Source organism: Somniosus microcephalus, chromosome 1 (assembly GCF_052327205.1).
Source record: "Somniosus microcephalus isolate GS21.2 chromosome 1, FLI_Smic_1.0, whole genome shotgun sequence".
Taxonomy (NCBI): domain Eukaryota; kingdom Metazoa; phylum Chordata; class Chondrichthyes; order Squaliformes; family Somniosidae; genus Somniosus; species Somniosus microcephalus.
In genome coordinates, this window is record NC_140987.1 from 99,181,275 (window position 1) to 99,469,632 (window position 288,358).

A 288,358-nucleotide genomic window follows, 5' to 3' on the forward strand; every position below is an offset into this window, starting at 1 on the left:
GATTAGCGTGTAAAGTTAAGGCACATGGGACTGGGGGCAAGGTATTGACTTGGATAGAGAACTGGTTGGCAGACAGAAAGCAAAGAGTTGGAATAAACGGGTCTTTTTCCGAATGGCAGGCAGTGACTAGTGGGGTACCGCAGGGATCGGACCTCGGACCCCAGCTATTCACAATATATATAAATGATCTGGACAAGGGAACTAGATGTAATATCTCCAAATTTGCAGACGACACAATGCTGGGTGGGCGTGTGTGCTGTGAGGAGGATGTCGAGAAACTCCAGGATGATTTCGACATGTTGGGTGATTGGGCAGAAACATGGCAGATGCAATATAACGTGGATAAATGTGAGGTTATCCACTTTGGTGGCAAAAACAGGAAGGCAGATTATTATCTAAATGGCAATAGATTGGGAGAAGGGGAAGTGCAACGAGACCTGGGTGTCCTTGTGCGCCAGTCGCTGAAGGTAAGCATGCAGGTGCAGCAGGCAGTTAAGAAGGCAAATAGTATGTTGGCCTTCGTAGTGAGAGGGTTTGAGTACAGGAACAAGGATGTCTTGCTGCAGTTGTACAGGGCCTTGGTGAGACCACATCTTGAGTATTGTGTGCAGTTTTGGTCGCCTTATCTGAGGAAGGATGTTCTTGCCATGGAAGGAGTTCAGCGAAGATTCACCAGGCTGATACATAAGAACATAAGAACATAAGAAACAGGAGCAGGAGTAGGCCAATCGGCCCCTCGAGCCTGCTCCACCATTCAATAAGATCATGGCTGATCTGATCCTAACCTCAAATCTACTATCACTCTACATCCCACCCGAACCCATGTGATCTCCTGGGAGAGGCGAAAAACCAGATAAAAACCCAATGGCCAATTTGGGAGAAAAATTCTGGGAAATTCCTCTCCGACCCATCTAGGCGATCGAAACTCGTCCAGGAGATCACTCTGTCCCTATATTTTCACAGTACTTACCTTCTGTAAAAGGTGATCTCCACCCCAGCCAGGAACAGGAATAGAACCATCTCCTGAAATCTAACACAGAATTAGAACACAAAAAGTAGGAGCAGAACCAGGCTACACGGCCCCTTGGCCCGCTCCACTACCCACAGGGCCATGACTGTTCCGAACCTAGACTCATGTCCAATTTCCTGCCCACTCCCCGTAACCCCAATTCCCTTTACTTCTAGGAAACTGTCTATTTCTGTTTTAAATTTATTTAATGATGTAGCTTCCACAGCTTTCTGGGGCAGCAAATTCCACAGACCTACTACCCTCTGAGCGAAGAAGTTTTTCCTCATCTCCGTTTTGAAAGAGCAGCCCCTTATTCTAAGTTCTAGTTTCACCCATCATTGGGAACATCCTCACCGCATCCACCCGATCAAGCCCCTTCACAATCTTATATGTTTCAATAAGATCGCCTCTCATTCTTCTGAACTCCAATGAGTAGAGTCCTAATCTACTCAACCTCTCCTCATATGTCCACCCCCTCTTCCCCGGGATTAACCGAGTGAACCTTCTTTGTACTGACTCGAGAGCAAGTATATCTTTTCTTAAGTATAGACACCAAAACTGTATGCAGTATTCCAGGTGCGGTCTCACCAATACCTTGTACAACTGCAACAATACCTCCCTGTTTTTATATTCTATCCCCCTAGCAAGAAAAGCCAACATTCCATTGGCCTTCTTGATCATTTGCTGCACCTGCATACTAACATTTTGCGTTTCGTGCACCAGGACCCCCAGATCCCTTTGTACTACAGTACTTTCCAGTTTCTTGCCATTAAGATAATACCTGGGATGGCAGGAATGACGTATGAGGAGAGATTGGGTCGATTGGACTTGTACTCGCTGGAGTTTAGAAGAATGAGAGGTGATCTGATTGAAACTTATAAAATTCTGACAGGACTGGACAGACTAGATGCAGGAAGGATGTTCCCGATGGTCGCGGAGTCCAGAACCAGGGGACACAGTCTAAGGATAAAGGGTAGGCCATTTAGGACAGAAATGAGGAGGAATTTCTTCACCCAGAGAGTGGTGAACCTGTGGAACTCACCACAGAAGGCGGTGGAGGCCAGTTCATTAAATATATTCAAGAAGGAGTTGGATATATTTCTGAAGGCTAAAGGGATCAAGGGTTATGGGGAGAAAGCAGGGACCAGGTACTGAATTTGGATGATCAGCCATGATCGCATTGAATGGTGGAGCAGGCTCGAGGGGCCGAATGGCCTACTCCTGCTCCTATCTTCTATGTTTCTATGTTGGTGGGAGCTTAGAGGTGATGGCATTGCCATGATATTGATGCTCATATCCTTATTGGTGGTGGAGGTCACAGGGCTGCAAGTTGCAGTCAAAGTAAGCTTTATGAGTTGCTGCAATGCATCCTGTAGATTATACCTCACTGTTGGCCTGTGCCGCACCTTCCCTGGGCCCCAACCCCGCTGCTGGTCCACGCTGCGCCACTCCTGGGCCTTGACCTCGCTACTGGGCTCGTCCTCGTTCCTGGGTCCCGGCCTCGGACATGAGTGATGTTGTCTCTCACAGGATCAAATTAGCACTGATATTCTCGCGATCCCTGGCCCCGAGCTCCACTCACGATCCACTAGTCACTAGATCACTAGTCTAGTGGAGAAGCATAGTCTTGACGGCAGAGAGGTTGGGAATTTGGGGGCTAAGTTTAAGTGAAGAGCCAGTGCTCACTGAGAACAAAGAACAGGCATGGTTGGGGGATGGGCAGTGGGCTCAGGTAACTTTAACTTTGCAGCTTGAACTTGCAGTTAGGGATAAAATGCCCCCACTCTTAGAGCCAGGGACACTTAAACAGCAGAAGAGAGGAGACTGGGGGGAAAAAGAGCAAAGGATGGCAACAGATGGTCAAGGATGGCAAAGAGCTCCCTAGGGAGCTGCCAGAACAGGAGCCATCTTGAAACCCTCCGCCTGCTTCACGACGACATGCAAGCTGTAATCCTGACCAACGGTTCCACCACAGACGCAATTCACGCGCAAACCGGGGTCAAACAAGGCTGTGTCATCCCACCAACACTCTTCTCGATCTTCCTTGATGCAATGCTCCATCTCACCCTCAGTAAGCTCCCCACTGGAGTGGAGCTAATTTACAGACCAAAGAACAGGAAACTGTTCAACCTCCGTCACCTCCAGTCCAGATCCAAGGTCGTCCCATCCTCTGTCGTCGAATTACAGTATACAGACGACGCTTGCGTCTGCACTCACTCGGAGGTCGAACTCCAAACCATCGTCAACACCTTTACCGAAGCATATGAGAGCATGGGCCTTACACTAAACATCCATAAGACAAAGGTCCTCTACCAACCTGCCCCCGCCACACAGTACTGCCCCCCGATTATCAAAATTCACAACAAGGCCTTGACAACATGGACCACTTTCCATACCTCGGGAGCCTACTGTCAACAAGGGCAAATGTCGAAGACGAAGTCCAACACCGCCTTCAGTGTGCCAGTGCAGCCTTCAGTCGCCTGAGGAAGAGAGTGTTTGAAGACCAGGACCTCAAACCCGGCACTAAGCTCATGGTCTACAGAGCAGCTGTGATACCCGCCCTGCTGTATGCCTCAGAGACATGGACCATGTACAGCAGGCACATCAAAGCACTGGAGAGGTACCACCAATGCTGCCTCCGCAAGATCCTGCAAATCCATTGGCAGGGTAGGCGCACCAACATCAGTGTTCTTGCTCAGGCCAACATCCCCAGCATCGAAGCTTTGACCACGCTCGATTAGCTCCGATGGATGGGTCACATTGTCCGCATGCCCGATACGAGACTCCCAAAACAAGCGCTCTACTCGGAGCACTGGCATGGCAAGAGAGCCCAAGGTGGGCAGAGGAAATGCTTCAAGGACACCCTCAAAGCCTCCTTGAAAAAGTGTAACATCCCCATCGACACCTGGGAATCCCTAGCCCAAGACCGCACAAAGTGGAGGAGAAGCGTCCTGGAAGGCACCGAATACCTTGAGTCTCTTCGCCGGAAGCAAGCGGAAGCCAAGTGCAGGCAGCGCAAGGAGCGCATGTCAACCCAAGCACCCCACCCACCCGCCCCTTCAGTCACCTGCGAACTCATTTTTAATGTGGAAGCAAGTCATCCTCAGCTCCGAGGGACTGCCTAAGAAGAAGGAGAAGAAGAAGGAGATTACATCTAGAAAGCAGCTTACTAGTCATGGAGGGAGTGGATATTGAGTGCATTGACAGAGTCTCTGACTAAGTGATTTTTTTTTATTCGTTTATGGGATGTGGGCATTGCTGGCAAGGCCGGCATTTATTGCCCATCCCTAATTGCCCTTGAAGGTGGTGGTGAGCCATCTTCTTGAACCACTGCAGTCTGCGTGGTGAAGGTACTCCCACAGTGCTGTTAGGTAGGGAGTTCCAGAACTTTGACCCAGCGATGATGAAGGTTCGGCGATATACTTCTAAGTCAGGATCATGTGTGACTTGGAGGGGAACTTGGAGGTGATGCTGTTCCCATGCGCCTGCTGCCCTTGTCCTTCTAGGTGGAAGAGGTCGCGGGTTTGGGAGGTGCTGCCGAAGAAGCCTTGGTGAGTTGCTGCAGTGCATCTTGTAGATGGTACACACTGCAGCCATGGTACGCCGGTGGTGGAGGGAGTGAAGGTTTAAGGTGGTGGATGGGGTGCCAATCAAGCGGACTGCTTTGTCCTGGATGGTGTTGAGCTTCTTGAATGTTGATGGAGCTGCAATCATCCAGGCAAGTGGAGAGTATTCCATCACACTCCTTACTTGTGCCTTGTAGATGGTGGAATTGCTCTGTTGTTACAGCTGCATCTATCCAGGTGAGTGGTGAGGGAGCGCTGCACTGTCAGAGGTGCCGTCTTTCAGGTGACACATTAAACCTGGGCGTAAATGATCCCATGGCACTTTTAGAAGAAGAGCAAGGGAGCTCTCCCAGTGTGCTGGCCAACATTTATCCCTCAACCAACATCACTAAAACAAATGATCTGGCCATTATCACACTGCTGTTTGTGAGACCTTGATGTGTGCAAATTGGCTGCTGTGTTGCCTACATTATAACAGTGACTGTACTTCAAAGGTACTCATTGGCTATACAGTGCTTTGGGACATCTTGAGATTGTGAAAGGAGCTATGTAAATGCAAGTTCTATCTTTCTTTTATGCTGCTGATTTGAGCTTTGTAAACAGTGGAGGGGTTTTCAGTGGCAGGATGTGAACCACTTTTCACAGAATACCCAGTTGCTGCCCTTTTCTTGTTGCCATGTTGTTGATATGTCTGGCTCAGTAAAGCTTCTGGTCAATAATGTCCTCCAGGTTGTTGACAATAGGAGACTTGGCAATGGAGGTGCCATTCAAGGTCGGGAGGGGCAGTAGTTGGGCTTTCTCTTCTTGGATATAGTCATTGCCTAACACTTACTTGGCACAAATGTTACCTGCCACTTGTCAGCTTTGATTTTGTCCAAGTCCTGCTGTAGGTTGGTGTGGGCTGCTTCAGCGCAGTACCGAGGGGGTGCTGCACTGTCAGAGGTGCTGAGTTTCAGATGAAACATTATACTGAGGCCCCATCTGCCTGCTCAGATGGACTTAAAAGATCCCAAAGCACTATTCAAAGAAGAGCTGGGGAGTTCTCTTGATGTCCTGACCAGCATTTATCTTTCAACCAAGACCACTAAAACAGATTGGGGGTCATATTCAGTTTGAACGCAGGCGGAAAACTGAATGTTGAGGATTAGCCACCCGTTATACACCCTGTTCAATCTTCCTTTCCATTATGTGGTCATTGCTGTTTGTGGAATCTTGCTGTGCATAAATTGGCTGTGTATTTGCCTACATTGCAATAGTGATTACACTTCAAAAGTATTTAATTGACTGTAATGCATTTTGGTATGTCCTGAGGACATGAAAGGCACTGTATAAATACAAATTCCTTCTTTCATTCTTTCCTTCATTATAAGAGGAGTTGTGCATGGAGCTGAATACTGCAGAATAATTTGGGAACAGTCCCTTTCCTCACCATATGATGGAAGGGAGGCCATTTATGGAGCAGCTGAAGATGGTTGGGCCAAGGACAGTGCTCCGAGGAACTCCTGCAGCAGTGTCCTGGAGATTCAATGACTGGTCCAACAACCATGACTATCTTCCTTTGTGTCAGGTATGATTCCAGCCATTGGAGGGTTTCCTCCTGAATGCCTCTGACCTCAAATTGTTTTGGAGTTCCTAGGTGCCATACTTAGTTGATTGCTGCCTTGATGTTGAGTGCAACAGTTTTCACCTCTCCTCTCATAGTCAGCTCTTACGTCCAGGTCTGGAACAAGGCTGTGACAAGGTGAGGAACCGAATGGTTCTGTCAGAAACCAAACTGAGCATTAGTGAGAAGATTATGAGTGAGTAGGTGTTGCTTAATGGCACTATTGATGACTCCTTTCATCATTTTGATGATGACTATGTCTTGTTTTGCACTTTGTACAAAAATAATAAATTGCAGGACAACGGAGTATTACAGTTTAAACTCTTTTAATGAAGCATCAGGTCTGATCTGACTCGCAACAGATAAGATGGAGTCAGGGCCCCTGGGTCTTCTAAACAATAGCAGTCCTTACAGATGCCTGCAGGCCAATGACAACTCAGCATGTGATCGCATGTGAATATAATAGGTATTCCTTACAGATGCCTGCGGGCCAATGATAAATCAATATGCAAATGTTACAGACTGGAGGAGGGCAGTAGTTGGCCAGATTAGATTTGTCCAGCTTTTTTGTAGATAGGACATACCTGGGCAATATTTTACATTGTGGGTAAATGCCAGTGTCACAGCTGCGAAATACACAGCAGGCCAGTCAGCATCGGAAAAGAGAAAAAATACTAACAGACCTGTTGTGTATTTCCAAAAGTTTGTGTTTTTATGTCAGATTTCCAGTATTTGCAGTTTTTCTTTTTATAGAAAAAAATGTGATGAGAATTTTATATTTGGATGCAAAAATTGGACCAATGTGTGTGTATACTGTTTAGGCAAATAGGTGAAACAGTCTTAGACTTTAAGATAGCACTGTGGGAACAGTCTGTGGGAGCAGTAGCGTCTGAACACTTAACGTATTGATAAGCAATTCCTTTGTCCGCTATTTTAATGCAGGTGTTAACGAATTTATTCTGCAGTTATACTGCAAATATCAGTCTTGAATGACTGTGCTGCTCAGCAGGCAGACCCCAAGTTATATTGTTGATGTGCATCATATTGCATTCAGTGGAAAAAAATCAGCAAATGCTTGTTTGATGCATGTGGAGAGGTTCATTTACTCGGGTAGTTAATTATGATAGAGTGGGTGGGAATTTCCAGACTTGTCTAATATTAAAATCATTAAGTAGTACGTTTATAAATCCCAGAGCGGTTCAGTGGATTGCTTCACACCAGCCTGGAGTTCTACGGTTCCTGGCGCAAACTCAAACCACGTGAAGGTCTCCTAGAAGGTATCTCAAAACCCTTGACCGGACTCTTGTGTTAGAGGCCACTCTCCTGTTGAAATACACCCTGAAAATGCTTCACGACAACGCAAAAGTGGCGGTATAATGATACGCTTAACAGTACTGAATAAACATATGTTATGTTTAAATGACATATGGCACCAGGGGTGGCTCTGCTGCACAGGACGGGAGGAAAAAGAGGGGTAGAGCTATAGTAATAGGGGATTCTATTGTAAGGGGAATAGATAGGCATTTCTGCGGCCGCAAACGAGACTTCAGGATGGTGTGTTGCCTCCCTGGTGCAAGGGTCAAGGATGTCTCAGAGCGGCTGCAGAACATCTTGGAAAGGGAGGGGGAACAGCCAGTTGTCGTGGTGCATATAGGTACCAACGATATAGGTAAAAAACGGGATGAGGTCCTAAAAGCTGAATATAGGGAGTTAGGAGGTAAATTAAAAAATAGGACCTCAAAGGTAGTAATCTCAGGATTGCTACCAGTGCCACGTGCTAGTCAGAGTAGAAATAGAAGAATATTTCAGATGAATACGTGGCTAGAGGAATGGTGCCAGGGGGAGGGATTCAAATTCCTGGGACATTGGAACCGGTTCTGGGGGAGGTGGTGTAGTGTATGTACCCGTCTATCTTTAAGGGAACTATTGAATGTAACCGTTCACCTTTAAGGGAACTACTTTAGGTGTGGCACTATTTGTTTGGCTTCTGTATACTGTAATACCGATAGTGACCACACCAGTATATAAGTGTTGTGGCATGATTGCTGGGGCAGATTCGCCCGGACCTTCGAATAGTAAAGACCTGTTTTGTTTGTTACTTCTGAAGTCTGTGTATTTATTAACTGCACAACCCACAGACTTTACAGTGGCGACGAGTCCGATCGTACCCTGCGGCAAGATTACCAAAGCAAGAAGAGCGTCGAAGAGAGACTGCGAGGAGCCAGTCCAGCGGCTGAGCTGTTCTCCACCAACGGGGTACTCAGAGCCGGCAAAACCGAACGTGCGGGAGTGGGTGAGAGACACAGCCGAAAACGGGGTGAGAGACTGCGCGAGAGCCAGTCCAGCGGCTGAACTGTTCTCCACCAACGGGGTACCCAGGGCCGGTAGCACCGAACGTGCGGGTGAGAGAGCGACAGAGCCGGGTACGGAGAGAGAGACTGCGCGAGAGCCAGTCCAGCGGCTGAACTGTCCTCCGTTAACGGGGTGTACCCAGCACCGGTAGAGCCGTGCGGGCGGGAGGAAAAGACATAGCCGAGTAAGGGGAGCTGTGCGGAAGCCAGCCAGCGGCTGAACCTGTCCGCTGTGGGGGAAGCGTACCCCTTCCACCGGGAAGAAACGCGGGAAGCCGCCATTAGGCGGAGAAGACGCCAGAAGCGGGAAACCGCCATTTTCGCGGGAAAACCGCCATCTTGATTGACATACCGCCATTGAAGTGGGCGGGGAGAGAAGGAAAGAGCGGGAAACCGCCAATTTCGCGGGAAAACCGCCATCTTAGAAACAAACAAATAAATAAGAATACTTAAAGAAATACTGGTGCTGCTCCCAAGGGAAGAAAAATGCCTAAGCGAGGGAATATTAACGACTTTAATTCTGAAATAGAAGACTGGGCCACGTACGTGGAACGCATAGAGATCTATTGCGAAGCCAACAAAATAGAGGAAGACGACAAGGCGATAACATTGCTAAACGCGATGGGGGCAAAAACATACGGGCTCTTGAAGCATCTAATAGCACCAAATAAACCAGCGGATCAGACCTTCAAAGAGATTGTGGCTGTGCTGAAGGACCACTTGAACCCCACACCGCTGATGCTGGCTGAACGATTCAAATTCTACGCAAGAACGCAGAAGAAAGACGAAAGCAATGCGGAATACCTGGTCGAACTGCGTAGGCTAGCGAAATACTGCCAGTTCGGAGGGAATCTGACAGAAGCGCTGCGGGACAAGTTCGTATGCGGATTGTCCAAAGAAGGGACGCAGAAGCGACTACTGGAAGAGAACGACCTCACACTGGACAGGGCTGTCCTTATAGCTGCATCGCACGAAGCCGCAGCGAAAGGAACGGCGGAAATGCAACTAAAGGCGGCGGCACTTGGGGTGGACTAAATTACTTCTAGCATAACAAAATGCTACCGTTGTGGGAAGACAACGCATGACCAGAATCAATGCTGGTTTAAGAACCAAGAGTGTAGGAAGTGTGGCAAACTGGGTCACATCGCGAAGGTATGCCGGTCCGGGAAAAAGACCAATAATCAAAGGAAGCCACCACCAGAAAAGTACAACAAGGTACACAAGGTGGCTGAGAAGAGTTCAGACGAACAGAATTCAGACTCAGACCCAAACAACCAGGAGCTGGGTAGTCTGAGAATCCACAATGTGGGTAAAGAAACGGATCTACAGGCCATCTGGGTCATACTAAAAATAGCTGGAGTCCAAGTAAGAATGGAGCTGGACACTGGATCAGCTCTTATCAGTCATCAACCGAAGGGACTACCACCGGCTATTCTCTCACATACCTTTAAGAAATACCAAGTTCGTATTACAGACATACACGGGGCATAACGTATACCCCGTGGGGAAAATAAGAGTCAAGGTGAGAGATAGGGGTAAAGAACACCCAAGAATGAACTTGTACGTATTATCTGAGGGAGGACCACCACTTCTAGGACGGGAGTGGATTAAGAAAATAGACATGGAATGGCATTACCTAAAAGCCATAATGAGGGAGGACTCGGTGCAAGCTATTAGCTCAGATTCTGAAATGGATGATGATAAGACCAAGTCGGAAATGGAAGACAAGGCTAAAAGGGACTTGCCGACGATGGGAAAGAAAACGAAGACATGCAGAAGGACTTATGGTACCAAGAAGAATAAAGCTGCAGAGCAGAACTCCAGGTTGACAGAGAATTCTGAGCCTGTTCAAGCAAAGGATTCATCCATGACGGAAGAACACCGAGCTCGGACGCAAACTTATGTCTAAGTACGACCACAATTAGAACAGTTGAGTGACCGTCTCGTACAGGAGATGAAAAATATGGAAAAGTTCTGGGACACCGAATGGGGGAACCTGGAAAGACTACAGAGACAGCTAGCTCAAGCAGAGAGCGACCATAGAGCCATCATGGTCAAATACCAATCACATTCCCCTGATGCTGTTCAGGAACTAGAATATTTACAGAATGAACCAAAGGAAGAGGAATCTTCAGGGAGCCAGGATTTTATTCCAGTTCTTCTCTACGACTCCTTACAAGCAGAGTGTGAGAAGTTGAAAGAACAGTATGAACAGGCCCAGGCTACAATTCTGGAGGGGGTTAACTCGGCAGCCTCCGAAAAGCTAGTTTCAGTAGAAGCATATGAACAACTAAAGGTTGAACATGAGCAAGAAGTCCAAAGGCTGCAGGAAATTCTTGATGAACTCAAGGCCAAGACAGACTCATCGATAGAAGCTCCATCCATAGATGAGCAATTAGAGGTGAAAATCATGGCAGAGCATGAAAGACAGGATGTCCAAGAACTTATAAAAACATTGAAGGACACCCAAGACAAGTATGAGGCGGCAATGACCGAGGTTCAACAACTTGAAGAACAGATTCAACTGGGAATCCTTTCAGTGGAAGAACAGGACACTGTAAGAATGGTCCCTGAACATAAACTAGAGAGCATCAGGGCGCAACTTTGCCGAGCGCTGGAAGCCAAAGTTCAAGAGGAACGTAAGGTGGAAGTATTGGAGAAAGAGGTGGATGAAATGGAGAAGACTCTGATCCACCGTGTTCCCAGGGAAGAGTTAACGGTCGGCCAACTCCTTCATATGCTGAAGGACAAGACTCGGCAAGGGGAACAATCTGAACACGAGCTTCAATCTTCAGGGGGAACGAGTTCGGAGCTCTCAAAAGTCACGGAGATAGCTGAGGTGGCAACACAAATTTTACAAGGATGCCAAAAGTACATTGAATCACGTCAAGGTGAACAGAAGAATGTGGAAACCGTTATTTCAGTAGAAGGGTTAAATAGCCTGATAACGCAATTACCGATGGAAAGGAAGGTATTGAACTCACAAATGAGGTCCGTCGTGAAGGAATGGCAGATAACCCAGGAAGAGCGGGATGAATATGAATGCATGAAGAAGGCTTTTCAAGAAAGATGTTTAGGGAAGGAACCACCATCAGCTAACGTCCAGACGGGTGAGGAGGAAGAAGAAGTCTCTCTCGCTGGCCTAACTCAGGACGAACCTGAATATTACCATGACCTGTTGAGTGACACTGAATATTACGAGGATGTGGTCTGCCCAGCTTGTGATGTAAACTCTCAAAGTGCTGAAATCCGGATGAAGCACTTAAGGTCTAAGGAACATAGAGAGTTGGTGGCGCTACAGCTGGCAGCCGAGAAAGGAGCTCCGAGAGTTTCAAAAAGGCAGAAAAGGAAAAGAAGAAGCAGAAGATAATAACTGTCTAAAATATTAGCACTTCTACCATTCCAGGTGGGACATTACGAAAGGAGCTAAATTAGTTGAAAAACTGGAAAATGTCAAGACAGCCAGTTGATTGTAAAAGTCCGCACTGCTGGTTCAACAGGACGAAAGTTCAAGCTGTTACGTCAAGAAAAAGGCTATGGAGGAGTCACGCTAGCCAGGTGAACCGGCTACACCAAAGAAATGTTGTTCGGAACGAGTCAAGATCCGAGACTGAATCTATGAACTGTTTCCGCAGAGACTGAACCTGTGAACTGTTTCCACCGAGATTATATTTGTAAATTGTTTTATATGACATTGACTCCACCGAGATTATATCTGTAATTTGTTTTATAGGAATTTGAAGATATGTATGTTTAACGGGGACTCTGTAAGTAATAAGCTAAAAAGGGAGGATTGTAGTGTATGTACCCGTCTATCTTTAAGGGAACTATTGAATGTAACTGTTCACCTTTAAGGGAACTACTTTAGGTGTGGCACTATTTGTTTGGCTTCTGTATACTGTAATACCGATAGTGACCACACCAGTATATAAGTGTTGTGGCATGATTGCTGGGGCAGATTCGCCCGGACCTTCGAATAGTAAAGACCTGTTTTGTTTGTTACTTCTGAAGTCTGTGTATTTATTAACTGCACAACCCACAGACTTTACAGGTGGGACCAGTTCAAACCGGACGGTTTGCACCTGGGCAGGGCTGGGACCAATGTCTTTGCTAGTGCTCTGGGGGAGGGTTTAAACTAAAATGGCAGGGGGTTGGGAACCTGAGCAGGGGGACAGAGGAAAGGGAAACAAGGATAAAAGCAAAAGATAGGAAGGAGAAAAACAAAAGTGGCAGTTAGAGAAATCAATGGTTTAAATCAAACATGGCCACAGTGAATAATAATTCTAATAGGTGTAAGAGCATTAAAAAAACAAGCCTGAAGGCTTTGTGTGTCTTAATGCGAGGAGCATTCGTAATAAGGTGGATGAATTAGCTGCACAAATAGAGGTAAACAAATATGATTTGATTGGGATTACGGAAACATGGCTCCAGGGTGGCGAAGGCTGGGAACTCAACATCCAGGGGTATTCAATATTCAGGAAAGATAGGCAAAAAGGAAAGGGAGGTGGGGTAGCATTACTGGTTAAAGAAGGGATTAACACAATTGTAAGGAAGGATATTAGCTCTGATGATGTGGAATCTGTATGGGTAGAACTGAGAAATACCAAGGGGCAGAAAACATTAGTGGGAGTGGTATATAGACCTCCAAACAGTAATGCGGAGGTTAGGGGTGGCATTAAAAGGGAAATTAGAGAAGCGTGCAAAAAGGGCACAGCAGTCATCATGGGTGACTTTAATCTACATATAGATTGGGCTAACCAAATTAGTAACAATACTGTGGAGGAGGAATTCCTGGAGTGTTTACGGGATGGTTTCCTGGACCAATATGTCGAGGAACCAACCAGAGATCAGGCCATTTTAAACTGGGTATTATGTAACGAGAAAGGAATAATTAGCAATCTTGTTGTACAAGGCCCCTTGGGTCGGAGCGATCATAATATGATCGAATTCTTCATTAAGATGGAGAATGAAGCAGTTGACTCAGAGATTAGGGTCGTGAATTTAAATAAAGGAAACTACGATGGTCTGAGGCGCGAATTGGGTAGGATTGATTGGGGAATGTCACTCAAAGGGTTAACGGTGGATAGGCAATGGCAAACATTCAAAGACCACATAGATGAACTACAGAATTTGTTCATCCCAGTTTGGCATAAAAATAAAACAAAAAAGGTGACTCAACCGTGGCTAATGAGGGAAATTAGGGATAGCATAAGATCCAAGGAGAGGACATATAAATTGGCCAAAAAAAGCACTAATCCAGAAGATTGTGAGCAGTTTAGGATTCAACAAAGGAGGACAAAGGGATTAATTAAGGAAGGGAAAATAGAATATGAGAGTAAGCTTGCAGGAAACATATAAACTGACTGTAAAGGCTTTTATAGATATGTGAAGAGAAAAAGATTGGTGAAGTCAAGCGTAGGTCCCTTGCAGTCAGAATCAGGGGAATTTATAATGGGGAACAAAGAAACGACAGACCAATTAAATACATATTTTGGTTCTGTCTTCACAAAGGAGGACGCAAATAACCTCCCAGAAATGTCAGGGAACATAGGGTCTGATGAAAGGGAGGAACTGAAAGAAATCAGTAATTGGAGGGAAATGGTGTTAGGGAAATTGATGGGATTGAAGGCCAATAAATCCCCAGGGCCTGATAATCTACATCCTAGGGTACTTAAGGAAGTGGCCCTAGAAATAGTAGATGCATTGCTGATCATCTTCCAACATTCGATGGAATCTGGAACAGTACCCATGGATTGGAGGGTAGCTGATGTTACCCCACTATTCAAAAAAGGTGGTAGAGAGAAAACGGGGAATTACAGACATCGGTAGTGGGGAAAATGCTAGAGTCCATTATAAAAGATGTTATAGCAGAGCACTTGGAAAACAGTGACAGGATCGGACAAAGTCAACGTGGATTTACAAAAGGTAAATCATGCTTGACTAATCTACTGAAATTTTTTGAGGATGTAACTAGTAAAATAGATAAGGGAGAACCAGTGGATGTGGTGTATTTGGACTTTCAGAAGGCTTTCGATAAGGTTCCACATAAGAGATTAGCGTGTAAAGTTAAGGCACATGGTATTGGGGGCAAGGTATTGACTTGGATAGAGAACTGGTTGGCAGATAGAAAGCAAAGAGTTGGAATAAATGGGTCTTTTTCCGAGTGGCAGGCAGTGGCTAGTGGGGTACCGCAGGGATCGGTCCTTGGACCCCAGCTATTCACAATATATATTAATGATCTAGACAAGGGAACTAGATGTAATATCTCCAAATTTGCAGATGACACAAAGATGGGTGGGCGTGTGTGCTGTGAGGAGGATGCCAAGAAACTCCAGGATGATTTGGACAGGTTGGGTGATTGGGCAGAAGCATGGCAGATGCAATATAATGTGGATAAATGTGAGGTTATCCACTTTAGTGTCAAAAACAGGAAGGCAGATTATTACCTGAATGGCAATAGATTGGGAGAAGGGGAAGTGCAACGAGACCTGGGTGTCCTTGTGCACCAGTCACTGAAGGTAAGCATGAAGGCATGCAGGTGCAGCAGGCGGTTAAGAAGGCAAATGGTATGTTGGCCTTCATAGTGAGAGGGTTTGAGTACAAGGACAAGGATGTCTTGCTGCAGTTGTACAGCGCCTTGGTGAGACCACATCTTGAGTATTGTGTGCAGTTTTGGTCGCCTTATCTGAGGAAGGATTTTCTTACCATGGAAGGAGTTCAGCGAAGATTCACCAGGCTGATACCTGGGATGGCAGGAATGACATATGAGGAGAGATTGGGTCGATTGGGCTTGTACTCGCTGGAGTTTAGAAGAATGAGAGAGGATCTCATTGAAACTTATAAAATTCTGGCAGGACTGGACAGACTAGATGCAGGGAGGATGTTCCCGATGGTCAGGGAATCCAGAACCAGGGGCCACAGTCTAAGGATAAGGGGTAGGCCTTTTAGGACAGAAATGAGGCATTTCTTCACCCAGAGAGTGGTGAACCTGTGGAATTCTCTACCACAGAAGGCAGTAGAGGCCAATTCATTAAATATATTCAAGAAGGAGTTGGATATATTCCTTAAGGCTAAAGGGATCAAGGGGTATGGGGAGAAAGCAGGGACCAGGTACTGAATTTGGATGATCAGCCATGATCGCATTGAATGGTGGAGCAGGCTAGAGGGGCCGAATGGCCTACTCCTGCTCATATCTTCTATGTTTCTGAGATTCAAAAATGAAAAAATATTAGGAGTGGTATTTATGATCAGTGAGTGACACAGACTGCAAATCCATTTAAACGTATGGGATTGCGTTTAAGTCTTTCGAGTCAAATAGGTCACATTTATGATTCTTGCGAGGCCCATTGTATCATATGTGTCACCTTAGCTCAGTTGGTAGCATTTCTGTCTCTGGACCAGAAGGTTGTGATAGGCACTTGTGTTTATAATCCAGACTGACAATTCAGTGCAGTTCTGAGGGAAAGCTGCATTGCGAGATATGCCCTCGTTTGATGAGATGTTAAACAGTGGGGCCTGTTCAAATGGATGTTAAAAGACTACCATTGTTGCTCACCGCTGCTCTGAGATTAGTAGCTGCAGTAAAAATAAAACGTTGCAGTTGACACTATCAAAATTATACTGTATGCGGCTGATGGCTGTAAATCTAAATTCTTGCTCGGCGAGAGTGTGTGATTTGTTGGATAGGCGCACAGAGTTATGTTCCCAGCTGGGAAATGTTAAATGTTTTGGAAACCTGACAGGAGTGGGGACACTCTCAAAACATTTTTTAAAAAGCACAGGCCCAACACGGCTTCAGGGTGCCCTGGAGTTATACTTCATGTAGCGTCAAACTCAATGGGTGTGAGATTGCAAAATGGAAATTGCTAGCACTTTTTGAGCCGGTGTCCTAGTCAACATTCTTCTCACAACTAATATTCATACATTATAAAGAGCTATATAAATGCAAGCATTATTATCAAATTGTTCATTTATTATTTAAACAAGTTTTAAAAAGAGGAACGTGCGTTGTTATCGAGATTTAAAATGTTATCAAAGTTGGAGCTCCCCGCGAGTTGTTCCAGTTGATAAAGCGTCAACATAGGAACGGTTGATGTTTGCATTCTTGCCGTGGATCACTCCGTTTACTGGAGGCCCGCACGTCCAACCCTTACCCAACAGCACAGAGGCAACTGAAGCCATTCATTTCCAGAAGTGTGGTGTAGATTAATAGGTCGGCTTAAAGGTGATCGACGCGCGCGTGTTTTTGCTAAAGGAATAATTGTCGCCAGTACCAATATTTGTACGCCGATCTTCTGAAACAGGTCGTGAAACCGAGTAGCGTTTAAAGTCTTATTTAAATATATTTAGCGAAAGCGTCTCCTTGCACATACTTCTCTGGTATACTGCGAACTCCAATGAATTTTTCATTGAAATAAATGAGTGTATCCTGGTTCCACACACTCTCCAAATCAATGGTTTTGTTTTAATTGTCTTTAAAGTCGTGTTTAGTTACTTCACAAATATGATAATTTAAAGTAATTATATTTTATGTGCACGAGGCATACAAATAATTCTAAATAAAGTCTCATATCCTGAACTCCACAGCATTGTACTATACATTAAATAAGTACAAGCTATGTTATTAGGTTACTTTTAAACTAGTGGAAGAATCTGTACAACTAAAGATTGGCAGCTTTGAGCACTGGGATCTTTCACAGTTGAAGGCTTCCCTCGGGAGATTCTGCCTCCCTTGTTAAAATCTACCACAACATGAGCACGGGCCATGTGCCGGAATGTTGTGGTTACTCCATATCGCCAGATGTTTTTCGTTCGATTATTATTATTATTGCCATGTACGGTTTTCGATTCTACAGCAGCCCGACTGCACATCTGTAGGCTGATCTTAAAACTGGGGCTAAAAATGCCGGGGAAATGAATGCAGCAAGTATCGAATTGTTGTGATAAACCGCAGATATTGAAAGGTTATGTTCAGAGTCTGCGAAGGAGAAATACAAGGGACTGGCCAATATAAGGCAAGGGACTGGACAATTTCTGAACGACCTGGTCCCATACAGAAAGCTGGCAGACCGTTAAAAAACGAACGGCGCCGCCTTTCCATGCGCCTCACAGCCTCTGCTAGAAAGAGCGCGCCATCCGCTTGGGTTTGGTTTCGATTTACCATTTTTTTCCTCATTTGTAATTTGACAAGCTCTCCCCCTCTCCCCAAACACCGGGAGGCTGTCAACGATTCCATTCCACTTGACTGCGTGAGATGTTGGAGATTTAAGCAGCAGCGATTTTACAAACTCTAATCCCTAAACTGGTTTTATGGGAGCTAAATGAATAAGTGATCGGATTTATTTATTTTTCTCTCTTGTGTGTGTGGTAAATATCTGAGTAGTTTGGCCCGATTGGCTGTGGGTGTAGTTTTGGGATGGTAAAATGTCCCCTGCGTGAGTCAGTATTGTGAAAGAACACCTGACACCCCGACTCCTATTTCTGCTTTTCAAAAGGGTTTATTCAAGCAAATAATGGGATCGCGGCAGAAAACGTTTCAGAGCAGGAGGCAATGTTAAACTTCACCACATGAACTCCGTTTCCAGGGCTATTAAGCTTTTAATTGGAAAATAGCGGCCGGGAGTTTCAAGGTGACTATAATGGGCTAGGTGCAAATTCAGATGTGAATTGTGCACATCCATCGCCAGTGACGCGAGAGGGGGGAATAAACAGTGCAATGCTGCTCAATGAGGAGATGCTGTAGTTATTTTGATGGTATGTGGTGCGAAAATAGATCAGTATGCTGCAGTCTGCGTGAATATTTCGATAGCTTGCAATCTGCAACAAAGTAATAATGAGCGAATACGATTTTCTGAAACGGCGCAGACTTGAGACAATTTGAAAGATCATTTGAACGGCTGTATAAGGACGCTGTGTGATGTTCCGCATTTCACTCGTGTATTCTCGGGTGACAGTGTGCAGTTAGATGTCTTCTTTGACACACATTGAAAAACAGTCCATTAGTAAGTCAGCAATAGATTGCCTGCATTAAACAACCCAGTGGTGTAATAAACAAATGCTGCAGAATTTGAAATATGTGAACTAACACAAGCGACACATTATTCAATAAGGTAATTAAGTGCAGTCCCCGGAGCATTGGGCCGCTGCAATATGGGTTACAATCTGTGCATATCCCTATTAATTGTAATAGTTCCGAGAAATTGATGTACTTTTTACACGACCAAAACCAGTGGTACGAGTGGACGAATTGCACAATGAAATTGGACATTGTCCGACAACACAGACCCTATTTTGTCATTTATTAGATGATAACATTCAATGAAAAGTTGCGATCGTGAGTTACTCAGGGTTTAGTGATTGATCCTCTATTCCCGTTTTAAATTGTGTCAGAATTATGTTGTCAAGAGTTAAGGTACAGTTAATGTCATTTAGCTGAATGATTACGTCTTGTGCCGTTAAAAACACAATAACGTCACTTTACAAACTCGTTTTCAAACTCATCGTTCAGTAAAAAGTAATCATTTCAGCCTTTTTGAATCTCGCACGTATTATTAAACGATACACTCTACGATGTACTAAAGCCAAGGGCAGATTTAATACTATTTATTTTAAAGTTTTACACTGTATTTTTATAGGATTATACTGGTTGTACACATAATCTGCTTTTAATGAAAGTGTATTATCTGACATTTGAAAATGAGTGTTCGGATCGGAACGTGTTTTTATCCCTGCAAGGCAGATTAAGACGTTAGGAAACAAGTTTCGAAACTGCTTGAACCTTCAGTTTGGTCGGGTAACCTGGCGATAAATCAAATTTACCAGCGCTTATTGCCTGGGGAATGAGGCTCCGGGAGACGCGTCAAAATTAGACGTAATTAAAAATAAAAAGTGCTCATTAATTGGTTGTTCTTACTTCCCTCGGGCCACTTTCCGAAATGGGTAAAAGTGCGGTGTGCTGAACATGCAGCGTTAGTTTTTAAAACTTACTGCGCACAAGATTGAGGTTAGTACAGAATGTTTTAAAACGAAGAGGTGAGATATTGAATGAAATAAACTCAACAGTCCTTCATACACAATCTAATCAGTTACACGCATAGCAAAATCCCTGCAAATGTGCTAACTGAATGCTCACAATAGTCACTGCCCTTTAAAAACAAATCATCGTGTGAAATGTCTTGATAAATCAGCGTGATAAGGCACTAAATTAATCAAGTATATTATTATGTAAGACACTGTGGATTTCTATATTATAAAGTACAAGAGATAATCCCAAGCCAATTGTTAAATTATTCAGAATCTAAACCTTGAACATATTCCCATTGTTATTCTTTTTAATATTCAGTATTATGTGTAGTAATTAAATACATTTAACGGGTTTGGAATTTGCTGAATCTGACGCTATATTTTCTACTAATATGGCTGGAGTAGGTTGTTGGGTCCTTTAGTTAAAGTTGGATTTTTTAAGTGTCTTCAAAAAGTATTTGTCAAAGACTGTGATGCGACCGGATGTATCACCATATAGTGAAAATGTTTCATCGCTTGTGTTTCACAGCAAAACTGAGGCATATTATTTCCCTCTTGTGACAAATGCGATGTTTATTTAAAACATGGCACAAGTAACTATAACGCCAGAGTAGGAAATTTCAATTCTTATCTTAATCCTGATTGAAGAAAATCCCCTATCAGTGAGGTGAATCTGCCAGAGAGCGCACTATTTGTGTAAGTCTTTGCTTTGGCTGTGTCAGCAACAGATGGCTAGTAATAAAATTATAATACTTTTAACAATATGGATTTATGTCACTTTTACACCGGGTGCATCCTTGGCCCTACTTACACAACAGTGTGAGCAGGGGGTCGTGTTTTCACTGTGTAGTTGAGAAAGGCAGAACTTCCCTTGTGTGGATGGGGTATAGCTTACCATCCTGATTGCTGGAGTGATTTTTAGTTGCCACAGTATGCTTTTAACTTTCAAAGCAGATTTTGGTGGGGTTTTGCTTTCATACTGTAACTGATGCACGTCCCTCTATACTGTAACTAGTGCGCGTCCTTTTATACTGTAACTGATGCTCAACCATCTTTTCCATTATGCATATTTGCCAATTTTATACAGCACGCTTGGTATTGGGTTGGTGTTCAAGAAGACACCACACCAATGGCAAAAAAAGTAGAACTAGGCTATTTGATAAAAGTGATTAACACTATGTCAAACTACAAGAATATGGTTTAGTCATTTTTGTCAATATTAGTGCTGCAGGTCATTATTTGCCATAAACACAGTAAATTATTCCACCATGGCAAGTTATGTAACTGAATTCAATAAATCTGGTAGTTTATGGGCGAGTACCAGAATAAAAGGGACAACAAAAGCTGTCGGATTGTTGTAAAAACCCAACTGGTTTGGTAATATCCTTCAGGGAAAGGAACCTTCCACCCCCACCTGGTCTGACCTATACATGACTCAAATTCCACACCATAGGGGCAATTTTAACCCTGCCCACCCGATGGGGAGTTCAAATTGCCCGGCAGACTTACCCACCGACATCCCACTCTCTTCCCGCCGTCTTCGATTTTAACCTGGTCTTCTGATGTCAAAAGACACCCACCTGAAACTGGCGGACTCTTTACTATGCAGACCACCATTGCCATAGTGGAATTTAAACTCACAACCTCTGGGTTGCTCATCTACACTATAACTAGTACACTACTGTGCTCTATATAGGGCCTTTTATGTCCTCAGGACCTCCCTAAGCAATTCAATGAGCTACTGTTGAAATGTAGTTCCTGTTACGTAAGCAAACACAGCAAACAATTTTTGTACAGCCAGGTGCCACAAGCAGCCAGAGTTGAATGACCAGCTAATTTTTTTTTTGGTGATGTTGGTGGAGGGGGGAATGTTGGTTGGGACATTGGGAAGACGTCCTGCTTTTCTTCAAATAGTGCCATGAAAGTATATATATCTGCCTCAACAGGCACGTTTGGTTTAACCCTTCATCCAAAAGGCATTAAATTATCTTTTCACTGATGAAGGCCAAAGACAGTTGGCAGTAGTTTCCATGGAGGTTCTCCCGATTGTTCACTGTAACTTCAGTGGAAACCTCAGAGAAACCACATAAAAGGTATTTATGCCCCTTCTCCAGGGTTTCTCACGATTTACGGTGAATGATTTGGAGCACCCCCATGGAAATTCTATCTCAGTATTTTTGGCAAAAAGAGAACAGAATCTTTTTTCCCCCAGTTTTTCTGTGACAAAATATTATTTTCTTACCAACTATTTCTGCTTGCTATTTTTGTCTTAGGACAAAAATGGTATTGCACCTTACTTTTAAAACATTTTTTGTAATATAATTATGTAGAAATAGCTCAGATAAAATCCCTTGCTCAATTCAGATCATGTTTCTGAAGGGAGGGGAGTGGAAAAGTTGGTACATGAAGAAATACGTAATTTGAACAAGGACATGATCACTTCTGTTGAGTAATCTACTTAGTTTTTTTTTACTTTCTCGTTGTCTTCTTTATCTCTCTTAAACCCATCTTTCTTTCCCTCTATTTCACTTTCTGTACATGATTTGGCATTCAATTAAATATTCTAACTTACACTTCCTGCTTTAGACTCTGCCTGTCTCAGTAATGACTCTTCAATCTGATTGGTAAGGAGATACACACATCCCAGATCCCCACAAGTGCAAAGGCCCATAGAATGTATGTGGGCAAGTGCAATGAACGGCTAGCTCCATTTGTTCACAGCTGACCGCAAAATCTGGCCCAATGTTTTACTGGCAATGTCTGGAAAATCCAGACCTAGAAGTGCTGGGTTTAGACACTGTAGAGTGGAGATGTCATCAAACTATAACTAAGGCTAAAATAAACACAGGGGCATGCAATAAGAAGTCCCCACAATTAGGCAAGACACTTTTAAGTACATTTTAGGGGTCTTTTATTCTCCTGTTTAGTACATATCCCCTAAAGACAGGGGGTGAAATTGGATTAAGCTCAAAAATGTGTGCAGGCTTCGCGATGTGCCCTTGCCCGTTGAATTCGTGCTGCCTGCTACTTTACATGAATGCAGCGCACAGCCCAGTGCTGAATGCGCTGCTGGTGGGCTGTGCGCTCAGCAGGGGGCTAAAGTTTGCAATGTTCGTGCAAGGCTAGCTTTACTTAAAGCCAGCCTGTGCCTCGTAAAGGTAGTCTGCACCTCTTAAAGGTGAGCTGCCTTCTGGTGATGAAAAATGCTAGAAGTGCTTCACCACAAACCCAAGTGGCTCAACAGGCATGGGAAAGGGCACTCAGGGTCTCGGACACAACACTCAAGGCCTTTGTACAGCGGTGAATACTCAAAGAGGTCCTCTACCCACAAGGGGCTTGAGAAAGAAGGATGTGGGACTAGATTGCCGAAGCAGTCACTGCCAGCAGTGTCGCCTCCAGGACCTGGCTCCAGTGCCCAAAGATGTTTCATGACCTCAGACAAGTGATCAAAGTCAGTGAATGCATCTTCAAAAGCTGTCTCTTAGCAACTGCACCACTAGCTTCACACTGCTCGATGCACAACACCCCCACCCCATCACTCGCCTACCATCAATCTCTACCAAACATGAGGCACACCTCACCCCCTTGGCAGAGACAGTGCTGACCATTCTTGGCAGGAGCCTAACTGAGCGGCAGGGCTGAAAGAATAGATGTTGGTATCTTCATACGTTATCCTCCTTCTCACATCCCATAATCTCTTCCGATGTACAAGCTGCACATGGTGCAAGCATGCACCTCTTGCTTTCCCACCCTCCCCTCACCAGAACCCTACCCATGTGCCTTCTTCATTGCAGACACCCAAGAAATCTAGCCTGCCCAGTCAGTGGGTCAACAAGAGGGAGAAGAGAGTGAAGAAACACTGTCACTTGATTTCATACTCCCAGCCGCCAGCTCCTCAAGGTCATCCTGCAAAGGCATCTGCAGTGTCCTGCATTGAAAGACAGCAGCCTTCCCCAAGCCATGCTGCAGCCACTGCGGAAGCACTCCATAGAAGCTCTAGGAGAGGTAAAGGCACATGCAAGACAGTCAGTAAGGGAATGCACAAGAGTGATTACTTGATTTTTTGATGTAATATTGGATGCACATATGGACAGTTGGATTGGAAAGTTTGCTTTGTGGTAGCTTTTATTTCATCATTGTGGCCAAGAGGACACCATGATGGTCAGTAACAGAGGGAAGGTAAGGTGTGGGACAAGTGTTGAAAGAAATTGGGGTTATCACTGGTACCGCTGGCAGATGATTCGGTTCCAGATATCCCGACCAGAAAGGGGCTGTCTGGGTTGCCTCCTTTCTTCCACTTCCTCCTCTTAGTCTGCGTACAGCTTGTTCCCTTTGCTGCTCCTGCTCCATGTCATGCTGCAGACCAAGGGGGACTGCAACTAGAGCCCCCAAGACTGGGAGCAAGTGGTGTTCTGAAAGGCCTTCCTTTAAGAGCCAAAGCCTTGCAAACGTCCAGCAGCACTCCCTTCACACTTTATCAACTTTTTAAATGTCTTACACCAAGCCACTACTCAAATAATCTGTACAGGAACCAGCACAAAAGCAAAAATCAAAACTTACCTGAAATTTGCGTGAGTCCCTTTAAGTAGCCCTAGTGGGGTGTCCTTCGTGCAGCTGAACGCTTGTTCAGCTGTGTGTACTTTTGAGAGGGTATACATTCAAGTGGCGATGTCCAAAATAGCAGGTTGTGTGTCAAATCAGGCTGACTGACATCACAATCTGACTCTTTACCATTTTTCCAGTGAGCGCAGGCAACAGGCGTGCTGCTGACCTGCCCAAAATGGCAGCCACACCGGTCCGGCCGGAAGTGGGTGGAAGTCAGCCGCCATTTTTTTTCCAAAAGCGGCCTTATCAACTGGAGCTACGTTGCAAATTTCATGGTCATAGTTTTTGAATGTCAATACTGAAGTTGATACTGAAGCATTTTTAATCTTAATGGCCCGGAATTTGCAGTCAGCGGCGAAGTAAGCTTCACACATAGATTTCGTGATCTGTGTCGAGAAGCTCTGGCTTTCCAACGTGTAATTCAAATCAATGGTGTATAGTGGGGGATCCCCTAGTGCGAGTTGCTGTAACATCAACAAGCTGTCCAAGCAGCCAATCAAAACACAGAAAGACAGCAAATCAGGAAGTGAGTAAGCTCCATGGCTGTATAGTACTTTGGGATGTCCGGTGGTTGTGAAAGACGCTATATAAATGCAAGTCTTTCTGTTTTTTCTTTTGGGTCATGACCCATTGTGGCGAACTGAATTGATAGATTGAGGCCTACTGGAGTTTTGGGGAGTAATCTTTCATTCCAAAAATGAAATGGAACTGAACATGTACACCAATCAGAATACATGCTTCATTTCTCTATACCAAATACTTAATGAGCCCTGAATTTAAACCTCATGGGAATGAATATTTGCCCAATGTGAATGTGCATTGCAAACCATGACAATAGTCACTGCGTTTATGGCAAATAATGACCTGCAACACTAATATTGACAAAAATGACTAAACCATATTCTTGTAGTTTGAAATAGTGTTAATCACTTTTATCAATCGCCTAGTTCTACTTTTATAATTTATTTTGCCATTGGTGCGGTGTCTCCTTGAACACCAACCCAATACCAATTTATATATGCTGTATAAAATAGTGGTGGGTGGGTGGGACACAGCACAGCCTGTGGAGGAGCAGTGAATGACAGACCGCAACTTCATGATTTCCACATTAGGCTGCACATGCGCTAAATCCTGAAGTTGCAGTCAGTTTCAAAGGTGGAATGGCAGCGAATGCTCCCAGGCCGCTATCATCGGGACCACAAATTCCAGGCCAATATATAGCAGCGAACTTTACAAAAATTGTTTTTTTCCCCCCTACTTTGTTTACCTTCATCATTCCTATAAGTCTGAATTGAAAGTGGGAGGTTGGCTTTGACTTTTGAGTGAGGAGGCGACCTTGATTTTGAGGAATCTGGCCGGCGTCAAACAATTGTCTCGATACAGCCCACCAGGTTAAGACTGGTCAATATCAGGCGCGCCAGCTGCCAGCAATGTAAGTGTGGGGCGAGAATTCACGATCACCGGGGAATGTCCTGGGGCAGCAGCAGCCCAGATTATTTTTGTGGGGCCTGGACAGTAATGTTACCAACCACATTTTGAGGTCATTAGTTCCCCATTAACACCAGGCGCAAGAAGTTAAAATCAATCCAAATGTCTCATAATTTAACTCACTCTTTTATGAAATAAGTTACAAAAAATTTAATGAACTATATTTTGTGAGGGCATCAGATTCATCTATATTCTCTCCAGTACTGCTACAGCTTGCAACCAAAATGATAGCCAGGTAGCCGGTCTTGTGCAATGTCATCATCAGTCAGCTGTAGGAAGGCTCACATGGGTGACTCAAGCAATTGCCCCACCACCTGAAAAAGTTCACTGACATGGACAGAAAACTAGCAGCATTTAATGCAGTGCAAAACCTTCAGCCGGGTATGATTTATGTTACTGGGTTTGCCATTGTAGTAACAACATAGATCGTGTTCCAACATGGTTCCAGGGATGAGGGACTGCAAATACTTGGAGACTGGAGAAGCTGAGCTTGTTCTTCTTAGAGCAGAGAAGGCTAAGAGGAGATCTGCTAGAGGTGTTTAAAATCATGAAGGGTTTAGATAGAGTAAATAAAGAGAAACAGTTTCCAATGGCTGAAGGGGTCGATAACCAGATTGGCAAAAGAATCAGAGGTGACATGAGGGAATACGCAACGAGTGGTTCGGAATTGGAATGCATTGCCTGATATGATGGTGGATACAGATTCAATAATATCCTTCAAATGGGAATTGGATAAATACTTGAAGGAGAAAAAACTGCAGGGATATGGGGAAAGAGCGGGGGAGTGGGACTAACTCGATTGCTCTTCGAAAGAGCCGGCGCAGACTCAATGGGCCGAATGGCCTCCTTCTGTGCTGTACTGTTCTATGCTTCTATCTTAAAGGGATTTTGTTGAAATGACTCCTCCCATTTAGCTCCTGAGCTAACTCTGGTGATTGTGGAAGATGATGAATGAAGAAGTATTTCCCAGTTATCAACAGCAAGTTATTTCAGAATAAACGAGTGGTGCTGATGTCAATTGTTAACCCTCTTCCTGAGAGGATCATCACGCATCAAATACATGGATCATCCCAACAGTTAGCATCATTGCTGGCACAAAACAGATCCAAAGTGAATAAAGCTCCACACATAATTTAAAAAGTACAAATACCAATGTATGCAAGATAGTCATTTCAAAGCTATAGTATAATGTTGAGTTCAGATTCAGCAACAAGCTGCAAAAGCTATAATTTTTTGAGTTTATGCTGTCACCTGAAACCCTTTATCAGGTTACCATTGTGTTATCATTTTGAGGTAATCACTTCCCTTGATTTTCTTTTTATATTCTTATCGTACTTTTTTTGCTTATAAAGGCAACGACTGCAGAAGAATGGAACAATTCTCCACCTTTGTGAATTATCACAATACTAGGTAGTGGAAATATTGTTTTGTCCCATATTTTTGTACTTTGAAATTTCATGAGTGCATTTCTCCCAAGTTAAAACCAGATCCCATTCCTGATAATCTCTTGTTCCTTTGTACATGCATAAAACTCCACTACTTTTTCTTTGATTTTAACCATTTTCTTTTTGCAGCTGAATAAAAATATGACACCTCAATAATAGTAGTATCTTTGCACAGTAGACCATTACTTAGCAAAAGTATCACATTTCCCAGAAATGAGCTAGAGAATCATAATGGCAATAAATTATAAGCTTGATACCTGCTAAAGGTTTTTCCCCATTACATAATAATTCCCAATAATTAACACTGCTTAACCAGGTTTTATGATTTCTTAAACCAGTTATTGGAGATTTAATTTTACTATGAATTATTCACTAATAATTAACACCATCCTGTTGACTTCTTTTTGCCTCAGCAGGGATGTATTATTTCTTTACAATGTGTTTGAAACATAAAATGAAAGCACAACAAAGTACTGGCCACCCCGATTGTTCAGAATGTGTTTTATTGATTTTAATAAGATACTTCAACAGACAGGTGTGGAACGAACACCCACCAACGGCTCCTATCTTGGCTTCTCTACCAGTGAGGCTTGTTACACAGGGCCAGGGCACACTCTTGCTGCAGCCTGACAAGTGTGATGAAATGGTCTTTCTTAACTAAACTCGTAAACCACAGGGTAATAAAACTCAATCTTCTGTGAAATCCAATTAAGTCATTATCTGACTGATTGTATCTTTAATTGAAAACAGAAGTGACAGTAAATTTCTGTGATATATCAGGATCAATCGATACTACCATACAATTTGGTCTCAAGAAGTGATTTATAATGTCAGACCCATATAGGTAACTCAACATTATTCTCCCTAAAACCACTGGTGGATGAAATTAAGAGTAAGTGCATTTAATAAAAAAAACAAGATGGCCAAGTTATTGATTACAATGGATGTGGTGAAATCAAAGAGACATTTTTAATGCACAAAGCAAAGAAAATACAAGTAATTTCTTTTTTTTCTATTCAGCATCAAATATATATCTGCCAAGAAATTCAATTCAATTCAAAAATTTCATCTGGCATTAAGTCAGTGGCTACTGTATATGTCCTCGATGCTTACAATCATGTTATCACAGATATTTTATGAAAGGACAAAAAACTTACAACACAGAACCAAATTGTTCAAAAACACTTGGTAAAATGCATTAATGTAAACAACGTCAGCAAAAATGATTACTGTTTAGTAACAGTAAGCAAGGCATGATTTCTTCAAGGTTTTTTAATGAGAGGAATTCAGGGAATCATTTTTTGTGAAATCTATATAAAAAGCTAAAATTGGGTGAAAAAATTAAGTAATCAAAAGTATTTAGTTTGAGATTCTCTGGAGACATTTGCCGGAACTTTCAACTTCAGCGGGGTTTTAAAAAGGGCATTATTGGATCAGCTGCCCGTTAGACGCCCCGCCTGATTTTCCTTTCCAAGATAATGGAAATGAAAATTGGGTGGGGTTTATAACGAGCAGCTGATCCGATATAGCCCCCTTTACACGCCCGCCAACATTGAAAGTTACGCACATTGTTGCATTAAGAGTTTGGGTGAAATGACTCCTTTAATTACACTTCTTTAATTAAAGACTCATGAAAAGGAAATCAGAATCACAGGGTCCTGCTTTTTTGTCAGATCATCATCGGAACAAACTTCGGGAGTGGGGAAGACCTCCTCTGGGTGCTATGTGTTAGAGATGTTGTAAACCCAACAGGAAGATTTAGTCTAATCAATATTTCTAGCAAAATCATAAATATGCTCCTTCAGAATGCTTTTACATGAAATAGTGAATACAGAAAATCTTCCCGCTGTGTTTACAATGTCACTAACACAGTGACCAGAAGAAACTTTCACCAGTTTTCAACAGTTAAAAGTGATTCACCATTTTGAGTGCATGGTTTTAAGACTTGGCAACTATGTGCAATGTTTTCAGCCATTTCAAAGAGGGACTGAAGAAGAATAATGTCTGGTTTTATCAGGTTTAACCCTAAAAATTCATGCCTTAACAGTAACACTTTCACAAATAAGCAATTTTTAAAAAGTTTTTTCTGCTTATAACAAGGTTTTCCACCCCCTATATAAAAAATAAACCAGTTCATACCCCATATAGTGAGTTATTTTAATGAGCTAAAAATTAAGAGCCAGACAAAGGAACACTTTGGGTGTACTCACATTACAAGTTTAGCATCAGCATGCAATACCTGGCTCCAGCTTCATGTCAGTGCTAAACTTGTGTAGTGTAAATCGGGTGTTAATGCCCAAAGTGACTCTGAAGTCAAGAATGAGACGCCCTCCTCCAGGGAGTCTCACTTTCCTTCAGTGTCGCTGCATGTATTCTATAGCAGCAGGATGGGCCTAAAGTGAAACCTCTTCACACTGACGCTACAGTTGCTGTGTAAATGCATCCTTTGACAGGTTCAATGAAGTAGTATACTATAGGCAGGCCTTGTTAGTTGTAGAATGGTTCATACTGTAACTCCATAGATAATAACCTGCCACTTCAGCCTGTAATTTAAGAAAACCAAATCGCCACCAGTAATGCAAAATAAGAATGAAAAACAGAAGAGTAATGATCTTCCACTCTGCTAGGGCTGCCATTTTGTGGGACCTAGGACACCGCAGTTTGTATTTATTTCCCCTTCCACATCTCCTTTATAGCAAACAAATTCCATGGAAGTGAGTTGCATGTGGACAGATATATAATCTGTCATTAACAATACTCGACCCGAAGAGAATGCAAGGGGCTTGTGAGACTGGCTGGTATGAAGGGTTTACTGTTCTAAAGAAAAATAACTTTTAAAAAAATCCTTAGCATGATGAAAGAGAAAAATAACTGAACATAGGAGGGGCGGGTGGAGAAACACAAAACATCATGGTGGTGAATTTCCATGGGGCTTCTCGCAATCGTTTGCTGGAACGTTGGCAGGAAGAGCCTTATCCACCCTGGAAAAACATTGTGAATACGGGATCCACGGCCCTTCCGCCAAAGTTAAGCCAAACAGGTTGGAGAACACCTGCGGAAAGTCATCCACCCCCAAGTACCCCTTTTAATGTCAGTACTGATAACACGTAGCGCGCAGAGGTCGTGCTCTTCCACTCACCGAGTTGTTTTCGTTTAGTACAAGCACCGGTCTTAAATTTAAGACACAAAAAGAATGAACTTCCCATGCCAATTTGTTCTAAATCTGCTACAGTGTAACCAGTTACATCTTTTCTACATTCTGGTGCAAAGATTTCATACACACACACACACACAAATAAATAAAAATAAAATTAATAAGGGCCCATGCATCAAACCAAGTGCAGACAACACCCTGCATACATTAAAGTTGGAAGTTACTTACAGACAAAAATCCATTATTAAAATGACCCACTATATGGCAACGCTGCAAAATATTCTTAATTTTCACTTGCCACCCTAAACTAATGTGTGACAAAAGCCTGATGAGGACAAAGTATCAATGCCTTCAGCATTTGCTTTTGACTGTGTCACAGTTATTATATGAAATACAATACTATACATATTCAACTTATTATACAAACATTTTAGGTTGCATACGAAGTTTTTAAGTACTGTTCTGACATTTGAACTCTGCAGTTCTGTTTAATGATTACTCCGGGCACAGGAAAGAAATACCTGCGTTAAAAAAATTCTGGGTCTGATTTTCAGAAAGTACATGATGTAAGAGCAACTATCGCTTGTGATTTTCTGTTTTGTAAAAAATCACATCTGTATCTTCAGCACTTAATGGAATTACAAAATGTAAATGAATGCTTATTGACAAGAACATCATCCACTGCCATTGGGGGAGGTGAGGAGGTAGCAGAGAGGATTATTCATGGGGCACAAACCCTAAACTTGGTTGGTGTTGGAGTTTTTATTTTTTTAAATAAATTAAATCAGGAACATATACAAGCAACCTGGGACATGAATCTAGATGTTTGTTAATTTTATCTGCAGTTTGAAAGATTCTATTCGATTGTGTTATTAATTAAAGCAGAAATACCCACCACTCCCAATATCAAGGCTAGAACTGTATATTTTTCTCAATTTTTGGGGGGGGCCAAATGTTATGTAGGTAGAATTTGCGTTGTTTGATTAGTAGTGAGCATGTTCACATGTTTGTACCAAACTCATTTGCCTATTTTAACAAAAGTATTCATCTGTTTTATTATAAATGTGTTAATACCTTTACTAGCAGAAAAGGCTAGTAAAGGTATTAACCCATTTACAATAAAACAGCAAAACAGAGGAATTTCACGTGAATATGGTACTAATATTGCACAGTGGAATTTCAACCCCGTGGTCTTTCTAGGGCAAAAATGAGCAAATGTCATGAGTTATGCATGGACTTAATAAAAAATATATCAAATCTCAACATCTAACTTCAATTTTGCCGTGAAAAAAATCAGGAAAGAAACCTGACTGACATGTAATACAGATCTTTGAATGTGCACATATATACTTGGGTTTCAGATCGATTCAGTTGACTTGTGATTACCAAAGTCCCCCGACAAATCCTGATACAAAGTCAGTGACTTTAGTGATATGTTCTTGCTAATTTTACAGTGATTTTTTTTGACAAGATTAATTTTGTATGACCTTTGATTACAAAAAAAATGTGCAATCTGTGAGGCTGTGAAAAGCTTTCAGTCCGAGTCGAGAGAATGTATCTTGCAGTTCAAAAAAACCACAAAATCTCTGTTAGGATAATAGACGGGGACAATCTACTAATGGCCCATAGAGTTACCAGACTTTTGAAAATCAGCCCATTGTTAAACAACTAACTAGACTGTCCATGTGTACATATGATGCATAAAAATTTGAATCTGATAATTCAGAGACAAAGCACAGTGTATGCAGCCTGGCAAAAAATACACTACAGTACATTTTATGTTTATTCTATCAAGTAATGCTTTCAGTCAGGGTGGCAAAGGGTTAGTAATTAATTGCTGTGGCATTATTTATTGAACTGTAGTTTTTGAAACTATCCAACAACAGTGTAAGAAATACAACAAAAACATGTTTTTCCATTTTAGCAGAGGCCTGGTTTCAGATTCATGCCTTGTATGATCCAGCAGTTTAAACATCACTGTCATTACTCAATCTGCACTCTCAATAATGGAATCGACAGAGAAGGTGCCAGACTCGGTGACAGATGCACACTCTTGTTTAATGCTTCCGGTGCTGACAGGGGAACTGCTGGACAGAGAGATCAAACCTGAGTCCTGACTACTGGAAGGCGAAAATACTGCAATGAAACAAATGGTGAAAACCTGGTTTAATATTTTTCATGTCTCCGATACTTTGGTGAAAACATAGCTGTAACCCACATATGATTCAGGTGCACACATCATCCAACAAATTACATGTTTTAAAAAAAAAACTATATCAAGGGATTCTTGGCGGAGCAAATGGGTTAGCAAATTCTGTCCTTTCACATCTGGGATTTAGACTGGAATCTAGCCCAGACAAATGGGATGAAAGTTTCCTCTAACTGCGAGCTATAAGGGTCCTCTGTGAAATGACTTTGTGCAATCTCAGTCTGGTTCATGGACTGGACATGGGCCAGCTGTATAAAACTGGCACTAAATAGCAATCTCACTCAGAGAGACCATAGGATGATTGGCTGGGGGAACCTGCCATTTAATGAATACTCTTCTGTGGTTGGGATATTGTTAGCGAGAAGACGCTTTCTCTACAGCCGATTGTACAAGATCTGATCTTGGAATGCTTGATGCTGGCACTAAATGCCTGAATTGGAAAAATGTTCCATTCCCCACCACTAGCATCTCTCATCTTTATATGAGCAAAAAATCACCAAAAATGGCAAGATAGATTTAGGTGAGGAAGTGTTGAAGATCTACAGTCAACAGATGAGACTCTAGCTGGTTTATATTGGATACCACCAATTGGTAAGATCAAGGTTATTCCTTTTCTGATGGAATTCTGCTTAACACCAGCACACTTCCTCCTTTATTGGGAAGGGCAGAGAGTCTGGGATGGAGGCTGAAGAAATTTCTCTCCAGCCACTGTCAGCGTACTTGGTCACTAGCCAACAGGAAGCTCACCTCACTTACTTTTTTTTGTAATTGCTAAGTTTCCTGGAGTAGTTATTCTTCCTTTGTTCAAGAAATATGGGATTTGCAAACTGAGATCAAGGCAGAACATCAAATAATGACTGACATTTTGAAAGCAATGACTGTCTTTATCATCAAAATGAAAATTACAAAATGCTTGGTTAATGTACAGCCTACTGCAAATGAAAAATGCTCCGTGAGTTTGTGAATTTAGTTCCCTTTGCCATTAAAACAGTGCTTCCTCTCAGCATATTTTGGTCAACCTTCAATATGTACGATTCCCTAGGCAAGAGGGCAGGGAGACAAATCTGCTCCAATGCAACCCGCTCTTTAGTAGGCCTCTATGACATATCAGACCTCCTGACTTTCTCTCCTTCCTGCTCAAGAAGATCCAAGCTGTTATGTGTTTCTCCATAATGCCATGGCCAACTGAAGAAGCGGCACAGTGATACAATGCCACACACCAATAAGAGACACATTGGTGCCCCCCCCCGCCAGTTTTTTGCCCATTTCCAAGCCTTCCCCACTATCCTCTGGTCTAATTTCCACATCGCTGCCTGCCCTCTACCCTCATGCTCTTTCTATCACCATTGTCTTCCTGCCCTGCTCCCCAGTGACAGCTAGCCCCTGCTTGTTTGGTAGTTGGCGCCAGTTAGCAGCACAGGAGGGCAATGGCAGGCATGGAAAAGGTCAGAGGTGAGCCTGGGGTGAGTTGGGAGGCCAGAATGGTGAGGCAAGGAAGGAGGCATTGGCTATCTACTGACTCACGGTAAACACCACAGGAAATTCACTCTTTAAAATTTTTTTAAACCATTTTCTGTTCACTTCTACTGTCTTTTATTTCTGAACCTTTTGTTTAAGTTAGGGTAGTGGCACTGACACTTTTCTAATGTTAGCAAACTGAAAAACAGAGAACAATACAGAAATCTTATGATAGACAAATCTATTAACCTTGTGGACCCCCTGTATGCCTTCACAGGATCCAGGGACACTGGATTGAAAACCTATGAGTTATAAGATACAGCTTATAAGATACAGCAACTGATAATGACCGGCACTAGGGCACCTCACTTAACTCCATCATGTGACATTTCCAAAGTCAAAATGCACAAGGGAGAATACCATGAGCAGTACTTCTGATCATAGAAAGATTTCACTTACTAATTTTCATTACATATCATTGCTTATAAAACATTGGGTTTAGGCCAACATATGGAAAAATGTAACAGAATCAGCACAAACCATTTGATATATGGGAACTGTAGCTCACTCATGTTTGGGTACTCATGTACAATGTGTTAGGCTCTGGTCCTTTCACTTCTAGACATTGCTTGAAATCTATCGCTCACTTATGGGACCAAAATCTTGTCCACCTATTGGTGGTAATGGTCCTTTGTGAAGTAAGTTTGGCTATTTTCAACCCGCCCATAGCAGAAAATCGCTCCTAATTGCGCACTAAATCAACAATCTCACTCATGGGGCATGAAGAAGGCTGGGAGTGAGAAATGGAAAATGTCATACTGCTGTGTACGGTGTTCTTCGGAGGTTGGGGTGATAGGAACTGTACTCTACGTCTAACAGTGCAATATATGACATGGCTGTCTGAAACTGGAACGCATTCCACTCCAAAGCACTAATGTCCCTCACACTAATGAGTAGCAAACTCACAAACACAAAAAGTTCACTCACACTTTTGCTACTCATCAGATCTTGGGCCTCAATGCCATCATTCTCTGTCTTGTGCCTGACGTAAACCCAGGAAGCTTCCTCGGCCCGTTTTTGGTGAAAGCAATGACAAAGGCATGACAATTTAGAATAATCAAAATGAGGGCAGTGAGCCCTGCATTTAAGTATCTGATCCAGGTGAAAATGTGTGACGTGCACATTTTATTGTTTTTGTGGTTAGGAATCTTCCTATTTTCTACCCAGATCACAGAACAACTGTTGCAATAGCTTGGGCTGGTGATCTGCTACAAGGATTCTACTAAAGTAACTTAGCCTATAGCTATGTGTGCAAGAGTGGCCCTCGGATGACTCCTTTTCCCCTTCCTGGTGGGCAGTGGATGTCTCCACTCAACACCTCCCTAACGCAGTATGTCTCAAATCAGGACCTGCTTTCTATCACAGAGGCACAGCAAATCCCAAGTAACGTCATTTTCATGTTTTAAAGATGGACAAAACCTGAATGTTATGGACTGAAGAATTTTCATTTTAATGGATTCATATCAGTAGTATATATATATATATAAATAAATTTTCTTTGCAGTATTCTCAAGAATTGAGCCTTAATCTCTAGAGGTTTTAATTAAGAGCATCATCAGTAGGATTCCCCTGATATTTCAGTAGGATAAGCCATGTAGCTGAGTCTAACAGAGCAAGAAGGTCCCAGGTTTAACTCCTGGTCCATGCTGAGTTAACTGATCCCAGCTGGGATGGCAATAGATGTCTTAGAATTGGGCTCAGTCTCTCTGGTTTTGGAAGGAGAAAATTGGCCGGGTTTTCCACTCTTGAATGCTATCCGGAAATTCCTGCTGGATGTGCATATACATGACCATTGGACAAGAGTCTTGAGTGCGATGCCTCTGTATATCCCATCAATCCATACTGTCTAGCCGAACACACGAAGAAAAGGGCACTTGGATGAGGTACCAGAGGGAAACTGACACCCGTGTAACAGCATACCAACAATGAGTCAATGGGGAGAACTTCAATATTGGGCCAAAATTTAGTGTCTTCAAAGGTGTACACTCAGTGTAAGCTGTCCTAATCCTTCAGTTTGGCAACGACAAGTTCTGGGTTTCCGCATGCGTGTAAACCCAGAACTTGCGATGTCAAGGTACAGATCTACCGAACCGACTGAGAAATCACTTTTGCTGGTGCAGAGTTCGGCTAATTGCCCACAAAACTCTTACGGCTGATAAAAGCAGACATAGGGCCTGCTTTCTTTTGTTTTATTCGTTTGTGGGATGTGGGCGTCGCTGGCAAAGCCAGCATTTATTGCCCATCCCTAGTTGCCCTTGAGAAGGTGGTGGTGAGCCGCCTTCTTGAACCACTGTAGTCCGTGTGGTGAAGGTACTCTCACAGTGCTGTTAGGTAGGGAGCTCCAGGATTTTGACCCAGCGACGATGAAGGAACGGCGATATACATCTAAGTCAGGATGGTGTGTGACTTGGAGGGGAACTTGGAGGTGTTCCCATGCGCCTGCTGCCCTTGTCCTTCTAGGTGGAGGAGGTCACGGGTTTGGAAGGTGCTGCCGAAGAAGCCCTGGTGAGTTGCTGCAGTGCATCTTGTAGATGGTACACACTGCAGCTAGAGTATGCTGGTGGTGGAGGGAGTGAATGTTTAAGGTGGTGGATGGGGTGCCAATCAAGCGGGCTGCTTTGTCCTGGATGGTGTCGAGCTTCTTGAGTGTTGTTGAAGCTACCCTCATTCAGGCAAGTGGAGAGTATCTCATTACACTCCTTACTTGTGCCTTGTAGATGGTGGAAAGGCTTTGGGGAGTCAGGTGGTGAGACACTCGCCGCAGAATACCTTGCCTCTGACCTGCTCTTGTTGCCACAGTATTTATGTGGCTGGTCCAGTTAAATTTCTGGTTAATGGTGACCCGCAGGATGTTGATAGTGGGGGATTCGGCGATGGTAATGCCATTGAATGTCATGGGGAGGTGGTTAGACTCTCACTTGTTGATTGTTGTTGCCTGGCACTTCTGTGGTGCGAATATTACCTGCCACTTATCAGCCCAAGCCTGAATGTCATCCAGGTCTTGTTGCATGCGGGCATGGACTGCTTCATTATCTGTGGAGTGGTGAATGGCGCTGAACACTGTGCAGTCATCAGCGAACATCCCCATTTCTGACCTTATGTTGGAGGGAAGGTCATTGATGAAGCAGCTGAAGATGGTTGGGCCTAGGACACTGCCCTGAGGAACTGCTGCAGCAATGTTCTGGGGCTGTGATGATTGACTTCCAACCACAGCCATCTTCCTTTGTGCTAGGTATGACTCCAGCCAATGACTTCCCCGATTCCCAATGACTTCAGTTTTACTAGGGTTCCTTGATGCCACACTCGGTCAAATGCTGCCTGGATGTCAAGGGCAGTCACTCTCATCTCACCTCTGGAATTCAGTTCCTTTCTCCATATTTGAACCAAGGCTGTAATGAGGGCGGGAGCCGAGTGGTCTTGGCAGAACCCAAACTGGGCATCAGTGAGCAGGTTATTGGTGAGTAAGTGCTGCTTGATAGCACTGTTGATGACACCTTCCATCACTTTGCTGATGATTGAGAGTAGACTGATGGGGCGTTAATTGGCCTGGTTGGATTTGTCCTGCTTTTTGTGGACAGCACATACCTGGGCAGTTTTCCACATTGCCGGATAGATGCCAGTGTTGTAGCTGCACTGGAACAGTTTGACTGGAGGTGCGGCTAGTTCTGGAGCACAAGTCTTCAGCACGATAGCCGAGATGTTGTCGGGACCCATAGCCTTTGCTGTATCCAATGCGCTCAGCCGTTTCTTGATATCACGTGGAGTGAATCGAATTGGCTGAAGACTGGCTTTTGTGGTGGTGGGGACCTTGGGAGTAGGCCAATATGGATCACCCACTTGGCACTTCTGGCTGAAGTTGGTTGCAAACGTTTCAGCCTTGTCTTTTGCACTCACGTGCTGGGCTCCACCATCATTGAGGATGGGGATATTCTTGGAGCCTCCTCCTCCTGTTAAGTTGTTTAATGGTCCACCACCATTCACGACTAGATGTGGCAGGACTGCAGAGCTTTGATCTGATCTGTTGATTGTGGGATCACTTAGCCCTGTCTATAGCATGATGCTTCCACTTTTTAGCATGCATGTAGTCCTGTGTTGCAGCTTCCCCAGGTTGGCACCTCATTTTTAGGTATGCCTGGTGCTGCTCCTGGCATGCTCTTCTACACTCGTTGTTGAACCAGGGTTGGTCCCCTGGCTTGGTGGTAATGGTAGAGTGAGGGATACGCCGGGCCATGAGGTTACAGATTGTGGTGGAATACAATTCTGCTGCTGCTGATGGCCCAGTGCCTCATGGATGCCCAGTTTTGAGCTGCTAGATCTGTTCTGAATCTATCATATTTAGCACAGTGGTAGTGCCACACAACACGATGGAGGGTGTTCTCAGTGTGAAGACGGGACTTCGTCTCCACAATGACTGTGCGGTGGTCACTGCTCCCAATGCTGTCATGGACAGATGCATCTACGACAGGTAGATTGGTGAGGATGAGGTCAAGTAGGTTTTTCCCTCGTGTTGGATCACTCACCACCTGTCGCAGGCCCAGACTGGCAGTTATGTCCTTCAGGACTCGGCCAGCTCGGTCCGTAGTGGTGCTACCAAGCCATTCTTGGTGATGGACATTGAAGTCCCCCATCCAGAGTACATTCTGTGCCCTTGCTACTCTCAGTGCTTCTTCCAAGTGGTGTTCAACATGGAGGAGCACTGATTCATCAGCTGAGGGAGGGTGGTAGGTGGTAATCAGCAGGAGGTTTCCTTCCCCATGCTTGACCTGAAGCCATGAGACTTCATGGAGTCAGGAGTCAATGTTGAGGACTCCCAGGGCCACTTCTTCTCGGCTGTATACCACTGTGCCACCACCTCTGGTGGGTCTATCCTGCCCGTGGGACAGGACATACCCAGGGATGGTGATGGGGGAGTTTGGGACATTGGCTGAAAGGTATGATTCTGTGAGTATGACTATGTCAGGCTGTTGCTGGACTAGTCTGTGGGACAGCTCTCCCAATTTTGGCACAAGTCCCCAGATGTTGGTGAGGAGGACTTTGTAGGGTCGACTGGGCTGGATGTGCTGTTGCCGTGTGGGTAGCCGAGGTCGCTGCCAGGTGGTCCATCTGGTTTCATTCTTTTTATTTTGTTTCGTAGCGGTTTGTTACAACTGAGTGACTTGCTAGGCCATTTCAGAGGGCAGTTAAGAGTCAACCACAGTGCTGTGGGTTTGGAGTCACATTTGGCCAGGCCAGGTAAGAACGGCAGATTTCCTTCCCTAAAGGACATTAGTGAACCAGATGGGTTTTTACGACAATCCGATAGTTTCATGGTCACCATTACTGATACTAGCATTTTATTCCAGATTTCACCAGTGTAAGGATTAATATAAATCTTAAATTAAATTTTTTTTAATTAAAAATGATGCACACACTTAAAATTAATTTACGCAAATATTGGCCCAGATTAAAATGTTTCCAAAAAATTACATTTTTATTGCATTTACTGTATCGAAGGGACTTTTAATTAAATTTGAAAATGCAAACATTTATTTTTATTTCAGTTGTCTAAATTGTTTAATTATTTCAGGATTCCATTAGGGTTTATGGATTAGAGTCCTCCTTTCTCATTGGAGGACCTGGCCCACGTGATTCCAGGGACGCCTGTGCCCCGGGATCCGTGGGCCTTTTCGCAGGCGTACGGCTGGAGGCCCGAGACCCAAACTCACCATAGCTGTGGAGCCAGGAGGTAAGTTCAGAAATATTTCATGAGTCAGAGGTGTACTCTGGAGGTACGTCTCTGACCGCAAATTCAGGGCCAATGTTTTGTCCGTTTTTTGGGGATGAATTTTGGTTCGCATCTCCTATGCCAAATCTCCCTGAAACTATTCTAGCTGTCACATTTGTGCAAGCGGGATCCTAACACTGGTTGTATGAACCTGATTGAAATTGGTGTACAAGTGGGTGGAGTGGCGCGTGCTCTGTCCAGCTGTTCTGGGTCTTGAGCGTCCTAACCAGCATTCCTTAAAGGGACTGTTAGAGGCCGCTAAAATACAGCCAGCAAACCTTTTACAAGTTACATTTCTGTGGAGCCAGGAGGAGCAGGAGTGGGTTGCTGCCAGCCTGATCGTGGCCCTGTCCGCAGCACCTCCCCCTCAAGGACCTGTCTGCGGGCCGTGCCAGCCTGGGCTCGGACCCTCCCTTGCCCTTAACTGTGGGCCGGCTCAGCATTAGAGCTGGCTGCAAATCCTAAGACCCTGACCGGCAAGCTGCATCAGAACGCCCAATTGGCATCCACAGCTCGCCTGTTTCATGCAATTGATGTCCAATGCTGAATTGGCTCAGACCTCTCGCTGATGTCTTCAATGTGCTGCCCATTTGGTACCACAAACCAGCGCAAGCTGAATTCCTCCCCCAATGTCTTCAAGAGTGGGGAGTGGGGGAAAACTGACAGATTGACAGGCGGAAGAAGGAGTGTATTACTAATGCATCACTTACCAGCCACTGTCTCTGGTATTACATTAAAGTAGTGAATCCCAATCTTACTTAAAGCAAAGGAATAGTCACATTCTTAAGATTTCTTACCACAGCAGGTAAATCAGAATAGTCAATTATCCCAATGAAAGATAACTGGGTTCTTCTGTTATCATTTATAATTTAATTTTGTTAAACACAAGAGAATTTTTATTGGAGCTAGCAAATAAATCAAACCACAATAATTTGACCCAGTAACTTGAAATTTTGTCACAACAAAGATACTTGTGTGTGACTTATAACTGGGAAAAGACCACAATAAAAAGAAGAAAAAATGAGAGTAGCCAAGCCACAATATTCCTCCGCCGTAATAACCTATCAGATTACCAGCCACGGAAGATACATGAACCAATTGAAGGGTTCTTGACCCACCTGACCTTTACAAATAACAGCTGAGTTCAAATCCACCCACACCTCTTTTTTCTTGCCTGGCGTGAATGTAATTATGGAGCAGCAACGGTGGTAATTTTTCTCCTCATTAACTTCCTGATTGGTTTCATCCTCGGGCTCCCATAAGGCTGCAGTCTGTCAACAATTGCAAGCGGCCAATCATTTAACACTAATGTTTGTGTAACTAAATGCAAGAGCTTCTGGCTGTGTTGCCCGTACAAATGATAATAGCGCACGGGTACATTAACACTCTGGTGTTAATTTGCCTTGTGTTCATCAAGAGGAAATCTATGATGCAATTAGCAAAGTGCGCTGGTAGTAGGATGGGTTGTACCGAGCTAAATCACCACAGGCAATACAGCACTTTGGTGTAAGTGTCAGTTTATTATGTTTGATTATCTGCATTCTACCATGCAATGTAAATTAGTGTCAAGGGACTCTCCAACAGAACTGAACAGTTTACAGGACTGCTCCACTATATAAAAGATAAAAGAGGCATCGGGTCCATGCACATTTTTTTGTGCTTGTAAAGACAAAATTACCTTGGTTACTCAGGTTCAGCAGCAATGTGCTCATAGAAAGAAAGACAGAGAAACAGAAATGTACCAGAAATTGGAGCCCGCTCATTCAGTAAAAGATGATTATGCATCATTTTAGAAAGATACGGTGGCACAAACACCAAACAGATATTTTACCCGCTTAAAAACAAGTATAATTCTTTGTCTGAAGCCAAGATCAGGTTCCAATGCAATGGCCCTCTTGGTCAAATAGCCTGGTGATGCACATTCTGGAAGCCTACACTTGAAACATTCCCATTTGAGTGAAGAACTGGAGGCTATCACCCATGCAGCTTTACCCCAGCATGAGTTACCCTCTTTAGGAAGCATTACACTGTGGCAGTGTGGGCAAGTTTGATTTCAGTCTTGCCTCATTGGAAGCACTCTTGCCTCTGGGTTAGAAGGTTGTGGGTTCAAGTCCCACTCCAGATACTTAATCTAGGCTGACACTTGAGTACAGTACCGAGGGAGCTCTGCACTGTCAGAGGTGCAATCTTTCGGATAAGACGTTAAAACGAGGCCCTGTCTGCCCTCTCAGGTGGATGTAAAAAATCCCACGGCACTATTTGAAGAGCAGGGGAATTAACCAGGTTAAAAACTAGTGTCCTGGCCAATATTTGTCCCTCAAACAACATCACTAAAAGAGATTATCTGGTCATTATCTCATTGCGGTTTGTGGGATCTTATTGTGTGCAAATTGGCTGCTGCGTTTCCTACATTACAGCAGTGACACTAAAGCCTGCACTTCAAAAGTACTTAATTGAAAAGCATTTTGAGACATCCTGAGGTCGTGAAAGGCGCTATTAAAATGCAAGTTCTTCCTCTTCTACCGTACTGAGTTCCTGATCTCAGTTGTGCCACTTTGGAGAAGTCTGAAATTAAGATCTGAAACTTCCCCAAGGTTGGAAGGGAAAGTGGGGAAAATGATCAGAGAGGAAGTCTTCACCATGGTGGTCTTCCATAAGCATTCCTGGCAGTTACTCAGCAGCAACACTGACAGTGGCCTGGAAGTAGATGGTCAACCTACCTCCTTGGGCTGCAGAAAGTGCGTGGTCCAGAAGAGACTAGTAAAAGGAGAAAAAGAGGGAAAGCTTGCCCTCCAAAAAAAATAAAAAATAAAAAATAGAATTGCAGATAAAATTCATGTTATGGATTGTTAAAAACCTTAAGAGGCCTTGATTTTTTTTTTTTTAAGAACACAGTGGAAGTCACAACCATCCTCTAAACCAAAGTTCTACTATCTCCACTTACAGTAATTACATCTCCGGGTTTTGTTTATTAGGTGAAAGGCTTAGAAATGAATTGAACAAAGCTTGACACCAAGGACAAGAGACACGATTGTGTCAGTTTGGTCAACCATGGATTAATCCATTAGGTTCTAGACCGGAGCTTCATTTAATAATTGAAGGTGGTTTACAATTATGTACACTTTCTTTTTCTCTGAACAAGCATCATACAGGCACTACATTACAGTACAAAACTCAAAACCATGTTCTCTCTTCCTGTGTTTGAGAAAATACAATATTCCATTACATATAGAGTCGTCGTCGTACGTGTCTTCACACTGTTCCCTGTGGATTTCTGGCCGCGTTAACGCTCCTTCCGTGACCGTAACCATCTTCATACCAGCCATTAGGGTGGTTAGTCCTATGGCGGGAGGGTTTTACGGGCTCCCACAACCCATACGAGGGGGGGGGCCACCCACACCCACAGGTATCCCGCTGGATGTCAACCCAGAATTGAGAGCCGGAGATCCGACTCCACTTGCCGGGACTGTCTGGAGGGGGGGTTCAAAACCCTACACCTTCTGGCCCAGCAGCGGGGATGCTACCGCTGCGCCAAAGGCCCACTCCTACATATAGAGTAATAACTCTGCACAGTATAAGTTCTGAGTTTCTGTCGTAACACTTCTTAATTGAGGTGAAGAGCAAGCCCCATCATGCAGGAAATCATCAAGATTCAGATGCGGAGACAAGATAAGGATATCAAGAAATAATAAATCGGTGACACCAAGCTTAGGTTTTAAAATCCTATAGATTGTAAAAGCAAGGGTTAAGACTAAGGAAGTATCAGGAAAGAATGACTTAGAGTAAGAGATGATGTAATGAGTCTTCTGAGTACGTGCTGGGGCTCCATTGTAGCAGTGCTGTCACGAAGCATGGGTTGTCTACCATTGAGGAAGTGGCAATACCCATGGCATCTTCAGTGGAAACTTCAGTTATGCAGCCCCAAGGCTCAGTAGCTGCATTTCTTATGAGTGCTCCCACTGCTGTTATGGAGGCTTTTGAGTTCAAATGTCACAGTGAAATTGTGGGCAGCTTCAACTTGTTAAGAGAACAGTTACAGACAACCATGATGGATGGAATCTGAGCCTTCATAGATGCCCAGTGTGAGACCTGGAGTAAAATGTTCCCTTTTTGATGTCGATCTGCAGCTCTAGAATGCTGCGAGCATTCAGCATTAATAACCTTTAACAAGGCTTTAACCAGGCTAATTCTATTTTTCCCACTTATCACAAGGCCAGTTTTCTTCTTTTTTTCCCCAGAGCTAAGAATGCTCAGCGCAATGCTAAGCATGGATAAATCCTCCATTCCATGGCTACTTACTCCTGACATTCCACCACTCCTCTATTTTCCATTAAGATTAGCAACCACAGGAACTGTAACAGGTTAGAGCGACATAATTTTCTGCAGCCACAACATATTCTACATCTGATTGCATGGTATACAGTTATGCTAAGGAATACTGTGGTCCCGATTTTAATTTCGTGATGTGCTGGGAGTCCGATAGCGTGCTGGAAACCCGGAGGTAAACGCAGCACATCTGTCAGTGGCTTTTTAACTCCGTTTCCCATCCACTCAACGGCAGCGGGCGTGATGTGCCAGTATGTAAAAGGACACTCCAAATATGCAATTTGAAGGAGTTTGGAAGAAAAGAATAGCAAGATGCACGGAATCCACACGAGCAAAGGCTTGCACCTCATTTCAGCCATGCCTCCCTGGATGTGCTGCTGGGGGCTGTGAGGAGTCGGACAGAGATACTCTTCCCTACTAATGGGAGGAAGAAGCCTGCAGCGGAGACCAAGGCGGCGTGGTTGGAGGTAGCGGAGGAGGTCAGCTGGATTCAGTGCAGAAAGCACTTTAATTACATAAGCAGGTCAGGAAAGGTGGCACATTCACCTACATCCTGCTGTGCACATCACCCAAACCCTTCACTCTGCCTTCGCAAGCCTACTCCAGCACATCACTCCTCACACCCATTTACCTTGCAGCTACACCCATCCTTCTCTTTCTATGCACTTCCTCACATCCCAATCTATCCATCCACCACTCCCATGCACCCTTATCCTTATGAAATGTCATGCGTCTCCCTCACCAAATGCTCTCCATCCATCGGATGAACACACATGCCATTACTCTCACTCATACGACTCTTCTTTCCCTCCTTGCAGAAGAGAGCAGAGCACCAGGGAGAAAGAGAGAACCGAAGGGGGCCCTCCAAACATCCCACGGCTGACAAGCACAGCGGTGGAGGCGCTGGAGATCAGTGGAGTTTCAGCATCCCTGGCCACTGGAGATGGTGAGACGGGGAGCTCCTAGCTATCAGGTGACACAATTAAATAAAAGCAACCCACCTGTCATACGGCACTCAGTCACCTTGACTTGATTTCAACAAGTGAAATATGATCATCTGCTAAGTTGCAACATATGCATGCCTTTTATCGGCCACAGGGCCTTCGCACGCGCACAGCAGCAGTCGGTGAAGGTTGCCGCCGACGATTCCTCAGAGGGTGCACCATCACAGGATTCATACTTAGCAGCTTACTCACACTTCGGTGGGACGAGTTAGATAGATAGCTAGGTTTTCACCTAGTGATTCATACTTCACAAGTGAGCAAGAGCAGCTGGTGGAGACAGGGAGAGCAGTGATGAGTCTGCGTCAGAGGGCGCAGCCCTGTCCAAGCTCTGCTCAGCTGGACATAGATGCTGTACCTTAGGGACCGTCGATGAAGAGAATCATTGAGCAGCAGCAGACAATGTGCGATGTACTGACAGGCCTTCAAAGTAGACTCACCACAACTGTAGAGAGATTGGAGGAGTCCACCTGAAGCATGAGGAGGGGTGATGTCACAGGCCACTGAGATGATGTCTTCTTCCATGGATAGAGTGGCCAGCGCCATGGACCATCATACGCTCCAATCAAATGAGTCCATGCAAGCTTTCAAAACCACCATGCAGACTCTGGATGCCAACGTGTCTGCCACTTTAAACAGATCGAGAGATAACTTAGCCTTGGCTTTACAGGGCCATACTGATCTGCACCAAAGTGTTCTCCAGCACAGTGGTAGCAGTGAAGTGCGGCTGGGCCATGAGTGGAAGGATGGTGAAAGGGGTCATGGAAGTTGGGACTCCACTCATAGCGCTTCCATTTCTCACCCACAGTCCACCGCTCAGTCAGTAGCCCACATGCTGCCTCGTCTCCCGATGGCCAAGTCTGCCCCTACACAGGTGCAAGTGGAGCAGTCCTTGACAGGGCCCTCACGGGCTCCAAAACGCAGAGGACGTCGGCCAAGAGCATCTCAGCAGTCAGAGCAGGGATCCGAGCAACCTGCTTCTACCTCTGCTGAAGCCACACAGGTTGCACCACGTTGGAGTAGCAGGAAAAGGAAGAGTAAAGCTACGTAGTTGCACAAGGGTATGCACATGGGTGTCTGAGAAAATGTTGTTTTGCTAACTTTTTGGTCTTTATTTAGCTCACATAAATGTTATTCTTTTTCACCACTTTCCTGTCTTCTCTGTTCTTGGGTGCTAAGTGCTTCTAACTTGTTTGAAGATGAATTGATGGGGACCAATAGTGGGGTGAGGGGGGTTGTTGAAGGGGTGGTTGGTTGGAGGGTTGCTTTGTGTCAGTGACATGGGGGGTCAGGGGGAATGCGTGGGCATTGTATTTTCTGGTAACATGGATGCATTGGCACAACCTTAGTGAACCTTGCATTAATAAGGGCATCCCTAGCAGCAATGTGAGCAGCTGGGTGTGCATTGCCCTCATTACCCTCCTCCTCCTCTGAATTATCGGAGGAGGATCTGTGCTCTTCGCCTTGTTCCTTCTGCAGGTCCAAGCCTCACTGTCATGCAATGTTGTGCAGTGCACAACAAACCCCAACCATTCTGGAGACCCTGGCTGGTGCATACTGAAGGGCACTTCCAGATCTGTCGAGGCACCTGAAGTACATCTTCAGCATGCTGATGGCCTGTTCAATCACACATCTGGTGGTGATATGGCATTCATTGTAGCACTGTTGGGCTTCATTGGTAGGATTTCTGACGGGTGTCATGAGCCAAGTTTGCAGTGGGTATCCCTTGCCGCCTAGCAGCCACCCCTTGTCTGCTTCCAGGTGCGGAGAGATCAGGAAGCTTGGACTGCCGCAGGACGAAAGCAGCTGCTTGGCAATCTTGTGCACACCTGCATGAAGATCTTTTTGTGGTTGCACATTAGCTGCACATTGATAGAGTGGAAGACCTTACAGTTAACAAATACTCCTGGTTGTTCTGGGGGTGCCCGGATTGTCACACGTGTGCAGTCGATGGCGCCATGCACCTGTGGGAAGCCAGCCAGAGCTTCAAAGCTGAGCGGCCACTCATTCTGACTAGCATCAGCGGTGGCGAAGTTGACATAATTGCCAGCCCTGGCAAACAAGCCATCACTCACCTGTCTTATGAATTTGTGCAGGGCCGATTGGGAGATCCTGGATATGTTTGCTGCAGAGCCCTGGAAGGATCCAGAGGCAAAAAAGTTGAGGGCGGTGGTGACTTTGACAGCCACTGGTAAAGCATGGCCACCAGGCCGCAGGTCTTCTTCTAGGAGACTGCAGATGTCTGACACCACCTAAAGTGACATCCTGAGCCTCAGGGAACACTGGTGTTCAGACATGTCAAGGAGACTCAGGGCTCAAATTTCCCAGGGCCATGGAGGCGGGAATGGAGGCGTGTGGGGTGTTAAAATTGCAAAAAGTGGCCCAACCCCGCCTCCATGCAATTTTCAAGAAATCGTGTTTACTGCTCCGGTCTCCGTCCCGTCTCCAAGAGGCGGGATAGGCCCTTAACAAGCACTAAATTGCCTCTATTATCCCATTTTGAAAGGACTTTGTGATTTTAACCCTTTTCCCACGTGACGCACGCCTACTCTGAAACACGACGGCGAAACCTGGCGGGAGCACAATTGGATTGCTGACTATCAGCTGCAGCTCCACCATTAAAGAGGAGATTTGATCAGCCATCATTTGCAGGTGGCTGGACTTTGTTGTCTCAGGTCTGGGGGAACTTTTAGAAGGCATAACCACAGCTGTGGAAGTTTGGAGCCTGACACCCATCTCCAGTGTGACCTCCTGGGAAACCCCTCTCGCCACCTTGACTGAGCGCTTCCAAAACTGAGGCATATACCAGAAGCATCGGAGCCATTTATTTCCTTCCCTTCTGGACATCAGATGAGGACGAAGACCAGCTGCGGCACCAGCAGAACCAGGAACAGCAGCAGCACCAACATCAGCAGCAAAAACAGGAGCGCCAAGCTGCTGCTCACCCACCTGAAGCTGCACAGGCCAGAAGGAGCCAGCGCATGGAAGCCCGTCGGCGCAGGAGATACCCGCCAAACAGGGTCTACAGACACAGGGTCAGCTACCCGGCTACCAACCATAGAGCACATATACCAGAAACGCTGTTTACGGAGGTCACGGACCATCATCAAAGACCCTACCCACCCCAACCACAGTCTGTTCGCCCTCCTGCCATCTGGGAGACGGTACAGATGCATTCGCACCCGTACGACCAGATTTAGGAACAGCTTCTTTCCCAGGGCTGTCACCCTACTGAACTCCACAAATAAACTCTAAAGCTTGCACATCTGCCAATGCACTTTATTATGGTTATGTTTATGTTAATGTATTACAAGCCAAATGTATGTTGAATGTTTAAATGTCTTAATCTAAATGTACACTCTCGGGAGCCGCAAGCCTACATTTCGTTGTACTGCACTTGTGCACTAACAATGACAATAAAGTTGATTATGATTATGGGGTCTGAGCAGCAGTGCCAAAGGCTGCTCCGACTTTCACGAGAGGTAGTGGGTGACATCTGCGCAATGCTGCAACAAGGCCTGGAGCCCAGAGGACCAGGTGGACACCCTTTACCAGTGGCTGTCAAAGTCACCACTGCACTCAACTTTTTTGCATCCGGCTCATTCCAGGGATCAGCAGCAGACATCAGCGGCATCTCACAGGCGCCCGCACACACGTGCATCACGCAGGTAACCGATGCCCTCTTTGCCATCGCACACAATCACATCCATTTCACCAAGGATCAAGCAAGTGTCACGGCGCGTGCGGTTGGATTAGCTAATCTGGCAGGCTTTCCAAGGGCGCAGGGCGTCGTTGACTGCACACATGTGGACCTTAAGGCACCCCATCGCAATCCAGGTATTTTTGTCAACCGCAAGGGCTTCCACTCCCTCAACGTTCAGCTGGTGTGTGACCACAAGGAAATTTTGCATGTTTGTGCCAAGTACCCTGGCAGTTGCCATGACTCCTTCATACTGCGCCAGTCTAGTGTGCCTCCGCCAATCAGTCCGCCAGGCCAACTTAACGGATGGCTACTTGGAGACAGGGGCTATCCCCTGAAGACGTGGCTAATGACGCCATTGAGGAGCCCATCCAACGAAGCTGAGGAGAGCTACAACTCCAGCCACATTTCCACCAGATCCACAATCGAGCAAACCATCGGTTTCCTGAAGATGCGCTTCAGATGCCTGGATAGATCAGGTGGAGCCCTGCAGTACTCAGCAGCCAGGGTCTCCAGAATTGTCGTGGTTTGCTGTGCACTTCACAACATGGCACAGCGTCGTGGCTTGCAGATTCCTGAGGACCAAGTGGCTCCTCACATATCCTCCTCAGATGAGGAGGAGGAGGAGATGGAGGAGGAGGTGGAGAGCGAAAACGAACATCTTGCAGCGGCAGCAGTACGCGAGAACATTGCTGCCCGGGATGCAAGGAACGCACTCATCTTGGCCAGATTTGCTTAGCCTAGCCAATCAAGCACTTTTGCCTCGCAGCTTCTTACCAGAGCTTCGACAATGGCCAAGAACCAGCGGATTCCTAACAATTTGACCACCATACTGACAATTGCAAGTAATCCTAAGCCCTCAATGTGGAAGTCTCATTTGCGAAATGACACACGCCACAACTGCAGCAGTAACCATCAGATTTTTTATTTACAGTAACCATCTGATGGCTTTTTAACATTAAACATCAAATTTTACCCAAGTGACTACCCTTGTGACTGTGCAGTATCTTTCTCTTACGCATGCTCCTACGTGGTGCTTCCACTGTGGCTTCAGCAGATGTGGAGGCCCCTTGCTCAGTTTCTTGCTGCTCCTGTCTCGACACCTTTGGCGGGCATCCTCTGGGGTTGCGAACCTGTGAGGGCTCACCAACAGTCTACTGCTCCTGCGACTGTGCAGGGGTTGAGACGCCGATCTCAGTTGGGTGGGGACTCTGGTGGGGCTCTGAACGAGGGCTCTGCAGTGGCATGGAAGTGAGCGCGCTTGGAGAGGAGCCCCCACTTCCTTGATGTCTGCCACCAACTTCCCTTTCATGGGTCAGGTCCCCCTCAGCGCTTGCAAGTGGCTTGAAAGCACCTTGCTGCACATCAGGGGGGCCATGGGGACCCGTATCTGCACTGGCAGTCCTACTCAGAAGGACTTCCATGAAGGTCTGGTTTCTCTGTTCAATAGATGACCATCGCTCCTCCAGAGATATCATTCTATTCAGAACACTCACCATGTTTTCTGCACTCTAGCGACTGATCACCTCCATGGAGGGTGCCATCCTTTCATGCGTTCAGGTGATGCGTTCATGCGCCAATGACTCCACAAAGGCTCTGCTCATGTTCGCAATGGACTCCTCCATTCGCTGTGACCTTGGAGACAAAACCTGCCAGAGACTCCTGCAACTGTTCCTGGAGTTCCAGCGCTGCTGATCTTATGGATGGACCCAGAGGCAGAGGGTCGACATGCAGCTGAGCCGAGCTGGGAGAGTCCTGTGCCCTCCAACTAGGACTCTCCACTGCTGTCCCTGTCTGCACAATCTGCTGATGCTCACTTGTGAGCTGTGATACACCAGGTGACAACATTGCACTATCTCACAAAGGTCCCACCGAGGTGTGAGTGTCTGCACTGGTGCTGGATGCGCTGAATTCTGCTGACACTGCGCCCTCAGAGGTTGCAGCTTCCTCTGAGGAGTCTGGATGCTCAGGCTCTTCCTCCTGGACAGTGGGGACGGGGGCTTTCGATGGTCCTGTGGGGAAGTAAAGAGTCAGAGATGTGATGCCAAGGTTACATGCACATTGCATATGTGTGGTAAACCACTGTTTGTATTCCACTGTGTACATGCCTGGACATGCCTCAGCTGACTCCTCCCACAAGTCCTAGTATAAAGGTGACTGCTCCCCAGCCCTTTGTATTTCTGGACCGGTCGACCACTCGAGGCAGACCTTCATTCTTTTGTTAATAAAAGCCTTTAGTTACTCTCTTAACTCTCAGTCTTTTATGAGTAATTGATAGCGCATCAATTTTATTAACAAAATTTTTATAATGGAGAAGATCCTCACACCAGCATGCCTGGACTTAGATCATCGGGAGGCGGACTCATCCACCAAGTTTACTCACTGGCTTAAGTGTTTCGAAAAATTCCTGACCGCCTCCGCAACAATCAAATCGGACGAGGACAAACTGGATGTCCTGACCTCCAAAGTGAACCACCGAGTGTACTCGGTCATCCAAGACGCGACCTCGTACGCGGACGCTATCAAGCTACTCAAGGACCAGTACACGCGCCCAGTGAACGAAGTGTACGCCAGGCACCTTCTGGGGAGTCGTAAACAACAACCTGGGGAATCGACCGTGGAATACCTTCAGGCACTGTCTGTGCTTGGCCGGGCCTGTGGTTGTAAGGATGAAAAGGCCGCCGTGTACACAGAGGAACTTATCCGGGACGCTTTTGTAGCGGGCCACAGATCCAATTACACCCGACAGCGACTGTTGGAGCAGAGTGACCTCGACCTCAACAAGGCCTCTGAACTCGCACTATCATTGGATGCAGCCTACCGGGGCATGGATGCCTACTCCTCTGCACCGTGGACGCCGCGGGGAATGACAGCCTGGGACACGGTAGGACCGCCTCATAGCGCCGTGCCACCCCAGCCACGGCCCAACTACCGCAGCAGTGTCCCAAGGCCAGACAGCAGTGCCCCAAGGCCAGAAGTGCTACTTCTGTGGCCAGGCAAAACACCCCAGAGCGCGCTGCCCGGCGAAAAACGCGATCTGCTCGGGCTGCGGGAAGAAGGGACACTACGCTAACGTCTGCAGGGCCAAAGCCACCCCGAACCCCAGCAGCGCCGCGTGTGGGCCATGCGGGCCGCCATCTTGGGCCTCCCCGGCCATGTGCGAACCACCGGTACAGCAGCCATTTTGGACGCCTCCAGCCACATGGGGATCATGGACGCCGCCATCTTGGACGACAGCCGGAACGCAGCAGGCCCCCAACACCGCCTCATCTGATACCCGCAGCAACACACCGACCCCTACGCTGGCATCCGTTACACTGGACCAAGTGAGACCGCACCAGCTGGCCAGTTCCACAATGGACATTAAGGTAAATGGTCACGATACAATCTGCCTTTTTGACTCTGGGAGCACGGAGAGCTTCATCCACCCCAACACGGTGCGGCGTTGCTCTCTCCCAGTCCTGCCTGCGCACCAGCGGATTTCTATGGCCTCCGAGTCCCAGTCGGCGGACATCGGCGGCTACTGCGTGGTGACACTCGTAGTAGACGGGACTGTGTACGATCATTTTAAACTTCTGGTCCTGCCCGACCTCTGCGCTGCCGTCCTGCTGGGGTTAGATTTTCAGTGCCACCTTAAAAGTGTTACGATGGCGTACGGTGGACCCCTACCCCCACTCACAGTCCGCAGCCAGCAGCTCCCAAATTGCCCGCCGCGCACCAGGTGCAACCTCTCCACACTCAGAGTCACCCCCCCCCCCCACTGTTTGCTAACCTCACCCCCGACTGTAAGCCCATCGCCACAAAGAGCAGGCGATACAGTGCCGGGGACAGGGTTTTCATTAAAACCTAAGTGGAGCAGCTCCTGAAGGAAGGGATTATTGAGGGCAGCACCAGCCCCTGGCGAGCCCAGGTTGTGGTCGTTAAGACCAGCGAGAAGCAGCGCCTGGTCATCGACTACAGCCAGACAATAAATCGCGACACCCTGCTGGACGCCTACCCACTCCCCCGCATAGCTGATATGGTCAACCAGATCGCGCAGTACCACGTCTTCTCGACCATTGACCTGAAATCAGCGTACCACCAGCTCCCTATCCGCCCTGAGGACCGCCAGTATACCGCCTTTGAGGCAAACGGCCGCCTCTACCACTTCCTTAGGGTTCCCTTTGGCGTCACCAACGGGGTCTCCGTCTTCCAAAGGGAGATGGACCGGATGGTAGATCAAAATGCGTTGCAGGCCACTTTCCCATATCTGGACAATGTGACCATCTGCGGCCGTGACGTGCAGGACCATGACGCAAACCTCGAAAAATTCCTCCGCACCGCCCAACTCCTGAACCTGACATATAACAAGGAGAAGTGCATATTCCGCACAAACCGCCTCGCCATCCTTGGCTGTGTTGTGGAACACGGAGTCATCGGCCCCGACCCCGACCAGATGCATCCCCTTATGGAACTCCCACTGCCCCAAGGCCCTGAAGAGGTGCCTAGGGTTTATCTCCTATTACGCCCAGTGGGTCCCCTACTATGCGGACAAGGCCCGTCCGCTGATCAAGTCCACCTCTTTTCCCTTGACGGCAGAGGCCCGCTTAGCCTTCCACCGTATCAAGGAGGACATTGCCAAAGCCACCATGCACGCAGTGGACGAATCCATCCCCTTCCAGGTGGAAAGCGACGCGTCCGACTTTGCCCTGGCCGCTACCCTCAATCAGGCGGGGAGACCCGTGGCCTTCTTTTCACGAACCCTCCAAGGCCCGGAGACCAGACACTCCGTTGTTGAGAAGGAGGCCCAGGCGATTGTGGAGGCTGTGCGTCATTGGAGGCACTACCTGGCCGGAAAACAATTTACCCTGCTCACTGACCAGCGTTCAGTTGCTTTCATGTTTAACAACAAGCAGAGGGGCAAAATCAAAAATGACAAGATCTTGAGGTGGAGAATCGAACTTTCCACCTACAATTACGAGATCTTGTACCGGCCCGGGAAGCTCAATGAACCCCCGGATGCGCTATCGCGTGGCACCTGCGCCAGCGCGCAGATCGATAGACTGCGGGCCCTCCACAATGACCTCTGCCACCCGGGGGTCACCAGGTTCTTCCACTTCATCAAGGCCCGCAACCTGCCTTACTCTATTGAGGTCAGGACCATGACCAGGAACTGCCAAGTCTGTGCTGAGTGCAAACCGCACTTTTATAGATCAGACAGGGCCCACCTGATAAAAGCCACTCGCCCCTTCGAGCGCCTGAGCGTTGATTTTAAAGGGCCTCTCCCCTCCTCCGACCGCAATGTGTACTTCCTCAATATTATTGATGAGTACTCCTGTTTCCCGTTCGCCATCCCCTGCCCGGACATGACCAGTGCCACGGTCATTAAATGTCTGAACGACCTCTTCACCCTGTTCGGTTTCCCCAGCTATATCCATAGCGACCGGGGCTCATCGTTTATGAGCGACGAACTCCGTCAGTACCTGCTAACTAGGGGTATTGCCACAAGCAGGACCACCAGTTACAACCCCCGGGGAATGGACAGGTGGAAAGAGAAAATGTGACAGTTTGGAAGGCCGCCCTGCTAGCCTTAAAGTCTAGAGGCCTTCCAACCTCCCGCTGGCAGGATGTGCTCCCCGATGCGCTCCACTCTATTCGGTCACTGCTCTGCACTGCCACTAACGCCACCCCTCATGAGAAAATGTTTGTCTTCCCAAGGAAGTCCACATCGGGGACATCGCTACCGCTATGGCTGACGTCCCCAGGGCCGGTCCTACTGAGAAGACACGTGAGGACCCATAAAACGGACCCCCTGGTCGAGAGGGTCGACCTCCTCCACGCCAACCCCCAGTATGCTTACATTGCATACCCGGACGGGCGGGAGGACACAGTCTCCATAAGAGACCTTGCACCCTCGGGGGCCGCAGTAACCCACTACTCACTACCACCCCCCCCACGATCCGATATCCAGCCCCAGCAGACGGCAGGCCTGGGCCCCGCGACCCGCTCGACATCTACGAGGACGACACGCCTGTGCCACAGCCTACGCAGGACTCGACGCCGGAAGCTCCACTACCCCTGCCGTCGCCACGCCAATCACAGCGGCAGACAAGACCTCCGGAGAGACTCCAATACACTAACTTTTAATACACTTCACCCCGCCGGACTCAATTTTAAACAAGGGGTGAATGTGGTAAACCACTGTTTGTATTCCACTGTGTACATGCCTGGACATGCCTCGGCTGACTCCTCCCACAAGTCCTAGTATAAAGGTGACTGCTCCCCAGCCCTTTGTATTTCTGGACCGGTCGACCACTCGAGGCAGACCTTCATTCTTTTGTTAATTGATAGCGCATCAATATGATCATAAGTCCATCTGTTAGCACGGTGGCATAGTGGTTAGCACTGTTGCCTCACAGCGCCAGGGACCCGGGTTCGAATCCAGCCTCGGGTGACTGTCTGTGTGGAGTTTGCACATTCTCCCCGTGTTTGCGTGGGTTTCCTCCGGGTGCTCCGGTTTCCTCCCACAGTCCAAAGATGTGCAGGTTAGGTTGATTGGCTATGATAAATTGACCCTTAGTGTTAGGGGGATTAAATACGTGGGGTTACGGGGATAGGGTGGGATATGTGTTGGTGTAGGGGTTACGGGGATCGGGTGGGATATGTGTCGGTGCAGGCTCGATGGGCCAAAATGGCCTCTATCTGCACTGTGGGGTTTCTGTGATTCTGTGTTAGAGCTTCAGAATCATTATCAGCGACTCATGCAATGTCATTGAGAGATGGAAAACTATTCTGTCACCAGCTTGCTATGATGCACCCGTCTGTCCGTCCCCCACTTGCGCATCGTCCTCCACTCCCACGATCTCCAGGACCGCATCCTCCCAGGGGGTGAGCTGGGCTACTGAGGGTGGCCCTCCTCCTGTCCTTGCTCTTTCCCTCTTGTGAGCTCTCTTTTCCTGCAATGAGGGAGATAAGTGGAGTTTGAGTGAGAATGAAGGAGTGAGTGCAGAGAATCCATAGCATAGATGCTTAGAAGGAGACAAAGATGGATTGAGGTGGCAAGACCAAGGGCCCTCCCTGTGTGTTGTAAGTTGTTTTCATAGCATCACAGTGATAGGGAGTGTGAGGGCTGCATAGTCAAATAGTTAGGTGAATGTGACCATAGAGAGAGAGGGAATGGGTAAGGGTGCATGGATGTCAGTGTCAAGTGGGATATGGAGGAATAGATTGCTAAAGCGGAGTGCTGGTGAGAAGAGGCAATGGGGATCAGGTTGAGGGTGATGGGAAAGTCATACTCACTTTTCCAGTGCGCAGAAGATCATGAAACCTCTTCCTGCACTGAAGCCAGGTTCTGCGGGTTATCGACAAAGAGTTGACCTGCTGGGCCACCTGGATCCACACAGCCTTGGTCTGATGGGGAGGCTTCTTCCTCCCTGAAGGGAAGAGCACCTCTTTATTGGCTCTTGCTCCCTCCACTAAATCTTGCAGGGCAACGTCATCAAACCTGGGAGCAGACCTAGGTCTCTCACTGGTCATTCTGCCTCCAGGTCCCTCTAACATGAAAGGCCAAAAGGTTGGCAGTCTGCAGAAGAAGCAAGGCTTGTTGCAGACCTTAAATGCAGCAGCAATGATGACATCATCGGCGGCGAGTTTCAGACTGAAAAAACTAATTGGGCCATGGGTTCCCACACGCTGGAGCTCAATTGCCCACTTAAGTTAAAATCACATCATTCTCCCACATTGATTTAGAATCGGGTGGCTAACACGAAAGCGGATGACACGACCCCAGCCCGCCCCAGTGACAAAATCCAGCTCTCAGTCTCTGCCTGTACACCGTGTTTCGTGGATAGTGCCTCCTGCAAGCTGTTCCTGTCTCTGCTGTACAGCTACAGGTCTGAAAGCAGCAGGCTGCTGCAGGTGCTGTTGCTGGTCATCATGGTCCTCATCAGAGGTCCAATCTAAGGCAGCATAGGTGGCACCCATCCTGATGTTATAGAGCAAAGTGCAGAAAGTAACCTCAAAATTGTGCAAAGTAACCTCTCAGCAAAAATACATTAGCAGGTAGAAAGCAGCTGTGAGTACTAAGTATTTACTGGCATCTTTGCCAGAGATTGTTTCAATTGCTGCTGTGTACTCGCCTTGGTTTCCCTGGCGAGTTTCAGGATGCCCGGGAAACCCGTGGATCCGACGTTAAAGTGAAAACAGTGTGTCACTATCGCTCTAAATGAGTGATCAGCATATGAAAATTGGCAACCTGCCTCTCCCGAGGGGGTTGCGAGAAGGCAGCCTAACGCGCTGGGGTCAAATGCGGAAGTATGCGAACTGAAGCCGGCTTCTTGACGCACTGTCATTTTCGCCGGTTTTAACCCCCCACCCGCACCCAAACCCTCGCACCTTCCACATTAAAATTCAGCCCAGTGTGTCTGGTATATAGCTCTGCGATTTGTGCTGCAGTTTTCTTCAGCTAATAATAGCCATTTCTTGTGACATGTTACTCAGTTTGATACTCAGTTAAACAGCAGCAGGAAAACAGATTAATTCAATAATGGTGAGGTGTCATCCCACACTGGTGGGTAATACAAACATTCATCTGAAAAGCCCCAGTAACTCTTATGATTGTTGTCATAAAACTGTTTTGCATCAGTCAAAGTGAAAGAAAAATCTAATTCCTCTCCCTTTGACGCCCACTAAGAGTAACTGGGAGGCCAGAATTCCACATCAGAATGAAATGTTACTGCAGGAATGAATCAGGGGGACATGACAGCATAAAGTAAAAAAATAGATTAGGTTAAAAATTAAAACAAGGATACAGGCTATGCAATGTCACAGACAGGCCAACACTAGTATATCTAATCCACTTCCAGGCAATTCAGGAGTCATCTTATTTTAACCGCCCCCGCCCCCCATACACACGTGTACACACGTTGCTAAATAAAGCAAAACACTCAGTTTGTTCCACACACTGGTTGTTCACACACGTGCCTGGTAGGCCAACACAGCCCCTGAAATACAGTATTTTAATACATTTTATTTTTATTTTTGGTGTGGTATAAATACATGCTTGAGCTGACTTTAGTTAATCTCTATTAGCAGTCTCCCAGCGATTTTGTCTAAAACAATTACATTGATCCAAATACATATAAAAGCCAACAACTCAGATTCATTTAATGGGGACTGGATGCTGAAGGGAATAATCATGTAGAGGGCAAAGGGTAATTAATGGTTGGTGACCTCCACCCTGCTCCATTTTTTCCACAAGAGACCTGCTTACATCTAGAAATACAGACTTTAAAAAATATTGACCAAACAGTACACTTCAAATAAAACTTAAAGCCTGCCATGTCTGGAAATTGCCTCAGGCTATACAGCAAATAGAGGTCCTGTATATGGTGTTACAAGATCACATACTGTTGTCGCTGACAATTACTCTAGTATTTAGCACATCTATTGCTCATCAGTACTGCAGTCAAAGTGGCATGGTGACACGGAAACAAGCCGCACTACACTTGCCTCCAGCTGTGTCACGTGTGGGAGTTGTGACATAATTGTAACAGGATGCAGAGATTTAATTTACTCAGATAAACTCACCCAACTTTTCGAAAAGCACCATGCACCAAACACAGTTGTTTTGTCTTTATTTACACAGAAGATAGGAGCAGGAGTAGGCCATTCGGCCCCTCAAGCCTGCACCGCCATTCAATGCGATCATGGCTGATCATCCAAATTCAGTACCCTGTCCCTGCTTTCTCCCCCTAGCCTTAAGAAATATATCTAACTCCTCTTGAATATATTTAATGAATTGGCCTCAACTGTCTTCTGTGGTAGAGAATTCCACAGGTTCACCACTCTCTGGGTGAAGAAATTCCTCCTCATCTCTGTCCTAAATGGCTTACCCCTTATCCTTAGACCCTTGGTTCTGAACTTCCCCGCCATCGGGAACAGTCTTCCTACATCTAGTTTTCCACTATCACTCAACTTTGCCACTTTTTAAAACAAAATAATTACAAGTAAAATAATCTTTTACTCTCCGTGGAAGACCTTTTTCCCCCCCAACAAAACTCATTAATTTTGACTGTGTGAGATAATGTAAAACGGGCGATATTGGATCAGCTGCCTGTTATGCATCTATCCTGTTCGTGAAAGATATATAACGGGCGGCTGAATCGATATAGTCCATTTTATATTATCACCCAAAGTTAAAATAACCCCCAAGGTTTTTGTTTGTCCCGACAAGGTGAAAAGGTTTTCTTCAGAAGTCTGAATTTGCTGCTGGCTAATCTAAGCTTTGATTGATTATTACACTCATTCAAGTTTGATGCTAATATGTAACTTACATTTATATAGCATTTTTCATGACAAAAAAGGTCGTGAGATGATTTACTGGAGGAGCAGTGGCTACTGAGCAGGGAACAGGGGCAAAGTTAGGGAACACAGCCGAATTGCACGGTCAAAGTGAGTTTTGAGGAGGCCTTTGAAGGAGCGAGGTAAAGCGATTTAGGGGAAGAGTTCCAGAGTGCACGGACATGCTAGCTCTACCACCAATGGTGGAGCAGGCACAGGGATGAAGAGTCATCTAGGAGGAGGAGGTGCACATGGGAACATGGCTTAGAGAAGGTTACAGGGAGAGAGTGGTGAGTGGCCATGCAAAAATGTGACGGTAAGGTTGAACATTTTGTCATCCTTTGGCCAGTCTTGCACAGCTGCTAGAGGCTAATTCAGAGTGGTATCGGAAAATACCTGGGCTAGGGTAACAACCTGTACAGTTTGGGATCAGACAGTTTAGTTTTTGTAGAAGCTTTCATTTTAAGAAGTCCATTTTTTCCACTTAATTTGATATTAAACAGCAAAGCAAGCATCAACACTCACAATGAGTTACAATTAAGTTTGACAAGTTATTAGGTGAGCCAGCTGCCCCAATCAGAACTTTTTTTTTAAGTCTCTTTTGCCCCAACTGCATTTATACCAAGGTTGATGTGAAATGGTGCGAGACTATTTACCAGAATTAAATGTCGTCAATTTCACACTTTGCATCAACAGAAACCTGGAGTAACACATCTGTTACTCTTAAGATAAACCTCAGTAGAGCAATGTGACACACGCAAGAACCTCTGTTTCTTCCCTCATCAACTCTATTTTCAGAACAAGTATTTACAGTGTAGAATTATAACCTTGGTCAATAAGAGACATAAGAGAAAAGGATCTGAACGTGAGGGTGGCACTGGAGCAAGAGAGTGGTGGAGCAGAGATATCCATGGAATGGGAGATTGGAGGTTAATGTCCATGGAGTGGAGGTTAAAGGCTATGGAGTGGTGGAGCGGAGGTTAAAGTCTATGGAATGGTGGAGCGGAGGTTAAAGTCTATGGAATGGTGGAGCGGAGGTTAAAGTCGATGGAATAGTGGAGCGGAGGTTAAAGTCTATGGAATGGTGGAGCGGAGGTTAAAGTCTATGGAATGGTGGAGCGGAGGTTAAAGTCTATGGAGTGGTGGATCGGAGGTTAAAGTCTATGGAGTGGTGGAGCGGAGGTTAAAGTCTATGGAGTGGTGGAGCGGAGGTTAAAGTCTATGGAATGGTGGAGCGGAGGTTAAAGTCCATGGAGTGGATGTTAAAGTCTATGGAGTGGATGTTAAAGTCTATGGAGTGGTGGATCTGAGGTTAAAGTCTATGGAGTGGTGGAGCGGAGGTTAAAGTCTATGGAGTGGTGGAGCGGAGGTTAAAGTCTATGGAATGGTGGAGCGGAGGTTAAAGTCCATGGAGTGGATGTTAAAGTCTATGGAGTGGTGGTTAAAGTCTATGGAATGGTGGAGCGGAGGTTAAAGTCTATGGAGTGGTGGAGCGGAGGTTAAAGTCTATGGAGTGGTGGAGCGGAGGTTAAAGTCGATGGAGTGGTGGAGCGGAGGTTAAAGTCTATGGAATGGGAGATGGGAGGTTAACGTCTATGGAGTGGTGGAGCGGAGGTTAAAGTCTATGGAATGGTGGAGCGGAGGTTAAAGTCTATGGAGTGGTGGAGCGGAGGTTAAGGTCTATGGAATGGTGGAGCGCAGGTTAAAGGCTATGGAGTGGTGGAGCGGAGGTTAAAGCCTATGGAGTGGTGGAGCAGAGGTTAAAGTCTATGGAGTGGTGGAGTGGAGGTTAAAGGCTATGGAGTGGTGGAGCGGAGGTTAAAGGCTATGGAGTGGTGGAGCGGAGGTTAAAGGCTATGGAGTGGTGGAGCGGAGGTTAAAGTCCATGGAGTGGATGTAAAAGGCTATGGAGTGGTGGAGCGGAGGTTAAAGTCCATGGAGTGGATGTTAAAGTCTATGGAGTGGTGGAGCGGAGGTTAAAGTCTATGGAGTGGTGGAGCGGAGGTTAAAGTCTATGGAGTGGTGGAGCGGAGGTTAAAGTCTATGGAGTGGTGGAGCGGAGGTTAAAGTCTATGGAGTGGTGGAGCGGAGGTTAAAGTCTATGGAGTGGTGGAGCGGAGGTTAAAGTCTATGGAGTGGTGGAGCGGAGGTTAAAGTCTATGGAGTGGTGGAGCGGAGGTTAAAGTCTATGGAATGGTGGATCAGAGGTTAAAGTCTATGGAATGGTGGATCGGAGGTTAAAGTCTATGGAGTGGTGGAGCGGAGGTTAAAGTCTATGGAATGGTGGAGCTGAGGTTAAAGTCTATGGAATGGTGGAGCGGAGGTTAAAGTCTATGGAATGGTGGAGCGGAGGTTAAAGTCTATGGAGTGGTGGAGCGGAGGTTAAAGTCCATGGAGTGGATGTTAAAGTCTATGGAGTGGTGGAGCGGAGGTTTGGTGGAGCGGAGGTTAAAGTCTATGGAGTGGTGGAGCGGAGGTTAAAGTCTATGGAGTGGTGGAGCGGAGGTTAAAGTCTATGGAGTGGTGGAGCGGAGGTTAAAGTCTATGGAATGGTGGATCAGAGGTTAAAGTCTATGGAATGGTGGATCGGAGGTTAAAGTCTATGGAGTGGTGGAGCGGAGGTTAAAGTCTATGGAATGGTGGAGCTGAGGTTAAAGTCTATGGAATGGTGGAGCGGAGGTTAAAGTCTATGGAATGGTGGAGCGGAGGTTAAAGTCTATGGAGTGGTGGAGCGGAGGTTAAAGTCTATGGAATGGTGGAGCGGAGGTTAAAGTCTATGGAGTGGTGGAGCGGAGGTTAAAGTCCATGGAGTGGATGTTAAAGTCTATGGAGTGGTGGATAAAGTCTATGGAATGGTGGAGCGGAGGTTAAAGTCTATGGAGTGGTGGAGCGGAGGTTAAAGTCTATGGAGTGGTGGAGCGGAGGTTAAAGTCTATGGAATGGTGGATCAGAGGTTAAAGTCTATGGAATGGTGGATCGGAGGTTAAAGTCTATGGAGTGGTGGAGCGGAGGTTAAAGTCTATGGAATGGGAGATGGGAGGTTAAAGTCTATGGAGTGGTGGAGCGGAGGTTAAAGTCTATGGAATGGTGGAGCACAGGTTAAAGGCTATGGAGTGGTGGAGCGGAGGTTAAAGGCTATGGAGTGGTGGAGCGGAGGTTAAAGGCTATGGAGTGGTGGAGCGGAGGTTAAAGGCTATGGAGTGGTGGAGCGGAGGTTAAAGGCTATGGAGTGGTGGAGCGGAGGTTAAAGGCTATGGAGTGGTGGAGCGGAGGTTAAAGGCTATGGAGTGGTGGAGCGGAGGTTAAAGTCCATGGAGTGGATGTTAAAGGCTATGGAGTGGTGGAGCGGAGGTTAAAGTCCATGGAGTGGATGTTAAAGTCTATGGAATGGTGGATCGGAGGTTAAAGTCTATGGAATGGTGGAGCGGAGGTTAAAGTCTATGGAGTGGTGGAGCGGAGGTTAAAGTCTATGGAGTGGTGGAGTGGAGGTTAAAGTCTATGGAATGGTGGATCAGAGGTTAAAGTCTATGGAATGGTGGAGCGGAGGTTAAAGTCTATGGAATGGTGGAGCGGAGGTTAAAGTCTATGGAGTGGTGGAGTGGAGGTTAAAGTCTATGGAATGGTGGAGCGGAGGTTAAAGTCTATGGAATGGTGGAGCGGAGGTTAAAGTCTATGGAATGGTGGAGCGGAGGTTAAAGTCTATGGAGTGGTGGATCGGAGGTTAATGTCCATGGAGAAGGCTAAAATCCATAGATTGGTGGGGCGGAGGTTAAAATTCATGGAGTGGTAAAGCGCCGTTAATGTCCATAGATCTCTATACAAGGAGTGTCTGATTTCAGCTAGGATTTTCTAGGAGCTGCAAAGGACAGATCAGGCACCTCCTACATGGAGGGGTTAAGGAAGAAAATAGAGGGTGCATTATTCTGAGATGTTCAGAAACCTATCATAGCAGCCAACTAGACAGTGTGGAATTTCAAACGGAGTTCTGGCAAGTGGTGTGAGACCAACACACGAGATAGTTTCACACCACTTTGGCTTCACACTGACTGCTGTATAAATGCAACAATACAAGCCAAACTTCAAAAAGTCCTCAGGCAATGGACTAAACTACCCAATAACTTTCTAGTCTTCATTTTAACCTTTTTTTTAAGCCAGAGACATGGGTGCAGGTCTGCAGCTTTTCTCTTGGCTGAAGAGGGTGTGTGGCCTAGGCAGATTCTGCAAAGGGGGAAAAAAAATGTTTTTAAACTCACTACATAGTATGTCATGAGGGACGCAATGGACAGTTGATATATACTTAACTACCTCTCACTGGGAGAATACTAAACAAGTATCACACTCTTAGCCAAAGAGGTACTGAGTGACTTCTAATAACTGCATACATAGATTTTTTAACTAATTATGGAGCAGCTCAAACTCAATAAGGTAAAGTTTTGCTAGGATTTGATTCCGGTGTGGAGCCTTGCTGTGTAAGAGATCGTAGAATCAGGAGTGGAAATCTGCAGCGCTTCCAATGATCACTAATTTACCCTACTGTTCTGAAGGCGTAGCTTTGTCGCTCTTTATTAAAATAAAACATTTGAGGAGTTCTACTTACTTGATGTTGTCAAATGACGTGGGGCTGCTCTAAGCCCACTGTGTATTCTGGGGACAAAGGAGAGCCATATTTGAAGATTAAAGTGGGGGAGGATAAACAAGAAATAAATAATGTTCCTGTATGCCATTAACTTTAATCCTTTATACAAACTGTGGTAGATTCTCTGCTTAAAAATATAATTTGCTAATGGATTTTCTAATTATTAGCTACTTTTAATACTGAGCCACAATGCTAGTTCCAAATCCTAAAAGCCTTGTTTATAACTTTAGATACACATTTAACAAAAATGGAGTGGCATTGGATTATGCTAATCCTTGCTCAAATCCATGTTATTCAAAGGGGTAACCGAACTGAATTCAACTGTTCTATCACGACAACCTCTAGTGGAGCAAATTAAGCTGTAAATTACTCTGTTCAAAAAGTGTGATTCGTGCAATATAGTCCTTTGCATTCTAGCAGATTTAGCATGCTAAAGTAGCATTGCAAAGTTTTTTTTTTTAATTCTTTGGCAACTTTTGTGATGCTATCACATGTGTGTGGTCTCCCCAACCCCTCTACTCTCCACATGCCAGCACGAGCTGAACCCCAGTACAGCCATGCCACCGTTGTCAGGCCTCTTTGCCAATGCTGCTTTGAGCTAACTACCCGGAGGTCTGTGATAGTGATCAGTGACCCAACGCTCCCAACTGTACGGCGAGGTAACTGGTATCCACTTGGTGCTACTCCATAGCAGTGTAACCGAGACCAGGATCTCACCAGCAGTGAGAATTGAAGCTGTACTTAAATGCACTGCTCAGCCAGAGTGTTGAACCAAGGTTGGGGCGGGGGGGGGGGGGGGGGGAAGAGTAATCGAGTCAAGTTTCTAGAATTGTTTGTTGATGATGTTCACTTTAGATCTGGCTTAGGTTCTACATTCAAATAGGCTAACACCTTATTAAAATTAGCCAACTTATTCTGCTAAACTGATTTTATTGTTTATAGCTGTGATAAAATAAAATTAAGTAGACATTGTAGGGCACAATATCTATGGAAGGTTGATAGTAATTTACCTAAAAATATATGGAATTTAATATCCAACATGAAAAATGTTTACAAAAATGGACAAGGCACTAAGATTTAGTTTCCAAGCCTGAATAACATGAGAAATGTAAATAGTTATTTGAACTCTTAAGTAGGCAGCTGTTCAGAATATTCTAAACAGCTTTTCTTTGTTTTTGCCATACAAAAATGGCAGCACATGGGTTCATGCCCAATTATCAGTCAGCTTGCTATCGCAACAAAGGGAGAGAGAATAAATGGAGATTAGGGGGTAGATTTTAAACTTTCATTACCAGACAGAAAACTGGTGGTAGCGGATTGACTTCGACTGAAAACAAAATCGGGTGCGGAGGAAAACAGGCTGCTGATTCGCTATGAGCCTGTTTCTCGTTATTAGGGTAGCTAAATTTCATCCCCGAGGAGTTTCCCCCGTGGAAAGGTAAGCTTGATACTGCGATCCTGACTGCACAGGGACAACATCGGTACCCCGTGTGCTTGTCCAAAGATTAGCTGAGCCTGTCCAATAGTGCAGTCAGCTCATCGTAACATTTAAGTTTTGCTCCCAGGATACTGTTAAAGACCTGCTGGGTGACCTCTGAGCTTGTGTGTCGCTGTCAGATTAGAACAGCATCAGGCTTGGTTGCATCGGACCCCCTCCCACCCCAACAATCGGATAGCATGCTGACACCTTGAGGGTGAATTGTCGCAGGGGTTCTCCCACTCATCTGCTGTAACTTCAGCAGCTGAGCCGCGGAAACCTCAGATAAAACGGTGCCAATGGCGAGATTTCGGCTGCTCATCTACCAAAACGCGTGGAAGAACTCCCCTACTGTCTGCACCGAACGGCATTAAATGCAGTGTACTTAAACACAGTGTTTTATTTGGGAATTTGGAAAGAGTGGTAATTCAGACAAGAGGAGGAAGGAGTTGTTGCTTTTTGCCTACACTACTTGCAGTGCTTTGTGTTACAGGTAGATATTTAATTTCAATACCCAGAACTTAATCTAGATCAAGTAAGTAGTCAAGAAACTACACTGTAAACTAAGTTACTGAATTACAAATTTAATTAAATAAAACAAGGTCATATAGGGATGGCAGTGTGCCGCAACTGCAGTATGTGGGAGTTTGTGGAGAGCATTGTGATCCCAGACAACCACGTTTGCAGTAAGTGCCTGCATCTTAGAGTCATAGAGTAATACAGCATGGATAGAGGCCCTTCGGCCCATCGTGTCCGCGCCGGCCATCAAGCCCTGTCTAATCTAATCCCATATTCCAGCATTTGGTCCGTAGCCTTGTATGCTATGGCATTTCAAGTGCTCATCCAAATGCTTCTTAAATGTTGTGAGGGTTCCTGCCTCCACAACCCTTTCAGGCAGTGAGTTCCAGACTCCAACCACCCTCTGGGTGAAAAAGTTCTTTCTCAAATCCCCTCTAAACCTCCCGCCCTTTACCTTGAATCTATGCCCCCTAGTTATTGACCCCTCTACTAAGGGAAAAAGCTCCTCAGCATCCATCCTATCTGTGCCCCTCATAATTTTGTACACCTCAATCATGTCCCCCCTCAGCCTCCTCTGCGCCAAGGAAAACAAACCCAATCTGCCCAGTCTCTCTTCATAGCTGAAGCGCTCCAGCCCTGGTAACATCCTGGTGAACCTCCTCTGCACCCTCTCTAACGCGATCACATCCTTCCTGTAGTGTGGCGACCAGAACTGCACACAGTATTCCAGCTGTGGCCTAACCAGTGTTTTATACAGCTCCACCATAACCTCCTTGCTCTTATATTCAATGCCTCGGCTAATGAAGGCAAGTATCCCACATGCCTTTTTTACCACCTTATCCACCTGTTCTGCCGCCTTCAGGGATCTGTGTACTTGCACACCCAGATCTCTCTGACCCTCCGTCTTGCCTAGGGTCTTTCCATTCATTGTATATTCCCTTGCCTTGTTAGTCCCCCCAAAGTGCATCACCTCGCACTTTTCCGGGTTAAATTCCATTTGCCACTGTTCCGCCCATCTGACCAACCCATCTATATCGTCCTGCAGACTGAGGCTACCCTCCTCGCTATTTACCACCCTACCAATTTTTGTATCATCCGCGAACTTACTGATCATACCTTTTACATTCATATCCAAGTCATTAATGTAGGCCACAAACAGCAAGGGACCCAGCACCGATCCCTGTGGTACCCCACTGGCCACAGGCTTCCAGTCACAAAAACATCTTGAGGAACTTCAGCTGAGAGTTTTTGAGCTGGAGTCTGAGGTACAGACATTGCGGGGCATCAGGGATGGGGAAAGTTACCTGGACACTTGGATCCAGGAGGCAGTCACACCCCTCAGGTTAGGGAGTGGTACAGGTCTGGTTAGTGGTCAGGGACAGGAGGCTGTGACTGCAACGCAGGCAAGTAAGGGGACCCCAGGTGCAGTGCTGGAAGAGCCTCAGCCTTAGCCCTTGTCCAACAGGTATGAGGTTCTTGCTGCCTGTGTGCATGAGGGAAAAGGCTGCAGGATGGATGAGTATGCTGACCATGGCACCATGGTGCAGGAGGCAATTCAAGTGGGGGGAGTGAAAGGGAATGTAGTTGTAGTAGGGGACAGTATAGTCCAGTGGATACTGTTCTCTGCAGCCGCGACCGAAAATTCCGAAGGTTGTGCTGCCTGCCAGGGTTAAAGACATCTCTTGCGGCTGGAGAAGAACTTGGAGTGGGAGGGGGAGGATCCAGTTGTCGTGGTCCACGTAGTAACCAACGACATAGATAGAACTAGGAATGAGGTTCTGCTCAGGGAGTTTGAGGAGCTAGGATCCAAATTAAAAAGGAGACTCTCAAAGGTAATAATCTCTGGATTGTTACCTGAGCCACGTGCAAATTAGCCTAGGGACAAAACAGATTAGAGGTTTAAATGCGTGGCTCAAAGAGTGGTGTGGGAGGAAGGGGTTTCAGTTCATGGGGCATTGGTACCAGTACTGGGGAAAGAGGGAGCTGTTCCGTTGGAATGGGCTCCACTTAAATCGGGCTGGGACCAGTGTCCTGGCAAACTGAATAACTAGGGCAGTAGACAGGGCTTTAAACTAATGAAGGGAGGGGGGGGGGGGGGAGGATTCAGGAAATAGTAAATTTAAAAGCAGTGAGAGAAATGTCAAGGCTCTAGAGCAGAGCAGAGGTTTGGGTAAAAATAAGCAGAGTGGATCAGGAAGGGACAGAGAGAGTAACAAAGGTAATAGGGCATCAGTGACTAAGGTGACATCAGGGAAAAATAGAAATAAGTCAAAGCTAAAGGCACTGGGCTGGATTTTCCAAGCCCCGAGAAGGCGAGCATGGAGGGGGGACAGCCAGTAAAGTAGCAAAGTGGGGGCGGATGGCAAACCCGCCCCCATTCCGCCTCCGTGCCCTTTTGCCAGGAGGCGGGAAGATGTGCTGCTTCGGGTCCCATCTCCTGGAGGCGGGAAATGCATTTAATCCTTTTAACTGCCTGTTAACAGGTAGTTAACAGACAGAAAAAAGGATTAGTGCCATTTTACCTTCACAGGTGAAGGCTTCCCAACTTCGGAGAACCCCGCCGGGTTGGAGGAGACGTGAAGGAGGTCTGCGGCGGTCGGAGGCACCTGGAAGTAAGATGTAGAGGTGAGTGATGGGTGCAAGTGTGGAGTGGTAAGTATGCAAGGTGAGTGATAAGTGTTAAAAAATGTTCACTTACCTTCTTTTCGTCCTACAGCCTTCAGCCGCGCTCGATTGGGAGACCCGACATCCTCCTTGTCGATTTCCCAGACTGGCTGTTGGATCCTCCGAACCAACAGCCATGTGAAATTTACAAAGTTGAAAGGTTTGATGAGTCCTGAACACAAGTATTCATCAAACTACAGAGAATATCAGTGTTTGACAGCTTCAGAGCTGTCAAACGCTGACACTTCTTCTTTCAAGAAGTCTTGACAGATAGCAAGTCTGACGTTGACGTGCTCTGTCAGTGACTTCCTCCCTAATTGGCCTGCTGAGCCCGCAGGGCAGGCCTAACAAGGTCAATCAGGGTAAAATCCCTCTGGTTGGTCAGACGAGGATGGAGGCGGGACATTGACACGACAAGCAGCAGTCCCGCCTCCAACTCGCCTCCATTCACAAAATCCAGCCCACTATATCTGAATGCACGAAGCATTCGCAACAAAATAAATGAATTAACAGTGCAGATAGAAATTAATAGGTTTGATCTAATAGCCATTACGTGGTTGCAAAGTGGCCATGGTTGGGAACTAAGGGCGCGATCTTGCCAGCCCTGGGGAGGCGGGACTGCTGGGAAAATGGCAAAAAAAATAAATTAAAAAAATTGGCCCTTAGTGTTAGGGGGGGTTAAATACGTGGGGTTACGGGGATAGGGCTTGGGTGGGATGGCTGTCGGTGTAGGGACCGGGTGCTAGGGTTTGGATGATCAGCCATGATCTCGTTGAATGGCGGAGCAGGCTCGAAGGGCTGAATGGCCTACTCCTGCTCCTATCTTCTATGTTTCTATGTTTCTAGAATTGAGGGCGGGTGCCCAATCCACATCCATGCCATCTTCCCAGGAGGCGGGTAGCCGTCCCGCGCCGGGTCCTGTCTCCTTGGAGGCGGGAAGGGATTAAAGCCTATTAACTGCCTGTTAACAGGCAGAAAATAGGATTATCCCCTTTTTGCCCTGACAAGTGCAGGCTTCCTGAAGGCTCCGAAACCCGCCAGGTCAGTGAGGCGAGTAGTGGGTCTGCGGGGGTCAGGTGCAAAAGTGTGCTCTGAAGGTAAGTGATGGGTGCAAGAGTGGAGAGGTGAGTATCTGAGGTAAGTGCAAAGTGTTAGCAAAAGTGTACTTACCTTTGTTTCTTCCTGCAGGCTTCAGTCGGTGTGTGTGCGGAGAGTCTCGCACCTCCGTGTTGGAGATGGCAGGTGGCCGCTGCATTCTCCAATGCAACAACCATCTCATTTCTACAAAAGAAAGCTGTTTGATACAGAGATTGTCACTGTTTGACAGTTTCACACAGCTATCAAACAATGACAATTCCTCTGTCAAAAATTGTCATACGTTGACATTCTCTGCAACCGGCTTTCCCTTAATTGGCCTGCTAAGCCCGCTGGGCAGGCTTAACAAGGTCAATCAAGGGAAAATAGTGTGGGTTGGCCAGAAGTTGGTGGAGACAGGACTGAAACTCGACAAGTGGGAGTCCCGCCTCCAAAACCTCCCCATTGGCAAAATCACCCCCTAAATATTCCAGGATACTTAACTTTTAGAAGAGATGGGCAAAATGGAAAAGGAAGGGTAGCCCTGATAATAAAGGATGGGATAAAGACAGCAGAGAGAAAGGATCTTAGCTCCAAAAATCAAGAAGTAGAATCAGTTTGGTTGGAGCTAAGAAACAACAAGGGGCAGAAAACATCGGTGGGAGTTGTTCATAGGCCCCCAACAGTAGTTGTAATGTAGGGCAGATTATAAATCAGGAAATTAGAGATGCATGTAACAAGGGTGATACAGTGATCAGGGGGGACTTTAATCTACATATAGACTGTCCAAACCAAATTTGCAGTAATAGTGTGGGGGAATGTATGCAAGATAGTTTTCTACATCAGTATGTTGAGGAATCAACTAGGGAACAGGCTATTTTAGATCTAGTATTGTGCAATGAAAAAGGGTTAATAACCTTGCAGTAAAGGGGCCTTTAGGGAAGAGTGACCATAATATGATAGAATTTTATATTGAGTTTGAAAGTGATTTAGTTAAATCCAAAACTAGGGTCTTAAATCTAAAGAAAGCAAATTACGTAGGTATGAGGGGCAAGTTGGCTTAGGTAAATTGGGAAATGACATTAAAAGGTATGACGGTAGAGAAGCAATGGCTAGCATTTAAAGAATACATAATTTACAATAAATATACAGGCACACAAACCCCACAGGAAAAGTGGTCCAACCGTGGCTAACAAGAGACGTTAAAAGATAGTATTAGATCAAAGGAAGTGGCTTATAATGTTGCCAAAAAGAGTAGTAAGCCTAAGGATTGGGAGGATTTTAGAATTCAGCAAAGGAGGACCAAGAAATTGATAAAGAAAAGGAAAATAGAATATGAGAGTAAACTAGCGAGACATAAAAACAGACTGCAAAAGCTTCTAAAGGTATATAAAAAAGGAAAGATTAGCAAAAGTAAATGTGGGTCCCTTACAGGTTGAGACAGGAGAAATTATAATGGGGACTACGGAAATGGCGGAGAAATTAAACAAATACTTTGGGCTGGATTTTGCTAGGGCCGGGGAGGCGGGATTGGAGGCGTGTGGGGGATAAAAATCGCAAAACTGGCGTGCGGGCCCAAACCCGCCTCCACGCAATTTTCCTAAATTCGTGTCTGCTGGTCCCGACTCCGCCCCGCCTCCAGGAGGCAGGATAGGCCCTTAAGGCCCTTAACAAGCCCTCAATTGGCTCTATAATCCCATTTTCCTAACCACTTGCAAGTTTACTCGTTTTCCCACGTGAAACACGCCTGGTGGCAAACACACATCTGAAACCTGGCGGGAGCACAACTGGCTTGCGGAGTAGCAGCTGCAGCTCAACCATTAAATGGCAGATTTGAACAGGCTTTAATTGCAGGTGGCATAACTTTGCTCTCAGGTCTGGGGGATCTTTCAGAAGGCATACCCACAGCTCTGGAAGTTTGCAGCCTGACAACCATCTCCAGTGTGACCTCCTGGGAAACCCCTCTCGCCACCTTCACTGAGCGCTTCCTCAACTGAGGCATCTACCAGAAGCATGGGAGCCATTTTTGTCCTGCCCTTCTGGATATTACATGAGGCCGCCCAACAGCAGCAGCAACAACAGTTGCGACAAGCTGCTGCTGCCCCACCTGAGGATGCACAGGCCAGAAGGTGCCAGCGCATGGAAGGCCGTCAGCGCAGGAGATACCCCCCAAACAGGGTCTACAGACGCAGGGTCAGCTACCTCAACATGTCTGAGCAGCAGTGCCAAAGGCGGCTCCGACTTTCGCGAGAGATAGTGGCTGACATCTGCGCAATGCTGCAGCAAGACCTGGAGCCCAGAGGAGCAGCTGGACACCCCTTATCAGTTGCCGTCAAAGTCACCATCGCACTCAACTTTTTTGCCTCAGGCTCATTCCAGGGATCAGCAGCAGACATCAGCAGCATCTCCCAGGCGGCCGCACACACCTGCATCAAGCGGGTAACCGATGCCCTCTTTGCCATCGCGCACAATCACATCCATTTCACCAAAGATCGAGCAAGTGTCATGGCGAGAGCGGTTGGATTTGCTAATCTTGCAGGCTTTCCAAGGGTGCAGGGCATCGTTGATTGCACACGTGGCCCTTAAGGCTCCCCATCGCAATCCTGGTATTTTTGTCAACCGCAAGGGCTTCCACTCCCTCAACGTTCAGCTGGTGTGTGACCACAAGAAGGAAATTTTGCATGTTTGTGCCAAGTACACTGGCAGTTGCCATGACTCCTTCATACTGCGCCAGTCTACTGTGCCTCCGCTATTCAGTCCGCCACACCAACTTAACGGATGGCTACTTGGAGACAAGGGCTATCCCTTGAGGACGTGGCTATTGACGTCGCTGAGGAGCCCATCCAACGCAGCTGAGGAGAGCTACAACTCCAGCCACCTTTCCACCAGAGCCATGATCGAGCAGACCATTGGTCTGCTGAAGATGCGCTTCAGATGCCTGGATAGATCAGGTGGAGCCCTGCAGTACTCAGCAGCCAGGGTCTCCAGAATCGTTGTGGTTTGCTGTGCACTTCATAACATGGCACAGCGTCGTGGCTTGCAGATGGCCGAGGACCAAGTGGCTCCTGACATATCCTCCTCAGATGAGGAGGAGCAGGAGGAGGGGGAGGAGAGCGAAGACGAACATCTTGCAGAGGCTCATCAACCAGCGGCAGCAGTGCGCGAGAACATTGGTGGCCGGCATGCAAGGAACGCGCTCATATTGGGCAGATTTGCTGAGCCTCGCCCATGAGGGACTATTGCCTCGCATCCTTTCACCTGAGCACTGACAATAGCCAGGAACCAGCTGACTTCTAGCGATGTGACCACCATACTGACCTCAAAGTGAAAGTCCCATTCGCGAAATGACACACGCCACAACTACAGCAGTAGCCAACAGATGATTTATTAACATTATTCTGGATGGCTTTCAACCATAACACATTAAATTCCACCCAAGTGACTACCCTTGTGACTATTTGTGCAGTTTCTTTCTCTTACGCATGCTCCTACGTAGCGGTTCCCCAGTGGCATCAGCAGATGTGGAGGCCCCTTGCTCACTTCCTTGCTGCTCCTGTCTGGACACCTTTGGCAGGTGTCCTCTGGGGTTGCGAGCCTGTAAGGGCTGCGCAACAGTCTGCTGCTCCTGCGGCTGTGCAGGGGTTGAGACGCCGATCTCACTTGGGTGCTGACTCAGGTGGGGCTCTGACCGAGGACTTGTCAGTGGCATGGAAGTTTGAGCGCTTGGAGAGGAGCCCCCACCTCCTTGTTCTCTGCCACCATCATCCCTCTCATGGGTCAGGTCCCCCTCAGCGCTTGCAAGTGGCGAGAGAGCACCTTGCTGCACATCAGGGGAGCCATGGGGACCCGTGTCGGGACTGGCAGTCCTTCTCAGAGGGACTGCCATGAAGGTCTGGTTTCTCTGTTCAATAGCTGCCCATCGCTCCTCCAGAGATGTCAGTCTAGTCTGAACACTCACCATGTTTTCAACACTCGCGCGACTTATCTCCTCCATGGCTGTGGCCAGCCTTTCCACGGATGTTGCCATCCTTTCCGTGGTAATGCGTTGATGCGCCAATGACTCCACAAAGGCTCTGCTCATGTTAGCGACGGACTCCTCCATTCGCTCCACACTCGCAGCAACCCTGGAGACAAAACCTGCCAGAGACTCCTGCATATTTTCCTGGAGTGCCATCACCGCTGATACTGTGGATGGACCCAGAGGCAGAGGGTCGACATGCAGCTGAGCCGAGCTGGGAGAGTGCTGCGCCCTCCGACTAGGACTCTACACTGCTGTCCCTGTCTCCACCATCTGCTGAGGCTCACTTGTGAGCTGTGATACACCAGGTGACAACACTACTCTATGTCCCGAAGGTCCCACCGAGGTGTGAGTGTCTGCGCTGGTGCTGGGTGCGTTGCCTTCTGCTGACGCTGCGCCCTCAGAGGTTGCAGCTTCCTCTGAGGAGTCTGGATGCTGAGGCTGAACCTCCTCCTGCGTCCTGGAGACGGGAGCTTGCGATGGTCCTGTGGGGGAGTAAAGGAAAGTGTCAGAGATGAGAGGCCAGGGTTACCTGCACAGTGCTTATTGCAGATGATCAGAGGTCCATCTGCTAGAGCTTCCAAGTCATTATCAGCGAGTCATGCAATGCAATTGAGAGAGTTGGAAAACTCTTCTGTCACCAGCTTGCTCTGCTGCACCGGTCTCTCCGTCCCCCACTTGTGTGTCGTCCTGGATGCCGACGATCTCCAGGATCGCCTCCTCCCATGGGGTCAGCTGGCCTAAGGAGGCTGCCCCTCCCCCTGTCCTGGCTCGCTCTTTTCGGTTGTGAGCTCTCTTTTCCTGCAATGGGGGAGACAAGTGGAGTTTGAGCGAGAATGAAGGAGTGAGTGTAGAGAATCGATGGCATAGATGCTTAGAAGGAGAGAAAGATGGAGTGAGATGGCAAGACCAAGGGCCCTCCCTATGTGATGTAAGTTGTTTTCATAGCATGACAGTGATAGGGAGTGTGAGGGCTGCATAGTCCATTAGTTAGGTGAATGTGACCATAGAGAGGGAGTGGGAAAGGGTGCATGGATGTGAGTGTCAAGTGGGATGTGGAGGAAGAGAGATTGGTAAAGCTGAGAGCTGGTGAGGAAAGGCAATGGGGATCAGATTAAGAGTGATGGGAACATCATACTCACTTTTCCAGTGCGCAGAAGGTCATGGAAGCGTTTCCGACACTGGATCCAGGTTCTGCTGGTATTCGAGCTGGCGTTCACCTGCTCTGCCACCCTCAGCCACACAGCCTTGGTTTGCTGGGGTGGCTTCTTCCTCCCAGAGGAGGGGAAGAGCACCTCCCTGCTCTCTGTCGCTCCCTCCACCAATGCCTGGAGGGCTGCCTCGTCAAATCTGGGGGATGCCTTACTCCGATGTGTCGCCATGATTGATGATAGTAGCAGCAGCTGCCAGGGCCAGAAGCTTGGCAGTCTGCTGAAGTGAGCAAGGCTTGCAGAAGCCCTTAAATGAAGCAGCAGTGATGATGTCATCGGAGGCGAGCTTCCCACCTGAAAAGCTCACTGGCTAGGGGTTCCCACACGTGGGGAATCAATTGGGCTATAAAATCAAAATTGCATCAATTTCCCACATCGTTCAGGATTCGTGTGGGAAACACGAAATGTGGGGAACACGACCCCAACCCGCCCCCGTAGCAAAATCCAGCCCTTTGTGTCTGTCTTCACGGAAGACGCAAAAAACTTCCCGGAAATAGTGGAGAACCAAGGGTCTAGTGAGAATGAGGAACTGAAAGAAATTAGTATTAATAAAAAAATGTACTGGAGAAATTAATGGGACTGAATGCCGATAAATCCCCTGGACCTGATGGCCTACATCCTAGGGTTTTGAAAGAGGTGGCGATAGAGATAGTGGGTGCATTGGTTGCCATTTTCCAAAATTCCACAGATTCTAGAACGGTTCCCACAGATTAGAAGGTAGCAAATGTAACCCCACTATTTAAGGAGGGAGAGAAAACGGGGAACTACAGACCAGTTAGCCTGACATCAGTAGTAGGGAAATTGCTAGAATCTATTATTAAGGACGCGGTATCAGGGCACTTAGAAAATAATACTTGCATTGGGCAGAGTCAACACGGATTTATGAAAGGGAAATCGTGTTTTACAAATCTGGTAGCGTTTTTTGAGGTTGTAACTTAGCACAATAGTTAAGGGGGAACCATGTATGTGGTGTATTTGGATTTTCAGAAGGCATTCGATAAGGTGCCACACAAGAGGTTATTAAACAAAATTAGGGCTCATGGGATTGGGAGTAATATACTAGCATGGATTGAGGATTGGTTAATGGACAGAAAACAGAGAGTAGGAATAAACGGGTCATTTTTGGATTGGCAGGCTGCAACTTGTGGGGTACCGCAAGGATCAGTTCTTGGGCCTCAGCTATTTACAATCTATATCAATGATTTGGATGAGGGGACCAAATGTAATACATCCAAGTTTGCTGATGATACGAAGCTGGGTGGGAATTTCAGTTGTGAGGAGGATGCAAAGAGGCTTCAAGGGGATATAGACAGGTTGAGTGAGTGGGCAAGAATATGGCAAATGGAATATAATGTGGAGAAATGTGAAATTATCCACTTTGGTAGGAAAAATAGAAAAGCAGAGTATTTTTTAAATGGAGAGAGATTGGAAAATGTTGGTGTTGAGAGAGACCTGGGTATCCTTGTACATGCATCACTGAAAGTTAACATGCAGGTACAGCAAGCAAATAGGAAAGCAAATGGTATGTTGGCCTTTATTACAAGAGGATTTCAGTATAAGAGTAAATGGGGGAGAAATACGGTTGTTAGCACCACCGATTAACGCCTAAAGAGGCCGAGAAGTGGGGCGCTAGCCAATTTCCGGGTGGGCGCAAGGCGCCTCGCCCCATATTGAGCATGCATTTAGCGCCGGCACTAAATCTTAGCGCCCGCTCATGGGCGCAGGCTGATTATGATGTCATTTGAGTGTGCAACGCCTTTTGGGCGCCCCGGACCGGAAATTCAGTGGCACCCCCCTCTGTTGCGCCTGGCGCTAATAGTGACAGCTTACCTGGGCCTTACCAAGTCGCTCTCGGGCTGGAGGAGCGTTATTTAAAGGGGGCTGATGTGGTTTAAAAGCGGCAGCCATTTTTGGAGCACAACTTCCTCGAGAGCTACAAAGAGTTGCTGAGCTGCACACTCAGAGCCATTTGACCACTGAGCCAGCGCAGGCAGACGATCTTCAGCCTTCTGACCATCACCTTGCTGTTGGTGAGCCTTGACAACGGGGAACCTTCCTGTGGGCACTTATTATGGGGGCTGCATTGGAGGGGAACGACCTGCTGCTGAATCATCTGGAAAGGGCACTGAGACACTGGGAGAGGGGGGCGGGCATGGCCAGATGGAGGAGGGCCAACAGACGTCGCCACAGCAGACTTACGCTGGCAGGATTTTCCGACAGCAGTTTTCCTACATGAACATGCCGGAGGAGCAGTGTGTCAGAAGGCTGTGATTTAGAGAGGTGGTGACTGAGCTGTGCCAGCTGCTTCAGCCAGATCTGCAGCCTCAGATAAGGTGCAGGACATCTCTGTCGGTGGCTGGGAAGATGGCTGCTGGCCTGAACTTCTACACAAGCGGCTCTTCTCAGGCTGCGCGTCAGAGGCTGATCAGAAGTAGTTTCTAGGCCCCTCTCACGGAATGCTTGCTGCCATTCCAAGAACAGGAATGGAACCGGTCTGATACCCCCAAGCCTGTGAAGGGCAAGATGCATGTAAATAGAAGGCATGGCCATTGTAAATGAAGAAAGTGTTTCATTACACAAAATGTGGTTCCTTCAAACATGAGCAAACTATGGAAACTTGCCTCTCACACCCGGGAGACTGTCGAAAACATAAATCACATTCCGACCATCTTCCTTGGCCTTGATTCCACTGCACCAACCAAAGCATCCAATGCCCCATCAGTGAGGCATTCCGCCCTCTGCCTCACCCTTTCCATGTCTTGCTAGGCTGGTGCACCACAGGTAGGCTCCCACCGCTTTGAAGGCCTACAAGGCAGTGAGTGTGTCTGGTGATGCCAATTGACCTGCCCCTTTAAGAGCTAGCCGGCGCTAGTGTGTCTCAGGGAAAGTGATTATTGACAGCACCCTCGCTGCGCCCCGCCGCCGTGAAATTAGGTTGCGCCGCCGGGTTAGCGCCTTAAGAGTAGCGTGCAGCGCCTGATTTAGCGCCGCAATCACCTTTAGAGGCGCTGCAACCCAATATTGCGCTAGGTGGCGCTAAATTGCGCCTGGCGCTAAACTTTGCACATCGCCAGGACTAGCGCCCCAAACACGGCTATACCGAATTTCTAGGCCAATGTGTCTTACTGCAATTATATAGGGCCTTGGTGAGACCACACCTGGAGTATTGTGTACATTTTAGTCTCTTTACCCAAGGAAGGATATACTTGCTATAGAGGGAGTGCAACAAAGGTTCACCAGACTGATTTCTGCAATTGGGGGGATTGTCCTATGAGGAGAGATTGAGTAGACTAGGCCTATATTCTCTAGAGTTTAGAAGAATGAGGTGTGATCTAATTGAAACATACAAAATTCTTACAGAGCTTGACAGGGTAGATGCAGGGAGGATGTTTCCCCTGGCTGGGGAGTCTAGAACCAGGGGTCACAGTCTCAGAATCAGGGGTCAGCCATTTAGGACTGAGATGAGGAGAGATGTCTTCACTGCGAGGGTGGTGAATTTTTGGAATTCTCTACCCCGGAGGGCTGTGGAGGCTCAGTCGTTGAGTATATTCAAGACAGAGATTGATAGATTTTTGGATATTAAGGGAATCAAGGGGTTTGGGGATAGTGCAGGAAAGTGAGGAGGTAGAAGATCAACCATGATCTTATTGAATGGCGGAGCAGGCTAGAGGGGCCAAATGGCCTATTCCTGCACCTATTTCTTATGTACTGTCCAGTTCACTCAACTAAAGATATTTTGCTCCCAAAAGGAATCAAAATTGCACATTTTAATTTTATACGTAAATGGAAAACAAAATCGAGCACAGAGGAAAAGGGGCTGCTGATTCGCTATGAGCTCGCTTTCCGCTACTGGCATAGACCAATTTCACCCCCGAGGAGTTCTCCCCTATCCCGCTTGCTTCACCACCTTTTCAAGCTGTCTTTGATACTAAACATCATTACAACTGAACTGATTACTTTGTTCTACAAAATACCTGCACAACTGAAAAAGGAAAGCAACAGACAACATCTCTATCTGGCAATAAAGAAGGTCGACCAAGGCACTAAACAGGCACCTAAGCATCCAATATGGTGGGCGGGCAGGCAAGGCGCACGTCTTCATTACGTGCCAGAAGTGTACTGCCTGCCAATTGGTAAAAGCAGAAAAAGAGGTGTCATGGGCCTATGCCTAAAGCAGGCATCAGGCCCCTTACATGTGCAAATAGGGTACCTGACTCTTGTTTGAGGGTCCCTATGCAAAATTGGACTGCCTTGAACACAACAGGCATCAGTCTACATGTGACCTTAAAGGGCTTCTGCAGGCCCCCACTAAATAGTTATATATTCAAAAAATACTTAGCTGACTGTGGAGCCGGGAGGTGCAGGGGTGCTCCTCCTGACTCCACTGGCATGCCAAACACCGTTGTTGGCCCCCGATCAGCCACCTTCCTTCCTCCCGATCGCTTTACCGCTTCTCCCAGGATCTACCCAAGGGCCGCTGCCAGCATCAAAGCGGCCTGAAATTTACTTCCTCTTCACCAGCGAACAATCTGGCAATGCCCAACAGGTATCTGCAGCTTGCTGGCCTTATGTAAATTAGGCCCAATATCAGGTGTTCATCGGGCCTGCATTCACGCTGGCAGGCCAGCGCAAACCAATTTCTAGGTCAATGTTCCTTTAACAACAACTTGCATTTATATAGCGCCATTAAAGTAGCAAAACGTCCCATGGCGCTTCACAGAAGCAATTATCAAACAAAATTTGACACCGAGCCACATAAGTAGATATTAGGGCAGATGACCAAAACCTTGGACAGAGAGGTAGGTTTTAAGGAGTATTTTAGAGAAGAGCGAGGTAGAGAGGCGGAGAGGTTTAGGGAGGGAATACCAGGGCTTAGGGTCTTGGCGGCTGAAGGCACAGCTGTTAATGGTGGAGCGAAGAAAATCGGGAATGCGCAAGAGGCCAGAATTGGCGGAGCGCAAAGATCTCGAAGGGTTGTAGGGCTGGAGGAGGTTACAGAGATAGGGAGGGGTGAGGCTATAGAGGGATCTGAAAACAAGGTTGAGAATTTTTAAACCGTGGCGTTGTCAGCTCGAGGGCCAATGTAGGTCACCGAGCACAGGGGTGGTGGGTGAATGCAACTTGGTGCGAGTTAGGATACGAGCAGCAGGGTTTTGGATGAGCTCAAGTTTATGGAGGGTGCAAGGTGGGAGGCTGGCCAGGAGCGCATTGGAATAGTCCAGTCCAGAGGTAACAAGGCTTGGATGAGGTTTCAGCAGCAGATGATCTGAGGCAGGAGCAGAGACAGGCGATATTACCGTGGTGGAGGTAGGCGGTCTTGGTGATGGAGAGGATATGGTGTCGGATGCTCAGCTCAGGGTCAAAAAGGATAATATACTATGCTGGTGTTTTTTTAAATGAATGCAGATTTTACACACGCATAATCCTGTTACATTACAGCATTGCACATACTCAAAGTGTGCATTTAAATAACAGGTACATTCAAAGAATATATACATAAATGAAATCTAACCATGCAATTCATTTTAAAATTTGCAAAAATTGTGTGTTAATTCTGTGTTATTCTACGGTCGAAAAGAACACAAGTGCCCCAAGTAACACCGAGAGGGTGATAATGACTTCACCCTAACGCAGCTCTGAGCAGTTCAGCGTTATGTCAACTGCACTCATGCACAGATTCAAGCCCTGCATTCCTTAATGATATACTGTAATGTCAGGTGGCAATGCGGATTTACAGTAAAGACTGCCAAGGAGTTTTAGAGCAGTATACACGCCAGTGAGGCGTATTTCACACTGGGCTGGTTTTATGAAGAACACTTCACCGCCCCGCCACTGTGCCCAGATGATGTATTGTGAAAGAAGCATGACAAGCTCCATCATTGTTTGTAAATCTTAACTGTTCCTGCTCACTAATTCTGGATGCAATTTTCAAAGACAACAGCCAACAGAAGGACAGAGCTTCAGCTCTGAAGGTTATTCAACTTAACGGTAAGCCTAGTAAATGGAGCAATGGTCACACTTTACTTACTACAGAAATCAAACACAATAGTAAGCATCCCTCACATCACATCCTGTTTAAAAATATAGTTTGAAGTATCAAAAATATCAATGTATCAATGCTTTAGCTTTCTTGCAGGCCCTGAAAGTCAAATTATATTGGATTTAACTTGAAAATATTGATGGAAAACCTTGATCTAATGAAACATATTTTTTGGCTGCATCACCTATTCCTTGCATCACTGATGCACCATAGCAAGGCCAAGCTAAGGGTCAAAAGAATAGTCAGTTGTAAACTGCATTCTGAGCCGTGTTCATTTTTTGTCTGGGTACTGTGGCAATCCTCATCAATTGCAGCTAAATTACAGCGTAGCATGCACGTGACGTCATATAGTTTGCTGCATCACGGCAACCAGCCCGAGAGACGGGAGAGAAATGGTGAAGCAAAAGCCATGTGAAAATTTCAGCTGCCATTGATGAGGTTTGCAGCGGTACCCGGCTAAAAATCGAAGTTGCTCAGAAGTATGGTGTGCTGCCAAGTGCGCTGCTAACATGGCGGATGAATTAGGCAAAATTCCACCAGGATGCAAAGTCAATGGCAAACTAAAACAGGCAAATGCAGAAGTCAAATTCTGCGACTAGATGTACCAGTGATAAAGTACTTAAACAATAGTCTGCCAGGGATTTCCTTCTCCTGAAAAAGACACGGCAGTTTGCCCAACAGCTTAGGGTTGCTGAGGACAACTTTAGAGGTGGTGCTGACTGTCTTTACAATTCTAAGAAATGGGAAGACATAATGGGCCAAAACTTGTTGGGAAAATAACGGCAAGTTAACGATGCATGCCGTTATTAATGCACAAATCAGCCAGTAAATTCAGGGGATTAAGAGATATGCCATGAGTTGCAAGTCTCCAGAACTTGCTGGCCGATTTACACCGCTCCACTGTTTGCTTTGACTCCATTTCTCTTTTTGTACCTGTAGTGTATGTAACCGTCTACCTTTAAGAGACTATTGTATGTAACCGTTCACCTTCAAGAGAACTATTTTAGGTGTGGCACTACTTGTTTGGCTTCTGTATACGGTAATACCGACGGTGACCACACCGGTATATAAGTGCTGTGGCATGATTTATAGGGCAGGTTCGCCCTGACCTTCGAATAGTAAAGTCCTGTTGTATGTTACTCCTGAAGTCTGTGTCGTAATTAACTGCACAACCCACAGACTTTACAGTGGCGACGAGTCCGATCGTACCCTGCGGCAACAATATTTTCAAGCAATGAAAGAGCGTCGAAAAGAGGCAACCGCCCTCGTCATTCGGCTGGGAGAAAACTCAAGGCTGCAGCAATAGAAAGGAGGAAGACTTTAGCGACAAAAACTTCCATCAGCAACAGGCACTGACTGTCCCTTCTGCCACGGTGACTGTAAGGGAAAGTGAAAAGAATAGCCGGAGGATAAGGGCTGGGCACTCGACCACAGTTGAGGGGGAAAAGGAGCCGGACAAAAAGTCGGGTCCAACGGCGTCGTGAGAGACCGCGACCGGCGGGAAAAGCCGGGCGGTGACCGAAGCCACGAAGCGCTGCGACCGGGAGCATAGGCGCGGGAAGAGAGAAACTCAGCCGCAGCCGGGGAGAGAAGCACCGGACTGCGAGAGGGCTGGGAGGCGCGATTGGGGTCCGAGCGAGCGGGAGAGGCAGAGCCGACCAAGAGAGACTGCGCGAGAGCCAGTCCAGCGGCTGAACTGTCCTCCGTCAACGGGGTGTACCCAGCGCCGGTAGAGCCGAGCGAGCGGGAGAGAGACAGAGCCGAGCAAGGGGAACTGTGCGAGAGCCAGCCCAGCGGCTGAACCTGTTCGCCGTCAACGGGGTACCCAGAGCCGGTCGCCCTGCCATAAAATAAAAAAAAAGGGAAAGCCTTGAAGCCGACGCGCAGGCTGTGAACCTGAAAGCCAGCGGCCGTCGCCCGTGGGGAAAGTGTACCCCTCCCGCCAGGGAAGAAACGCGGGAAGCCGCCATTGGGCGGGGAGAGAAGATAAGAGCGGGAAACCGCCATTTTCGCGGGAAAACCGCCATCTTAGGAAAAAAAAAAGAAATAATAATTTAAAGAAATACTTGTGTTGTTCCCAAAGAGAGGAAGATGCCTAAGCGTGGTAACATCAACGATTTTAATTCCGAGGTAGAAGACTGGGCCACGTACGTGGAACGCATTGAGATCTATTGTGAGGCCAATAAAATAGAAGATGACGACAAAGCTATAACCTTGCTGAACTCGATGGGCGCAAAGACATACGGGCTCTTGAAGCATCTACTAGCACCAGCTAAACCGGCGGATCAGACTTTCGATGATATTGTGGCTGTCCTGAAGGACCACTTGAACCCTACACCGTTGATGTTGGCGAAACGATTCAAATTCTATGCGAGAACGCAACGGAAAGACGAAAGCAACGCAGAATACTTGGTCGAACTGCGTAGACTAGCGAAATGCTGCCAGTTTGGAGGGAATCTGACAGAGGCATTGCGAGACAAGTTCGTGTGCGGGTTGGCGAAGGAACGCAAAAGCGACTACTCGAAGAGAACGACCTTACACTTGACAGGGCTGTCCTTATTGCAGCATCGCACGAAGCCACAGCGAAGGGAACTGCGGAAATGCAGCTAAAGACAGCCGCACTAAGTGTGGATCAAATTACCTCGACAACATCAAAATGCTATCGTTGTGGGAAGACAACACACGACCAGAACCTATGCTGGTTTAAGAACCAGGAATGTAGGAAATGTGGCAAACTGGGTCACATAGCTAAGGTATGCCGGTCAGGGAAGAAGACCAACAACCAAAGGACCAACAACCAAAGGAAGCCATCACAGGAAAAGTACAACAAGGTACACAAGGTGGCTGAGAAGAGTTCAGACGAACAGAATTCAGACTCAGACCCAAACGGCCAGGAGCTGGGTAGTCTGAGAATTCACAATGTGAGAAAGGAGGCTGACCTACAAACTATCTGGGTCATGCTAAAAATAGCTGGAATCCAAGTGAAAATGGAGTTGGACACTGGATCAGCTCTATCAGTCATAAATCGAAGGGATTACCACCGGCTATTCTCACATATACCCTTAAGAGATACCAAGTTCGTATTGCAGACATACACGGGGCATAAAGTATACCCCATGGGAAAGATAAGAGTCAAAGTGAGAGATAGGGGTAAAGAACACCCAAGAATGAACTTATACGTACTACATGAGGGAGGACCACCACTTCTAGGACGGGAGTGGATCAAGAAAATAGACATGGAATGGCACTATCTAAAAGCCATAACGAGTGAGGACTCGGTGCAGACAATCAGCTCAGATTCTGAAACGGATGACGATAAGACCAACCCAAATATGAAAGACAAGGCTGAAATGGACTTGCCGACGAAGGTTGGAAAAACGAAGGCATGCACAAAGGCTTATGCTCCAGAGAAGAACAAAGTTTCAGAACAGAACTCCACCGAACAACGACAACCTAGTTCGACAGAAAATTCTGAGCCTGTTCAAGTTACGGACATATCCATGACGGAAGAACACCGAGCTCGGACTCAAACTTATTTCAAATTACGACAACAATTAGAACAATTGAGTTACCGTCTCGTACAAGAGATGAAAACAATGAAAAAGTTCTATGACACCGAATGGGAGAATCTGGAAAGACAACAGAAGCAGCTAGCTCAAGCAGAGAGCGACCATAGAGCCATCGTGACCAATTACCGATCACATCTCCCTTATGCTGTTCAGGAGTTAGAATATTTGCAGGAAGAAGCAAATGAAGAGGAATCTTCAGGAAGCCAGGATTTTATTCCAGTTCTTCTCTACGACTCCTTACAAGCAGAGTGTGAGAAGTTGAAAGAACAGTATGAACAGGCCCAGGCTACAATTCTGGAAGGGGTTAACTCGGCAACCTCCGAAAAGCTAGTTTCAGTGGAAGCATATGAGCAACTGAAGGTTGAACATGAGTAAGAAGTCCAAAGGCTGCAGGAAATTCTTGATGAGCTCAAGGCCAAGACAGACTCATCGGTAGAAGGTCCATCCATAGATGAGAAATTAGAGGTGAAAGACATGGCAGAACCTGAAAGACAAGATGTACAAGAACTCATAAAAATATTAAAGGAAACCCAAGACAAATATGGGGCGGCAATGACCGAGATTCAACAACTTGAAGAACAGATTCAACTGGGAATCCGTTCAGTGGAAGAAAAGGGAACTGTAAGAAACACAGAGACTGTAAGAATGGCCTCTGAACATGAGCTAGAGAGCATCAAGGCGCAACTTCTCCGAGCGCTGGAAGCCAAAGTACAAGAGGAAAAGAAGGTGAAAGCATTGGAGGAAAAGGTGGATGAAATGGAGAAGACTCTGACCCACAGTGTTCCCGTGGAAGAGTTAACGGTCAGCCAACTCCTTCATATGCTGAAGGACAAGACTCTACAATGGGAACAATCTGAACACGAGCTTCAATCTTCAAAGGGAAGGAGTTCGGAGCTCTCAAAAGTTATGGAAATAGCTGAGGTTGCAACACAGATTTTACAGGGATGCCAAAAGTACGCTGAATCACGTCAATGTGAACAGCAGGATGTTGAAACAGCTGCTCCAGTAGAAGGATTGAATAGCCTGATCAATCAATCCCCGAGGGAAGGGGAAGTGTTGAAATCACAAACGAGGTCATTAGTGAAGGATTTGCAGGAAACCCAGGAAGAGCGGGATGAATATGAACGCATGAAGAAGTCTCTTCAGGAAAGATGTCTTGGGAGGGAACAACAGTCGGCTAACGTCCAGTTGGGTACGGAAGAAGTAGCAGGCCCTCTCACTAGACTAGCTCAGGACGACACCGAATATTACCATGACCTGTTGAGTGACACTGAATATTACGAGGATCTGGTCTGCCCAGCTTGTGATGAAAACTCCCAAAGTGCAGAAATCAGGATGAAGCACTTAAAGTCTAAGGAACATAGAGAGATGGTGGTGCTACAGCTGGCAGCTGATAAGGGAGCCCCGAGAGTCTCCAAGAAGCAGAAAAGAAAAAGAAGAAGCTGAAGATGATAACCATCAAAATCATTATCACTCCTACCAGATCATGCACGTGGGCCCTACAAAGGGAGATAAATCAGTTGGAAAGTAAGGAAAATTACCAAGGCAATACAGCCGTTTGTAAAAGTCAGCATTGCTGGTTCAGCAGGACGGGAGTTCAAGCTGTTACGTCAAGGGGAAGACTAGTGGAGGAGTCACGCTAGCAATGTGAACCGGCTACACCACAGCGATGTTGTTCGGACCGAGTCAAGACTAGAGACTGAATCTATACACTGTTCCCACAGAGACTGAACCTGTGAACTGTTTCCCACAGAGACTATATCTGTAAATTGTTTACCTGAAGTTGAATATATGTATGTTAATGAGAAATAGTATGTTGTAAGCTAAAAAGGGAGGATTGTAGTGTATGTAACCGTCTACCTTTAAGAGACTATTGTATGTAATCGTTCACCTTTAAGAGAACTATTTTAGGTGTGGCACTACTTGTTTGGCTTCTGTATATGGTAATACCGACGGTGACCACACCGGTATATAAGTGCTGTGGCATGATTTATAGGGCAGATTCGCCCTGACCTTCGAATAGTAAACTCCTGAAGTCTGTGTCGTAATTAACTGCACAACCCACAGACTTTACAGTACCAGATTTGACTCTAATTCACCTTCCTTCTCTGTCGTTCCCGTTTCTTTCTCAATCCTTAAATCTCATTGGTTAAGGAGATACATGGTTAGCCCCGGCCTTCACAAAGGTCCTAGATGCCCCGTTGCCCTCGCCGCGCCGGTATCAGCTCACACTTCCATCAAGTTACAACGCAAATAAAGTTTGAGCTGAAGAGTGCAGGAAAAAGTCTAACTAATGGCACAGGTCACAAGATACCCTGCTCCAGCTTCATCTGGCCCATCGTTTCTAACAATCAGTGGTGAGGTTTACTCCAACATGATACATGCCAAAATGAACGAAGATTGGTACTGCATTGTTAGATGGTTGCCATCCAGAAGACATTTTCAATGCTGATCTGTTTGACCCATTTTACTAATTCTTGTCAACTAAGTCAATTGTATTCAAACAGGAGAAGTAAAACAACAAACACCACCTTATGTTCTTGCCAGGATGAATGGCAAGAAAAACACCTTTAATATACACTGACAAATTGGTAAAGTTGTAACGTTACAAGAATGTTGACATGCTACCAAAAGCAAGAACAAGGGTTTCATGACATCAGAACATTTTGTAACATAGGTCTGGGAATTCAACAGGGACATTGCAAGGTGGAAGGGATAGGTTACCCTAATTTCCCACCCGAGAGCAATAAAGATTGTCTACCTGCTTCTAAATAAAATGAGCCACGTTGTATGGATTAAAACAATATGAAATTCCAAGGTTGTCTACCAATGTCACTTGTTGATCGATGCAATTACATGTGGGGAAGCAATATACAACATCCATCCCCTGCAGATCACATAGATTAGTCACTGTGCATGGAATGAGGTGATTGAACAGACCACCAGAAGCTGTTACAGCTGCTGGTGGCGATGTAAATGAGCTGGCAGATAAGGATATAAATGAGGATGCAAGATCTGAATGCAGACCACACCGAGTTTCACATATACATAAACATAGGTAGAGCATTGTCAAAACTTGCACTGAGCTCAGATGAGGAAATCCTTTCGGCTGTCACTGTAGAAAGAGTTAAAAATGAGGAGGAAGAGAACAATGACCACAATATGCATGAACTAGTCATCTGTTCAACTGAGTCAATGGCAATAGTAAACAAACTGTCCATGATTTTCTTTAGTGTTAAATGATGACGATAATGTGCAAAAGTGTCCCAGTTCATTACAGACTGGCAGAAAATAATGGAGCAAGAATGTCTATCGGAAGGCAAGCAAAGATAAGTGATTTTTTTTCTGAATATAATCTTGATTTGACTACTACCGAAGTGGAAACTCTTAAATACTGTACTGTTTTTAAACCTATTTAGCTTGTTACTGCAGTGCACTGTACAGTATTGTACAAAACTAAAGAAACAGGCATACACTAATTACACAGCCAACAAGGAAAAAAAGTTTTTAAAAAAAATTCGGAAGGCAAAAAGTACAAAATTAAATTATCAAGGAATATAAAAAGAAATATTATTCTACAGACATATAAATAACAAAAGAAAATTCAGGATAGGGACAGGGCCACGAAGGGATACACATGATAAACTCATGGGTAATAACAGCGAAATGGCAGAAATATTAAATAATTACTTTGTCTCATTATTTACTGGGAGACTAACATGGTGGGCATGACATTAGAAGAAGAGATCAAAAAAAATATAAAGACAATTAAGATAGAAAGGGGGGAGATAATTGATAAATTAATCAAACTTAGGGAGGATAAAACCCCTGGTCCAGATTGATTGCATCAGCACACATTAAAAGAAGTTAGGGAAGAGATAGCAGAGACACTATTACATATATATATTAAAAAATCATTAGAAAAGGGAATACTGCCAGAGGACTGGGGGACAGCTAATGTGATTCCTATATTTAAAAAGGGAAGTTAGAACAAGTCCAGGGAACAATAGACCAATTAGCTTAAGGTCAGTGGTAGGAAAGATAATAGAATCTATACTCAAAGAGTACAGATTTCAAAAGGGATGGTCATGCTTGACCAACCTTATTGAATTCTTTGAAGAAGTAACAGAAAGGATAGATAAGGGTAATGCAGTAGACGTACTATATTTGGATTTCCAAAAGGGCTTCGATAAGGTACCGCAGAGTAGACTAATGACTAAAGTCAGAAAACACGGAGTCAGGGGACAAGTAGCAGAATGGATAGCAAGCTGGCTACAAAACAAAAAAGAGAGAGTAGAGGTTAAAGATAGTTATACAGACTAGCAAAAGACGGGAAGTGGTGTTCCACAAGGATCGGTGCTGGGACCACTGTTGTTCGCCATTTATATAAACGATTTGGACTTGGGAATTGGAAGTACAATTTCAAAATTTGCAGCCAACAAATTAGGGGGTGTAGTTAATACAGAGGAGGACTGCGACAAATTACAGGAAGACATTAATGAATTTGCAGAATGTGCATGTAATTAGCAAATTAACTTTAATATAAATGAGTGTGAGGTGATGCATTTTGGTAGGAAGAATAAGGAGGCCACATACTCCTTGGAAAATAAGTGTCTAAATGGGATAGAGGAGCAGAGGGATCTGAGGGTACAGATACAAAAATCACAAAGTACCGACACAGGTTAATAAGGCCATAAAAAAAAGCAAACAAAGCTCTGGGGTTCATTTCTAGAGAAATAGAATTGAAAAGGAGGGCAGTTATATTAAATTTGTATAGAACCTTGGTTAGCCCACACTTGGAGTACTGTCAGCAGTTCCGGTCTCCATATTATAAAAAGGATAGGGAGGCACTGAAGGTGGTGCAATTTTTTTTTACTAGAATGATACCAGAGAGGATATACTTATCAGGAAAGATTGAACAGGCCTGGGCACGTTTCTCTAGAGAAGACTGAAGGGTGACCGGGTAGAGGTCTTTAAGATTATGAAAGGGTTTGATAGGGTAGACGTATAGAACATGTTTCCACTTGCGAGGGAGACCAGAACTATGGGTCATAAATACAAATAGTCACTAATAAATCCAACAGGGAATTAAGGAGAAACCTCTTTACCCAGAGAGTGGTTAGAATGTGGAACTCACTACCACAAGGAGTAGTTGAGGCGACTAGCATAGATGCATTTAAGGGGAAGAGAGTTGAGGAAGAGAGTGTTTGAAGACCAGGACCTCAAACCCGGCACTAAGCTCATGGTCTACAGGGCAGCAGTGATACCTGCCCTGCTGTATGCCTCAGAGACATGGACCATGTACAGCAGGCACCTCAAAGCACTGGAGAGGTACCACCAACGCTGCCTCCACAAGATCCTGCAAATCCATTGGCAGGATAGGCGCACCAACGTCAGTGTTCTTGCTCAGGCTAACATCGAAGCTCTGACCACACTCAATCAGCTCCGATGGACGGGTCACATTGTCCGCATGCCCGATAAGAGACTCCCAAAACAAGCGCTCTACTCGGAGCTACAGCACGGCAAGAGAGCCCCAGGTGGGCAGAGGAAACGCTTCAAGGACACCCTCAAAGCCTCCTTGAAAAAGTGTAACATCCCCACCGACACCTGGAAATCCCTGGCCCAAGACCGCACAAAGTGGAGAAGCATCCGGGAAGGTGCCGATTTCCTCGAGTCTCTTCGCCGGAAGCAAGCGGAAGCCAAGCGCAGGCAGCGCAAGGAGCGCACGCCAACCCAAGCACCCCACCCACCCGGCACTTCAACCACCGTCTGCCCCACCTGTGACAGAGACTGTAGGTCCCACAATGGACTCATCAGCCACATGCAAGCTCATTTTTAATGTGGAAGCAAGTCATCCTCGGTTCCAAGGGACTGCCTAAGAAGAAGATTTAAGGGGAAGCTAAATAAGGGAGAAAGGAATAGGATTATATTGATGGGGTTAGATGAAGTAGGGTAGGAGGAGGCTCATGTGGAGCATAAACACCGGCATGGACCTGCTGGGCTGAATGGCCTGTTTCTGTGTTGTAAATACAATGGGGACAAAATTCCCCTAGAGAGCCATTTGGGGCACTAACTGCAAAAAGTTTGAAAAGTTAGTGCCCAGCACCAATGATTCTGAACCTCACCTAAATTCCCTGACTTCGCCCCAGGAAGGGAGAGGGGCGCTAAATCAAGCGCAAATGTCCTCAGTGGCAGCTAACACCAGACAGCTGCCGAATTTCAGGTGAGTTCCAAACAGATTTGATCACTCGCGCTGCTTCTTTGCAGCTCTTAAAGGGGAGGCCCGATCATTCACCAGATGCTCATTTGAAGCTTTGCTTGCTTCGAGGAGAACAGACACATACTGCAGACCCTTTTCATTGCTCCGAGAAGAACTGCCTAATAACCAACAAATCACATCCTAATGCAAATGAAGATTCCATATTCAGCAGCAAACTCTGAAATTTCAAAAACGCTTCCAATAATCAAAAGGGCTCTTTGTTTCCGAGCAGCAAAAAGTTTGACGTCCTGGCCAACACAAACAACCACCGGAATTGGACGCCTTTAAATAGCGCTCCTCCACAGGCCTCCCGTCTGGAAAACGCCTGCTGAACCTGTCGCTTAAAAACAGAGGCGCACAGGCAGGCGAAAAATAGGAATTTTGCGTCGGAAGTGCTAACGGGGCGATGCGGCTGGAGATGGTGTCATGGTCTCCGGGCGCAGAAGATCGGGACGAAAACCGGTAGCGCCACCGCTAACCTCCCGCTGAATATTGCGGGAGGCGCGGTTATTGCCTGGGGGGGGGGGGGGGTGCAAAGCCATTTGCGCCCCGTTAGCAGCTCCCATCGGAGGAGCAAACAAGGGGAATTTTGCCCCCTATGTATTTTGTGGATGTTTAAATTGTTTTAATGTGTTAAATTATGTTTAATAAGCCAGTTTACTGTATGCTGTTATTGCACGGCATTGTATACACAGTTTAAACCTATTAAACCAATTTATTTTGTTAATCATAATGTAATGAGTTTTTATTACAAAATGTATACCCTCTGGTTATTTTTCAGTAATGTGAATTCAATAATATCACAATTCTTCCCATCAAAGCTCTAATATGTAGATAGTTCAATACATCAAGGTGTCCGATAGTTGACATTAAATATACTGATGTTTTCACTTCAAGCCCTACAACTCTGATAAATGAAGACTTCACTCTTTTCTGTACAGCCTGGTGGTGAACACGTCGAGCCTGTTTTGTAAGTCTGCCACTGGGCTATGTAATCTGCCACGCAGAACTGTATCATGCATATCATACTATATAGAACAAAAATAACTTGCATTTATACAGTGCCATTAATATAGAAAAACGTCCCAAAGTGTTTCACAGAAGCACAATCAAAATATAAAAGCAGCTCAAATTTCACCATTTATTCAAACTGGGTCCTAACAGGGATGGGGTAATATGCCTATGGCACATAGGATTTATCTTGTCCCTGCTGAAAATAGAGGGTACAAAATGGGATTCACAGAGTCAGAGGGACCACAATGGTCTTTTCTGGTCCTATGCATTCTTATGTTCCCCATTTAGTCCACGAATGAAGAAAACTGCATAATTAATTTGGCATTGTACAGATAGTAACATAGGAACAGCCTCCCGACCTTATTCGGCCATTAAATTAGATCATGGTTGATCTGTACCTCAACTCCATTTCCCTGCTTTTGATCCATATCCTTTGATACACTTACCAACAAAAATCTATCAATCTCAGTCTTGAAAGCCCCAATTGACCCAGCATCCACAGCCTTTCAGGGGAGAGAGTTCTAGATTTCCACTACCCTTTGTGTGAAAAAGTGCTTCCTTATTTCACTCCAAAATGTTCTAGCTCTAATGTTAAGTTTGTGCCCCCTTGTTTTAGATTGCCCCACCAGAGGAAATAAAACTGGAAAGACCGAAGCCAACTGTCTTCGGTCCCCGCCACAAACTCTGTTCCCTAGCCACCGATTCAATCTCTCTTCCTGGCAACTGTCTGAGGCTGAGGCTGAACCAGACCATTCGCAACCTTGGTGTTGTATGTGACCCCAAGATGAGCTTCTGACCACATATCCACTCCATCACCAAGACTGCCTACTTCCACCTCCGTAATATCGCCCAACTCCGCCCCGCCTCAGCTCATCTGCTGCTGAAACCCTCATCCATGCCTTGGTTACCTCTAGACTAGACTGTTCCAATACTCTACTGGCCGGCATCCCATTTTCTACCTTACATAAACTTGAGCTCATCCAAAACTCTGCTGTCGATATCCTAACTCATACCAAGTCCTGTCCAACACAGCTATTGCTCGCTGACCTACATTGGCTCCTGGTCCGGCAACGCCTCAGTTTAAAAATTCTCATCCCAGTCTTCAAATCCCGCCATAGCCTCACCCCTCCCTATCTCTGTAACCTCCTCCAGCCCTATAACCAATGATCCCCGGGCCGATCACGCAGCCGGCTCACGGCTTTTCAATGAGAAAAATCGTGTCTGCACAATGTTTTGAATGGACCGTGCACCCAAAAAAAAATTAACAGGAACATTGCCTACAACGCTTTGAGATCTCTGCGCTTCTCTAATTCTGTCCTCTTGAGCATCCCCGATTTTAAATCACTCCACCATTGGCGGCCATGCTTTCAGCTGCCTAGGGCGTAAGCTCTGGAATTCCTGCCCTAAACCTCACCGCCTCCCCACCTATATCTCCTTATTTAAGACGCTCCTTAAAACCTACCTCTTTGACCAAACTTTTGGCCATCTGTCCTAATATCTCCTTATGTGGCTTAGTGTCAAATTTTGTTTTATAATGCTCCTGTGAAGTGCCTTGGCATGTTTTACTACGTAAAAGGTAAGAAGCTGTTGTTTTAATTGGCTTATCTGTATATACCCTATCAAATCCATTTTAATTACCTTGTTTATATCACCCCTTAACCTTCTAAATTCAAGGGAATACAAGGCAGGTTTACGTAATCTGGCTTCATAATTTAACCCTTTAAGCCCTGGTATCATTCTGGTGAATCCAAGAACAAAATAAGACCAAAAAAAATATATAGGAATCCCTACTGAAGGAGAGAATAGAAGAACATCTACAAACGAAAAGTATAATAATGAACAGTCAGCATAGATTTCAAAAGGGAAAATCTTGCTTGACCAACCTTATTGAATTTTTTGAAGAGGTAACAGAGAGAGTAGACAATGGTAATGCAGTAGCTGTAATTTATCTAGATTTTCAAAAGGCCTTCGATAAGGTACCCCATAATAGACTAATGAATAAGGTCAGAGAATGTGGAGTCAGGGGACAAGTAGCAGAATGGATTGCTAGTTGTGGCTAGAGGAATGGTGCCAAGGGGAGGGATTCAAGTTCCTGGGACATTGGAACCGGTTCTGGGGGAGGTGGGACCAGTTCAAACCGGACGGTCTGCACCTGGGCAGGGCTGGAACCGATGTCCTAGGGGGTTTGTTTGCTAGTGCTGTGCGGGAGGGTTTAAACTAAAATGGAAGGGGGTTGGGAACCTGAGCAGGGAGACAGAGGAAAGGGAAACAAGGATAAAAGCAAAAGATAGGAAGGAAAAAAACAAAAGTGGCAGTCAGAGAAATCAACAGTTTAAATCAAACATGGCCACAGTAAATAATAACTCTAATAGATCTAAGAGCGTTAAAAAAAACAAGCCTGAAGGCTTTGGCCTAGAAATTCACTTGGGCGCGGGCAGCTCGCTCGCGCCCAAAAGTTAGCGCTGGGCGGGGAGGCATTAGCGCACGCCGTATATTCGTCTTCTGCGCCCCAATTCGGAAGTGGGTGCTATACCAGGGTGTGCCCGCCTCCGTTTGGGGCGCTGCAACTGAATATCGGCGCGCTAGTTGCCGCAGCGCCACCCGATGCGGTGCGGCAGGCTGCGGTACTGCAGGCCTCCTCCTTCTCTTAAGGGGGAGGTGCCTGCAACGGCCGGAGCCCCGATCGCGAGTGCCGGCAAAAGAGCCCGGCACAACGGAGAAGTGCCGGGCTCCACGGAAACCAGCCGGCAATGCCACGGTGGGGGGGGGGGGAGTAGAGGAGGCCGGGGAAGGAGGTGCGGGCAGGCGGCCGCCGAAAAAGCGGCCGGCCGCACCTTCCGCTTTAAAGCGCCCCACTATGGCAGCAGGACGGCCCCGTTTTCTGGTCGCTGTTTGCGCCCGCTTCGGAGGAGGCGGCCGCAAATAAATATGGGGATCGGCGCGGTTTCGGGCCACCGCGCACACCGATGACGTCATCGGTCCCGGCGCAGCGCTAACGGCTACCGCCGCCAATACCGCTGCACTCAATTTCCGCGCTACCACCCCGCCGGCGCAAAAGACCTCTTTAGGCGCTAAGTGGGCGCAAGGCCCACTGAATTTCTAGGCCTTTGTGTCTTAATGCGAGGAGCATTTGTAATAAGGTGGATGAATTGGCTGTGCAAATAGAGGTAAACGAATATGATTTGGTTCGGATTACGGAAACGTGGCTCAAGGATGGCCAAGACTGGGAACTCAACATCCAGGGGTATTCGATATTCAGGAAAGATAGGCAAAAAGGAAAGGGAGGTGGGGTAGCATTACTGGTCAAAGAAGGGATTAACACAATTGTAATGAAGGATATTAGCTCTGATGATGTGGAATCTGTATGGGTAGAATTGAGAAATACTAAGGGGAAAAAAACGTTAGTGGGAGTGGTATATAGACCTCCAAACAGTAAGGCGGAGGTTGGGGATGGCATTAAAAGGGAAATTAAAGAAGCATGCAACAAGGGCACAGCAGTCATCATGGGTGACTTTAATCTACATATAGATTGGGTTAACCAAATTGGTAACAATACTCTGGAGGAGGAATTCCTGGAGTGTTTACGGGATGGTTTCCTGGACCAATATGTCGAGGAACCAACCAGAGATCAGGCCATCTTAGACTGGGTATTATGTAACGAGAAAGGATTAATTAGCAATCTTGTTGTACGAGGCCCCTTGGGTCGGAGCGATCATAATATGATCGAATTCTTCATTTAAGATGGAGAATGAAGTAGTTGACTCAGAGACAAGGGTCCTCAATTTAAATAAAGGAAACTACGATGGTCTGAGAGCGAGTTGGGTAGGATTGATTGGGGAATGGCACTCAAAGGGTTGACAGTGGATAGGCAATGGCAAACATTCAAAGACCGAATGGATGAACTACAGAAGTTGTTCATCCCAGTTTGGCATAAAAATAAAACAAAAAAGGTGACTCAACCGTGGGTAACAAGGGAAATTAGGGATAGCATAAGATCCAAGGAGAGGACATACAAATTGGCCAGAAAAAGCAATAATCCTGAGGATTGGGAGCAGTTCAGGATTCAACAAAGGAGGACAAAGGGATTAATTAAGAAAGGGAAAATAGAATATGAGAGTAAGCTTGCAGGGAACATAAAAACTGACTGTAAAAGCTTTTATAGATATGTGAAGAGAAAAAGATTGGTGAAGTCAAGCGTAGGTCCCTTGCAGTCAGAATCAGGGGAATTTATAATGGGGAACAAAGAAATGGCGGACCAACTAAATACATATTTTGGTTCTGTCTTCACAAAGGAGGACACAAATAACCTCCCAGAAATACCAGGGAACATAGGGTCTGATGAAAGGGTGGAACTGAAAGAAATCAGTATTTGTAGGGAAATGGTGTTAGGAAAATTGATGGGACTGAAGGCCGATAAATCCCCAGGGCCTGATAATCTACATCCCAGGGTACTTAAGGAAGTGGCCCTAGAAATAGTAGATGCATTGCTGGTCATCTTCCAGAACTCGATAGACTCTGGAACAGTACCCATGGATTGGAGGGTAGCTAATGTTACCCCACTATTCAAAAAAGGTGGCAGAGAAAAAGCGGGGAATTATAGACCGGTAAGCCTGACATCAGTAGTGGCGAAAATGCTAGAGTCCATTATAAAAGATGTAATAGCAGAGCACTTGGAAAGCAGTGACAGGATCGGACAAAGTCAACATGGATTTACAAAAGGCAAATCATGCTTGACTAATCTACTGGAATTTTTTGAGGATGTAACTGGTAAAATAGATAAGGGAGAACCAGTGGATGTGGTGTATTTGGACTTTCAGAAGGCTTTCTATAAGGTCCTGCATAAGAGATTAGCGTGCAAAATTAAGGCACGTGGGATTGGGGGCAAGGTATTGACTTGGATAGAGAACTGGTTGGCGGACAGAAAGCAAAGAGTTGGAATAAACGGGTCGTTTTCCGAGTGGCAGGCAGTGACTAGTGGGGTACCGCAAGGATCGGTCCTAGGACCCCAGCTGTTCACAATATATATTAATGATCTGGACGAGGGAATTGGATGTAATATCTCCAAATTTGCAGACGACACAAAGCTGGGTGGGAGGGTATGCTGCGAGAAGGATGTCATGAAACTCCAGTACGATTTGGACAGGTTAGGTGATTGGGCAGAAACATGGCAAATGCACTATAATGTGGATAAATGTGAGGTTATCCACTTTGGTGGCAAAAACAGGAAGGCAGATTATTATTTGAATGGCAATGGATTGGGAGAAGGGGAAGTGCAAAGAGACCTGGGTGTTCTTGTGCACCAGTCGCTGAAGGTAAGCATGCAGGTGCAGCAGGCAGTTAAGAAGGCAAATGGTATGTTGGCCTTCATAGCGAGAGGGTTCGAGTACAGAAACAAGGATGTCTTGCTGCAGTTGTACAGGGCCTTGGTGAGACCGCACCTTGAGTATTGTGTGCAGTTTTGGTCGCCTTATCTGAGGAAGGACGTTCTTGCCATGGAAGGAGTGCAGCGAAGATTCACCAGGCTGATACCTGGGATGGCAGGAATGACGTACGAGGAGCGATTGTGTCGATTGGGCTTATACTCACTGGAGTTTAGAAGATTGAGAGGGGATCTCATCGAAACCTATAAAATTCTGTCAGGCCTGGAGAGACTAGATGCTGGAAGGATGTTCCCAATGGTCGGGGAGTCCAGAACCAGGGGTCATAGTCCAAGGATAAGGGGTAGGACATTTAGGACTGGAATGAGGAGGAATTTCTTCACCCAGAGAGTGGTGAACCTGTGGAACTCTCTGCCACAGAGGGCGGTGGAGGCCAGTTCATTAAATATATTCAAGAGTTGGGATATATTTCTTAAGGCTAAAGGGATCAAGGGATATGGGGAGAAGGCAGGGACAGGGTACTGAATTTGAATGATCAGCCATGATCTCATTGAATGGCAGAGCAGGCTCGAAGGGCCGAATGGCCTACTCCTGCTCCTATCTTCTATGTTTCTATGTTTCTAGACAGAAAGCAGAAAGTGGGGTAAAGGGTAGCTATTCACAGTGGCAGAAGGTGGGTAGTGGTGTTCCACAAGGTCAGTGCTGGGACCACTGCTGTTCACAATTTATATTAACGATTTAGACTTTGGAATCAAAAACACAATTTCTAAATTTGCAGATGATACCAAATTGAGGGGAATAGTCAATACTGAGGAGGACTTCAACAAATTACAGGAGGAAATTAATAAACTTGCAGAATGGGCATATAATTGGCAAATGAAGTTCAACACAGACAAATGTGGGGTATTACATTGTGGTCGGAAGAATAGGTTATCACTTGGAGGGTACGAGTCTAGGTGTGGTAGAGGAACAAAGGGATCTGGGAGTACAAATACACTAATCACTAAAAGTTGCGACACAGTTTGCAAGGCCATTAAAAATGCAAACCAAGCACTAGGGTTTATTTCTAGAGGGATAGAATTGAAAAGTAGGGAAGTTATGCTAAACCTGTATCGAACCTTGGTTAGACCACACTTCGAGTACTGCATACAGTTCTGGTCACCATATTATAAAAAGGATATAGAGGCAACTCAGAGAGGGTGCAGAGAAGATTTACAAGGATGATACCAGAAATGCGAGGGTATACATATCAGGAAAGGATGAACAGGCTGGGACTCTTTTCTCTTGAAAAAAGGCTGAGGGGTGACCTAATAGAGGTCAATAAAATTATGAAAGGTTTTGACAAAGAGAGAATGTTTCCACTTGTGGGGGAAAGAGCATAACGAGAGGCCATCAATATAAGATAGACACCAAGAAATCCAATAGGGAATTCAGAAGAAACTTCTTTACCCAAAGAGTGGTGAGAATGTGGAACTCGCTACCACAGGGAGTGGTTGTAGCGAAAAGTATAGGTGCATTTAAGGGGAGGCTGGACAAACATCTAAGGGAGAAGGGAATAAAGGGCTATGCTGATAGATTTAGATGAGGAAAGACGGGAGGAGCATAAACCCCGGCATGGACTGGTTGGGCCGAATGGCCTGTTTCTGTGCCGTATATCCTATGTAATCTTTCCTGAAGTGTATTGCCCAAAATTGAACGCAGCATGGGGTCTGACCAAGGCTCTGTACAACTGTCCTTTGTATTACAGCTCCCTTGAGATAAAGGCCAACATTCCATTAGCCTTTTTGATTACTTTTTGTACCTGTGCACTAGATTTTAGTGATTTGTGTACATGGACACCTGAATCCCTTTGTTCCTCCACAGCTCCTAGGTCTCTCACCATTAAGAAAATATTCTGATTTAGTCTCTCTCAGATCCAAAGTGGATGACCTCACTCATCCCCAGTGAACTCCATCTGCCACTTTTGCCCACTCACTTAGTGTGTCCAAGTCCCTTTGCAATTTGTTGTTCCCATCCACACAACTTACTGTGATGGGGCCATTAACTTTTGTCCATAAATTAGGTGAACTGAGTATTTTTTCTGTATCTACTGTTTGTTCTCTATTTAAAGCAAGGAGACAACAGACGCTATACATTTCTTTGTGTGCTATTAACTTAGAAAAAGTAAACAACTAGTAGCCCCCATATAAAATAATTAATATTTATTAGTAAATTAAAGTACTAGCTATTTTACTTAGTTCTGCGCCGGCACTATTCACTGATCTGCTTTTGGAATAGCGACACAAGCAGACTTTTTGTACCTGGCTCGAGGTTGCGCATTGCACAAAAGTCTCCCCCCTAGATATTATGTAATTATAGGGATGGAGGATTGTATTTCCTTTAAAAGAAAGTTGGCCCGAAGAAAATATTTTAAAAAAATACAAAAGCATTTTCCCCTTAATATCTGGTCTTATTCTTATCAGCAGCTGTGGTCACTTGGTTTTTACTATAGATCAGAACTATTTCTATTGTGTAGTATTATCCACTACTGTAGTTGGAGACAGTAGACAGAACCCTAACATTATCATTAAACCTGCTGCTAAGGGTGGTGCTGTTGTTGTTTGGCAAACTGACCTCTACCGTGCGGAAGCTGAACGCCAACTCTCCGCCACCTCCTCCTACCTCCGCCTGGACCATGACCCCACTAGCAAACATCAAGCCATTGTTTCCAAGACTGTCACTGACCTCATCTCCTCTGGAGATCTTCCCTCCATGACCGCCAACCTCATAGTCCCCCAACCCCGCTTCTACCTCCTTCCCAAGATCCACAAACAGGACTGCCCTGGTAGACCCATCGTTTCAGCCTGTTCTTGCTCCACGGAACTTCTCTCTTCCTATCTCGACTCTTTTTTCTCCCCGTATGTGATGACGCCAGCATCTGTGGCTCACTGCAATACTACTTATCAATTCTAACCAGAATATAAAGTTTGCAGGATAAGATTTTTTAAGTTGCTGACTGGTTTCACCAAGGTTTTTTTATTTTAACCTAGGAGTATTTTTTTAAATGTTTAATTTTTTTAAGTTTAAAAGGTCATTTTCTCCTGGTCAATTCTGCCATCATTATGGAAGTTCAATCCCAGATGTTACAACAGTATAAACAAAGTTCCTTTCACTACCACGTAAGATTTACTAGATTTACATCTTGAGATACTGACACTGTCTAAGCATCAGGGCAACAAGAGATCAGAATTGTCTGATCTGAGCAGATCTTGAACATAGACCTGCACAGTATGGTGACCTGGATGGGTAGCTTTCCTTTTCCTATAGTCTCATGGGAAAACAGAAGTGAATTCCAAAAGCGGCCCAGGCCATCTTGAGTAGATAATGGCCGATGTCTTCATATAAGCAACAGCATTTCTACTAAGATACTTTTAGACTTCTGGTATAACCGGTTTGTCCTTCTTTAAACAAAAGGTAGTTCCCATTTACTGGCACTGGATGAAAGAGAGGGGAAGTTGGAAATCTGCTGGCAGTGCCTTTTTCATTCTGGTCTGACACAAAGTACAATAGCAATGAATGAAAAAACACTGGCTATGTTTCAAAGTAAATGCAATTGCAAAAACAGTATTCTAATTTCCTGAAATAACTTAACCCAAAATAGCTGTCCTACTTACCTGCAAAATTTCTGCAGATATTGCACCAAATGCATTTTTGTTCGGGTGAATATAGACATTCATTACAGTCATTCATACATATACATATATATCACTTATTCCCATAACAGCACAAACAACTGTTCTACTCACACAGATTATTAGCTGCTTGTACAAGTATCAGAGTTGGGGAAAACCTGTAGTTAGTAAACAGACTCAAGGCCAGAATCAAGTAGGTGCCTGTAAACTACCTCTCAATCTCATTTATAAAGGCACTCAGCTGCAACATTAACTACTGCAATAGAGCGATTGAGCTTTAGTTTCCAGCCCTTTAATCTTCCAATTTGTGCTATATGGTGCAACATTTACTCTAGCACACACCTTATTGAAATGTAAAAATAATTGTCACCCATGTTATAATGAGGATCAAATTAATTCAACCAATTTGGGTCCAATCCATTTACTGTTTAGTTCTAAAGCACTTTCTTACAGCTAGGCTCTTCTTTCAGTGTAATAAACAGAGTTAAGAATTTGACTGGTACCTGAATGCTGCACAGATTAGTTACTGGTTAGTTTTCATACCACTACTTGGCTGAATGAGAAGGAAAGGGTGAGTTACAGAAAAGAAGCCGGCATAAACTTGCTAAGTGCCTTCCGCTGCAGTTGCTCTCGGCACGTTGCTACTGTACCAGTTTGGAGACAAGTAACCACAACCTTCTCTTCTCTTCTAGATCTGGAAGGTGTTGAAAGTTTTAGATGAAGTTAGGTAACCGTCGCCATTGATCTGGTTTTCCCATCTTCCCAAACTACATGCAGAAGTTGTGCATACAGTTACCTTCCCAAGAAATTCATCTGGTATTTTGCACATGTTTTAGATAAAGCCTATAGGCTAGGTTCATAAAAAAAGCCACAAATGAAATGATGAACAAAAACATTGACTGCACAAAACAGATACAAGAAGCTTTTATTTGTTATGTAGTCCCTGACATTACCTCTGGTGATGAAACCGTTTCAGGCTGAGAAGTCCTCACACTCGTATTCCTTTGGCGAATCTGGTAAGCAAACTAAACAGTGTTTGTACTGCTCATATAGTACTGCCAACATAATGTTTCCATTCCTTTACTAAAGTACTGGAACATTATATTTCTAGCAACAGTGATAACTGAGCGCTTTTAGAAGAGAAAATGTGATGAGATCACTTTGCTGATCACTATCAAGAAGCTTTACCTGCAGGGACTCAGAGGTTCCTGTCTCCAGAGACACTCCGCAGCTTGCACTGAGCAGCATTCCTGAAGGGAGGTAGGTCAGTGCTTCTGGATGTTGTCAATAGTGTCATCAGAGAGGATTCTGCTCTTGGTGCATTGATGTGAACAACTGTTTTAATCACTGCAGATTATTTATTTTTTCTGATGAATTTTAGTCCTCTTCGAGAAATGTTAGTGCTGGGGAATGGAAAACTTTCCCTTTTCAGTTACTCAATGTCAGCATAAAGGACTCCCAGGTCAGGCACAGCAACAACCAGCTGCACAGTAAAGCTCCCTTTACTTTGCTCCAATAAAGCGCCTTAATCCTAACCGCAGGAGAGCACTCCCTACTGCACCAGTGCAATATTTCCATTTCCCATACACTAGTCTCTCCGAGTAAGATTGCCAATTAGTGTCAAATTAGAAGCAATTTTGAGCTGTGGGTCCATGCCCACTTGGAAATGAGTTGAGACTGCCCAGATTCATTTCACATGGGATCCTTACAGCCAGCAGAGAGAAGAGATCTTCATCCCATCAGCCTGGGCTGATTCAAAGCCAGTGAAACAATAGTGTGCAAAGTTATTGTGTTCCCACCTCCCAGTGCAAGACAGGAGACTCTCAGTTCTAACAGTAAAGCTCTTTTTACATGCGTGCGTCTTCAATTAAATGAATGAAATCAAACTAGAAACATTGTTAAAGGGAATCTAAACAGCAGTATTAAAGTCCTCCCTTCTGTCACACAAATCGTCTTCTCCGCAATTAGATTTTGAGATTTTTTTTTTTTTTTTTAGCTGTTTTGCATTCCTCTGATATCTGTACCAAGTGCTCGCTGATCTAGTCCGTGACATGTTTTCTCCTGATGACGGTTGGCATCGAATGATGTAATTGATGTAACATCTAGAGGACTGAAATTCAGTGGGAGCCATCCTGGGGGCTGAACTTCCCACCTGCCCCTTGCCTGTGCGCTGACTTTGACCCATTTCCTGGGGGTCAGGAGCATTTAAGTATCTTGGGCAGGTGCCGGCACCTTTTCGCGCAGCTGCCCTGGCTTGAGTGGGGAGACAAATTGCTGCAGCGCCATGACATGGTCACCGCCCAGCACTGAAACGTTTTTTTCCTGAAGTGTCCCAAAATGTTGAATGCCAGTTTTGTTAATTCAGTCAATCACTCTACCAATTATTGTATTGCCAAAACCGGCCATTTAAAATTTACATCCCCGCCCCAGGCCCTTAGCAACGCTGGATGCCAGAGACACACCAGAAGGCTGCTGGTGACCATACTGTTTCCGATGAAGTAGTTTAGCACGGGGAAAACCGTACTTAAGGGTACTTGTGGCGGCAACAGCATGTTTCTTTAAAAATTGACGGAATTTCTTTTACGGCAAAAGGGAATACCTTGAAGAAAAAGTACCTTTTCCCCCCACTTAACAATGAATTTATTCCTTCCTTCCTGAAAGCACAGGCTCTTTTTGGGGTATAGTTCCAACGACACCAGCATCTCTCTGGCATTGCCCAAGGGTCTATTCCTCCAGCATGAGCCGAGACAATACTTTCAGACTATTTGACTGTGAATAACATCATAAATCCAATCCAGTCCCACTCCTCATATATATACACAGATATATATGCACCTTCCAGCAGAAGTTACTGGATAGCAATGAGGAGTGGAAACCAGGCTAATTTTTCCCATCCCTGGCCCAAGAACTCAGCCAAGCAGGGGAAAATTGTCACACCTAACTGTTGCTGCAGCTGAGATTAGCAAACTGAGCACAGACTGGGGATTAAGCCTTGGAACTTCTGGTCTGCATGATTTAGCGCTACACTCTGCCTTTATCCACTTAGTCATTTGGAAGGAGTCTAAGTTGTATCATTAGGTTGAACAGTGTTGATTCCTCCGCTAAAAGTGTAGAGCATAGCATCTGCAGGCTAAGTATATAATGCATGGCCGCAAAAATAAATTCTACACTCGAGGAGCACACAGTTAAAAGCAACTGACACACAGGCAAAGCAAGCTTGTGTACGCACATTTTCAAATGCAAGATTTAAAACTCAGAATCGTAACAAGCCGTGGCAAATTCTTTAATGACTGGAGAATTGTTCCATCTGCTAGGAACTAAATTGGATCAAGGTTTTTGTTTGCTGGATAATTTGTGGACTAATTCCTGGAACTCTGGCAGCACTGCGCTTAAATGCACTGGAACTATAAACATATTCTTCAAGGTGCTACTCCATTAACATCTCTGAGCACAGATTTACTGCACCGAATTGATGTTGAGCAAAATAATTGCCGCACGTTTGCAGAATGGCATTGTTGGAGTAGGAGGTCTACTAAAACTGTGGTTTTTCTCAAGGTGGAATGAAAAGTCTCCTCTTTGCTGGCTATAAAAATTCTAACAAGTTTTGGGCAGACTCAAGCCCAATATTTTGCCATAATTTAGTTCATGTGGCACTCACTCAGAGAGACTGTAAGAATGGCCGGTGCGGAGAGGACATCCACATACAGGAAACTTTCGGGTATCCGGCACGGACGGGACCGAGCTGGTGCCGGTCTATCAACAATGCCGGAGAATCGAGCGCTATAGTTAAAAGATACGGAGCTCAGCGCTGCATCTAAAGCAACAAACCCTGTTGCTTAGCTTCAAAACAATCAGCACAGCTTGCAAGCGTCTCTGTAGCTTAGCAACAGCTTCAGTTAGACGCTTGCACAGCCAGAAATGAGTTTAAAAAAAGTAACTAAAAGTAAAAAAAGTTATCTGAACCGACTCCTGAATTTTGCCGGTTAACCGACATTTCCGGTTATTTAGTGTCCGGTTAATCGAAAGTTTCCTGCATCATGGAGATTTGCAACAGAATCCCACACTTTAAAATCTGTCCGGCAAGGATTAAAAACTAATCTTTGAACACTGCCACTGAGTAAACGAAGATAAAATACTTATTACCTTCCCTCAGTTTCTCAGTCTCCTTACAACACCTCTCGCTCACTACGCTGACTTTCAGTCGTGTGCACTCACTCTATGTATATTGGTAGCCAATCTTGTTTTCTCCCTCATTTCTGAAGTAAATAAGTATTCCTCTAGCGGCAGGGAACAGATACCAAACGAGGCAACCACAGCCTGCAAGTTGCCTACCGAGGGAATCCCAAATTATCTCAAGGAATCGATGACAAAGGAATCCTAGTTGGAGCACTTGTGTCCCTCATACAAGGACTGCCACGGCTCAGTAGAATTCAGCTCCAAAACCTTTAACTTGAGATATTTAAAAAGGGCACTGTTGCTGATGTGCAGAGCAAGTGCACACTAATGAATTGACAATAGTATAGGTGCAAATTCTGGAGTGAGGGGAATGAAGGACAGAACAAGGAACAACGGGAGAGGGAAGAATGTTTTAAAAATTCCTAGCACCTATTTTTAATAATGGCCCTAAAATGAAACTGTGTACAAACACGTTTGTCTGAAACTTCTCTCTTCACTATTTTAGCAAAGACATGAATTACTTATTTTAACAAGTTAATGCCTGCCTTAAAATAGCAAGCACTCTAGATGTTTGCACTAAAAGAGTACCAATCAGAAAATTTACTCCACTGTCTGTTAAACATTTTAGAACTAGCTGCAAAAGAATATTTGTATTAAAACAAGATGTTGAACATTCAGTTCTGACAAAAATTCTGGTGAATCACACTTCACTTTCAGATGCTGACTGACCTATTCTGCATTTACAGAATTCTCTTTTTATATGAAAGATTTGCAGCATTCACTTTGTCTTTGAAGCTTAGTTTCAGATATGAGAAGGGTAAGCTGGTAAGTATTTTATCATTTCTATTTTTATTTTGTCGTGGATGTTCTTCCTTGGCTAACTGTGTTCTAATGTCATGTGTTGTGATGTAAACTAACTGAATAATAAACTACTTCTGGAACAATCATCAGGCATCATAATTGCAATGTTTTGATACTTTGTGCTTTAATTTTTCACAGTACAAAGGAAAAGAACATGCAAAAATGTCTAAAGCTACAAAGGAAGACAGGTTAAAAAATTGTACAAGGAGATGTGGGAAATGGAAAAAAGTCACACTGGTGCAGTGGGGAGTACACTTTTGAGGCTGTAGTCAATGTACATTCTTTGGGGAGAGTAGAGGGAAATTTACCCTTAATCTGACCTCTGCTATATATGATGTCGGGAGCGCTTGATGCTGACATTCAATTAAGAAAGGAAAAATGTTCTATTGCCCAGTTCTATTCACCTTGATGAACACGTAATTCATCCACTCCAAAAAAAGACTTTATGTGCACTGCACATAACTAGACTTTGAATGGAATGTATGCTGAGCAGATTCAGTAAAACATGCCTTATGTAACACACTGATACTTTAAAAGTTGAACTGGAAAAAAACTTCAACCTACCATTGGATTTTACATCAGAGAAAGAGGAACCATCTTCCAGAGTAAACAGCTGAGGAACACAAGCAGCTGTGCTTAGGCCCTGGCCCAGGTATGAGGCAGCAGAGTAGTAAGAATGCATCCTGTACTGAGGTGTCACATTGTGGCCTGAAAACCGGCTCTCTGGAGTTTTCATTTGCTGCAATAAAAAACAACACATTTTCCACTTATAAATCCTTTGTTCAGAACAATAGGCAGATGTTCGATAGCAAAATACTGCAGATGCTGGAAATCCGAAATAACAGCAGAAAATGCTGGAAAAACTCAGCAGGCCAGGCAACATCCGTGGAGAGAAATTAGAGTCGACGTTTCGGGTGAACCCTTTTTCAAAACTGGAAAGGAAATAAAATAGATCGAAGGCAGGGCTGCGATAGAACAAAAGAAGTAAAGAGACATTAAGAGGCAGATGTTGTTTGGTATTTTGTTCATTTATGGCTCATTACAAAAGTACGAGCCAACCTGCAGGGACAAACTGAGGTTTTAGACACATAATGGGGCGATGTTTTGCTCTGTTTGCTAATTTTAACAAAAAAAGAAATTCAGAGTATGAAATGGGAAAAGCTGCTTTATACTCGCATCTACTTTTACACTATAATTAGTGAATGGAGAAAAATATAGCTCATAGTGGATACACATCAGCATGCGAAGGTTTACAGAAAGCAAATGATTGAGGCGCTCCCCCTGTGGATCAGTATGTAAAAATATAGTTAGTAGGACATCTACTCTTGAGGCTGGAGTTAACACACGTTATTTGGGCAGAGTAATGGGAACTTTAACCTGTAGGTGACCTATGCTTTATATGAGCCCGCAAAGAACAAAAAGAGCCCAGGTTTCATTGGTGGTCACTGTTGAATTAGCTGATCTCAGGTGGGCAACAGTACAAGCACTACAATTTGTCTCAGTGTTGCTGGAAAGGAAATCAGTTATTGTTCAACGACTACCATTAGAAAGCCAGTATGTCAAGTGAGGACAGGACCAGGTTGGCTCTGATTCTCTCTTTAGCTGACGAGAACTCATTGACTAGTCACACATTTGAAGAATGGGCATTTGGTTGGGCTGTTGATACCCAAGGATCCACACCACCGAAAAAAAACAATGCATTCCAGAAAGCAGAAACATTTTTGGAGTAAAGATGGGGAAAGTAAATAATTCAAATGCAACACAAGCATGTGAATTATGTCACAGGTTTGTATTTAAAAATATACATTGGAGTCAATTCCTGAATGATTTAATAACTTAAAACTGGTTAATACAGCTCCTTTTATCCCCTCGGAGGTCAATAGGTTCTCAGCTGAATACATTTAGTTGTGCAATCCCTCGCAGTTTGGGGGAGAAATTCATTATCGCCCCATTTGGGGGTGATAACTTTTGAAAACTGGGAAACTTGGCGCCAGGCGCTAATGATTCCCAGCTTTTTCTAAATTCGGTTTGCGCTCCAGGAAGGAAGTGGTGCGCTAAATCAAGTGCTCCACTTCCTTCCTGGAGCGCTAAAGGACGCAGGCGGGGCAGTAGTGGTGCAGCGCTGTACAATGGGCTGTGCAGCGCTGCCACGTTCTGAGGCTCCTTCCCTCCCTTAAAAGGAAGGGCCATCGCTGCAGGTTCTGCATTGGGACCAGTTAGCTGGTCCCCGACGGTGACCGCGATCCGGCCCGATCAGCCCCATGCTCTCCAGCAGAGTGCCGGGCTGATCGATCGCGGCCCAGGAGAATTGAAAAAAAACTGAGAAAAAACATTTTAGAAATGTTCCTACTTACCTCGGCAACCTCCTGTTTAACTCCCGCCCCCAAAGCGCCCGGCCTCCCGAACAACACCTCCTGCAGCTGGCGGTGTTTTCGCCCGGAAATGCTGCAGGGGGCGGAACCAAAGTTCGGGTCTGGGGCACTACTGGGGTGATGCGCACAGCAAAGACGTCATGATCTCCGGGCGCAGGAGATCGTGGCGCAACGTGTTAACGCCGCCGCAAGCCTCCCGGCCAAGTTAGTGGGAGTCGTTTAGCTTGCCGCGCCCGGGCGATAAGTCATTAGCACCCTGTTATCAGCCCCTCCCCCGGGGGCGCTAACCCACCAAATTTCTCCCCCACTGTTTCTCAGCACTTATGCATAGCAATACTCTCATCAGGGATCTCTGTTTAAGGAAAAGACAGGTTGTGAGTCAGAAGGAGTGAATAGACAGATTAAATGATAGAAGACCAGAATGAGAAATAAAGAGAAAGAAATTGGGTGAGTAGCATGAAAATTAGAAATTAACCAAGAGAGTGAGAAGCGGGAATAAGAGCTTTGAAGGATCGATGGACATCTATGTCAAGGAAGCAGCTGGACTTGAGAGCGGTAACATGGTAGCAAAACAGCTTATCTAAATAAATAAAATGGGAAATATCCTGAAACAGAAATGTCTCCTTAAATGCACTGCCTGGTGTGGTAGTGACCAGGAAGGTCGCATGTTCGATCCCTGGTCTGTGCTAAGTTAGTTGATCTCAACCAGGGTTCTGGTGGGGACACTCCAAATGGCTTTCACATCCTTGGGGCAGGAAGGTGAAAAAGTAAATCTATAAGGGTTCACACGTTCCTGATCCTTATCCAGCTTTTTAACTGGGTTTGTCGGGTGCTGATCTTAGTGAGTCCAGAATTTTACTTTGGTCTTGCTACCACCTGCATGGAAACTGCACCTCGGGAGTGGAGACACTAACATAATGCATGGTGCAGTATAAAAACAAACTAGCATTTCCTTGCAAGTGAGACTAGCCATTCAGATCAATCTCAGACAAGCAGGTGTAAGAGGTTGTAAAAAGTAGAACAAATAGATTATCACTCCAGTCCCAATTTTTCTACAGTTATTAGAAAACATGCTTCAAAGCACCACAAGTTGACCAAGCATTACAGGGTCTGAGCAGTAGAAATACTAATTGATAAATATATAAGCAATATATTTCATGATTTATTAACTGAACAATATATTTGTATTTAATCCAGTGAATAACTGAACATGATACTTCACCTATTACCAAAAATAATAGATAATAGTTAAATCTACAAATTACCATTTCTCACTGGGTTTGTATTATATGGTTTCTGGTGTCACATTAATCACCACTAGAGCACATTAATAAACTTTAATACACAAGGCTAGTATTTTAAGAATTGGGGGGGCCAAAATACCTTACATTTAGGAAAAATATAAACAACAACTTCCATTTAAGTAGTGACGTTAACATACGAAAAAGTCCCAAAGCACTTCACAGAGGAAGAAAGAAATGGACATTGAGTTTGGAAGGGTAACCAAAAGCCAGAGATAGTTAATAAGGGTTTTAAAGACAGAGAAAGAGGCAGAGAGATGGAGGAGTTTAGGCAGGGAATTCCAGAGTAGGGCCGAAATAGCTGAAGGCTCTGTCGACAGTGGTAGAGCAAAGGGTATGAGAATACAAAGGTGACCAGATGTAGATGAACCAACGGGCAAAGGAGAGGAAGCCAGCACAGGCGCAAAGGCCTCCTTCTGTGCTGCAAAGTTCAATGATTTTAGGATTTATAATGGTGCTATGAGGATTCCTATCCCTCCAAAGGGCAGTAGCTACTTTTATTGCCCTCAATTTTTATACTACAGAGATCTTCCAAGTACCCACGGGAGGCAACACAAGTCAAACACTTTATTTGGCCGTTTGAGATCTGACCTTTTTATCTGTGCCAATGAAAAAAATAAGACAGTAAGATATATTAAAAGTGAATTATTCTTTGGTAGATTAGGAATGTAGGCAGATATGTAGAAAATGCAAATTCAACATGAGCAGTAGCATATTTTGGGGAAATACTAAGAGAACAGAAATATGGCGCAAAAGGTATAATTTTCAATGCAGTGGAGAAATGGGGATCTAGGGCTACAGATACACAGATTTTTAAAAGTGGGATTCCAAGTGGAAAAGGCATTGCATGGAAAAGCAAGGAGTTGATGATGAACTTGTACAAGACACTGGTTAATCCACCATTGCAGTCTTGTGCACAGTTCTGAGCATCTTATTAGAGACCGGATACTGACACCAGGGAAAAAGTGCAATATAGATTTAGTAGAATGATATCAGAGATGAGAGGATATAGTTATGCTTAAAGACGTATGAGGGATATAAAAAAATTGACAGGAGAGAATGTTAAAGGGATGTAAGGTAATTGTTCAAAAATATAAAAAGGCTTATAAAAAGGTTTGAGAAGGTAAATAGTGAAAGATTATTTCCACCAGTCACTGAATTGGTAACAAGTTTAGAATTGATACCAGAAGCATAAAGAGAGGTTAGAAGGCATTTTCTTTCATGTAAAGGCTTATGAGGATATTCAATGCTTGACCTCAAGTGGCTACTGAAGCCAAGTCAATTATGGTATTTAAAGGGAAATGAGATAAACACCCGAAGAAATATATTGGCCCATAATTTGCAGCCCCTATGGGCAGATCCAACGCATCCCCAGGAAAAGAGCATCGCGGGCGGAGAGTTGGGCTATTAGCCCAACTTCTGCCCAGCGAATGCCCATGAAATTCTTACGCCTGGTAAAAGACTAGTACGGCCTGCTTTTACCAGCGTTAGTTTTAAAAAACAGAAAAATATTTTTTTCTCAATCATTTAAAAAAACCTGTACAATAAGGTACGGTTACTTTTAGCCCCTTTAAAACATTTAAATTTATTTTTCAAAAAATTCGTTTTGTTTTAAATATTTAATAAAATGACATTTTAATTAATTTTAAATATGTAATTTTTTTAACATTTATTTGATGTGTTCATGTATTTTTTGGGATATTCCCATTCATGCTTATGGGGATTCCGTATGTACAGAATCTCCATAAGCATGAATGGGGAGCCACTTCTTTCATTCCTTTGGCCGGCCCACGTGATCCCAGGGGCGCTTGTGAACTGCATGCTCTCTGGGCCTCTACCCACGGGTATGCAGAGAGGCCCAGGACCGCGAGTCTCCGTACCTCCCGGACCACCAGGGACACAGGCATTTTATTGGCGGATTGGAGGCATTTCCCCGCGGGAAGCCTCCAACCACAAATTCAGGGCCAATAAAGTGTATGGGCAGGAAAATCAGATTACAGTAGATAGCTGCTAGCACGGGCAATGGCACATGCACAAGCTCAATGGGTTGAATTGCCTCATCTTGTGCTGAAATTTATGTAGTGTGTGTGTGTTTAGGAGTGACGTTTGCTATTTGTGAACTTTTCAATGTTGGTCATTTATGTAACATATTACTACTAAGTGCTTCACTACTTGAGAGAGCAGCATTGGTTGGTAATTGCACAGTGAACTAGCTAGCTGGAGAGGCCAATGAAGGGTAGTTAGTGGAAGCTGGTTATAACCAATGTTCCTGCTAAGGTGTGAGGCCGCACAGTAATCTCAAAGGTTCTGTGCAGGCCGCTCACCGATTTTTCCACTGTAAATACCGTGCATGCGCAGAAATTTAAAGGGACCGCTCGTTAAAAGAAACAGGCCGTGCAGAACAAAGCAGAGGGAACATCGGTCATAACTGCATCTTGTTTTGAATTTGCAGTTTTAGTCCAAAACTTCCACAGCAGGAATATGAGGACTCGAGAAAGGTACATTTGCCCTGTGTAACCAAGGTCCCCACAGCGGTTGCCACACATTTTGCCATGTGCTCAATGGCAAACGACACTGCAGAAAATCCATGACATCGATGACGTGGGAGACAGCAGTGGGTATCTATTGCACCACCCAGACCACATTCTGCTGTTGTGTACAAGGAAACAAATGATGCATCATTATAGTCCAGCTTTTGCATCAAAATCCATTTGAATGTAGACCCATTAAGGTCTATATCACCATACAACTCAGGGTCGCTCAGCATGCTGGATCTCTGCCTTTCATTGGTTCACTGATCCTGTGCTTCTTTGTGCTGGCTCATCAGATGGCCCTGTAACTGGTGCCACCATATCTGACACTTCAGTGGCTATTTGGACCGGCTTGCTTTCTGGCAGATCTGTCATTTGTGCGGGGAGGGTGGGCTGAGCTGGAAAGCTTTGTACTGAGAGGCAGCAGCCACGTCATACCTACTCCAACCACCTCCCTGTTGCTGGGCACTTCCTCAGCAAGTCCATTGATTTGCATGGGAGCAGATCACAGGGCCGCTGTGAAGGCAGTGAAGTGAGGCAGTGTGCCATGGCTCTCTCCACCCATACCCAGCATGTTAAAGCCAGAAAACACAGTCTATTGTAGATTGGAGCCTTGGAGCTTGTGACAGGTGGCGTGAGTGATGCAGGGCCCTGTGAGGTGCTGGACTTGACTCCAGTACTGGCAGCTGCAGCTGATTCTTGTGTGATGTCTATAGGAAAAATCAGGAACAAAGGTTAGAATGCTGGTTGGAAGACACACCTTCAAATGTAGCACGGCCCTTCGTTATTCAATGTTAAGTGTCTGGGGATGAGATAAGGCTTCAGCAAAAACACAAACAGGCAATAGTGAATCAGCAGCTCGCTTTACACCCTGCCCAAATTTCTTTTCTTAAACTAGATCTGCAGGTGTTCAGGATTTCTACTTATCTATTGCTCTGATAAGTAATAATTTAATTAAAATTGAAATCTTTCAATAAAACCATCTGAGAATTAGCTGTGAAAGGAAAGTTGGATTGTGTTAAAGTGGGGAAGTCAGTGTTGTACAGTATGTATGTGAAGGCCACCTGAGGAAATGAAATAGCTATAAGGGTGTACATGGCAATGCACGCAATTAAGTATAGTTATACAATTAGAGGTTATTTGTTTCATATTATTTCTTATGCTCATCTATGACAATATAAAATTATATAATGAACAGAAGCCAATGAAAGGCACAGATATAAGTATTTATGTAACTGCGATCAATAAGCAAATAAATAAAAAAGACTAGAGATGGCAGGGCAGGCTGTGTCGGGACTGAATTACGTGGGAGTCTGTGGACAGCGAGACTGTCCCGGATTCCCACATCTGCAGGAAATGTCTCTGCCTTCAGTCACTCCGGCTCAGAGTCATTGAGCTGGAGTGCGAGTTAGAGACTCTCTGAAACATAGGAGGAGGAGGAATTTCTGGATAGTTTTATCCAGAAAACAGTCACATCCAAGAGGAAAGCACTGGTTCAGGAAAGGGAGGGTGTGACTGTTCGGGAGCCAGGTAGTGAGGACTTAGGAGCGGTTGAGAAGGAGGTCCCGCAGACACTGGTCCTGTCCAACAGGTACGATGTACTCACTACCTGCGAAGACAAGGAGAAAGACTGCAGGGAGGACAGCCACAATGCAGACCAAGGCACCGTGGCCCAGAAGCCTAGCCAAGGGGGTGAAAGAGCTGAATAGAAGTGTGGTAGTAATGGGGATTGTATAATTAGAGGGATAGATAGCATCCTCTGCAGTCACTAACAAGACTCCCAAAGGATGTGTTGCCGACCAGGGAAAGGGATATCTTGTGGCGGCTGGAGTGGAATTTGAAAATGGAGGGGGAAAATACAGTTGTCATAGTCCATGTCAGAACAAACTACATAGGTAGGAACAAGGAGGAGGTCCTGCTGAGAGTATCAGGAGTTAGGAGCGAAATTAAAAAGCAGGACCTCGAGGGTAATAATCTCTGGATTATTGCCCGAGCCACATGCAAATTGTCATAGAAACAGTCAGATGAGGAGAATTAACACGATAACAAAATACTCCGGATGCTGGAATTCCGAAATAACAACAGAAAACGCTGGAACAACTCAGCAGGCCAGGGCAGCATCCGTGGAGAGAGAAACAGAGTTAACATTTCAGATCGATGACCTTTCGTCAGAACTGGAAAAAGACAGGAAATGGAAAGCAGGTTTAGGGCCTGGGAAAAGGGGGAGGCGATGAAAGAACAAAAGGGAAGGTCAGTGATAGGATAGAAAGCAGGAGAGATTAAGAGACATAGAGAGACATTAAGAGATATTCAAGGCGAGAGGAGGTGGTAATGAGACAGGTTAAGGAATAAAGGATGGCTCCAGATGGGGTGTGAATTACGCTGGCAGAATGAAGGACAGCTGCCATATGGGAGGGAAGAAAAAAAAGCCAAACAAGAATTGTGGATAAAAAAAATATATATATATATGTGATAGGGGCTGAGGTTATGATCTGAAATTGTTGAACTCCATGTTGAGTCCAGAGGGCTGTAGAGTGCCTAATCGAAAGATGAGGTGCTGTTCCTCGAGCTTACACTGAGCTTCTGTGGAACAATGCAAGAGGCCAAGGACGGTGAGGTCTGAGTGGGAATAGAGTGGAGAATTAAAGTGACAGGCGACCGGGGGCTCGGGGTCACCCTTACGGACTGAATGGAGATGTTCCGCAAAGCTGTCACCCAATCTGCGTTTCGTCTCCCCAATGTAGAAGAGACCACATCGTGAGCAGCAAATACAGTATACTAAATTGCAAGAAATACAAGTAAATCGCTGATTCACCTGGAAGGGGTGTTTGGGGCCCTGGACAGTGGGAAGGGGGGAGGTATAAGGGCATGTGTTGCATCTCCTGCGCTTGCACGGGAAGGTGCCTGGCGAAGGGGTGCTGGGGTGGTAGAGGAGTGGACTAGGGTGTCGCGGAGGAAGCGGTCCCTATGGAATGCTGAAGTGGGGGGGGTGAGGGGAAGATACGTTTGGTGGTGGGATCACGCTGGAGGTGGCGGAGGATGATCCGTTGAATGTGGAGGCTGGTGGGGTGAAAGGTGAGGACAAGGGGAACTCTTATCGTGGTTCCGATAGGGAGGGGCAGGGGTGAGGGCAGAAGTGCAGGAGATAGAACGGACACGGTCGAGGGCCGTGTCAACCACAGTAGAGGGGAATCCTCGGTTGAGGAAAAAGGAAGATATGTCGGAAGCACTGGTATGGAAGGTGGCATCGTCGGAGCAGATGTAGCGGAGACGGAGAAACTGGGAGAATGGAATAGAGTCCTACAGGAGGCGGGGTGGGAGGAAGTGTAGTCCAGGAAGCTGTGGGAGTCAGTGGGCTTGTAGTGAATGTTAGTCAATAACCTATCCCCAGAGATGGAGACAGAGAAGTCGAGGAAGGGAAGGGAAGAGTCGGAGATGGACCATGTGAAGATGAGGGAAGGGTGGAAATTGGAAGCAAAGTGAATGAAATTTTCTAGTTCAGGGCGAGAGCAGGAGACGGCACCGATACAGTCATCAATGTAAAAAGAGGTGACGGAGGGGACCTGAGTAGGACTGGAACAAAAGAGTGTTCCACATATCCCACGAAAAGGCAGGCATAGCTACGACCCATGCGGGTACCCATAGCAACACCTTTGATTTGGAGGAAATGAGTGGAGTCAAAGGAGAAGTTGTTCAATGTGAGAACAAGTTCAGCCAGGCGGAGGAGGGTGGTGGTGGATGGGGACTGGTTGGGCCTCTGTTCAAGGAAGAAGCGGAGCGCCCTCAGGCCATCCTGGTGGGGGATGGAGGTGTAGAGGGATTGTACGTCCAGTGAAAAGGAGGCGGTTGGGGCCAGGAAACTGGAAACTGTTAAAGTGGCAGAGGGCGTCCGAAGAGTCGCGGATGTAGGTGGGAAGAGACAAGGGGAGAAAAAATAGAGTTGAGATAGAAAGAGATAAGTTCCGTGGGGCAAGAACAGGCTGAAACGATGGGTCTCCAGGGCAGTCCTTTTTGTGGGTCTTGGGAAGGAGGTAGAAGCGGGCTGTGCGGGGTTGGGGAACTATGAGGTTAGCGGCCATGGAGGGAAGATCTCCAGAGATGTCAGTGACAGTCTTGGAAACGGTGGCTTGATGTTCGGTAGTGGGGTCATGGTCCAGGTGGAGGTAGGAGGTGTCGGAGAGTTGGCGTTCAGCTTCCGCTAGGTAGAGGTCGGTTCGCCAAACAATAACAGCACCACCCTTGTCAGCAGGTTTAATGACAATGTTGAGGTTGGATCTGAGAGAATGGAGTGCTGCAAGTTCAGAGGGAGGTAGTTTGGAGTATGGGGAGCAGAGAAATGGAGAAGGCCTATGTCACGGCGGCAGTTTGCAATGAAAAGATCTAGAGAGGGTAAGAGGCCAGGGGGAGGGGTCCAGGTAGAACGGGAATTCTGCAAGCGGGAGAAAGGGTCAGTCGTGCAGGGGGAAGACTCCTGGCCAAAGAAGTGGGCACGGAGGCGAAGGCAGTGGAAAAAGAGCTCAACATCGTGCCGAGTTTGAAATTTATTGAGGTGGGGACGTAAGGGGATGAAGCTCAGGTCTTTGCGGAGGACTGATTATTCGGGGTCAGAGAGGGGAAGGTCAGAAGGGATAGTGAAAACACGGCAGGGGGGGGCGAGATAGGGAGAAGGGGGGGTCAGAGGAAAGTGAAGGGGAAGAAGGTTCCTGACGGGCGTTGGTGTTCAAGAGTTGATGAAGCTTGCGATCCTTGACATCAGAAAGGAAGAAAAAAAGTTTTTTGTTGAAGTGTCGGATGAGTCGAAGAATGAAATGGAACTGTGGACCCGGACAGCTTTGAGATAGAGGGCGTCGAGGTCAAGAGTGTTCATGTGGCGCCGCATGGCGTTGAGCGTGGATCTCAAGATGCGGCGAGAGCAGTAGTTCGAGGAACGATAAATATCTTGGAAATATTTGTAATCCTGGGTGGATCCGAAACACGAAGGGTGGAAGTTTAGTTGGAATCCACGTGGAATAAGTCGGAACCGGAGACAGTTACTGAGGAAAGAGATGTGGCTGTGAAACCGAGTCTTGGCAGATACCTGATCAAACACGATCAAAATTAACACGTGGCTAAAGGGCTGCTATAGGAAAAAGGGGTTCCTTTTCATGGGACACTGGCATCAGTACTGGAACAGGAAGGAGCTGCACCGACGGGACGGGCTCCACCTGAACCGGGATGAGACCCGTTCCTAGCGGAAAGGGTAAATAGGGAGGTGGTAAAGGCTTTTAATTAGTAAGACGGGGGGGGGGGGCGGAGGAATCTACAAGAAATGAAACCAGCCTAAATATAAACAAAACAAGGAAGAATAAAGTAAGAGAGGACATTGATGACATGGGGGAAAAATTCAGTTGGTTTGCGCCTCCCGTTAGACATTTGCAGCAGTGCTAAAACACTACCGTCACGATCTCCTGCACCGGCAGATCGTGACGTCGGTCGAGTGCACAACGCCCCGGTAGCGCCCCAGACCGGATATTGAGTGGCGCCCCCCTGCCTTACCGCTAGCAACGACAGGTTGAGGGGAGCATTTTGCAGTCAGGAAGGGACTGGGGGAGCACTATTTAAAGGCGACCACTTCCTGCCTTTTTTTGTTGGTGACAGTTTTGCACTACGCACTCTGAGAGCGAGAGTGACTTCTGGAGAGATTCAACGATGTGTGAAGGAGTTTTGGGTACTGAGCAGCACTTTGCAGGTTCATTTTGATTTGCCCTTCCTTGTATCGATTTAGAAGAGACTGAGGGCTGCACTCTGAGCTCTTTCCCTGGGTCTCTCCATTGTTCTTTCCAGCAGATTTGATGTACAGGTCTCTCCAGGCCGAGATTCAAGGCCGCAATGAGCAGGATGTGGATGGAGAGCAAGATCAACCCTCCCCTTTAAGAACTGGCCGGCGCCATTGTGTCTGTGTTCGATTGCTGACTGACATCACATGAGCTTCGCCAGCGCTCTGAGGTAGTGCCTTGCTCCTCGGCCTTTGCGCCTTAAGACAGGTGTGTAGCGCCTGATTTAGCGCTCCAATCACCTCCAGGGGTGATAAAAGCCAAGTTTGCAGTCGGCGGCGATAATTAGCGCCAGGCGCTAATCTTTGCGCCTGGCCGATAATTGCGCCCCAAATGGGGCGATACTGAATTTCTCCTCCCATGAGTTTAAAAGGATGGTTAAAAATAAAGTGAGAGGAACTGCTATTAAAAGTGAGTTAAACTGTCTGTACAGCAATGCGCACAATGTCCGTAATAAAACAGGGGAGCTGGAGGCAATCATGCGTTGCAAGGAACCAGATAAAGTAGGGATTACTGAGACATGGCTACAGAAAAATCAGGACTTGGCATTAACCATCGCAGGTTATAACATATTTAGAAAAGATAGAGGGGGAAAAAGGGGAGGTGGAGCAGCTGTACTTATTAGGGATAACATAGTGGCAGTAGAAAAAAGTGGCACAGCTGTCAGCAAGACAAAAATAGAATCCAATTGGACAGAGATAAAAGATAATAAAGGATCAATCACTCTAATGGAGTAGTCTAGACCACCTAATAGTGAAAGGGAGTGGAGAAAGAAATATGCAAACAAATTAGGGAAATGAGTAAAAACAGAATAACAATCATGGGGAATTTCAACTACTCTGATATTAATTGACCAGAAGAGGGAGGTAGAGGTGAGAAGGGAATGGAGTTCCTACAACGTGTACAAGACTCCTTGCTAATCCAATATGTAAGAAGCCTAAGAGAGGATTCACTACTGGATCTAGTAATAGGGAATAAACCAGAGCAGATAAGTGAAGTAAAAGTAGGGGAACATCCAGGCAATAGTGACCATAATATAATACGCTTTAAAATAATAATTGAGAAGGACATAAGTATGACGAAGATTGGAGCTAATAGATTGGAGAAAAGCCGATTTTGAGGGGCTGAGAGTAGAACTTGGGAAGATAAAATGGACAACGATACTGGCAAACAATGATGTAGAACAGCAATGGGAAACATTTAAAACGGTGAGTCCAGGAAAAATATGTTCCACTAAAAAGCAAGAACAAGCTAAACATTAAATGAGACACGATGGATGAATAAAGACATAAGGCAAAAATTGAGATTAAGGAAAGACGCATACACTAAGTACATGGACAACAGGGGAGAGCATGACAAGAGAGAATACGAAGAGATTAGGAGAGAAGTAAAAAAAACAACTAGGAAGGCAAAAAGGAACTATGAAATTCAATTATCAAGGAACATTTTTAAAAATCGTAAAATATTTTACAGGCCCTTAAATAAAAAAAGGAAAATTGGGATGGGAATAGGGCCACTAAGGATAATATCACAGGCAACGATAGAGAGATGGCAGAAATATTAAATAATTACTTTGCTTCAGTATTTACCAGGGAGGCAGATCAGGTGGACATGATGTCAGATGATGAGATTAGAAATGAGGTATCTGCATTTAAAATAAAGAGAAATATTAAATAAACTAATCAAACTCAGAGGATAAAAGCCCTGGATTTCATCTGCTCATTTTAAAAGAATCGAGGGAAGAGATAGCAGAGACATTACGAGACATATTTAATAATTTGTTCGAAAAACAGGTAGTGCCAGAGGATTGACTGATAGCTAACGTAATACCTATAGTTAAAAAGGGAGATAGAACATGTCCAGGGAACTATAGACCATTCAGCTTAACATTGGTGGTAGGAAAACTAATAGAATCCCTATTAAAAGGAGAAAATAGAAGAACATCGAGAAACCAAAAATATAATAATAGTCAGCATGGATTTCAAAAGGGAAAGTCTTTCTTGATCAACCTCATTGAATTTTTTGAAGAGGTAACAGAGAGAGTAGACAAGGGTAATGCAGTAAATGTAATTTATCTAGATTTTCAAAAGGCCTTCAATAAGGTACCACATAACAGACTAATGAAGAAGGTCAGAGAATGCGGAGTCAGGGGACAAGTAGCAGAATGGGTAACTAGTTGGCTTCAAGACAGAAAGCCAAGAGATGGGGGGAAAGGGTAGCTGTTCAGAGTGGCAGAAGTTGGGAAGTGCTGTTCCACAAGCATCAGTGCTGGGACCACTGTTGTTCACGATTTATATTAACGATTTAGACTTTGTAATCAAAAACACAATTTCTAAATTTGCAGATGACACCAAATTTGGGGTGTGTGGGTGGGGAGATACTCAAAAAGGCATTAATAAACTTGCAGAAAGGGCATATAATTGGCTAATGAAATTCACACAGATAAATATGAGGTATTATATTTTGGTAAGAAAAATAGGGAGGTCATATTACTTGGAAAATACGAATCTAAATGGGGTAGAAGATCAGTAACCATCACAACACATAGAAACCTACAGGTGGTCCATGTCTTATATTAAACACTATGTAAATAAGTCGAAGCACACCATAAAAGACTGACAGGGATGTAAGGCAGCTCCATCATCAGATTATTCTTGACGCTAGAGAATTCAGCAGTAATGCATCTGGCTCAGTGGAAAATCACTACCCACTACCCCCATAATATGATAGAATTTTATTTTGAGTTTGAAAGTGATTTAGTTAAATCCGAAACTAGGGTCTGAAGTCTAAACAAAGCAAACTACGTAGGTCTGAGGGGCGAGTTGGCTAAGGTAGATTGGGAAAATACATTAAAAGGTATGGCAGTAGACAAGCAATGGCTAGTATTTAAAGAATACATAATTTACAACAAATATACATTCCTTTAAGGCACAAAAACCCCACAGGAAAAGTGGTCCAACCATGGCTAACAAGAGAAGTTAAAGATAGTATTAGATCAAAGGAAGAGGCTTATAATGTTGCCAAAAAATAGTAAGCCTGAGGATTTGGAGAAGTCAGCAAAGGAGGACCGAGAAATTGATAAAGGGAAAATAGAATATGAGTAAACTAGCGAGAGACATAAAAAGACTAAAAGCTTCTATAGGTATGTACAAAGGAAAAGATTAGCAAACGTAAATTATAATGGGGAATAAGGAAATGGCAGAGAAATTAAACAAATATTTTGGGCAGGATTTTCATTGGGCCGTGGAGGCGGGATTGGAGCTGTGTGGGGGGTTAAAATCTCGAAATCGGGGGGGGGGGCACGAACCCATCCCGCCCCCAACCCGCCTCCATGCCAGTTTCAAGGGAGGCGGATACCCGACCTGTGCTGGGACCCGCCTCCCCGAGGCGGGAAGAGGATTAGTGCCAATTAACTGCCTGTTAACAGGTAGTTAACAGGCAGTTTTTAGCCTAATCCCTATTTTTATTGCTGAAGTGTGGGATTCCCGACGGCTCCAAACCACGCCAAGTTAGCGATGCAGACCGTCGGGCTGAAGGGCTTGGACGGTTCAAGATATCCGGTGTTCAGGTGAGTGATGGGTGCATGAGTTCAGAGGTAAGTGTGTTTGGTGTGTGTAAAGTGTTTAAAGAAATTTTACTTACATTTACTTACCTTTACAGCCTTCCTTCCTTCAGGTCTCGGGAGTCCCTGATCTCACCGGCACAGAAAGCAGAATGGCCGCGAGCTGTCAACAGTTGCAGCATTCAGCTTTCTGTTCTGGAGATCTCTCTAAATCAGCCCGAGAGGAAGGAATTAACTTGGAGTACAGATTGTCAGTGTTTGACAGCTTCAAACAGCTGTCAAATGCTGATATTTCATCTGTATTTATACTCTCCCTGGACAGCGCCACCCGCAAGCCACTCAGTATTATTTCATAAGTCTTTCTTTCATGAATGACTGATTCATGTCACCGTGTTTGACAAATCTGTTAGAGATTTTTGAGGTTGTAACTAACAGAATAGATAAGGGGAACCAGTGGATGTGATGTATTTAGATTATCAGAAAGCATTCGATAAGGTGCCACACAAGAGGTTATTAAACAAAATTAGGGCTCATGGGATTGGGGGTAATATACTAGCATGGATTGAGGATTGGTTAACAGACAGAAAACAGAGAGTAGGAATAAACGGGTCATTTTCGGGTTGGCAGGCTGTAACTAGTGGGGTACTGCAAGGATCAGTGCTCGGGCCTCAGCTATTCACAATATATATCAATGATTTGGATGAGGGAACCAAATGTAGTATATCCAAGTTTGCTGATATACAAAGCTGGTGGTCTTTAAAATTATGAAAAGTTTTGATAGAGTAGATTTAGATAGTGTTTCCACTTTTGGAGAAGAACAAAACTAGAGGCCCTCAATATAAGTTAGTCACCAAGAAATCAAATAGGGAATTCAGAAGAACTTCTTTACCCAGAAAGAAAGACTTGCATTTATATAGCGCCTTTCACAACCACCAGATGCCTCAAAGCACGTTACAGCCAATTAAGTACTTTTTTGGAGTGTAGTCACTGTTGTAATGTGGGCAACACGGCAGCTAATTTGTGCACAGCAAGCTCCCACAAACAGCAATGTGATAATGACCAGATAATCTGTTTGTGATGTTGATTGAGGGATAAATATTGGCCAGGACACCGGGGATAATTTCCCTACTCTTCTTCAAAATAATGCCATGGGATCTTTTACGTCCACTTGAGAGAGCAGACGGGGCTGCGATTTAACGTCTCATCTGAAAGTGATGAGAATGTGGAACTCGCTACCATATGGAGTGGTTGAGGCAAATAGTATAGATGCATTTAAGAGGAGGCTAGATAAGCATATGAGGGAGAAGGAAATAGAGGGTTATGCTGATAAGAGTTAGATGAGAAAAATCAGGGGAAGGCTCAAGTGGAGCATAAATGCCGGAATGGACTGGTTGGGCCGATTGGCCTGTTTCTGTGCTGTATATCCTATGATGTGTGAGTGACACGCCTTTATTTGACACACCTTTATTTACATACCTACAGCAAGTTATGTATGCAAATTGATATCTTTGTGATAAGTGAGAGACATAAATGTAATTCTCTATTATTTATCTGCAGTGAGTGAAGAACACACTGTTTACTTGGTATTCAGTTTTTTGTTTATTTTTATCTATGGGCCATAGGAGATCCACAAGATATAAAACCAGAAGCGCAACAAAGCAGGCCAAAACTGATTTGAAGTGTAAAACAGAAATTTTCCCATTTGTGATTTTTAAAAAGCACAGATGAACAATGAAGGCAAGGAGGAATTCGGATTCTTTTTTGTAAAAGTTTTATACCTAGCACGGGGTTCTGATGGAGAGTTATACCTAAAATGTTAACGTATCTTTCTCTTTCAGATGCTGACCAGCTTGCTGTCCATTTCTAGCACATTGTTTTTATTGTAGGTGTCCATTTGCAGACATTATATCCCCTGCAGCCTTATCGCACACACTGTAATTTTTCTTCAAACTCATCATTCCAGTATTTCATTTCTTTGGTATCAAATCAGCATATGCTATAGTGATGTTAATCTCATTGTTTTTGTTAATCTATCAGTCTGAATAATGAAAAAAACATTCTATTTCATCAATAATCTTATACATTCAAGATTACTCATTTAATTACAAGGCTAGTGGCTTTCCTGTCAAAACATCACAGAATGCATAAAAGGGAAAACAAAGATGATAAAAAACATAAAACAATTTAAAATGCAGGCGGTAAGACAGTGTCACAAATTAAAATGCTATACACTCATGGCTGCACTCAAGTTGTAAAAATGATTTAAAGGTTTTCTTAAAATCTACATCATTCAGAGATCATTTTATTGGTTGGAATTGAATCCTGGAACTGAACAGCAAAATTGCAAAGATTTACTGAAATTTGTTTAAAGAGGAGTCTACAATCTAAATTAGAAAATTATCTTTATTGCAGTAAGCTGATGCTGACAACAATCTGGATAACCTAGTAGACAAACAAGGAGCAGCATTGTTACACACTGAAATTCTGTTTCCTGTTGGTCTAATCTATTTTCATATCTCTAAGAAGAATTACAAGAATTTTACAATAATCAAAAGGAAAGTGCTTTAACATTAGTTAATGGAATGCAACATTATTTGTAATAGAGCTAGAAACTCCTGGAAATTAGCTACAAATCACATAGCCTCTGAAAGAGAGATAGGTTACCAGGAGAAATGGTTGTGATGAGGGATCCCGTCCAAAGCTTTAACCTATCTTCTTTCAGATGCTGACTTTCTCCTGTGTTTCGAGTGTCAAAGTCAACCAACACATCTCCCCTTTTTAGTCGTTTCATATCATATTTTTCTAATGCTGCTTTCTCATTTATATTTCTTTTCTCTATCCCTTTCTACTTTTTTAGATCCTTTCTGTTAAATCTTGACCACATGTCACAAAAACATCTACATCTGGAACAAGACTAAGAGGTACAAATTGGATCCCGTTGCACCCGTTATAAGAGTGTAAAATGGACATGAGGGCCAATTTCGGGGATCAACGTACTGCTTCCAATGGTCGCCTGAAAGACGTCCGACCTGATATTGGGTTGGGCCATTTTTCAGGCACCCCAGTGGCTACCTAAAACAGGCGTTAGGCCCCTTACACATGTAAATAAGAAGACAAAGTGCAATGCAAGCAGAAGTGGGGCAGTGCAAAAGGACCACCCGCCTGACCCTATGTCAACCCTGCAAATAATTCTGGAATCAATATAAGTTGTGCAATGGAGGCAAGCTGCCGATGTGAAAAAGGCCCATCATTGGGAAGTCACCAGTTGGAAGTGGCAAGTCAGGTATTACTGCAGGATTTAAATGCCTACAGAAGCCTGCAGTAACATTTGTTCTATTACCCTACATCAGGAAACTTTACAAACCCTGGGAGAGAGGCCCTAGGAGGTTGGAGGTGGTAAAGTCACACAAATGCCCAGCCTTAACCCAATGCATGTGAGTTAATAAGCATGCATCATGCAGCTACACTGTGTTGCAAGGGTGTTTGGTGTGGGTGCTGTTTAAGTAGTAAGTGTGACAAGTGTGAACGTGGTAATTTGCAGCTTGAAGGAGTGCCTGCTTTTTTATGCCCATACATTATATGCACTGTTTTTTTCTCAATGCTTTGAATGGGGCAGCAGTACAGGTTTAAAAGGTTAAGAGGGAACAATGCGTAGCATACAAATTTGGCTCAGCTACTGGGTATAGGACACTTTTGGGTCACCTTACCTTTGCAACTCTCTTCAAGTCTAATACCTTCTTCCTCATTTGGATCCAAGTTCTGTGGATACTGGAGACTGCATTAAACTATTGCAGAAACCTCCTCCCAGGCGTCGTGAACAGCTCTACTCTGAAGAGGGTGCCCTGGAGTCCCAAAGACAGCAACTCTCCTTGCATGCATATCATGCAACAGGACCTCAACTGCTATATTACAAATTCTGGCAGTTCTTCAACTTTGGTTCAAGTGTGCTGCAATATGAATCTCTTCAAGGTAATGAATGATATGCCAACTCCTGGCTCTGATCAGCCTAAAAAGGCTGCTGCGGGCATTTAAATACTTGTAGCAGTGCTTCCAAATTCCAGTATGAGCATGCAAGCTACCAGGCCGCCGCAAGACAACAGAAACTCAGCATAAATATATAACTGGGGGCCAAATCTAAAGTTCAAGGGAAACCAGACACACGAGCAGTCAAGTGGAAATCCCACCGTGATCTGTTTCGATCCCACTAATGCCACAATCATACCTTTCACTCTTCTGCCTTGTATATTGCGAAGCCAATTCTCAATTCAGCTGGACAATTCGTCATCTATTCTGCACGGGCTTTAACCTTCACTATTGTCTCAAATAATGAACTTTGTTTAACACCAATTGCATGACTGGCAATTTAGCCTCATTAGTGTAAAAATAAGGGCATATTATATCTGAATCTCGTTACTTTAACAGTCATAACACAGAGACAAAGGGTGGGATTTGCCACTTGCCCCTGCCAAAACTCCAGTGGAACTAGGGTAAGCGGGGTGGAAAATTACTCCGACCCACTTACTTTATCACTCCCCCCTCCAATTCCTGCTGCCAAGTCCCAGCGGCATGCAATGCATCCATATATAAGCAGGCATATTGAAAGCAGATGCAAATAAGGGAAATACATCCTTTGATATATTTCTTGTCATTTTCACCTTGGGATTGCTAGGCACCGTGGATGTTCATTAGACCTTGGCATCCAGTGTTGCTATGGGGGCCTCTCAATTGTTTTAACTGGCAAAGCATCCAAAGCCAGTTACAGCAAAATACTGTTCCCATTCCAGCCAGGCACAAACATGGGAATAACCCCAAGGGTTGGAAGATCAACTGAGGTCAGGAGCACATCTTTTGGGTGGACGAAAGTTCCACCATGCTGGTGATACACCAACTATGGAAAATTTAGGCCAGTGTTAAAACTTCAGCAAAGTTTCTATTCAAAGTTTCCACCTGAACTTGATGATCCTTGTCTGCTTCACAAATGATTCATAGTCAAACATATACAAAATTAAAGAGTGACATGGCATGGCAAAAAAAGGGTAATGCACAAACTTTCAACACAGCGGCAACCTTAAATGAATGTTTGAAAGGCTGCAAGGCATGCATCGATTTAACAAAAAGCAGAAAGTACTGGTGGTTGATTTTGGTCTCCCTGGGTAAAACTGGCAGAAGAGTAGGGCAAATGAAATGGCCACCCATGGAGCCGGTGGGGGACTTGTCCATTTTCTGTGTTTCCCCTCATATGCATGAGGTAGACGAGATGCCAGTGTGAAACGCACTTACCATAGGCAGCTTATCGATTGGGGGCTGGAAATCCGCTGCTGCAGTTTCTTAATGACCTGCCGCAGCTTAAAAGGGAGTTGTCGTTTTTGTGGCCAAAGCAGGGAAGAAACATTGTACATCTACAGGAAGGTGATTGGGGACAAGAAGTGTTCCAGCAAGGCTGTGAAGTTTTCAGATACAGCTCTGGAGAAGTCTTCTTCCCCTCGGATGGTCAGCAGTTTTCAAGGTGAATTGGTGAACGGCCATGGTGAGAAGTGGCACAGCGTGTGAATGCGAGCAACATTTACATGCTGCAGTGCAGAAAGAATTTTAATGACCTGACCAGGAATACCAAGGTAAGACACCCTGTCACATCGCTCATTCTTTCTGCTCAGCCCCAAATTATAACTTGGCAAACTTGCTGAGGTAGAATTTCCATGGGGGTTCTCTCAATCTCCTGTGGAAATTCTACTTACTTTTAGTACTCAGTCCAGACCAGAGCTGAACATTGGCTAATAGGATGAGAATCAATTATATCATGGAAATAAAAAATGAGTGGGGATTAAATTTGGGAGCTCCCACTATTGGCTCCCCCGCCCACCACAACAATAAACCCCCGTGCAGAAATGTGGGCCTTGGAAATCATCATCATGAAGCTGGCGCTGCAGGAGATAAATACTCCCAAGTTTGCAACAGGTAAGTACTTATTCTGTGCATCTGGGGTCAGGACCATCGGGAGCCTCGGAGGAGCGATTGCATGTTCAAGAGGGAGGGATTGTGGTGAGTACATGACTTTTTTTTTTTTAATTAGTGTGTTTAGAGTTGGTTTTCCCGGAAGCTGGCACTCGGGGCAAACCAAAGTGATAGCAGGGAAATGAAGCAGGGGTTAGGCCCTGTATTTGTCAGCTGTGGCTCGGTTGGTTGCACGCTCACCTCTGAGTCAGAAGGTTGTAGGTTCAGATCCCAATTGATTTGAACCTACAACCTTTCAACTTGAGCACAAAAATCTAGGCCGACACTCCAGTGCAGCACTGAGGGAGTGCTGTACTGTCTGAGGTGCCGTCCTTCAGATGAGACGTTAAACGTCTGCTCTCTCAGGTGGATGTAAAAGATCCTAAGGCACAATTTCAAAGAAGAGCAGGGGAGTTATCCCCGGTGTCCTGGCCAATATCTATTCCTCAATCAACATCACTAAAGCAGATTATCTGGTCATTATCACATTGCTGTTTGTGGGAGCTTGCTGTGCGCAAATTGGCTGCTGTGTTTCCTACATTACAACAGTGACTACACTCGAAAAAAGTACTTCATTGGCTCTAAAGTGCTTTTGAGACATCCGGTGGTCGTGAAAGGCGCTATATAAATGCATGTTGTGGCGTACCGATCACAGAACGGACACAATCCGCTTTCCGGTTCGTAGACTATAAATCAGGCGTCATGCCTTTAAGAAGGATCACACCTTTAAGAAACTCGATCTGCAACATAGTTAAGCCCAGAGCGGGGGAGGAGCAGTCGAAGCTGTGCACTGATGAAAGGCAGTCGTACTTTGTGTAGTCTCTGACTCCATTTTGTGTTCAGCATGCAGCCTCAACAATTAAACCTTTTCTGTTGAACCTCTCAGAGTTCAGTATTTTTTGCTAGGAGTACGTAGACTCCTACATTGGTGACCCCGACGCTCAGGACGGCTCCTAAGCGTAACCATGGCTGACACAAACGCAGTTTCTGTGAAGCTGCCGGAGTTCTGGGAGAACCAGGCCACCGCCTGGTTCCTTCAAGCCGAATCGCAATTGGCATCACCGCAACGATGTACGACTACCTCCTTGCCTCCCTGGGCAGCTCCACAATCACGAAAGTCTGGACAACACTACAAAACCCTCCGGAGGAAGGCAAGTACGCACAACTCAAGGCCGCGCTCATTAAAAAATTCACAGCCTCCCAATTCTTGCGCAACTGCCACCTCCTCGACCTCCCGGGCCTCAGTGACTACACGCCGTCAGACTTGCTCACACATATGCTTGCTCTGACAGACGAGAAACCGCCCGGCTCCCTCTTCCGCACGCTCTTTATCCGCCAACTACCTCCCAGCATCCGCCCGGCGATCGTGGCGTCCAGCCTCACGGACCTCGAGGCCCTGTCCGCCAGCTCCAACCACGCCGTCACCCCCGACCTGGCCTCCGCAGCGTCGGCGTGCGCTCCACCCTCTATCGCGCGGCCACACAGCTCGGCCACGAGGCCCCCACGTCCCCCAAGCCCTCCGACCCAGGGCTACTGCTACTTCCATACCCGGTTCGGCGCACGGGCACGCCTCTACAGCCATCCCTGCACGTTTCCAACCGCCCCCACACCGGCCTACGCGATGGCCGTGGGGCAAGCAGGCACGCTGCTGTACGTTACGGACAGCGCCTCCGGACGCCGTTTCCTCTGCGACACGGGCGCGCAGCGCAGCATCATCCCCGCGTCCGCCCTCGAGATCCAGCGAGGCGGCCACGGACCTGCACTGGCTGCCGCCAACGGCACCGGCATCCGGACGTACGGCACCCGCACCGTCGACCTCGCAGGCCGCCGCTACCACTGGGAGTTTATCACCGCCAAGGGGCTCTCCCCGCTCCTCGGTGCGGATTTCCTGTGCGCCCACGGCCTGTTGGTCGACATGCCTCGGCGCCGCCTCGTGGACATGAACACCATGTCACCTATCCCGGGCGCCATGGCCCCCCCCCCCCCGCCCAACCCACCGAAATGGCATGGCAGTGCCGCGCCCGCTCAACGGACGACTACTCAGCACTCCTGGCTGAGTTCCCAGCCCTCACCAACCCGACCTTCTCCACGAAGGTTGCTAAGCACGGAGTAGAACACTTCATCCCCACCACAGGCCCACCGGTGTATGCCCACGCCCGCAGGCTGGACCCGGCCAAGCTGGAGATCGCGCAGGCCGAGTTCGCCACAATGGAACAGCTCGGCATCATCTGCCGCTCCAACAGCCCCTGGGCCTCCCCACTCCACATCGTCACCAAACCAGATGGGGGATGACGCCCCTGCGGGGACTACCGGCGCCTAAACGACGCCACCACGCCGGATCGGTACCCCATACCGCACATTCAAGACTTCTCGGCTAGACTGGCCGGCCGCTCAGTCTTCTCCGAAGTCGACCTGGTGCGCGGTTACCATCAGGTGCCAGTCCACCCCACGGACGTTCCCAAGACGGCCATAATCACCCCTTTTGGGCTATTCAAGTTCCTCCAAATGTCCTTCGGCCTCAAAGACGCGGCCCAGGCCTTCCAGCGGCTCATGGACTCGGTCCTGCGGGACCTGAAGTTCCTCTTTGTCTACCTGGATGACATCCTGGTAGCTAGTTCCTCCATGCAGGAACACATCGAGCACCTCCGCACCCTGTTCCAGCGGCTCAGTGAGCACGGGCTCATCATCAGCCCAGCCAAGTGCCAATTCGGCCTCAGCAGGATCAAATTCCTCGGCCACCACATCACGCAGACGGAGCCATTCCCCTGCCCGCCAAGGTGCAAGCTGTCCAGCAGTTCCCCCGGCCTACCACCATCAAAGGCCTCCAGGAGTTCTTGGGGATGATCAACTTTTACAACCGCTTCATTCCCGGAGCGGCCTCCCTCATGCGGCCCCTATACGAAGCCCTCCGGGGTAAGAAAGACAGAATGGCGATCGAGTTGTCGGCGGACATGTTGACCGCTTCGACTCGACCAAAAAGGTGCTCGCCGAAGCCACCATGCTCGCTCACCCACAGCCCAACGCCAGGGTGGCCCTCACGGATGCCTCCAACCACGCGGTCGGCGCCGTGTACGAACAGTGGGTCGACGGGGCCTGGGAACCGCTGGCCTTTTTCAGCCGCCAACTGCGCCCCCCGGAGGCCAAATACAGCTCCTTTGACCACGAGCTCCTCGCACTGTACCTGGCAGTCCGCCATTTTAGATTTCTTCTGGAGGGCCGCCCCTTCACCGCGTTTGTCGACCACAAACCCCTGACATTCGCGATGGTGAAATCTGCGGACCCGTGGTCAGCCAGGCAACAACGCCAGCTCGCCGCGGTGTCCGAATTCACCACGGACATCCGGCACGTCTCCGGTCGAGACAACGTGGTGGCAGACTGCCTATCCCGCCCCGCCGTCCACGGCGCCCACCTGGCAGTGGGCTATGCTCAACTGGCAGCGAAGCAACGCACCGACCCCAATCTGCTCTCCGCGCCCACAACCCTCCCAGGGCTGCGACTGACCGACGTCGCCTGCGGCCCGTCCGCCGTCACAGTCAAATGCGACACCGCCTTGGCGCAACCCCATCCCGGCGTCCTGGCGAAAACGGGTGTTCGACATCGTCCACGGTCTCCCACACCCCGGCACCCGCGCGTCCATTAGACTGGTGGCCAACCGATTTGTCTGGCGCGGCCTGCGCAAAGATGTGTGCGTCTGGTCCAGATCCTGCATAACTTGCCAGCGTGCCAAAATCCACCAGCACGTCAAAGCCCCACTCGAGGAGTTCACCGTGCCAGAAAGAAGGTTCGACCACGTCCACATCGACCTCGTCGGCCCCCTGCCGCCATCACAAGGTCACACACACCTGCTGACAATCGTGGACCGTACCACCCGCTGGCCCGAGGCCATTCCACTGACGTCCACCACCACCACCGCCATCGCGAGGGCGTTCATCGGTACCTGGGTCGCTCGGTTCGGCGTCCCCTCCGACATGACGTCGGATAGAGGCCCGCAGTTCACCTCTGATCTGTGGGCTGCCATCGCCCGAAACCTCGGGGTGGCCGTTCACCGCACCACGGCTTACCACCCCCAAGCCAACGGACTGTGCGAGCGATTCCACAGGTCCATGAAGGCGTCCCTCCGCGCCAGCCTCGAGGACGAGGCTTGGATCGACCGCCTCCCGTGGGTGCTACTCGGCCTACACTCCGCTGTCAAGGAAGACCTGCAAGCCTCGGCGGCGGAACTCGTGTACGGCCAGCCGCTGCGCGTACCCGGAGAGTTCCTGCCCACCGCCACGACCCCCGGTCGGCTGACCAGCAAAGCCGCGCTTTCGCCAACCGAGCACAACAGTTTGCTCCGGTACCCACCGGCCGGCACAGCGAACCAGCAACCCACGTACCACCTAGCCTGCACATGGCCAAATTTGTTTTCGGGCGCCATGACGCCCACCGAGGACCTCTACGCCCCCATACGATTGATCCTACAAGGTACTCCAGACGGGGAACAAGTGCTTCCTCCTCGAAGTGGGTGGCAGAACTGACAAGGTGTCGGTCGACCGGCTCAAGCTGGCGCACCTAGAGCCCGACGAACCCGTTCAAGTGGGCCAACCCCCACCGCGGGGCAGACCGCCTAAGAGCCCGACGCGTCCGACCGCCCCGCTCCCGGCACCAACCGCCAAGAGCCGTTCTGGCCGTGCCATCAAGCCGCCACGCCGGTTCGTACACTCCCTACTAGCGGATTCTGGGGGGAGCTGTGTGGCGTACCGATCACAGAACGGACACAATCCGCTTTCCGGTCCGTAGACTATAAATCAGGCGTCATGCCTTTAAGAAGGATCACACCTTTAAGAAACTCGATCTGCAACATAGTTAAGCCCAGAGCGGGGGAGGAGCAGTCGAAGCTGTGCACTGATGAAAGGCAGTCGTACTTTGTGTAGTCTCTGACTCCATTTTGTGTTCAGCATGCAGCCTCAACAATTAAACCTTTTCTGTTGAACCTCTCAGAGTTCAGTATTTTTTGCTAGGAGTACGTAGACTCCTACAATGTCTTTTTTTTTGCAAAGAATGTCTCGTTTGTGCTTTCCCAATATGGCAGGCGACGGACTTCTGGTTGGAAGTGTGCGCGCACGTTTTGCCCGATATTTTGGTGCCTTAGGAGGCAGCAATTGAACCCATTAGTTCTACTGTACTGGTACTTGGGACACTCCAGGCATCAATATGGAGGACAGGCAAACTGTTCTGTGTCACAAGCCCAATTTCCATTGTAGACAGCGCCTTCGTCACATTAATCGGAAACAGAGGAGCAGGAGCAGGCCATTCAGCCCCTCGAGCCTGCTCCGCCATTCAATGAGATCATGGCTAATCTGCGACCTAACTCCATATACTCGCTTTTGGCTGATATCCCTAATACCTCTGGTTAACAGAAAGTTATCAATCGCCGATTTAAAATTAACGATTCATCTAGCATCAATTGCCGTTTGTGGAAGAGCGTTCCAAACTTCTACCACCCTTTGTGTGTAGAAGTGTTTCCTAATTTCACTCCTGAAAGGCCAGGCTCTAATTTCTAGACTATGCCCCCTAGTCCTAGAATCCCCAACCAGTGGAAATAGTTTCTCTATCTACCCGATCTGTTCCCCTTAATATCCTGAAAACTTTGATCAGATCACCCCTTAACCTAAATTCTAGGGAATACAACCCTAATTTGTGTAATCTCTCCTCGTGACTTAACTCTTGTAAGTCTGGATATCAATCTGATAAACCTACGCTGCACTCCCTCCAAGGCCAATATAGCCTTCCTAAGGTGTGGTGCCCAGAACTGCTCCCAGTACTCCAGGTGTGGCCTAACCAGGGTTTTGTACAGCTGCAGCATAACTTCTATCCCCTTGTATTATAGTCCTCCAGATATAAAGACCAGCATTCCATTAGCCTTTTGATTATTTTCTGTACCTGTTCATGACATTTTAATGATCTATGTACCTGAACCCCCAAGTCTCTTTGGACATCCACTGTTTTTAGCTTTTCAACATTTAGAAAGTACCCTGTTCTATCCTTTTTAGGTCCAAAGTGGGTGACCTCACATTTGCCTACATTGAAATCCATTTGCCACAGTTTTGTCCATTCACTTAATCTGTTGATATCCCTTTGCAATTTTATGCTTCCATCTGCACTGCCTACAATTCCACCTATCTTTGTGTCATCAGAAAATTTGGATATATGACTTTCTATGCCATCATCGAAGTCTTTAATAAATACTGTGAATAGTTGAGGCCACAACACAGATCCCTGCGGGACACCACTAGTCACATGCATACTTTGGGTCAGTCTTTACGAAGGAAGACACAAAAAACCTCCCTGGGATATCGGGAAAAATAGGAACATTGGCAAAGGAGGAACTGACGCAAATCAATATCTCTAAGGATATGGTGTTAAGGAAGCTAAAGGGATTGAAGGTGGACAAATCCCCAGGGCCTGATAACATGCATCCTAGGGTACTGAAGGAGGTGGCCCTAGAGATAGCGGATGCACTAAGGATGATTTTTCAGAATTCATTAGACTCGGGAACAGTGCCGATGGATTGGAGGGTAGCTAACGTTACCCCACTATTCAAAAAGGGGGGTAGGGAAAAAGCAGGTAATTACAGACCTGTAAGCCTTACATCAGTTGTGGGCAAAATGCTGGAGTCCATCATTAAGGATGAAATAGCGGAGCACTTAGCAAATGGGGACAGGATAGGACAGAGTCAACATGGATTTACAAAGGGTAAATCGTGCTTGACTAATCTATTGGAATTTTTTGAGGGAGTAACTGGTAGAATAGATGGGGGAGAGCCAGTAGATGTGGTGTACCTGGACTTCCAAAAGGCCTTCGATAAGGTCCCACATAAAAGATTAGCATGGAAAATTGAGGCTCATGGGATAAAGGGGAAAGTTTTGGCGTGGATAGGGAACTGGCTGTCAGATAGAAAACAGAGAGTTGGAATAAACGGCTCATTTTCTGAATGGCAGGCAGTAACAAGTGGGGTACCACAGGGATCTGTCTTGGGCCCCCAGCTGTTCACAATTTACATTAATGACCTGGATCAGGGAGTCGGATGCAGCATTTCCAAATTTGCAGACGACACTAAACTAGGAGGGGGGGTGGGCTCAGAGGAAGAGACCAGGAAGCTCCAGAGCGATTTGGACAGACTGGGCGATTGGGCGGATAAATGGCAGATGCACTATAATGTGGACAAGTGCGAAGTTATCCACCTTGGGTGCAGGAACGGGAGGGCAAATTATTATTTAAATGGCAATAGATTGGGAGAGGGGGAAGTACAGAGAGACCTGGGTGTTCTTGTACACCAGTCACTGAAGGCGAGCATGCAGGTGCAACAGGCGGTCAAGAAGGCAAACGGTATGCTGGCCTTCATAGCAAAAGGGTTAGAATACAGGAACAGGGATACCTTGCTGCAGCTGTACAGGGCACTGGTGAGACCACACCTCGAGTACTGTGTACAGTTTTGGTCGCCTCATCTGAGGAAGGATGTTCTTGCCATGGAGGGGGTGCAGCGGCGATTCACCAGGCTGATACCAGGAATGGCGGGAATGACCTATGAGGAGAGACTATGTAGTTTAGGGATGTACACACTGGAGTTTAGAAGATTGAGAGGGGACCTCATAGAAGTGTATAAAATTCTGACAGGTCTAGACAGACTGGATGCAGAAGGAATGTTTCCCTTGGCGGGTGAGAACAGAACTAGAGGACATAATTTAAGGATAAGGGCTAAACCATTTAGGACAGAGATGAGGGGGAATTTCTTCACTCAGAGAGTGGTGAACCTGTGGAACTCATTGCCACAGAGGGCAGTGTACGCCAGCTCATTAAATATATTTAAGAGGGAATTAGATATATTTCTACGGGCAAAAGGGGTTAAGGGTTACGGAGAGAAGGCGGGGACGGGATACTGAATTAAAGGATCAGCCATGATCTCATCGAATGGCGGAGCAGGCACGAAGGGCCGAATGGCCTACTCCTGCTCCTATCTTCTATGTATCTATGTATCTATGTATCCTGCCAATTTGAGTATCTACCCATTATCCCTACTGCCTGTCTCCTGCTGCTCAGCCAATTTCCTAACCAGGTCAATAATTTGCCCTCAATTCCATGGGCTTCTACCTTAGTTAACAGTCTCTTATGTGGGACTTTATCAAATGCCTTCTGAAAGTCCATATAAATAACAGCCATAGACATTCCCCTGTCCACTACTTTAGTCACCCCCTCAAAAGATTCAATCAGGTTTGTCAGGCATGACCTACCTTTCACAAATCCATGCTGGCTCTCTCTGATCAACTGAAAATTTTTGAGGTGTTCTGTCACCCTATCCTTAATTATAGACTCTAGCAATTTCCCGGCAACAGATGTTAGGCTAACTGGTCTCTAATTCCCTAGTTTCCCTCTCTCGCCATTTTTAAATAGGGGAGTGACATGCGCAATTTTCCAATCTAAAGGGACGGTTCCTGAATCGAGAGAACTTTGGAAGATTATAGTTAGAGCATCTGCAATGTATGCACCTACTTCCTTTAAAACCCTGGGATGGAAACCATCTATTCCTGGGGGTTTGTCACTCTTTTGTGCCATTATTTTCTTCATTACTCTTATTTTACTTACGTTAATTTTATTGAGTCCCTGTCCCTGATTCAGTGTTAGTTATCTTGGGATTTCTGGCATGCTATCCTCTTCCTCTACTGTAAATACTGACGCAAAGTAATCATTCAACATGTCTGCCATTTCCTTATCATTGTTAATATCACCGCTTTCAGTTTTTAAGGGGCCAACATTGCTCCCGACTACCTTCTTTTTCCTAATATGATTATTTAAAAATTGGGTGTTGATTTTGACATCCCTTGCAAGTTTCCTTCCATACTCCCTTTTTGTAGCTCTTACTATGTTTTGTGACCCTTTGCTGTTCTTTGTATCTTTCCCATTCGCCAGGATCAGTGCTATTTTTTGCATTGTATGCCCTTTCCTTTAGTTGTATGTTGCCCCTCGCCTCTTTAGTTGTCCATGGCTGGTTTTTTTGGCAAGAAGAGCTCTTGCCCCTCAGGGGTACAAACTGGTTCTGTATCACCCTGAATTCTTTTTTGAACATCTCCCACTGATCTTCTGTTCTTTTACCCATTAACAGATTTGCCCAGTTTACTGTTGACAGTCTCGGTCTCATCCCTTTGAAGTCGGCCTTGCCCAAATCTAGAATCTTAGTAGCTGTTTCGCACTTCTCCCTTTCAATCGCTACGTTGAACTTGACCATGTTATGATTGCTATTGGATAAATGTTCAGGCACAGTTAGGCTGTTAACTAAATCTGGCCCGTTACTCATTACTAAATCTAATATGGCATTCCCCCTTGTTGCCTCTAGGACACATTGTTGTAGAAAATATCCTGGACACACTCAAGAAGTTCACTACCTTTTGAAAGGTGCTAGTCTGCTTATCCCAATCTATATGAAAGTTAAAATCCCCCATTAAAACCACACTGCCTTTGCTACACGCTTGTCTATTATCTGCATTTATACAATCTAGCACTTCACAGCTGCTACTAGGGGGTCTATACATAACTCCCACTACAGTCTTAAACCCTTTCCTATTTCTTAATTCTACCTATAGTCACCACTGTCTGCTTATATCCTCTCTTATCATTGAAGTGATTTCATCCTTAATTACTACGGCTACTCCTCCCCCTCTGCCATCTTCCCTATCTTTTCTGTAGACTTATAACATGGTGTATTTAGTTCCCAGTCCTGACTGTCTTGCAGCCATGTCTCGGTAATGGCTACCATGGCATACCCTTCAATTTCAATTTGCACCTGCAGTTCATTCAATTTATTCCTTATACTCCGTGCGTTTGTATAAAGAATTCTTATTTGGACCACATACCCTCCTCGCCTGTCCTTCTCCTCTAATGTTTTTTTCACTTGTTTCCTATTTCTCTCACCTGGTTTAATCACTTGATATCTTTTAGTTTTCCCTCTACATGTAGTGTCTAAAGCACAATTTCTGACCGTTACTCTACTCTCTTCCCTTGCGTTTGTTTTTAAACTATTATTTTTACTATACAATTTCCACCTGAGCCCCCCCCCCCCCCACCCCCATTTATTTACTAGTTTAAAGTCCTTGTGACTGCCCTATTTATCCTTTCCGCTAGGACCCTGGTCCCAGACTAGTTCAGGTGGAGCCTGTCCCAATGGTACAGTTCCTTCCTGTCCCAATACTGGTGCCAGTGCCCCATAAAATGGAACCTCTCTTTCCCACACCACTCCGTTAGTCACGTGTTCGCTTCCCTAATCGGCTTATCTCTACGCCAATTTGTACGTGGCTCAGGTACTTGAGGTCCTGTTCTTTAATTTAGCTCCTAGTTCCTGGTACTCCCCAAACAGGACCCCTTGCCGACTCTTCCCTATGTTGTTGGTTCTAACATGGACCACAATGACTGGCTCCTCCACCACCCCCCCTCCCTCTCCAGTATCCTTTCAAACCAGTTCGAGATGTCCCTTACCCTGGCACCAGGTAGGCAACATACCATGTGGGTCTCTCGATCTTGCTTACAAAGGATGCTATCTGTCCCCCTAATTATAGAATCCCCTACAACTACCATATTACACTTCCTCTCCTCATCATCCTCCCCCCCTTAGGACAGCCTCCTGCTCCAAAGTGCCATGGTCCGCATTCTGGCTGCTATGCAACAGTCTTTATCCTTATCCTCACAGGTAGCAAGTACATTGCACATGTTGGATAGGATCAGTTTCTGTGGATTCTCGTTCTCTTTCTTACCTGGGTTCACCTTACTCTGCACACTATCGGTCACACCAACCCCGTTCTGATCCTGCACCTCTCTACGAGGTGTGACCCAGGCCTGGAGCAAACTGTCCAGATACTCTTCCTCCTCCCATATGTGTCAGAGTGTTTCCAACTCGCACTCCAGCTCAAGGACTCTGAGCCAGAGAGATTCAAGATGGAGACATCTACTGCAGATGTGCTCACTTGAGACAATCTCGTTGTCCACAAACTCCCACATACTGCAGTCCAGACACACAACCTGCCCTGCCATATCTTAGTCTAACCTTATTTTATTTAATTAGTTAAAATCTTTATTCAACGATTATTTATAGTTATATTAATTAGTTTTTAATGTAATATTGTCAGTACCGCCATGAGAAAAAGTCAGAAACAGTTCTAAATCTGCCACAGGAAGTGAAGGTCCACCGCGGTGAAGGGTCCAACCTTCACATGAACTGGGTTTGAAAGACTGGAACAGGAAAAGAGGCTACCAAAGCCCTGAAAAAGATAGATAGGGCACTAAATTAACGATCCAGCTCCACTGCCATAACAGCAGCAGCAGAGCGCAGCCATTGTGATGAGTAACTGGACCAGGGAGCTCCATCCATCGTGCCCAGCCCAACTGCATAATGTCACGCAGCTCATGCATTTGCATGGACACTGTCCATGGAATACTTCAGCAGACTCATACTCTCCAATGCGAGGTTCTAGGTTTCTGCGGGTGGTGCAAGAGCTATGCCTCTATGGATGATGGACCTTACATAAGAACTAGGAGCAGGAGTAGGCCATACAGCCCCTTGAACCTGCTCCGCCATTCCATAAGATCATGGACCTTCTGAAAGTTTGAAAACCTCTGGTAAACCCTGTAGCGAATCTGGCACCAACTGGCTTTCCAACCACTCAGCGGCTGATTCTGGAATACCCTCCCTGAATGGAAACATTTCCATGTCTGCAGACGGCAACTCTTGCTCATCATTGGACTCCCGAGAGGAAAACTTCTGTGGGGTTCTCCTGATCTATCACCGTAATTCTGGCAGAGGTCCTGTAGAAACGGCATAAACGGCCTGTGGTACATATACAGTGCTCTCCAAAATAGTCACGGCCTCTAGAACAGATGGACTGGAACTAGTTGATTATGACTCATCTGTGAACATAAAAGGGGGCAATAAACAAGCTGTTAGTTTTACGTACATACACTGAGGAGCAAGGTACACTTGCAAAATTACTAAAGAGGACGATTTACATGTATTTAGAGATTTTACAGTATGATTTTGGTACTTTGTTTGTTACATTTATGTGCAATGCTTTTTCAACTTTTTGTATGGTACTGAAAGTTAACATCGTAAAAGGAAAAGTAATTAGAACTTACTCGACATCTGTGACTCCAGGGTAGATGTTTTGACATCAGGTACAATTTTGAAGAGTTTTCCAACTTGTTCCTCTGGTCAAGTTAGACTTCTTCAGTGGGCCTATCAGCACAATCATGTCTTTCTCCCTTGAGCATTGCACTGGATTTTGCTTTCACCAATTGCCTCAGCCCATTAATTCTTTTCCAGCAATCCTGTACAATTTGACAAAGCTTGAACATTTTGTTTGCATTATTTTGTTACAATTTTCCCAATATGTGCTCTTCCTTTTGAGGGTGGCAGCAATCTGACTGTTCTAGGAAACTATTTGGGGGTGCAGTATTATCAAAAAAGTGTGTGCATATGACATTTTTCTGGCTGCTATTTTAACAAAGGCAGTAACAGCAGGACTGTTTCTGAAGGACCTTAATGCCCAGAATTCAGATTACCAGCCAGTTCCACCAACCATCAATTCAGTAAGACATAAACTTTTCCTGAAACTCATAATAAAATTAATTTTATGATATACAGCATCGGATATATTGGACAACATTTTCCAGATGCAATGCTTGTGATTTATTTATTTATTTATTTATTTTTTAAAGAGAAGCCTCCCGTTGTGTGTGACACCCAGCCAGAAATTTCACCCATAATGTATACAGGGCCTGCTGTTCCCTATAATATTTACATGGTCTGTTTTCCTGCAGTATATACGGTATAGACTTTTGCAAAGTTTTTGCCCTCAATACATGAATGCCACTATCTTGTCAGCTAATGCGAGGAGGAACCATGATGTTCAAAGTCATGTACAGTGCGTCTCAGCTACAAGGAAGTGCTGTCCAGGCAAGCCCTGGTAAGAGACAAGATTAAAACAAGCACAAAATGAGGGGAAACATAAAATTAGTACATGCAGCCGAAGCATATGGACAAAAAAAACTCGAAGAATTGAAGGTGTTAGATCTGAAAGGACTTAAAAAAATTGAGGTGGAAAAAACTGTGGAGCGGAGACGAGTAAATTGGAAAGAAAACTGAGTACTTACCTTCTCATCACTTTCATTTCTCTGAAAATTAAAACATATGCAATATAAATAAACCCTTTGTTCCAGATATACCATGCAAGATCTGATGAACTCAACCTGTTTTTAACAGACAAACTTGTCTGGATCCACAAGTCCAAAGCAAATAATAGGAATGTTAAAAGGTGTCAAATTTATGGGTGTTTTAGTTTGTAAGTACTGGTTTAACTCCCAATCATTACACTGATAACAGGTCATCAGTACTCAGGTACAGCTAGGCTGCATGGGTTCAATGCTAAATTGTTGATTAGCGTACAGAGAATTTGAAGTCAAACATTCGCCAATAAAACAAGGAGGAAGCGGTGATACAGCTGGTTGGTGCTCAAACACAATGGCCCCGATATTGATAGGGGCAGGTTGCATAAGCAGGGGGGAGAGGAGTTATGGGCGGGATGCTGTGCAGTTTTAACTCCACAGCGTGCTTTTTTTCTCCCCCCCAACAGGTTCCCCGCCCGGAAGCCAGTCTGATTGATAGGTTTGGCTCCCTGTCGGGCGGGGAATGCTTCGGAGGAGGCTGCAGGAGCAGGAGCAGGTAAGGAACCTGCTGTTGAGTTCGTGGGATCATGGGGTGGGGGGGGATTCCGATCCCTGGGGCCCCGTGCACAGCGGTCAGATGGTGGGGGTCCGATGGCAGGGAATAAGGTAGCTTGATGGGCTGAGGGGAAGCATTTCAGCTCCTCCTGGCCCACAAGCAATGCTACAAAGGTATTTACCTATTCCCCCAAAGCTGTCCTCACCTCCCTTGAGTTGCCAGGTTTCCCCGAGGCCTGGGAAACTTGGCTGGCCAAGGTTAAACCCAAATGCCTATCTAGGCCAAACGCAGCTGGTTTTGGTGTCTTGAGCCCGTAATATGGTATGTTTGTGCACCGGCACCCCCCCCTTCCCCCAACCCCGCTTTCTCCACTGCTAGCTCCTAGGGACGCCTTACATATGGCTGCCCTATGGACATATTTCAGAAAATAGAAGCGGAGTCCAGAAACACCTGCAGTCACCTCATTTACATCTGAACGATACGGCTGTGTCCATTACAGGCCCAGGCCCACCCTACAGGGGACGCCCCTGATAGCCAAAGAAATATAAAAGGCCTGAGACACAACAGGTTTCATCTCCTTTCTCCTCACCCCTGTAGCTGGGGAATGGGCATTCCCTGGGGGCAAAGGTCAGGAACAATGCCCCAAAGTTTCCTTGTACAAACCAGCTTATTCAAGATTTAATAATTATACACATTAGTAAAATGACAATAATAATATTTTGTCACTGGGGAAATCAGTGTCCATCCTACCTGCCACTGGTTTCCGGTCTGGCCAGAGACTAATGATGCAGAGAGGCCCCGAAGGCTGTTTTTCACAGTTGTCCCTCCCAGTGTTGAGCCTACGTCAGAAGCAGGTGAATCTCCTGCCACCGCCACCTGGTACTGGGGATAGTTGTAAAGATTGTTGTAGTAAGCTGGATAGAGAGACGGCTGATAAAAGTTGCTGTAGTAGGAAGAGTCCACTACCAGGTCTGGGGTGGCCTCCAGGTGCCCTCTGCTGGTTATGGAAGGGATATCCTGGAGATGCAAACGACCCTCTGAAAAGCAGAAAATAAGGGATGAATGCACTTACGTTACAAATATATATTTCTACCAGTTTTAAGCAACACTGAAGTCTAAATAAGACATCAGGCTCACATATAACTGCCCAAAAAGCTTTCAATGTGTGCTCAGAATATATTAGGTTAGAAATGACTTTTCGTAATATGAGCAGACAAATGATTAATGCATTTAAAATAAATAGGTTACTGCCTCTGTACGACAGCAGGCAGTGTAATATTAAGCAGCCATTAACATTCCTGACAGGAATTTCTGGTCTGTTATTATTTCAACCAGAATTTTTTGTAGGTACAAAAATAGCAACTTGCATTTATATAGCATCTTAAACATCCCAAGGCGCTTCACCGGAATGTTATCAAACAAAATTTGACACCGATCCACATCATGAGATATTAGGGCAGGTGGCCAAAATCTTGGGCAAAGAGGTAGGTTTTAAGGAGCAACTTAAAGGAGGAGAGAGCGGTAGAAAGGCAGAGAGGTTTAGGGAGGGAATTCCAGCGCTCGGGGCCTAGGCAGCTGAAGGCACGGCCACCAATAGTGGAGCGATTAAAATCGTCAGAGGCCAGAATTGGTGGAGCAGAGAGATCTCGGAAGGATGTACGGCTGGAGGAGATTACAGAAATAGGGAGGGACGAGGCCATGGAGGGATTTGAAAACAAGGGTGAGAATTTTAAAATCGAGGCGTTGCCAGCAATGTTCCCCCTAATTTTTTTTTGAATGCGGCCCCTTTAAAAGGGCTGCACAGCCCACTCACAATTTCGCACATGCGCGAATTTTACCATTGGAAAAGTTGGTTCCGGGCTACGCGGAACTGGCAGAGAGCTGCGCAGCGGAGAGGGAACGTTGGTTGCCAGACCGGGAGCCAATTTAGATCAGCGAGCATAGGAGGTGATGGGTGAACGGGACTTGGTGCAAGTGAGGAAACGGGCAGCAGAGTTTTGGATGAGCTCAAGTTTATGGAGGGAGTTAGATGGGAGGGCAGCTAGGAGAGCAGTGGAATAGTCGAGTCTAGAGGTAACAAAGGTATGGATGAGGGTTGAAGCAGCAGATAAGCTGAGCCAGGTGCGGAGACGGGCGATGTTATGGAGGTGGAAGTAGGTAGTCTTGGTGATGGGGTGGATATGCGGTCAGAAGCTCATCTCAGGGTCAACTACGACACCGAGATTGCGAACGGTCTATTTCAGCTTCAGACAGTGGCCAGGGAGAGGGATGGAGTCGGTGTCTAGGGAACGGAGTTTGTGGCGGGGAACAAGGACAATGGCTTCAGTCTTCCCAATATTTAGTTGGAGGAAATTTCTGCTCATCCAGTACTGGATGTCGGACAAGCAGCGTGACAAATCAGAGACAGTGTAAGGGTCGAGAGAGGTGATGGTGAGGTAGAGCCAAGTGTCGTCAGTGTACATGTGGAAACTGACGCTGTGTTTTCGGATGATGTCACCGAGGGGCAGCACGCAGATGAGAAATAGGAGGGGGCCAAGGATAGATCCTTGGGGGACTCCAGATTTTGGAGCGGGAGTGGGAAGAGAAGTGTGGTGTATGTAACCTGTTCCACCTTAAGAGAACTACCTTAAGAGATGTACTACTTTCTCTTGGCTGCTGTATACTGTAATACCGGTGGTGACCACACCGGTATATAAGTGTTGTGTAGGGATTTACTGGGCAGTTCAGCCCTGACCTCCGAATAGTAAAGACCTGTTAAAGTTATTCTTGTGGTCTGTGTCCAGTGATTTATAATAAGCTTAACTGGGACACACAGACTTAACAAGAAGAATGGTTGAATATACATTATTATTACTCTAATGCATATATCAGAGCTACACACAAGTGTACTTTGCCAAAAGGACAAGCGTAGCATTGAGGAATGCCAGTTTCAGAATATGAAGAGCACAAAATTATCTCTAATCTTGCAATAAATTTTCATCAAAACATCCTCATCTTTCAGAAAATTGTAACTGAAGGAGAAAAATTAAGTCCGGAATAAATCAGTTGAGCCTGAAAGTTCTGGAGTTGGCTGAATTTGGGAGGGAAGGAGGGAAAAGCAATACCCGAGCACTGGAGTGAAATCAAATATAAGACAAATAATCAAAGGCATTACACAGTTTTATTCACCAAGAAAAGATGCTGAAATACAAATAAAACAAAAAACAATTAGGCAGTTTCAACATCTTGGGCCTGGTTTAAGTGGATAATTAGGATGCTGGATAATTTGAGTAAAGAAAATGGAGGTTCTATTGTGTTATTTATTTACTTGCCTGATCTGGCTGCCACAACACTGACATTGTGACAGCTGCTTTGAACACTTGCTTGTTCTGAAAGATTGTTTCTCAATAATTTATTCTGTTGCTGATGTTGATCATCAATTAAGTTACAACTACAATTTAACTGACAGAGGTGTATTGTATTTGTTACTGCAATTTTATTGGCACTTTGTGGTTGCCTCTGCATTTTATACAATTAACCTTGCAAGTGCCCAGTTCCACTGGATATCTGTACAGTGTTTAGTTTTCAAGTACTTTCATTCACAGAGCTGGTACCAATATCCTCGCGGGGGGGGTTGCTAGTGCTGTTGGGGCGGGTTTAAACTAAGTTGGCAGGAAGATGGGCACCAGGATGTAGCATTAGAAAGGAGAAACAAAGGGCACAAAGGATTGGGAGAGATGGTTAGCACTAAAGTAAGAAATAGTAAGGTGGGGTCAGACTAACAGAAAACGCAGGATGGTCTAAGATAGGTTTACAGTGTATGTATGTGAACGCACGAAGCATAGTAAACAAGGCTGATGAGCTCCAGGTGCAAATAAACAACAGGAGGAATATGATGTTGTGGCAATAACGGAGACCTGTCTCAAAAAAAGGGCAGGATTGGGTATTAAATATTCCTGGATATAAGGCGTTCAGGAAAGATAGGGAAGGAAAGATAGGAGGTGGTGTGGCAGTAATGGTTAAGGAGAATGTTACACTGCTGGAGAGGGGGGATGTCCTGGAGGGGTCAAGGACAGAATCTATATGGCTAGAGTTAAGAAATAATAGAGGTGCCATTACACTACTAGGTGTATTCTATAGGCCACTAAATAGTGGGAAAAATATGGAGGAGAAAATTTGCACAAAAATTACAGAGATGCAAGAACTAATGGAGGACTTCAACTATCCTAATATAGACTGGGATAGTAATAGTGTAAAAGGCAGAGAGGGGGAAGAATTTCTGAAGTGTGTTCAGGAGAACCTTCTTGATCAGTATGTTTCTGGCCCAACGAGGAAGGAGGCACTGCTGGATCTGGTTCTGGGGAATGAGGTGGGTCAAGTGGAGCAAGTGTCAGTAGGTGAACATTTAGGGAACAGTGATCATAGCAACATAAGGTTTAGATTAGCTATGGAAAAGGACAGGGAGCAATCTAGAGTAAAAATACTTGATTGGAGGAAGGCCAATTTCAGTAGGATGAGAACGGATCTGGCCAGGGTAAATTGGAATCAAAGATTGGCAGGCAAAACTGTAATGGAACAATGGGCTGCCTTTAAGGAGGAAATAGTTCAGGTACAGTCGAGGTACATTCCCACTAGGGGGAAAGATAGGGCAACTAAAGTCAGAGCTCCCTGGATGACAAAAGAGATAGAGAGTAAGATGAAGCAGAAAAAGAGCGCGTATGACAGATTGCAAATACATCTGAGAATCAGGCTAAATATAGAAAGTTCAGGGGAGAAGTAAAAAAGAAAATATGAGGGGCAAAGAGAGGGTATGAGAATAGAATGGCAGCTAACATAAAAGGTAATCCAAAAATCCTCTATAGGCATATAAATAGTAAACAGGTAGTAAGAGGAGGAGTGGGCCCGATTAGGGACCAAATAGGAGACCTACGCATGGAGACAGATGGTATGGCTGAGGTGCTAAATGAGTACTTTGCATCTGTCTTCACCAAGGAGGAAGATGCTGCCACAGACATAGTGAAGGAGGAGGTAGAGGAGATACTGGATGGGATAAAAATTGATAAAGAGGAGGTACTAGAAAGGCTGGCTGTACTTAAAGTAGGTAAGTCACCAGGACCAGATGGGATGCATCCTAGGATGCTGAGGGAAGTGAAGGAAGAAATCGCAGAGGTACTGGCCATAATCTACCAATCCTCCTTAGAAGCAGGGGTGGTGCCAGAGGACTGGAGAATTGCAAATGTTACACCCTTGTTCAAGAAAGGGTATAAAGATAAACCCAGCAACTACAGGCCAGTCAGTTTAACCTCAGTAGTGGGGAAGCTTTTATAGAAACAATAATCAGGGACAAAATTAACAGTCACTTGGACAAGTGTGGATAAATTAAGGAAAGCCAGCACGGACTTGTTAAAGGCAAATCATGTTTAACCAACTTGATTGAGATTTTTGATGAGGTAATAGAGAGGGTTGATGAGGGTAATGCAGTTGAGGTACTGTACATGGATTTCCAAAAGGCGTTTGACAAATTGCCACATAATAAGCTTGCCAGCAAAGTTGAAGCCCATGGAATAAAAGGGACAGTGGCAGCATGGATACGGAATTGGCTAAGTGATAGGAAACAGAGAATAGTGGTGAACAGTTTCTTTTCGGAGTGGAGGAAGGTAGACAGTGATGTTCCCCAGGGGTCGGTTCTAGGACCAGAGAGTCATAACGGCACAGGAGGCCATTCGGCCCATCGAGTCCGTGCCAGCTCTCTGTAGAGCAATCCAGCCAGTCCCATTCCCCTGCTCTATCCCCGTAGCCCTGCAAGTTTATTTCCCTCAAGTGCCTATCCAGTCTCCACTTGAAAACCTTGAGTGTCTCCGCTTCCACCACTTCCGTCAGCAGCGAATTCCAGGTCATCACCACTCGCTGCGTAAAGGTTTTTCCCTCACATCCCCCCTTTATCTCTTTCCAAAACCTTAAATCTGTGTCCCCTAGTCCTTGTACCATTAACTACTGAGAACAGCCTTTCCCCGTCTAGCCTATCCAAACCCGTCATAATCTTGTACACCTCTATCAAATCACCCCTCAACCTCCTTTGCTGTAATGAAAACAAATCCAGCTTCTCCAACCTGTCCTTGTAGCTAAGATCCCCCATCCCCGGAACCATTGTGGTAAATCTCCTCTGCACCCTCTCAAGGACCACTGCTTTTCTTGATATATATTAATGACTTGGATGTGGGTGTACAGGGCACAATTTCAAAATTTGCAGATGACACAAAACTTGGAAGTATAGTGAACAGTGAGGCAGATAGTAATAGACTTCAAGAGGACATAGACAGGCTGGTGGAATGGGCGGACACGTGACAGATGAAATTTAACGCAGAAAAGTGCAAGTGATACATTTTGGTAGAAAGAATGAGCAGAGGAAATATAAACTAAAGGGTACAAATTTTTGAAGGTGGCAGGGCAGGTTAAGAAAGCAGTTCAAAAAGCTTACAGGATCCTGGGCTTCATGAATAGAGGAACAGAGTACAAAAGTGTGGAAATTATGATGAACCTGTATAAAACACTGGTTCGGCCTCAATTGGAGTATTGTGTCCAATTCTGGGCACCGCATAGGAAGGATGTGAAGGCCTTAGAGAGGGTGCAGAAAAGATTTACAAGAATGATTCCAGGGATGAGGGACCTCAGTTACGTGGATAGACTGGAGAAGCTGGGGTTGTTCTCCTTAGAGCAGAGAAAATTAAGAGGAGGTTTGATAGAAATGTTCACAATCATGAGGGGTCTGGACAGAGTAGATAGAGAGAAACTGTTCCCATTGGCAGAAGGGTCGAGAACCAGAGGACACAGATTTAAGGTGATTGACACAAAAACCAAAGGCGACACAAGAAAAAACATTTTTGCTCAGTGAGCAGTTGGGATCTGGAATGCACTGCCCGAAAGGGTGGTGGAGACAGACTCAATCACGGCTTTCAAACGGGAGTTGGATAAGTACCTGAAATTTAAAAATTGCAGGGCTATGGGGAAATGGGGCTAGCTTAAGTGCTCTCGCAGAGAGCCAGCACAGGCTCGACAGGCCTAAAGGCCTCCTTCTGTGCTGTAACCATTCTATGATTCTATGAAATGCTATACTGAGGATTGGGGGCAGTTTAGGATTCAACAAAGGAGGACAAAGGGATTAATTAAGAAGGGGAAAATAGAATATGAGTGTAAGCTTGCAGGGAACATAAAAACTGACTAAAAGCTTTTATAGATATGTGAAGAGAAAAAGTTTGGTGAAGTCAAGCGTAGGTCCCTTGCAGTCAGAATCAGGGGAATTTATAATGGGGAACAAAGAAATGGCAGACAATTAAATATATATTTTGGTTCTGTCTTCACAAAGGAGGACACAAATAACCTCCCAGAGATGTCGGGGAACATAGGGTCTGATGAGAGGGAGGAACTGAATGAAATCAGTATATGTAGGGAAATGGTGTTAGGGAAATTGATGGGATTGAAGGCCGATAAATCCCCAGGGCCTGATAATCTACATCCTAGGGTACTTAAGGAAGTGGCCCTAGAAATAGTAGATGCTTTGCTGGTCATCTTCCAACATTCGATGGAATCTGTAACAGTTCCCATGGATCGGAGGGTAGCTAATGTTACCCCACTATTCAAAAAAGGTGGTAAAGAGAAAACGAGGAAGTACAGACCGGTAAGCCTGACATCGGTAGTGGGGAAAATGCTAGAGTCCATTATAAAAGATGTAATAGCAGAGCACTTGGAAAACAGTGAAGGATCAGACAAAGTCAACATGGATTTACAAAGGGTAAATCGTACTTGACTAATCTACTGGAATTTTTTGAGGATGTAACTGGTAAAATAGATAAGGGAGAACCAGTGGATGTGGTGTATTTGGACTTTCAGAAGGCTTTCGATAAGGTCCCGCATAAGAGATTAGCGTGTAAAGTTAAGGCACATGGGATTGGGGGCAAGGTATTGACTTGGATAGAGAACTGGTTGGCAGACAGAAAGCAAAGAGTTGGAATAAACGGGTCTTTTTCCGAGTGGCAGGCAATGACTAGTGGGGTACCGCAGGGATCGGTCCTTGGACCCCAGCTATTCACAATATATATTAATGATCTAGACAAGGGAACTAGATGTAATATCTCCAAATTTGCAGACAACACAAAGCTGGGTGGGCGTGTGCGCTGTGAGGAGGATGCCGAGAAACTCCAGGATGATTTGGACAGGTTGGGTGATTGGGCAGAAGCATGGCAGATGCAATAAAACGTGGATAAATGCGAGGTTATCCACTTTGGTAGCAAAAACAGGAAGGCAGACTATCTGAATGGCAATAGATTGGGAGAAGGGGAAGTGCAACGAGACCTGGGTGTCCTTGTGCACCAGTCGCTGAAGGTAAGCATGCAGGTGCAGCAGGCGGTTAAGAAGGCAAATGGTATGTTGGCCTTCGTAGCAAGAGGGTTCGAGTACAGGAACAAGGATGTCTTGCTGCAGTTGTACAGGGCCTTGGTGAGACCACACCTTGAGTATTGTGTGCAGTTTTGGTCACCTTATCTGAGGAAGGATGTTCTTGCCATGGAAGGACTTCAGCGAAGATTCACCAGGCTGATACCTGGGATGGCAGGGATGACGTATGAGGAGAGATTGGATCGATTTGGCTTGTACTCGCTGGAGTTTAGAAGAATGAGAGGGGATCTCATCGAAACTTATAAAATTCTAACAGGACGAGACAGACTAGATGCTGGAAGGATGTTCCCTATGGTCGGGGAGTCCAGAACCAGGGGTCACAGTCTAAGGATAAGGGGTAAGCCATTTAGGACAGAGATGAGGAGGAATTTCTTCACCCAGAGAGTGGTGAACCTGTAGAATTCTCGACCACAGAAGGCAGTAGAGGCCAATTCATTAAAATATATTCAAGAAGGAGTTGGATATATTTCTCAAGGCTAAAGGGATCAAGGGGTATGGGGAGAAAGCAGGGACCAGGTACTAAATTTGGATGATCAGCCATGATCGCATTGAATGGCGGAGCAGGCTCAAGGGGCCGAATGGCCTACTCCTGCTCCTATCTTCTATGTTCTATGTTTCTATGCAACGCTCTTCATGTTGAAAAACCATCCAGTCTAATCATCAGTCAGACATTTACATATGTAAGGAACCCTACCAAGATTTTGGTGCAGCTTAATTATTGCTTTGCATACACTGAAATGTTACTCTTCCACACATATAAAAGTTCCAAGGGTGACCATAATGGCACGTTTACCATTTTATAAATAGGGCCAGAAAGAACAAGATCAAAGTAGTTATGATAATTTTATACAAGGCACTGGTTAGGCCACAAAGTTCTGTATGTAGTTTTTGGCACACCATTATAGAAAGGACATTAAATCCATAGAGTGTGTACAGCATAGATTCACCAAGATGATGCCAACGGTGGGAAACTAGTTATGGGGAGAGATTTAAGATCCTGGACTATTTCCACTGTAGCAGAGATAGCTAAGAGATTTAATAAAGGTTTTTAAAATTTCAAACTTTTTTGATAGGATGAATAGGGAGAGGCTATTTTGTCTGGCTGGAGTGCCAGTGACAAGGGGTTAATTTAAAATTATCACTCGGAGAGCGAGGGGAAGATTAGGAGAAAGTTGTTGAGCATGGAATGCTTTGCCATATGCAGTAGTTGAGGCAGAGACTATTGTATCTTTTAAAGAGTAGATAAATATTTGAAGCAAAGGAAGATACAGAGCTCTGGGTAGAGACCAGGGCAGTGAGATTATTTTTCGATTGCTCGAACAAAGAGTTGGTTCAAGCACGCTGGGCCAAGTGGCCTCCTCCTGCACTGTAAACTTCTATGGCCTCGATATTCACGGGGAGGATCAAAGGGAGCAGGTGCGGCCAGGAAACCCGGAAAAGCTGGAGGTCCTGCAGATTTCAATGCCAGAACCTCATTAGAATTTTGTACTGAGTTTCCCGTCCAGCAGCCAGCCAGATTCAGAGGCTGGCCGCTGCCGGGCGAGAAAGGCTGCGCTACAAGGCCGCAGCAGGGGAGCGGAGAGGAGGGAGGAAGAGATCATGGGGTGGAGAGATCCTGGGGGGAGGGGGGTTCTAGAGATCAGATCACAGGGGGCTCTGGAGATCTTGGGGAGGAGGGGGGTCGGTCGATTGTTGGGGGTCGGGTGTTGGGTTGGGGTCTGGTGATCGTGGGGAGGGTAGATCGCAGCAGGTTAGTTTGGGGGGCCAGGGGGGGTTGGGGGCGGGTAGTGGGAATACTCCTGCTCCTCCTGGTCCACAAGGGGTGCTGATAAAGCACTTACCTGCTGGATCCAGCAGTTCTCACCTCCGGTCAGCTGCCGGGTTTCCCGAGCCTTGGGAAACCTGGCCCGTAGCCATTAAATCAAAATGGCTGCTAAAATCTGAAGCATGCAGCCTCAACAACATATTATAATGACTGACCCGCCTCTCGCGATTGGGATACTCGCCCGATCCCAACCCGCCACGGTTAAACCAGAAATAGGCACGTTTGCGGCGGGCTGGAGTCGAGTTTCCCATTTTAATGCGCCGCCACCACTGTTCCGCCCATTCTGGGGGCTTAAAATTCCCCCCGTGTCTCTATGGTTTAAACATAATTTGCAAATATATAAGCTAGTCTCTGTAAATTCACTTCCTTCTTCAAGGCAGCATCTAGCAACCCAGCACACCAGCTTGCTATTGTTGCGATTATGATTCAGTACAAATCAGGTAGAAATGACAGAAAACGGGATCTGTTACATCACTACTGCATTTGCATGTGCTCATCCAAAAATGCGCAGACTCTTCCACTAGAAATGACAGTGGACGAAAGCGGAAGGAACAAAGTGGTCAGGGCTCAGGTGAAATTAATCTTCACCCCACTTCCCAGCACCCACTAATCCACCTAATTAGCAGCACAAAATCAGACAGGCGCCAGTGGGAATTCCAGGCTAGAGTGTATATCTTACATCTTCATCAGCATATCTCCCATATACACCAAGTGTGATCCTCATTTATGCTTGATTCCTATCATTTCCTCCAGCTAAACATTGGGAAGACCAAAGCCATTTACTTCAGCCCACACCACAAGCTCTGCACAGTTGCCACCAATTCCATCCCCGCCCCAAGCTAAACCAGACTGTTTGCAACCTCAGCATCTAATTCAACCCCGAGCTCAGCTTCCCACCCTATATCCACTCCATCAGAAAGACCATCTGCAGCCACCTCCGTAACTGCCCGCCTTCCCCCCCACCCCCCACCTCAGCCCACCTTCTGCTGAAACCCTCATCCACACCTTTGTCACCTCCAGGCCCAACTATTCCAATACTCTCCTGGCCAGCCTTCCATCCTCCATCAACTTCAGCTCATCCAAAACTCTGCTGCCTGTGTTCCGCTTGCCCATCACCCCTGTCTTTGCTGACCTACAAGGGGGAACCAGTCCCCCCAATGCCTTAAATTTAAAATGCTCATCCTCATGATTAAATTTCTCCATTCCCTATCTCTAATATCCTCTTTATAACCTCCCTCCGTCCCTCACTAACTCTCCTTTCCTTTGACTCTGACCGGTTCTGTCGATCTCGTTCCTTCGCCCCACCACTGGCAGCTGCCTAGGCCCCACGCTCTGGAATTCCCTCCCTAAACCCCTCCTCCTCTCCACCACACTCATTGTTTACGGCCCTCCTTAAAACCCACTCCTTTGACCAGGCCTCCCAATGTCTCCTTTGGCTCAGCATCCATTTTTTTGATTAAGCCTCCATGAAGCGCTTTGGGTCATTTTTCTACATTAAAGGTGCTATATAAATACAAGTTGTTGTTGGTGATTTGATGAAACAAAAAGGAACTACAATAGAACAGTAGTCTTTGTCTCAAATATGCAAAGTTTCATGTTGTGAGCCTGAACACACTACTCTTTCTCTTGTGGGATTCAAAGAAATACATCAGATCCTGGCTCCAAGCACAAGATGGTAAATAACACAAGGTCAAGGCAACGTGGGCAGCCATCTTATAATAAAGATTGTAAGACTCCGTGGCAGTTACTGTAACGAACAGCTATTATTATACTATATTATAATTTTGAGACTAAAGCCTAGTGATTCGTTTTGAGACCAAAGCCTAGAAATTCCTGTTGGCGATATTAACCAACATGTATTTAACATGTTCATATGACATTCCTTTGTCCATCATTTTGAATCAATTTAAATAAATGTGTTGACTTCTGCTACTTGAACTCAACAGCTCCAGACCCAATGCAAATCTCTGCCTAACAGTATCCACAAGAGAGGTGAGAATAACGAGATTAAGCTTCTCCCAAAGGATGCTGCCCAGGAGAACCATTTTGAAACAGTTAATTGCTCCTAATTCCAGACCTACAACCGGAGCAGGCCACTCACCACCCTGCGCCTCAGTGCCCGAAACATTCTTCCAGCACTCAAACTTGATCATAAGGATCCCAGTCATATGTCCTGGAAAGCCTCAAAGTCTCTGCATCCATCCTTTCTTGCAAGCCCACAGATTCAGTGATTGCTCGAACAGTTGATCTGCCACTACCTGAATCACTTACACAGCAGTATCAACAGCAACACTTACTGGCCCAGTGTTGGTACTCTCGCCTCTGAGCCAGAAGGGTGTGGGTTCAAGCCCCACTCCAGGACCTAAACAGTGCTGAGGGAGCGCTGCATTGACAGAAATGCTGTCTTTTCGATGCATCGTCGAACTGAAGCCCCATCTGCCTATTCTATGGATGCAATATTACTTTGGAAGAAGAGCAGAGGAGTTCTTCCAGTGTCTTGCCCAACATTTATCTCTCAACCAACACCATCATAAAAACACAAATTAAGAGAGAGGCCGGAGGGTGTATGTGCACAAATTGTTAAAGGTGGCAGGGCAGGTTGAGAAAGCGGTTAAAAAAGCATACGGGATCCTGGGCTTCTTAAATAAGGCATAGAGTACAAAAGCAAGGAAGTTACGATGAGCCTTTATAAAACACTTGTCCGACCTCAACTGGAGTATTGTGTCCAATTCTGGGCACCGCACTTTAGGAAGGATGTGAAGGCCTTAGAAAGGTGCAGAAAAGAATTACGAGAATGGTTCCAGGGATGAGGGACTTCAGTTACGTGGATAGACTGGATAAGCTGGGATTGTTCTCCTTAGAGCAGAGAAGGTTGAGAGGAATTTGATAGAGGTGTTCAAAATCATGAGGGGTCTGGACAGAGTAGATAGAGAGAAACTGTTCCCATTGGTGGAAGGGTCAAGAAGCAGAGGACACAGATTTAGGGTGATTGGCAGAAGAACCAAAGACAACATGAGGGGAAACTTTTTTACACAGCGCGTGGTTAGGATCTGGAATGCACCGCCTGAGAAGGTGGTGCAGGCAGATTTAACTGTGGCTTTCAAAAGGGAACTGGATGAGTACCTGAAGGTGAAAAATTAGCAGAGCTACAGGAAAAGGGTGGGGGAGTTGGACTAGCTAAAGTGCTCTTGCAGAGAGCCGGCACGGGCTCGTCGGGCCGAATGGCCCCCTTCTGTGCTGTAAGCATTCTATGATTCTATAACTTGTCATTAGGGGTCAGCCGTGCCTCAGTGGAGGTGCTTTTGCCTCGGAATCAAAAGGTCATGGGTTCAAGCTCTACTCCCGAGACTTGACCACAATAATCTAGGCTGACACTTCAGCGCAGTACTGAGGGAGCACTGCACTGTTGGAGATGCCGTCTTTCAGATGAGATGTTAATCCAAGGTTCCATCTACCCTCTCAGGTGACGTAAAAGATCCTATTCGAAGAGGAGCAGGGGAGATCTCCCAGCACCCTGAACAACGTTTATCCCTCAACTAACATCACTAAAAAACAAGATTATCTGGTTAGTTATCTTATTATTTGTTGGACCTTGCATTGCACAAATTGGCTGCCACGTTTCATAAAATAACAGCAGCAGCTATACGTCAAAAGTACTCATTGGCTGTGAAGCGTCTTGGGTCGTCCGGAGGTCATGAAAGGCCCTATTAAAAAGCAAGCTATTTCTTTCAATTTATATCATTGTTACTTGTGGGATCTTGCTATACACAAATTGGCTGCTGCGTTTGCTTACAGTGATTGCACTTCAAAAAGTAGTTAATTGGCTGTGAAGTACTTTGGGGGTGTCCCGAGGATGTGAAAGGTGCTGTGTAAATATAATTCCTTTAACTAAAGCATTAATCCTGCTTGCCAACCCGTCTGCTGCAGCCAGTCCTGATGTTCCCAATCTGGCTCAGGAGACCTTCAGCTACAGAGGTGAGCACCTGTGCTGAATTGTGTTCAACAGCTCCAGCAACTCTTTTCCCAATGGAGCTGCTGACCTGCTCTCCCACTAGTCTACCGGGAACCTTGAATGGGTGAGCATGCACCACCCCTCATCCAGAGAACACTTGAAAAGAAGCGATTTTTCCAACTGCAGCCCCCAAGGAAGGACAGAGAGAGGTAGAGCACAAGACCACTCAACCAAAAGTAACCCCCACCCACCCCCCCAAAAAAAAACCCGCTGTGGACCAGGACACCAGCTCCCATCCACCACAACACCAGATGCTCAGGCCATCACTCACAGCAATGTGAACACTAACACAACTCAAGAGGACCAGGCCTACAACCTCCAAGGAACACTCACCCCGAAACAGTTAGCAGAACCAGTGCAGCCTAGCCTCCAGCCACAGAAGATAACCCAGTTCGGAACAGGAGTAGGCCATGCAGACCCTCGAGCCTGTTCCGCCATTCAGTGAGATCATGACCTAACTCCACAGATCAAAGCACGACACCCACAATGGACCACGTAGACGCAAGGGCAGAAGAGAAAGATTCCACAAACATTTTTAGTCCACGCGCATGCAGCTCTGTAATAGAAACTCCCAGGCAGAACACCAGATAAAGGAACTGGAGGCCCAGGCACTTGAAGAAGACATGAAGGTAGCAACGTTACAATCCCAAATGGCCTACCTACCAGGGATGGACTAGGAAACAGTCACAAAAGTGGAAGACTTCAACAACTGGGGCCATGCAATAATATCCGGATCTTTAATATCCCCGAAGGCCTGGAGAAAAATAGATCCATCCCCTTTATCGAAAACACCCCCCATTTCCTCCTAGAACTACACAATAGGATGTACTTGACACCACAACATTCCCACAGAACTTTGGCTCCAAAGGCCACAGACCCACAATGCCATTTGCCTTTGTAGGACTCCTCAACTTTCTGACCAAGGAGATGATAATGCCTTGGGTGAGGCCAAGGATGCAGTAAACTTTCAAAATCTTCACAGACCTGTCTCTCAAATACCTACAGAAACACAAGACCTCCAGGAGTATTAAACTTAACCCCTACAACCAAGGCATCAAATACAGGATGATTTACCATTCAAAGCTGCAAATTCTGACAGAAGATTCCTCACCCCACTTTAACACTCCAAGAAAACACACACTTTCTACAAAGCAGAAGCATACAACTCGCTCCATACAGGAAATACCCATCCTGCAACCTCATAGCAACGAGATCCCCTGCGAAGTAAGATGCACACACAGGATTGCCCACAGGAAGTCCACTCCATGTGCATGACAAGTGCAGTGCAGAAACCCCAGCTCCTGTATAAGTGCCCAATCGCAGGCAACAGGTCAGCACACAAAGGAACCCTCAAGCCCAGAAGGCCAAGACCAAAGCAACCAGCAGGACACCAACAGACAAGAGCCCAGGAACAAGAAAGAGAAAATCAAACTTAATCTCCAACCAGTGGGCTACAATGAACATCCAAACTCTAACCAGACACCAAACAGCTCGTTTGAGAGATACTAAGGGGAGGAGGAAAGGGACAATGTCACAACTGAAAGGGACAGTCCCTCTATTTGTAGACAACACTCAAAAGTAAGTCGCAATGCTGGACAGATCCAGTCCCCACCCCCGTGTACATAACAGAACAGTCCAAAGTCTGTCAGAGCTGAAATCAAAGTCATCTGCCTAAATTTTAAGGGTCAAAATCACCAAATCAAATGGAAGAAAATCCTGACCTACCTCAAGCAGCAGCAGGCAGGTGTGACTTTTCTGCAGGGGCCCACCTCAAGCTCTCAGTGCATTATGAATTTGACATGCACTGAGTGAACCATACAGTGGCCTCCTCTTCCTCATCCAAGTGCAGAGGCTGGGCCATTTTCAGTACAGGAAGCTGTGATATCCGGCACCGACGGGACCGAGCTGTTGCCGTCCCATCAAAACTGCTGGACAAACCAGCGCTAATGTTAAAACATACGGAAGCTTTTGAGCTCCGTATCTAGCAACAAACCCAGCTTCTAAACAGTCGGCCGTAGCTTGCAAGCGTCTCTGTAGCTAAGCAACAGCTTTAGCTAGACCTTGCAGAGCCTGACTGGTGGAAAAAAAAGCAACGAAAAGAAAAAAAAAACTTACTGAACCGACTCCTGAATTTTGCCAGTGGCTCGAGCATTCCGGACAGTTAACCTCCGGATAAACCAAAGTTTCCTGTAACAAGTCTCTCCGCATCATCTTGGAGATGACCATCCTGAGAGAGGATGGTTACCCTATCCAAATAAAGGGTTAAATAGCAGGAGAACTGATCCCAATGACCAACATCTTTGCCCTGAACGGATAATTTCCCAACATTCCCCATTTCAGTATCTCTTTCACTTTCCTCCCACAGCAAAGGCCAGAGGCAGTGTGATCATTGGGGTTGACATCAACCGTGCTCCCCCGCCCTCCCCCCCATTTCTCCTCCATCGACCCTGACCCAGCTCAACAGGCTCCCAGCAGACACAGGGTGGCCAGGACATACTGCCAGAACAATGCAGGAGTGATGTAATGGCCCAGGCTTGGTAGATATACCACGATGCACAGGGAAGGGATTCACTTTATTCTGAAACCCACACTAAACATACTCCAGATGATTACTTCTTTCTGAAGCAGACACAGCTACCTTTAGTCGAAAGCTGCCATCCTTGACCATGCACCAGTGTACTCTGCAACTCACCCTCAGCAATCTATCACCTCACCCTCGACACTGATGCCTAAACCTAGCCCAGAGATCACGGCCTCCTTGTGGGCACGACTCACTCACTGCATACAGGAGAATGGATATGCTGATACCGCCCCTACACTCTTCTGAGAAATGACCAAGGCAGTCCAAAGGGGGCCTTTTCCACCAGGAGTTACAAAGTACTGCAGACCCTGAACAAAGAGTAGTGCAGCAAAAAAAAGCAGGCACAAAAGACACAAATCAAAGAGAAAGGTGCAGCCTCTCCTCCAGGCCTGAGGTGAACTCAACAATCCATTATAGTGGGGGATTTCAACTTCCCCAATATTAACTGGGATAGTCAGAGTGGGAAAGCCTTAGAGGGTGTAGAATTCTTAAAGTGCATCCAGGAGAGCTTTTTGAGCCAGCATGTAGAATGTCCTACAAGAGAGGGGGGCGGTACTGGACCTAATTCTAGGCAATGTGGCCGGGCAAGTGGTAGAAGTGTTAGTAGGTGAGCACTTTGGTGACAGTGACCATAATTCGGTGAGATTTAAGGTAGTCATAGAAAAGGACAAGGATGGACCGGAAATAAAGGTTCTAAATTGGGGGAAGGCCGATTTTAATATGATACGGCAGGATCTGGCCAATGTGGACTGGGATCAGCTACTTGATGGAAAATCCACATCAGAGCAGTGGGAGTCTTTCAGAAAGGAAATTGAGAGAGTACAATGGCAACATGTTCCCGTAAAGGTCAAGGGTGGGACCAACAAGCCCAGGGAACTTTGGATGTCAAGGGATATACGAGAATGGATTAGGAAAAAAAGGGGGGCTTTTGGCAGATATAAAGGACTAAAGACAGAGGAAGCCCTAGAGGAGTATAAAAAGTGCAGGGGGATACTTAAAAAAGAAATTAGGAGAGCGAGGAGGGGCAATGAAATAACACTGGCGAGCAAAATAAAAGGAAAATCCTACGGTGTTTTATAAGTATATTAAGGGCAAGAGGATAACTAGGGAAAGAGTAGGGCCCATTAGGGACCAAAGTGGCAAACTGTGTGTAGAGCCAGAGGATGTAGGTGGGGTTTTAAATGAATTTTTTGCATCTGTGTGCACTATGGAGAAGGACGATGTGGACACAGAAATCGGGCAGGGGGACTGTGATATACTTGAACATATTAGCATCGAGAGGGAGGAGGTACTAGCGGTTTTAGCAGGCTTAAAAGTGGATAAATCCCGAGGCCCGGACGAGATGTATCCCAGGCTACTATGTGAGGCAAAGGAGGAGATTGCAGGGGATCTGACACAAATTTTCAGAACCTCTCTGGCCACAGGGGATGTGCCAGAGGACTGGAGAACAGCTAACGTAGTACCATTATTCAAGAAGGGTAGTAGGGATAAACCAGGGAATTACAGGCCAGTGAGCCTAACATCAGTGGTCGGGAAATTATTGGAAAAAATTCTGAGGGACAGAATTGGTCTCCACTTGGAGAGGCAGGGATTAATTAGGGATAGCCAGCATGGCTTTGTCAAGGGAAGATCATGTCTGACCAATTTGATTGAATTTTTCGAGGGGGTGACTAGGTGTGTGGATGAGGGTAGTGCAGTGGATGTGGTTTACATGGATTTCAGTAAGGCTTTTGATAAAGTCCCGCATAGGAGACTGGTCAGGAAGGTAAGAGCCCATGGGATCCAGGGTGCCTTGGCACATTGGATCCAAAACTGGCTTAGTGGCAGAAGGCAGAGGGTGATGGTGGAAGGTTGTTTTTGTGACTGGAAGCCTGTGTCCAGTGGGGTACCGCAGGGATCGGTGCTGGGTCCCTTGCTGTTTGTGGTCTACATTAATGATTTGGATGTGAATGTAAAAGGTATGATCAGTAAGTTCGCAGATGACACGAAAATTGGTGGGGTGGTAAATAGCGAGGCGGGAAGCCTCAGGCTACAGGACGATATAGATGGGTTGGTCAGATGGGCGGAACAGTGGCAAATGGAATTTAACCCTGAAAAGTGTGAGGTGATGCATTTTGGACAGACTAACAAGGCAAGGGAATACACAATGAATGGTAAGACCCTAGGAAAGACAGAGGATCAGAGGGACCTTGGTATGCATGTACATAGATCCCTGAAGGCAGCAGAACAGGTGGATAAGGTGATTAAAAAGGCATATGGGATACTTGCCTTCATTAGCCGAGGCATAGAATATAAGAGCAGGGAGGTTATGATGGAGCTGTACAAAATGCTGGAAAGGCCACAGCTGGAGTACTGTGTGCAGTTCTGGTCGCCACACTACAGGAAGGATGTGATTGCTTTGGAGAGGGTGCAGAGGAGATTCACCAGGATGTTACCTGGGCTGGAGCGCTTCAGCTATGAAGAAAGACTGCACAGGCTGGGGTTGTTTTCCTTGGAGCAGAGAAGGCTGAGGGGGGACCTGATTGAGGTATACAAAATTATGAGGAGCATAGATAGGGTGGATAGAAAGGAACTTTCCCCCTTAGTAGAGGGGTCAATAACAAGGGGGCATAGATTCAAGGTAAGGGGCAAGAGGTTTAGAGGGGATTTGAGGAAAAACTTTTTCACCCAGAGGGTGGTTGGAATCTGGAACTCACTGCCTGAAAGGGTGGTAGAGGCAGGAACCCTCACAACATTCAAGAAGCATTTGGATGAGCACTTGAAATGCCATAGCATACAAGGCTACGGACCAAATGCTGGAAAATGGGATTAGATTAGACAGGGCTTGATGGCCAGCGCGGACGCGATGGGCCAAAGGGCCTCTTTCTGTGCTGTATGACTCTATTTAATCAGCAGGGCCAGAAAACTCATCCAGTACACCACATAGGCTAAATACAACAAGGGGGACAAACCGAGAAAAGTCAACACATATGCTCTTACAGAGCATAAGAGCAGACAGAATGGTCAAATACTATGTAAACTGAGGGCAAAATAATCTCTACATAGAAACATAGAAGATAGGAGCAGGAGTAGGCCATTCAGCCCCTCGAGCCTGCTCCGCCATTCAATGTGATCATGGCTGATCATCCAAATTCAGTACCCGGTCCCTGCTTTCTCCCCATACCCCTTGATCCCTTCAGCCTTAAGAAATATATCCAATTCCTTCTTGAATATATTTAATGAATTGGCCTCTACTGCCTTCTGTGGTAGGGAATTCCACAGGTTCGCCACTAATTCTTCACCCCCCTACAGCAACAAAGAATTTGCAGATTTTGTGTTTCACTATACACCTCAGAATCCCAGACCAACTCACAAAGAATATTTAGACACTTTGCCAATCCGAACCAAGGAGATCCAAGCAGAAATAGAAAGTTTCTGATCTGGGAAAGCCTCAGGCCCCAATGGCTATTGAGACAAGTCCTCCAAGGCCCTAGTCCTAAACAGGCACCACTTCTACTGAAACTCTTACAGCACCTGAAGAAAACAAGCACTTTTCCGGACACTTTTGAAAGAGCTGCCGCAGACTCGATGGGCCAAATGGCCTCCTTCTGTGCTGTACTATTCCATGATTCTATGAAAGCCTCAAACACACCAGTATACAAAGAAAGGCAGAGATCCCACCTACAGGCCCCTATCCCTACTCAACACTGACTACAAAATGCTAACCAGGATCCTGGCCAGAATAATAGCATTTGACCTGCTCTACTCCATGGTAACCAAACAGGCTTCGTACGGAGGTTATCTTGTTGTGGATTTATAAATGGGGCAAATACTTTCCCGACAAATATACTGGGCAATGTGACATGCCTTTAATAGATTGTAAGTATCACGGTTTGTGATATTTTCAGACTGAAAATAAGTATGCAGTATAATTAAGAAAAGTATACAAGTGCTTCTGTTCCTCATGAAACGTGTAAATAAATTATTTTATTTTATTTGCAAAAATGGTGCAAGAAACATGACATTAAATATTCCTTATCTAAATAACCGCTCGGGTCATAATTAATCTATAACTTTGCACGTAAACTCCTTATATGAGATATTTGACCTGCTCTTTGTCTCTTCCAATAAAAAGGACAATAAACGTTTTACTACCACTGTGATATATTAAAATTAAATCTGCATTTGTCACATTGTCTTAATTCTTTGTTAGCCAAAACCTGTCACTCCCTGTTCCACTCTATCGCTGCTCTGATAGCATTGTTAGTTAGGTTTGTTCATGATTCCCCTGAAGGTTGCAAACAGCCTTGAATCACGCTATTGTCATGTCATCCCCTGAACACACAATCAGAACTGAAGGAACAATTTGTTTCTCCCACAAAACAACAAGGGTGAAATGACTCCAGGAAAAGACCATCTTGGCACTTGGCTGGCTGCTTCAATCTTGTATGGATACTGCTATATTTTATTATGTCTTCACTCTTCTTGGTTCTACTTTTCATAATTCGGCCAATTTGAGGCCTGTTGGATGACATAATCAACTTTTAAACTTCAAGTTACCTACACTAATTAATGTAATTAATGTTGTGTATTTTAGATGCAGATATGACAAAGAAAAGTAGCACCTCAAATAAAGTTTCAAGATCTCAGAGGAAAAACTGAAGTAACGACAGAAGTTATTTCTTAGCATCTTTACACAGATGTGTCAGCTGTGGCTCAGTAGGTAGCACTCCAGGGCCTTGAGCAAATAAATTCTAGGCTGACACTCCAGTGCAGTGCTGAGGGAGTGCTGCACTGTCGGAGGAGCTGTCTTTCGGATGAGACGTTAAACCGAGTCTGCTCTCTCAGGTGGACGTAAAAGATCCCATGCCACTATTTCGAAGAAGAGCAGGGGAGTTATCCCCAGTGACCTGGCCAATATTTATCCCTCAATCAACATAACTAAATACAGATAATCTAGTCAGTATCACATTGCGGTTTGTGGGAGCTTACTGTGCGCTAATTGGCTGTCACGTTTCCTACATTACAACAGTGACTACACTCCAAAAGTACTTCATTGGCTGTAAAGCGCTGAGACATCCAGTGGTTGTGAAAGACGTTATATAAATGAAAGTCTTTCTTTCGTTCACAAATAGCAGCCCTAACACAATTGACAACACAGCAAAGTAAAGACAGAGGCCACACACTCCACCACAAAAGATGATTCCCTCAGGCATCTCTGGAGGCAACACTGCTCCCAACAGGAACGTAAATGGAAGCCAAGCTCGTCAAAGGAATCATGTTTTCTGGTTGCTGGAAGCTGAGCATTCTCCTTCTGCCCAAATAGACTGGCAACGTGGTTTTGCACACACAGTCATTGGGGAAGTCGTGTCAACTAGATACATCGTCATGAACCACAACTTAAAAATAACTGCACATATGGAAGCTTGTGTATGAAAAGTCGTTTTATGCTGTGAAATCTATAAACAAGGCAGCTTCTACAGAAAAAAGGTCATCGACCTGAAACGTTAACTCTGTTTCTCTCTCCACAGATGTTGTCTGACCTACTGAGTGTTTCCAGCATTTTCTGTTTTCATTTCAGCTTCTACAGAACATGGCATCCAAGAATGACATGCTAAAGCAGTTCCAGAATAGGACGTTTAATTATATATTAAATTCTGAACACTTATCTGATATTTAACAAGAATTTTGTAGTACAGATGGCTTTCTGGTGTTTAATAACATTTTGAGTTAAAAATCAACTATGATTTTTGTGTATAATTATAAACAACAAAGGATTTTAAATTTACAAAGTAAAATTGGACTTGAGTAATTCAAAACATGTTTAATTATCAGAGATGTGAAAAATATGAATGCATTACCTGCCATGATGGAAGAGGGCCATGATCAGCCATGATCACATTGAATGGCGGAGCAGGCTCGAAGGGCCGAATGGCCTACTCCTGCTCCTATCTTCTATGTTTCTATGTAAGATCCCCTCTTGATGGATAATGGAAATTGGTAGATAATTGGGAGGTCCCAAAATTTGATCCTGTACATATGGTTCATCAATACCCTAAGCATGGGAATGAAGAGTACAATCCCACTAATAAAAGGAACATTCGCCGGGAATTTCCTTCAGGGTTCTCCCCATCCGCTGCCGTAACTTTAACGCAAACCTCGTTTACCCGGGGTTTCCGCTAAAGTTATGGTGGCTAATTCGGGGAAATCCCAAATTTAATCTTAAAATTAAAACTAGGCCCTGTAGGAATGAAATCAGGAAGCTCTTTTTTTTTTTACAAAGGGTAGTGGAAATCTGGGACTCGCTCCTGCCAAATGATATAGAGCAAAAGCAGGTAAATCTGGAGTACTGCGTACAGTTTTGGTCTCCTTATTTAAGGAGGGATATACTTGCATTGGAGGCAGTTTAGAGAAGGTTCACTAGGTTGATTCCCGAGATGAAGGGGTTGTCTTACGAGGAAAGGTTGAGCAGGTTGGGCCAATACTCATTGGAGTTCAGAAGAATGAGAGTTGATCTTATTGAAAGATATAAGATTCTGAGGGGGTTGGACAGGGTAGATGCAGGGAGAATGTTTCCCCTCGTGGGGGAATCTAGAACTAGGGGGCAGAGTTTCAGAATCATGGGTCGCCCATTTAAAACAGAGATGAGAAGGAATTTCTTCTCTCAGAGGGTCGTGAATCTTCGAAATTCTCTACCCCAGAGAGCTGTGGAGGCGGAGCCATTGAATATATTCAAGGTGGAGATAGACAGATATTTGAGCTACAGGGGAGTCAAGGGTTATTGGGAGAGCGGGAAAGTGGAGTTGAGGCCAAGATCAATCAGATCAGCCATGATCTTACTGAATGGCGGAGCAGGCTCGGTGTGGAGGGGGGGGGGCGCAATGGCCTACTCCTGCTCCTATTTCTTATGTTCTTATGTAAATGGGTTTGAGATACAGATCAACCACAATCTAACTGAATGGTGGATCAAGTTCGAGGGGCTGTTTCTATGTTCCGATACATTTTCGGTAATTATGTCACCAAAAATTGTGGAATACAAATAAAAAAAGAAACATCAGTAGTCTATACAATGAGGTAACATCTTGTGCAAGGCTATGTTCTGAGAAGAATCCTGGCAGATAATCAGGAATATGGATAATTAAAGGTTCTGTTGGAACCCTCATTGTTTAATATAAATATTTGGTATTTTTACCTGGAGACCCACATGTTCATACTCCAATCCATTTCTCTGTGTGTCACTTCAAATGGCCAATGGCGTAATTTGATTTCATAGACACATAACCAGAAGCAAACTCAAATGGATTCCTTATGACATCACAAACCCAACAACCACATTGGGCCAGATGTTTGTGTCTTTCTTCAGACTGTGAACAAGTACAGCTCGTTTCAAGGAGCTGTACACTTCAATTTGGCACGGCTGGTGAAAGATTCACTGGCATTACTGTTCTACTGTCAACAATCTGATAAATAAAAAGCACAGAATAAAATATTAAATCGCTAGTAAATTAACATTCCTGCTGCCCTGTCGGGAGCTGCCATTTTGTATGCATGTAACTTAAGCAGATTGCAATTGTACAGTTCCACCAGCTGCATCTGAGAACCTATTTCCCCAGGAGTGGCATGGCCAGAGACAGATGAAGCACATTCCTCAAATTATCTGTTTAATTCTAAACATTATCTATAGAACAACTTCTGATGAAAAGAGCATGCATTTTAAGAATAAAATCTAAATTCAGATTTAGGATGCCGAACTTTTGAAAACTGGGCTTTAATACAAGTTTCTTTAGCTGTTAAAATTTTAAAACAATATTATAATTTGAGGTTTGCATTTACGTTATATATCATGAAAAAGAAACTAGTCAACCGGATGATACAATTCAAAATGATCCAAATATTGTCAGACAAGTACAAGCATAATTACATTTTCCTTTCTTCCTCTCTTTAGGTTTCCCACTTTATGCACAATTCCTCGGTCCAAAGAACAGGAAGGCATCTTCAGGATAATTCCTGATTCCATGTCCCAGGAAGGAAGCTGCGTTCAAACGAACTACTGGTTAGAGATAGGGCTACAACACTGTAGCCCCGATTCTCCAGCCCGTGTTCCCTGAGTGTATGGCTCCCTGCTGGGAGTGTGGGATCAGAGAATTCTCTCTATGACAGAAACCGCATCGACTTGCTGTGCCACCATACTGCCCAAAGACAAGCAATTTCCAAATACCAAGGGCCAAATTTGCCAGGACTCTGCACTGGAGTCGTTACACACACTGGGAGACCGATCGGAAAACTGCAGGCTGTGTACCGGTGATTTGCCAATGATACGGAGTTTTACAACATTTATCCCTAAACGTCTGTCCTGTTTATGTATCCACAACATATTTTGCCATGATTTGTTTCAAATGCTGCTTCTTTAAGTGACGTAGTGGTAGGTGGAATTATGGTATGGTGCACCTTCCATCTACCCAAGGTAACCAAAAACTTACATTTATGGAACACCATTAATGTAGAAAAACATCCTCCAGTACTTTACAGAGGAAAACATGGACACCGGCCAAAGAAGGAGCGATCGACTTCAAAGAGGTGGAAGGTTTTTAATGGGGGGGGTCTTAAAAGGAGGTGGAGAGACTGAAGGATTGAGAGAGCAGCCTAGGCAGCTGAAAGCAGGGCTGCTGATGCTGAGCCAAAGAGAGGGGATAATGCACAAGAGGCCAGAGACAGAGGGGAGAATTTTTCAGGGGGTCAGCGGGCGCGTTTGGTGGCGGGTCGGGTGGATCCGACACGCAGCAGCAGGGGAGGCAATTCAGGTCATTATGACCTGGTTAACACATTACCATTTTACGACGTCGCCCACGGGGTCCACGCTGCTCAGAGATCACGTCAGCTAAGGAGGTTGGGAGTTGTATGATCATGGAATCATCTCATTACCTGACAGCAGCAAATGTGATATAAAAGCTCCCATCTCACAGCTGTTCACTTTCCAAGCTCAGAAGCTGTTGCTTACTACATTTGGAAGACAGATTGAGCTTTATGCAGGTTGCAAGTGTTTGGAGCAAACTCTCTATCCAGTGTCACGTCATTGGAACAACCTCGCTCACCAGTGACAGATCGCTTCTGTCATCTCAAGTTCACCTGCCATCTATTACATCAGCATCGGTGCCCTTGACACTATCTCACCTTGGTCCTCAGAATCCCACCACGATCAGCCCCAACATCAGCAGCACCAGGCACGCCAGCAGCACCAACAACACCAACCTTCTCCGCAATTAACTGATGCTGCACAGGACAGAGGGTATCAGCACCCGATCACATTGCTGCCTGGGACGGCCTCACCATGGCCGGATTTACTTCACTTGACGCTGTACACCCTGGCTGCCACATAATGCGCCAGGTTGGCACCACCCCACACCAACACCATGAAGCATCCCTACAATGCCCAAGCCATTCCATTCACACTCATGACCATTGCCGGGGGTACCGTTATGTCGCACCATTCACTGCAACTCACTTAGCCGCTTCCAAAAGGTGCATACAAATCTGTCCAAGAACGTAAAGTGTTGAAAATAAAGGTTTCAATGTTTGACATCACATTAACAGAAACTTTACATGAACATTGCATAAAACACCCAAGTGCCTATCCTTGTGTGTTGTTAGTTGGTATGTTTGGACTAGGATGAGGGTGAGTGTGAGGGGTGGCTAGTGAGATGGGGAAGTGATAATGTAGATAGAGGAATGGGTGGAGGTGCAAGGTAAGTTGGTGTGAGTAAGGATGTGCAGGAGTAGGGTAGGGAAGGGAAGGCAGTATGATGGGGATGTGATGAGAGGCACAGCAGGATCAGGTTGAGTGTGGCTTTGCAGTAACGTTTCGTGATCTACTGAGATCATTGAAAGGTTTGCGCCACTGCAGCCTGGTCCTCCTGACGACATCCCTGCTTGTGTTCTCCTGTGCAATTTGCAACTTGGCTGCGCTGGTCTCCTGGGGAGGTCTCTTCCACCCATGGGAAGGGAAGAGAACCTCCCTGCGTGTTGTGACTCCCTCCATAAGCATATAGAGGGAGGCATGGGAGAGCCTGGGTGCAGCCATCCACCTTTGTGCAGTGCTCGTCAGTGTTTGCAGCACCTCAATGCTGTAGAACACTGACAGCACAACTGTCAAAATAAATTTGCGCATGGTCCCTTTAAGGAAACCGGCTGATAAAGTGTCATCAAATAACGTCATCAGACCCGCTTCCTTCAATTGGCCGGCAAACACGCTGGTATCGTTATATCATTTTGGACAGCGGGCTGGAGCCAGCAGAGGGGCCAGGGCCCACCACCGACGTCGCCCGCCACGGACCCGCCGAGGTTGGGGAAATCGTGGTCAGAGAAAGAGATACGGGGGGGGGGGGGACTTTCACATGAAGAAACGGGTGGGTTGAAGTCGGGGGGTGTGGCGGGTGGGAATTTTAAAAATCTAAAAACCAACCCCAATCTACCTACTTTCACATTTTACTCCGGGGGGGGTGGGGAGAGACTGCCAACCCGCTATTAGGAGGCGGGTTGACATTTTAAATATAATAATGAGGCCCTGAAACCTCTACTTTAACCTGCAGCCGGCCGGGGGTCCCAGGGCTCGGGATTCCTGGTAGCTGCAGCGAGGCGGGCACAGCCTCAGGGAGCAGTACTTGTGGTCCGGGAGGAGCAGGGATGCTTCCTCCGGGCCTCCCAAGCTCACCCACCAGCAGCCCGCCCCGCCCCAGGGTCGGGGATCGGACCCCCCACCCCACCCCAACCCAGCACCTACCTGTTGCTGTAGTGTCCTGTCCTGCCTGCCTTCCCCATCCGACTGAAAGCCAGCCTGTCAATCAGGCTGACTTCGGGCGGGGAACCCACCCATTACATTGCACGCACGCACGGAGGGATCTAAACACAAGTATGAAAATGTTAAATTTGAGGCATTGGGGATTAGGAGCCAATGTAGGTCAGTGAAGACTGGGGTGATGGATGACCAAGACTTGGTGCAGGACAGGATACTGGCAGCAGAGGTTTGAACCTGCTGAAGTTTATGGAAGGTCAATGATGGAAGAGTGGCCAGGAGAGCATTGGAATTGTCAAGTCTGGAACTGAAAGGCAAAATGAGGGTTTCAGCAGCAGATGGGCTGAGGGAGGGGTTGAGGTGAGCCGTGTTACTGAGGTGGAAGTAGGCGCTCTTTGTGATGGAGAACATTTGGGGGCAAAAACACAGCTTGGGGTCAAACAAGACGGCAAGATGTGAACTGTCTCAGCCTGAGACAGTGGCTGGGGAGGGGGATAGTCTCGGTGGGATGGGTACAGAGTTTGTGCCGGGGGGAGCCAAAGATGATGGCTTCAACTGGAACTTTCCAATGATCAGCTGGAGGAAATTACAGTTCATCCAAGCCTGGATATTGGACAAGCAGAAAGGTAATGGAGAAGTAGAACTGGGATTTTGCGGAGAAACTACTGGCAGAAAACAAGGGCCTAGAAATTGCGCTACTTACCGCCACCCGTTTGCGCCACTATCCTGGCGACTACTTTGGTGAGGGCCTTAGCACTGTCGTTAACAGCGCTGGCCCAGGAGATGTAAATGAAGAGAGCGTGACGTCACATTTGCAAACTTCGACCTTAGAGATGAGTTCAGCGCTGGGTCCTAAGCTCACTCCGAAAAGTGAGTGTTCAGCAGACTGACAGAGACTCAGCACTTCTTAAAGGGACACACACATCTTTCAGGTAAGTTTGCATTTAAGCTTTTGGACTGGATATGTTTTATTTTATTGAAGTAGTGGCTTAATGTAATATATGTTAAAAGTTTTTAAGTGTGCAGGGTGTGCTGCTGGACACTTGCAAGGCCTTGGACGGTAAAGGAAGGCCTCTGAGAAGACAGAAAATGCTGGAAATACTCAGGAGGTCAGGTAGAAAAGAGGTGCTTGAAGGAGAAAGTGCCAGTGGAGATGGGGAAGAAGCCAAGGCTTCTTGGTGATAAGGGTATCACTGCTACTGTGAAGTTTGGGGAAGGCAAGTAATGGAAAAACAAGGAGGCACCAGTAAGGGGCAAGATTATTCACCACCTTTGAGCCAAATTTCAGACAAAGACAGGATAGCAGTAAGTCATGGATGGCAAGGACCTTGTTTGCAAGTGCGTGCACATTCTGGAGGGAATTACAGAGGGGCAGCGATTGTTGTTCAGGCAAAGAGTGGTGGGTGGGGCGAGCAGGACAGGTAGGAGGTTGATGAGGTCAACTGCCAACGGGTGCACTAGGCGGAAAGGTTGGTGAGTGAGGCGGAAAGGTTGGTGAGTGAGAAGGATGAGGCTACTATTCTTAAAGAGACCGTGACAGGTGCCGTGATAACATTGACCCCAGCAGATTTGCCAAATTGGATCAGTTAGCTATAATTTCTAGGATGTCACCTGCACTGAGGAGCCTACCGCTATGGGAGGGGGAAACGGGCCTCTGCAGGAGGCTGGAGCCTGCAGCACCTTAAAAGGACCAGTCTGCCTTAGAGGATAAATCCGTTGGGGCTTCCAAGGAATGCGGCAAAATCTGCTGCTATGGGAGATTGCAGCGATCATTTCGCAAAGTGATTCCATTGGTCCTTTAAAGTATAAAACCCCTTCTACTGGCCATTGGTACACTGGGCGCCAGTACATGGAGTCCTGACTGGGTGTGGTAAACCACTGTTTGTATTCCACTGTGTACATGCCTGGACATGCCTCGGCTGACTCCTCCCACAAGTCCTAGTATAAAGGTGACTGCTGCCCAGCCCTTTGTATTTCTGGACCGGTCGACCACTCGAGGCAGACCTTCATTCTTTTGTTAATAAAAGCCTTTAGTTACTCTCTTAACTCTCAGTCTTTTATGAGTAATTGATAGCGCATCAATTTTATTAACAAAATTTTTATAATGGAGAAGATCCTCACACCAGCATGCCTGGACTTAGATCATCGGGAGGCGGACTCATCCACCAAGTTTACTCACTGGCTTAAGTGTTTCGAAAAATTCCTGACCGCCTCCGCAGCAATCAAATCGGACGAGGACAAACTGGATGTCCTGACCTCCAAAGTGAACCACCGAGTGTACTCGGTCATCCAAGACGCGACCTCGTACGCGGACGCTATCAAGCTCCTCAAGGACCAGTACACGCGTCCAGTGAACGAAGTGTACGCCAGGCACCTTCTGGGGAGTCGTAAACAACAACCTGGGGAATCGACCGTGGAATACCTTCAGGCACTGTCTGTGCTTGGCCGGGCCTGTGGTTGTAAGGATGTAAAGGCCGCCGTGTACACAGAGGAACTTATCCGGGACGCTTTTGTAGCGGGCCACAGATCCAATTACACCCGACAGCGACTGTTGGAGCAGAGTGACCTCGACCTCAACAAGGCCTCTGAACTCGCACTATCATTGGATGCAGCCTACCAGGGCATGGATGCCTACTCCTCTGCACCGTGGACGCCGCGGGGAATGACAGCCTGGGACACGGTAGGACCTCCTCATAGCGCCGTGCCACCCCAGCCACACCCCAGCAACGGCCCAACTACCGCAGCAGTGTCCCAAGGCCAGACAGCAGTGCCCCAAGGCCAGAAATGCTACTTCTGTGGCCAGGCAAAACACCCCAGAGCGCGCTGCCCGGCGAAAAACACGATCTGCTCGGGCTGCGGGAAGAAGGGACACTACGCTAACGTCTGCAGGGCCAAAGCCACCCCGAACCCCAGCAGCGCCGCGTGTGGGCCATGCGGGCCGCCATCTTGGGCCTCCCCGGCCATGTGCGAACCACCGGTACAGCAGCCATTTTGGACGCCTCCAGCCACATGGGGATCATGGACGCCGCCATCTTGGACGACAGCCGGAACGCAGCAGGCCCCCAACACCGCCTCATCTGATACCCGCAGCGACACACCGACCCCTACGCTGGCATCCGTTACACTGGACCAAGCGAGACCGCACCAGCTGGCCAGTTCCACAATGGACATTAAGGTAAATGGCCACGATACAATCTGCCTTTTTGACTCTGGGAGCACGGAGAGCTTCATCCACCCCGACACGGTGCGGCGTTGCTCTCTCCCAGTCCTGCCTGCGCACCAGCGGATTTCTATGGCCTCCGAGTCCCAGTCGGCGGACATCGGCGGCTACTGCGTAGTGACACGCGTAGTAGACGGGACCGTGTACAATCATTTTAAACTTCTGGTCCTGCCCGACCTCTGCGCTGCCGTCCTGCTGGGGTTAGATTTTCAGTGCCACCTTAAAAGTGTTACGATGGCGTACGGTGGACCCCTACCCCCACTCACAGTCCGCAGCCAGCAGCTCCCAAATTGCCCACCGCGCACCAGGTGCAACCTCTCCACACTCAGTCACCCCCCCCCCCCCCCCCACTGTTTGCTAACCTCACCCCCGACTGTAAGCCCATCGCCACAAAGAGCAGGCGATACAGTGCCGGGGACAGGGTTTTCATTAAAACTGAAGTGGAGTGGCTCCTGAAGGAAGGGATTATTGAGGGCAGCACCAGCCCCTGGCGAGCCCAGGTTGTGGTCGTTAAGACCGGCGAGAAGCAGCGCCTGGTCATCGACTACAGCCAGACAATAAATCGCTACACCCTGCTGGACGCCTACCCACTCCCCCGCATAGCTATGGTCAACCAGATCGCGCAGTACCGCGTCTTCTCGACCATTGACCTGAAATCAGCGTACCACCAGCTCCCTATCCGCCCTGAGGACCGCCAGTATACTGCCTTTGAGGCAAACGGCCGCCTCTACCACTTCCTTAGGGTTCCCTTTGGCATCACCAACGGGGTCTCCGTCTTCCAAAGGGAGATGGACCGGATGGTAGATCAAAATGCGTTGCAGGCCACTTTCCCATATCTGGACAATGTGACCATCTGCGGCCGTGACTTGCAGGACCATGACGCAAACCTCGAAAAATTCCTCCGCACCGCCCAACTCCTGAACCTGACATATAACAAGGAGAAGTGCATATTCCGCACAAACCGCCTCGCCATCCTTGGCTGTGTTGTGGAACACGGAGTCATCGGCCCCGACCCCGACTGGATGCGTCCCCTTATGGAACTCCCACTGCCCCAAGGCCCTGAAGAGGTGCCTAGGGTTTTTCTCCTATTATGCCCAGTGGGTCCCCTACTATGCGGACAAGGCCCATCCGCTGATCAAGTCCACCTCTTTTCCCTTGACGGCAGAGGCCCACTTAGCCTTCCACCGTATCAAGGAAGACATTGCCAAAGCCACCATGCACGCAGTGGACGAATCCATCCCCTTCCAGGTGGAAAGCGACGCGTCCGACTTTGCCCTGGCCGCTACCCTCAATCAGGCGGGGAGACCCGTGGCATTCTTTTCACAAACCCTCCAAAGCCCGGAGACCAGACACTCCGCTGTTGAGAAGGAGGCCCAGGTGATTGTGGAGGCTGTGCGTCATTGGAGGCACTACCTGGCCGGAAAACGATTTACCCTGCTCACTGACCAACGTTCAGTTGCTTTCATGTTTAACAACAAGCAGAGGGGCAAAATCAAAAATGACAAGATCTTGAGGTGGAGAATCGAACTTTCCACCTACAATTAAGAGATCTTGTACCGGCCCAGGAAGCTCAATGAACCCCCGGATGCGCTATCGCGTGGCACCTGCGCCAGCGCGCAGATCGATAGACTGCGGGCCCTCCACAATGACCTCTGCCACCCGGGGGTCACCAGGTTCTTCCACTTCATCAAGGCCCGCAACCTGCCTTACTCTATTGAGGTCAGGACCATGACCAGGAACTGCCAAGTCTGCGCTGAGGGCAAACCGCACTTTTATAGACCAGACAGGGCCCACCTGATAAAAGCCACTCGCCCCTTCAAGCGCCTGAGCGTTGATTTTAAAGGGCCTCTCCCCTCCTCCGACCGCAATGTGTACTTCCTCAATATTATTGATGAGTACTCCCGTTTCCCGTTCGCCATCCCCTGCCCGGACATGACCAGTGCCACGGTCATTAAATGTCTGAACGACCTCTTCACCCTGTTCGGTTTCCCCAGCTATATCCATAGCGACCGGGGCTCATCGTTTATGAGCGACGAACTCCGTCAGTACCTGCTAACTAGGGGTATTGCCACAAGCAGGACCACCAGTTACAACCCCCGGGGGAACGGACAGGTGGAAAGAGAAAATGCGACAGTTTGGAAGGCCGCCCTGCTAGCCTTAAAGTCTAGGGGCCTTCCAACCTCCCGCTGGCAGGATGTGCTCCCCGATGCGCTCCACTCTATTCGGTCACTGCTCTGCACTGCCACTAACGCCACCCCTCATGAGAAAATGTTTGTCTTCCCAAGGAAGTCCACATCGGGGACATCGCTACCGCCATGGCTGACGTCCCCAGGGCCGGTCCTACTGAGAAGGCACGTGAGGACCCATAAAACGGACCCCCTGGTCGAGAGGGTCGACCTCCTCCACGCCAACCCCCAGTATGCTTACATTGCATACCCAGACGGGCGGGAGGACACAGTCTCCATAAGAGACCTTGCACCCTCGGGGGCCGCAGTAACCCACTACTCACTACCACCCCCCCCCCACGATCCGATATCCAGCCCCAGAGCAGACGGCAGGCCTGGGCCCCGCGACCCGCTCGACATCTACGAGGACGATACGCCTGTGCCACAGCCCACGCAGGACTCGACGCCGGAAGCTCCACTACCCCTGCCGTCGCCACGCCGATCACAGCGGCAGACAAGACCTCTGGAGAGACTCCAATACACTAACTTTTAATACACTTCACCCCGCCGGACTCGATTTTAAACAAGGGGTGAATGTGGTAAACCACTGTTTGTATTCCACTGTGTACATGCCTGGACATGCCTCGGCTGACTCCTCCCACAAGTCCTAGTATAAAGGTGACTGCTCCCCAGCCCTTTGTATTTCTGGACCGGTCGACCACTCGAGGCAGACCTTCATTCTTTTGTTAATAAAAGCCTTTAGTTACTCTCTTAACTCTCAGTCTTTTATGAGTAATTGATAGCGCATCACTGGGGTCTAACATTGCTACAGCAATACGGATGGAAAGCAACACAAGACGTCACTCTGTCATTACTGCCTTATTTGAACATGCCCACACATGTCCACTGTCAATTCCAGTGGAAAAATCCCAGAAGTTGCTGGAATTGGCGAGGAGTTTGGTGCAACAACTCTTAGACCAATGTTCTCTCTCCACCTGCAATTGGGTAGTGTGGAGTGGAGCAGGCACTGGGCCTGAGGATTCATCAGCGGCCACTGTGACCTAAACAGTAGTTGTCACCAAAATGTTGGTTTCCTGTGGAGCCAGGAGGCGCAGGAATGCCCCCCGAACCCTGACTCCACAGTAGCAGTGCTTCCAAAAATCTATTTTTACCCCGATATTCGCAATTGTTATGAATAAATTTTGTTCAGCTCCTGAGCTTTATTTTCAACCTTTCAGCGCATTTAAATTGGCCCGCACACTCATACTGGTTGCATGGATGGCCAATTACACAGGAGCAGCTAATTAATGCAAGTTAAATAATCTCCCGACATGTCTTCCCATGCACAGGGAATATTCAGGCACCTGAGGGCGGGCGGGATATGATCTCTTGAAGACTGCTGCATTCCTAAAGGATGTAGACATGTTTTTTTTGGAGGCTGACTTTGGACAGCATGGTTGGAGGAGCCTCGAAGTTTCATTGCAGGAGGTGGTCCTGAGGAAAGCGGTATTTTTTTCAGCAGAGGGAAATCCTCCAAATAGAGCCAGTGTTCAGCAAGTTCAACAGGTGGGTAGCAATCGTGTGAATGTTGTCTTCTCAGTGCATCACTTATGGAAGTAAATGAGAAACAAGTTCTCTGGACTGGGGAAGAATGCCAAGGTAGGGAATGCTAATGGGTGCCCATTAAAAACAAGGAGATAACTGTACTGTGCATGCACCAAGCATTCACTCCACAGTACGCTGCAACAGTACGCTAATACAGCCTTCAAAGCAATGGCCTCAGCTTTCACTAACTTAAATATATGAAACGGCATCTCCAACTTGGTTTCCTTTCAGTGGCTCCTAGATGCATTTGCATGATCCTTCTTTATCTTTTCACACCAGGTGGGATGTAGGCTGCTCATTGGGGTATCCATTCTGTTGCCTCCTAATGTTCTCTTTTTAAAGGGACATGGCTGCTCATAACCATCAGCAGAGAACCTGCACTGGTGACGGACCAGCCAAACTGCAACACCTCAGCCGCTCTACGAGAAGTAGGTCCTCCTAATAATTGGGGTGGACACCATCAAGCGCGTGGCAAGGGAGAGCCTCTTGCCAGCCCAACAAGGTAATGACTGGCTTTAAACCTAGCCCCGATTTTAACTCCGGGTGCAATCGGGGCGGGCAGGGGGGAAACCCCAACGGACTGAACGGTGTTGGCGTCCAAAATACATCATTGGATCTCAACACTTCCCTATTTCCGAGGCCCTCGCCTGCCTGCAATGGGCGGTCGCCACACTCCCCAAAACGCGGGAGTTAAAATCGTGCATGGTGGGGGCAGAGGGGTGGTGGTTGAGGCAAGAGCGCTGGAGGAACACAATGGGTTTCGCTTGGCTGTCATTTTATTCTCCCACCTGCACCATTCCCGCTGGGCGGGCAGGGTTAAAATCGGGGCTTCTGTTTCTTACTGGCACCCAACATAAAAGGTCACAGTACAGAAGGAGGCCATTTGGCCCATGAGGTCTGTGGTGGGTCTTTTCTAGAGCATTCCAAAACTCATCCCATTGCCCTGCTCTCTCCCTTGTATCCTTCCCTGCATCAAATATTTATTCAATTCTTGCTTAAAAGACGTAATGGTCTCTGCCTGTGGGGCATTCCACACTCCAGCAACCTTCTGTGTAAAGAAATGTATCCAAACCCCTTCCTCACTCACTTAAGTGATAATCTTAAATCGATAATTCCTCATCACTGATTCCTCACCCATTGGGAAAATAACAACATGTTACCCTAGCAAACAAAGCTCCAGTGACTGAGGTGTACAGGAAACTGACTTATCTGACAAATAGAAGGAAGAAAGAGCTTTAATTATATAGCGCCTTTCACAACCTCAGGACATCCCAAAGCATTTTGTAGCCAATGAAGTACTTTTGAAGTGTAGTCACTGTTGTAATGTAGGAATGGCAGCACGCTCCCACAAACAGAAAATAAATAAATTATCAGGTCGTCTGTTTAAAGGGATAAATGTTGGCCAGGACACTGGGAGAACTCCCCTGCTCTTCTTTGAAATAGTGCCATGGGATCTTTTACCTCCACCAGAGAGGGCAGACAGGGACTTGGGTTTAACTTCTCATCCAAAAGATGGCACCTGCCATGAGCCAGGATATTTGGCTCAAGTCTCTGAGTGGGGATTGAACCCACAACCTTCTGACTCAGAGTTAAGAGTGCTATCACTGAGAAACAGCTGACAGCTGAAATGCCACCAATAGTAGCTTCAAATGAGCCGTGGCATAAAAGTTCAATGAGGTGATGATTTTTATCCCAACAAGCAGGGTGGTCCCTGTACTGCATGCAGTCTGCAGTAGACAGTGCAAGTCAATAACTGCCTCCCTGCTGATCCGCTGGCTGTAAAGGAGGTCTCTTCTAACATGCCCAGATAGTCGTGCCTGGGTTGCATGATGTAATTACTGTGCTGCAAACCGTGCCAGTGCACCTGCCTCTTCCTCCTCCAAATCCAGGACAGATGGATATTGGCAGGCCCAGCGCAATGCCCACAGTCAGCGTCGATTGCAGCTGGAGGGGAGACCTGAATGCTGGTGTGGGAGGTGTGCACCCAAGGAGCACTGATAGCAAGGAAAGCATCAACGAGCAAAAAAGAAACAAATGGAATGGATTCATGATCAAAGTTCAACAAAACTGGCAGTTGTAATGCAAGTCTCAATAATACCTCAGCCTAGCTTTACTTGGTGGAGTTTGTCAACAAACAGCCGACAGGCTTGTGAGTGCCTGTTATATACAGGCGAAGGAAGAGCTGCGCCACAGAGCGCTACGGCAAATCCAGAGTGGGACCACCTTGCAGCGAGTTACATCATTTTTAAAGGAGTGAGTTACATCATTTTTAAAGGAGCCATTAAGGCCAGCACAGGCAAAAAGTGAGGCCTCGAAATCTTTGAAGACTTTCGCTCCTGCAGAATCAGGCATGCGATGCCTAACTGCCCAATTCCACCAGTCGCGGCGTGCTGACGAGGGAGGGACAACTCCCTGAGCATGACTTCCACTGGATCAGTCTGAACGTGAACTTGTCCAATGGGTGAATTAAGCCGGGATGCTGGAATACAGCATGTCAGCGCCGTATACTACAGCAGCTCGTGCTCACACATTCGAGCTCTGCAACAAGCATATTTTAATCTCTCCGGCTATAATCTTTGGAAAACCACTATCTAATAACCAAATGAGGCTGCCATCCTGTGCACTGGACTGGAGCCAAAAGTGCAGCATAATGCTGCTGAGATTTACAGAAAGCAACAGTTTGGCATCAGTCGAAAGAGATCATCTCAACAACAACAACTTGCAGTTATATAGCAGCTTAACGTAGTAAAACATCTCACGGTGCACTAACAGTAATGTGCATCTGCTGCGATCGTGAAGTTGCTTTTTTAAAGTTTAAAAAGGAATCGACGATTATCGTTACCCACTTTTTAATTTCTTGTGTGCTGAAAGAGCTCGAGGCCAGCAAGCAGAGCTCTATGTATGTATTTAAGTACACGTGACAGTCTGTGTTCCCCGACTCAAGAGTGGCGCAAGCAGCCCTGACTGATCACTCTCACACCACTCACAGAAACCGTCAGGCTACGGTACTGCTTGGGGCAATAATCAACAAAATGTCTACAATCAAAGAAATGCTTACACAAGGAGGGTCATTTTGACTTGTTGACATCAATAGCAACAAAAATTGGGAGAAGCGATTTAACGGGTGGCTGAGCCGCTATCACGTGTTTTACACTATCGTCAAGATTCAAAACTACCCCCAAGGAGCCTTGATCTTAAAAGGGCCAATGTTGTGATCTTGGTCTATGTGCCTCTGGGAGCACATCACGTGAGCGTCTGCGCATGCTGGCAAAGCTGGGGAGCTGGGCTCGGCAGATAATTACGAGCTCAACTCATGCGTATCATTTAAATGAGCCTCTGCACTGCGGGCGCCTCGCACAAGAAGCATGACTATTGGGTGGAAGGAGCGGAAATACCATCTTTGCACTCTGAGATCATGCAATGGAGCTGGTGTCAGCAAATCATATCACGGATAGTGTTGCCACTGCAATGCTGTAAAACTAAGAATAAAATTTTGCCCCAAATTTTAACAAATGATCAATACTACAGTATAAAGGCATTTCTGTAATTGCTGCATTATAAGCAGAGGATGCAAACCTTAAACTGTAATGGCACTTTTGAAATAAGAAACTTCAAAAATCTAAATGAAAATACACCACATACATCCTACTTTTTTTTTGTTATTCATTCACGGGATGTGGGCGTCGCTGGCAAAGCCAGCATTTATTGCCCATCCCTATTTGCCCTTGAAAAGGTGGTGGTGAGCCGCCTTCTTGAACCGCTGCAGTCCGTGTGGTGAAGGTGCTCCCACAGTGCTGTTAGGGAGGGAGTACCAGGATTTTTACCAGCGACAATGAAGGAATGGCGATATATTTCCAAGTCAGGATGGTGTGTGACTTGGAGGTGGTGGTGTTCCCATGCGCCTGCTGCCCTTGTCCTTCTAGGTGGTAGAGGTCACGGGTTTGGGAGGTGCAGTCGTTTGCTCCTGTTAATCTTAAACCATTATAAAGATACAATTATACTGATTGGCACTAGTACAGTGAGGAGAATCCGAAGCACCAATCACTGTAAACATACTTCTTCACATAAATTATGGACAACTTTTAAAAATATTTCAGTGTTACTATGCAAAAGCACAGTGGGATAGGATTGGTGTGGTGGTTAACTGACATCGCCGTAATTTTGAGAGCAGATCGGTGGAAACTCAGAGCAACAGCGTAAATGGCTCTTTATGCTGTTTCGCCAGGGTTTCAGCCGAAGTTGCAGTGGCAGATCAATGAAATTCCAGGCAAGTATCATGCTGGTACAGCTTCGAACACCTATAAGGATCTCACAATTAGTTCTTCTTTACATTTTATTTTTCTAATGGGGTTAGGATGAATATTGTAAATAGTTTTTTTTTAAATAAACCCTTAACAGCAAATTGTGAGTAAAAACAAGGAGGGATAATAAAGTAAATATTAAACCAACTCCCAGTGGTCAAGTCATTCAAACAGTCATGCAGCAGTTTATATGGGTGAGTAGCACAATTGGAGGCCTCTCGAAATACATCAAATTCAGCATGGGACCAATTACTATGCGTTTGCATGGGATTTAATGTGGCTCACACTGGACAGCAGCACAACCTCAAAAACATTAGCCGAGGCATAGAATATAAGAGCAGGGAGGTTATGATGGAGCTGTACAAAACGCTAGTTAGGCCACAGCTGGAATACTGTGTGCAGTTCTGGTCGCCACACTACATGAAGGATGTGATTGCATTGGAGAGGGTGCAGAGGAGATTCACCAGGATGTTACCTGGGCTGGAGCGCTTCAGCTATGAAGAGAGACTGGACAGGCTGGGGTTGTTTTCCTTAGAACAGAGAAGGCTGAGGGGGGACCTGATTGAGGTGTACAAAATTATGAGGGGCATAGATAGGGTAGATAGAAAGGAACTTTTCCCCTTAGTAGAGGGGTCAATAACCAGGGGGCATAGTTTCAAAGTAAGGGGCAGGCGGTTTAGAGGGGATTTGAGGAAAAATATTTTCACCCAGAGGGTGGTTGGAATCTGGAACTCACTGCCTGAAAGGGTGGTAGAGGCAGGAACCCTCACAACATTCAAGCAGCATTTAGATGAGCACTTGAAACGCCATAGCATACAAGGCTACGGAACAAGTGCTGGAAAATGGGATTACAATAAACAGGGCTTGATGGCCGGCGTGAACACAATGGGCCGAAGGGCTTCTTTCTGTGCTGTATAACTCTATAAAATGTTTTTTTAAATCCCCACCAAATCTGGAGCACAAATAAATCAGACACGCAGACCTCTGTACCTGATTGTGTTTCTGCAAGATTAACTAAAATAAAATCATCAGTCTACAACTGCAGCTGACAAACACAGAAACATAGAAAAAAGCTCCATTTTCCATTGGTACCAAAGTCAGTCACGAAAATTAATTACTTTTAACATTTTATTTATTTTTGACTGACTTGATTTAATAAAAACCTACAATGTTGCTGTTACAACTAACACTGCCAAAAAAGATTAAGTGCTCACTCCCTCACAGTAGTCTCGTAGTTAGGATGCTAGGCTAGCAAGCCAAAGATCACGAGTTCAAATCCCACCATAGCAAGCTGTTGAACCTGAATTCAATAAATCCGATATCCAAGAACAACACTTAAAATATGTCCTATGTTTGTGGGACTTTGTTCTTCATAAGTTGGCTTCTGCCATTTGTCTACAAAGAAAAGATGGTGACTGCACCTCAAAAGTGATCCATTAGTTGTAAAATGCTTTGGACATTCTGAAGATGTGACAAGGTATATGAACCCTAACGTCTTTCTTTTCTTATGTGCAGACACACCAGCCACATGCCAGGCTGTTTAAACTGACATTTTTTTCATTGCAATGTAAAATCTGGAATACAAGTCGCACCAGTATTTTACAGTTGCTGTTCAGTGAAATCACAATAAAGTTGCAGCTCTATGTTTGGAGGACATAAAACTGCACAAAGATAAAATTTATTTTTATATTTTAAAATAGCTTAAAAAAAGGTAGTGCAACTAGAGAAGAACTGAAATTGTCCGTTACTTCACTTTGATTTTTGAAAAACTGGCATTTAAGTTTAATTTTCAATTCAAGTGTTGAAATTAGAATGGCACAGAGAAGACACCTTTACAGGAAAGCTTGAACAGAACACGCAAGAGGTGTGACTATTAAATCAAAAATGTAAGGAACAGGAACGCTTGTTGTTCCCAATGAACAGGACATGCCTGCTTTAAAAACTGTAAATGAAATTCAGCTAAGGTTTAATTGCCTGTATAATTTAAATGTTGCTGAAATGTGGGGTGCAGCTTTCAATGCAACTCCTTTATTTTTTTTATTGTGCTACGACGACTTGCATTTATACAGTGCCTTTAATGTAAAATGTCTGTAGGTGCTTAGCAGAAGCGTAATCAAAACAAATATTGATGTTGCGCCAAAGAAGGAGATACTAGGAGGCTGACCAAAAGCTTGATCAACGAGGTAGATTTTAAGGAGAATCTTAAAGGAAGAGAAGTGGAAAAGAGGGGTTCAATGAGGGAATTCCAGAGCATGGGGGCTAAGCGGCTGAAGGCACGGCTGCCAATGCTGGGGCAAAGGGGGCCAGGTTGTAGAAGAGGCCAGGATCAGAGGAAGAGTTTGGGAGGGGGGCTGTAGGGTTGGAAAAAGTTAGAGATAAGGAAGGACGAGGTCATGAAGGAGTTTGAACACGAGGATGAGAACAACTTGCATTTATATAGCACCTATAACATAGCAAAATCTTCCCAAGGCACTTCACAGGAGCGTTAATCGGACAAAACTTGATACCGAGCTACATAAAGAGATACTAAGACAGGTGGCCAAAAGCTTTGTGAAAGAGGTGGGTTTTAAGGAGCAACAAAGAGAGCGAGGCGGAGAGGTTTAGGGAGGGAATTCCAGAGCTTAGGGCCTTGGCAGCTGAAAGCATAGCTGCCAATGGTGGAGCGATGAAAATCGGGGATGCGCAAGAGGCCAGAATTGGAGGAGCACAACGATCTCATCTCATCTCGGAGGGTTGTAGGAGGTCACAGAGATAGGGACGCCATGGAGGGATTTGAACAGAAGGGTGAGAATTTTAAAATCGATGTGTTATCAAACAATGTAGATCCGCAACGACAGGGGTGATGGGTGAGCAGGTCTTGGTGCAGGATAGGGTATGGGTAATAGTATTTTGGATGAGCTGAAGTTTACGGGGAGTGGAGGATGGAAGATGGTAGAAGAGCATTGGAATAGTCAAGTCTGGGGGCAACAAAGGTGTGGATTAGGGGTTCATTAGCAGCTGGGCTAAGGTAGAGGCAGAGGAGGGCGATGGCACGGTGGTGAAAGTAAGCGGTCTTTGTGATAGAGCTATTGGGTCAAAGTTCAGCTTAGAGTTGCATAAGGCCCGATGCTGAAAACAGTCCGGTTCACCATCAGACAGTGGCCAAGGAAGGGGATGGAACTGTTAGAGCGGGTCCAGAGTTTGTAGCGGGGGGTGAAAGCCGATGGCTCCACTTTACACCCTATGAGTCCCAAAAAAATTTCAGCTGTGAACACATTTCATAATTTCTTGTTAGCTCTGGAACCTTCCACCTAACTGACTATGATTACCATGACAGTACCATCCCTTGTACATTGGGTACAGCGAACCCGTCAAGAACATTAGGGAACATCCCGTGCTGTATCTTTTGCAGCGTAGTGTCTCAGGCTGTGCTGTACTGAATTTCACTGTACTGATGTACCAAAAAAAATTCTAATTCTTCAAAAATTTAAAAACATTTAATCATTAATATACTCATGAAATTTATAAGTAATCATTGGTTAATGCCAGAGTCTAAATAATTAAGATAATGTAAGTGTTTTTTTTGTTAATTTGTTCTTGGATTATTGAAATGATGGCCTTTTTTCTGCCGACAATTATCCGTTCTTGAAGAAATTGTCCATAAATTGTCTTTTTCACAAGAGTACAACAGGTTACTTTTACTTTCCTCCCAATGTAAAGCATTTTGTCAAAAAGATTTTTAAAAATCAAGTTTAGTATATAAAAGCACACAAAAGAGTGAGTACAAGCTGACAGTCCCCTCTCCCAGCATTCAGAAAATATAAGCCAAAATATCAATTGCTTTCATTTCCCAAGAACCTTTGTGAAAATGCTGTAAAAGAGCAAGAACAGCAGGTTATACATCGGACATCGGTTTTCTTTGGTCAATCAAGGTTGTCTGACATGCACAGAAACCCACTACAGGAAACTCTTTTTTATCCGGCACCGACGGGACCGGCGTGGTGCCGGTTTATCAAAAAGTCTGGATTACAGAGAGGTATAGTAAAAGGTACGAGAGCTCCGTACACAGCAACAGCAACAAATCCAGGCTTCCCTGTTGCTTAGCAACAGGTGCAGGAACCCCGCCACAAGATCCAGGCATCCCTGTTGCTTAGCAACAGGTGCAGGAACCCCGGTTACACAGCCACAGATCCAGGAACGGCCACTAATATGAAGTAAAACTTACCTGAACCTACTCCTGAATTTTGCCGGTTAACAGAGATTTCCGGTTATTTAGGTGCCGGTAAAGTGAGAGTTTCCTGTACCATGTCACACAATTATACTGAGAAATTCATGCAAGTAGAATTTCTGTTTCCCTGATATGGATTGTACATTTTCTCCCCGTAGGGATACACCTTATCCTTGACCTCTTGCGTGCAGGCTAGCAAGAGCCATGGCTTAGGGGGCCAAGTGTGCAGAGTACACCATAAATTTAACTAACTGTAGTTTATCAGCATTCGGCATCACTGAGCTTCCCCACTACTTGTCTAGCTCCGGCCATCCAAACTGTTACTCAATCGACTCAGAGTGTTACCTGGAGCTGAGGGGGAACAATCTCAGCCCTCAGTGACAAGTCTGCCTCTCCAGATCCCATCAATTAGCCAGGCTAGGTGGTCACTCATTAGCAGCATCCTGGAATATAAGTTTTCCTTGTCATACCGCTGCTTCAGGGGATCACGTTAGGTCCAATCTCCCATCATCAGGCCTGCCATCTTGGAGCCACCCATTTACTCCCCATCCCAGGGAGGATAGTCAGTAGTTGGTTGTTGTTAGGCGAATGGCACGTACGAGACCGAGCCTTTACGAGGTGAACAGCAGGTAGTAGGAACTAATTCCAAGTGCCATGGTGAGCATCTCATCAGAAAATCGGAGAGTGCATTGCCACCAGCCTGATGAAGTAAATCCCAGGCTTATCTTCCCCCTGTTGCGCTTGGGTGGAACACACAGAGGAAAATAGTGGAAGGAGGACCAGATATCCATAACAGAGCCCATCTGAATTTACAGGGACAGAAAAATCAAGTCGTTCCATTGCAGGCATACAATCCTCCCGACCCAACTTTCCTCTATGCATTCTGTCCGACGACCAGTTCCATCCAAGCAGAACAGACGAAAATCTGCCCTTTTGAGCTTGCGGCACAACTGCTGTTACCTGCCAATATGTGCTCACGTACCCACAGTTCGGTGCCTACCCTGACTGGGCAGCAGAAAGCCAAATAATTGCTGCTAAAACTCTGCAGCTCCAACTGCCAGAACCACTTCTGGATGGGAGTGTGGTGTATGTCGGTGCAGTGGTTTAACACTGCCGGGTCTACTGATGGATGGGAGTGTGGTGTATGTAGGCACAGTGGTTTAACACTGCCGGGTCTACTGCTGGATGGGAGTCTGGTGTATGTCGGTGCAGTGGTTTAACACTGTCGGGACTACTGTTGGGTGGGAGCGTGGTGTATGTCGGTGCAGTGGTTTAACATAAGAACATAAGAAATAGGAGCAGGAGTAGGCCAATCGGCCCCTCGAGCCTGCTCCGCCATTCAATAAGATCATGGCTGATCTGATCCTAACCGCCAATCCACTATCACAGAACCATCTCCTGCATCTAACAGAATTAGACACACGAAATAGGAGCAGGATCAGGCTACACGGCCCCTGGGCCCGCTCCGCTACCCACAGGGCCATGACCGATCCGAACCTAGACTCATGTCCAAATTCCTGCCCGCTCCCCGTAACCCTTAATTCCCTTTACTTCTAGGAAACTGTCTATTTCGGTTTTAAATTTATGTAATGATGTAGCTTCTACAGCTTTTTGGGGCAGCATATTCCATGGACCTACCACCCTCTGAGTGAAGTAGTTCCTCCTCATCTCAGTTTTGAAAGGGCAGCCCCTTATTCTAAGACTAGGCCCCCTAGTTCTAGTTTCACCCATCATCGGGAACATCTTCCCCGCATCCACCCGATCCAACCCCTTCACAATCTTATATGTTTCAATAAGATCGCCTCTCATTCTTCTGAACTCCAATGAGTAGAGTCCCAATCTACTCAACCTCTCCTCATATGTCCATCCCCTCATCCCCGGGATTAACCGAGTGAACCTTCTTTGTACTGACTCGAGAGCAAGTATGTCCTTTCTTAAGTATGGACACCAAAACTGTACACAGTATTCCAGGTGCGGTCTCACCAATACCTTGTACAACTGAAGCAATACCTCCCTATTTTTATATTCTATCCCCCTAGCAATGAAAGCCAACATTCCATTGGCCTTCTTAATCACTTGCTGCACCTGCATACTAACCTTTTGAGTATCGTGCACCAGGACCCCCAGATCCCTTTGTACTTCAGTACTTCCCAGTTTCTTGCCATTAAGGTAATAACTTGCTCTACGATTTTTCCTGCCAAAGTGCATAACCTCACACTTTCCAGTATTGTATTCCATCTGCCAAATCTCTGCCCACCTACTTAGCCTGTCTATGTCCCCTTGCAGGTTTTTTATGTCCTCCTCACTCATTACTTTCCCTCCCATCTTAGTATCATCTGCAAACTTTGATATGTTACACTCGGTCCCCTCCTCCAAATCATTAATATAGATTGTAAAGAGTTGGGGACCCAGCACTGGCCCCTGCGGAACACCACTAGTTACTGATTGCCAGTCTGAAAATGAACCATTTATCCCAACTCTCTGCCTTCTGTTAGATAGCCAATCCTCTATCCATGCCAGAATATTACCCCCAATCCCGTGATGTTTTATCTTAAGCAATAATCTTTTGTGTGCCACCTTGTCAAATGCCTTTTGGAAGTCTAAATACACTACGTTCACTGGTTCCCCTTTATCCACCCTATATGTTACTTCCTCAAAGAACTCCAGCAAATTTGACAAACGGGACTTCCCCTTCATAAAACCATGCTGACTTTGTCCTATTAAATTATGATTGTCCAAATGTCCTGTTACTGTCTCCTTAATAATGGACTCCAAAATTTTACCTACCACAGATGTTAGGCTAACCGGTCTATAGTTTCCAGCCTTCTGTCTACTGCCCTTTTTAAATAAGGGTGTTACATTAGCAGTTTTCCAGTCTGCCGGGACCTTTGTAGAGTCCAGGGAGTTTTGGAAAATTATTACCAATGCATCCACAATCCCTACCGCCACTTCCCTAGGATGTAAGCCATCAGGTCCAGGTGATTTATCCGCCTTGAGTCCCATTATTTTACCGAGTACCACTTCCTTAGTGATTTTGATCGTGTTTAGCTCCTCCCCCCCTTTAGCCCCGTTTGTCCAGTGTTGGGATATTCTTAGTGTCCTCTACTGTAAAGACTGATACAAAATATTCATTCAGTGTTTTTGCCATCTCCATATTTCCCACCATTAATTTCCCGGTCTCATCCTCCAAGGGACCAACATTTACTTTAGCCACCCTTTTTCTTTTTATATAACTATAAAAACTCTTACTATCTGTTTTTATATTTTTTGCTAATTTACTTTCATAATCTATCTTCCCTTTCTTAATCAATCTTTTTGTTATTTTTTGCTGTCTTTTAAAGTTTTCCCAATCCTCTATCCTCCCACTAGATTTGGCTACCTTATATGCCCTTGTTTTTAGTCGAATACTATCCTTAATTTCTTTACTTAGCCACGGATGGCTGTCTTTTCTTTTACACCCTTTTCTTCTCAGTGGAATATATTTTATTTGGAAGTTGTAAAATAACTCCTTAAATGTACACCACTGATCATGTATCGTCTTACCCTTTAATCTATTTTCCCAATCCACTCTACTCAATTCCATTCTCATACCTTCATAGTCTCCTTTATTCAAGCTCAGCACGCTTGTTTGAGATCCAACCTTCTCACCCTCTAATTGAATATGGAAATCAACCATGTTGTGGTCACTCATTTCAAGGGGAACCTTTACTAGGACATTTTTAATTAATCCTGTCTCGTTACACAGGACCAGATCTAAGGTTGCTTGCCCCCTGGTCGGTTCAGTTACATACTGCTCAAGAAACCCATCCCTAATACACTCAATGAACTCATCCTCAAGGCAGCCCTGCCCAATTTGATTTGTCCAATTAATATGATAGTTAAAATCCCCCATAATTATAGATGTTGCCTTATTACAAGCCTCAACTATTTCCTGATTGATACTCTGTCCAACAGAGTTGCAACTGTTCGGAGGCCTATAGACTACGCCCACTAGTGTTTTTTTCCCCTTATTATTCCTTACCTCCACCCAAACTGTTTCATTATCCTGATCTTTTGACCCAATATCATTTCTCTGTATTAGTGATTCCTTCCTTTATTAACATAGCCACCCCACCTCCCCTTCCTTCCTGCCTGTCCTTCCTGATCGCTAAATAACCTGGTATGTTTAATTCCCAGGCATTGTCACCCTGCAGCCATGTTTCTGTAATGGCCACAAGATCATACCCATACATAGTTATTTGTGCCATTAACTCGTCTATTTTGTTACTGTCGGGACTACTGTTGGATGGGAGTGTGGTGTATGTAGGGTTGCAAAATTCCAGGAATTTTTACAAGAGGAAACTTTCCATGGGAATTTAGAGTTTTTTTGCACCTGACTCTTATATTATCTTTTTCATCAAAATAGACATACTGTTCCATACAAATAAAAACAGGCTTTCAAAACTTTATTTAGGTTATAATTTTGAACTTTTTTGAACCCCCACAAAAAAGACCCATCTAAAATAAAATAAAAAGAATGTCAGCTTATTTAGCCTGCAATTTGTCCTTATTTTGCCTGCAATTTGTCCTTATTTTGTCCCTTTGAGTCTTCTACTCATCATTGCTCCTCCTGATTCTCTGACTCTGGCTTGGACATGTCCATTTCCTCCTCTGTGTCACTGGCTAGCTGTGTGGTGGACACTTCTGTATCTGGCTCAGTAAATTGTAGGTTCACCCGGATAGCCACCAGTTTCTCCACTCTCTTGTTAGTCAGCCTGTTGCGCACCTTTGTAAGCGTGTTCCCAAAAAGTGACCAGTTTCGTTCAGAGGCCGCTGATGAAGGTGGGATTTGGAGTATCACCGATGCAATGGGTGACAGGGCCTCAGGTGCACAAAGTCCCTTCCACCAAGTATGTGCACTGATATGCTTCCATGATTCCCATATCCCGTCCCCATGCCAAAGACCTTGATTGGTAGAGAACTTTGCCAGACTTCCCAGAACTTTGCCCACGTCCAGATTGAGGTGGCGTGAGAGGGTAGAAATCACACTGTAAGCGCTGTTGATCTGTTCTCCAGAAAGTATTGGTCTCCCAACATGCTTTGGGTCCAGCATGTATGCTGCAGCATGAATCGGCTTGACACAAAATTCTTGACACGTCTGTATGAATTGAACAATTGCCTTCTCCTCTGCTTTGAGCAGCAGGGATGTGGGTAGGGCAATGCTGATTTGTTCTTTTAAATCAGCAGAAAGCCTGCGAACATCTGGCAAGACAGCGTCATCTCCTTCAATCTGAGCAATTGCAGATGCTACTGGTGAGAGTAGTTTAAGGCTGCTAACCACTCTCTCCCAAAACACATCATCCAGCAGTATTTTCTTGATGGTGGTTTCCATATCCCCAGACTGGGATATTGCCATTTCTTGCAGCGACTCCTTACCCTCCAGAAGGCTGTTATACATTATGACAACGCCACCCCATCTAGTGTTGCTGGGCAGCTTCAGTGTGGTGTTCTTGTTCTTTGTCATTTGCTTGGAGTTGTAGGTTGCTGCAACTACCTGTTTTCCCCTGACATATTTAACAACCTGCTGTGAGCTTTGAGTGAAGTTGCTGCATTTGGATAAATGCTGCTGCATCTTTGTGGCATTCTTTACATATGGCTTTGTACAGTGTTTGCACATGTACAGTCTTTCCATCTTTAATGCCTGGGGTAAAATGCTTCCACATATCCGACGGTAAACGTGGCATTGTTCTATGCAGAGAAATAAAGGGCATTCGTCTCTGTGTCGAACTGCGGTCAATCAACACGACTGCAACAGGGTGAGTAAATTTTTCCTGATGCTCCATGTGATGGAAGCATGACCTGTGTATGCACGACGCTACATCACCAATAGAGGGAGCTAATCGCTCATCCAACCAATCATGACACATTGGTTCACAGTCACACACAAAACTTCTAATTATTAAAACAAGCCAAGTAAGTAGACATATATTGATTAATAAATTCCTTAATAATTAAGATTCCATCTCTGTTAGTAATTTTGAGAGAGGACCTGTGGGGAAAAAAAAATACAAAAAGAAAAAACAATATTATGCTAGCATGTGCTTTTTTGGGCAAAATTCCCACGCTAAACTTCCCATGGAAAATTTCCAGAAATTTACCGGAAACTTTCCACCCCTTCGCAACCCTAGGTGTATGTTGGCACAGTGGTTTAACACTGCCGGGTTTACTGATGGATGGGAGTGTGGTGTATGTCAGTGCAGTGGTTTAACACTGCCGGGTCTACTGCTGGATGGGAGTGTGGTGCTAGAACCACTGTTACACTAAAGAATAATGAAAATCATGGTACAGGAAACTTTCTGATATCCGGCACTGACGGGACCGAGCTGGTGCCGTAACATCAAAAGTGCCGGACATACCAGAGTTAATGTTTAAACATAGGAACTGAGAAGCTCCGTGTGAATCAACAAACCCTGTCAAAACAGGCAGCTGCAAGCGTCTGTAGCTGAAGCTGTTGCTATAGCTACAGACCTTGCAGTGCTTGACTGGGGAAAAAAAAGCAACGAGAACTAAAAAAAAACATATAGAAAACGGCTCCTGATTTTTGCCGTTAGATCGAGTATTCCGGACATATAACCTCCGGATAAACCAAAGTTTCCTGTACTGTATACAGAAGAGCAACAATAATTATATCAACTGTAAAGAGGACAAGATATGGAGGATAAATTAGAGAAGGCTGAACAGAAGGTTATGGGGGGACCTCACAAGACCTATAAAATATTAAATGGTGATCCCAAAATATTACTTCAAACTAGGTCAGGCCAGATGGACCTGGAGATATAAATTAGTAAAAAGCAAATTTAAAACTTTTTTTTTTTAAACTCAATGGGTACTAAATGTTTGGAATAATCTGTGAAGCAAAGCAATGTAGTTAAAGACATTAAGGGACATTCAAATTCATTTGGATGGTAGGCTGGGTGAGTTAAAATACTAGTTTAATTCCAATGTGCCAAATTGCCTTTTCTCAGCTATAATTTTTTCTGCATTTGTGAGTATTTATATAAAAATACTGAATTATCAAAGAGATTCATGCGATAGCATATATTATAAAACGATTTGCGGGTCTTTAGTGATTTTCTTATTTTATGAAATTTTAAAAATCTGTCGTAAAGTTTCAGAAGCTGTAGTTACGCTGCAAATACCAGTTTCTGGGCTGAATGGCGGAGTTATACTGCCAGTGGCACCTTTCACTGAGCTGTGACAATGGAGCGCTGCGTGTGTGTAAGGGAAGGTACGCACGAGCTGCACTCCCTGGTGATTAATTTGTAATGTTACAAGAGAGCTGGTGGTAGAATTGTTTCTCTCATAACAATAAAGGAAGTCAAAAGAAAGTTTTTAAGTTTCCTAGGCAGTGCAATGGACCAGCCGAGCACTTTCTGAACGTGGCTTTGCCCCGAGCTGGAGTTACATTACACCCGGTGTAAAGCGCAAGTGGTGTGAGGAAACACTGACCTGAATCTCGAAATATACTGCCACTTCTGTGTCAACACAACCTAAAACCACTTTGAAAATGAAAGTGATAATATAAACGCAGCTGGGTAAGAAATTTGTTTGGATATTAATGTTTTATCTGGTTGTAGCTTTGTTCACAATTAACTGTATGGTGTGACCGATTGTCACGTATAAATATCCATTCAAGAACGTAAACATCACCAACAATGGGCGATTCGGCCCATCTATCTCTTTCTGTCATTCGGGTTGTTTCAAGACCTGATTAAAGAAGTTGTTCAAAATTTTCCAACATGAAACTCATATTCTTTTGCTCTTTGCTGACTCAAAAATCAATCCATATACCTTATGAATCCTTTAACTGAGTCAGTATTACTGTTCCAATCTATTCCATAAGCCAATGAGCTGGGGCACAAAGTTAGTCCTCAAATTAAGTTTGGCTTGTCTCTTTACTTTATAATCATATTCTCTGCACCCTCTATCCTGGTATTGCACAAAATATATTTCCATATCCGCAGTTATATTATTTTAGCCGATTGCAGCTCAGGCAGAAGCTACAATGGCATTCCTGAGATCTAGGGGGGAACTATCTGGGTTTCCTGCTCTTAATTACTATCAAGTGGCTCCTGCTGAGAAGTGGGCATGAGTGAAAGGCAGTGAAGAGAGCACTGGGCCCAGCTGTGATGCCACACACAGTTGAATAGTCTACCATTATACATTGTCTAGGCTCACACATGAAGAATGGCCACTAGGATGCAGCCTGCTGTTGTCTGGGGAATACTGAGCACCCTCAGGGCAGGAGGAGGTGAAAGAGGCAAAATTAAACCTTGAAGTAGGGTTTTCCCTCATTTCTGCCCCCTGCCCCCCAGGATGTGAAAGGATGTGTCTAACCCGCTACACTAACTCTAGGGAACTGGATAATGTAATCGTTAAGACACAGATCTTCATTTCTGGGGTTTAACTTCATATGCAGCGAACAGCAATGAGATGAATGCTGGACATTCTGAATCCACTTCCCAATGGATATGAACCCAGAGTGCAAAACCAGCCTAAATTCAGCATTAATTTATCGATCTCACTCAGAGACCACAGGATGGCTGGCGTGGCAAATGGAAAATTGTCGCACTGGTGCAGTAGGGAGTGCTCTTCCGAGATTGGGGCTGAAGTACATTGTTGGAGCAGAGCAAAGGGAGATTGAGCTTGCATCTCTGATTCTAAACCAGACCTGGACTGTGTGCTGCTGTCACTGGATGCCCAAAATGGAGAATGTTCCATTCCCAGACACCAATATCCCTCAACTCAATGATCAAAATAATATTTACTGTACTAATACAAAGAAATCATATTAAGCTTTACAAAAGTGCTATTTACTGAGCAGTTTTTTAATATTTCTTGGCATCAGACAGTTTGAGGGACAAGGCTCATCTCCCACTCCAATGAATTTGCAATCTCATTCATGTGACTATGACATGCCGATCCGAGCTCAGACTCTGTAGCACAGGTTAAGGGAAAGAAACTGTGGGTAGAGCCATTCCTGGACTATTCTCGTGAGCCTTCTGGCAACTGTTTCAGACCAACAAGTCACGCACTGGTAGGCGGTCCTTTCCCTGGGGAGCGCAGATGCCAAATCCCTTCTAAATGCAGTAAACAATTTTTTTGTGTGCACATGCAAGTCTCTCCCCATTCTTTTTCTTTCCAATAGTCAGTCCCTTTATATGTACTAAAAACAGAAAATACTGGAAACACTCAGCACATCAGGCAGCACCTGTGGAGAGAGAAAGAGTTAACGTTTCAGCGACTGGTTTCTCTCTCCACAGATGTTGCCTGACCTGCTGAGTGTTTCCAGCATTTTCTGTTTATATTTCAGATTTCTAGCATCCGCAGTATTTCCCTGTATATGTATGTTCAGTTACGTGTCTTTTAATACCGTCTCAGTACATTGCAAGCCTCCACTGTACTTATTAACGAAAAGCTATAGGTACCAACTATCCATAACATTTGTAACAGGATAAATATGCATGTATAATTCACTTCAGTCAAAAGTTAACTGTTCGTCTGCAGCGCTGTTGGGTTAAAAACAATCTATTGCACAATACAAAGGCCAAAGGAATTACAAGGCAAAGGTTCTTGGAGTTAGGCACAAAGGAGATAAACCACAAGAAAGGAAAGCAACAGACCACTAGCCAACTGCTCATGGTGTGGGAACATTCAGTACTCCTTTTATTCTTCTAGTTCCAGTGAGCAAATCTACATCTGAAACATTTGAATGGAACAGTGCAATTGTTTTTTGTATTATATAAATTCCAATCAAATGAGCAAATGAATGTCCCTCTGCACAAAACTAAATGGGGTTAGTTTCCACCTTCACCGCCTGGGCAGTAACCTGGTGGAGCGAATCGCCCGCCTTTTATAAAACCTGCATTGATATCAATGGAACGAGAATGGAGAGGGTTCTATAATGGGCGAACGATCCGCTCCCCAGATTACTGCCCAGGCGCAAAGTTGGAAACTACCCCCATCAGTCCAGTATTATTTTACTTTGCATATAGCAGCTAGATCTTGATATATGTGTGTGTGTGTGTGCGCGCGCTGAAAATAAGCCAAATAGTTAAAAACCATGCATAGTTTTACATGTAAAAAAAATCAAACTAGTCTGCGCTGTGAACCAGTTTGACTATCCAGATTTTTCAAGTTCATTTTTACACAGGCTCAGTAAACTAGTCTGTATTGTTTCTTATTAGATGAAGATCTGACAGCTGACAATTTTTTTTGGATACATTACTTCTACTTCAATCTCAGAAGAACATGCATTGTCAGCATCGTACATGGGCTCGGGTTGGTTACAAGGCAGAAATCTAACTGAGGGGGGTCAGTTAGTTTGTTGGCTTGCAATTCCATGCTTTCAGCTAGTGCTTTTCAACGTATATTCCTCCGAGCGTTAACTTTATCCAAGAAGCAAAGCCATAATAGGTACAAGGCTTTGCCCTGAAGATAAATGTTATCCTCGGAGGACTTTCTGGTCAACAGGAGCTCTTTAAACCTCCGCTGGAGCCGCTGCTGCTTTTCTCCTGCCGCCACTGAGTGACCACAAAAAAAGCTTCAGCTTTTCTCAGTGACGAAACAGAAAAATATTTACCGTCCTCTACATAGGGCTGCATAGCTTCGTAAAATCCACACTACCTGCTGACTGTCACAGCGTTGGGCTAGCAACCTTAGAACTTGACGGCCCAGAAATTCGAGTCTCCACTTCCCGTAGGCCCAATGGAAGTGCCGGTTTTGTGCATGCACTGTGCATGCGCGGGAAACCGGAACTTCCGTTCCCTTAAAGGAAGGGGTTCAGTGGTTGAACGCATATGCCGGAGAGGCAGCGCGTGCGCCTGGAACTTACGTTTTTTTTGCAGGTTTCTCCAGGAGGGCAAGTCTCCAGGAGTTACACTTTTAAAAAGCAGGTGCAAGGCCTGCTTTTAACAAGGTAAGTGGTGAATTAATTAAAATTAAAACATTTTTTCCACAGGTTTATTATTTTTAAATACTTTAAAGAAAGGTAAGTTTATATAAGAACGTAAGAAATAGGAGCAGGAGTAGGCCAATCGGCCCCTCGAGCCTGCTCCGCCATTCAATAAGATCATGGCTGATCTGATCCTAACCGCCAATCTACTATCACAGAACCATCTCCTGAATCTAACAGAATTAGACACACGAAATAGGAGCAGGATCAGGCTACACGGCCCCTGGGCCCGCTCCGCTACCCACAGGGCCATGTCCGATCCGAACCTAGACTCATGTCCAAATTCCTGCCCGCTCCCCGTAAACCTTAATTCCCTTTACTTCTAGGAAACTGTCTATTTCTGTTTTAAATTTATGTAATAATGTAGCTTCTACAGCTTTTTGGGGCAGCATATTCCATGGACCTACCACCCTCTGAGTGAAGTAGTTCCTCCTCATCTCAGTTTTGAAAGAGCAGCCCCTTATTCTAAGACTATGCCCCCTAGTTCTAGTTTCACCCATCATCGGGAACATCTTCCCCGCATCCACCCGATCCAACCCCTTCACAATCTTATATGTTTCAATAAGATTGCCTCTCATTCTTCTGAACTCCAATGAGTAGAGTCCCAATCTACTCAACCTCTCCTCATATGTCCATCCCCTCATCCCCGGGATTAACCGAGTGAACCTTCTTTGTACTGACTCGAGAGCAAGTATGTCCTTTCTTAAGTATGGACACCAAAACTGTACGCAGTATTCCAGGTGCGGTCTCACCAATACCTTGTACAACTGAAGCAATACCTCCCTATTTTTATATTCTATCCCCCTAGCAATGAAAGCCAACATTCCATTGGCCTTCTTAATCACTTGCTGCACCTGCATACTAACCTTTTGAGTTTCGTGCACCAGGACCCCCAGATCCCTTTGTACTTTATTTTTAGCCCCGTTAGAAAATGTAATTAATTTTTTCAAAAATTTAAATTATTGTTTAAAATAGTTATTTTATGTAATTTATAGTTATTTTAAAAATGTGTTTGTTTTTTTAACATTTATTTGAAGTTTTAGTGGTGTTTTGGAGCTTATAGGGGGAAAAATTCGGTATCGCTCCATTTGTGGCGCTATTATTGGCGGTGCACAAAATTTAGCACCTGCTGCTAATTATCGCCTCCAACAGCAAACTTGGCTTTTATCGCCCCTGGAGGTGATTGGAGCACTAAATCAGGTGCTACACACTTCTCTTAAGGCGCTACGGCCGAGGAGCGAGGCGCTACCTCACAGCGCTGGCGAAGCTCATGTGATTTCAGTCAGCAATGGAACACAGACACACTGGCACCGTCCAATTCTTAAAGGGGAGTTCTGAAGAATGGTCATCGACCTGAAACGTTAAATCTGTTTCTCTCTTCACAGATGCTGCTTGACCTGCTGAGTTTCTCCTGCATTTTCTGTTTTTAATCTTAAAGGGGGGGGTTGATCTTGCTCTCCATCCACGTCCTGCTCATTGCAGCCTTGAATCTCGGCCTGAATCTCAGCCTGGTGAGACTTGAACAATGGAGAGAACCAGGGGAAGAGCTCAGAGTGCAGACCCCATAGTCTCTTCTAAATCGATACAAGGGCAAATCAAAACCAACCTGCAAAGTGCTGCTCAGTACCCAAAACTCCTTCACACAGCGTTGAATCTCTCCAGAAGTCTCTCTCTCTCTGAATGCGTGGTGCAAAAACGTCACCGACTAAAAAAGGCAGGAAGTGGCCCCATCTAAATAGCGCTCCCCTAGTCCCTTTCTGACAGCATAACGCTCCCCTCAACCTGTCGTTGCTAGCGGCAGGCGGTAAGGCAGAGGGCGCCACTCAATTTCCGGTCCGGGGCGCTAACGAGGTGTTGCGCACTCGACTGACGTCACGATCTGCCGGCGCAGGAAATTGTGGCGGTATTGTTTAGCGCCGCCGCAAAATGGTCAATTTCGCGAAAGGCACAGATATCGCCGCGCCGGGGCGCTAGTTGCTTTGCGCCCCACTTAGCGCCCTCTAAGGCGCCAACGGGTGGCACAACTGAATTTTCCCCCCATAGTATTTATAGTTTTGACAGCTCTTCCTGTCAAATTTATTAATGGGCATTCCCTGCTACCATTGGCTCTCCATGGACCCACATGATCCCAGGGAACGCATCGAACGAACTGCGCCCCTGGGATATGCAAGCACTGTGCGCCAGCAGTTGTAGGAGGCCCAGGATCGGAATCCCACGCGGGCCCACAGCTCAACGGCCGGCGCACTAGTTAAGTGCAGGTCGGAGGCTTGCACCCGCAGGAAGCCTCCGACCCGAATTTCTGGGCCACTTGACATCAATCCATCACATAGGAAAATGTAATGCAATAACCTGGTGGCCTCAATAGTGGTAATAGAATCAGAAGATACAAACTCCAGACAATCAAATCTGAAAAGGGGCTGTTCAGATCTGGAAAATGTGGAACTATGTACATTATTAAAATAATTACAAAAAAAAACAACAACTTGGACTTCTTTTACTAAGAGTGCAACATACTCAAGGGTTCTGGATGGCACCGATAAACTGTGCTGGTTTTATTATGTTTATGAGCCCTTCAAATGTAGTACAGCATTAAAACATGCTCCTAGCCATCTGTAACTCTGTTTTGCAATTTACTACCAGTTGATATCTACAAAACAAACCGCAGCTTGTATTTAGAGCCAAACCACACCGAGCGCTGACCATCCAGATTTACAGATGAATCTTGACACAAGTTACATAAAGTAGCCTGCCTTTTTGTAAAAGAAAGGACTGCTGCCAGTTTTAGATACTGTAAAATATACGAAATGGCTGGGAATAGATTACAAAGCAAAGATCGAACTGAAGGGTTCGGACAGCTTGTTAGCTGACAATCCGATTTCGTGTGTATAAAATGAAAAGGGAGTTACTAGATTCTGAAAATATGAATGTCCACCTGTTATTAGAAACCAAGTTACTGTTATAATGATAGGATCAATAACACTTAGTTATTAAGCCGCTGTTAAACCAACAGTAAGCCAAGTTTTAGACAGCTGTCTTTCAAAAAGTAAGCTCACTATATTATCCTGATGCACCACTTAAATTGAAAAAAATGTCCAAAGACGTTACAGTATCCACAGGAACAGCAAAACTCTTCAACCATAATCTTAAAACTCGCAGACATTCGTGTATATTTCAACTTACAGCACCGAGTATATTACAACTTTTGAGCTGCAAAAGTGTATCTGGGGGAAAAAATTGGGGTTCCCCATTTCAGGGCAACTGTGTGCAAGAGCCTGCAGGGGGAAAAGACCTGCCTGCCACATAAACCTGACAGAACTGAGTGCAGTTAAGTTACTGTAGAACATTTCCTGAATTAAGGAACAAGTCACTGGTTTTAGACTGGCTTTACATTGGTGATATGCATCAACAAAAGAGATTGGTACCATAGAAACATAGAAGATAGGAGCAGGAGTAGGCCATTCAGCCCCTCGAGCCTGTTCCGCCATTTAATGAGATCCTGGCGGATCATCCAAATTCAGTACCCTGTCCCTGCTTTCTCCCCATATCCCTTGATCCCTTTAGCCTTAAGAAATATATCTAAATCCTTCTTAAATATATTTAATGAATTGGCCTCAACTGCCTTCTGTGGTAAGAGAATTCCACAGGTTCACCACTCTCTGGGTGAATAAATTCCTCATCTCAGTCCTAAATGGCTTACCCCTTATCCTTAGACTGTGACCCTTGGTTCTGGACTCCCCCACCATCAGGAACATCCTTCCTGCATCTAGTCTGTCTAGTCCTGTTAGAATTTTATAAGTTTCAATCAATGAGATCCCCTCTCATTCTTCTAAACTCTAGCGAATATAAGCCTAATCGACCCAATCTCTCCTCATACGTCATTCTTGCCATCCCAGGTATCAGTCTGGTGAATCTTCACTGCACTCTCTCCATGACAAGAACATCCTTCCTTGGATAAGGCAACCAAAACTGCACACAATACTCAAGGTATGGTCTCACCAAGGCCCTGTACAACTGCAGCAAGACATCCTTGCTCCTGTACTCGAATCCTCTCGCTATGAAGGCCAACATACCATTTGCCTTCTTAACCGCCTGCTGCACCTGCATGCTTACCTTCAACAACTGGTGCACAAGGATACCCAGGTCTCGTTGCACTTCCCCTTTTCCTAATCTATTGCCGTTCAGATAATAATCTGTCTTCCTGTTTTTGCCACCAAAGTGGATAACCTCGCATTTATCCACATTATATACTGCATCTGCCCAATCACCCAACCTGTCCGAATCATACTGGAGTTTCTCTGCATCCTCCTCACAGCACACACGCCCACCCCAGCTTTGTGTCGTCTGCAAACTTAGAGATATTACATCTAGTTCCCTCGTCCAAATACACCACATCCACTGGTTCTCCCTTATCTATTCTACCAGCTACATCCTCAAAAATTTTCAGTAGATTGGTCAAGCATGATTTACCTTTTGTAAATCCATATTGACTTTGTCCGATCCTGTCACTGTTTTCCAAGTGCTCTGCTATTACATCTTTTATAATGGACTCTAGCATTTTCCCCACTACCGATGTCAGGCTTACCGGTCTATAATTCCCCGTTTTCTCTCTACCACTTTTTTTTTAAATAGTGGGGTTACATTAGCCACCCTCCAATCCATGGGAACTGTGCCAGAGTCCATAGAATTTTGGAAGATGACCAGCAATGCATCTACTTTTTCTAGGGCCACTTCCTTAAGTACCCTAGGTTCAGGCCCTGGGGATTTATCGGCCTTCAATCCTGTCAATTTGCCTAACACAATTTCCCTACAAATACTGATTTCATTCAATTCCTCCCTCTCATTAGACCCTATGTTCCCCGACATCTCTGGGAGGTTATTTGTGTCCTCCTTTGTGAAGACAGAACCAAAGTATGTATTTAATTGGTCTTCCATTTCTTTGTTCCCCATTATAAATTCCCCCGATTCTGACTGCAAGGGACCTACGCTTGATTTCACCAATCGTTATCTCTTCACATATCTATAGAAGCTTTTACAGTCAGTTTTTATGTTCCCTGAAAGCTTACTCATACTCTATTTTCCCCCTCTTAATTAATCCCTTTGTCCTCCTTTGCTGAATCCTAAACTGCTCCCAATCCTCAGGTTTGCTACTTTTTCTGGCCAAATTATATGTCCTCTCCTTGGATCTTACGCTATCCCTAATTTCCCTCGTTAGCCACGGTTGAGTCACCTTTTTTGTTTTATTTTTATGCCAAACGGGGATGAACAAATTCTGTAGTTCATCCATGCGATCTTTAAATGTGTGCCATTGCCTATCCACCATTAACCCTTTAAGTAACATTCCCCAATCCATCCTAGCCAACTCGTGCCTCATACCATTGTAGTTTCCTTTATTTAAATTCAGGACCCTAGTCTCTGAGTCAACTACTTCACTCTCCATCTTAATGAAGAATTCTATCATATTATGATCACGCCTCGCACAACAACATTGCTAATTAATCCTTTCTCATTACATAATACCCAGTCTAAGATGGCCTGATTTCTAGTTGGTTCCTCGACATATTGGTCCAGGAAACCATCCCGTATACACTCTAGGAATTCGTCCTCCACAGTATTGTTGCTAATTTGGTTAGCCCAATCTATATGTAGATTAAAGTCACCCATGATAACTGCTGTGCCCTTATTGCACACGTCTCTAATTTCCCGTTTAATGCCATCCCCAGCCTCAGCATTACTGTTTGCGGGTCTGTATACAACTCCCACTAACGTTTTCTGCCCCTTGGTATTTCTCAGCTCTGCCCATACAGATTCCACATCATCAGAGCTAATATCCTTCCTTACTATTGTGTTAATCTCCTCTTTAACCAGCAATGCTACCCCACCTCCTTTTCCTTTTTGCCTGTCCTTCCTGAATATTGAATACCCCTGGATTTTGAATTCCCAGCCTTGGTCACTCTGGAGCCATGTCTCCGTAATCCCAATTATATCATATCCGTTTACATCTATTTGCGCAGCTAATTCATCCACCTTATTACGAATGCTCCTCACATTAAGACACAAAGCCTTCAGGCTTGATTTTTTAACACTCTTAGTCCTTTTAGAATTATTATTTACTGTGGCCCTGTTTGATTTACACCCTTGATTTCTCTGCCTTCCACCTTCCTGTCTTTTGTTTCTATCCTTGCTTCCCTTTCCTCTGTCTCCCTGCACAGGTTCCCAACCCGCTGCCATTTTAGTTTAAACCCTCCCCAGCAGCAGTAGCAAACACTCCCCCTAGGACATCGGTCCCGGTCCCAACCAGGCGCAAACCGTCCAGTTTGTACTTGTCCCACCTCCCCCAGAACCGGTTCCAATGTCCCAGGAATTTGAATCCCTCTCCCTTGCACCATTCCTCTAGCCACGTATTCATCTGAAATATCCTTCTATTTCTACTCTGACTAGCACGTGGCACTAATAGCAATCCTGAGATTACTACCTTTGAGGTCCTATTTTTTAAATTTACCTCCTAACTCCCTATATTCAGCGTTTAGGACCTCATCCCGTTTTTTACCTATATCGTTGGTACCTATATGCACCACAACAACTGGCTGTTCACCCTCCCCCTCCAGAATACCAAATCTCAAGTGTTGCACCAAGAGGAAACCATCAGCATTTGGCAATGGGGTAGGGAAGCAAAGGATGGAGCTGTTTGCTCACCATATACCAAAAATGAAAATACTCCTGAAATGTTTCTAAACCTAAGTGGCCTGCCTTGCAACATTGCGGGAACACTTGCCAAATCAGAAGGCGCTGTAAATCTCTGGTTAGAAACACTGTGTTCTGTAGCAGTGATCGGGGGCTGCGACACGATTACCCTTGAAGACGTCAAATGCTGATTCCCAACTTTTCTCAAGGATTGCATTGTCACACTATTTACTGTACTCTTGATGCAGGAAACAGTAACTGCTGATTTATATAAACACAAGCAAAGAGCAAGCGTTCTCTGGACATAGTACACTGCCCCTTACATCTGTGACGGTCACTGACTAAAGACCAGCAAAGATTACTGTACAAGTGATTCCTTAACCAAAAAACCATTACATACCACCAGTGAAGAATAGCCAGACCATAACCATTATGACATTGGGAAATACAGTCCTCATTTTACATGATCCTGAATGTGTATTATCTTTAACACTGCATTATCCATTTAAGGTAAAAGATTTGTGTTTGCTTTGGTTGAACCAAATTTTTACAGTCCCGATTTAAAATCAACATTACGTATACAAATACGATAGCAAAATACTGCAGATGCTGGAAATCCAAAGTAACAACAGAAAATGCTGGAAAAACTCAGCAGGTCAGGCAACATCCGTGGAGAGAAATTAGAGTCGACGTTTCGGGTCGAAACCCTTTTTCAAAACTGAAAAGGAAATAAAATAGATCAAAGGCAGGGCTGCGATAGAACAAAAGAAGTAAAAGAGACATTAAGAGGTATTCAAAACCAGACGAGATGGTAATAGGACTAGTGGAGACAAAAGACGGCTCAGATTAGGTGTGAAATGTAATGGCAGAATGAGAGACAGCTGCCATGTGGGAGAGAGAAAAAGGAAAGGGCGGGGGGGGGGGGGAGGGAAAACCCAAAACAAAGGGGTGGAAAAGAAATTTAAGTCTTTTTTTTTCTCTCTCCCACATGGCAGCTGTCTCTCATCCTGCCAGTACACTTCACACCTAATCTGAGCCGTCTTTTGTCTCCACTGTCCTATTACCATCTCGTCTGGTTTTGAATACCTCTTAATGTCTCTTTACTTCTTTTGTTCTATCGCAGCCCTGCCTTCAATCTATTTCATTTCCTTTCCAGTTTTGAAAAAGGGTTCACCTGAAACGTCGACTCTAATTTCTCTCCATGGATGTTGCCTGGCCTGCTGAGTTTTTCCAGTATTTTCTGCTGTTATTACGTATACAAATGTCGTCCTGCCAACTCAGCCACCCTGTTATCCAAAAGTCAGTCACTTTCTTTGGTCCCAAGCCATAAATCTATGCCTATTTGATCCCCTTAAAAGTATTTGATGTCTTAGCTCTATGCAGTTTGGCTCCTGAGCAAAAAAAAATCAAAATGACCGCATCGCGATGCTCGCAAGTTTTTAGATGGGAACTCTCCCTTGATCGCCCAAAACAATTGGATTAACCGGAGAGGTTGTTACCACAGCACATCTGGAAATCCACAAGAAGTGGGTGCCCACTGCTGCTGGAACAAGCTAAGTAGGGCGATTTACACTGAGGACAGCAGCGTCAAGACAGTCCCAGCAGCTGTACCATCTCCCTTCCTGAAGAGGTAGAATGTCACTGTAGCTGCAAAATTATTTTGATATATTGAGGTTTTACGTCAAAAATAAAATAAAGATATCGCAAAGTAAATTTCAATACCATTTAATGATCAGGCTCTGGGCCAAGCCAAAACTTAATTTAAACGTATCAGGACTCTACTTGTATCTAAAGACATTAGTACTCGAGTGGAGCATGGAAATTATTAGATGTTTTGAAAGTACATTTTAATAGGCAATAACATTTGGTAGCAGATGAGGAGAATCAGCAATTTATGTTAGCTGCCAAAATACAATGTTTACAGTAGAGGCCGAAGTTTACAGAAACCTCATTCAGTAATTGATATTTATTAAAAGTCTTGATCTTCCAAAACTAAACAGGATTTAGCAAAATTAAAGCATGTTTATAAAACTATCTTTCAGTTTATAAAACATTTAGAAAGCATTTATTTTCACAATGTTTAGCGTTTATTCTGTGTAATTTGATATCTGAATCCCCGTGTGTTTACATAGGATATACAGCACAGAAACAGGCCATTCGGCCCAACCAGTCCATGCCGTTTATGCTCCACTTGAGCCTCCTCCAGTCTTTCCTCATCTAAATCTATCAGCATAACTATTCCCTTTTCCCTCATATGCTTATCTAGCCTCCCCTTAAATGCATCTAGACTGTTCGCTTCAACCACTCCCTGTGGTAGCGAGTTCCACATTCTCACCACTCTTTGGGTAAAGAAGTTTCTTCTGAATTCCCGATTGGATTTCTTGGTGACTATCTTATATTGATGGCCTCTAGTTATGCTCTTCCCCACAAGTGGAAACATGCTCTCTGTATCCACTCCTTATTAAAATCTTTCATAATTTTAAAGACCTCTATTAGGTCACCCCTCAGCCTTCTTTTTTCAAGAGAAAAAGAGACCCAGCCTGTTCATCCTTTCCTGATATGTATTTCTGGTATCATCCTTGTAAATCTTCTCTGCACCTTCTCCAGTGCCTCTATATCCTTTTTATATAATACTAGCTGGGGAGCCCCTGGTCTCCCTGCCCCTGTGTGTCCCCCCTCTCCCTGTCATGTCCTCTCCCTGTCCTATCCCTCCCTCCCCTCCCCTCCCCTCTCCTGTCTCCCTCCCCTCTCCTGTCTCCCTCCCTCCCCTCCCCCACTCCCCTCTGTCCCTCTCTCCGGCCCCTCCCCCTGCCTAGCGCCTGAGGTCCGGAGCTGAGGTCCCCCGCGTATCGCGCGGCTGATGGACGGCCGCTGTGGGCGGGCGGGCGGGCGGCGCATGCGCGGTCAGTGCAGGCGGCGCGAGCCCCCCGCGATTTCCCGAGGCTCGCCCCCCCCCCCCCCGCGATTTCCCGAGGCTCTCTCCCCCCCCCCCCCCTATTAAATTGTTATTTAATTCCCTAACACATCATTAAAATATTTACCTTAGTTCCCTAACACACAGAAAGTGTGGGGGGAAAAATTGTGAAAAATCAAGATGGCGGCCACTCACCTCGGTTCAGAAGGATAAGGCCCGCCCACACACGGACCGATTGGTCGACCGGTCAGGTCACCGAAGCGTAGGATTGGTCAATCGTCGAGTCACTCGACACTCAACTGTAGGATGGCACGCGCCCGTCCGATTGGTCGACCTCGACGTCACACGGTCGCTAATGAGATGCTAATGAGCGGAACGCTGAACGTTTTTCAGATACCGCGGGCGGGATTTTTGTCCGGCCGAAACGTAAATACGCCTATGACCGGTCCGGAATCGCAAGCTTTCTTTTGAGGCGACGCGCGCGTCGGTACGCTCTGTAACTTTCAAACGTATAGAGAACGGACAGACAGACATCGGGACAGACAGAAGAGCCGCTTTATATATATAGATGGCGACTTGAACTGTACGCAGTACTCCAAGTGTGGTCTAACCAAGGTTTGATACAGATTTAGCATAACTTCCCTACTTTTTAATTCTATACCTCTAGAAATAAACCCTAGTGCTTGGTTTGCTTTTTTTTAATGACATTGCTAACCTGTGTCGCAACTGTTAGTGATTTGTGTATTTGTACGCCCGAGATCCCTTTGTTCCTCTACCCCACCGAGACTCGCACCCTCCAAGTGATAAGTGACCTCCCTATTCTTCCTACCAAAAAGTAATTCCATATTTGTTTCTTTTCGTGTTTGCGTGGGTTTCCTCCGGGTGCTCCGGTTTCCTCCCACAGTCCAAAGTTTGTGCGGGTTAGGTTGATTGGCCATGATAAATTGACCCTTAGTGTTAGGGGGATTAAATACGTGGGGTTACGGGGATAGGGTGGGATATGTGTTGGTGTAGGGGTTACAGGGATCGGGTGGGATATGTGTCGGTGCAGGCTCGATGGGCCGAAATGGCCTCTATCTGCACTGTGGGGTTTCTGTGATTCTGTGATAAGGACTCCACAATAACAACAGAACAAAACTTTTTTGAATAAATTCGTTCCACACATTGGCTCTTCCTGACTGGTTGATATCTACTGCTTTTTCTGTGCTAATATTAGCGCAGTATCTGTACAAGTTCTAATCTGCAATTACAGAAGGCTCTTAAAAAAGAGAACAATAGACCCCTGCTGCAATACCCTCATACAACACAGCCGTTGATTTAAAAGGAACATGGTTTCTAACTCCCTCATTAATAGAGAAACTTTCTAAAACACATTTTATTGTGAGGCTTACAAAGACTTTTTGTAGAAAGGAAAGGCAACACTGAACAAGAGGATATTTACTTGTATCAGGTCAAGCTACATCAATTAACACATGTTAAACTCCTTAAATACAAATACAACAAGGTAAGAAAACAGGAACAAGAAAAAGGCTATTGACACCCTCTGGCAAATCATATTCACCTTTCTCTTGCCCTGCTGGTATTCCTATATCACAAAAATAAATCTACTGATGTAAACACTTCAACTGAGTCCACATTCACTGCTCCAGGTGGCAGTCTATTCCAAAAGTTAACAACTTGTGGCAAGCAGTATCTCAACATTATGATAATTGTGGACGAGGAAGGTTATTCAGCCCCTCATCCATCCATAAAGGCCTGAAAGTCTCCCCATTGCAGCATTCAATTGTTTCTTAAATAATTCCAGAGTTTGCACTTCCACTACTCCATCCAATGGAAAGGACATTTGGGCAGGGTATATAATGGACAGCCAATCTGTTACCATCCGTTTTGCACCCCCACTGAAGTTGAATTTCAACCTCCACAAGTCAGACTTCTAATATTAGAGATTAGCCTCATTGCTCTACATTGTACTGCCTCCAGTGCTTGAATATTTCCCGTGTCTCAGTGGCCAGTGGTGGAGATAGTGCTCACATTGTGGTCTGACCAGAGCACCGTACAGTTCGGCCACAACTTCCTTTAACCTAAATTCTATAGTGTTTTGCCATGTAGCTCATTATTCTATTGGCTTTGTTGATGGCTGCTCTGCACTGGTTGGACGTGTTGAGTCAACTAAGATTCTTAAGGTTATGTCAACTTCATTCTTATCTATTTCAACACCATTCATGTAATGCATGCGATGCCCAGATTTCTTTCCTGTGTGCACTACTTTACTCAGCTGCCATTTTTCTGCTCACTTCCATATTTTGTCCAACTTCTTCTGTAATTTTTGAGCTTCTTCCTTCAGATTTGCTGCCCCTTGTACCTTCGTATCATCTGTTAATGTTACCAATTTGCATGAACCCAAATCTTTTATGCAAATGAGTAACAGTAGTGATCTCAACACCGCTGATCCTTTGGGCACCATGTTTAGCAATTCTCCCTTACATAGAAACATAGAAGATAGGAGCAGGAGTAGGCCATTCGGCCCTTCGAGCCTGCTCCGCCATTCAACGAGATCATGGCTGATCATCCAAATTCAGTACACTGTCCCTGCCTTCTCCCCATACCCCTTGATCCCTTTAGCCTTAAGAAATATATCCAACTCCTTCTTGAATATATTTAATGAACTGGCCTCCACCGTCCTCTGTGGCAGAGAATTTCACAGGTTCACCACTCTCTGGGTGAAGAAATTCCTCCTCATTTCAGTGCTAAATGGCTTACCCCTTATCCTTAGACTATGACCCCTGGTTCTGGACTCCCCGGCCATCAGAAACATCCTTCCTGCATCTAGTCTGTCCAGGCCTGACAGAATTTTATACGTTTCGATGAGATCCCCTCTCAATCTTCTAAACTCCAGCGAGTATAAGCCCAATCGACACAATCTCTCCTCATACGTCATTCCTGCCATCCCAGGTATCAGCCTGGTGAATCTTCGCTGCACTCCCTCCATGGCAAGTACGTCCTTCCTCAGATAAGGCGACCAAAACTGCACACAATACTCAAGGTGCGGTCTCACCAAGGCCCTGTACAACTGCAGCAAGACATCCTTGTTCCTGTACTCGAACCCTCGCTACGAAGGTCAACATACCATTTGCCTTCTTAACCGCCTGCTGCACCTGCATGCTTACCTTCAACGACTGGTGCACAAGAACACCCAGGTCTCTTTGCACTTCCCCTTCTCCCAATCCATTGCCATTCAAATAATTATCTGCCTTCCTGTTTTTGCCACCAAAGTGGATAACCTCACATTTATCCCCATTATAGTGCATTTGCCATGTTTCTGCCCAATCACCCAACCTGTCCAAATCGTACTGGAGTTTCACGGCATCCTCCTCACAGCATACCCTCCCACCCAGCTTTGTGTCGTCTGCAAATTTGGTGATATTACATCCAATTCCCTCGTCCAGATCATTAATGTATATTGTGAACAGCTGGGGTCCTAGAACCGATCCTTGCGGTACCCCACTAGTCACTGCCTGCCACTCGGAAAACGATCCGTTTATTCCAACTCTCTGCTTTCTATCCGCCAACCAGTTCTCTATCCAAGTCAATACCTTGCCCGCAATCCCATGTGCCTTAATTTTGCACGCTAATCTCTTATGCGGGACCTTATCGAAAGCCTTCTGAAAGTCCCAATACAACACATCCACTGGTTCTCCCTTATCTATTTTACCAGTTACATCCTCAAAAAATTCCAGTAGATTAGTCAAGCACGATTTACCTTTTGTAAATCCATGTTGACTTAGTCCGATCCTGTCGCTGCTTTCCCAGTGCTCTGCTATTACATCTTTTATAATGGACTCTAGCATTTTCCCCACTACTGATGTCAGCCTTACCGGTCTATAATTCCCCGCTTTTTCTCTACAACCTTTTTTCAATAGTGGGGTAACATTAGCTACCCTCCAATCCATGGGTACTGTTCCAGAGTCTATCGAGTTCTGGAAGATAACCAGCAAAGCATCTACTATTTCTAGGGCCACTTCCTTAAGTACCCTAGGATGTAGATTATCAGACCCTGGGGATTTATCAGCCTGCAGTCCCATCAATTTTCCTAACACCATTTCCCTACAAATACTGATTTCTTTCAGTTCCACCCTTTCATCAGACCCTATGTTCCCTGGCATCTCTGGGAGGTTATTTGTGTCCTCCTTTGTGAAGACAGAACCAAAATATGTAGTTAGTTGGTCTGCCATTTCTTTGTTCCCCATTATAAATTCCCGATTCTGATTGCAAGGGACCTACGCTTGACTTCACCAATCTTCTTCTCTTCACATATCTATAAAAGCTTTTAGTCAGTTTTTATGTTCCCTGCAAGCTTACTCTCATATTCTATTTTCTCCTTCTTAATTAATCCCTTTGTCCTCCTTTGTTGAATCCTAAACTGCTCCCAATCCTCAGGATTATTGCTTTTTCTGGCCAATTTATATGTCCTCTCCTTGGATCTTATGCTATCCCTAATTTCCCTTGTTAGCCACGGTTGAGTCACCTTTATTGTTTTATTTTTATGCCAAACTGGGATGAACAAATTCTGTAGTTCATCCATTCGGTCTTTGAATGTCCACCGTCAACCCTTTGAGTGACATTCTCCAATCAATCCTACCCAACTCGCTCCTCAGACCATCGTAGTTTCCTTTATTTAAATTTAAGACGCTAGTCTCTGAGTCAACTACTTCACTCTCCATCTTAAAGAAGAATTCTATCATATTATGATCGCTCCGACCCAAGGGGCCTCGTACAAGAAGAATGCTAATTAATCCTTTCTTGTTACATAATACCCAGTCTAAGATGGCCTGATCTCTGGTTGGTTCCTCAACATGTTGGTCCAGGAAACCATCCCGTAAACACTCCAGGAATTCCTCCTCCACAGTATTGTTACTAATTTGGTTAGCCCAATCTATATGTAGATTAAAGTCACCCATGATGACTGCTGTGCCCTTATTGCACGCTTCTTTAATTTCCCTTTTAATGCCATCCCCAACCTCCGCCTTACTGTTTGGAGGTCTATATACCTCTCCCACTAACGTTTTCTGCCCCTTAGTATTTCTGAATTCTACCCATACAGATTCCACATCATCAGAGCTAATATCCTTCCTTACAATTGTGTTAATCCCTTCTTTAACCAGTAATGCTACCCCACCTCCCTTTCCTTTTTGCCTATCTTTCCTGAATATCGAATACCCCTGGAAGTTGAGTTCCCAGCCTTGGCCATCCTTGAGCCAAGTTTCCGTAATCCCAACCAAATCATATTTGTTTACCTCTATTTGCGCAGCCAATTCATCCACCTTATTACGAATGCTCCTCGCACTAAGACACAAGGCCTTCAGGCTTGTTTTTTTAACACTCTTAGACCTATTAGAATTATTATTTACTGTGGCTACGTTTGATTTAAACCGTTGATTTCTCTGACTGCCACTTTTGTTTTTCTCCTTCCTATCTTTTGCTTTTATCCTCGTTTCCCTTTCCTCTGTCTCCCTGCTCAGATTCCCAACCCCCTGCCATTTTAGTTTAAACCCTCCCCCACAGCACTAGCAAACACTCCCTCTAGGACATCGGTTCCAGCCCTGCCCAGGTGCAACCCGTCCGGTTTGAACTGGTCCCACCTCCCCCAGAACCGGTTCCAATGTCCCAGGAACTTGAATCCCTCCCCCTTGCACCATTCCTCTAGCCACGTATTCATTTGAAATATCCTTCTATTTCTACTCTGACTAGCATGTGGCACTGGTAGCAATCCTGAGATTACTACCTTTGAGGTCCTATTTTTTTAATTTACCTCCTAACTCCCTATATTCCGCTTTTAGGACCTCATCCCGCTTTTTACCTACATCGTTGGTGCCTATATGCACCACGACAACTGGTTGTTCACCCTCCCCTTCCAAGATGTTCTGCAGCCGCTCTGAGACATGCTTGACCCTTGCACCAGGGAGGCAACACACCATCCTGGAGTCTCATTTGCGGCTGCAGAAACGCCTATCTATTCCCCTTACAATAGAATCCCCTATTACTATAGCTCTACCCCTCTTTTTCCTCCCGTGCTGTGCAGCAGAGCCACCCCTGGTGCCAAGAAGTTGGCTGCTGCTGCTTTCCTCTGATAAGCCATCCCCCTGAGCAGCACTCAAAGTGGTGTATCTGTTTGAGAGGGGGATGTCCACAGGGGACTGCTGCACTACCTGCCTGCGCCTAGTACTCTGCCTGCTGGTCACCCATTCCCTTTCTTCTTGTCCAACCGCTACCTGCGGTGTGTCCAACTCCGTAAACGTGCTATTCACGATGTCCCAAGCATTGCGAACGCTCCAGTATGCATCCAATCGCAGCTCCAGTGCCGCAATGCGGTCTGTCAGTAGCTGCAGCTGGACACACTTCCTGCACATGTAGCTGTCAGGGACACAGGAAGTGTCCCAGAGTTCCCACATATCGCAGGAGGAGCATACCACGTGGCCGGGCTGTCCTGCCATGACTTACCCTTTAATTAATTGAATTTGAATTAAATCAATCAATCCCACTAATTACAGTACAGTTAAATGGTTTACCAACAGTCCCCGCTACACCAGAGAGACCTTAGTAACTATAAACCAGAGTTAAAGTTTAAAAAAGAGAAATACTCACCAACCAATCACTTACCTGCTTCCTGGTGACGTCACACTTTGATTACTTTTTACCTCTCTCCCCCGCTGCTGAATTGGTAAGCCTCGCTCACTGCCGCCGCTTTTATCCTCCACCGTGCTCCTCAATCCACTCCCAGGTTCGCTCCCAATCTAACTCCTATAACAACTTTCTATTGTTTTCTACCCTTTAGCCAATTTCATATCCATTTCCAAGATTTACCCAAATCCTCACAGCTTTGAACTTAACTTGGTCCTTTTCATGGAACTGTGTCAAATGCCAAAGTCTAGGTAAGGTTTTCCACAGTCCACTTAGGATGTCACTGCCTCAAAAAAGTCATGGCCATGTTGACAGCCGTTTACCAGGTTATTATTGCACAGACAATTCTCAAGTTAAAAACATAGAATCATAGAAGATAGGAGCAGGAGTAGGCCATTCGGCCCCTCGAGCCTGCTCCGCCATTCAATGCGATCATGGCTGATCATCCAAATTCAGTACCCGGTCCCGGTTTTCTCCCCATACCCCTTGATCCCCCCAGCCCTAAGAAATATATCCAACTCCCTCTTGAATATATTTAATGAATTGGCCTCTACTGCCTTCTGTGGTAGAGAATTCCACAGGTTGACCACTCTCTGGGTGAAGAAATTCCTCCTCATTTCTATCCTAAATGGCCTACCCCTTATCCTTAGATTGTGACCTCTGGTTCTGGACTCTCTGACCATCAGGAACATCCTTCCTGCATCTAGTCTGTCCAGTCCTGTCAGAATTTTATAAGTTTCAATGAGATCCCCTCTCAATTCTTCTAAACTCCAGCGAGTACAAGCCCAATCGACCCAATCTCTCCTCATACGTCATTCCTGCCATCCCAGGTATCAGCCTGGTGAATCTTCGCTGAACTCCTTCCATGGCAAGAAAATCCTTCCTCAGATAAGGCGACCAAAACTGCACACAATACTCAGGATGTGGTCTCACCAAGGTCCTGTACAACTGCAGCAAGACATCCTTGTTCCTGTACTCAAACCCTCTCGCTACGAAGGCCTTCTTAACCGCCTGCTGCACCTGCATGCTTACCTTCAGCGACTGCTGCACAAGGGCACCCAGGTCTCGTTGCACTTCCCCTTCGTCCAATCTATTGCCATTCAGTAGGGTTGCAAAGGGGTGGAAAGTTTCCGGTAAATTTCCAGAAATTTTCCACGGGAAGTTTAGCTTGGGAATTTTGCCCAAAAAAGCACATGCTAGCATAATATTGTTTTTTTTGTATTTCTTTTTTTTTCCCCCACAGGCCCTCTCTTAAAATTACTAACAGAGATGGAATCTTAATTATTAAGGAATTTCTTAATCAATATATGTTTATCTTCTTACTTGGCTTGTTTTAATAATTACAAGTTTTGTGTGTGACTGTGAACAAATGTGTCCTGATTGGTTGGATGAGTGGATGAGCGATTAGCTCCCTCTATTTGTAATACAGGTAGACTACCCTTTATCCGAACTTCCGAAAACCGAAACCCTCTAAAAACCGAAGGTTTTTTCATTCAGCGTAAGTCGTGCGCACGACCCCCCGCGGACCCCCGCCGACCCCCCCCGCCGGCCCCGACCCCCGCGGACCCCCGCCGAGCGTCAGCGTAAGTCATGCGCACGACCCCCCGCCGGCCCCGACCCCCGCCGACCCCGACCCCCACCGACTTACGCTGAGCGTCAGCGTAAGTCGTGCGCACGACCCCCCGCCGACCCCCCCGCCGGCCCCAACCCCCGCGGACCCCCGCCGACCCACCTTCCGAAATCCGAAATTCTCCGAAAACCGAAACACGGCTGGTCCCGAGGTTTTCGGATAAAGGATAGTCTACCTGTATTTGCATATCGAATTGTGATTGGCCTGCAGGCATCTGTAAGACTGCTATAGTTTTTTTAAGATCCAGGTTAGGGGTCCTGAGGGAAGTCATTTTGTTTTCTGCTGATGTTGTGATGATGCAGTAAGTAAATCAGACTTTATACCAAATAAACCAGTTACTTGTTGAACTCTGTTGTCCTTCAATTTAAACTATACAAAATAATACACTATTGGTGATGTAGCGTCGTGTGTGTGTACAGGTCATGCTTCCATCACATGGAGCATCAGCAAAAATGTACTCACCCTGTTGCAATCGTGCTGATCGACCGCAGTTCGACACAGAGATGAATGCCCTTTATTTCTCTGCATAGAACAATGCCACGTTTACCGTCGGATGTGTGGAAGCATTTTACCCCAGGCATTAAAGATGGAAAGACTGTGTACATGTGCAAACAGGGTAGAAAGCCATATGTAAAGAATGCCACAAAGATGCAGCAGCATTTATCCAAATGCAACAACTTCACTCAAAGCTCACAGCAGTCAGCCCAGAGTTCCTCTGCTTCCATTCAAGAAGATGATGGTTCTCATTCAGCATCAGGCTGCTTATCATCAGCAACTACTGGCCCACTTGGAAGGTTCTTTGATACAATGGATAACCATAGCCAGAAGAACGCAGATGAGTGCCTTGCTCGAGCTGTATATGCAACAGGCTCACCCCTCATGCTCACAGCCAATGTGTACTGGAAGAGATTTTTCAATGTTATTCGCCCTGCATACTGTCCTCCCACCAGACATGCTTTGTCTACTTATTTGCTGGAGGCTGAGTATAACAGAGTCCAAGGAAAGCTCAAAGAAACGATAGCGATGGCAGACTGTGTTGCAGTTATCTCAGATGGGTGGTCAAATGTACGAGGGGAGGGCATCATGAACTACATCGTCTCCACTCCTCTCCCAGTGTTCTTCAAGAGCACAGACACGAAGGACAACAGACACACAGGCACATACATTGCTGATGAGCTGAAAGCGGTCATCAACGATCTTGGATCACAAAAGGTCTTTGCAGTAGTTACTCACAATGCTGCGAATATGAAGGCTGCTTGGGCTCAAGTGGAGGAGGCCTACCCTCATATTACGTCTATTGGGTGCGCAGCTCATGGGCTTAACCTGCTCAAGGACATCATGGGTTTGAGAACCATGGAAGCACTGTACAAGAGAGCCAAGCAAGTTGTTAAGTATGTCAAGGGAAAACAGGTAGCTGCAGCAACCTACAACTCCAAGCAAATGACAAAGAACAAGAACACCACACTGAAGCTGGCCAACAACACTAGATGGGGTGGTGTTGTCATAATGTACAACAGCCTTCTGGAGGGTAAGGAGTCGCTGCAAGAAATGGCAATATCCCAGTCTGGGGATATGGAAACCACCATCAAGAAAATACTGCTGGATGATGTGTTTTGGGAGAGAGTGGTTAGCAGCCTTAAACTACTCTCACCAGTAGCATCTGCAATTGCTCAGATTGAAGGAGAGGACGCTGTCTTGTCAGATGTTCTCAGGCTTTTTACTGATTTAAAAGAGCAAATCAGCATTGCCCTACCCACATCCCTGCTGCTCAAAGCAGAGAAGGCAATTGTTCAATTCATACAGGCGCGTCAAGAATTTTGTGTCAAGCCGATTCATGCTGCAGCATACATGCTGGACCCAAAGCATGTTGGGAGACCAATACTTTCTGGAGAACAGATCAACAGCGCTTACAGTGTGATTTCTACCCTCTCACACCATCTCAACCTGGATGTGGGCAAAGTTCTGGGAAGTCTGGCAAAGTTCTCTACCAAGCAAGGTCTTTGGAATGGGGATGGGATATGGGAATCATGCAAGCATATCAGTGCACATACCTGGTGGAAGGGACTTTGTGCATCTGAGGCCCTGTCACCTATTGCATCGGTGATACTCCAAATCCCACCTTCATCAGCGGCCTCTGAACGAAACTGGTCACTTTTTGGGAATACGCATACAAAGGTGCGCAACAGGCTGACTAACAAGAGAGTGGAGAAACTGGTGGCTATCCGGGCGAACTTACAACTTATTGAGCCAGATACAGAAGTGTCCACCACACAGCTAGACACTGACACAGAGGAGGAAATGGACACGTCAGAGCCAGAGTCAGAGAATCAGGAGGAGCAATGAGTAGAAGACTTAGAAGACTCATGAGTAGAAGACTCAAAGGGACAAAATAAGGACAAATTACAGGTTAAATAAGCTGACGCTCTTTTTATTTTATTTTAGATGGGTCTTTTTTGTGGGGGTTCAATAAAGTTCAAAATTATAACCTAAATAAAGTTTTGAAAGCCTGTTTTTATTTGTATGGAACAGTATGTCTATTTTGACGACAAAGATAATATAAGGGTCAGAGACAAAAACCATCAATGTGCAAAAAAACTCAAAATTCCCATAAATTCCCGAAAATTCCCATGGAAAGTTTCCTCTTTTAAAAATTCCCAGAATTTTGCAACCCTACCATTCAGATAATAATCTGCCTTCCTGTTTTTGCCACCAAAATGGATAACCTCACATTTATCCACGTTATATTGCATCTGCCATGCTTCTGCCCAATCACCCAACCTGTCCAAATCATCCTGGAGTTTCTCGGCATCCTCCTCACAGCACACATGCCCACCCAGCTTTGTGTCGTCTGCAAATTTGGAGATATTACATCTAGTTCCCTCATCTAGAGCATTAACATATATTGTGAATAGCTGGGGTCCAAGGACCGATCCCTGCGGTACCCCACTAGTCACTGCCTGCCACTCGGCAAAAGACCCGATTACTACTGTTTACTACTGATAATCAATTCCATTATTTTACAGTTTTGAAATAAGGCCACTGAGTCTGTAGTTGCCTGTATCTGATTTGTCGCCATTTTTGAAAATAAGCACCAAGCACATTAGCCTGTTTCTAATATATTTACACCTCCCCAGAGTCCAGTGACTCCCTAATAATGACCATCAGTGCTTCACAAATCTCCTTCATCTCTCGTACTCCGAGATAAATACCATCTAATCCTGGGCATTTACTTGTTTTGAAGCCTTTCAGCCCATCTGATTCACATCTCATTTATATCAAAGTTGTTAATTTTGCTTAGGTTACCTCTGCCTGGGGAGGACATGCTGTTTCTGTTTACCCTTGTGAATACTTAGAGTAAACATTCAAAATATTACTTATTTTGTTTCAAGCCTGTTTGCATCTTTTATGGTTCTCATTCTCCTTAAATTATGTTTAACTTAATTCATCGTCAGTTCTCTTCTCTTGGTTGCATACAAAAAAGTACAATTCTTGCCATTTTATTGAGGATCTAAATTACCTTTCTGGATATTAGAACTAATATATGGCCCAAAATCATTAGAACCAATATATAACTAGGGCAAAAAGAAAATACTGCAGATGCTGGAAATCTGAAATAAAAACAGAAAATGCTGGAGAAACTCAGCAGGTCAGGCAGCATCTGTGAAGAGAGAAACAGAGTAACTAGGGCAAACAGTAGCACGAGTGGTTGTGGGTACAGTAGCATAGTGGTTGTGTTACTGGACTAGAAATCCAGAGGCCTGGACTAATAATCCAAATATGGGAGTTCAGATCCCACCATGGCAGTTTGTCAATTTGAATTCATCAAGGCACAAATCATGAGTGTGATGGAATACTCTCCACTTGCCTGGATGAGTGCAGCTCCAACAACACTCAAGAAGTTCAACACCATCTAGGACAAAGCAGCCAGCACCCCAGCCACCACCTTAAAAATTCACTCCCTCCACCAATGGCGCACTGTGGCTGCAGTGTGTACCATCTACAAGATACACTGCAGCAACTTGACAAGGCTTCTTTGACAGCACTTCCACTACCAAGAAGGATAAGGGCAGCAGGTGCCACCACCTCCAAGTTCCTTACCAAGTTACACACCATCCTGACTTGGAAATATATCGCTGTTCCTTCATCATCGCTGGGTCAAAATCCTGGAACTCCCTCCCTAACAGCACTGTGGGAGTAACTTCACCACAAGGACTGCAGCAGTTCAAGAAGGCAGCTCACCACCACCTTCTCAAGGGAAATTAGCGATGGACAATAAATGTTGGCCTTGTCAGCAATGCTCGCATCACATGAATAAATACATTTTTTAAAAAGCATTCAGATCATCAGAAACTGGCTGATTTCCTCGCTTTCAAAATTGCAGTACGCGGGCAGCATACAATCATATGAAATCGATGGGCAAGAAAAGGCCAGCTGGTCCATTGAGCCTGCCTCATATGACTGCAACGCCTGGGGCACCACGATTAGGCACCCATGCCCACCAGCTCACATACCCACCTGCCCACCAACAGTTATGCAATCTCCTGAACGAGGCAATGCAAATGACGACCAATCCAGGAAAAAAAAAACTGGGAAATTCCTCTCCGCCACCCTAGGTGATCGTAATTAGTCCAGGACACCACATAGACCATGCATATAGCACCTGGCATTTTACCTACCCTTTATAAGACGTGATCTTCTTCCCAGAGAGACTGCACTCACCATGTATGCCGGTAACTTGTTACATAGGTTTACTATCCGGAGAATAGAAGAACCATTTAACATCTTGCCTAGCCCTTCCCTTACATAGCTTATACGCATATCCCATGGTCATCCCCAACCTATCTATTTGAAATCACCTTCCAAGAGGCGTGCAATCAAGCCCTTTAACAATTTATATACCTCCATCAACTCACCTCAAACTCCATGGGGGAAAAATTCGGTTGGTTTGCGCCTCCCTTTAGCGCCCTAAGAGGCGCTAATGGGGCGCAAAGCAACTAACGCCTGGGTGCGGCGATGTTTGCGCCACTCGCGAAATTGACCAGACATTTTGCGGCGGCGCTAAACACTACCGCCACGATCTCCTGCGCCCGCAGATCGTGACGTCAGCTGAACGTGCAATGCCCTGGTAGCGCCCCGGACCGGATATTGAGTGGCGCCCCCCTGCCTTACCGCCTGCCACTAGCAACGACAGGTTGAGAGGAGCGTTTTGCAGTTGCGAAGGGACTGGGGGAGCGCTATTTAAAAGGTGACCGGTTCCTGCCTTTTTTTTTTTTTTTCGGCGACATTTTTGCACCGCGCATTCCGAGTGAAAGAGACTGACTTCTGGAGATAATCAATGCTGTGTTGAGGAGTTTTGGGTACTGAGCAGCACTTTGCAGGTTCATTTTGATTTGATCTTCCTTGCATCAATTTAGAAGACAGTAGGGGCTGCACTCCGAGCTCTTTCCCTGGCCTTCTCCATTGCTCTTTCCAGCAGATTTGATGTACAGGTCTCTCCAGGCCGAGATTCAAGGCTGCAATGAGCAGGGTGTGGATGGAGTGCAAGATCGACCCTCCCCTTTAAGAACTGGCCGGCGCCAGTGTGTCTGTGTTCCATTGCTGACTGACATCACATGATCTTCACCAGCGCTCTGAGGTAGCGCCTCGCTCCTCGGCGTTAGCGCCTTGAGAGAGGTGTGTAGCGCCTGATTTAGCGCTCCAATCACCTCCAGGGGCAATAGAAGCCAAGTTTGCAGTCAGAGGCGATAATTAGCGCCAAGCGCTAAACTTTGCGCCCGGCCGATAATTGCGCCCCAAACGGGACGATACCGAATTTTTCCCCCTATAGAGTTCTAAAGGGAAGCCTTTCTGAATAACTGTAACCTTTTAAGCTAAGGGTCATCCTCATAATACTTTTGAACTTTTTCCAAAGCTTCTATATTGTCCACCATGTGAGGGGTCCAACACTGGATTCAGTATTTCAAATGCGGTCTAACTAGGGTCTTGTATAAGGATTTGTTTTATACTGAGCTGTTCTATTTATGGAACCAAATACCCTTGCAGAGGGTGCAGAGATTTCCTATAATGATAGAGGGATGAGGGACTTCAGTTATGTGGCGAGACTAGAGAATATGGGATTGTTCTCCTTAGAGCACAGAAGGATAAGGGAGATTTAATAGAGGTGTTCAAAATTATGAAGGAGTAGATAGGGAGCGTCAGTAATCAGAGGACACAGACTTACAATAATTGGCAAAAGAACCAGAGGCGAGATGAGGAAGAATTTTTTTTTTACGCAGCGAGTTGTTATGATTTGGAATTCACTGCCTGAAAGGCTGGTGGAAGCAGATACAGTAGTAAATTTCAAAATGGAATTGGATATATACTTGTAAACATAAGAAACAGCAGCAGGAGTAGGCCAATCGGCCCCTCAAGCCTGCTCCACCATTCAATAAGATCATGGCTGATCCAATCTTGTCCTCAACACCACTTTCCCACTCTCTCCCCATACCCCTTGACTCCCTTGTAGTTCAAATGTCTGTCAATCTCCGCCTTGAATATATTTAGTGACCCTGCCTCCACAACGCTCCGGGGTAGAGAAGGAAACATTGGCAGGGCTATGGGGAAAGAGCACGGGAGTGAGACTAATTGGATAGCTCTTTCAAAGAGCCAGCACAGGCACAATGGGCCGAATGGTCTCCTTCTGTGTTGTATGATTCTATAATACTCTTGCTTTGGCTATGGCTTCTCAGCATGTGTCATGAACCTTTAGAAAGTTATGAACAATAAGGCCAAGATCCCTTTCTCTCTCAACTGATTTTAATTCGGTACCACAATGTGAGTAAGTACATTTGGTATTGGCCCTGCCCAAGTGCAGTGTGACATAAATCGTGCCATTTATGTAGAAATGACTTATGAAATATACTGGGCGGCCTGCTGGTGGCGCTGTCCAGGGAAAGTATAACTACTCGGGCACAGGCCCAGCTTGTTCAGGGACATTTTGTAAACAGGAACTAGTGAAGGATATCTAGACTTCCATGTTGTGAAACAGTCGATTAAAGCCTTGTTTAATACTCTGACCAAGTGCCTAGTAGTTTTCTTACGTCACAGTGCACTGGACTTATGCAAGATAAAGGCCATGCTCATTTGGATCTACTTGCAGAAATTCTTTCACCTGCAGTCCTGACACTCGCACAAATGTCCTCTGCTAACTTGTGGACCATTCCCCCAACACCTACATTTAGGTTCATTTATGAAAATAATAAAAAGCAACTGCCCAAAGACTGCTCCCTGTGGTACACCACTGGTAACCGGCCATTAACCATAACCAGGCAGGTCCATAACCATTAACCACACGCAAATCACACTAGAAGGAGTAAGAGAATAATTTTGCAGGATTTACCACGGGTTATTATGCTGCAACAAACCACTTACCCTAATTGTAACTAATTTTAGCTAAAATCCATTTTCCTGTGTGTGTGTATGTGTCTTCACTGTGCTTTACCTTAAGCTGTTTCTCTGGTTCCAATGTTAAATAATCATTCCAAAACTGCAACTAGTGTTGGGTTAAATACGCATACGGTAATTTTAGAAAAGATTTTTGAAATCTTCAGGAATTTCATTAGCAAGATCACAGACCCTCTTGCTCACAGGTCCTGCTCCCAAATTAATGTTTCTAGCTGCTTTTTCTGACATAGAACAATAAGGGCTGAAATAGCATGGATGTATTTAACCCCTGGAACAGGCTGGGGCTCTTTGCTCTAGGAGAGAGAAGGATGAGGAGGTTTTTAAAATTATTAAGGAGTTTGATAGAGTAGATGTAGAGATGTTTCCACTTGTGGAGGAGACCAAAACTAGGGGTCATAAATATAAGATAGTCACTAATAAATCCAGTAAGTTCAGTAAAAACTTCTTTACCAAGAGAGTGGTTAGAATGTGGAACTTGCTATCACAAGGAGTAGTTGAGGCGACTAGCATAGATGTATTTAAGGGGAAGCTAGATAAGTACATGAGGGAGAAAGGAATAGAAGGATATGCTGATAGGGTTAGATGAACTAGGGTGGGAGGAGGTTCATGTGGAGCATAAACACCGGCTCAGAGCAGTTGGGCCAAATGGCCTGTTTCTGTGCTGTGAATTCTATGTAAATCTAAGAAGATGCTACAGCAACTGAGTAACAAAAAAAATCCAAATGTAGTAAGATGTTGCTTAAACAGCTTAGGAAACATCTCTGTTCAAATAAGTGAGTAACTTAGACAACTTTTGAAATATTGTACAAAATGGGTTAGGTCACAAAATCCAATCTCAGTGTTTAAATTCAAACTGTAAAAAAGCAAAAGAAACTGGGAAAGGAGCTGAAAGGAAAGGCTAAAAGGGTCACAAATAAGCAGGTTCATCTGTAAGATACTGATTGAAAGTTTGTAACAGCCTCTTTTAAACATGTCTTTTTCTAGTTAAGATATTACGGCTGATTTTACCAATGTGCACATCGATCAGGAAATCACGGGCACGCTCCTCAGGATTTTCCGTCCCAGGACAGAAAATCGTGATGGTCATACTTGTGATTTCAGGTATCTGCTCCCAGCAGCTGAGACTCCGCAGCTAGAGCGCATGTTCGTAGAATCAGTCCTAATATGCTAGCTTTGGTAATAAGATGCTGACACATTTTAAATGAAAAATGATATAGTGTTTATAAAAATAAATCTAAGAGTCCTTACCCAATCATTAAATCACTTTGTTGCAGTTTACATTTTAGCCTGTTGTTAATACCACCACTACGGCATCGATGAAAAGAAGTTTCCACTCTGCACCGACCCTGTAGTGTCCGTGTGTAGATAAAGACACTGAAGACAGGAGTTGGTTCATAGGTATTTACTAAGCAAGTCTGGGGGGGGTTTCTAAAGGATATACACAATACACAGGCTTATATAGCCCAAGTGGCAATTACCGGCATTACGCACACCTGGGGCGCTTAAAGGCACATACACCACAATTCCTCCCCTTCTAGCTAACTAGTACATCATATTTTAAGTAATTATTAATTACATGTTATATGCAAAATAATATACATTGCTGTATTAATTAATTATAAGTTAGTCTCTCAGGAGGCTTCCTGACTCGGTCCGGATAACGCCTCAGGGGTGTAGTAGTTTCTGGTGGTGTAGTAGGTTCTTCTGGCAAGGCTGATTCGGCTTGAAGGCCAGTGTCGGGTTCATCGGGCTCCAGTATCACCGGATCGGCGGTAGATATGGGTATCTCTACTTCATCGTTAGATGTATAGAGCGGTGGTGTAGGTTGTCCCTTTTCGGATGACTTGATGATTTGGTCAGCATGGCGCCTTATTATGCTATCTCCGATGTCCACGGTATACATCAGTGGTCCTAATCGTGTGCAGATAGTTCCAGGCTGCCATTTCTCGGTACGGTAGTCCCGGGCCAAAACCGGTTGGCCTATCTGGAAGGCCCTAGTTGGCCTTTCATTCATGTCCTGAAACTGCCAGTTCTCCACGTCCCTTCGGATGTTGGGCTTGACCAAATCCAGCCGGCATCTTAGGTTTCTATTGTAGAACATCATGGCGGGAGTTTGGTTAGTAACCATATGCGTTGCATTCCTATATGCAAATAAGAAGTTATCCACCTTGTGCTGAAGTTTTATGTCTTCATTACCCATGGCCTTGATGGCCTTCTTGAAGGTCTGGACAAACCTTTCAGCCAATCCATTTGTGGCGGGATGGTATGGGGTGGACGTGTAGTGCTTTACCCCATTGTTCTTTAAGAACTTTCTGAATTCTTCGGACACAAATTGCGGTCCATTATCAGAACATCTCTGCTCCGGCAGCCCATTCCTGGCAAATATGGTCCTTAATACTGTGATGGTTTTTTCCGTGGTGGTGGAGGACATCTTTATTACCTCTGGCCACTTGGAGTGTGCATCAACTGCGATTAAGAACATCGAGTCCATAAATGGACCAGCAAAGTCGATGTGCACCCTTTGCCAGGGAGATGAGGGCCACTCCCATGGACGTAGAGGGGCCTGCGGCGGAGCATTTTGGACCTTCTGGCATCCTAGGCAGCTCTTGGTCATGTCTTCGATGTCTCCATCGATACCTGGCCACCATACAAACGCCCTAGCTAGGTTCTTCATTTTCACTCCACCCAGATGCCCCTCGTGAAGCTCCTTTAGCACTTTATCCTGGAGTTTGGGTGGAATCACCACTCTGGATCCACACATCAAGGTTCCTCGGCACACTGACAGCTGTTCTCTTCTTTGCGAGAATGCTGGCAACAGTGGTTCGCCATGTGCTGGCCATCCCTTCACTGTTAAATCGTAGACCCGTGAGAGAGTAGGGTCATTTCTTGTCTCCCTTTCAATGGCAGAATTTGTCACCGGTAGACATTCCACTATGGTAGAGTGGAATATCTCTACTGGGTCTACTGTAGGTGCCTCTTCTATCGTTGGCAACGGTAGGCGTGATAAACCGTCAGCATTCCCATGCTGTTTTGACCCTTTGTATTCAATGTTGTATTGGTGTGCCCCTAGAAAAAGGGACCACCTCTGCAGTCTTTGTGCCGTCATAATGGGGACACCTTTTTTAGGGTTGAATATGGAGATGAGGGGTTGATGGTCAGTCAGCAAGGTAAATTTTTGTCCGTGTAGGTAATGGTTGAATTTCTTCACTCCCCATACCAGGCTGAGTGCTTCCCTGTCTATCTGGGCATAGTTACGCTCAGCTGAGTTCAATGAGCGTGACGCAAAAGTTATCGGCCGTTCCGAGCCATCAGGGAATCTATGGGACGATACCACTCCTATGCCGTAAGGGGATGCATCGCACGCCACTCTGATTGGTAGTGATGGGTTGTAATGAGCCAAAATTTTCTCGGATGTGATTAAGTCTTTACATTTATGGAAGGCACGTTTACAGTCTTCGTTCCATTTCCAAATCACTCCTGTCTGTAGAAGATCATTAAGAGGGTGTAGAATAGTTGGTAAATTACTATCATAAATTTTTACCGAACTTATTAATCCCAGGAATGACCTTAATTGTGAAACATTTTCAGGTGCTGGGGCTTTTATAACTGCTTCAATTTTTTCAGGTGACTTATGCAACCCTTCCTTATTAATTATGTGGCCACAATATGATATCTGATTTTGGAAAAATTCGCACTTGGGGCGATTTGCTCGTAGGCCCCGTTCTTTCAGCCTAGTGAGCACCTGCTCCAAATTGGCAAGGTGCTCGTTGTCGTTTTCTCCTGTTATAAGGATGTCGTCTAGGTAGCATTGAGTCCCCGGAATCCCTTGCAGGACTTGCTCCATAGCTCTTTGCCAGATAGCTGGAGCTGATGCTATTCCAAAAACCAGTCGATTGTACTGGTACAGGCCTTTGTGTGTGTTTATTGTGAGATACTTTTTAGAGGTCTCCTCAACCTCCATCTGTAGATATGCCTGTGCCAAGTCAATTTTTGTGAAACGTTTCCCTCCGGATAGTGAGGCAAAAATATCTTCTATCCTCGGAAGAGGATACTGTACCGTGTGAAGGACCGGGTTTACAGTCACCTTAAAGTCTCCACAGATGCGAATTTGTTTCTGTTCCTCAGAGTTATTTTTCAATGTTTTTTTCATGACTGGAACGATGGGTGTTGCCCATTCGCTCCAATCTATTTTGGATAATACGCCTGCCTTTTCCAAATTCTTCAGCTCTGCCTCGACTGCCGTATTGCGTATGGCACCGGTCTTGCCTTAAAAAATTTTGGAATTGCTGTATCTTCCACTTTTATTGAGGCGGTGATGCCTTTCAAGGTTCCTAGTTTCTCTTGAAACACTTCTTTGGCGTTGGCCAAGATGTCTTTTAATCGTTCAGGTATGATGTCATCATTGTTTTTTTCCTTACTGGTCACCGTCAGTGCCTGAATGGAGTGCCAGTCTAAACGTATCTTCCTTATCCATTCACGTCCCAACAACGGTGGACCACCATCTTGTAGAATGTATAAATACAACTTTTGTATTTCTTTGCCGTTGTATACCACAGGCACCCTTATTTTTCCTTTGGGGTAGACTTTCTGCCCCGTATATGTTTTTAAGATAATGGATGTGTCTTTTAGAGGTATATGCGAAAATAGCCTCTCGTAATCTCGTCGATTTATTACGGTTAGAGCTGATCCTGTATCTAGCTCCATTTTAACTGGGGACCCTGCTATTGTGAGGGTAACCCAAATGGTTTGGTAATCCTCTTTGGCAAGTACATTATGTAATTTGAGACAGCTTAGTCTCTTGTTTCCGGAGTCGCTATCGCTATTCTGGTCTTCGGAGCTATTGTCCATCATCATTTGTACCTTCCTGTACTTTTCTTTATTGATTTTTTGTTTTCTGTCAATGGATTTATTTTGTCCAGATTGGCATACCCGTGCAATGTGTCCAATCTTACCACATTGCCTGCATGCTTTGCCCTTGAACCAGCAGTCCCTCTGGTTATGGGTGGATCTGCAGCGATAACATCTTCCGAACTCCTGTGTCATTTTATGGGTGCCGAAGTCCTGTGTCTCTTGTTGTATCTCTGCAGCTCCTTTTGCTGCTGCTTCGTATGATACAGCCATACTGAAAGCTTTGTCCAATGTTAAATCTTTTTCAGAAAGCAGTCTTTTTTGTGTTCCTTCACTTAAGAGACCGCAAACAAATTTGTCTCGAAGATAATCCGATAGTCCTGCTCCGAATTGGCAGTACTTTGATAGCTTTCTTAATTCGGTTAGGTAATCAGCGTTACTTTCATTCTTGTGTTGATTTCTCTTGAAGAACTTGAATCGTTCCGCTATCAGCAGCGGTGTTGGGTTTAAATGCTCCTGCAGGGTATCAACAATTTCTTTAAAAGTCTTGTCCTTTGGTTTGGCTGGAGTGATTAAATTTTGTAACAGCCCGTATGTCTTCGCGCCCATTAAGTTCAGAAGTACTGAAGCTTTTTTTTCATCTGTTATTCCATTTGCAGTGCAATAAACCTCTACTCTTTCCACGTATGTGGTCCAATCTTCTATTTCGCCATCAAAAGCCTCAATATTACCAGATTTAGGCATTTCAGAAAAGATATGGCGCTTCCCGCGCTTTTTTTTTCTCTCTCTGTAGCAACGATATGGCGCTTCCCGCGCTTTCCCGCCGCTGCTACCGATAACGCTGCTTTACTGTGGTTTCCGTTTATTCACTGTTGGAGACTCGTTCCCGACGGAGGTCTAAACGCTGGCCTGCTTGCCGCGCCGGCCGTCTCTCGAGTGCACCCTCCCAGTCCGTTATTGCTTGCCTCCGATTTCGCTGCCTGCCTCAGCTGTAGAGCCCGCCGCTGGAGCTCCAGCCTGACGCCCAGGAAGGATTAGCGCAGTACCTGTCACCAGCTTGGCCAGCTGGTGAAACCACAGTTTCTCTTACTTCCTTGAGTCTTCTGGACGCTGGAGGAATCGATGTCCTTGAGGTGCTGCCGAATTGCAGGTAAGTCCGTTTCCACTTCGTCGCCACTGTAGTGTCCGTGTGTAGATAAAGACACTGAAGACAGGAGTTGGTTCATAGGTATTTACTAAGCAAGTCTGGGGGGGGTTTCTAAAGGATATACACAATACACAGGCTTATATAGCCCAAGTGGCAATTACCAGCATTACGCACACCTGGGGCTCTTAAAGGCACATACACCATAATTGCTCTTAAAGGCACATACACCACAGACCCAAAATCAGCAGTTTAACTCAGGAGTCACACTACTAATGTGACTCCCGAATGCACTTTGGCTCAAATAGTAAAACAAGCTGCCAGAGGTGGTTTCACACCTCAGTGACTCTGTTGGTAGCCTGGCCACTTTTTAAAACTTAAATAGAATCTTCTTACTGTTGTGAGTGTGGACACTCCCACCTGCACTCTAATTTACCAGTAGTACACCGATCAGCCAAGGGCAGTCTTTCAATCCAGCTGTCAGAACCAGATTTCGTATTGATTGATAAAGTGCATTAATAATCCAATATGCTCTGCCACAGATGCACATTTACAAATTTTCATGCACTGAATCTCTAATCTTGTATGTGCCATCAAAATAAGAAAGTGAAACCCAGATATTTCCCACAAGGACAACAATTGGCAGCCAAGTCACCCCGGGCCATTCTCAAGCACAGCTTGTTGCTCGAATCACATATACTGGTACAGACCAGTTCACCCGCCCTCTCTGCAGGAGAATGGTGTGTGAGCTGAAGAGACTTTAACACAAGCAAGAAAAATCATTTAAAAATTTTAAATAAGTTAATAAAATCGCATTTTACTGCTAGCAAAATCTAGGGACTTGAGGTAATATTTGGACCAGTAAAACGGAGATCCTAATAGTCCTATTCACAAGTATTAAAATATAGCTGACTTTAAGCCCGGTTTTATATTTTTGTATACTCTTCCTCAGTTTTTAATATATTAGCTTGGTGTCGAAGTTTTGTATTTTTTTCCCCCCAAATGTATGTTCGGTCTTCATTCTGATTTAATCTTTATTGTGTTCTTTCTTCTTCTTTCTGCTCCCTCTTTTATTGTTCTTTCATTTCTGTTTCATGTCGTTAACCTTATCTTACATCTTCTACCCTTGTCTTTAGCTTTCTATATCTGCTATTCTATGTATTTTACCTGTTGTATAATGTTGGATCTATATGACTGTCCTATTGCTGGACGGTAAGCTGCCCACGCTAGGCGAGCTTGCACAAGCTGCTACTGACCTTGTGCACTGTTGTTGGGAGAGGACAATAGACTCGAACATGAGGTATTGAAACCTTGACTTCATGTCTCTCCTGTTGGAAAAGGCTGATCAATCATATTTCACGCAGTACAGACACAGTGGGACTTACTCCCGTTCACATTTCAAAAAGTACAACAGATTTTCTCATTAAAATTGGTCATTTCCACTCTGTAAAATGGTATGCAGCATAAAGAAAGTTTTCACGGGGCTGTGTGGGAGAACCAAATGTTCACCAAGATAGATTTTTTTTTAAATAACTCAACATGATCACTGCTCCATCAGATATCAAATGCTAGAGAAAATTAAAGCATAAATTATCTTTGAATGTCTAAACAGTATTTCAAAAACTGTTTGGTTGTCTCCATTTTCAGAAGATGTAATAGCATCTTCTTTCAGCCAGTCAGAACTGCCCAACATACTACAGGTAAAGTACAGCATTTTCAAAATGGTCTGAAATAAAACTTTTAGCACTCGGAGTTTGCACATACAGCTGGTCAATTACTGTAAACATTATTTTTAAAATAATACTGTTTAGCTCAACATGTAGTTGACCTCTTTCAGTCCACTCTCAGGTGATTTCTGCACTCAAAATTATCACTCAAATAGCAGGAAAATGTCAATTGTGCAAGGGACCAGTCTTAGGCAGCTCGTAAAAGTAACCCAATAACAAGTTAAAAACAGTAACATTTTCACTTCCTTTTGCCAGTGTCAGATCAAGCTCGATAAACAACAAAGCAATTCTTGCACTGACTGGAACTGTACCCCGACTCTTCATTGTGACCGCAAGACCACAGTTCTCCATCTTTTACACATCAACTTCCCCTCTTTAAAAAAAAAACCATCTTGATGATAAAGAAAATTAGCAGCTCTTGATTCAACCTAACACTCAGTAAAACTATTACTGTAGTGCCCAGGACCGACGTAATGAGCATAGAGAACACTCTGGAAAAAAACTTTGCTACCTACAAATGGTTTTAAAAATCATTTCAGTGGTAATGTTCTGTACTGTACAAAGGTTTTAGGGTTTGGGAGAAAAAGCAAAGAAAATGGATTCAATTATACAGAGAAATAAGGAATACCTGGGAGCGATTACCAGGGAATAATCTCACTGAGGGGTTCAAATAACATCATAAATTCTAGGAGCAAAGCTTGAATGATTTATAAATCAACTTCAGAATGTAAAACTGAAATTACTGCTGGGCAATAATCCCTGTGTTTTTTCTGTGTGTATTGTGGAGTTGGTCAGGACAGTTTTATTTTGTATTTGCTCCTTTTTCTCTCTATTGTCAGGTGTAACTGTAGATAACAATTTATACACAAGCTACGGGATAATGTCTTCACTGAAATATTTAAATATTGTAGCAAAATCAAGAATTTATCTGAAGTTACTTATATGAAAATAACAGCCAGCAAATATGACCGACAATAATGGGATATCTGGAACTGATGACAAAGCCGATATCCAATTATGGAGTTAGAAGATGCCATAAGAAAACAAAGTTTCAACAGTTTACAGCTATCTTGATCCCCAAATTAGATTACAGTCTTAAAATCCTACTTTGAGAATTCTTAAAATTACATACTGCTTGTGTTTTATGTGGGAGGCAGGAGTCAATTCATTTCTGCGCAATTTTGTGTCAGCATTTGCTGTCAGTATGCAAGTCAACTATGAACATGCGCCCAATCAGACATGTAACAACATTAACATCGAAGGAGCAATGAGTATGGCTCCAATCTTACACACGTGATGAGAAATAATCTGCAGTTAATAAATAATAAATTTCATCTCCTGTATAGTACTGTATGATGTTTAAGTAGGACAAGTGAAGATAATTACGTGATATTTATTTTATGTCGCTAATTATATTGATAGAGTAACTGGGATCCATTTTCAAAACTCGAAGTAAACATTCTGTCATTATTTTTTAAATGTTCAACATAATTTCACTTAATAGAATGTCCTTTGCAATCATACATATGCAATGTAATTTTAATAATTTTATATAGTTTATATAAATAAAGTAGTTCACCTCAGATTTTTTCCAGTATTTTAATTATAAGCCAAATACTCCTCCTTGCACATACATCATTGTAAAATAAATCAAGCTGTATACAATAATACACAACATAGCATACTTGATGTAAAATTGGGTTTGAAATGTTCCAACTAAAATAGTAATAATTCATCAATAAAAAAACTGTACTATGCATTCTTGCTGGATTCCTTGAGTAAAATCAAAAGTTCCTCCACAAAATATAGTTTTGAACTGCAAGTTATCCAAACCATTTACACTGTTGATGTTACGGTTCTATCCCTTTCAGTAATAAGAATTACATTTCCATTTACAAAACTTTACATTGAACACAAGATTAAGATTGAACTTACAACAGGGGTGCATCAAACACCAGTATGTCGCCCCAATGTTCAGTCTACTATGCTAATGAGTGCCCAACCTCAACCATGCTGTTGTGGGAAGAAACTGAGCCTAGACGTGCTCCCTCCTCATGAGGAAGTGGGCAAAATCAGAGGAGCTGAATGCAATCCACTGTGCACACCAGAATCAGAATAACGCTGGTGGAAGCCTGGGTGTGGGTTTACTGCTTACCCTCTTGGCTGCAGGATGAGCATGGTCTAATAAAACCAGGGCATTAGGAGAGGAAAAATATTTCAAATTATTTCGGATTTCAACTTATTTTTTCAATCCAGAACTCCTGAAACTGACAAAAGAACGCAAGAAAGTCACCCGGTTATAAAGGACTTACGGGTGCATTTATACTACAACTACAGCATTGCTGCAAAATAGTTTCCACTTTGCAGTGACACTAAAGTTGCAGTAGAACTCCAGAGTCGGAAAAGCAGTGTGCAACCTCCTAGAAGAGTTATTCTCACAACGCTTCGCCAACATCACTGTTGTGCCAACCCTAGTTTAAAAGTGACAATGGTGTTGTTTGCATCCCCGAATACTCTAAAAGACACTCCCCTCATTCACAAAACTTCTAAATTTTAGAGGCTAAATGAGGAACTCGTCACATGCCTGGGCACATACAAGAAATTAGTATCAACGAGGTACTGCCTGTCTGGAACCCATTCCGTACCATAAGTTTCAGTTATGAACTGTGTTTGTTTTTAGCAGAATTTTATTTATTTAAACAGCAACAACCAACATCTTAACTCCTTGATATAATGAATATCAAAAATTTGAAAGTGTGTACAATAATACCAATCATTGCACTACGCTCCAGTCTAATAACAAAGTGTTGTAACATATGTTTCAGAATATATTCCTTAAATTACTGGTTAGACAAATTGGCTATTAAGAAAAAAAATACTGCTGTAGCAACATATACTTGAACGTGTTTAAATGTTGCCATGAGCTATTTAACAAATTCTTTACAAAAGATCTCAAAATAAGACCAAGTTAAATCACTTACCTTAGACTCAGAAGGACGGATATGCAGCATTCTCCCAACAAAACACTGGTAATTCCAACATTCTCCCAACAAAACACTGGTAATTCCAACATGCTCCAAACAAAACACTGGCAGTTCCAACATTCTCCCAACAAAACACTGGTAATTCCAACATTCTCCCAACAAAACACTGGTAATTCCAACATTCTCCCAACAGAACACTGGTAATTCCAACATTCTCCCAACAAAACACTGGTAATTCCAACATTCTCCCAACAGAACACTGGTAGTTCCAACATTCTCCCAACAGAACACTGGTAATTCCAACATTCTCCCAACAAAACACTGGTAATTCCAACATTCTCCCAACAGAACACTGGTAATTCCAACATTCTCCCAACAGAACACTGGTAATTCCAACATTCTCCCAACAGAACATTGGTAATTCCAACATTCTCCCAACGGAACACTGGTAGTTCCAACATTCTCCCAACAGAACACTGGTAATTCCAACATTCTCCCAACAGAACACTGGTAGTTCCAACATTCTCCCAACAGAACACTGGTAATTCCAACATTCTCCCAACGGAACACTGGTAATTCCAACATTCTCCCAACAGAACACTGGTAATTCCAACATTTTCCCAACAAAACACTGGTAATTCCAACATTCTCCCAACAGAACACTGGTAATTCCAACATTCTCCCAACAAAACACTGGTAATTCCAACATTCTCCCAACAGAACACTGGTAATTCCAACATTTTCCCAACAGAACACTGGTAATTCCAACATTCTCCCAACGGAACACTGGTAATTCCAACATTCTCCCAACGGAACACTGGTAGTTCCAACATTCTCCCAACGGAACACTGGTAATTCCAACATTCTCCCAACAGAACACTGGTAATTCCAACATTCTCCCAACGGAACACTGGTAATTCCAACATTCTCCCAACGGAACACTGGTAGTTCCAACATTCTCCCAACAGAACACTGGTAATTCCAACATTCTCCCAACGGAACACTGGTAATTCCAACAGTCTCCCAAAAAGAACACTGGTAATTCCAACAGTCTCCCAAAAAGAATACTGGTAATTCCAACAGTCTCCCAAAAAGAACACTGGTAATTCCAACATTCTCCCAATGGAACACTGGTAATTCCAACAGTCTCCCAAAAAGAACACTGGTAATTCCAACATTCTCCCAAAAAGAACACTGGTAATTCCAACAGTCTCCCAAAAAGAACACTGGTAATTCCAACATTCTCCCAAAAAGAACACTGGTAATTCCAACAGTCTCCCAAAAAGAACACTGGTAATTCCAACAGTCTCCCAAAAAGAACACTGGTAATTCCAACAGTCTCCCAAAAAGAACACTGGTAGTTCCAGCATTCTCCCAACAGAACACTGGTAATTCTAACATTCTCCCAACAGAACACTGGTAATTCAAACGTTCTATGAATAAAAGTTATTCCCCCAAAATACGGGAAATGCGTGAAAATGAACAAAAATAGCTGTAAAGCGCTTTGGGACGTCCTGAGGTCGTGAAAGGCGCTATATAAATACAAGTCTTTCTTTTTACCAGTACGTGGTCATGATGGGCTCCATGAAACCGCGCTACCAACAGTTCCGTTTGGATTCCTTTATTAAACGGCTGCCTCGGTTGCAATATTTTAATCGGATTTTCAAACCAAATAAGATCTTAACTTTTTTTTCCCAATTTACATACTTTTGACTGCAATATAATTCGCCGCGAGATCTTAAGCGATTTGAAATTAGTTTTATTTTGGCTTTTGCAACCTGCAGTTAAACGGGGCTTTTTTTTCCCCTCCCGGGAGAATTTTTTTTCGCATTTTGACACAAACTGACTGCATAACCGTGCGGAGAAACCTCTAAAAACATCACAGGCTGGAAAATGCGTCCGTTAAATCCATTTTCTTCCGTGTGAAAGTGATGCAGTTTAACCAATGTATTGCAAAAAAAAAACCACTGAAAACTCATGCAACCCGTGCTGGGGCCCCCAGCCTGCTTTGACTTTACCTGACGAAGTGACCGGTGTGTTGGGGTTAGACGACAACCCGGATCCTGCGGTCCCCAGCGCGCACGAGTTGTTCGGGGTTGCGTTCTCTCTCTTGATGAGCAGCTCCGCGGCTCCGGGCAGGGGAATGGGTCTGCTGATCCCCAGCTCTTCCTCCTGAGCCTGCTGTCTCCTGAGGGCCACCTACACAACAACAACAAAAACAGCCCATTCACATCTGGCGGCCGTAGACGTCAAACAAGTGTTTTAAACATTTAAAACACTGTCTGATCTTGAGTCTCAGGTTTGGCCCGTGGCTGAAGACGCAGTCTGGCTTATTTACCTATCAGTTAAATGTTGTAAATCGTTTTTTGTTCTGACTTGATCATTTGTACTGTAAATAGATCTTTATAAAACGGAGAAATCCGCATTCAAAGCTAAATTCAAAATCAGTAAACGACGATTTTAGATCGTCTTAAACAAAGTATTTAATTTAATTTATTTAATTTAATTTAATGACTTAAAAAAACTTAGGTGAAAATGATTTGGTTCGCAATGGCCCAACAATAATCTCACTCCAGCAAATATTTGAAATTCAGTAACCTTTCAGATCCGGTCATTAAACTCAAGATAGAAAATGTCGGAAACTGTTTAATGATGAATATGATACCATATTGCATCAGTATATATTACCAAACGGGGATAAACAGCAAATTAGACAAAACCGTTATAATTTGGCGACTGCTGCAAACGGGGCTAACTGCGGCTTCAACTTTTATCGGATGCACGATTCACAATAATTCTATTTCACATTCACCTGAAACGGAGTTTAACAAATCGTGACGTTTCAGTAAACTCTTTTAAACTCCAATGCAAACGAATCCAGAATGTACAGTATTTCAAATTATAGTAAAATTCATGTTGCATTCGAATTCCAATATAATGTTAAATCCTAGAATTATTCAGAGGCCATTTTTCGCGCTGATTTTTTCTCCAGGACCGGGTAGAAAAAGAACAGCATTTCATACACACCATTAAATTCAAATAGTTGAATCGACGTTTCTGTATGCAACCCCGCTGTAAGGGTATTTATGAAAACCCATATATATATATGTTAAATGCAGATTTATGTGTTGTATACAAGCTTTGAACATCCCAACATATAGTATGATTCCACTGTAGTTATATTAGAGATTTTAAAGCACAGCATTTTCAGAGTCGAGGGGTTGTTAAAATCCGCTCGCTGCAACTGTATTTAACTGGCAGTTACGAACATATCAATTGTAAATCACATAAAATCCAAACTTTAAAACCTTCGCATTTAACATTATGCCATGGCGGCGATGTAATTGAAATCGTCCTTTAAAAATCAAGTTCATTTGAAGCGCGGATTATTTTAGATGCACTATTTATTTTATATTTATCCATAACCGAGATTTATGAAACGCGGTATTTTTTCCAAAGCAATAGTTATTCTAGATTTATTTGAACTGATGTTTAAATATATCTGCATTCCAGTAATCGTGCTGTGATGAGGCTCACGCTGCAACCAGGTTTCGTTTCTAACCCTGACACTTTGCACCTACAGAACAGAAATCAGAAGAATTTCACATTTCCGCATGTCACAGTTCTTATTCGAGAGATGAAGTCGCCTCTTCACCCGACCAATGTTAATACTGCAGTTACCTGTGCTGCCATGACTCTCTGTCTCTCTGCGATCAGGTTGCATTTCTTACACTGGCACTCTCTCCACATGCAGAATCTCTTGTGTCCCTTCAGAGCCGACACGTACCCGTGATTCCTGCACCGAGCACACTTGGGCAAACGCGGCGATTTCTTCGAAGCAGGCGACACGGCTCCTGAGTTTAAAGCCTTGGAAAAACTCCCGTTCACATTATTGCTGTTGGTGTTGAGGACAGACTCGCCGTCGCCCACCCCGGCTGCAGCCGATGCTGAAGACTTGGACCCAGCTCCGTTTGGCATCTTCCGATCAAATTATTTCAATTTTTTTTTGTGGTTATTGTAATAATTGCTTGTTTAATTTCGACACTTGTTACTTCGCAATGGCGAGTTGTAACAAAGTTTTTGGTTTGGGTTGTTGCTGGGAGCCCGGCTGTTTGTCCCCAACACAATCCCTACGGCCGCTCCGAGGCGTCGAGCAGCAAATTGGCGGCTTTTTTTTTTGTTACCTTCTGAGACCCAGATTGTCGGCCACGTGGCTCCACCTTCTCGCCAGCCCATTGGCTCCTCGCTTTCCCGGGCTCCCGCGCTCCAGCCCCGCCGCGGTCTCTGCATTTTTTTTGTCAGTTTCACGGAGGAAGCCGAAGAAACAGCCAGCATTAAGACGGCTTCTTTTAGAAAACCTAGCCCATCTTTTTAGCCTCTTATGTTTGCAATAACAACAAACTGCTAGCAACAATAGCTGATTGTAACATTATGTAGAAGAGAATAAGTATTTGAAAAGGAAGACTATAAAAGGAATAGGCAAGGAAAACGGGTTGGACGTCCATTGAAGAGCACAGACACTATGGTCTGTAAATTATATGATTCTGCAAATCTATTCTCTCAACAAATCATCCAGGACTATGAGGGTCCATAGATCATCAAGAAAGCACAGACATCATTCCCAATACATTTATTTATAATAATAGATTAATTTAAGGGGAAGCAAGATAAAAACACCAGGAAGAAAGGAATAAAAGGGTATGCTGATAGGGTTAGGTGAAAAGGGGTGGGAGGAGACTCATGTGGGGCATAAACACGACATGGACCAGTTGGGCCGAATGGCCTGTTTCTCTGCTGTACATTCTATGTATTGTACCCTGAATACCCATTTAACATCTGCAGATATTACATGCTATAATCCTGACCACCCTCTACCAGTTCTGATCACAAGCTAAAATCAGATGACGAAGGCCTTTGGGCCCATCTTAGTTCATGAGTCCAGAACAGCCCTACAGTCCCCCCTTGCAGCATCCAATTATTTCTTAAATAATTCCAGGCCATGTTCCGTCACTACCCCATCATGAAAGCCTATTCTGTGTATTGATCACGCTCTGTGTAAAGAACTTCCTGATACCAGTCTAAAATGTTTCCTTTACTAGTTTCAACGTATGTTCTGATGAAGGGTCTGCATCCAGAATGTCAATCTGTCTTCTTCAGAGGCTGAAAAGCCTGGTTTGTATTTCTAACATTTTAAGGCCCTGAAATTCCTGGGACTGGAAAGGGCAAAAACTCTAATTGCCACCTGGGGGTGGGGGGGATTCTGTCCCTTTTAAACTGGGCTTTTAAATTCCAGTTGGGAGCCTGCAGCCCACATCAAGAAAAGTTTATGGGGAATTCCTGGGATGCCTTGGGAATTTCTACCCTAAAAAAGGGTATCAGGACTGCCAAAAGGAAACAGACATTGCGGATAGAGGATCACTTCCGCAACAACTCGGACCCCCGGCGCATGTGGCAAGGCATCCAGTCCATCACTGACTACAAGGGCAAAAACACCAGTCCCCCGGTTAGCGATGCCTCCCTTCCGGAGGAGCTTAACAACTTCTACGCTCGCTTCGACAGGGAGAACAGGGAGCCGGCTACCAAAGCCTTGCCACCCCCGGAAGACCAGGTGCTCACTCTGTCGACCTCCGACGTAAGGGGTGTTCTACGCGGAGTGAACACACGAAAGGCTGCTGGACCGGATAGCATCCCTGGACGGGTACTCAAGGAATGTGCTGATCAGCTGGCTGATGTCTTCACCGCCATCTTCAATCTGTCATTGGCCCAGGCAGTAGTCCCTACATGCTTCAAGACCGCTACCATTATTCCTGTGCCAAAACAAACGGCTGTGACGTGCCTGAACGACTATCGACCTGTCGCACTCACGCCCATCATAATGAAGTGTTTCAAGAGACTGGTCTTAGCCCACATCAAAGCCAGTGTTCCTGCCTCTCTTGACCAACACCAATTTGCCTATCGTGCAAACAGATCAACCGAGGATGCAATCACAACTGCTCTACACTCGGCACTGAATCACCTAGATGGTAAGGAGACCTACATCAGAATGCTGTTCATAGACTACAGCTCAGAATTCAACACTATCGTCCCCAACAAGCTGGCCTCCAAACTCTTGGCCTGAACACTTCCCTCTGCAACTGGACCCTGGACTTCCTAACAAACAGACCCCAGTCTGTCAAATTAGGTAACCACACCTCCCCCCACTGACTCTGAACACGGGGGCCCCACAAGGATGTGTGCTGAGCCCCCTCTACTCCCTCTTCACCCACGACTGTGTGGCTGTTAATGGTTCCAACACCATCATCAAGTTTGCGGATGACACCACGGTAGTAGGCCAGATCACCAACAACGATGAGTCAGCCTACAGGGAGGAGGTCCAGCATCTCGTGAAGTGGTGCGCCGATAACAACCTGGCCCTTAACACCAAGAAAACAAAAGAAATCATTGTGGACTTCAGGAAGTCCAAAGGCGGAAGTCACCCCCCCATCCACATCAATGGGGCTGTGGTGGAAAGGGTGGACAGCTTTAAGTTCCTCGGAGTCCACATCACGGAAGACCTCTCCTGGTCCCTCAACACCTCCTCTCTGGTGAAGAAGGCCCAGCAGCGCCTATATTTCCTAAGGAGGCTGAAGGGATGTAATCTGTCACCCCTGATCCTCTCTAACTTTTACCGCTGCACTATAGAGAGCATCCTGACAAACTGTATCACAGTATGGTATGGCAGCTGTAGCTACTATGACCGGAAAGCCCTGCAGCGGGTAGTCAAAACTGCCCAACGCATTACCGGCACCCGGCTACCGACCATAGAGCACATATACCAGAAACGCTGTCTACGGAGGTCACGGTCCATCATCAAAGACCCTACCCACCCCAGCCACAGTCTGTTCACCCTCCTGCCATCTGGGAGACGCTACAGATGCATTCGCACCCGTACGACCAGATTTAGGAACAGCTTCTTTCCTAGGGCTGTCATCCTACTGAACTCCACAAATAAACCCTAAAGCCTGCACATCTGCCAATGCACTTTATTATGGTTATATTTATGTTAATATACTACAAGCCAAACGTATGTTGAATGTTTAAATGTCTTAATCCAAATGTACACTCTCGGGAGCCGCAAGCCTACATTTCGTTGTACTGCACTTGTGCACTACAATGACAATAAAAGTTGATTTGATTTGATTTTGATTAGGTCAGCTAGTCCCTTTGAAGACTTTTCAATGGCCCCAAACCTTTACTGGACTATGGTGATCAACCCTGTAGGGAATTGATTATCTTGTCTAGAGCCTAAATTGCTCCTTTTGGAGCTGAAGACTGGGAAAAAATGAAATATCTTTGGCCCTGTTGGGCCTCGAGGGACCTCAGGTGGAGCAGCTATAGGCTGCTCTGCCTTACAAGGGTAAATCGGGTCAGGAGGAGCCACTTATGCACCCTTTTAGGCACTGTTGGCCCACCCAGCCATGTCATTGATGCCCATCCTAGGGATTTGGGACAGGATCTTTGGCCTTCGGATAGGGTGAACAGGGAATCTTCTCCACCATGCCTGCACCAATGGAGCAGGCCCTCGGAAGTTTTGGAGCCTCTGTTTTTATGTCAAATTTTGGTTTAATTTCTAGCTGAAGCCAATGTTACATACATTATTGGTTAATTTCCACAGTGAAAAAAATGAATTGTATGAATCAATTGACAGTGCAATATAAAAATAGTTACAACACATGGTTGCAGTTATACAGCAAAATATGACTGTATTCTAACATTGTAGTAACAATAATTAATGCAGATTTATCCCCTTATTTTATAGGATTAGCTGAGACCTTATGATTAGGACAGTACTCTTTTCATGGATTTTTTCTGTGTAATTAGGAAGGTTTCAGAAAGTTGATCTGTCAAAAAATCTTTGTAATATCAGCTAACAATATACTGCGAAAAGTTGCTGACTTCACATTAGGAGTCATCGATGGACTTTGTTATAGAGTAGAATAGAATCATAGAATGGTTACAGCACTGTAGGAGGCCATTCAGCCCATCGAGCCCGTGCCAGTTCTCTGCAAGAACACATCTATGCCAGCAATCATTTCATGTTAATGCTGTTTAAACTGTATCAGAGCTAATTCAACAAGCACTGTGTTGCACAACTCAAGAGAATGATTATTTATAGATACTATCAATTGAGTTTTTTTGAACACTGGTTGGATTAAAGACATATTTTGGACCATGTTCAGCCAAAGTCAGGGAATACAATAGCAAAATACTGCGGATGCTGGGAACCTGAAATAACAACAGAAGGTGCTGGACACACTCAGCCAGTCAGGCAGCATCGAGGAGAGAGAAACAGAGTCAACGTTTTGGGTCGACCTGAAACATTGACTCTGTTTGTCTCTCCTCGATGCTGAGTGTTTCCAGCACTTTCTGTTGTAAAGTCAGGGAATAAGTTGTTTCTGAATTTTTTGTGTTTAGCAACATTTTCAGTTGTGTTTTACAAGGCAAGTACTTTACTGGGTCTCTATTCCACTGTGTTATTATACCTGTGCACATCTGAATATAATGCTTAAACATTTGTTTGTTATTCTTTCAACTGTTTAATGTCTATATTTTTGTAATATGATTCATAGTGACAACAGAATAAACAAGAAATATGTTTTGATTAGATCAGAGGCTATTTACAGACATGACAATAATTAAGTAGTTCAAACTGTTTGTGTGGTTGTATATTAAAGGTGTTGTATGTAATTTTCATACTAAGTTTATTTATTTGCCTGCTCATAGCTTGTGCTCAGATTAAAGGAGGTATAATAGCTTGTGGTTTCTGGTGAAGGCAACAGAAAACAGTATCTGGTAGGATAGTAAGAAAAGTTTGTGTCTGTTTGAACCTGATGGTTTATGTATCTGATTGAGTGTTTAGAACATAGTGGGCTACATTTTACTCTTTTGGCAGGGAGTCTCACTCAGTTTGGTTCTGGTGTTATGTCAGGCTCTTATGCCAGATTCAGGCTGTATTTACCTGTAACTGCAGCCAAAGTTGTAGTGTAAATGCACCCTTAGCTGACTGAAATGGAAGTGGGCTGTTTTACACACAGTTTTCCATAGTCAGTTCATTAATGTAAGTTTAGGTGGCTGTTTGGACAGACCTACAAGCAGGCTATTGCATGCAAGTCAACTTTAAAGGGATGGGGTCAATTAAAGGCAAGTGTCACAATAGGGGTGCAAATTTCAAAAGCCTTTGAAGAGTCTCAAAAAGCATCCAAACTTGCATGCGACCTTCGGAAAGCTGAAGCAGCAGGTTACTAAGAAGAGACAAGCAAAAAAGAAGGGATAAGGTACCCTAGCTGCAGGCATGAATCTGCTGACAAGTGACAGAGCAGCCCAGCACCCAACCTGCTGTTTGATTGCTGATGAAGTCAAGGTGGTGCTACATGAGCTAATAGCTGTTGAGTAACACTGGCCTTCAGTGTTACTCAACAGTCCTTTACCTTGGTTAGTATTGCAGCTTAATTGCAAGGAGGTGCAGCCAAGTTTCAGATCATAACTGACCATTACTGCCTCTTCATGTGCCAACCCTCTGCTACATAATAGCTGCAGGTGTCCTTGCAGCAGTTCACCTGATTCAGCATCTGCCTATCCGCTGAAGTATACTCTGAAAAGACAGGTCCCCATGGTCATTGGCAGATAGGTGTACCAGGGCCTGCAGAAATGGTTGGTAGCATCTTGGCAGCCAGTCAGGCAGTGCTGGGTGTTGAACATCCTGGCATGTTTTTTTTCCTGTAATGCTACTAACAGCACAATATACTGTGATTGGGTGCTACTAAGGAATCATTCAACATTACAGTTGGTCAGGAATTCACATATATTAGTCATGCTAACAGAAGTCGGTGACAAATCTTCCTTTGGAAAGAGAAACCTTCACCAGCATATCTGCCAAAGCAAGATCATTTCACTTCTATCTGCAAGTGCAGGTGTGTGATTACCAATGGGTAGATTCAGATTATCTCTAGTGTAGTCAGGCCTGCCTGGCAGCCCTGCATACATCCCCCTTTTCTTCCAGACATGTTTGCTAGGAGGATTCCCAGTGGAACACCCATTAGTATCTGTAATGGTGCAATGCGTGATCTTTGTATCAGGTGCCCTGCATGCCAGAACAACAGAAGCTGCCTTGTTGCCCTTTCATGCCTCTGAATTTGTATTCAAGTGAAGCACCCACCTTTTTGAGGCAGACATTTCCAATACTGTTAGTCCCAACTGCCAGAAAATGCACTGTAGGACTTCACTCAATTTCCTGCTCTCTGCCCATGTAACTCCACAAAACTTGGGCGGAAAATTCTGCCTTATATGTATGGTGGGCTAGGATCTGATTGCAGTGGTCTGAGCACTTGATGAAATTCATAGAAAAAGAGTAGAGTTGCTGCCTAGATTTGACTAGATTTAGGAAACGGTGTTTTGTGGATTTGGTTGACAATGAGGATGTTACAGTTCCAGGTGGCTTGTGGGTTTGATTTGATGCTAAGTTTCTTACAGATGATCTGTGTAGCAGGATTCTTGGACTAATGTCTGAGAGCTGCAGTCGCTGAAGTTGCTGTAAATTAATCTAGAACTGATGCTTGGTATTGGATCAGAAGGAAGGTGAGCAAAGGAGTCACCATAGGGAGTTACAAAGCATTATCCTTTACACCACTGGGGGATGGAGGGCAGACAGCTTAGAAACAGACATTAAAGGCTAGAAATATCTGTCTGTAAAAGTACTTCCACTGCTGGAAACTGAGCCAAGTCGGGGCAGGAAGTTTGGGAACTCCTGCTTGCTGTGTCAGTTGTGGCTCAGTGGTAACACTCTCGCTTCTGAGTTGGAAGGTTGTATGGTTCAATCCCACACCAGAGGTTTGAGAACATATTCTAGGCTGACACTTCAGTACAATACCGAGGGTGTGCTGCACTATCGGAGGTGCTGTCTTTTGGATAAAATGTTAAACTGAGGCCCTGTGAAAGATCCCATGCCACTATTTGAAAAAGAGCAGGGGAGTTCTCCTGATGTCCTGGCCAATATTTATCCCTCAGCCAACATCACTAAAAAAACAGATTATCTGGTCATTATCACATTGCTGTTTGTGGGACCTTGCTGTGCGCAAATTGGCTGCCGCATTTCCTACATTACAACAGTACTTCATTGTTGTAAAGCGCTTTGGGACATCCTTAGGTCATGAAAGGCGCAATATAAATGCAAGTATTTCTTTCCGCACATCATGCTAATTTCCCTGCAGGTGACGTGAGCTCTGTTGCATGGAATATGCAAGAGCTTTATTTCAAATTCAAATGTAATGCAAATCTCTTGTTATGGATGGGGGAGGCAGAGAAATTCCTGTATTCTTGCACTCAGCTTGTCCATTTAAAATGAGCAGGTTCTCGCCCATCAGGAATGGATCCCCTAAAGCTGCATTGCATTTGCTTTTATTTTCTGCCAATTCATTGCGAGCTTTGAAAATTGCTTTCAGTGATTTCCTTTCACTGGACTTAATGCAAGAGGTCAAAGAAGAATAAGAAGGGATGCCAGGGATATCAGATGGCATTACAGGTAGACAACTGAACCTGTCATTATGCCAACAACCATATCTGCAGGCCCCTGTGCATCCAGCTGGTAAAGAAAGAGGAGAACTACTTCTGTAGGTTCTAATTCAGCAAGGAGAGACTTACAGAGCTTTGTCATCTGCTACAAGAAACCTGCAGGCAAATTCTAGGAACAGCATAGCACTGCCAATGGCAGTCAAGATGACCACAGCTCTCAACGTTTATGTCTCTAGAAGGAGCTGGAGGCATAAACGTCATCTACTGTGCACTTTATCACTAATCTGCATGGGAGAAAACCTAAAGGCAGCAGTGTAGTTTGTGAAGCCCTGCCTCATGAGCTTTCTCCATCCAGTCCCCAAACATGCTGACACTGAACAAGGCAGCCTCTTGTATACTGGAGCCCTCTATATCAACAGCCTGCACATTCACAAGAGATACACAGACTGGGCTTTTAATCTGTATCACCGAGGGCTGCGCTGCTGCTGCCCTTGGAGTTGTCAAGTACTCCATGGTAGACTGCAGTGCAGAGAAGGTTTCCTGCACAAATACAGATACGGCTAGTGGACTCATCCACACTTCTAGCTAGATCTTGCAGGGTATTTTTAGACAGACTCAAGTAAATCTTGTAGATGAATCTACTCGAATAGCAATCTCATTTTATAAGCAAGTCCCTAAGTTATGAATCTCTAGGAACTGTAGCTAAGAAAGAAACTGAGCTGGACTATTGGCCAGTGTGTTTTCTGCTCCTCCACTGCTCCCACCACTTGATCCCCTTCATGAGTGCCTTATGACACACCTGGTGCTTGGCTGTCAAGCTCACTATGTAGCTCCTCCAGGGTTTATGTAGGTAGCTGTGTTGACGTTTGCGACAGTAGGTATTAACAATACAGGGTGCTTGTTCTGGGCCACCAGTGTACTGGGAGGCTGTTCTTTCAGGCGTATAAAAAGCAGAAAAGGAACATATATTATAATGCTGGGTGATGGAAAGGAGGTAATAATCCAACTTATAGACAGTCCAAAGATGTGCGGGTTAGGTTGATTGGCTATGATAAAAATTGACCCTTAGTGTTAGGGGGATTAAATATGTGGGGTTACGGGGATAGGGTGGGATATGTGTTGGTGTAGGGGTTACGGGGATCGGGTGGGATATGTGTCGGTGCAGGCTCGATGGGCCGAAATGGCCTCTATCTGCACTGTGAGGTTTCTGTGATTCTGTGATTAAGCCCCATTAGGCAACATCCTGGTGACAATTACCTCCAAAGTGAGAAGACTGCAATTCCAACATTTAAGTCAAGAGACCAGGTAGAAGTTAGTTTCTGGGAACTCGGGTGGCAGAGTGGGTTAGATGCTAGTCTTTCAACCTAGGCTCAAATCCAAACAACAATGACCCATTGAAAGTTCTTTCTGTCTGCTGACTGTAATGTTCTACATGAAAGGATTTTGGGCAGTCTCAATCTAATGTGCATGGGCCATCTAGCACAAAATTGGCATTCACTAATTGACAATGTCAGTCAGACAGGCCTAAGGATGATTGGTGTGGTAAATGGAAAAGAAGCCACAATGGTATACTTGTGGGTGCTCTTCCCAGGTTGGGGATCAGACACATTGTTGATGCAGGGTAGAGGGAGCTTTACTTTGCATCTAGGTGTGCTATATCTGACCTGGGAGTTATTAATACTGATGCTTATGTGCATGAGCTCATACAAGAGCAAGAGACAGACATTCGGCACCAAACGCAGGTAAAGTGTAACTATGGACTGTTATATAAAGGGCTTCCATTCCCTAACACCAACATCCTCAGCTTGGATCAGTGGTAGTACACTCACATCTGAGTCAAAAGGTTATGGGTTGAAGCACATAATCTAGGCTGATATTTCAGTGCAGATCTAAGGGATTGCTGCACTGTCAGAGGACCATCTTTTGGATGAGGTTAAACTGAGGCGCTGATTATTGGTTCAGGTGGACATAAAAGATTCATTGCATTATTCAAAGAAGAGCAGGAGAGTTCTCCCCATGTCCTGGCCAGCATTTATCCCACAACCAAGAACAGAACAGATTAACTGGTCATTATCTCACTGATGTTTGTGAGACCTTGCTGTGAGCAAAATGACTGGCATATTTGCCTACAATATAACAGTGGCTACACTTCAATGTAATAATTGATTGGCTGTGAAATACATTGGGACTTCTCAAAAATGTGAAATGCAATATATAAATGCAAGCTCTTTATTTTTATTAAGCAGAAAAATAAGTTTATTGCTATAATTAAAATAAACAGATCACTAATGATGCAAATGACTGTGATATCATAGGATGCTGGTGAATCTTAATCAAGAAAGAGTCCAGAGGAAGTAATGGCACCAAAATTATATGTCAATATATCCAAATATTTTTGGAACATCTGTAACACTCCAAAGAAAACGCATATGATAGTTAAAAAAAACCTCAAAGTTCCTAACATAATTGAATACTACCGAAATGACAAAAAGGAATTAGTGCTCCAAAGAGGGTTGAGAACAGAGATGAATTTCAATGTTCAAAGATTTAAAGAAGACCATAAAGGTGCATTGTTGCAAAAAAAAGACTTGGCTAAAGGGCAAGGTCGAAAGGATCTTGAAAATAACTCCAGAGGCAAAACACGTACCCAATATCCCTGCTGTTATCAAACAGATGGCCGGGTGTTGTGCCCCCTCCATTGCTTACTCACACATTCTGCTCATGCCTCCACATTGGGTTTGCCTTACTTCATTTTTACCTATTAATTCTTGCTTTGGAAAAACTTTGGGAAACTGTTTAAAATCCATTTTGAGCTTTTGCAAATAATTTTTGCCTTTAGCTGTGTCCACTTATCTTTGAATTTTGACATTGCAGTGTTGACGGGGCGGCTTTCCTATCTGGTTCTAGCTGTGAAAGCACGATTATTTCCTACAGATAAATGTATTTTAAGAAAAATATATGAATTGTCTGGATATGGACATCACTGACAAAGCTAGTATTTATTGCCCATCCTTAGTTGCCCTCAGAAGGTGGTGCTGGACTGGCTTCTTGAACCAAAGCAGTTTGGTTCAACTGAATGGCTTGCTAGGCCATTTCAGGAGGCAGTTAAGCGTCAACCACATCAGTGAACCAGTTGTGTTTTTATAACAATCCGTTGGTTCATGATAACACCATCACTTTTACTGATACCAGTTTTTTATTTCCAGATTTTTAAAACTAAATTCAAGTTCTCAAACTGCCATGGTAGGATTTGAACTTTAATACTCTGGATTATTAGTCCAGGCTTCATGGATTATTAGTAACATAACTACTACACTACTGTACCCATGTGTATCAATTTAGTAAATACATTATGAATATAATGTACATAAATGCATAATAATCCATGATGCAATGCAAAGCACTTAGAGCAATGTTCGACAATATGTTCACCACTCTGCATTGCTGCATGATTACTATACATGTTTCCATACAGCATAGTTACTCATTTTCACTGATACATTTTGCATCAAAATAAAATTTTACTTTCTAACACAGACAATCTAATGGCAGCATTACCTTAAGCCCTAGTCTCAGTGTGATTTATAAGGGTAAATTCTCCACCTTCGTGTTCCCGATGCAGAATGCAGCCCACGATTTTCTGTCTGTTAATTTCAATGGGCGGAAAATCATTTGGCTGCACACGGGTAATTTCTTGATATGCTCTCCCAATGGGCAAAGCTCCACGCCAGGAGTGCACGAGCAGAAAATCTATCCATAATTCCAGACAATTGTTCCACATTATGGTTTGGGAATTGCAAGCTGACTAAAATTAATTGGATCTGCCCCCTGATAATTGACTATTTAAAAACAATCCTCCAGCATTTAAATATTGCCACCTTGTTGGAGCAAGCCTTTGGCTTAATGGTAAGAATTCTTGCCTCTGAGTCAGAAGGTGCAGGATTCAAACCCTTCTCGAGACAGTTTTAGTGAGTAGAGAACGGAGCTCTGCCTCTGAATTCTGCATTGACATCAACGGGATACTCGTGTCCGGTGAGTATGGGTGCCCCCCGCTCCCCACACTCCCTCATTGCATGGACTATGGGAGCCCATAAAACCCTCCTGCTATATAGGACTAACAACCATATTGGCTAGTACAAAGATGATTATGTCTATGGAAGGAGTGTCTACATCGTGGTCTGTCAGACTGTTAATCAGTCTCCGAAGGCTGCACTGGCACACTAAAGGCGGTGTTGGACTTCGTCATCGACGTCTGCCCTTGTTGACAGTAGGCTCCCGTATGGAAAGTGATCCACGTTGTCCAAGGCCTTGTCATGGATTTTGATAATGGGGGTGGGGGGCAGTACTGTGTGGCGGGGGCAGGTTGGTAGAGGACCTTTTTCTTACGGATGTTTAGTGTAAGGCCCATGCTCTTGTACACTTCAGTGAAGGTGTTAACAATGGTTTTGAGTTCGACCTCCGTGTGAGCGCAGATGCAAGCGTCGTCTGCATACTGTAATTCAACGACAGAGGATGGGACGACCTTGGATCTGGACTGGAGGTGATGGAGGTTGAACAGCTTCCTGTTTGTTCTGTAAATTAGCTCCACTCCAGCGAGGAGCATACTGAGGGTGAGATGGAGCATTGCAGCAAGAAGGATCGAGAAGAGTGTTGGTGCAATGACACAGCCTTGCTTGACCCCGGTTCGTACGTGAATTGGGTCTGTGGTGGAACCGTTGGTCAGAATCACGGCTTGCATGTCATCGTGAAGCAGGCGGAGGATGGTGACAAACTTTTGAGGGCAGCCGAATTTGAGGAGGACACTACATAATCCCTCATGGTTGACAGCGTCGAAGGCCTTTGTGAGGTCAAAGAAGGCCATGTACAGCATTTCTCTTGTAATTGGCCGCCTTCAGTGTGTCAGTGCAGCCTTCAGTTGCCTGAGGAAGAGAGTCTTTGAAGACCAGGACTTCAAACCCGGCACCAAGCTCATGGTCTACAGAGCAGCAGTGATACCCGCTCTCCTGTATGCCTCAGAGACATGGACCATGTACAACAGGCACCTCAAAGCACTGGAGAGGTACCACCAACGCTGCCTCCGCAAGATCCTGCAAATCCATTGGCAGGATAGGCGCACCAACATCAGTGTTCTCGCTCAGGCCAACATATCCAGCATTGAAGCTTTGACCATGCTCGATCAGCTCCGATGGACGGGTCACATCGTCCGCATGCTCGATACGAGACTCCCAAAACAAGCGCTCTACTCGGAGCTCCGACACAGCAAGAGAGCCCCAGGTGGGCAGAGGAAACGCTTCAAGGACACCCTCAAAGCCTCCTTGAAATAGTGCGACACCTGGGAATCCCTGGCCCAAGACTGCACAAAGTGGAGGAGAAGCATCCAGGAAGGCGCCAAATACCTCGAGTCTCTTCACTGGGAGCAAGCACAAGCAGCGCAAGGAGCACACGTCAACCCAAGCACACCACCCGCCCCTTCAACCACCGTCTGCCCTACCTGTGACAGAGACTGTAGGTCCCGCATTGGACTCATTAGTCACCTGAGAACTCATTTTTAACGTGGAAGCAAGTCATCCTCAGTTCCGAGGGACTGCCTAAGAGAAGAATCAGTCTGTGACTACTTTACATTATTCTCCAAGGGAAGAGTGTGAAGATGTGAAAAACAAACAAACAAATCACATGACCAGCTTTACTACCATCAAACTTCACTTTAGTTCCTTGATGGGTATTAGCTGCAAGATATTAAGCTGATATTAAAATTTTGAATTGGTGAATTATTACTCCAAGAACGTTGCAGCAGATATGTATTAGCTTTTAGAATGATCTATGTTCTTAAAATTGTTTATGTTCTTTTCTCTGCAAAGCTACACAATACTGGCTGCTGAGCTGTAGAAGGATCCATTACTTAAAGGATCTCCCGCAGTGTGGTTCTGGATCGGAGGCACCTCAGCCACATCTGGCCCCAGAAGCACTTGCTTCATATCACTTGAGGCATCAAAACAGCAACATTCTTGAGTTGGTTTCATCCTAATGTGCTGAGCAGAGTCACTAGAAAGCCAATATGCTTCACCAACTGCACCCAGCCCATTACTTAATACTACACAAGGCAACCATATCTGTGCATCTGGAGGTTACACCAGCATGGAGATTGCCAACGATCCGAGGAAGCAGGCTCATCTCCTCTTTGAAAAGTTCTAGGATGCTGGTGAGCTGCTGAAATGCCATAATCTACCTTGTGTGACTCACACTCCCATGGATATGATTTTGTAAACTTGTGGCGTGCATGGTTTACCAGGTGTTGGATTTTACTCACCGAGATGAGTTGGGGGCGGGACTGCTGCCTTCCGGGTTCTAGTCCCATCCCCAGTGACGCACAAATGCTATTTTCCCCTGATTGGCCTTGTTAAGCCCGCCCTGCGGGCTTGCTAGCCAATTAAGGGAAAGCCGGTGTCAGATGACGTCAGTTGATGTCACCTCATCTGCCGGTTTTCTGAAAGGCACATGAACCATACATTTTTGACAGAAAAATCTAAACACATTAAAAATGGCTTTCCCAACATTTCCTTACCTCTGATACTCACCAGTGTCCCATTGCATCCTTCACACCCTTCTGCAGCTGTAATCTGTACACCAACAGTACAACAGACCCACAGCTCACCTCACTTACCCTGGCGGGGTGCCCCGATGTCGGGAAGCCCGCAGCAGAAGTCTAAAAATTGGAAAAAGTCTCTTAACTGCCTGTTAACTACCTGTTAACAGGCAGTTAAGTGGCTATAATCCTCTTTCCGCCACTAGGAGTCGGGTCCCTGCGCAAATCGGGGACCCAACTCCCGGGAAAATTGGTTGGAGGCAGGTTGGGAGTGGGTTCGGGACCCGCTCTCATTCTTTTTGACTTTCCCAGCAGTCCTGCCTCCAAACCTGCCTCCTCAGGGCTGGTAAAATCCAGCCCCATAGAGAAGGTCCCAGTGGAGATCTAATGTGAAGGGAAAACTTCCAACAGCCTGGGTGTCACATTTTTGTTCATGCCATCCAAGCACTAGATTCCACACTGTCCATTCCCCATTTGCCAGAGATTTTAACATCTTCCTGTGTATTGTTACTGAACTCTAAGATATTTATTACCTTTAGCAGACCTGGATGAAGATAACTTATCTATGGAGAGAAGAAGGGCATTGTTCGTCACTGCAATTCCTTTGGACTAAACATTCATTGGACATAGCTGAAGGATTAAAGCAGATACCAGAGAGGCACAGAATAAGTTATGAAGTGCAGGATTATTGATATGGAATGGACATGAACAATGTAAAAAAAAAAGGTTCCCATTTAGCAAAAGGGGTACTGCCTCCTTTGTTCAGAAATTTAAAATGATTGGCACTTGTGCACTAAAGCCAACTAAGTCTATTTGCTTTGTGGTTTCCTTGCTGGGATGTAGACCATTTATTGCAATTAGCTTTTGTCTTTGCCATGCTCTTTGAGCCATTGAATCATTTACAGGAATTCTGTACATTTCTGGGAATTGTAGAAATGTTGTTGACTTTATGTGCTTTCATGGTGCAAACTTTGTTTTAGTGTTTGGGAGAAAATGTTATGCTAAAAGGGCATCTTTCTATTGAGAATCTGTTAGACAATAAAAAAATTCAATTTCAAAAAAATCAGGATGGATTTTTTTAATTTTCTGATTATATATATTAATTCCTGTGCAAATGTCTAATACTCTTCCACTAAATTTCTCTGCTTTCTTAAATATTTATTTTATAAATGATATCCCATAGTTACCTTTGCACTTTGGTTTTTGTCTCTATTTTCCTCTGTTTGTGCCACTAGCAGACATTGCCATGTTCATTATCATGCCTCATATCAGCCTGTTGACATGGTAACATTGAATGATTTCAACTGGCAACTGATTGGATATCATACTGCCAAGAGGAAGTTCAGATGTCGTGTATTAGAATATGCTGCACAGAAAGTGGTTTCACTTACCACTGCACAAGTGTCTAAAGTACCCTAATGCCCAACACACTGAAAATTGCCCCCACCCCATATTCGTAATAAAATCAAAGTAAGAAATTAGGGTTGCCAACTCTGGTCGGACATATTCCTGGAGGTTTCATCACATGATTACCTGCCTCCCATTGCCCCACCCCCACACTCCTGCCATTGGTCGCCCAATATGTCGATACTTGCAGCGCCTCGCCTTTCCATGGCCAATCGGAAAGCAATTAGACAATTATACCTAATTATACCCAATTGCATTATTTTTGACTGTCAGTCAAACAACCTTTTTACCCATCTCAGATATTTTTATTACCAAAGTACAGGAAACTTTGTGCTATCCGGCACCGACTGGACCGAGCTGTTGCCGTCCCATCAAAACTGCCGGACAAACCAGCGCTAATGTTGAAACATACGGAGATTTTGAGCTCCGTATCTGGCAACAAACCCTAACAGCTTCTAAACAGTCGGCAGTACCTTGCAAGTGTCTCTGTAGCTTAGCAACAGCTTCAGTGAGACCTTGCAGAGCCTGACTGGTGAAAAAAAAGCAACGGAAAAAAAAACCTAACGAAATGGCTCCTGATTTTTGCCGGTGGCTCGAGCATTCCAGACAGTTAACCTCCGGATAATACAAAGTTTCCTGTATTCATAATTTTTTTGTAAAAAACACAATTTTTTATTCCCCTCTGATTTTTCTCCTTGTTTTTTTTTAATTTGTTCATGGGATGTGGACGTCACTGGTTAGACCAGCATTTATTGCCCATCCCTAATTGCCTTTGAGTGGCTTGCTAGGTCATTTCAGAGGACAGTTAAGAGTCAACCACATTGCTGGAGTCACATAAAGGCCAGACCAGGTAAGGACGGCAGATTTCCTTCCCTAAAGGACACTAGTGAACCAGATGGGTTTTTATGACAATCCAGTAGTCACCATTATTGATACTAGCTTTTTATTCCAGATTATTTAATTAAATGAATTTAAATTCCACAGGTGGGATTTAGAACTCTGGATGTCTCTGCCTCTGGATTACTAGTCCAATAACATTACCACTATGCCACTGTTCCCAACTGCTTGTAGCAGTGTCCTGGAGATTAGTCTTTCATTCCTGGAGACTCCAGGGCAATCCTAGAGGGTTGCAACCCTATAAGAAATGGGTGCAATAGAATTTTCCTCACACCTCCCAACCTCCGTACATTTCAGCTCATCCAAAGCTCTGCTGCCCGTATCCTAACTCACACCAAGGCCCGTTCACCCATCACCCTTGTGCTCGCTGACCTACATTAACTCCCGATCCAGCAACACCTCGAATTTAAAATTCTCCTCCTTGTGTTCAAATCCCTCATTGCCTCACCCTTCCCTATCTCTAGCCTCCTCCAGCCCTACAACCCACCAAGACCTCTGCGCTCCTCCAAATCTGCCCTCTTGAGCATCCCCGATTTTCATCACTCCACCATTGGCGGCTTTGCCTTCAGCTGCCTAAGCACCAAGTTCTGGAATTCCCTCCCTAAACCTCTTTGCCTCTCTACCTCGCTCTCTTCTTTAAGTTGCTCCTTAAAACATACCTCTTTGACCAAGCTATTGGTCACCTGTCCTAATATCTCTTTATGTGGCTCGGCATCAAATTTTGTCTGATGATGTCTGATGATGTCTGATCTCCTGTGATGCACCTTGGGATGTTTTATTACGTTAAAGGCGCTATATAAATGCAAGTTTTTGTTGTAATATTGTCTAATTATCAAATTGTCACACATTATGTCAAGAAAGTTGATGAAGATCCTATCAAATACAACATATTAAATATGACAGGACCTGAATCAGTTCTCAAGGTTACACTGTAACAAAGTCAACTACCATTACATCATCTGCTGTTGTTTCATATTTTTTGTCTCAGTGTGCGATTACTGATGCACTCAACCCTTCCGTTCTCTCCAATTACCACCCCATCTTCAACCTCCCTTTCCTCTCCAAGGCCCTTGAATATGTCATGGCCTCTCAGCTCTGTGTGCATCTCTCCTGTAACTCCCTATTTGAATTCTCCCAGTTTAGCTTCCACCCTCCTCACAGCAATGAAACAGCCCTGAGCAAAGCCATGAAATACATCATCTTTTACTTTGATGCTTTATCCCTCCTCATCCTCCTCAATCTTTCTGTAGTATTCAACCATGGCATTCTCCTGCAACGCATCTCGTCTATCACCCAGCCTTGTGGAACTGCCCTCACATGTTCCATTCCCAAATATCTGAATGTAGCTAGCACATCTCCAGCAATGACTTCCCTTCCCTCTCCCGCATCATCACCTCCAGAGTCACCCAAGAATCTATTCTTGGCTCCTCTTTCTCATCTACATGCTTCCCCTTGGTGACATCATCTACAAGCATTGGGTCAATTCCCACATCCAGCTCTACCTCTACCACCTCCTTGACCAATTAACTACACCTGTACTTTCAGACTGCTTGTCTAACATCCAGTCTTGGATGAATTACAACCTCCTCCAGCTCAACATCGGGAAGACCAAGCTATCTTCTTTAGCCCCCACCATAATTTCTGCTCCCTTGCCACTGATTACTTCCCCTCTTCCTGCCCACTGTCTCAGGTTCAACAAGACCATTCACAACCTTTATACAGTATTTTGTCTGACTCTGAGTTTAGTTTCAGACCCTATATCTTCTCAACCACAAAGACCCCTAACTTCCACCTCTGTAACACTATCCACCTCTGCCTTTACCTCTGCTGCTTCTCTGCTGAAACCCCATACATGGCTCCATCACCTCAGATTCAACTATTCCAATGCTCTTTTTGCTAGTCACCCATCCTGCTCCCTCTATAATCTCCAATTTCTTCCTCACGCATCATGTCTAGCACCAAGTCTCACTTGTCCATCACCCCTGTCCTCATTGACTTACATTGGCTCTCCATCCCCTAAATATTAAGTTTAAAATCCTGGTCCTCATTTTAAGCCCTTCATTGCTTCACCCCACAATATCTCTAAAATCTCCTTCAACATATATCCCATTCCTAAACTAACTCTGGCCTTTTGCGCATCTCCCCTTTTGTCATTGGTATCAATGCCTTCAGCCTGGGTCCTACTCTCTGCAATTCCCTACTTTGTCTCTTCACCTCCCTCTACTCCTTTAGAAAACCTTCTCAAAAACCATCTCTTCAATCAAGCCTTTGCTCCCTCTCCTAACCTCTCATTTCCTGGCTTGACGTCTGTTTTCTTTACACCTTTATCTGAAGTAAGAAGTCACACAACACCAGGTTATAGTCCAACAGCTTTATTTCAAATCACAAGCTTTCGGAGCGCTGCTCCTTCGTCAGGTGAAGTGGAGAGATGCATAAAAACACAGCTTATATAGTCAGAGAATAATGTCAGATGTTTACAGGTAATCTTTCTAACTGCCATTTATCACACCTCGGCAGAGAGATAATCACAGCAATCAAAGGTGTAAATGGTGTCCAAACAGGTCAGTCAGGAAAACATTACCTCAAAGAGCAATGAGGTGGGGTCACAAGGGGTCAAATGTTGCAGATGCTGGGGTCTGTATGAAAAACAAAAAAACAGACAAAAAACATTTTTTTTGCTGGAAATCACAGCAGGTCCGGCCGCATCTGTGTGGAGAGAACAAGCCAACGACGACTCGAGTCTGGATGACCCTACGTCAGGTGGGGTTACATATAGCGTGACATGAACCCAAGATCCCGGTTCAGGCCGTCCTCATGGGTGCGGAACTTGGCTATCAGTTTCTGCTCGATGATTTTGCGTTGTCGTGTGTCTCGAAGGCTGCCTTGGAGAATGCTTACCCGAAGGTCGGAGGCTGAATGTCCTTGACTGCTGAAGTGTTCCCCGACTGGGAGGGAACACTCCTGCCTGGCGATTGTTGCGCAGTGTCCGTTCATCCGTTGTTGCAGTGTCTGCATGGTCTCGCCGATGTACCATGCTCCGGGGCATCCTTTCCTGCAACGTATGAGGTAGACAATGTTGGCCGAGTCACATGAGTATGTACCATGTACCTGGTGGGTGGTGTCCTCACGTGTGATGATGGTATTTGTGTTGATGATCTGGCATGTCTTGCAGAGGTTGCTGTGGCAGGATTGTGTGGTGTCGTGGTCGCTGTTCTCCTGAAAGCTGGGTAATTTGCTGCGAACGATGGTCTGTTTGAGGTTAGGCGGCTGTTTGAAGGCGAGTAGTGGAGGTGTGGGGATGGCCTTAGCGAGGTGTTCGTCGTCACCGATGACATGTTGAAGGCTGCGAAGAACATGGTGTAGTTTCTCCGCTCCGGGGAAGTACTGGACGATGAAGGGTACTCTGTTGGTTGTGTCCCGTATTTGTCTTCTGAGGAGGTCTATGCGATTTTTTCACTGTGGCCCGTCGGAACTGTCGATCGACGAGTCGAGCGTCATATCCCGTTCTTACGAGGGCGTCTTTCAGCGTCTGTAGGTGTCCATCGCGTTCCTCCTCGTCTGAGCAGATCCTGTGTATTCGCAGGGCTTGTCCATAGGGGATGGCTTCTTTAACGTGGTTAGGCTGGAAGCTGGAGAAGTGGAGCATCGTGAGGTTGTCCGTGGGCTTGCAGTAGAGTGAAGTGCTGAGGTGTCCATCTTTGATGGAGATTCGTGTGTCCAAGAATGAAACCGATTCTGAGGAGTAGTCCATGGTGAGTTTGATGGTGGGATGGAACTTGTTGATGTTATTGTGTAGTCTTTTCAGTGATTCTTCGCCGTGGGTCCATAGGAAGAAAATGTCGTTGATGTATCTGGTGTATAGCGTTGGTTGGAGGTCCTGTGCAGCGAAGAAGTCTTGCTCGAACTTGTGCATGAAGATGTTGGCGTATTGGGGTGCGAATTTGGTCCCCGTGGCTGTTCCGTGTGTTTGGGTAAAGAACTGGTTGTCGAAGGTGAAGACATTGTGGTCAAGGATGAAGCGGATGAGTTGTAGGATGACGTCTGGAGATTGGCTGTTGTTGGTATTGAGTACTGAGGCTGTCGCAGCGATGCCGTCATCGTGGGGGATACTGGTGTAGAGTGCCGAGACGTCCATCGTGGCGAGGAGTGTTCCTGGTTCGACTGGTCCGTGGGTGCTGAGTTTCTGTAAGAAGTCTGTAGTATCACGACAGAAGCTGGGGGTTCCCTGTACGATGGGTTTCAGGATGCCCTCGATGTATCCAGAGAGGTTCTCACACAGGGTTCCGTTGCCTGATACAATAGGACGTCCGGGTGTGTTGGCTTTGTGTATCTTTGGGAGGCAGTAGAAGTCTCCCACGCGGGGAGTACGTGGGATGAGAGTGCGTAGGATGCTTTGAAGGTCTGGATCGAAGGTCTTGATCAGTCTGTTGAGTTGGCGGGTGTGTTCTTTGGTCGGATCTGCAGGTAACTGTCTGTAGTGTTCCTGGTTGTCCAGTTGTCAGTATGCTTCTTTGCAATAGTCCGTTCTGTTCTGTATGACGTGCCTTGGAACATTATTTACTTTAAAGGTGCTACATAAATGCAAACTGCTGTTGTTGTTGCTGTTGTCATCAATAATAGTAGTAGTATTAGAAAATTGCTGAAAGCTAAATTATTCAAGGTTTCATTCTATTATAAATAAAATGTATGCATCTTCCCCTGATGAAATAGTGGACAAAAGTACCACCCAATGTGGTATTGGACCATACAGTCCAGGGAGTTTCCCAGATTCAATTCACAGTCTGTCTTGAGTTAACTAATCTCAGCTGGCGCAGCTGTTGCAGAATTTGAATTGGCCTCAGCCCTCTTCATGTTAGAGAGTGGAAAACAATATCCAAGATTTCTATCCAGGGTCATGACCTAGTGACCCTGCTAAGGTGTCTGGGGGTGAAACTGGTCTCTGCCGACAGTCAATGGAAAATAAAACCGGGCACGGTGTAAAACGGGCTGTCGATTCATTGTCGCCTGTATTGCGTTATCTCTGAACAGCAATTTAATTCCCCTTATGTGTGGAGTTTGGGTGAAAACAGGACCAGACCTCGCTATGATGCCCAACATGATCAAATAACCTATTAATAGTCACTCTGTAAGCTGACACTTGGGCTGGGAATTTCCTCAGAGCTTCTCCTGCTCCACCGCCATTACTTCACTGAAGTGCGGCGGAAACTCTGTGGTAGTGCCATTGGAAAGATTCCCTAGCAAGAGTTAGAGCCTTGAAGAGCGCAGGGGAGAAAAGCGGGAGGAAAGTACCAACTTGTCAGTAAAAACGTTAAACCGGGGTTTTTACCAAACTCCCACTGAAGTTGGAGGAGTGGGAACAAAGAAATTTAACCCCCATAGTATCATATCATAAGGTGCCGTAAGCTTTTCACATTTTAATCTGTACTGACTTCTTCCTCATAATATTGTTTAAAAATGTGTAATGTAAAATAAAATCCACTAAGTACTGCAAGAACCAAATAAACATGTTATACAGTCCAGCAGAGCAAAGGAACCTGTGGGAGTTATCACTGGCGTTCAGAGAACATTTCAAAACTGATGACTCTGGCATTCCTAGATAACATATGTCAAAAAAATGACATCACTGATAATGAGTTCAGCAGGAGTCCTCTGGGCCTCCCCTGCTCCGGGATTCACTCTCCCTGCCCTGACCTCCCTTGCAATCACTTTCCGGAGTGTTTCTGACAATTCCTCTGGGCTCCCGGCAAAGGGCTCCTACTGCCCGAAATCCTGCTTCCACCCACTGTCCAGCTAGCACTTCCTACCGGGAGACTGAAGCAGGTGAGGCCCAGGAGTTAAAATCTCCATGGCTTCATGCTCTGGAGAGCTGGACAGTTTGCCATTCACCTCAGCCTCCATAGCTCGGAGTTAAAATTGGGACTGTACAGTTCCAAAATGCAGATTCACCCCCAATTTCCCATGTAACAAGATGTTAATCACAGCCTAGCCATTACAGGGTTGGCCGGCCACTTCCCAACAGGTAGAGAGAAAATTGATGGATTTTGAGTGATTGCTAAATAGTACCCTACGCAGAGATGGGGTCCAGCTTTAAGAAATGTCAGTAAATTCATATTTTATAAAGCAGTTAAACAGATTAACAGATAAACATCAAAGAAGCACAGAAATAGCTGAAAACAAATATAGTAGCTATTGTCAGCAAATCACTCCCATTAAGACTAAAGATCCCTTTATATGGGAAGGAGCTTCTCATGCAGATCATATTCCATAAGGGTGCTAGTATGTAGAAAACTCTTCAGAAACTCTATTGCATAATGAGATGATTTTTCTAATTACATAAAATTCATGCCAAATGAGCCTAGAACATAGTAGGTGTACAGTCTCTTAGGCCGCAATTTTGCATTCGGTGTCAGGATGGGTGTGTGTCAGCTGGTTTCCGGGTTCCAGTCCATTGCCTCCGCTCCACAAACGTTATTTTCCCTTGATTGAGCTTGTTAAGCCCGCCCTTACTGGCCAATTAACTGATGACGTCATTTGATGATGAGTCATCTGCCGGTTCCCTTAAATGGACCATGCACAATTTTATTTTGACAGTTGATTTCTCAGTGTTTGACAGCATTGCACAAAGGTGAACTCTTGCACCCAGGCTCTCCAATGACTCCCTCCATATACTGGAATAATGGCAGCTGCAGGTGAGATGATAGAAGCAATCTGTCACTGGTGAGAGAGGTTCTCCCAATGAGGTGGCACTGGACATATAGTTGGATTTTTAAAATTGTAAGCTAAAGAAATATGTATATGTTTTAAAAATGCAATAACCAACATTTTCTTTGCTCTGAAACTCACCATGTGCAACATTGCATCCTTCACACCACTTCTGCTGCTGTCATCTTTTCACAAATATTACACCAGACTCACAACATGCCACACTTACCTGGTGTGCTGTCCGGACGTTGTGAAACCTGACCCATAAGCGGGAAAATCCAAAACAGGCTGAAACCTACTGACAAGTACCTGTTAATAGGCAGGTAATTGCCTTTAATCCATTTCCCGCCACTAGTTATCGGGTCCATTCGCAAATCAGGGACCCGACACTTGGGAAAGCTGTATGGAGGCGGGTTGACGGCGGGTTTGGGACCCGCTGTCAATCAATAGGACTTTAACTTCTGACCCGCCTCTCTGAGCGCCGGCAAAACCGCGGCCTTAATACCTCAGACGCTTCAGGACTGCATTTAGCATTTAGTAGGCCTCATATCTCAGTGCCCTATAACGCCTGAAGTGGATATAAGTTTTGAAGGCACATGATTTACTTTCTAAAGGGGTTGAGGTGCCCTCTCAGAAAATGTAGTTTTTTGACTCTTTGATTCCATGATCCCCTCTTGCAGTAGGAAGCCCCACTTGACAAGAGTATGGGCTGGAGAATCAGAACCACCGTATTTAGCCCTTTCTCCGTATCATGCTTCCTTGGAGGGTGACATGAATCAGTCATTCATGAAAGAAAGACTTATGAAATAATACTGAGCGGCCTATGGGTGGCGCTGTCCAGGGAGAGTATAAATACTCGGGCACGGGCCCAGCTTGCACAGGACATTCTTAACAGGAATTAGTGAAGGACACAACTAGACCTCCATGTAGTAAAACAGTTGATTAAAGCTTTGTTTAACGCTTAGACCAAGTGCCTAGTAGTTTTCTTACATCAGAGGGTATCTCCTTGCTAGGAACAGAGGATCATGGAATCAGCGCTTTCATTTGGTGACTTTTCCAGTATTTGGAATCTATAATGACCATGGACATTTCATTATTTTCATCTGAAAAGGAAGGGACATTTGCTCAATTTAATTTAACACTACTCTCTATTTTCCATTGGGGAATTAATAATTTTCCTTTGTACTTCTCTCAGTATCAGCAAATCATTTATTACAGGGAGATTAAAAAAAACTTTTAATTCTCTGTTGCCTAATAAAATAGGGGATTCAAATTCAATTTTATTGACCATAAGATCATTCCAGTAAAGGGTGAAGGCAGCAAATTTAGAATTATACACATTCCACCCACTGTCACTCTCCTTTCTCTCTCCACCTCCATTATTGCTGACACTCTTCTTTCCAGTACACCGAGTAAATGCTGGTATCATCCTTCTGCCCCCCTTCCCCAAGTAAATGCTGGCACTCTCCTCCCCTCCTTCAGTTAACTTCACACGGTCTCCCTCAATCCCCTCCCTACTCAATCAATGCTCCTCTCCCCTCCCTCAGTTAATGCTGGCAGTCACATTCCCCCCCACCCCCGCCCTCAGTTAATGCTGGTAGTCTGCTTCCCCACATCCCTTCGTTGATGCTAGTACTTTCCTTCCTTTTCCCCTCCCCCAGTGCCACTCATGGAATCATATCATTTGTTGCTGATGTATGTGATTGAACGTAACTGCACAAGATTTACTGTCTAAAGGGGCTGAGGAGCCCCCTCAGAAAATATAGATTGTTTGCTCTTTGGCCAGGACTCTGGGAGAAGCCCCTTCTATCCGTGAGCAGTGTTGGTAGAAGGATTCCTAGTTCTTGCGAGGATCCCCACCCACAGCATGCAGCAGGGTTCAGTATCTTACAGCAGCAACGGGAGGTGGGAGCCTGATATTGTCACTCTGCGAGGAGCCCGGTTCATGCTGATTTTTGGCATGAAGGTGGAGATGCGGGCAGTGACCTGACTGTCAGTGAGTCGCTGTTTCTCTGTTCACAACCCAAGGGGTGAGCCTATGCCAGACAACCCTTGCTGAGCACCTGGGACTAGAGGCCTCCCAACAAAATAGGTGTGAGGGGTTTGCCGAAAACTGAAACTGGCTAATAAATCGCGTATTGTTTACAGTCTTTGGGGAAAGTCTACCTCATTATAATTTTAGCCACCTTTCATCTCAGTGCCTTTTCAAAAAGAAACTTGTGTGAATACGCTTCACTTTAAAAAGACAACCCTTACATGTAATTCTTTTATGCAAATCCTTCCTGTGCAAAAGTGGTCAAAAAACCCCAAAACACGACAGTAATGTTGAAAACGTTTTTCTAGCACTCTATTCAACATAACATAAAAACTGACTGTAAAAGCTTTTATAGATATGTGAAGAGAAAAAGATTGGTGAAGTCAAGCGTAGGTCCCTTGCAGTCAGAATCGGGGGAATTTATAATGGGGAACAAAGAAATGGCGGACCAACTAAATACATATTTTGGTTCTGTCTTCACAAAGGAGGACACAAATAACCTCCCAGAGATGCCGGGGAACATAGGGTCTGATGAAAGGGTGGAACTGAAAGAAATCAGTATTTGTAGGGAAATGGTGTTAGGAAAATTGATGGGACTGAAGGCCGATAAATCCCCAGGGCCTGATAATCTACATCCCAGGGTACTTAAGGAAGTGGCCCTAGAAATAGTAGATGCATTGCTGGTCATCTTCCAGAACTCGATAGACTCTGGAACGGTACCCATGGATTGGCGGGTAGCTAATGTTACCCCACTATTCAAAAAAGGTGGTAGAGAAAAGGCGGGGAATTATAGGCCGGTAAGCTTGACATCGGTAGTGGGGAAAATGCTAGAGTCCATTATGAAAGATGTAATAGCAGAGCACTTGGAAAGCAGTGACTGGATCGGACAAAGTCAACATGGATTTACAAAAGGTAAATCATGCTCGACTAATCGACTGGAATTTTTGGAGGATGTAACTGGTAAAATAGATGAGGGAGAACCAGTGGATGTGGTGTATTTGGACATTCAGAAGGCTTTCGATAAGGTCTCGCATAAGAGATTAGTGTGCAAAATTAAGGCACATGGGATTGGGGGCAAGGTATTGACTTGGATAGAGAACTGGTTGGCGGACAGAAAGCAAAGAGTTGGAATAAACGGGTCGTTTTCCGAGTGGCAGGCAGTGACTAGTGGGGTACCGCAAAGATCGGTCCTAGGACCCCAGCTGTTCACAATATATATTAATGATCTGGACGAGGGAATTGGATGTAGTATCTCCAAATTTGCAGACGACACAAAGCTGGGTGGGAGGGTATGCTGTGAGGAGGATGTCGTGAAACTCCAGTACGATTTGGACAGGTTGGGTGATTGGGCAGAAACATGGCAAATGCACTATAATGTGGATAAATGTGAGGTTATCCACTTTGGTGGCAAAAACAGGAAGGCAGATTATTATTTGAATGGCAATAGATTGGGAGAAGGAGAAGTGCAAAGAGACCTGGGTGTTCTTGTGCACCAGTCGCTGAAGGTAAGCATGCAGGTGCAGCAGGCGGTTAAGAAGGCAAATGGTATGTTGGCCTTCGTAGCAAGAGGGTTCGAGTACAAGAACAAGGATGTCTTGCTGCAGTTGTACAGGGCCTTGGTGAGACCACACCTTGAGTATTGTGTGCAGTTTTGGTCGCCTTACCTGAGGAAGGACATTCTTGCCATGGAAGGAGTGCAGCGAAGATTCACCAGGCTGATACCTGGGATGGCAGGAATGACGCATGAGGAGAGATTGTGTCGATTGGGCTTATACTCACTGGAGTTTAGAAGATTGAGAGGGGATCTCATCGAAACCTATAAAATTCTGTCAGGCCTGGACAGACTAGATGCAGGAAGGATGTTTCTGATGGCCGGGGAGTCCAGAACCAGGGGTCATAGTCTAAGGATAAGGGGTAAGCCATTTAGGACTGAAATGAGGAGGAATTTCTTCACCCAGAGAGTGGTGAACCTGTGGAATTCTCTGCCACAGAGGGCGGTGGAGGCCAGTTCATTAAGTATATTCAAGAAAGAGTTGGATATATTTCTTAAGGCTAAAGGGATCAAGGGATATGGGGAGAAGGCAGGGACAGGGTACTGAATTTGGATGATCAGCCATGATCTCATTGAATGGCGGAGCAGGCTCAAAGGGCCGAATGGCCTACTCCTGCTCCTATCTTCTATGTTTCTATGTTCTAGTTTACAAATATCTAATCTAATAGACTGTTATAATGTTGTACTGCTGTTTAACTCTGTTTATTGTATTGATCATTTTAACCTATTGAGGACTCCATAGGCTACTCTCACTGCTGAACTCATCTCAAGTCTTCAATCTTCTGACTCCCTCAAAAAAAATTGGCATGGAAAATCAGGTCTCGAGTTGTGTGTGCATTGCGTTAGTGATGTCATCACACAGCTTGTGTGAAATACGTGCTGTACATTAATGTGATGTGAAAATATCTGAGGAATGAGAATCATAGAGGTTCCAGACGGGCGATTATCCGCTCTGCTAGTTTACCACCCAGGCAGTGAAGATGAGAATTTACCCCAAGTTTTTTACAGTCAGAATCAGGAGAGAGTGAGTATCACTAATCGACTAATCTGAAAGAAAATCTGTGTGTGTGTGTGTGCTGACAGAGTTTATTCTTCCCTATGCAGAGAGCAAAATGGAGCTGACAGCAGAACTCAGGCCTGGCAGGTCCACACTGCTCTCAAACCAGTAATAAAACTGTGCTCTAAAGCTGCATGGAAGAGGGAGGAGAATTAAATGTTGTCATTAAAAATAAAATCTCTTGTGTTAGTCAACAAGCATTTGTTTTGACAGATTTGAACTTGAAACTTGAACAGGAAAATATCAGGCAGGAAGATATTCTCATATCTATGGAGGATGTCCTTCAGGAAATGTTCCAAAATGATTCAGATAATGACCTATCCAGTGATTCTGATGAGGATAGGGTATCCTGTAAGATTGAGGAGGAGTCAAACATTGGCAATTTTATACAGTGCTTGATATAGGGTTCAGAGATTAAATTAATTTGGAAAGGGGAGCCATGCTTGTATATAAAGTGGCCTGCAAATGAGTGATTGTGATTCAGTGACATATAGAATACTTTCCCCAACTATTATGGAACAACTGGGATTAAATATAATTTGGGAAACAGTCCAATGCCTTTTGATACTTTTTATATTGTTTTTTGGTTCTGCTGGAGATTAACATTGCACCAGACAATGTATTGCAGAGAGGGAGAACAAAAATATAATGGCCCAGAAATTCGGGTCCCAACGCGTGAGTACGGACGCAGTACTCACGCGTAGACCCGATGGAAGTGCCGGAATCTTGCATGCACTACGCATGCGCGGGAAACTGGCATTTCCGATCCTCTGAACCAAGGGGTTCAGAGGTCGAACGCGTGCGCGCAGGGGTCTGCACGTGCGCGTTGAACTTCCTTTTTTTTCCAGGTTTGCCCGTGCGTGAAGGCCTCCACTTTTTACACTTGAAAAAAGCAGACGTAAGGACTTAATTTTAAAAGGTAAGTGGTCTAATAATTAAAATTATAATTTTTTTTCCACAGGTTTATTATTTTTAAAGACTTTACAGTAAGGTAAGTGTATTTTTAGCCCCGATTTTTTATAAAATTATTTTTTTCAAAAATTTAATTTATTGTTTAAAACAGTTATTTAAAGTTATTTATAGTTCATTTAAATAGTGTGATGTTTTTTTAAATTTTATTTCAAGTTTAAGTACTGTTTTGGGCGCCCGGAGTTTTCATGAGTTTGACAGTTCTTACTGTCAAACTCATGAATGAACTTTTGCATCCTCTGATTGGTTGCCCAGTGCTCATGTGATCCCAGCTGACGCATCGCACTAAGTACGCCGCTGGGTCACGCAAGCACAGCGCGCCGGGAGCTGAACCGGGCCACAGACAGGAAATCCATGCAGGCCCAGGCCTCAACTGCCGGCGCGCTAGGTAAGTGTAGGTCGGGGGCTTGCACCCGCGGGAAGCCCCCGACACGAATTTCTGGGCCAATATTGGTCATTATGATTCAGACTACCTCCTAACCCTCTACTCATGCTGACCAAAAAAGGCAGCACTCATATGCAGGCCTGCCCCTCAACTAAAAATTATCCATATGCGCCAAGGCAATGGGATATAGCGTGCCTCAAGACAAATCTATCGAGGCGTTTACCACCAGGTTACACAGGAAACCGTTCAGGATGCTGCCATATACACTTAATCTCTCCAGATAATGGAAAAAGACCGTGGTGACAGACCCTATAGCTCAGGCCAAAACTACTAATTTAAATCTATTGCAAGCCAAAAATATTTGCAGATGTAGGACAATTGACAGCTCGGTGGGGAAGCCGCCATAATCCCCCCTCCACCCTCAATATCAGTAACTAGCTCTAGACAAAATCACTGTACTGCTTGTACCTTGCTCCCCCCTACTTAAAGACAAAACAATTCTTTATAGAATGTTGTTAAAAAAAGATTAAATTTGCCATTCATATACATTTCTCTAAACAGAGGTGTATATTTACTTTGCCTACCAGCTTTCAGCCCAAAAGGACCAAAGGAAATTTAACAGAAATGCAGCCATGGCTTCCAGTTTAAAAATCCCCAAATCTTGACCTCGCTACAATCTAAAGGATATAACAGAAATGTTATCATTTGAAACAAGATGGATTTCTGTTTCCATCACCCTTATTTACTTATGCAAGGTAAATTGGTATCATTGAAGAAACTCCGACTTTTTTTTACAATAGTTTTTCAAAAAGGCCAAACCATTATAAAAGGTGACTGATCTCTGCACCCAGGTTTGCCTTCCACCCTTTTTGGCAAATTTGAAGTGCTGGAATTGTTTGAATTGCAGTTTGGTGTTGCTGCACCACAGTGATCAGGGGCAGACTGGCCAAATGGGAAATTGGGGAGATATCCTGAATGCCCCTGTGAATGGTTCCATCGCGCTGTATTATCGGTGTCCCCCTGATTCCATGAAAATCCCGAACCATCCCACACCTGATCAGGGGAGCCAGTCTGCTCCTGACAGTGATAACAGCAAATAGATCACCAGGACAAATTCTAAATAATTCCCTTTATTTAAATACATCTTTTTGACCACTTGCTTCAACATTTTAGAATAATGTATACCAGTGTGGAATAAGCACTGAGGAAGTCATGTGAACATGGGCAAAATGATTCACATTAAGGTGATCCAAATAAGCCCCAGAAATGGGATAGGGGGGATGAGAACTAGGTATTTGAGTCCTCTAGTGCCTGGGTCTGGAATGAACAGTACCCACACCAGTGGGCTTCTTCAGCCAGTGGAGTCACTACTTGACCAAGGGTGCTGTGTATACCTGGACAATTATATATGCTCTGAAAGTTTCAGGAACTTTGCTGTATGAATACCATGGCCATAAGGACAGTCTAGGCTAACCACAAATACATGACATTATTTAATAAAAGTGTGGAGGAAGGGTTACTGGTATGGTATAGGGAACGCTGATGTCTTATCTAAAAAGACATGCGGGAGATACACACTCTGCCCTGTGTTGATGGACCAGATGTCCAATAAGTTCTGCTTTAGATATAAGAAAAAAGAAATCCAAAAATTGTGAGTGACTGAATTAAAAAATGAGTCAGGCAATGACTAAAATAAGAACATAAGAAATAAGAGCAGGAGTAAGCCATGCGGCCCCTTGAGCCTGCCCTGCCATTCAATAAGATCTTGGCTGATCATCGAACTCAACTCCACTTTCCCGCCCGATCTCCATATCCCTTGATTCCCCTAGGGCTCGATTTTCCAAACCCCGAGGAGACGGATTTGGAGGTGGGAGTGGTGGGAAAATTGCAGAATCGGGGGGCAGGAACCCATCCCGCCCCCAACCCGCCTCCGTGCCAATGTCCCAGGAGGCGGGTCCCCAACCTGTGCTGGGAACCGCCTCCCCGAGGCGAGAAGGGGATTAGTGCCAATTAACTGCCTGTTAACAGGTAGTTAACAGGCAGTTTTTTGCCTAATCCCTATTTTTAGCCCTGAAGTGTGGGCTGTCCGACGGCTCCGAACCACGCCAAGTTAGCGAGGTGGACCGTCGGTCTGCAGAGGTTGGAGGGGTCGAGATGTCCGTTGTGCAGGTGAGTGATGGGTGCATGTGTGCAGAGGTAAGTGTGTGAGGTAAGTGTAAAAGTGTTTTAATAAGTTTTACTTACCTTTTTCTCCTGCAGGCTTCCTCCCTTCAGTTCTCGGGAGTCCCTCAGCTCACCGGCACAGAAAGCAGAATGGCCGCTGAACTGTCAAATGCTGCAGCCTCTGCTTTCTGGTCTGGAGAGCTCTCTAACTGAGTCTGAGTAGAAGGACTCAAGTTAGAAGACAGATTGTCCGTGTTTGAGCTTCACAGAGCTGTCAAACGCTGATTTTTCATCTGTCAAAAGCTCTTGACAGGGGGGAAAAATTCAGTATCACCCCATTTGGGGCGCCATTATCAGCCGTGCGCAAAGTTTAGCGCCTGGCGCTAATTATCGCCTCCGACAGCAAACTTGGCTTTTATCGCCCCTGGAGGTGATTGGAGCGCTAAATCAGGCGCTTCACACCTGTCTTAAGGCGCAAAGGCCGAGCAGCGAGGCGCTACCTCAGAGCGCTGGCGAAGCAAGGAAGGGCAAATCAAAATGAACCTGCAAAGTACTGCTCAGTACCCAAAACCCCTTCACACAGCATTGAATCTCTCCAGAAGTCTCTCTCTCTCTCTCAGAATGCATGGTGCAAAAATGTCACCAACAAAAAAAGGCAGGAAGTGGTCGCCTTTAAATTGCGCTCCCCCAGTCCCTTTCTGACTGCAAAATGCTCCCCTCAACCTGTCGTTGCTAGCGGCAGGCCGTAAGGCCGGGGGCGCCACTCAATATCCGGTCCCGGGCGCTACCGGGGCGTTGTGCACTCGACTGACGTGACGATCTGCCGGCGCAGGAGATCGTGGCGGTAGTGTTTAGCGCCACCACAAAATGTCTAGTTAATTTTGCGAGCGGCTCAAATATCGCCGCGCCCGGGCACTAGTTGCTTTGTGCCCCATTAGCGCCCTCTTAAGGCGCTAACGGGAGGCGCAAACAACTGAATTTTTCCCCCCAGGTGTCCCTTAATTGGCCTGCTGAGCCTGCTGGGTGGGCTTAACAAGGTCAATCAAGGGAAAATAGCGTGGGTTGGCCACAAGTCGATGGAGGCGGGCCTACAACCCAAAAAGTGGGAGTCCCACCTCCAAAGGCTCCCCATTGACAAAATCGAGCCCCTAGAGTCCAAAAATTCATCTATATCAGCCTTGAATATAGTCAAAGATTCAGCATTCACAGCCCTCTGGGGCAGAGAATTCCAAAGATAATCAGCCTTTGTTCTGCATTGCACTGGAACAGAAAACCAGGAAAAGATCTGTAGTAAGAAATTAGGAGCTGGGGAGGGGCAAAGGGATTTGGGTATTCATCTAAACAAATCACTAGTGGACAGCTACAAAACGTAATCAAAAAGGCTTAATGAAATGTTGGCCTTTATCTCAAGGGGATTTGGATTCAAAATTAAGAAGCGATGTTTCAATTGTATAGAGACTTGGTCAGACTGTGTTCAGTTTGGTGCACCGAAACTCAGGAAAGATAATAATGGCCCAGAAATTCGGGTCTCCACGGGTGAGTACACACGGGGTACTCACGCGTGGGCCCGATGGAAGTGCCAGTTTCTTGCATGCACTGCGCATGCGCGGGAAACCGGCACTTCCGTTTCTCTGAACGAAGGGGTTCAGAGGTCGAACGCGTGCGCACGGGAGTCTGCGTGTGCGCTTTGAACTTACTTTTTTTTACAGGTTTTTCCATAAGGGTATGTCTTTAGATTTTAGAAATGTAAAAACCAGGCGTAAGGCCTGCATTTTAAAAGGTAAGTGGTCAATTAATTAAAATTAAAACATTTTTTCCACAGGTTTATTATTTTTAAATACTTTAAAGCAAGGTAAGTTTATTTTTAGCCCTGTTAGAATATAAAATTATTTTTTTCAAAAATTTAAGTTATTGTTTAAAATAGTTATTTAATGTAATTTATAGTTTATTTAAAAAGTGTGATGATTTTTTAAAATTTATTTGAAGGTTTACTACTATTTTGGGGCCGTAGTATTTATAAGTTTTGACAGGTCTTCCTGTCAATACTTATGAATGGGCTTTTCCCAGCTCCGATTGGCTGCCCATGGCCCACTGCGCGCCGGCAGCTGGACCAGGCCCCGGATCGGAATTCCACGGGGCCCTACAGCTCAACGGCCGGCGCGCAAAGTAAGTGCAGGTCGGGGGCTTGCACCTGCGGGAAGCCCCCGACCCGAATTTCTGGGCCAATAAAGACAGAAAATGCTGGAAACACTCAGCAGGCCAGGCGGCATCTGTGGAGAGAGAAGAAAGATATATTGGCCTTGGAGTGGATACAGCGCAGCTTCACCAGAATGATACCAGGGCTTAAAGGGTTAAATTATGAGGACAGGCTGCATAAACGTGGCTTGTATTGCCCTTGTATCCCCTATACGTGACTCCAGTCCCACATCGACATATGCATATATGCTCTTTCAGAAGTGAATGTAGAAATTCCCATACACCACAAGATTCTTTCTCAATCTAGTGCAAGTTTTTGAAACATAAAGCCAGTCCAAATGTCAATAAACAAGGAACATCTCTGGTAGCCAGACAAACTGGTGCCAGTCAACAATCTTAAGGTAGAACTAGAATTAATTTTACTAATTTATACAGAGAATATAACATGAGCCTTATTTTCAAAGACTCCATGCAGCCGGCAGAACCCTGCATACTGCAATCAACCACTGGATAATTGAGCCTTGGATTCACTTTATGCCTGATTTTTCTGATTGACTTTTTAGGAGCGTATATGCACTAATGTGTGTATATCTCTTGTGGTGTTGCACATAGTTGGATAAATATTGACTTCTATCACCTAATGTTAACGGGGTGGTAATGGACTTAAAATGGGGTTGGTATCTTTACTGCCCCGTTAACACTGACAAAAGGGCTGGCAACATTTTGAAAGGGGCCTACCACTGGGTGACCAAAGCGTCCGCCTGTCTCAGGTGCTAAGCCCAGATTAATGTACACGTTGCGCCGATTAATTCTTCAAACAGGAAAATCCTGATCTCAAATAGACGTTCAAAACATGGCAATCTCCCACAAAGGTGGGGACAGAAATGAGACTTTCTCACTCTGAGTTGCTTTCAAAAAGCTCCTAAAAGCTGAGTACAGAGTGGCACCGTCAGAAGCCTGCAAACAGGTGCATGTCTTCTTGACCAGCCAACAGTGCGTAACAGACAGGAAGCTTTTTTTTGTCAGCTATGTATGGAAACCTATTAAAAGAATAGAAGAAATGTTTAAAAAAATGAAAGTGGGAAGGAATGTAAAAACAAAACTGCCTTATAAAGTGAGGTAGAGTTGGTGCAATGGCACTGAGCATTCTTCACAGTTATGACAGGTAACAAGAATTTTATTTCTATAATTCTGGTATAAGCATGCTTGAATAATGCCCATGCGCTATTTCAGTTTATAGGGTTTACAGAGAACCAGAACCTAACCTGTTGAGTGGAGCTGTGCAAAGGTATTGCTGCTTTAGCCCATTTGTTGAGTTGATTAACAAAATTCCACAACTGTTGATCATGCACAGCATTCCTCAATTCAGGAGAATATCCAGTGTCCAGACAGGGCATAATGTCTTTAGATCCTAACTAAGGGGTCAAGGACGAAAGGCCATAGATACGAGATCACATGTATGAGATTTAGAACAGAGGGCAGGAGAGAAACTTCTTCACACAGCGAGTCGTGAGGCTGTGGGATTCACTTCCAGGGTTAATTGTTGAAGCAAGAACTATGTCAACATTCAAGATTACATTGGATAGGTGGATAAAGAAAAAGGGGTTGAAGAGATATGGGAACAAAGTGGGTAAATAGGTAAGAACTCTTTGCTTGCATGGACGGTAAACACTGACATGGATGGATTGAGCCGAGTGGCCTGTTTCCATGTTGTAACTTCCATGTATTTTTGAAAAGAGATGACTTACCACTAAGTCAGCATCGCAGGGTCTGGAGCAAAGAACATCTGTTCAAATATCTGCTTTGTTAAATTAACTTTGCCAAGCTGGATTATATATTTGATTTTGTCCAAGTAGAAAGATTTCTAAATCCATACTGCTGATCCTGTCAGACTGATATGTGATCCTATGCATGCAATTCTATGGCGAATAGCCTCACATGGGTGACTGAACCTTCTTGTGAAACTTCCTTTCTTTCCCTGTGTTACAGAGTGTGGCCTTAATGGTGAGGGACAGAAGAATCGTGCAGCTGATCGTTCAGCATTACATAACAATGCGCTTCACGCCATCTAGTGGGAGAGAAGTATACTTTGTGTTTATAATATTAGTGATTAAAAGATAGAAAAACAAATTAAATGAAAGAATGGAAATAAATAAAGCAAAAAAACAAAATTAATAAAGTGAAAAATGAAGAAAAAAACGCCAGGCATAATAATAAATATAAATTAAAAGAAAAAGACTGGGATTAAGAAAAAGCTTAATGCAAATTAAATCAATGAACTACTAGAGAAGGAGGTGAGGTGAGGTGATGGAGACTGTTGACATAGAAATATAGGGCTGGATTTTACCAACCAAGGCGGATCTGTGGCAGGTGACAGCGATGGTGGGTCCCGACCCCGCTGCTGGCTCCAGCCCACTGTCCAAAATGATTTTCCTCTGATTGGGCTTGTTAAGCCCGCCCAGCGCGTTTGCCGGCCAATTGAAGGAAGCAGGTCTGATGACGTCATTTGATGACGCGTCATCAGCTGGTTTCCTTAAAGGGACCATGCGCAAATTTACTTTGACAGTTGGGCTGTTAGTGTTCTACAGCATTAAGGTGCTGCAAACATGGACAAGCACTGCACAGAGGTGCATGGCTGTACCCATGCTCTCCCACGATATGGAGGGAGTCACAGCACACAGGGAGGTTCTCTTCCATTCCAATGATGGAAGAGACCTCCTCAGGAGCTCAACACAGCCTGGTTGCACATTGCAGGGATGTCGTCAGGCATGCCTGGCTGCAGTGGTGCAAACCTTTCAATGATCTCAGTAGGTCACAAAACGTTACTGCAAAGTCGCACTCAACCTCATCCTGCTGTGCCACTCATCACATCCCCATCACTCTGCCTTCCCTACCCTACTCCTGCATATCCTTACTCACACCAACTTACCTTGCACCTCCACCCATCCCTCTCTATCTACATTATCACTTCCCCATCTCACTAGCCACCCCTCATACTCACCCTCATCCTAGTCCAATCATACCAACTAACAACACACAAGGGTAGGCACTTGTGTGTTTTAGCCAATGTTCATGTGAAGTTTCTGTTACTGTGCTGTCAAACATTGAAATCTTCATTTTCAACACTTTACGTCCTTGGACAGATTTGTGTGAACCTTTGGAAGTAGCTTAGTGAGTTGCAGTGAATGGTGAGACATAATGGTACCTCCCTCAATGGGCATGAGTGTGAAATGAATGGCTTGGGCATTGTAGGGATGCTTTATGGTGTTGGTGTGGGGTGGTGCCAACCTGGTATATCATGTGGCAGCCAGGGTGTACAGTATCAAGTGAAGTAAATCTGGCCATGGTGAGACCATCCCTGGCATCCTGGGCAGCAATGTAATCGGGTGCTGATGCTCTGTGTCCTGTGCAGCATCAGTTGATTGCGGAGAAGGTTGGTGTTATTGTTGGTGCTGCTGGTGTGCCTGGTGCTGCTGGTGTTGTGGCTGATCGTGATGGGATTCTGAGGACCAAGGTGAGAGAGTTTCAAGGGCATCGATGCTGATGTAATAGATGGCAGGTGAACTTGAGCTGACAGACGTGCTCTGTCAATGGTGAGAGAGGTTGTTCCAATGAGGTGACACTGGATAGAGAGTTTACTCCAAACACTTGCAACCTGCATAAAGCTCAATCTGTCTTCCAAATGCAGTAAGCAACAGCTTCTGAGCTTGGAAAGTGAACAGATATGAGATGGGAGCTTTTATAGCACACTTGTAGCTGTCAAGTAATGAGTTGATTCCATGGTCATACAACTCCCGCCCTGCTTACCTGATGTGATCCCTGAGCAGCGTAGACACCGTGAGCGACGTCATAAAATCTAAAGGTGAGCTCAAAATAATTCTTAATGGGCTGAATTGCCTCCCCGCTGCTGCATGTTGGGTCTGTTCAGCGCTGATAGACCCGACATCTGGGAAAGGTGCGTGGTGGTGGGTTGACAGCAGGGTCCTGACCCACTGTCAAAAAAAACATTTTCCCACCTGACCCAGCACCGAATGTGCCCACTGACCCCCTGAAAAATTTCCCCCCATAGAGTGTGGTGGAGTTAAGCCCATGATTTCCCACAGAGTCGATTCCCATTCTTAGGTATTGGGGAAGATAGTGAGAAGCTCTTCCTCACAGGGAGGGAAAGGAAAATCAAAAATCAAAAAAATGGGTTTTGCTTCCTGGGAAACTGGCACCAGTACTGGGGCAGGAGGGAGCTGTTCCGTTGGGACGGGCTTCACTTGGCCAGTGCTGGGACTAGAGTCCTGGCGGATCATATAACTAGGGCTGTAGAGAGGGCTTTAAACTAACTAGTGGGGGGGAGGTTCCCAGAGAGCAAATAATAAAAATGACAACAGAGAAGGTCATAGACTTAGGTAGCAGTGGGGAAATTAAAAACCAGAGCGTGTCAGGAAGGGGCAGAAGGTATGGAGTAAAAGGTAAAGTAATAAAAAGGGCAAAAGCAGGAACTAAGTGTCACAAAACATCTTTGAAAGTTCTCTATCTGAATGCACGTAGCATTCGTAACAAAATAGATGAGTTAATGGCACAAATAACTACATATGGGTATGATCTTGTGGCCATTACAGAAACATGGCTGCAGGGTGACAATGCCTGGGAATTAAACATACCAGGTTATTTAACGATCAGGAAGGACAGGCAGGAAGGAAGGGGAGGTGGGGTGGCTATGCTAATAAAGGAAGGAATCACTATAATACAGAGAAATGATATTGGGTCAAAAGATCAGGATAATGAAACAGTTTGGGTGGAGGTAAGGAATAATAAGGGGGAAAAAACACTAGTGGGCGTAGTCTATAGGCCTCCGAACAGTTGCAACTCTGTTGGGCGGAGTATCAATCAGGAAATAGTTGAGGCTTGTAATAAGGGAACATCTAGAATTATGGGGGATTTTAACTATCATATTAATTGGACAAATCAAATTGGGCAGGGCTGCCTTGAGGATGAGTTCATTGAGTGTATTAGGGATGGGTTTCTTGAGCAGTATGTAACTGAACCGACCAGGGGGCAAGCAACCTTACTGGTCCTGTGTAACGAGATGGGATTAATTAAAAATGTCCTAGTAAAGGATCCCCTTGGAATGAGTGACCATAACATGGTTGAATTCCATATTCAATTAGAGGGTGAGAAGGTTGGATCTCAAACAAGCGTGCTAAGCTTGAATAAAGGAGACTATGAAAGTATGAGAGCGGAATTGAGTAGAGTGGATTGGGAAAATAGATTAAAGGGTAAGACGATACATGATCAGTGGTGTACATTTAAGGAGTTCTTTTACAACTTCCAAAAAATATATATTCCACTGAGAAGAAAAGGGTGTAAAAGAAAAGACAGCCATCCGTGGCTAAGTAAAGAAATTAAGGATAGTATTCGACTAAAAACAAGGGCATATAAGGTAGCCAAATCTAGTGGGAGGATAGAGGATTGGGAAAACTTTAAAAGACAGCAAAAAATAACAAAAAGATTGATTAAGAAAGGGAAGATAGATTATGAAAGTAAATTAGCAAAAAATATAAAAACAGATAGTAAGAGTTTTTATAGTTATATAAAAAGAAAAAGGGTGGCTAAAGTAAATGTTGGTCCCTTAGAGGATGAGACCGGGAAATTAATGGTGGGAAATATGGAGATGGCAAAAACACAATGAATATTTTACATCAGTCTTTATAGTAGAAGACACTAAGAATATCCCAACACTGGACAAACAGGGGGCTAAAGGGGGGGAGGAGCTAAACATGATCAAAATCACTAAGTGGTACTCGGTAAAATAATGGGACTCAAGGCGGATAAATCACCTGGACCTGATGGCTTACATCCTAGGGTCTTGAGGGAAGTGGCGGTAGGGATTGTGGATGCATTGGTAATAATTTTCCAAAACTCCCTGGACTCGGCAAAGGTCCCAGCAGACTGGAAAACTGCTAATGTAACACCCTTATTTAAAAAGGGCAGTAGACAGAAGGCTGGAAACTATAGACCGGTTAGCCTAACATCTGTGGTAGGTAAAATTTTGGAGTCCATTATTAAGGAGACAGTAACAGGACATTTGGATAATCATAATTTAATAGGACAAAGTCAGCATGGTTTTATGAAGGGGAAGTCCTGTTTGACAAATTTGCTGGAGTTCTTTGAGGAAGTAACGTATAGGGTGGATAAAGGGGAACCAGTGGACGTAGTGTATTTAGACTTCCAAAAGGCATTTGACAAGGTGCCACACAAAAGATTATTGCTTAAGATAAAAAATCACGGGATTGGGGGTAATATTCTGGCATGGATAGAGGATTGGCTATCTAACAGAAGGCAGAGAGTTGGGATAAATGGTTCATTCTCAGACTGGCAATCAGTAACTAGTGGTGTTCCGCAGGGGTCAGTGCTGGGTCCCCAACTCTTTACAATCTATATTAACGATTTGGAGGAGGGGACCGAGTGTAACATATCAAAGTTTGCAGATGATACTAAGATGGGAGGGAAAGCAGTGAGTGAGGAGGACATAAAAAACCTGCAAGGGGACATAGACAGGCTAAGTAGGTGGGCAGAGATTTGGCAGATGGAATACAATACTGGAAAGTGTGAGGTTATGCACTTTGGCAGGAAAAATCGTAGAGCAAGTTATTATCTTAATGGCAAGAAACTGGGAAGTACTGAAGTACAAAGGGATCTGGGGGTCCTGGTGCACGAAACTCAAAAGGTTAGTATGCAGGTGCAGCAAGTGATTAAGAAGGCCAATGGAATGTTGGCTTCCATTGCTAGGGGGATAGAATATAAAAATAGGAAGGTATTGCTTCAGTTGTACAAGGTATTGGTGAGACTGCACCTGGAATACTGCGTACAGTTTTGATGTCCATACTTAAGAAAGGACATACTTGCTCTTGAGTCAGTACAAAGAAGGTTCACTCGGTTAATCCCGGGGATGAGGGGATGGACATATGAGGAGAGGTTGAGTAGATTGGGACTCTACTCATTGGAGTTCAGAAGAATGAGAGGCGATCTTATTGAAACATATAAGATTGTGAAGGGGTTGGATCGGGTGGATGCGGGGAAGATGTTCCCGATGATGGGTGAAACTAGAACTAGGGGGCATAGTCTTAGAATAAGGGGCTGCTCTTTCAAAACTGAGATGAGGAGGAACTACTTCACTCAGAGGGTGGTAGGTCCATGGAATATGCTGCCCCAAAAAGCTGTAGAAGCTACATCATTACATAAATTTAAAACAGAAATAGACAGTTTCCTAGAAGTAAAGGGAATTAAAGGTTACGGGGTGCGGGCAGGAATTTGGACATGATTCTAGGTTCGGATCGGTCATGGCCCTGTGGGTAGCAGAGCGGGCCCAGGGGCCGTGTAGCCTGATCCTGCTCCTATTTCGTGTGTCTAATTCTGTTAGATTCAGGAGATGGTTCTGTGATAGTGGATTTGAGGTTAGGATCAGATCAGCCATGATCTTATTGAATGGCGGAGCAGGCTCGAGGGGCCGATTGGCCTACTCCTGCTCCTATTTCTTATGTTCTTATGTTCTTAAACACTCTTCTGAACCTTCAAATAGCAACTCAAAACTGGCAATTGCAGGGCTCCCCTGATGACTCAGCAATCCTACTCAGTGAGTAGTTGAAATCAGGACGGCCCCAGGTTTGATATCCAGTCTGTGGATGTTAGCTGATTTTAGTGGGGTGGTGTTAGCGGGCTTGGGCAGGGGGAGCAATACAATTGTTCTCAGGAGCAGGGAGAAGAATATTGGTCAACATTTCGGCCCCTGATCACTATCCAATGATTCCTGCGAGAAGTGCCTGCATATAGAAATCTAGACAAAGAAGGATTGGGCTTGGTTGTGATGCATCCTGCGATCAATAGTCTCCTAACACTCACTGTGAAAGCTCATACGTGAATTATAGCCACATGGACCAGAGGGTGACTGGCACCATGGAACAATTCCCAAGCAAGGGAGTCAATGGAGTATTAATTCATCTTGGCCGGTAGCGCAAAGTGAATGCTAGCGAATCGGCAGACCGTTTTACACACCACACAATTTTTTTCTCCATTGAAATCAATAAAGAAGCAAATCGGGCAGAGTGTAAAACGGGCTGCCGATTCGCTATCGCTCAATTTGCACTGTCGCCCAAGATGAATTTATACCCCAATGCTTCTGGAGATGAGGGGTCAAAATTGGTGAGGAAAATAAAAAAAATTAAATGGCATTTACAGATGCTTGGGAGTAGGTTAGCTTCCTCTCCACTTTGATAAAATTTGCTGCAACTTTTATTTACATATATTTTATCAGTTGTGTTATTCCAGTTTTTGAGCTGGCTCTTTGAAGGTTCAGAAGAGCATTCGGTTCCTACTGGCTATCTTCCTCAATAATTGAGAATGGGAACAGACCCTGTGGAAAATCATGGGTTTAAATTCATGCTCCACCACACTCTATATTTCTACTTCAATAGACTCCGGAGGAGGCGGACCTGTGTGGGAGTGGCAGCGGGACCTGAGAGAAGGCGGAGCGGCCATAAAAGAGCGCTGCAGAGGAGGCCCGACACCAGAGGAGGCGGACCTGTGTGGGAGCGGCAGCGGGACCTGAGAGAAGGTGGAGCGGCCATAAAAGAGGGCTGCAGAGGAAGCCCGACACCGCAGTGCTGCGAGTTGGGAAAGAGCCCGAGAGCGAGAGCAATCAAACAACAACAACTGCGAACCACTAAAGTGATGTCACAACCAGGGAAGGAGCTGATTGGTAAGTAGGACCTGGTGAGTATTTCTACAGTCCAGTCGTTGAAGTAAAAGTAGTCTCTAATTTAGAGTAAGTAGTGTTTAAAGGGAAGTAAGGGCCCTAGTGTATTTAATATTCTTTAATTTAAAGGAAGTAAAGGGAGAAAATTAAGGGTAGGATATGGCAGGGCAGTTCGGCAGCGTGGAGTGCTCCTCCTATGCTATGTGGGAAGTCAGGGACTTTGGTGTCCAGGGCGAACACATGTGCAGGAAATGTCTCCAGCTGCAGCTACTCAAAATCCACGTATTGGAGCTGGAGCTGCTGCTGGAGTCACTGTGGAGCATCTGCGAAGCTGAGGTCTTCATGGATAGCACGTTTAACAAGGTGGTCACACCGCAGGTAAAGAGTGCACAGGCAGACAGGGAATGGGTGACTGCCAGACAGAGTAAAAGAACTAGGAAGGTAGTGCAGGAGTCCCCTGGGTCCATCTCCCTCTCCAAAAGATTTTCCATTTTGGATACTGATGGGGGGGGATGGTTTCTTAGGGAAATGCAGCAAGAGCCAAGTCCATGGCACTACGAGTGGCTCAGCTGCACAGGAGGGGAGGAAAAAGAGTGGGAGAGCAATAGTGATAGGGGATTCTATTGTAAGGGGAACAGATAGATGTTTCTGTGGCCACAGACGTGACTCCAGGATGGTATGTTGCCTCCCTGGTGCCAGGGTCAAGGATGTCACTGCACGGCTGCAGGGCATTCTGAAGGGGTAGGGTGAACAGTCAGAGGTCGTGGTTCACGTTGGTACCAACGACATAGGTAGAAAGAGGGATGAGGTCCTGCAACAAGAATTTAGGGAGCAAGGTTGTAGATTAAAAAGCAGGACATCAAAAGTTGTAATCTCTGGATTACTCCTGGTGCCACGTGCTCGTGAATATAGGAATAGGAGGATAGAGCAGATGAATGGGTGGCTAAAGAGTTGGTGCAGGAGGGAGGGCTTTAGTTTCCTGGATCACTGGGTCTGCTTCTGGGGAAGGTGGGACCTGTACAAGTCGGGTGGGTTGCACCTGAACTGGAACGGGACCAACATCCTTGTGGGGAGGTTTGCTAGTGCTGTTGGGGGAGGGGGCAGGGTTTAAACTAACTTGGCAGGGGGATGGGATACGGAGTGGAGTTATAGTAGGGGGTGATGCACAGCCAAATATAGAGGGAAAAAACAAGTCAGCCTGGAAGGCAGAGCAAATATGTAACGGCACAAGGGAGTATGGCAAGGCTGGATGGCATTTATTTTAATGCAAGGAGTCTTGCGAGTAAGGCAGATGAATTGAAGGTGTTGATGAACACATGGGAGTATGATATTGTTGCTATCACAGAGACATGGCTGAGGGAGGGGCAAGACTGGCAGCTCAATATTCTGGGGTATAGAATCTTCAGGCGAGACAGAGGGGGGTGTAAAAGAGGGGGTGTCGCAATATTAATCAAGGAGTCAATTACTGCAGTAAGGAGGGATGATATCTTAGCAAGTTCCTCTAATGAGGCCATATGGGTAGAACTTAAGAACAAAAGGGGGCAAGCACTTTGCTGGGAGTGTACTATAGGTCCCCAAACAGTCAGGGGGAGATAGAGGAACAGATATGTAGGCAAATCTCAGAGAAGTGTAGAAATAATAGGGTAATAATAATAGGGGATTTCAACTTCCCCAATATTAACTGGGATAGTCAGAGTGTGACAGGCTTAGAGGGTGCAGAATTCTTAAAGTGCATCCAGGAGCGCTTTTTGAGCCAGCATGTAGAAAGTCCTACAAGAGGGGGGGCGGTACTGTGGTAAACCACTGTCATACCTGTCTGTGTCTGTATGTGTATTCCACTAGGTACAGGTCTGGACATGCCTCGGCTGACTCCTCCCACTATTCCAGGTATATAAGTGACTACCTCCCAGTCCCTTAGTATTCTGGACGGGTCGACCACTCGAGACAAGACCTTTATTCTTTAGTTAATAAAAGCCTGATTGTTACTCGCTCAACCTCAGTCTTTTGAGTAATTGATGGCGCATCAATTTTATTAACTAAATTTTTTATAATGTCGAAGATCCTCACACCAGCATGCCTGGACCTGGACAGTCGGGAAGCGGACGCTTCCACCAAGTTTGCTCACTGGCTCACGTGCTTCGAGACATTCCTGACTGCCTCCACTGCGGTCGAAACGGATGCGGACAAACTGTCTGTCCTGTTCTCCAAGGTGAACCACCGAGTGTACTCAGTCATCCGGGACGCGACCTCGTACACAGCCGCCCTCCAGCTCCTCAAGACCCAGTACACGCGCCCTGTGAACGAAGTATACGCTAGGCACCTTCTGGGGAGTCGCAAGCAACAACCTGGGGAATCGACTGAGGAATACCTCCAAGCACTGTCCGTGCTTGGGCGGGCCTGTGGGTGTAAGGCGGTAACGCCCACTAAGTACACGGAGGAACTGATCCGGGATGCCTTCGTAGCGGGCCACAGGTCCAACTACACCCGACAGCGACTGCTGGAGCAGAGTGACCTCACCCTCGACAAAGCCTCCGACATCGCACTAATGCTGGACGCAGCCTTCCGGGGCATGGATGCCTACTCCTCTGCACCGTGGACGCCGCGGGGAACGACAACCTGGGACACGGTAGGACAGCCCCATAGCACCGTGCCACCCCAGCCACAGCCCAACAACGGCCCAACTACCGCAGCAGTGTCCCAAAGCCAGACAGCAGTATCCCAAGGCCAGAAATGCTACTTCTGTGGCCAGGCCAAACACCCCAGAGCGCGCTGCCCGGCGAAGAATGCGACCTGCTCGGGCTGCGGGAAAAAGGGACACTACGCCAGCGTCTGCAAGGCCAAAGCCACCCCGAACGCCAGCAGCGCCGCGTGTGGGCCGTGCGAGCCGCCATCTTGGGCCACCCCAGCCATGTGCGAACCACCGCAGCAGCAGCCATCTTGGACGACTCCAGCCACATGGGAATCATGGACACCGCCATCTTGGACACCAGCCGGGACGCAGCAGACCGCCAACCCCCCCCCCCCCCATCTGATACTCGCAGCGACACACCGACCCCTACGCTGGCCTCTGTGACGCTGGACCAAACGAGACCGCACCAGCTAGCTCGGTCCAAAATGGACGTTAAGGTAAACGGCCATGCAATAAACTGCCTTTTTGACTCCGGGAGCACAAAGAGCTTCATCCACCCCGACACGGTGCGGCGTTGCTCTCTCCCAGTCCTGCCTGCGCACCAGCGGATTTCTATGGCCTCCGAGTCCCAGTCAGCGGACATTGGCGGCTACTGCGTGGTGACACTAGTAGTAGACGGGACTGTGTTCAATAATTTTAAACTCCTGGTCCTGCCCGACCTCTGCGCTGCCGTTCTACTGGGGTTGGATTTCCAGTGCCACCTCAAAAGCGTTACGATGGCGTACGGTGGCCCCCTCCCCCCACTCACAGTCCGCAGCCAGCAGCCTCCAAATTGCCCGCCGCGCACCAGATGCAACCTCTCCACACTCAGAGTCCCACCCCCCCGACTGTTTGCTAACCTCACCCCCGACTGTAAGCCCATCGCCACAAAGAGCAGGCGATACAGTGCCGGGGACAGGGTTTTCATCAAAACCGAAGTGGAACGACTCCTGAAGGAGGGGATTATTGAGGGCAGCTCCAGCCCCTGGCGAGCCCAGGTTGTGGTCGTTAAGACCAGCGAGAAACAGCGCCTGGTCATCGACTACAGCCAAACAATAAACCGCTACACCCTGCTGGACGCCTACCCACTCCCCCGCATAGCTGACATGGTCAACCAGATCGCGCAGTACCGCGTCTTTCCGACCATTGACCTGAAATCAGCGTACCACCAGCTCCCCATCAGCCCTGAAGACCGCCAGTATACTGCTTTTGAGGCAAACGGCCACCTCTATCACTTCCTTAGGGTTCCCTTCGGCGTTACCAACGGGGTCTCCGTCTTCCAAAGGGAGATGGACCGGATGGTCGATCAAAACGAGCTGCAGGCCACTTTCCCTTACCTAGATAATGTGACCATCTGCGGCCATGACTTGCAGGACCATGACGCAAACCTCGAGAAATTCCTCCGCACCGCCCAACTCCTGAACCTGACATATAACAAGGAGAAGTGCATATTCTGCACAGACCGCCTCGCCATCCTTGGCTGTGTTGTAGAACACGGGGTCATCGGTCCCGACCCAGACCGGATGCGTCCCCTTATGGAACACCCACTGCCCCACTGCCTAAAAGCTCTGAAGAGGTGCCTAGGGTTTTTTTCCTACTACGCTCAGTGGGTCCCCTACTATGCAGACAAAGCCCGTCCGCTGATCAAGTCCACCTCTTTTCCCGTGACGGCAGAGGCCCGCTTAGCCTTCCACCGTATCAAGGAAGACATTGCCAAAGCCACCATGCACGCAGTGGACGAATCCATCCCCTTCCAGGTGGAAAGCGATGCGTCCGACTTCGCTCTGGCCGCCACCCTTAATCAGGCGGGGAGACCTGTGGCATTCTTCTCACGAACCCTCCAGGGCCCGGAGACCAGACACTCCGCAGTCGAGAAGGAGGCCCAGGCTATCATGGAGGCTGTGCGTCATTGGAGGCACTACCTGGCCGGAAAACGATTTACCCTGCTCACTGACCAGCGTTCAGTTGCTTTTATGTTCAACAACAAGCAGAGGGGCAAAATCAAAAATGACAAGATCTTGAGGTGGAGAATCGAACTTTCCACCTACAATTACGAGATCTTGTACCGGCCTGGGAAGCTCAATGAACCCCCAGATGCCCTATCGCGTGGCACCTGCGCCAGCGTGCAGATCGATAGGCTGAGGGCCCTCCACAATGACCTCTGCCACCCGGGGGTCACCAGGTTCTTCCACTTCATCAAGGCCCGCAACCTGCCTTACTCCATCGAGGAGGTCAGGACCATGACCAAGAACTGCCAAGTCTGCGCTGAGTGCAAACCGCACTTTTATAGACCAGACAGAGCCCACCTGATAAAAGCCACTCGCCCTTTCGAACGCCTGAGCGTCGATTTCAAAGGGCCTCTCCCCTCCTCCGACCGCAATGTGTACTTCCTCAACATCATTGACGAGTACTCCCGGTTCCCGTTCGCTATCCCCTGCCCGGACATGACCAGTGCCACGGTCATTAAATCTCTGAACAGCCTCTTCACCCTGTTCGGTTTCCCCAGCTATATCCATAGCGACCGGGGCTCATCGTTTATGAGCGACGAACTCCGCCAGTACCTGCTCGCTAGGGGTATAGCCACAAGCAGGACCACCAGTTACAACCCCCGGGGGAACGGACAGGTGGAAAGAGAGAATGCAGCTGTTTGGAAGGCCGCCCTACTAACCTTAAAGTCTAGGGGCCTTCCGACCTCCCGCTGGCAGGAGGTGCTCCCCGATGCGCTCCACTCGATTCGGTCACTTCGCTGCACTGCCACCAATGCCACCCCTCACGAGAAAATGTTTGTCTTCCCAAGGAAGTCCACATCGGGGACATCGTTACCGCCATGGCTGACGTCCCCAGGGCCGGTACTACTGAGAAGACACGTGAGGGCCAATAAAACGGACTCCCTGGTCGAGAGGGTCGACCTCCTCCATGCCAACCCCCAGTACGCTTACATTGCGTACCCGGACGGGCGGGAGGACACAGTCTCCATACGAGACCTCACACCCTCGGGGACCGCTGTAACCCACTACCCATTACCACCCCCCCCCACGACCTGATATCCAACCCCAGCAGCCGGCACGCCTGAGCCCGTCACCCACGAGGACTACACTCCAGGGCCCCAGCCTACACGGGACGCGACGCCGGAAGCTCCACCACCCCTGCCGTCGCCACGTCGATCACAGCGGCAGACAAGACCTCCGGAGAGACTCCAATACACGAACTTTTAAATACACTTCACCCCGCCAGACTCATTTTTAAACAAGGGGTGAATGTGGTAAACCACTGTCATACCTGTCTGTGTCTGTATGTGTATTCCACTAGGTACAGGTCTGGACATGCCTCGGCTGACTCCTCCCACTATTCCAGGTATATAAGTGACTACCTCCCAGTCCCTTAGTATTCTGGACGGGTCGACCACTCGAGACAAGACCTTCATTCTTTAGTTAATAAAAGCCTGATTGTTACTCGCTCAACCTCAGTCTTTTGAGTAATTGATGGCGCATCAGGTACTGGACCTAATTCTAGGGAATGTAGCCGGGCAAGTGGTAGTAGTGTCAGTAGGAGAGCATTTTGGTGACAGTGACCATAATTCGGTGAGATTTAAGGTAGTCATGGAAAAGGAAAAAGATGGACCGGAAATAAAGGTTCTAAATTGGGGGAAGGCCGATTTTAATATGATAAGGCAGGATCTGGCCAAAGTGGACTGGGATCAGCTACTTGTAGGAAAATCCACATCAAAGCAGTGGGAGTCTTTCAGAAAGCAAATAGAGAGAGTACAATGCCAACATGTTCCCGTAAAGGTCAAGGGTGGGACCAACAAGCCCAGGGAACCCTGGATGTCAAGGGATATACAAGAATGGATTAGGAAAAAAAGGGAGGCTTTTGGCAGATACAAAAGACTAAAAACAGTGGAAGCCCTAGAGGAGTATAGAAAGTGCAGGGGGGTACTTAAAAAAGAAATTAGGAGAGAGAAGAGGGGGCATGAAAAAACACTGGCGGGCAAAATAAAGGAAAATCCCAAGGTATTTTATAAGTATATTGAGGGCAAGAGGATAACCAGGAAAAGAGTAGGGCCCATTAGGGATCAAAGTGGCAATCTATGTGTAGAGCTGGAAGATGTAGGTGAGGTTTTAAATGAATATTTTGCATCTGTGTTCATTATGGAGAAGGACGATGTAGGCATAGAAATCAGGCAGGGGGATTGTGATATACTTGAATAAATCAGTATTGAGAGGGAGGAGGTACTAACGGTTTTAGCGGGCTTAAAAGTGGATAAATCCCCAGGCCCAGACGAGATTTATCCCAGGCTGCTGTGTGGGGCGAGGGAGGAGATTGCAGGGGCTCTGACACAAATTTTCAGAACCTCTCTGGCCACAGGGGAGGTGCCAGAGGACTGGAGGACAGCTAACGTAGTACCATTATTCAAGAAGGGTAGTAGGGATAAACCAGGGAATTACAGGCCAGTGAGCCTAACATCAGTGGTAGGGAAATTATTGGAAACAATTCTGAGGGACAGAATTAGTCTCCACTTGAAGAGGCAAGGATTAATCAAGGATAGTCAGCATGGCTTTGTCAGGGAGAGATCATGTCTAACCAATTTGATTGAACTTTTCGAGGGGGTGACTAGGTGTGTGGATGAGGGTAGCGCAGTTGATGTAGTCTACATGGACTTCAGTAAGGCTTTTGTCAAAGTCCCGCATGGGAGACTGGTCAAGAAGGTAAGAGCTCATGAGATCCAGGGCAATTTGGCACATTGGGTCCAAAATTGGCTTAGTGGCAGGAGGCAGAGGGTGATGGTCGAAGTTTGTTTTTGTGACTGAAAGCCTGTGTCCAGTGGTGTACCGCAGGGATCAGTGCTGGGTCTTTTGCTGTTTGTTGTGTACAGTAATGATTTAGATATGAATGTAGGAGGTATGATCAGTAAGTTCGCAGATAACATGAAAATTGGTGGAGTGGTAAATAGCGAGGAGGGAAGCCTTAGGCTACAGGACAATATAGACATGTTGGTCAGATGGGCAGAACAGTGGCAAATGGAATTTAACCCTGAAAAGTGTGAGGTGATGCATTTTGGGAGAACTAACAAGGCAAGGGAATACACAATGAATGGTAGGACCCTAGGAAGGACAGAGGATCAGAGGGACCTTGGTGTGCATGTCCCTGAAGGCAGCAGGACAGGTAGATAAGGTGGTTAAAAAGGCATATGGGATACTTGCCTTCATTAGCCGAGGCATAGAATATAAGAGCAGGGAGGTTACGATGGAGCTGTACAAAACGCTAGTTAGGCCACAGCTGGAATACTGTGTGCAATTCTGGTCACCACACTATAGGAAGGATGTGATTGCATTGGAGAGGGTGCAGAGGAGATTCACCAGGATGTTACCTGGGCTGGAGCGCTTCAGCTATGAAGAAAGACTGGACAGGCTGGGGTTGTTTTCCTTAGGGCAGAGAAGGCTGAGGGGGGACCTGATTGAGGTGTACAAAATTATGAGGGGCATAGATAGGGTAGATGGAAAGGAACTAATCCCCTTAGTAGAGGGGTCAATAACCAGGGGGCATAGTTTCAAGGTAAGGGGCCGGAGGTTTAGAGGGGATTTGAGGAAAAACCTTTTCACCCAGAGGGTGGTTGGAATCTGGAACTCACTGCCTGAAAGGGGGGTAGAAGCAGGAACCCTCACAACATTCAAGAAGCATTTAGATGAGCACTTGAAACACCATAGCATACAAGGCTACGGACCAAGTGATGGAAAATGGGATTAGAATAGACAGGGCTTGATGGCCGGCGTGGACACGATGGGCCAAAGGTCCTCTTTCTGTGCTGTATAACTCTATGACTCTATGACTTCATATCCTCACCTCACCTGCTATTGCAGTAACCAGAAGGAACGGACCTGAGCGGGAGCGGATCGAGAGCTGAGTGGGGATAAAGAGTGCGGCGAGAGCAGAGCAACTCAACACAGGCAGAGTTTGAAAGAGTGACGTCAGAGTAAAAAACCTAAAGTGACATCAGCACAAGGGTAGGAGCTGATTGGTGAGTAGCTGGTGAGTATTTTTTTTAAGTTTTAAGTTTATTTCTGCTAAGCTCTGCTAAAGGGCATGGTCGGAGAGGGGCTCTTCAAGTTGGGGGCTGGGGTTAAATAGCTGGTTAGGGATAAAGCAGGAGCTTGGAGATTAGTAACTGTTAATGCTACATTAAATTAGTAACTTAATACTATATTAAATTAGTAACTGTTAATAATATATTATATTAATAACTTAAATTAGGTACATCTTAGTCTTAAGTTTCTGTAAAGTTAGTTAGTTAGTTAATAGTCGAATAAGTAAAGGCATGGCAGGGTAGCTCAGTCATAGAAACTTAGAAACATAGAAGATAGGAGCAGGAGTAGGCCATTCGGCTCCTCAAGCCTGTTCCGCCATTTAATGAGATCATGTCTGATCATCCAAATTCAGTACCCTGTCCCTGCTTTCTCCCCATATCACAGAATCACAGAAACCTCACAGTGCAGATAGAGGCCATTTCGGCCCATCGAGCCTGCACCGACACGTATCCCACCCGATCCCCGTAACCCCTACACCAACACATATCCCACCCTATCCCCGTAACCCCACGTATTTAATCCCCCTAACACTAAGGGTCAATTTATCATAGCCAATCAACCTAACCCGCACATCTTTGGATTGTGGGAGGAAACCGGAGCACCCGGAGAAAACCCACGCAAACACGGGGAGAATGTGCAAACTCCACACAGACAGTCACCCGAGGCCGGATTTGAACCCAGGTCCCTGGTGCTGTGAGGCAACAGTGCTAACCACTATGCCACCGTGCTGCCCTTGATCCTTTTAGCCTTAAGAAATATATCTAACTCCAGTCCCGTGGAATGCATATCCTGTGCCATGTGGGAAATCCAAGACGCTGCCCATGTCCTGGACAACTACATGTGCAGGAAGTGTCGCCAGCTGGAGGAGCTCGAGCTCCGGGTTTGAGAGCTTGAGCAGCAGCTGGCGTCACTGTGGTGCATCCGCGAGGCTGAGAGCTATATGGATAGCACGTTTAAAGAGGTGGTCACCCCGCAGCTAAGGAGTTTGCAGCCAGAGCGGGAATAGGTGACCGCCAGACAGAAGAGGAGGACCAGGCTGGTAGAGCAGGAGTCCCCTGAGTACATCTTGCTCTCCAACCAGTATTCTGTTCTGAGCACTAGTGGGGGCAATGTTTCCTCTAGGGAGTACAACCGGAGCCAAGTCCACGGCACTACGGGTGGCTCAGCTGTAAGGGGGCGGGGGGGGGGGAGGAGGAAGATAGGGAACACAATAGTGGTAGGGGATTCGATAGTTAGGGGAGCAGACAGACGTTTCTGTGGCTGCAGACGTGACTCCAGGATGGTATGTTGCCTCCCTGGTGCCAGGGTCAAGGATGTCATCGAGCAGCTGCAGAACATTCTGAGGCGGGAGGGTGAACAGCTAGAGGTCGTGGTCGATATCTGTATCAACGACATAGGTAGAAAGAGGGATGAGGACCTGCAGGCAGATTTCAGGGAGCAAAGAAAGAGATTAAAAAGCAAGACCTCAAAGGTAGTAATCTGTGGATTACTCCCGGTGCCACGTGCGAGTGAGTATAGAAATAGGAGGATAGAGCAGATGAACGTGTGGCTGGAGAGATGGTGCAGGAGGGAGGACTTCAGATTCCTGGGGCATTGGGGCCAGTTCTGGGGGAGGTGGGACCTGTACAGGTTAGAGGGGTTGCACCTCAACAGAGCCGGGACCAATATCCTCGTGGGGATGAAGAGATAATTACTAGTCCTAGCCCCTTTAGGGCTACCCCGGATCAGGCATATTCCTCAGATATTCACTTTCAACTAAAGTTTGAGGTAGCCAAATCCTAAAGACGCATAATTGGGTCTAAAGGTCCGGACGATCTCTCCCTAAAGGAAAGGAACAACCTGAAAATGTTACCGTCCTCCAGATAGCACTCTTAATAAGTTTAGCTAGACTGTAATGTTCCGGACATTATGAGGATCCGGAAAACTCCCCCAGAATTCTGCAACTCCTCACCAAAGAGTGTACAGAGATTGAGTTTGTGAGTTTTTGATACAGAATTCTTGTGAGACAATTCTAAAAATATATAGATTTATTAAAGAACAGACATGCAGTTTACAGTTGGTGAGTCAATCGCAACATTAACAGTTCCAAAAAGAGAAAGCTTACAAAATATTATTATCAGAGAACCTTACTTTCAAATCTTAACTTCACTACAGTTTTACAGTTCTTAAAGTTCTATTCAGGATACCCACCAAAATCAAATACCTTTGATCCCCGAGGTACAAAGAGTTGGAGACTTACAGAGCCGCCTCTGAAGC

General features: G+C 45.5%; 1 protein-coding gene across 2 annotated transcripts; it reads right to left on the reverse strand.

The window, feature by feature from the left end:
- Nucleotides 1–28,034: 28,034 nt before the first annotated feature.
- On the reverse strand, nucleotides 28,035–235,250 carry dmrt1 (doublesex and mab-3 related transcription factor 1). Of its 2 annotated transcripts, XM_085984320.1 has the most exons (7): nucleotides 234,797–235,250; nucleotides 233,134–233,314; nucleotides 141,710–141,996; nucleotides 140,392–140,412; nucleotides 106,213–106,387; nucleotides 101,565–101,624; nucleotides 32,294–32,379 (listed from the first exon to the last, which is right to left on the reverse strand). In XM_085984320.1, the coding sequence occupies exons 1-6, from the start codon at nucleotides 235,091–235,093 to the stop codon at nucleotides 101,584–101,586; spliced, it is 1,002 nt and encodes a 333-aa protein (XP_085840446.1). In that variant the 5' UTR covers nucleotides 235,094–235,250; the 3' UTR covers nucleotides 32,294–32,379; nucleotides 101,565–101,583. The 2 variants fall into 2 exon arrangements, with proteins under 2 accessions (XP_085840437.1, XP_085840446.1); XM_085984311.1 differs by lacking the exon at nucleotides 101,565–101,624 and having other exon boundaries at nucleotides 28,035–32,379.
- Nucleotides 235,251–288,358: the final 53,108 nt, after the last annotated feature.

What these genes read in the sequence shown, in the direction of transcription:
- dmrt1 (XM_085984311.1), bottom strand. Translation starts at nt 235,093, where the DNA reads ATGCCAAACGGAGCTGGGTCCAAGTCTTCAGCATCGGCTGCAGCCGGG. An exon ending in AGACCGGAAACCAGTGGCAG is followed by an intron (nt 140,413 to 141,709) that starts GTAGGATGGACA and finishes TTTAATTTTCAG; the next exon opens with AGAAATGAAAGTGATGAGAA. An exon ending in GAAATGAAAGTGATGAGAAG is followed by an intron (nt 106,388 to 140,391) that starts GTAAGTACTCAG and finishes TTTTTATTGCAG; the next exon opens with CAAATGAAAACTCCAGAGAG.